The sequence below is a fragment of the Anastrepha ludens genome, chromosome 5 (assembly GCF_028408465.1).
Source record: "Anastrepha ludens isolate Willacy chromosome 5, idAnaLude1.1, whole genome shotgun sequence".
Taxonomy (NCBI): domain Eukaryota; kingdom Metazoa; phylum Arthropoda; class Insecta; order Diptera; family Tephritidae; genus Anastrepha; species Anastrepha ludens.
The window spans coordinates 23,856,969-24,145,326 of record NC_071501.1 but is presented as its reverse complement, the minus strand read 5'-3'; the positions used below and the strand labels follow the sequence as shown (position 1 = coordinate 24,145,326).

General features: G+C 36.8%; 2 protein-coding genes across 4 annotated transcripts; one reads left to right on the top strand and one right to left on the bottom strand.

The window, feature by feature from the left end:
• Positions 1-120,135: 120,135 nt before the first annotated feature.
• On the bottom strand, positions 120,136-270,800 carry LOC128863824 (sushi, von Willebrand factor type A, EGF and pentraxin domain-containing protein 1). Of its 3 annotated transcripts, XM_054103191.1 has the most exons (15): positions 270,232-270,800; positions 265,293-265,572; positions 210,536-210,781; positions 167,231-167,312; positions 136,741-138,171; positions 136,471-136,673; positions 134,909-136,399; positions 129,529-134,847; positions 129,253-129,465; positions 129,020-129,182; positions 127,383-127,508; positions 127,090-127,182; positions 125,327-126,720; positions 121,556-121,666; positions 120,136-121,486 (listed from the first exon to the last, which is right to left on the bottom strand). In XM_054103191.1, the coding sequence occupies exons 3-15, from the start codon at positions 210,660-210,662 to the stop codon at positions 121,455-121,457; spliced, it is 10,785 nt and encodes a 3,594-aa protein (XP_053959166.1). In that variant the 5' UTR covers positions 210,663-210,781; positions 265,293-265,572; positions 270,232-270,800; the 3' UTR covers positions 120,136-121,454. The 3 variants fall into 3 exon arrangements, with proteins under 3 accessions (XP_053959166.1, XP_053959167.1, XP_053959168.1); XM_054103192.1 differs by lacking the exons at positions 265,293-265,572; positions 270,232-270,800 and adding an exon at positions 236,939-238,135; XM_054103193.1 differs by lacking the exons at positions 127,090-127,182; positions 270,232-270,800 and having other exon boundaries at positions 265,293-266,634.
• Positions 230,727-232,311, top strand: LOC128863826 (tigger transposable element-derived protein 4-like). Its single transcript, XM_054103194.1, has 2 exons — positions 230,727-231,938; positions 231,996-232,311. Exon 1 carries the CDS (start codon positions 230,831-230,833, stop codon positions 231,779-231,781), a length of 951 nt encoding a protein of 316 aa, XP_053959169.1. The 5' UTR covers positions 230,727-230,830; the 3' UTR covers positions 231,782-231,938; positions 231,996-232,311.
• Positions 270,801-288,358: the final 17,558 nt, after the last annotated feature.

Sequence of the window (288,358 nt, the reverse complement as noted above, 5' to 3'; positions counted from 1 at the left end):
ACTGAGGCCCATTTTGAGGCAAAAGGTAATCATTCTACAAAAGTAGTATAGAAATGTAAAAGCAGCGCTGGAATAATTTAGTTGTTCTTGAAGGAAATTAAGGAAACAAAAACGTGTTTTCTTTGTTAGACCCGGGACTTTTGAACCCATCTATTAGATTTAATAAAACTAATTTCTCTTGTCCGATTGATTTTAGATGAATCTTCAAGGACTTGTAAGGATCACCGAAAGGGACTTTCGGAGAAACGGAGAGCACACAAACAGCGATAACTTTTACAACTATTTATTTATTTTTTTTTTTTGAAATTTTGCTAAAGTCAAGTTGAAACATGATGCATTAATGCTATGTTTTTATTTTAGTAAAATGAGGCAATTGACTAGCAAAAAAAAAAAAAAATGATCGAAAATCATAATTTTTTCGGGCCTCTGACTACCCCTAACCCTTTAAGTTTTCTCGAATATATTTTCCAAAAACCAACCAGCTTTGCCTGCCTTTCTGCAAAATTGTCCAGAAAATTTGAATTTTTCTATTTCATACCTATATGTCAAAAAGGTGGAGGGTTTTAGACTAAGGAGGAGCAAAATTGTAACCCGCGTTCTCTCCCTTAAAAACACTCGGAAGTAAACTTTAAAAAGGTGTATAAGTTAATAATTAATATACTCGGGCTGTTCACTTGTGATCTCTAGCACGAAGTTAAATCAGCGAAATAGAATTATTACTTGTTCCTTTATTGGTCAAATCCGTACTGCAATATAAATGACAAAATATTCTTAACATAAGCTAGCCCTGACCTATAATCGCTGTGTCAGCGATTATGCTGAATGGATTATGTTTCAACGTCGCGACGACGCATGGAATGTTGACGGCAACGTATTGTGGAGTTTGGCATAATTGGCATTAAACATTGTTGCAGCTTTGCTGATCGTGCAGAACTGCAGTCGTTGACTTTGTCTGACCGGATGTGTTAACTTATATCAGCTTTTACTCCCTGAATATTTATACCATTTTCCGTGCGCAAAACTTTGTTATTTGGAAAATGCTGTTTTTTTTGCACAGTGGCATTATGTTGTTTAAAATATGTCCTATTATTCAAATTTTATACGCATACTTTTCATGCTGAGTGTAAGTATCAACACACATTTACCGCCTGTGCTCAGTACTTACCTATTTTTTGCCTTGAAAAGTGCGGCTTTTCATTCCACAAGTTTTACCTTCACAGTTCATTCGTATACAATTTAATGTTTATGTAGGTGCATACGTTTTTGTTTTTTATTTATACGCCTCTCACTTTCCGCTCTTTTTGTTGTGGCCCATCGCACATTGTTCACCTCGAGTTGCCTGTTGTTGGTGCAGCTGCAGGTGTGTGTTTAATGCAAACATTTGCCAGAAGCAAACACTTTGCTTAACTTTCGAGTTCCGAAAGTTTTTCTCCTCTCTTTCCTGTGCTCACAGGAAGGAATATTTCTAGCTCTACATAGACTTCTTTCATACTTTCTTCTATTTGTTGCAAGTATTTGTTACGAGCAAATACTGCGTTGCAAAATCAACTTTATCATTGTCTTTGTTTAAAGAACAAAAAATACGATCAGTAACAGCAGCACAAATGGAGCCGAAACAGCTCAGATGCGGTTTGTTGTGGGTAGGCAGGGAAGCGGTGCGAATGCGTGACTATATCGCACATCGAGCTTGTCAAATGAAGTTTCTTTGAGTTGCTTATTTAAATAATAACAAAAAATACAGCAGTCAGCTGTAGCTTGTATTGCATATGGGAGGGGGGATGCTGTGAGCTTCGTGTCTGTTATAGTTAAGAACATTTTCCTTTTATTCCCATAAATACGAATAACTCTTCATGAAGAAAAATGTCAAAGTATTATAAACAACCACAAATAAAGTTTTATGAAGTTTTGCGAGCCTTGTCAGCCACAACTTTTTCCTTGTGAGCGGAATTTGCATGTGGCTGTACATTGTCTCAGAGGTGGCACATGGAGGAAAAATATGTCTAATGGCGAATATGAAAAGGAAGACTATTTTACGTCTATTTCGATTTATTATACTTCTAGTATTGATGGCAAAAGGAATATTGGAAAAATATTTGGTAGATGTGCCCAAATACTTACGAGTTTAAAACACAAGACACGTAAACTGCTGATTTAGTCCTTTCACACCCTTTTGGCACAATTTTCGGGTTGCTTGTTTGATTAATTTTTTTTTTTTTATATGTAGCCTAGGCAAGTGTGAACAATCTGAATTGATTTTATGTTACGTTCTCTTTATTTGTTGTATGCGTTGTTTTGACCCTTAAACTATCGCCACTTTTCATTTTGCCAATGGTGATTTTCTTATATGCAAAAATGGGATAATTGCGAAGCTCTATGTAATTATTTAAATTAACAATGAATTAATTAACTGTTGTAGAAAAACAACCTCATAAGTTTTTTTTTTATTGTAAAAACAAGACGAGAAGATGTAATTTTTTTTTTTCTGAAGTGAATCAATTGTGCAAGTTCTTATTATTATTATGGGACGGTTTATGGTGGATATATGGAACTACCTATTTGTTCTTTAGTTTCGATATTCTTCTTTTCAAATCTATGCAATGGAACAGGTACTTATATTCCCGGAGGAAATCAAAAGTTTTTCAAATTTTTTTTTAGTTTAATCTGCTATAAAATAACTCGTTCAAATGTTATTTCTTGTTAAATTTGAAATTTTGGATATTATGAGTTTTCTATGTATACTCTGAATGACTTTGGTATATATAGTAGAAACTCGATTCTGGCACGTAATTAAAACCGGACTCGGTGCAAATTTCAAGATTTTCGCAAGTACTGAGGTTTTTTTTTCATACCAATTAAAATAGTTTTATTTGAGATTAAAGAAATTTTATATTTTGGTTTGTTTTGAGCCACACTTTTTCTGAGCCTCTGCAGCGTCATAAGCAAGAAATGTTTTGCTCTGCCTAATCCAAGCAAATATTGAACGCTGATATTGCCTCTTCCGTTGTAATTTTATTCGTATTTCGCATAGCGTCATTAGTTCCTTCACGGAATTTTTCGTCATCTTTATTACAGTATTCCTCATTTCAAGCTGTCCGAATGAGGTTCAATAATCCATTGCTCGATTTCAGATTGGGATACTTGCTGCAATGGTTCTCATTCCCGTGACTCAGAAAGAAGAATGAAACCGAAGAATGAAATCATCACAATCCGAGTCAGACGCCTTTTTAAACAGTTTTTGAAACGATGACTGAACTGAAGTTGCAGTAAAAGCATCCTATGCACCAGCTAAAAATTACTTTAAACATCAGGTCGCTATTTCGGAGTGGCTCATCGATAGTTTCTCCATAAGCAACCACATGACTTAAGAGGGATTTTTTGTAATTCAATTTAGTAAGCCTTATAACGTTTTGATCCATGAGCTGTATTAGAGCCGTACAGTTTGGAGGAAAGCACATTGCCGATATTTAGCCGTCGTAGCTCTTTAACTTGCCTTCTTTCGGATGACATAGAGTATTAAGAATAAGAAGAAGTGCTTTTACCATAAGATTTTGCGCAGAAGGGAACTCTTTTATTTGCAATTTTGATTAAGAATCCTATACTCTTTGTTTTGACAAAAAATTAAGATTTTGCTCTATGCATGTGAAAGTTTTTTTTGCGTATACATACGTTGCTAGATGCTTCGCCGAGCTTCTGCTCCAATTTGTGGTTTTCACCTTGACATTGCACCACAAATAGCCGAAAGTAATAATAACCTGACATGATTATTTTTTACAATCTTAACAGCTTTTTAAATACTCTGGGATTGTTTTTGAATTGCCCCTTCTTGAACTAGTCCTTTCTATACTACTCTTTTTTTAACTAGTTCGTTGTGAACTAGTTTGTTTTGAACTAGTTCGTTTTTCTCTATTCTTAAAATTATGGTATTTTTATTTTGCGAGCTCAAGACCAGTTTAAGGTCTTGCTCTGGAAATTAATTTCCAAAAGTCGGTGACTGTATCGTATAAATCAATTTATAACAAGCTCTTGCTTATGTCCGTAGACGCGTTGGCCGTTCATTGGTTATTATAAAATGTAATATCGAATTTTTAATACGTTTGCTGCCATAATTTTCTGCAACCTCAGTAGATGTCGTTTACGAATTTTCTCCAACTGTCTATTACTAGCAACAAGTGGCGCAATTAAATTAACTATCGCTTCTCTTTGCTTTTTCTTCATATAGTTGATACTCGTAATAATTAAACAAACCAAAAACACTAAAATATTCCACTAAACCAATTTTTATGAAGAAAAACCTTTCAAAACAGTCTTGACAGCTTATTGCCAATTTTTCAGCTAATCTGCCACATATAAATGGATAGATTAGTTTTTCTGGATTTATTGCTAATCACTGCATATAACTTATCAGCGTACATTAAGCGACATTTGTTTTAGGACTTTTTTGGTATTTGGGTTTTCGACATTTTACACAGAGTTTTGTAGTTAGCCTCTTCAGGGCCGGAAGCGTATAGGCAGCTTATGCCCGTATTGAATTATTTATCTGTAAGTATTAAATTGGTTTACTTACAAACATAAAATATGAATACAATTAATATTATTTTAACCCTTTGCGGTCGTATGTCTACTCTCGGCCATCAAAGCCTTTTTATCATTCTGGTCGTAAGTCTACTCCCAGCCGCCGCAGCAAGGAACCATTGTATAATAATTGTATAGTGTATTTATTTATAATTAATATATCTGGTTTACCCTTCAAAACCTTACAAATTATGTATCACTGCTTTTTTAACGGATTAATTTATTCCGACCAGTACGACATACATGTCCAAATTTAAGGTAGTAGCCCGGTGTGACGGGTTCAAAAAACCGATTTTTTTTTACATTTTTCGGAAGAAAAATATCTTAAAAATATACTATAAAAATTTCAGACAGAAATTTTAATTATTTTTAAAGTTATAGCTAAAATAAGAGAGCGCAGCAGCTGCTCTGAAACTTTAAACGCGTTTTTCTCAAAACCATGTTTTCGAAATTTCGGGGAATCAGTGACTCAAAACTGTTCAACCGATTTGGCTAAAAATTTAACCTGTTATTCTGGACACACATATCTAGATCTCGGACCTTTAAAACATTTAATTTTTTAATAATAAACTATTTAATTTAAACAATTTATCAAGAAAAAAATTAGATTTTGAGAACTTTTTTCACAAGTCCGCCATTTAGTTTTTTTTTTATTATTTTTAAGTACATTTTAGGTTCGGGACCTAAATTGAAGTCTACAGAATAATAATCTCTTTGAATTTTTTATTTCAGATGACTTTGGAAGGCTATGTGTTTCCCCGAACCAACTCATCTTTTTTTTAAGGACTCCACTTTGACGGCAAAAATTTTAAACAAATTAATATAAAATTAACTTAAAAACAAATTGTTTATATACTTCAAAACACCAGTAAAAACATGTAAAAACTTTAAATCGATCGCATTTTATTTTCTTTTTAAAAAAGATTTAAGAAAAAACGTCGAAATTTCGACCGCAAAGGGTTAAAGTTCTCTATTTGAAATAGGCATTGAAATGACCTCAGCATTTCACCTTTGTCGCAGTAATATTGAACACTTTTTTCGTACTTTTTAAGATACAACCTAAAAAAGAAGTGACACAGAGAAACTAAAAATCAACTTGTTAAATAACACACACTTTAAGTCGCACACAATGCACTCCGCTATTGCATTGTCAACGAAAAATTGCATTCTTCCGCACTGAAGAAGGCGTAGCAATCTGTAGGTGTTGACGCGTCACAGTTCATAAAGAGGACTTAAATTGCATGTCAACAACATTAAAATGTCAACCGCAGTTTTAGTGTACTCTTAAGCGTTGAGTGAATATGTGACAAAAGTGCTTACCATGCATGCATACATCCTCATACAAATTTAATCCGCAACCACCATGGCGTATACACAACGGCGCTCAACTACGCTCGCACAAACAATTTTCTACTCGTACACAATACTTTCACTTAGGAATCCATAGCGTGCGGCACATTTTTGTAAACCTACACAAACACACCCATACATACACGCACACACAAGTCTATACAAGTACCATAAGGTCTTGCCACATGGGCATATGCACTTGACACTGCCGCTATTGATTGAAATTTTTGTAATATCGTTGCCCTTACTAAGACCCATAAGCTTACATAGGTGCCTTTAAACATAGATACGCACTCCATTCATAGCACCACGAGACCCTTTCACTTTCGTGCCGTTATGCGCTTACATACCTATTTATTAACACAAAGCCTCGCCTGCGAGCGCTTAGATTTGCAGAGGTACACTTAAAGCACGCGTGCATCGAGGACCCATCGGGAATTGTCATGCTGTGTTGAATAAAATGGATGGAAGGAATTTTGTGCAGTGGATTTGATGCCATCAGCTTTTAGATTACTACAGTTGGCAATAAGGGACTTTTTTCTTTAATATACAGGACCAAACAGGGTAAAGCGTTTCCCGATGAAAATCGTTTGTTCAGACCAAAGATTAATTAGTTAGAGTTGACAGCTGATAATCAATTTCGTAGCTGATCTGTCATATTTGAAGGGCAGATAAATTTTTCGGAATTTATTGCTAGTTACTCCATATATGAAAGTACTTTAAGCCTTGTTTTATGATTTTTCTGGTACTCGAATTTCAGACATTTTGTCTTCACAGACGAGACAAAGAAGGCGAGCCTATAGCATTAAGCTGGCTACAAGCATGGTGGACCCAGGCGAAGGTGAACTAGCCAATTTTATGGATGTCGTTCTGGGCCTTCCCGAAGTAATGCAGAAAGTAGTTCTGCGAAAGAAGTCTCTCTTAGAGCATCCGTCATGGTCGAGTTGGTTTGTGCCACGATAAATGACAGCGATTTGTTTACGAAAAAACTGGGTCTGGTTTGGTTAGATACGAAACAAATCAACGAAAGCTAGCAACATGAATGACTTCAAGGCCGCCTGAACAACGGCGAATTGGACGAGTGTGTTAATATGAGTGAAATGAGCGGGCAGAATTCTGCTACCAAATCTCCGAAGACGTGGCAGCTGAAGTTACTCTCCCAATTTTGCTTCGGATGGCCAAACCGGTGATGATGGCGTGACTAAAATTTGGCTGGTCTTGTATTCGATGCCTCCTCGGTTGATCCTTGGCAGGTAATACTGAATCTCCAAAACCATTTCTGCGCCTAATAAGCTTCTCATCCAAATCCATCTACCATACGAAGGCGGGAATCATCACCACCATCATCATTTAGCGCTACAACCTGAGGTGGGCTTTTTCCCTCTCCATGTCCAGGTCTCTCTATCTCTAGGATTGGAACGGCATGCGTGCATAGAAGTCAAGTAGTTAAGGGGACAGATACCTGTAAAATTTCGAAAAACATTTTTTGTTTTTCATAAAATTTTAATATAATCCTTAAAGAACATGTCAAAAATTTTTAGAACGTAAATTTAAGTATTTCTTATATTATAGACCGTCAATCGTAACGACTCTATTCTTTGCGTTCGAGCGCTCGGAGAGGTATAGTTACGTTGTATTCAAACTTTAGATGCGTTTTTCTCAAAACTACCTTCTGCTCAAATATGAACGAGACGATATCAATAAAACGGTCCGCGGATGACATATTGCAAAAATAAATTTTTTGTTTTTTGGTAGGACTGTTATAAGCTCACATGGCGAATTTCGGCGTGATATGTCACATAGTTTGTTTTCTGTGCTACTGTAAGCAAGTCAAGCTCGAGTGTGTTCTTCGAATTCTCTTTTATGACTTCAATTGTCTCAAAATGTTTTCCACGGAGCGGCAACTTGAGCTTGGGAAACAGGAAAAAGTCACATGGAGCCATATCAGGCGAATACGGTGCTTGCGGAACGATATTAACATTATTTTTGTTCAAATAATCGCGAACAAGACGTGATGTGTGAGCTGGTGCATTATCGTGATGCAAGAACCATGACTTGTTGTCCCACAATTCCTTCCTTTTAAGACGAATGTTCTCACGCAAACGCTTTAAAACGTCTAAATAATATTCAGCGTTAACCGATTTTGCGATTTGTGTGATTTTCAAGCACAATTTCCTTTACTTTTCCGATGTTTTCGTCGTTTACTGATGTTGCTGGACGACGTTCATGAGGCAAGTTTTCAACCGATGTACGGCCCTCTTTGAATGATTTGTACCACTGCAAAACACGTGCACGCGATAGAGCAGAGTCCCCATAGGTTGTCTACAACACTTTTTTTGTTGGAATAACAAAATTTCAAACAAATTCTTTGTTCAACTTGAATTTCCATCGTTAAATTCGAAGAACACACTCGAGCTTGACTTGTTTACAGTAGCACAGAAAACAAACTATGTGACATATCACGCCGAAATTTGCCATGTAAGCTTATAACAGTCCTACCAAAAAACAAAAAATTTATTTTTGCCACATGTCATCCGCGGACCGTTTTATTGATACCGTCCCGTTCAAATTAGAGCAGAAGGTATATTTTTCGAATTGGCGTACACGATAACTCGAAAAGTTATTGACCGATCTCCCTGAAATTTTGCACACATATTTTTTATGATATTAATTTCTATGTGAATTTACAAGTTTTCGAAAATTTTTCGAAAAAAATATTTTTTCAAAGTAAAAATAGTAGGAAAATTCGCCCCAAAATTAATTTTTTTTAAGCATTTTATTTAGCAAATTTTTTTCCATTCATTTTTCTTTAATTCATATAGAAATTATGACATTAATAAACAAACAGTTTTTTGTTTTTTTGTATTCAGGTCACTGACGCCGATGCTACAATGCCCGCTGATTGAGAAGCCTCGCTGCGACCTTCCTGGAAGAATTGAGTGTACATCTGCCATTTTAAATGATTAAAACAAAAATAAATATATATTATTCTAATGTAGAATTAAACTGTATGCTAATTTCGAAAAAAATAAATTGACTTTTACATTTTAAATGATTTTAGTGAAAATCAGGGAAAATATGGCCGTTTACAGGTATCTGCCCACTTAAGGCTAGACAACAAGATCGATAACACAAGAATCATAAGTAATAAATAATCATAATTAATTAGAGTTCATGAACGGATATAATATCGTCGATAACTCAGTTCTGCATGGTTTTGAGCAAACAGTATTTTTGGGTCAATTTACCCCTCAAAAATCTCACGTGCTAGAAACTTAAGCTCAAACTCAAACATAAACTTGAATCTTATGTTATAATGAGAGATGAAAGTTCTAAAAAAATAAACAGTTTTTAATAAGATATTTTTAGAGTCGCTGATTACAAATCCGATGGTAGGTTCTCAAAATATAAAATGATGAACGTAAAATCAAAAAGTTGATAAAGAGGGGGAGACCCGAAAGAATGAGAGAGAGAGAGAGAGAGAGAGAGAAAGAATATATATCTAAATAAATTCACAACATTTGCAGAGAATACAAATGGACAAAATTTACAAAAGTAATAATACACGCGGTATATCCACTGCGTATATATAGCGTTTGTCGCCAAGACGTTCTACGACAGCACGCACAATACGATCTGTCGTATTCTAACTATATGTTGCTCTCTCTCGCTCCGATGTATTAGCGTGGCGTTAGAGCCGTGCGCACACATAGCGTCTAACACTATAACGTGCATAGACAAATCACGCGCTATCCTATTCTAACAATATGTTGCTCTCTTTCGCTCTACCATAGTAATATGGCGTTAGTGCTGTATGTTTACGCGTCGCTCTCTTTCTCTCTCTACTATATTCTAAAGCCTTGTATATAATGTATACGTGGTTCTCTCTTGCTCCTAAAATACGAGTAACGTCGTACGACTTAGACTAGAGCCTTAGCGTAGGAGTGGGAGAAAAGGCGAAGGACCGCACAAAAGGGAGACGTGAATAGCCTAAAGTGTGCCTAAGATATATATATATATATTATATGAGGTATAGCTCTCTCCCTCCTTTTCCTCTACGTTGTATGGCCTTGAAATTTTACTCTCCATTCTCGCAGAAGTTTCACTTTAAAACAAGTTTTCTTGTTATTTGAAAATTTTCGAAAAAATATTAAAAAAAAACTTAATGCCTCATTTCATGTTTTTATTTAAAAAAGAAGAAATAGTTACTTTCAAATGAAGGGTGATCAGTTCAGAGGTACTCGATTTCCAATTGAAATAATATTAAAAAAAATTCAAATTAATTTGGCAATCTTTATTATTTTTCTGTAGAACCATGCATGAGATTTATTTTTTAAAGATAATCCCATTCAAATGATAGCTGAAACTGCGCTACCCGTTAACACTTCGGTCATCCGTAAACACCAATTTTTAATGACTGACTGGAGGATTTCGGTATTTCGTGAAAAACTTTAGTAATGCTGGATGCCAATGCCTCAATCGAAGTTGGCTTATCCAAAAAGCATTAAGACTTTACATACCCCAACAAATTTTTCGTAATACATTTGTACGATTAATCCTATATTTGTCAGATTTGCCTTCCAGTAGCTCCCAACAGTTGCTCACATAATAAATAAAGCATCCATTTCTTATTAGGCATCCAGCTGAAATTATTTTGCATTTTTGGTTTTGAGTCTTCAACATGTTGTTATTATTATTAGTTAGTGTGATATATGTACACCTACATTTTTATGTATCGTTTTAAGGTTCCCCAATCGTTTGTTAATATAGAAAATTTTCCATCGCGACAAGTTGCAATCAGTTTTAAGGCTGTTTATCCAACAGTAACAAAAATAATATGCATGGGGATCACATTCACCTGCTCATCTGGGCTAAGTGGCTAAAATCGATATTTGTATTAAAAAGGAAATACGTTTATGCTTGTTTTATTATGCTTTTAGTGAATTGTCAGAAATCTGACTAAGAAAAAAATGTTGTTTTAATAGCGGGTCAGGCTAAGGCCTTATGCACTTCGACCAGATTGATCTAGTGTGCGCCCATAATTACTCAATTATAAATATTTAGTATACCGAGGAATCGAACCAGCTCCTTAAGAGGGAGCAATTGTAAGTCTTCCTCCTCTAGTAGGTCTTCCTCCTCCCCCAGGATTCTGTATATCCTGTGGCCTAATGCCTCACAGTTGGTGATTAAGTGTTTCGTAAACTTCTCTCCATCACAGCAGAACCTGCATGATCTTGTACTAGATAACTCTATTCTGTTAAAGTGTTTATTACAGGCAAAGAGACCTGTAAGTGCTCCACAGAGTAATCTGAGGCCCTTTTTATCTAGAGTTAGAGCAGATTTTGCCCTGTTGGCATTGAAGTTCAACAACTTTTTGGAGTGATTAAGGCCGCTTGTGCCATTCCAGTGTTACCTGATTTTAGTTTGGATCCATTTTTTGGTTTTTAGTTTTATATTATTTTTGATAAAGCTGAAAAATGGGGTTGGTCCAATAAATAGCCCTTCAGGTCTGTGTCTCTTTCAATTGGCTTCTCTCAAGCGAAGTTGCTCAGTCGAGGTGCTGATTTCCATGTTGCGGCTCTGCTTTAACTCTGCAGCAATGTCTGGAACAGTTTTGAATCGATCACGCAGAGCTATCTTGACCATATCTCTATCATCATGCTCAGTTGGATTTCGTGGTCGCCCACGTCCAAAACCGCGTCATAAACTTTTCGTTTCCAAATATTTCAGCTAGAATCTTCTTCCGGAAGATTCATTGAAATGCACTCTTATAGGTAATTATATCAACTTTTTCCTTCTCGAATAAAATCATTGCTTTTGTGGGCTTTGCTGTTTTCACATAAATTACCGGACACTTGGTATACTCACTGGCCTAGTAAGGTTAAATTAAAACAATTCTGTTAAGAAAATAAAAAGGTAGGCAGTATGTTGTTATTATTATAACAATGAAGGGGGGAGTCTTATGTAGAAGCCTCAAAATCGGTAATTAAATTTTGTTTTTTTAAATCTTTAACACAACTTTATTTAACCTTTCGAGAGTACAAAAAAAATTTTTTTTTTTTAAATTTTTTTTCCCCCCAAAATATCGGCTAGGATCATTTCTTGTCGGCTGCCTACGGCGCGAGGTCCCAAACTGCTCTATTTATTACTCTTATTCTATCGATCTAAAACAAACAAATGAAATTGGTTTTTTTTTTATAATATATTAACGGAAAGGATGAATCTATAAATTTAAAAAACAAGTATAAAATTAATTATAAAATAAGCCTTTGAAAAAAAGTCAGAACTTAACCCTATTTTATTAACATTTTTTAACCCCCAAAAAGTAGTTTATCAACGTGAAATATCTGAAATTGTATGTTAATCCTTCCAATAGTAATGCACCGAAAGGTCTCACCAAATTTCAAACAAATCTGTCTATTACTTTTTGAGTTACAACACGAGCAGTTTTTAAAAAAGTCGTTTCGAGATAATTGAGTTTAAAGTTTGAGGTACAGGAGCGCGCGGAGCGCTCTCTACCTAGTAAGTGGGCTGTAGAGGCTATAATATTGAGAATTTCGGCATGAAAACTTCACTAAGATACTATGTTTTCAGATTATTGAAAAAAAATCGTTTTTTGAGGCTTCTACATGAAGCTCCCCCCTTAGTTGGGGAAATATGCAAATCAATTTTTGTAATAGGTGGGCCATGTAAAATTTGCTTTTTAAATCGGCTATAAAAAAAAACTAATCAATATTTTTTTAAACTTTTTTTTTTTTGAAGATTGAACATTGTCATTTATGAATGAAAAATAATATCGTTCAAATGACTGCCACGACTGGCTTTACACTAGGCCATTCGATAAACCCAATTTTTAAGCACATTTTCGATTGTTTGGGCTCCAACTTCATGAATGGCAACTTCGATTTTGTGTTTTAAAGCATCAATCGTCTCTGGATGATTCGCATAGCATTTGTCCTTAACGGCTCCCCACAAAAAATAGTCCAACGGGCTTAAATCACAGCTCCGAGGCGGGCAATTGATATCGGAATTCAAAAACGGTAGCCAAAAGTTCGAGTGTAACTTTGACAGTGTGACAAGCTGCACCGTCCTGTTGAAACCAAATGTCGTCCATGTCATCCTCTTCAATTTTTGGAAACAAAAACTCGTTGAACATGTCACGGTAACGCTCGCCATTTACTGTAACCGCGAAAGAAGAAGAAGACTCACCACTTTGGAAATAGGTTTTCAATATTTCCCAATTTTGTTCAAGCGTATAGCGTCCCATTTCGTAAATGTCAAACCTTTAAGTAAATTATGAACACATTTGACATGTCATTTGTGTTACCATTCTCAAAATAGGTGGTTCAAAAAGCAAACGCTATATGGGCCACCCTGTATATCTACATTTAAGGCACTAAATTGTATTATACCTAATCATTTTTCCCACCCACTGACTGTGTAGGAATCAAATATCGGCAATACTCTAAGGAAATTATGAATGTTTTTTTTGGTATTTCTTTTCTTCAATTTTTCAATATTTCCAATTTTGGTTTTCTCATATTATCGATATTATCCACAAAAAGTTTGGGCGACAACAGCGCCAAGAAAGAAGAAAAATGTTTTTAAAACTCAAAAGCTTCAATTTCCTATTGGGTCCCCATTTGATGCAAATAAATTTAATGGGCTCATTTACTTCGCTTAAAAGTGTAAGTATACCTCGTCAACTGAGCATATGTTTGAACTTATTGAAGCTTGTAAGTGTGGGCCAAAGAAAAAAACAAAATGTAGATCTATTAAAAGCACTTCGACCCCATTACCTACTGACTGACCCTCTCGACTCTTAAGTGAGGTAGCAAATAAAAGATATTTTCACGTTTTAATAGGATTAAGTCACAATAATTCATTTGCAGGTGAAATCAGATAAAAAATGTAAACCCTTTTAGTTGCCCAAAACCTCATCATTGGGTCGGTAAAGTGAAATTTTTATTTTTATATTTTTTATTTGAGTTATTTTTTTTTTATTTTTTTTTATTGTATTTTTTTTAATTTTATTTTTATTTTTATTTTTATTTTTATTTTTATTTGCATTTTTGTTGAAAGTAAATTAATATTATTCTGCATTTATGTAAACAAATTTATAAATCCAAAGCAACGAGTCGTTAAATCTGCTCTCGACTAGCTTTTAAAAGCCCATAAAACTATTTTGACTGCAATTTTAACGTTCAAACATTAATGTTTAATAGTTTTAATCTGACTGAGATTGAGTGCAAACGATGCCCCACACACACATACATATATTTAGGTATGTACATATATGCGCATATGAACACAACTCTCATCTGATAGTCTATTAAATATGTCAACGACATGAAAAAATATTTACACAAGCACATGAACTGTTTCGTTTGCACACGCACTAAAACACACATGCATACATCCATACACATACACACATACACACATACACATACATTTTTTATATGCATACGAATGAATGCGTCACTAAAATAGTATTTAATTACATTACTTGGCGATTAAATTTCACAGCCGCTCTTCCCTCTCTACTGCCCCCTATGCACAGTTTACTCTTCTCTCTTGCGTTCTTCATGCACACTTTCGCATTAAACACAGCTGTGCGGTAATTAACGAAATACATTAATAAAAAACATATTAAAAATCCGTAAATAAGCATCGGAATTCAACTCAGGCGCAACTCAGGCGCCAATGGATCATTAAGCAGATACCCGTTAATCTGGCGTACATGTGTGTGTGCACATAGTCTGTGTGGATGGTTAACATAGCGAGTAAGCAGAGTTCAGTCCACCAACTGTGTTTGGCCGCTGAGTGACAGTGTTGATGAAAGAAATGTTCAAACATTTTAAGTGCACAAAATCCAATTAAGCGCTACTGTCTGCTGTTGTTGGTTCAGTAAAGCAGCCAGCCGAAAGGACTTTTGCACTTTAACTACTCAATGCCGTTCAATGAAATACTTATACATATAATGTTGACAGATTAAGTACTTGCGGTACATAAATACATACATACATACACACTTGGTAATATTGAGCTGACCAGAAATTCATTAAGAGAAGAATAGAGAATACAAAATTCGATACACAGGGTCCTTACGGTATTTGATAACAACTTGAGTGTAAAACTAATTCGCTTTTATTTAAATTTAACTTTTTCAACAAAATTTATAGAAACCTGACGAATTGTTTACACAACATTATTTTTTTTATTTATTCATTTAATAATCTAAAAAATCAGTATTGTTTTACAGACTATGAAAAGCACATTAACGCTAAATAATTGAATCAAAAATAGATTAAACTTAAAATTTACTTGTTTCATTGCGATGAAAAAGTAACATTTCTTATAATTTGCAAAGAAAGAAGATTAGATAATAGAAAATAGTTCAAAAATTTATTTAGTAACAATTTGAAGTAGTTATTTGTTAAAGAAAAATTTGGGCCAACATAAATAGAAAATGAATTAAATTCTCACAAAGTTACAGAAATCGAAGCATTGGAAACACAATAAATTCTAACAATCCCTAACCAGAAAATATTATTTCGTAAAAGCCGGTGAGGAATACTGAAATTACTTTTCTCGAAGAGCAATGGGGAGTCAATCACCCGACTTATCAAATCGAAAACGAAAGTGAAGAAGAGAATAGTCCTTATAATATCTAGTACTTTCAGATTAATGAGCAAGCACCGACTTTTATAGGATGAAATTAAACCCGTGCTTGGCCGAGCTCCTCCTCCTATTCGTGGTATGCGTCTTGATGTTGTTCCACAAATGGAGGGACCTACAGTTTAAAGACGACTCCGAACGGCAGATATATTTTATGAGGAGCCTTTTAACTTATTATGTATGTATCTATAAAATCATTCATTAAAATATCCATTAGCTGCAATAATCTCCTCGATCCGGGTCCGGAAACGATTTCGTACCCGAATCAAGTGCTTTTTATTCATATTAACTATACCCTATTGGCTTATAACCGTAATTGCAGACTTCAAAGAAGAAATGGTGTTACGAAGATGCTTATTGGTTTCACACTCAACTACGCCCCATACGTTGTAATCCAAGCCGCTGCGGTCTTCCTTGGACCGCATTCAAGCTGTCCTCGGGCTTAAGCATTTTCCTGGTTATATTGATCGGCTACCATAGAGCATCTTTTTTCGCGTGCCATCTACAGCCTATATTTTTATTAAGTAAAATATCGGAATGTGGGTATCAATCTAAAGCTCTTAAGAATGTTTCAGCCCACACATATTTTCAAATAGAGTTTCAAACTATCCAAAAATTAAGTTTAATATTTTATCTTAATACATAAACAAACAGTGCCGACATCGGGAATTTCAGCAACACTACAACGCATTCAGGATTCGAGCTTCTCTTAAGGGGTTATACGCAGTTATGACTTTAAAAAAAATCGATTTTTTGTTATTGCATTTTTGTAATGTACATATATTCAAAAGTATACGCACGAAATTTGAAGTAGATCTAAGCAATACTTTCTGAGTTATACCTAAACATGTAGAGATGCCTCGGCACGTTTTAAGGTAGGTATTGAAACTTTAAACGTGTTTTTTTCAAAACGGCATTTTTCAAGTCGGTGTACACGATATCTCGAAAACGGCTTGTTTGATCGGTCAACCGTTTTAACTCAATCTTTAAAGATACATTTTCTAGTAATTAATCGTTCCTTTTGTAAATCTGATACTTATTTTCCATTTTATAATCAATTTACGGCCAAATTTTAACGTAAAAATCGAAATCATTTCTTTTAAAAGCTGCCACTACGATTTTTTCCTATTGGTTTTTTGAGTGCAACATATTGGAACTGCCTTGATAATCTGTAACTTTTCGAGTAGCATTACTTACATATATTATTATGAGTTGATTTGACACTGCGATCTGAAAAATCTTTTTGCACCCTTCATTCATTTAGAGTATTTCCCTAAGTCTAACTTCCTGGTCTCTAACACCATCACACAGAGGCTACAATCTTTCCTCAACAAATGCCTCCGCATCATCTATAGAATATTCTGGTCGAACACCATCAGCAATGACGCGCTGTGTAGAACAATGAGTGGGGCACCCATCCTATGGCAAATCAAATGCAGAAAGTGGCAATGGATAGGTCACACGCTTGGAAAACCACGAGAATGGCACTGGACTGGAACCTGCAAGGGAGTAGAGGTCGCGATCGGCTAAAGTATACTTGGGGAAGATCGATGTTGGGCGAGCTAGCAGATGCCGCCATTATGGGGGACGGCGCGAAAACAACAGCCCAGAACCGTGTACGATGGACGAGTCTTGTCGATGCCTTATGCCCTCGAGCGGAGTGAACAAGGATATAAAAAAGTAGTAGCTTAAAGAGGAATTATAATAAACTTGAAATATACCTAGGCCAATAACTTCTAAAAGTAGAAAACATATTGAAAAATGCCACACACAAAACTCAATACTGGTAAATATTTTAAATTTTGGCGGCCGCCGTAGCTGAATGAGTTGGTGCGGCATTCAGAGAGAACGTAGGCTCGAATTTCGGTTGAACTCCAAAACGAAGAAGAAGTTTTTTCTAATAGCGGCCGCCCCCGGCAGGCAATGGCAAACCTCCGAGAGTATTTCTGCCATAAAAAAGCTCCTCCTAAAAAATATCTGCCGTTCGGAGTCGGCTTGAAGCTGTAAGTCCCTCCATTTGTGGAACATCAAGACGCACGCCACAAATAGGAGGAGGAGCTCGGTCAAACACCCCGAAAGGGCGTAAGCGCCAATTATATATATATTAGGCCAGGTCGATTTGTGGGGAGGCAAAAAAATCGCCCATTGCTCTGTGAAAATCATATTCTATTGATCAAAATAAGAAACTTTGCCGAAGGAACTATACCTCTAAAACGAATTCTGATGTCCCCCAATTTGGGTCGAACTTTTTAGTTTCTTTTCTCATGTAAAGGCCAAAAATGGTGATATTTTGAAATGATTGAACCCCTCAGGGGAGTTCCAGGGGGTGTGCCACTGGCATGGGTGGATCGGCCGTCCAAAGTTAGTGGGGGTCTGTCATACATTTGGACTCGATTGGAACACTCTAAATGGGTCAAAGTGGAATTTTTCGTTCGACCCAAATTGGAGGACATCAGAATTCGTTTTAGAGGTATAGTTCCTTCGGCAAAGTTTCTTATTTTGATCCCTAGAGTACGATTTTCACAGAGCAATGAGCGATTTTTAAATCTACCCGTCCTAATATATATACACTGCACTAAATCCATTAAAATCTTTCAAATACTTTTGTATCCAATCAAATAAAAATTTTCAATGGAACCATTGCGAGGCTAGGAATCTAAGTGATATATATTTAGTTTATATTTGTAAACTAGAATACTCTTTCATTTAAATAGTTATTTTCAAAAGATTCCTCCTTCTACAGTATATTCAGCTATATGCAGCAAATATACGCATATTAACATAATCTCTTCTAACCTTTTAATAAATAAATTTCATTGTAAATAATTTTATTAGTTATTGCATTATCCGGATTCTTGCCACACAAGCGGTGCCTCGGGCTTAAGTTGGTTGAATATACAAGCACATGCGATTGAATTGAATATCTAAATGCATAAATACATTAAATGCTTCCTAGAGTCTAGTCGATATGCACTCTTCTTCAATCTTTCCATTGTGCGTCGGCCTTTGTTATCGACACACGCTCAGCCCACCACACAAACGCTACTTAGTAACAACACAATACAATTCAGCCGATAATAACAGATATTCTCGTTTTTGTCTTTCAATTGTCATTGTTTATTGTTGACTTTGAATTGCTATTATGGCTTGTTCGACACAATCAGATAGCCTGCGACAGAAGATCACCTCGAGCAGAAACACGGAAACATTCGTACGAGTGAGTGGTTGTGTGTGTATGTATTTACACACAGATTCTTGCAATCGATTTACAGTTTATCAATAAAGTGTTCTTAAGTAAAGGGGTTTTCAATAAGGGCGGGTAGATGTTGAAATGGAATGAAATGGCGTTTGCTATGTGGCACGTAGCGCCGTCCTGCTGGAACCACATGTCGTCTAGGTCCATATGGTTCAATATGGGCCATGAGAAATTGGAAGGGCCACCACGTCTACCGAAAAATGGGCGCAATGCGCGCAACGTTTGCGTTAATGAACACTCATTTTGATAATAAAGTTGTATCATTTGAAAACCCGCGCCAATTGAAAAACTCTTTTCTAAGAAACCAAATATAATATATATATTGTTTTTTTTTTGGTTAAAATTAGTTGTAAATAAAATTTACAAATAACAAATTTATGAGGGAAACAAGCTGCTCAGGCTTTCGTGCCGAAAAGCTAATATACTATTTTTTTATATTTTGTTTGATAAATAAATTCTAGATTTATTAAAATGAACTTCCTCCTTTTTTTTAATTCCTTACTATACTTTAAATTAGATAGCTACAAAAAATATAAATAAATATAGTCAGTAAAACTAATAAATAGTTTCGAACTAAAAAAAAAAAAGAACTTCAACATTTTTTTTGTTTTCTCTCTTTGACAGATGTAAAGTCTTTCTTTATTCGAAAATATTATTAAATTTGTTCCACTAGCTGGTATTGCTTGTGCTACTCAACGAATTCATAAAATTCTATTAAAAAATCAGTAATAATTTATTACAAAATTATTAGTAATAAGAAACCAGACTAAGCCACAGCAAGGCGTAGCCGGATACAACTGGTTTAATATAATTTCTTTTAGTTGACCCCAAAATATACAGAGGAGGTTTGTAAAAAAATTCTGGAATGACCCAAAAACGTTGCAAAAACCAGGTAGACTAAATGATGATATCAAAAAATAAAATATTTTATATTACCCAAACCCTTTCTTGATACCCAAACACTGACGATTGGTAATTGGAGAGGCTGGGCCGTACCAACGGTTTGGAATGCCATCAGTGCCATCTATGTTGTAGAGGTCAGCTTGGAGATGTCAGACTAATGTTGATACATGTCTCGATGGGATGGTTTCTAAACATCCTAACCCTCACAACGGGAAAGCACGAGCCCATAAGACATGTTTGTAGTCGGGTGCAACATATTCTATTTAAGCGGTGCACCTTAAGCGTTGCACTTCACTCATTCAAAAATTATAATCCACCCTATCATAGAATCCGTCGTAGAAAACCTAGGAATACGAATGTCTATTATGAATACGAAAAAATTGTAATCGTGGGTTCCATGTGAACACGAAAAAAGTGCTGCCAAACTCAAATGTCAAATTTTAATATTTCAACAACAGCTCAATGTAAAGAAGACAATTTGGCAAATAATCTTTAAGTTTTTTGTCAAGTTAGCTGAATTTTCATATTAAAATGTATTCGTTGGCATGTGCGGTTGTGTTAATGGAGGAAGAGAGAAGTAAACGGAATCTCAAAATTGAGCGAAAAATATTGAGTGATGCAGCAACCCTCTCGATAAGGGCGAACCATTGTAAGTGCCTGCCTTTGTTGCACGGGAGACGCTGGATACGCCTTGGAATCTTGGCTGATGGCACCTTTTCGTTCATCTAAAATAGGCAGCCCTGAAATGAACTTTAACAACATACACGCAAAGGCTCGAAATAATGTATATTAGAAAGAACAATTGACATCATCCACTTATAATGATGCAGCTTCAAATATTAGACAATCTATATGTAGAGCACTAGTATAAAGTTTGTTCTTAGTGACAAATAAAATAAATTTTAACACAAAACATTTGTGGTTTTCAATAAAATATATATATTAGCTTTTTTGTTTTGGCAACGCTTTGAGGCTCTTATTTTCTATTTCTAACAGTTGTTGTTTTATTTGATTTTTGGCCGCATTCAAGCACTCCATGTTTCTATGGTGCCTACGTGTTTCTTCCAGGTCGGCTGCTTTCAGGTCGCACATATTTTCAAGTGCCGAACACATTCGCTGCATAGTCGAAACGAGATTGTCTAGCTTCATATCTTACTGTACAAAATGTTGCCGTCTCTTTGCTTGGAAGTCCTTCTTAATAAGATCTCTTTAATAAGATCTGCAGCATTTGTATCGACTCGCTTTTGGACAGTTGGTGCACGTCTCGTGAAAGAAGGACTGCAGTTATGAGACAGCATGGATACGTCGGGATCGGGTCCACTATTCTCTGCTTCGACAGTAGCGGGTAGTCCCACAGTTACTGTGCCTGTGCTGGACTCTAAAGTGGTCAGTCTGATGACTTCTTCTTCCATTTCATTGAAGTGGTGGTGCTTATATCGGCCACCGCCAGTTGTTGTTTGCTCCCTCTTGTTTTCTGATAATTTTCGCTTTATATAAGCCTTCCAATCTAACCACACCTGAAATAAAAATATGTTGTGCAAACGGATAATGTGTTTATATACAACCCTTTATTACCTTTTTGCCAGCTTGATACATCTTTGGTTGGTAGGCCCATACTGTTAAACTGCTTCCCAACATTTTGCCAAAACTCGGCTACCTCTTCCTTTGAGCATTTGGAGAATTCCTGAGCAAATCCTCGCTTCTCCTTTATTAGCTCCAACAAAGTGGCATATTGCTGCCGTGTTGCTACAACTTTGTACCTGTGAAAATCAAATAAAAGTACATATACTTAAAATATTCCCTTTTGTTTATAGTTTAGTTAATATAGGTCTTATATTTTACAGCTTTCTTATTTGTTTCCTTTAAAATTTTCTTTTTATTACTCGTTCTAATTTTTGGCCGTTAGTTCAACGTTGTCGAAGAAAAATTTTACGAAACTGTAAGATTTGAGGTTACGAGTGTATTCAGTGAATGCTACTCTACGAATTTCGAATGTACGTTCGGAGCTATTCGAATTGTATGATTACAATTTCTTAGTATCTACGAAAATGAGTCTACGACGAATTCTATGATAGGGCTGAATAATAAAGCAGATGGGTTTTCAAACCTCAAGGCATCTGGCCGATCTCGTGGATCCTTAGTACCTAGCGACCTACATTTCGAGGATCGCTAGATACTAATGCGACACAAAGGGCAAGGATAGGAGGAAATAAAACTCAATAAAATAGTACAAATACTAAAACTTGTCGAGGAAGTTTTTTTTTTGTTTTTTGTTTCCTTGTTCACTCCGCTCAACAAATCTCTTCTATCGTACACGGTTCTGGGCTGTTCTTTTTGCCGTGACCTCTGCTCTCTTGCGGGTTTCAGTTCAGTTGCTGATGATGTTCGGCCAGAAAATTCTACAGATGATGCGGAGGCATTTGTTGATGGAAAGTTGTAGTCTGCCGTAATGGTGCAACCGAAATAGGAAAAGATGTCGACAAAGTCCGCCGGACACCCATCAATCATCACATAACTTGCTTTATTGCAGTTGACTCTTGGCGATGTTGACCTCCAGTTCGACAGTGCGTACTAGCGCGAGTAGTCTGTTCGCCTTCGCTTGCGAGTCAGAGAGTTTGTAAGAGAGGAAACATTTGTCATCGCCGAAACCTAGATCCTCAAGATGTCTGGTGAAACTCCACACGATGCCTCTTTTCTGCAGAGTCAGTTGGCTCATGACGTCATCTAGGACGAGTGCGAAAAGAAGGGGCGACAGAGGACAACCTTGCCTTATGCCTGCGTTGGTGAAAAATAGTCAGTTCGAAATTCTCATAAAGTGATATTATGAGGAGAATTCTCTTATCTCACTATATCTATCTATCGACTTATGTACAAACAATTTTTCGATATTTTTTTCCCGAAATGGAATATTTCTCACAGCTACCATACTCAGACCACATAGTTACTATTACGCAATCGCTTACACTTGACTTATACTAGTAGTACATCTACCGCAACCTTCCATTATCAATCAAAGCATAGATAAAGCCCCTTTCAAAAAAAAATAAAAAAGGCCACACACGATGCTTTGGAGAGCTATTAATTTTTAACATGCAGACAACAATCAATTCGGCCGATTTGGCTCAAGTGCTTTTCAGCGAGAAAAGAGCAGGCATCCATTTCGATGTTGGCGGACTGCGTACTTGAGGAGCTCAAGTTACACGCAATCAGAGCAACACTTTAGGAGCTTTTGAATTGCGGTTTCTGTATAGACTCGTATAGCTGTAAGTATGTACATTTTCTTATTTTTACCGAGCAACTCAACAATCAATCAACTCAATCTATTTTCTGATTTGCTTGATTTTGTTGCCTTTGTTCCATTCTATGTTCGGTTTTTTTTTTTTTTTTTTGTTTTTTATATTTTGTAGTTCTACGGGAGTTGTGTAGTTTTCGTTTGATGCATTGTTTATTGTTTGCTTATTGAAATTGTTGAAGGCAATATTGATGCTTTGATTACAGCTCTAATGTCAGGTAAACATATGTCACTTACTAATACATAGAGTACCCTTCCACTCCAACAGTTTATTTCATTCTCATCTTGATGGCCATCCCTGCAGGTATAATGTATATGAAAACATGAAAGGATATTTATTAAAAATGAACCATTGATATCGGACTGTAGGTCTAGATCGAGGCGAAAATATATGAATATAGGGAACTGCATATAGATAAAAAAAAAATTGGTTGTAAAAAGTCTAATCTCCCCTAATTTTAAACTGCTCTTAGACTGGGACTGACACTGTGACGCTCTGCAGGAACTGGCTTGCAATTAGCGAAATACACGAGCCAAAAAAGTGTGGCCCATAGCTTAGTTTCTGGCTTCCGGTTAGCACAAGTATTCACATGTGTGTACAGGGTTTGATTGAAAATTAATGAGCCTTCCCGCGCGGAGCGTCTGCCAAGCGATCAACCGAATCGGCTGGTGGGGGAAAATGATCGTTGGACCTTCCCCTTCCACTAGAAGCCGGTTCCAGTTCGCTGGCAACAGCGGTGCAGTCAACATAGCTTCGCGCGTGAAAGCAGTTTTAAAAGTGTGTTAGGATTTTGCAGTGGCGAAAATGCAGCGATCGTTGGAGCAACGTTACTCGATCAAATTTTGTGTAAAGCTAAGCGAACAGGATAATACTTTAGACAATTGTATCACAGGAGATGAAACCTGGTGCTTTGAGTACGATCCTGAGGGCAAGAGAGAGAGTGCGGAGTGGCACGACCCAAGAAGGCGCGCATGTCGAAATCCAAGGTCAAAACCATGTTAATCATCTTTTTCGACTCTCGAGGCATCGTTTACAAGGAGTTTATACCTCCAGGAAGCACTGTAAATGCGGCATTTTACAAAGAAGTACTCCTTCGGCTGAAAAACCGCGTCACTCGAGTTCAGCCCGACCTCGTCAACAATTGGACCCTTCATGACGACAATGCGTCGGCGCATACCGCCTTCCTCTGCACCTCTGCATTGGCCAAGATGAGGGTTCCGGTGCTTCCCCACCCTTCCTACAGTCCAGATCTGTCCCCTCCAGACTTCTTCTTGTTCCCGCGCCTGAAAATAAAGCTGAAGGGGAGGCGTTTCGACTCCATCCAGGCGATCCAAAAAACTGTGACAGCCGAATTGAACGCGATTGCGGCGGATGAGTTTAAAAAATGTTTCCTGCAGTGGAAGGACCGCTACCAGCGATGTATTGATGCTCAAGGGTCCTATTTTGAAGAATATTAGTTGTATAAGCCTAAAGGTTTAATAAAACTGCTTAAAAAAATAAGGCTCATTACTTTTTAATCAAACCCTGTATGTGCGCATGCAAGACAGCTTATTTTCAACTTAAATTGGTTTTTGGTTTTGTTTGTGATTACTGTGGCTTAAGCTGTTAAACTCCAAGCGTTCGTTACTGTTATTGTTTAAATTGTAGTTTAATCCTTGCTTGCTCTACATACATACATACCTACTTGTGCATGTATAGGAGTATTGTTCCATCTGATGGCTCGTTTGTTTGTTCCTTTATCTAATTGATTGATGATACGTTGTGCTGTCATTGTCAATAACATTGTGCTTTGTTGTTTGTGTAATTAAGAATTTATGTTCGGTACGTAAACCTAAACACTTGGCAATTAAGAAAATAAATAAATAGCAAGAAACTGTCATTGATGAGTGGTGAAAAGCACTCGAAAGCTACTTGAATGTGCCACTCATTCTATCTGCCCCTATCAACCCCATCCGGTGAGTAATTTTAATTGATTTATGTTTCTGATAATCCAATGTTGTCATATATATTGTGATTACAGTGTTAAGTAATGCCTGTCTGGTTAATTCATCAGACATACAACGGCCTACAATTTCACTGTGTCTTCAAATACGTATCATACATATAAATTCGATAAGAAAGTATATCGACAATCGGTCAAAGTGGCCGTGAGGAAAGTCACACAAGGCTCGTTTAATTTGCTGGGTAGTATCTATAAACTCAAGGGCTTCAAGCCTGCTTGGTTGTCACACCTAAAAGTATAATACACAATTGAATATAAAGGCTTCTGCTAATTAATCTCAACTATTTCTGCTTGAAAGGTACTAGCGACCTCTGGAAGTCTGGATTATATATTAATGGAGAGATCCTGTCAAATCCTGTCTTTCACCTAAGCAACTCACTTATCACAGCAACCCTTATAGGTCAGCGGAAGGTGGCGGATCATGCAGCCAGAATTAACCTGTCTTTCAAACCCATCTTCAGAATCTGTCAGGCGGAGAGGGATAAAGAAAGTATTTTCCGCTATTTATGCGAATGTCCAGAATGAATGTCCTAGCTAGAGCAAGACTTTGCTCTTGCAGTAAGGCTTTCTTACAGCAAATTAATGAAATCTCAGACATAAAGATAAAAAGTTTACTGTTATACTTGGACCTCACGAAATGGATCTGAAAAAAAGGCATCATGCGAGAACAGTGGTAGTAAAATGGCGCTGATCGCTAATTAGGATTATTTCAATAGCCGCAGCAAATTAAACTATATTAGCATCAACCCATGCCAATATCCGCTCTAAATTTTCTTAATACGTATTTTGGCCTAAAAAATAGTCAACTGTGAGGAAGTTTGTCTCTTCTTAATTGTTCATCAGTCATTACAGGTCGGCATGTGATTTGTGTATTGGTGTAGAACCTTGTTGAAAAGTCCTTACCTAGATCAGGTTAGGTTGTAGCGGTGGTCCACTATGATACTCACTCGAATTCATAGCTCATTGTGATATCGCATGGGGAACTTGTCTTGATCTCCCTGAAACTAATATGAACCCTTCAGAATTTTTAGAAGATTGCTGATTTCCAAGAACTAAAGACTTCCAGGGCTGCGATCTTCGAACTTAATGAAAAATGGCCCAGCTCTAATGGTAAATCTTCGTTAGTTTATTAAGAATTTTTGTAGATAGAAAATCAGACAAAGTTGAATATACATATACTATAGGTTATGGTTATGACGTGAAAACCAAAGCTCAATCACTCAATGGAAGCTGCCGCTCGAAGGAAGACTGAAAACCGAAAAAAGCGCGCCAAGTTCGGTCGAATGTAAAAGTTTTGCTTACCGTTTTCTTCGATTGCAGGGGGTTGTGCATCATGAGTTCTTGCCACAGGGTGAAACTGCCAAAACGGAATATTACTTGCAAATTATGCGCCATTTGCGCGAAGCAATCCGGCAGAAATGCCCGGATTTGTGGAAGAACAAAAATTGGCTCTTGCATCACGATAACACCCCTGCTCACTATCGTTACTTGTGCGCGATTTTTTGGCGGCACTCCCCAGATCTGACCCCCTGTGATTTTTTCTTTGGGGATTTAGGTTTCTTATGAGTTACAACCAAGTTATGTTGAATGTCGTTCTTTGGCCTGTGAACAACAGCTCCAGCAGCAAAAAAGTAAGAATTTTCTTCATCGCATTGTGACGGGTGATGAAAAATGGATTCATTAAATCAATCCAAAGAAAAGACAGTGATGGGGACTGCCCGGTCATGCTTCCATGTCGTTGCCTCGGCCGAATATTCACGCTGCGAAGGTTATGCTGTGTATTTGGTGGGACCAAGTTGGTCCAAGCGAAACCATCACTGGGAATCGGTGTCGACTTCAATTTATGCGAGCACTACGCGGAGAGGCAGGAAAAAGTGATTCTACAGCATGACAACGCTCGGCCTCACGCTGCCAAACCCGTTAAAACCTACCTGGAAACACTGAAATGGAAAATCCTACCCCATCCGCCACATTCTCCAGATATTGTGCCGTCCGATTATCACCTGTTCCGATTGATGACACATGGTCTAGCTGACCAGCAGTTCCATTCATTTGAAGGCTTTAAAAAATGGCTTGATCCGTGGATAGCCTTAAAAGATGAACAGTTTTACCGCGACGGTATACGAGATCTACCAGAAAGATGAGAAAAAATAGTAGCCAGCGATGGGCAATACTTTAAATGATTTACTTTTAACCATTTTTTCAGAATACAGTTGTATTTTCATAAAAAAAACAGCGAGAACTTAGTTGCGCACCAATATCTTACCTTGAGACGGAAATTTCTTAATAGAAGCTCCGCCTAATGTTAGACTTTTCGTCCGCCCCACTAGCATTCGTTCTATTAACGAGACACACTATTTTATTTCTTTGTTTATTAATTTTGTGAATCTAAAAATTCAAGGTTTCTTAATAACTACATAGACCATAAAATATAAGTTTGGGTAAAAAGAAATCCATTATTTCCTTGGTATATTGCTGTAGTGATCGATAACTCGTAAAGTATCGGTCAAACAATTTCAAATTTATCCTCGTTTCCAAAGTGACATTTCACACTAAAAAAATTCGTTTGCTGTTTTTTGTTTGCTCTATTCAATGGGAAGTCAACAAAGAGAAAATTCGGTATATTTGACAATTTTTCGACATTGTGAATGCTGTTTAGGGTGCCGATAGTGCAACAGCCAATTACGTGCAATTTTGGTTACTTCGATTAAGTTCAGGCATTTTTGATGTTAAAGATATACTTCGCACAGACAGACCCATCATCGAAAATGTCGATAAAATCACAGAAATAATCGAAGTATACAGGTATATTAGTAATCGTAGCATCGCCCAGAAGCTGCACTTCGACCATAAAATAGTTTTAAGCCATCTGCGCAAAATAGTTGTGTAAAAATAATCGACTTTTTTTTCGCCAAACTAATATTTTGTAACTATTTAGAAAACTTATTGAGTAATATTTTGAAATTATATTAAGATGGCGATAAGTCGAAAGCCATTTCTGTAAGCTATGTTGTTATTGCTTCACAGGACCTTTTATAGGTTATAATCTCTATGAAGTGATTCCTCAATTGTATTAACCTGGGAGTGAAGCGCTGCTTCTAGTAATCTGCCTTTGCCTAGCTTGTTGCCAATCTTTCCTCTGATATGCGTATCCAACTACCGAGGATTTTAACGTGAAGGATGATAGACCAATTTTTCCTTTGGAATTACAAAAAAAAACCCTTATCTTAAGTCATTACTTGGGGCTGTAATTAAGCCGTATAGCCACCTCAAAGATCATCACAAGTCTAAGAGCAACCATAACTCTCTCGCAGGCTCATCAAAACTTTTGGCTGCCTATAACACAGGTTAGGTTAGGTTAGGGCTAGGTTTGGCAGCTGTATATATGTGAAGAAAACAATTTTTTTTATCATAAAATACCCAAAGATTAAATTTTGATTTATATTTTTAAATGCAGTTAATTTCTATTTCTTTTTCTTCCTTTCGCATATACAGACCCATAATTGGTGTATATTCTATGATCAAAAAGTACCTGGAATGTTTAATTTAAACGAGCCGCGTACGGGGGAACCGGTTCATATTTTGTTCTTATGCTGGTAGGACTGTAAGACACTCATCTCTCACTATTTATCCGTTTTAAAGCGTTTGAGAGATGCTGCACGTCTCAAACGGCCAGAAAGGTGGGCAAACAATTCTTGGATTTCGCATGATGATAACGCGCCATTGCACCGCGCCCAAATTGTGCTCGATTATTTGACCAAACACCAAGTAAATACCATCGTGCAAGCACCGTATTCACCTAATATGGCCTCGGTGACTTCTTTTTGTTTCCCAAGTTGAAGTTACCACTTCTTGGACGGAGATTCCAGTCGATAGAGGAGATCAAGGAGAATGCGACGAAGGAGCTGAAGGCCATCCCTTCGTCGGCCTACCAAGGGTGCATGGATGACTGCGTTAAACGTTGGCACATGTGTGTTGCTTCATACGGGTCATATTTTGAAGTAGATAAAATAAATTTGGCTGAAATTTAACTCTGTTTTGTTTTATTTAAGCATTCCCAGTACTTTCTGATCATAGGATATGTATGTAAGTATGTATGCGAATCATAAGCATATGCACATACAGGCATATATGTATACACTCGTGAGTACTTACATATATGCATACATCAAAAACATACACACATATATTTGCACTCAATAATATACATATTACACGCACATATATTTGTAAGTATGTATGTATGTGAACTCGCCAACTCTCGGTACTTCCTGTCACCGGTGGCAATCACCTCGCACTCTACCCACCTGTGACCCGTCTTCCTTTCTCTGAATCGCTTTTAGCTTGGCAACGAAATTGAAATTATTTTATTGCTTTCCATTTAGACGAAATTTTTATCGCTTCATTGCTCTTGGCAAAGCCTACGCAAAGCTAAATCGAACACAGGGAGCAGCAGGGATAGACGTTGAAGTTGGAATGAATTCATCTGATACCTTTAAATATGGATATAATTTTATAATACCATACTCGTATGTATGTATGATTGTATGTAGGTAGAGTACTCGTTTGTATTCAGGTTGAAGCTTTAATATTTAACTCAAACGGATTTGAAAAAAAGTTGAGAACGCAAAAAATTTCGAATATTTTATTTCACTTTTTTTGTTTTTCTCTATTGCAAACAAACCTACAGTGAAGCTATGGGAAACTTTCTAATGCCTTGAGCAAAGCAATAGGATATTGCGCTCTATAGTCTATAATTGAAAAATAACTGAACTCAAAGTATTTTGATGAATTGAAAGTTGAAATTTTATTGAAAACAAATCAACAAAAGTTTCTTCTATCACTGTGCTTTCAGAAATTTTGAACGAAAGCGAATAAAAGATGGCGTAATGAGGCTACCTGCAGAATCCCCCGACAATTAAGGCCAGCTCTAAATGCTGAACGCATAGCACCTCGGCTAAGCCAGAAGAAGCATAGTCTTCGCATACTGATTTCTGTTTTAACGAGGCTCAGAGGAAGAGCCAATCTCGCACCTTCTATCCTGACGCAGATTCAACATTTTAGGTAGCCAATTTTTCAATGAGTTGGAAGATGTCAGCGCTGTGGAAATCAGAGCTCATTACTTTTGGGGATATCAGGACAAGTTCCGAATGTGTATTTTTCATATGCATTTTTCCACTGAAGGTAGCAAACGAGATGTGTCAGATGGGATAGGATTAGAAAATTTCGGGGTCAGCATATGATCACCTAAGCACTAGGCATTTTCTGAGTGAGTGTTCTGTTTTTGCTAGAGAAAGGCTAGGGATTTTGGGTTACGATGTTATGAGAATTAGTAATATTCGTTCTCTCAAACTGGATCATATTTTTAGATAGAGCAAAGAATGTGGAAAATTCTCACAGGACTAGCCAGCTCTGTCTCTATTCTATCCTTCTATACTATCTTTTTCTTTCTGTAACTTCTCTCCTTCCTCCTTGACTATCTACTCTTTTACTTTCCCTAACTTTGAATGCAATAAACTTTCTGGCCTTTTTCAAATTTCAGTAACTTTATCGAAAGATTTATAAATTTTTGCCAATGACGACGTACGTCAATCATATTTGACACCAGTAAACTGGGCAGCATTGAACAACTGAACAAAATTGGATGATTAATATTGCGCCACCTAGTGATATTACTAACTTTCTTTAAGTGTTTGTGAGCGTAACTTTTCTTTTACACTGTATAATATGCCAAAATAAAACTTTGTAATAGGACTATGAATAAGTTCGTTACGGTTTTACAACAGATGGCGTAACTTGATTATTATTCCATCGATCCACATTTCCAAACATTCATTGGAGAGCTACTGTCGTAAGGCACAAACGTCAGTATAAGTTTTTTATTTGAAGCGTAAACAACAATATTTTTACCACACTTGAAAATGTCGAATTTCGTGCCAAATAATGTGTTTTTGCGGGGAATTCTTCTTCATTATTTTAATATGAAGAAAAAAGCAGCCGAAAGTCATCGTATCTTGGTGGAAGTTTATGGTGAGCATGCTCTATCTGAGCGAACGTGCCAGAAGTGGTTTGCACGCTTTAAAAGTGGTGATTTTGGCTTGGAAGACGAAGAACGCGAGGGTGCGCCGCCAAAGTTCATGGATACCGAATTGGAGGAATTGCTCGATCAAGATCCGGCTCAAACGCAAGAAGAGGTTGCAAAAACTTTGGGAGTTGATTAATCAACCATTTCCAAACGTTTAAAAGCCATGGGAATGATCCGAAAGGTAGGCCATTGGGTGCCGTATGAATTGAAGCCAAGAGACGTTGAACGCCGTTTTATGGCATGCGAACAACTGCTTCAACGGCACAAAAGAAAGGGTTTTTTGCATCGAATTGTGACTGGCGATGAAAAGTGGGTCCATTACGACAATCCAAAACGTCGGGCAACGTATGGATACCCTGGCCATGCTTCAACATCGACGTCGGCGCAGAATATTCATGGCCTGAAGGTTATGCTGTGTATCTGGTGGGACCAGCTGGGTGTTGTGTATTATGAGCTACTGAAACCGAATGAAACGATTACGGGGGATGTCTACCGACGACAATTGATGCGTTTGAGCCGAGCACTGCGAGAAAAACGGCCGCAATACGCCGATAGACACGACAAAGTTATTTTGCAACATGACAATGCTCGGCCACATGTTGCACAAGTGGTCAAAACATACTTAGAAACGCTCAAATGGGATGTCCTACCCCACCCGCCGTATAGTCCAGACCTTGCGCCATCCGATTACTATCTCTTCCGATCGATGCAACATGGCCTGGCTGACCAGCACTTCCGTAATTACGATGAAGTCAAAAAATGGATCGATTCGTGGATTGCGGCAAAACCGACCGAATTTTTCACAAAGGGAATCCGTGAATTGCCAGAAAGATGGGAAAAAGTAGTAGTAAGCGATGGACAATATTTTGAATATTAAATTTGTAACCATTTTACGTCAATAAAGTTTCAAATTTCGAAAAAAAACCGCACGAACTTATTCATAGTCCTATTAATTCCAATCGCTTTTACATTTGCATTAACCTCAGTTTACATCATGTGCACAGACACAAATATTACACAAGTTTGTACGCATTTACGATCCACTCAATCCAATCAGAGCAAACTGTTGTAAATCAGCTGACAGATATGAGATATGGATTGTTTAAAGTCGATTGACAGCCTCTTTGGGCTTGCGCTCCCTCGGGTCTCAACGAAATACGAGCTGTGTTTCGAATTTTTAAAAAGATTTCACCAATTCAATGATGCGCTATTTTAATGGAAAAGTACATAATTCAAAACGGTAAATAGATATGAATAGGTGTTGAAATGTATGCACGTACCGGAAAGGTCATGAATAAAAGCAGCTATGTAAGTGTGCATGTATGTGTGTTTACTTGTGCCTTCGAATAGGAGGATACCTTCCTGAAACTTTGCAAAGCATAACCAAACTTGTTCCCACCTTTGTGTGAGTGGATGTAGTGAGTGCTTGAATAAGTCTAGGCAAAATGTTGAAGCAAGTAAACTTTTCTCTGTATGTGGCATAGGCAGATGGCATATTTCGAGTGAATATCCTGCCTGTGTACTAGTCAAACGGTGCATTAAATTTGTAAAACTTTTTCTCATACACCTGCCATTTCAACTATAGTGAGTGTATGTGTATGTGTGCTTATGTGTGCGCTATCGGACACTATTCCTATGAAATGGATAACTTGTTGCATGGAAAATTCATTTAAAACTTGGTCATGCAAATATTTATATTTTTAGCACATCTCAGGCGCATGCATGCATACATACAAGCATACATACAAACACACATTCATGTAGTTTTAGTGCTTGAGTGGATGCGCTTGGAAATGCATGTATTTACATGTGTGTATGTGTGTGTGTGCGTATGTGCCTACTGCCAAGCGTGAAGGCATATAAAATGCAAATGTATTGATGAGCAGTTAGCGTTGAAAGGCAAAAGAGTAAAATAATCAATAATTTATTAACATTTTCTTGCTGAAAATGTTGCTTGAAAATAAAAAGCGGAATATTAATGCCAAGACGGCGAACCGATAACAGTTATTCTTGAAAATGTGCAACATTAAATTTTTATCGTTGATGCTGCTTAATATTCTGAATTTCTACTTCCTTTCTCAAACTGTGTCAGAGGCAGACTCCTTATACTAAAAACAAAAAATTGTAAAATTGTAAATTTTCATTCGAAATGGCCAACCTTTTGGATCTGCACCAGCCTTCAATCAATTGAGCCATTCAGGTATTGCAGCGCGCATGGATTCCACGGATATTGACGTCGCTGCTCGAACCAAAGATTATTTGCGACTCTCCAAATTTCTGTGAGGCCTTCGACCGGTCATGTTCTGCAATCCTTACCGCAAATTTTAGTCCAATAGATTCAGATTTGGACCTTCTGAAGGCCAATCTTTTGCGGCTTTGAACCCAAGAATATTGTTTTTTAGCAACTACTGGGTGGTTTTTGCCTTATTTGGCGGGAGCAGAATCTTGCCGGAAGATCCAACGCTCTCTATTGAAGAGTGTACTGCTCAATTGCATCACTACGCCTTCTAAGGCGTACTCCTGGTACACTTTTGCCCCGGTCTTAACCACTTTTTCGCAGAAATGAAGAGATATAACGCCTTTAAAAGACACTCCCCATCAAACCATTACTCAGACTGGATGTTGGGCGCGCTGAACCCTTAGAACAAAACTGTTTGCGCGTTTAGAAGTTTCAGCATAGATTTTGTCGTTTTGCTTATTAAAAACTTCTTGTACAATGGTAATTTTCTCGTCTGTGAAAACAAAATTTTAATGGCCGTTGACGGCGCGCCACCGAAGAAGCTACTTGCATCTGTCGAGTCTAATTTTGTTCAAGCGACTTGTGAAAAGATGACCAGTTGAGCGTCGGAAGGCTTTTATTGGAAGTTCATCTCCAAGATGTCTAAGTAGTAGTCTTGACAGGGATCTGGTCTTGACAGGGATCTGGTTGATACATTCATTCCCCTGGACATGAAATGCCAGGCTGTTATATTCTCCCCAAACTGCTTTAGCTACTCGACAATCTCTTACAGATTTTCCAAATCTTAGATAGGGAAATGCCGTTCATTAGCAAAGCTGCCGATATGACTCTGTATCAGATGGGAATGAATTTTTGACAAACTCGATTTCAGATTCGACGGCAGGCGAATAATCGATGACAGACGTGCCTACGTTGCCGAAGCGATACGGATTTATATCGCGCCAAGAACAACCACTTTAGTAACATTCTTCAAAGGTTATAGGAGAAATTTTCTGAACTGTTACAAGAACGTCAACTATAAAAAAGTCGGCGCTGCTGAATTGTGTTGCTCATTTCCGCCCATGGACCACCCATCTCATTATCGGGAATACGTGCTAAAGATGGCGGTACTGAGGCTTCGAAATTTTTTTATTGGTTTTATTTCATTATTTGATTAAATACGTTCAGTTATTGAATTTTTAATCATATTAAAACATTAATGTCCCAAGGTGAATCACGGACGAAATCTGGAATCCCGACACTTTACTTTTAAAATATTCAGAAATCCAGTTTCAAAATTTTCCGCTGGTATTGGAATCTTTAAGCGATTTTTTTTATTTTTTATCAAACCTTTTAGGTTAGGTTAAGTTGAAATGATTGCCCAGAGAGAGAGAGGATGAGAATCTTGGGTGAATCTTGTGATACCATTGTAAAGGAAATAAGTACTCCCAGCAAGGAAGGAGGAGGGTGCGTATTTGGTGAAGACATCCGAACGATAACTGATTTACGGTGGTGTTAGCCACTTCTTACAACTGATGAAATTCATCAGGATTTTAATATCAATGCCTGCTATATCAGCAGGCGTAGCAAATAGATGAAAGCCAAGATACTTAAAGCTTAGACCTGCCTTCGCAGTTAAGAAGAAAATGCTGAGATGATTCCATCCCATCCCTCATACAACTGACGCCAAAAGGACTCAAAGAACCTGTACACTGCGATTGACTTGAGTCTAATAGCGGAAACCAATAGAAAGTGGTCTCTGACTACTAACTGCAGGGCCTTCAAAACGCTTTGGCCAAAACTGATTCTGAAAAGGACAAAATGTCTGCTTGGATTCAACAGATAAACTAACAGCGTTCTCACATGTGTTATAACGAGTCACTATTGGCATCTTAGCCAGTAGAATGATGGGTGTACCTAACAATTACTTCTGCAGGAGTTGTGGAGATGAAAAAGAAATTGAGTCGGTACAACACCTACTCTGTGAATGTCCGGCACTTCAAAGAAGCCGTTCCTTGGCGATTAGTTCTTTGAGGACCTGGAAAATTTTCAAAATGTCTCACTGGAGGGACTAGTGACATTCTTGAAAAGATCTAAGTGGTTTAAGCAACTTAGTTAGGGAATGGAAATCAAATGCAGGTATTACAAAGGGCTTTAGGGCAAGCGAGTGTCTTGTTTTAGACAATCAACCTGGTTAACCTAACATAATGCCGAGTCTCACAAGGGGACCCACAAAGTTTAATAGCTGCGATTTTGTTAACCTTAACCTCAGGAGATTCCTCGAGCGGCTCCGATACACCCGTGGCCAGAAACATTTCGCGACCTTACAAGTTTGTATGCTTGCTCAGCGTTCGCTGAGTTGACGCGTAGCCCACCTCTCCAGGAACAGACCTTAGATAGTCAATGGGATCCCAATCGTCTCGTTTCGAGGAATAACTACCTCACAGGTTCCTGCCTAGCCAGCTCATCTACCTCGCAGTTTCCTGCAATATCGCTATGACCAAACTTTCGTTGCAATAATTACTCTCTTTGAAAGCAAGTTTGTAATATTCCTAATAGCAGCTTAAGCATGAAATTGTGATGCTCACTGGCACTTGCGAATATGTGCTGAAATTAGATATAAATTTAAAATTAACCAATGAGGCGAACAAAAACTTGTGTCTGTTTGGACGACCCTGTATTTCATTCACATACCCACGCGCATACTATCAATGCGCCTTCGTTGCCTTCACTGGTTTGTTTCGTTGGCCATTTATGTATGCATTCACTTGGCAACAGTTTGACTAATCGCCTGGAGGTATGCAAAAATGTTGCTGGATTTGGTTATGCCTTTGCTGTTATCCTAACTCTGTTTCATGAATGTACACTATCAGCAACTCAGTCCAACTGCAGAATTGCTGCCAAAAAAATGTATTATTGCTCAGAGAACAGCTGTGCCGGCCAGGTATCTGGGCCTCACTAACCAAAATTGATTAAAGCTTTAGCTAACTTCAAGCATTTCTTTTGAAACATCTTCTGTGCACCACAACACAAGGCAATAGTTTAAATGCAACATTAAAGCCGCTTTATGCTATCAAATCAACAACAACCGTAGCAGAGTATAGACGCCTTTGTGCGGAGGCCTACTTTAATAGGTGAGAAAGGATGATGGTGCTTATATTTTATTCAATGCCCGATACGAGTGCTATTACCACAATAAGCAGCAGCTGCAAATATTTGCTTAGACTTGAGTAGACTAGGGCGGCTACTTAAAAGATTTCTCATACTGATAAAATTCCCATTGTTATTTAGACTCGGTCTTCGTGGTTTTATTGTTGATTCGCTTTGAACTGCTGGAAGCCGTGAGGTGAGGAAAATTTTCAACAACCCATTTGAATGGTTGGAAAATAGAAATAAATATACAAGGCAAAGAATTAAAGACTAAAATAGAAATATGCGCAACATCGACGCAAATCTCCTGAGATTAATTAAATCCTAATGGAGCATACTGTGAGCTGTGCGCTAGAGCGTAAGCGGAAGAGTGGAGGGAAAAGTTGTAGGAAAATTTGTAACCTCAGCAGTACAGGCCGGTTAAAATAGCTAAACGATGGTCGGTTGAGAAGTTCGTGCAAAAATAAGAACTACTTAATTGTTTGGGGTAGGTAGATAGGTAGGCAAGGTAGGCTGGCAAGAGTGCCATGGGTACACGACAAGTAATAGGATTTCTCCGAATAATAGGATTTCTCCAAGTCTAAAAAATAGCCATTTGTTTCTGTAATTACCACGTCGCACACTGGGGATTTAGCGGAAGAAAGTCAAATTTGCAACATACCACCTACGCAATGTTTAATGGTATTTCTAAATTTCAGAATAGAACCAACAATAAAATCAAAAAGATTTACTAAACTCCGACTTACAGTTTTTTTTATAGATATGTCAAAAGTATAATTTTTTTATAGTATTGAACTGACTAAGAAAAAACTTCAAAGCTCAAGGTGGTTTTTTTTTTCCTTTTGCTTGAGTCGACTTCCAATTTTTTATTTTTCATTTAGGGTACGATATTTTTATATATTATATTTTAGCCCGAAGAACAAAGGCTGTGAAGCATTTGATTATCTATTTATAATTAATTTTACGAAAAAAAAAATTATATTCCTTCATATTCTTGGATCTGCAAATTGAGCTACATTTACCTACGGTCAGAAACTAGTATCAACGTGTTGCTTAATAGCGTCTCTTTCAGTTTTAATCAATTGCAGGTGCCACCAGGCGCCACTGATTATTTTTTGGCAATGATAATAACTAAACGCTTTCTAGTGTGTACATAATGATAACGAAACACTTTTAATTTTGTTTTGACATTTTGAGGGTAATTCAGAATTATGAACTTACATGTATCCTGTGCGTAAATATTTGCTGGCTTATATTAATAAAAAAAAAAAAAAATTAAAATTTATGAATTTTAAAAACATTGTTTTTTTAAATTTTTTTAAAAAATAGTTTTTAAACATGTTCTTTTCATACACAAATATATACAACTTCGTTAGTAGTAAAAATGTAAATATTTTTTGGGATGTATACTTTTTTCCGCATCTCTGTACAAAAATCCCCAGTGGGCGTCGTTTCAATAAAACCGTTTTCCCTCCCACCATTTCTTCTAATTGGGGACCAAATCGCAGTCCGAGAAATCTGAGGGAGCAAAGTCTAGAGAATAGGGCGATGGGAAACGTGTTGGAACCCTATCTCCATTAATTTTGCGACCACAACTGCTGAGCCATGAGCTGGTGCGTTGTCGTGATGAAAAAACAAAATTACTCGACTTCCTTAATTCAAACGGATGCCAAACACAAAGAAATAGACGGACACGACTGCAACTTGGTGTGTTTTCTGCCAAGAGGTGCGACTAACTAAACATAATCTCGCTACATGCCAGTAGTGACTGTGACTTGTGACTTTGCACGGACTTTTCAAATGACCCTCGCAATAGTATGTAGTTGAGAATGTTTTGATTATCAGAGGACCTTTCTAAACTCTGCTGAAAAGTGAAAGCAGGAAATTTCACAAATAATTTGAAAAAATAAATTTTGAGGACGGAATCGGCCTGTCATTAGCTGGCAATGATGTGCTCATAAAAGTATCTGAGCAGATAAAAAGCGAAAAGCCAAAGAAAATATGGACAGAGTTCTTAGAGCATAGCGACTAGAAGCTCTTATGATGTACAGCCTGCGACAAAAGATAGGCCATCATCGTTGGGAACAGTTTTGATTTTGAATAACTTTTTTCCTAAATACAAAAGAAGAACACGATTTTGAGTGATGGAAATCTTTATCTGGAAACTTATAATTTTCTCTGTAAAATAGAAGAATTATACCTGTCAAGTGGCTCGGCCAGTATTGAAACGCATCGGGCTTTCCATGACTTTCCGCAAAACTTCCAATGATAACTTTTCGCTTTCCTGTCGAGTATTTTCCTTAAAAACTGCAATTGTCTGACGATTATTGGTATAATCCCGCGACATCAAAGAAAGAAGCCCCATCACAGGCAATAAATCGGGGAATCTTGCTGGCCATGCCAAATCGCCAAAAACGGGGTTTACGCGGCCAGGAAATGCGTCCTTTACAACACCTACTGTAGCCCGTGCTGTGTGTGCAGTTGCATCGTCTTTTTGTGGTTTGTTTATCAAGCGCCGCTTATCCAGTTCCGGCAATAAGAAGTAGTTTATCATGACGCTTTAGCATTCGCCCTCTCTCGTGAAAACAGCACCACACAGTGGTTTTGAGGGAATGTAGTGGCGCTTCGTGCATCAGTGCCCCAAAAATGAATATTTTGCTTATTGACATAGCAGATTAAGCGGAAGCGTACCTCGTCGCTCACTTGGAAGTATGCCATTTTCTGCCGATGGACGACCGCTATTAGAAAAAACTGTTTCTTCATTTAGGCGTTTCATGCACGACAATACGAACGGACGTCCTCCGAGTGGTAGTCACTAGGAGGATGGGATTGATGAGATTGAGGATGGCGTCACATAATTCAAATGCGACTGATGGCCTGCAGACATTAACTAGTGCACTGCCTACAACTTGTACGGGAACCTGTGTCAGTATTTCATTAAAGTTTGCTCGGAGTCCATCTGGTAATGCCCAATTGTGAAGCTCATCGTCTTTGTTATCAGCGACATCGGCATCTACAGTGTTGATATTCTCGGCCGAACTACCATTCCGGGGACCACCATGCTCTGCAAGGTCTCGTGTGGCTCCAGTATATTCGAGCCGAGCCGCTTAGCGCCGGAATGTTTGCTCAGTTGGCGCGGAACGATTAGAAAATCACATCGAAATCCACGCTGCGTCACCACCACCGACCAACTATTAGTCAGATAATCGGCACAGTTATTCCGCGCTCTTGCGTTTTGCGTTTCATTGCTTATCTGTTTCCCTACTATAGCTTTCAAGTTCAGAAGTGTCGAGTATGTTTGGCATACGACGCCATTTGCAAAAATTATAACATTTTCCGATAGGGTGATTAATTTTGCGCCAACTTATGTATGCAAGCACACGGATCAATTATATTATTGATCAGAACCCAATATATTTATTTGAGATATTTTTGTATCAATTTATTGTTCTATGTAATTATAGGTCCTGATACCAATTGGCAGTGTGGCATGGACACTAAGCGCCATCTCAACTTTTGTCCTTCTGTAGGGCCCGGCACCCGGTTGCAATGTAGCTCCACTTTAACCAGAAAAGATTCTCCCGCGTTATAGGTATTAACCACAGCCACCACGACAACCTCCCCGAAGAGCCGACCCCAAGAATAGGTCACAGCAAACTCTGAGGGCTCCTGTTCCCCGTGCTACCGCGATTAAATCTTCGGTCTGGCCTTGTACGCGAAGTCACTACCTGTTGGGCTTCCATACTGCTCAGGGACTGGTAATCCTAGATTACGACAAGCATGGCCTACCTTCTCACACCAGACCTGCTGGGGGATATGTTATCGAACAATAGGGCTTTGTATTTTAAAAAATATGGTGTCACACTCTTGTAAATACGCAAACATGTGTATGAGAAACCTTGCAGTGTTGTGCTGCCGTTGAGCGGGTGAAGATTTATATAAGAATATATGCCTTATCAAACTACCCATCTGCAATTATTTGCAGAGGAGGTGTCATTATTAAGGGGACCTACTCTAATATTTTGATGTTACGTAACCGAAGTTGGCCTTGAACTCAGAACCTCCGGTTTATAACATATACTGGAATATCCAACATCAAGATGCACACCACAAATAGGAGAAAGAGCTCGGCCAAACACCTAACTGAAGCGTACGCGCCAATTATTTATGTTTTTATTTTTATTGGAATATCCGGCATTGCTGACCGTTATTACAATTTAAGCCTCGCTAAACACTGCTCGGATCCAGAATATTTGCTTCTTATATGGAGGTCCTAAAAGTAGATTTCCCTTCAACTTAAGCTTCCATATTTTTACATTTAATTTAATCCTTAAACATGAACAATAAATTCTATTGCTATTTGAACATCCATTCGACAGCAAATTCTTGCACATAGAAAACAATCAGAAAGCTCATTAGAATCCCTAAAACCGAGGGTAGCCGAGTTAGACCAGAAAAGGTCACAACAAACCAACTCAGCTCAGCTAAATTCAACCCAATCTGCTAGCTGCAAGACGTCTCTGAGCGGCTCAGCTGCGATCAAAATTTGTTGCGCTTGGGCTATTTTTACACCGTTAAGGATTTTCGTTTGCTTGCCGAATTTTTATTTGACTTTTACTTTTTACTGGTATTTGGCAATTCATGTTATTTGGCTATCAAAGTACGAGTAAATAGCAAAAACATCTTATTTTCCCATTTTCTCCATAAACTTTTAGAGTGTTTTTATGTTTTCTTCAAACGCAACAAACGAAAATAAATACTTATTGGCATCGCAGTTGTTGCGTTGTGTGAGACGAACGAGGGAAGCGGATGATAAGAAGCCAGCAACGAATGAAGTAAGGAAAGGGAAAAAGTCAATAAGCAACATAAGTCACATTTAATGCTCGTGTAATGCGAACAAAAGCCAACACAAAAGTGCAATTCCACTATTGCTGCGGCCTGCCGCGTTAGCTTGAAAGCGAAGCGAAGCGAGGCGAAGGAAGGAAAGCACTGCAAATGAAAGGGGGAAAAAATCGCTATATAGTTACAAAAGTTAGTAGTTAAAACCAGTTGGCAGTCGGTTGCTGCAGAAGCAGAGCAGCAGCGCAGGGATGACACTAAAGTAGAAAAGCAGAAAATGTAAGAAAAGCGAGCAGCAAACACTAACACAAATGGTTGTGGCGGAAGCACTGAACTTTAGTTGCATGCTTTTTCTTTTGTTTTCTCTCATGCTTTCACTTTTTCTGCTATTTATCCTACATATTTCCGCGTTGTAGCTATAACGAAACGACTAGCGCAATGTCGAAAGCGGGAAGTGGAACCATTTTGATGATGGCGCACTCGGTATGTGACACACTACCAACACTCCAACAACACTGTGAGTGTGTACCTTCATAAAAATTCAGTGCTTATCTTCGATACGTGGAATTTTTGCCGTGGCTGCTGAAGGTTGTGCTGCCGCTGATGCCATGTGCCGGTCTCCAGCGTCATTGTCTGTCATTGGCAATTTATCTGGGCAAAGCAGTCGTGCAATTACTATGTGTTCGCCCGAGCCGGAAGCAAATTCTTTTGTTTTATTTTTATTGTTCTTTTTTGTGGCTACTTCATGAACAGAAAACAGCCAAATTCTCGTATTCGTGAGTCTAATTATGGTCCACCGTTGTGAAGGCTACGCTGCTAACTGGCACGTTCCGCTTTAAGGATACAAGGAATTTCCTAAAATAAATTCCTAAATGTGTGTGTGTTACTATTTTAGTTTCGGCTTATTTGACTTTTGGCCTTAATTTAATTTTAAGAATGGACATGAGTTCCTGCTCCTCTTTATGCTTCTCTTATATTTCATACAAATACCTTTTGAGTTTTTCTCATCCTCACCTCAATCTTCGTAAGTATTTCAAGCGCCTGCTGCGGCGTGCAGTCGTGCGCGTTGCGAATGTTTCTATGCTGCCAATCTCTAAGGGCATAGGCTTCAATTTTTCACTACTTGAGTGTGCAATATTTCAAGCCAAAGTAGATTTAGGTAAACTGTCTATGGGGTTGTAGCGAATAGGTGGCAGGAGTTTAGCTACGTGCTGCAGGCAAGTTATCCTAAATTTGTTGATCAGCCTTCTCAGTACTTCAATACCACCTCGGCGTTAAGAGTCATAGATAAAGTACAGGCAGTGTTCTTTTGGCTTGAAGGCTTCTTCGAATTTTGAGGTTTAAAAAAAATTTTTTTTGTTGATACTTTTTTCTAATTTTTATTTATTTTATATTATTTTTTTTTTGATTTTAGAAGTTCGAAGAAGGCGAGGTCGACCCTTAATTCGAGAGTTTCGGAAACAATAGGTCGCCGAGCTCTAAAGAACCTTCGCAATCATGAACATTTTATGCAATTTCCCACAAAGCCGTTTTTATAATCGATTCCGTGACGAGTGATCCAAGTACATATTTTTGACCTTAACGGCAATTTGTCTAAAAATTGGTTTATCTGTAGGCTTGGGTAAAATAAAAAGTAAACTGAAATAATTTTGAAAAAAATTGAGATTCATTAAGTGTTGAAAATTTTGGTATAGAGATTGTTTGAGTACAGCTTTGTGTTTGTTTGTTTTTAAAATTGATTAGATTCTTTTTTTTTTTTTTTTGATTTGTTTATGATAACATATATTTTTGAAAAAATATACAATAATTTTTAGAAAAATACAGGGTGCGCCATCCTTTATGTTGGTATGGAAACGCTGAATAACTTTGTTATTTACCAACGGATCGACTTCAACATACGGGTTGCCAATATTCGACGGACCCATTTGGCAACCCTGTATCTTTTGACAGAGACGTCAGATCGCTTAATGACATATCGCGTTGGAAGCGTCAGTCCAAGCAGATTTTTACCATGGAACAATACATGCCACGCGAGCGCTCCCAAATTGTTGAAATTTACATTCAACAAAAGAAGTCAATTGGGAAAACTCAACGTAAAAAAATAAATAATGTGAAAAGTGCGCCTTCTAAGAACACCATTAAACGTTTGTACGAAAGGTTTTCAACTGGTGATGCTCTTTCTAATCCAAAGAGACCAAATGACCAAGGCGTCGCCAAGGACATCCCAAAATCGCCGTTCTCAGCAGTTGGGCTCGGACCACATTACAACGAATATCCGCATTGATTTGCATTTGTTCCCGTATAAAATTCAATTGACGCAAAGATTGTTGCCTGCGGACAAGCCTCGTCGATTGGAATGGGCCCAAAGAGTCCGTTGGGTCCGTCGAATGTGGGTAACCCTGTACATGTTTTCGATACGTCAATTCAGTACAATTTCAACCATGGATCACTTTACACCGAAACAACGCGCTGAAATAGTGACGCTATGCATCGAAAATAGTCGTTCTATTGTTCTATCTCATCGCGTATATCTCAAAAAGTATCGCGGCAAACAGGAACCGTCTGACAATACTATTCGTCGTTTGGTGTCGAATTTTTTTAGCACGGGACAGTAGAAGATCATCAACATGCCGTTCATCAACGACCAAGATGTTCCTATGAACTTCTTGAAGCAGTGAGGGAGAGCGTTGTCCAAGAGCCAACAGTGTCGTATCGTCGTCCCGCTCAGCATTTTGGCGTCAGTAAAACCACAATGTGGCGCATTTTAAAGGATGATTTAAATTTGTTTCCGTATAAAGTGCAATTGACACAAAGAATATTGCCGACGGTCCATTCACGTCGTTTGGTATACGGCCAAACAGTCGCTCAAATGGTTGACACTGAACCCAATTTTTGGAAGCAGATTTTAATGACTGACGAGGCACCTCTCTGGCAGCGTGAATAAACAAAATTGCCGCATTTGGGGAACTGAGAATCCACACGAGATCCATGAAACGCCATTGCACGACCGGAAAGTAAGTGTTTGGGCCGGCGTTCGCGCCAAAACCATCATTGGGCCATATTTTTACCGAGAAAACGAAACGGTCAATGGAAACCGATATCTATGGATGTTGGCTCACTATGTCTGCCCGTAAATGCGTGAGAAAGGTTTAGAGGTTACTGGTTTCAACAAGACGGTGCGCCATGCCACACTGCGAATGCAACAATTGAATTTCTGGATCCAAAAATTCACGGAATGTCTAGTGTCAAAAAGAGGCGACATCGACTGGCGCCCCCGATCACCTGACTTAAAGCACCGGACTTCTTTTTGTGGGGTTATCTGAAAAGTAAGGTTACACCAGCAAGCCGCAGACTATGGACTACCTTAAGGTAAACATTCGTGCCGAAATCACTGCCTTAAAACCCGAAATGCTTGACAAAGTGATGACAAACGCAGAAAAAAGATCGCAGTTTGTGATTGTTAATAAAGGTGGCCACTTGAATGTTTTTATATTAAAAAAATAGTTTTAATAAATTGTTAATAACCAAACCAAATAAAAATACCTCACTTACACAAATCAGTTGTTTTTTTTTTTCAAAAAGATGGCGCACCCTGTATGTTGCAAAAATATTAATATAATATATATATATATATAGTGAAATACAAATAAAAACAAAATATATGTCAAAATTTGTGTAACAATTTTCTAATATTTTTTTTTTAATTTTTGCAGATAAAATATATTTGTTGAAAGAATATTATAATTTTTGCAAATTTGTGGGGATCATTTCTAAAAAACACAAGCTTCTCTGATTTTTTTCTTGTTTTTTTTTTGTTATTAGTAGCTAAACCTACACTCAGTAATCCCTGCAAGGATCACAATGGGGTTTCAATAATGACCTACATTCAAATTCGTACAGGGAAATTCATACCGGAAAACTACCGCGCATCTGCTTACTAATGTACTTCGCGACGCTTGGTCCGATTTGCTAGCAAGCCCAGAACGAGTAAACAATTCGTAGGCTAGCGCTTAGCCGACCAGTATACTTCACTGATTTATTGTGTGAATTTCTATTTATTTATTTAATATAACTCGAAAAGTTATAAGACTCCCACCATGAAACTTACACGGATTGTTGGGAATAGTCTCAGCTATTAATAAGAAAAAAATCTTAGAGTAAAAATTTCTTAAAGGTTTTTCTCACGGTATAAATCTAAAACAATCGAAAATTTAATTTTTTCGTATATTTACAATTTCATTCTTCGTAGAAATTCGGGTGGATTACATTCGTAGTTCCTTATGAACAATTTTCTAATTTTTTTTTAATCTTGAACTATCTAATTTTTACTCATTTTTTATTGAATTTTAAAACGCATTTTGCCGTCAAAGCTTAAAATGGCAATTTGTACGATAGCAGCTTCAAGAAGTGATTGGAACAAATGTCTTTGAATTAAAATAAACGATTATACAAAGAAAAAAAATCTATTAATAAAAACAATAATGTTCTAATAAAATATATATCGTTTGAACGAAAAAAATCAAAAAAAAGTTTAATTATAAAAGATCTAATAAAACATGTATCATTTAAGAAAAAAAAATGTAAATAATTAAAAATATCGAATAAAACTATATCATTTAAAGAGAAGAGAACAACAACAAAAAATATTTTAATTTAAAAATGTCTAATAAAAAATATGTCGTTTAAAGGAGAAAATAAAAAAAAACGAAAAAATATTTAAATAAATAAAAAATTCTTATAATAAATATATAATTTAAAAGAGAAAAAAACAACATAAAAAATATTTTAATTAAAAAAAATTCTAACAATAAATATATCCTTTAAAGGAGAAAAAAAATTAAATAAAATAAATTCTAATAAAAAATATATCGTTTAAAAAAGAAAAAAAAGTATTATTTAAAAAAAAAAACTCTAATAAAAAATATTTGTTCAAAGGTAAAAAAAAAACAAACATTTTAATGAAAAAAATCTAAAAACGAAAGAAACAAAAAAAGGAAAATATTTAAATTAAATAAAATTTTAATAAAAATATATCGTTCAAGTGAGCTCATTTCCATGGTGGAGTGGTTTTGCCTCTTAAGACCTCTTATTTTTAAATTTTTTACAAAGTAGTATTCATTCACACTGACGATGTATTAAAGAGTGTAAACACGGACTTATGTATAGGGCGGAATATCAAACAATCTACATTAATAGCAGAGTAGAGCTTGATCAAGGAGGCCAGCTCACATGACTGAAGTGATATCGAGATATCCACGCTTTCCAACAATCAGTTAATCCCACTCTATTTCGGTAGTCGATTTCTTCAATTTCTGTGCGCCATTATCTATTAACGATAAAACCACAATGTTCCCGTACATATGACAGCTGTCAAATAACCACGCTGTGTGATCGACACACACAAATAAAAAAATTGCTTTGAATTCCAAAATGTTAGCACAAAAACACTATTTTTCTTCTAGGCCTTTTCAATATGCAGCTGCCACTGAGTGCTTTGCTATTTTTGTGCTGCGAAAATATATTTATTGTTATTAATGTTCGCTTTATGAGTAAACTATTTCATAATTTAAAGCCCAAACACCTTTCAAATGAGCACTTCGGTGTGAATAAATATTTTAGCACTTCGCAACACTGATCTATTGTTTCCTTTTTGTGCTTGCACCTTTATGCAACGTAATAAAAACAATTAATGTCAACGTTGACCTTTTGAGTGCAGTGAAAAACAAACACAAACGGTGAATAAATAAATAGGCAAACAAGCCGCCTATGGCAGCAGCAGCACAACCACAACCGCTCGACTGGAAAACAATATCAATTGTAATTTCCGCAGATGCAATAAATAAAAACGTATAATTAAAAAATAAAATACAACAAGCATTTTTGGTATTTATACACAGCGATGAACATAAAAATCTGTATACTTACAAAAATTGCAGCTTTTGCTGAACTAAAGGGTTTTCCAATAACAGATGTTATCTATCGCTATCGAGAGGTCATTAACGATTTTTTATGGCCAGAATTGGATGGTATTGATTGGTATTTATTTTCAAAAAGACGGCGCTACGTGCCACACAAGCAACAAAACCATTGATCTTTTACGGAAAAAGTTTCCGGATCGTGTTATCTCTCGAAGAAGTGATCACAATTGGCCACCGAGATCTTGTGATTTAACACCTTGCGACTTTTTTCTTTGGGTTCACGTGAAAGAGAAGGTCTACGCCAACAGCCCAGAGTCAATTCAAGACCTCAAAGATGGAGCTCGTGAGGCTACCGAGGGCATAGGCCTGCCACTTTGCAATTCGCTTATGGAAAATTTCATGAAAAGGATATTGTCCTGTAAGCCTGGTCGTGGTGGTCATTTGCCTGATGTTATTTTTCACTATTAACGCCAATCCTTCCTCTTTATAATGAAATAAACAGCCGATCATTTATATTAAAAAATAGAATTTTTTCTTTGAATATCAAAATAACACCTCTTATTGGAAAACCATTTACTTTTTACCGCTTTTTGTCGTTAGAAATTTTGAAGGTATGTGAAATGGTTTACTAAAAACATTGGTAGGAAATAAATAAGCAAAGTGAGTAGTGAGTATGTCGAAATCCCCAAGGAAGTCGACTCATGAAAGTTAAAATAATGTTTGGTGGTCAAAATCAGGTTTCCTATTTGTGACAAAGGTTGTTTCGAAAATTTAGAAATTATTGTCTATCAACGTGGGTCTTTCTGACCCTTTATTTGACAAGTACCTAAAATGTCTTGTCAGATAAGCAGTTGGAGGATTCAAATGTTCTACAAATATATTCGTTACAAAATTTTACTACGGGTATACGCTCACAAAAAATTCACCCGATTAATAGAAATCCCCAAAAAATTCAAACTTATATTAGGAAATCTTTGCTACTTCTAGCTTATGCCCGCGACTGCGCTTGCATACAAATGAAGTACTTTATATAATTAACTCTTATAAAACACACATAACTGGCGCGGCATCCTTTGTTGAGTGTTTGGCCGAGCACCTCTTCATATTTGTTAAGTTTTAATATATGCCGCCTCCGAACAGAGCAGGTGGTGCTTGATGAGTATGAGATGAGGAGCTTTTTCATGGCAGAAATACACTCAGAGGTTTGCCATTTCCTGCTGAGAGACCAGCGCTATCCGAAAAAAATGTTTCTATCGTTTGGTGTTTCATGCACGGAAATTCGAACCAGTGCACAGGTTGATAGTCACGCACCAACCTATTCGACTATGACGACCGTCATAAAATACTTACCAATATTAAATTTCTGAAAGGTAAGGTTAAGCAATTGCCACTTTTAGTTAGCATTTGTTTTATTTTAATCTACATACAATATTTATTCGGGAATTCGAAAACTTTTTAAATCACAAAATAATTGGCATCGCCATAAAAAAATACTTTAGAATTAAAATGCTCCGATCATAATTTGCATGATTTCCACCTTCTAATACTTAGTGCATCTGATCTATCATTTATGATTTTCGCCTTAAGGGTTAGGTGGCAACACCATACAAAAACAATTTTAATTTAAACTTTGTTCATTATTTTCGACACATTTTACTTAATACTACTTAAACTTCAATTAAATTATTTAACTTAATTTTCTCTAGTTAAGTGGCAACGTTATATAAAAATGTTATTGAATTAAGAAAAGTTTTACCATTACATTGACAAATGTGTGTTATATATATTTTTTACAATTAATGTATTTTTGTAATCAGTTTCTTAATTTCCAAAAAAATAGGTGGCAACATCAGCAAAAAGTTTTTGTTTGCCAAAAGTTTATTGAAATAGCTTTCATTAATATTTAAGTGAAATTTGTTATAACTTGTTATTTATTAATATAATAAAATTCAATTGGCAACGCTATGAAAAAAAATGTTTTTGAAATAGGTTTCTCATATAAATATTTGCCTTGTTCTCCCTACGCTAATACTTCATTTTTTATAAATGACTGCTTTTTAAATAGAAACAGGTGGCAACCTTATCACAAACCATCTACACCCTTTTTGGGTCTTTGGCCGAGCTCCTCCTCCTTCTTAGGTTTGGTGTGCGTCTTGATGTTGTTCTAGAAATGGAGGGACCTACCGTTTCAAGCCGACTCCGAACGGCAGATATTTTTATGAGGAGCTTTTTCATGGCAGAAATACACTCGGAGGTTTGCCATTGCCTGCCGAGGGGCGACCGCTATTAGAAAAATGTTTTTATTAATTTTGCTTTCACCGAGATTCGAACCAACGACCTCTCTGTGAATTCCGAATGGTAATCACGCACCAACCCATTCGTCTACGGCGGCCGCCGTAGAGAATATACCTTTTAAAAAAATGTATTATAAAAAGAAAAATATTCCTTTCTTTTCTTCCAGTCATAGCAAATATACAATTATATAGAAAGTGGCGCACAAATTCAGCCAAATTATTTTTTTGAATAACTTGCCTTGTACCTCCTTCAAGGATTCAAAGTACTCGTACTTCTCTGAGCCCATCTTTCCCAATAAATTTTAGTATTTGCCCTATTTTCTGGTGTTTTATTTCCTACTTCGGTAAAATTTGATTAAGTAGCCTTTTTTATAAGGTCTTTAAAAAATTAAGGTCCTGGATATTCTGGATTATGAAAATTCACCCTTTTTACGAAAAGAGAAAAGATTTTTTATAGCATACAATAAGCATTTTTTGACATCGCAAGGCTTCAACTAATATGTCGCCCATAACATTCCAGCGGACATCCAGCAATTAAACCGCATTTTGAAGACTTCGACGGACTATTCTCAACAAAGTTATATACTGTAATCCTCTATAGATCTTCAGGTAATGTCTTCGGAGTCTTGGCTTCTAGTTTGCACCAAACAATTCCAGACACCGATTCTGTTGGAAATTATCTAGCAAACGTGTCATCACTCTTATTCATGTAATATGGCAACCTCATTTTTACGCATTTTTTCCTTCTCTTCTTCATTTTTCTCTAATAAAAGCTAATAGTTAAAAAACCATTGTCCCGCGCTTATGATAAAATATGTGAGCAGATTCACCTTCAAAGAAATGGTCTTCTCGTAGTGATAAAAAGCAGGGCTTCACCGACAATATAAGACCATAGGATCAAAATGTATATCTTTTAATTTTTGGTAGTCTCTTTAAAAATTGAAAAACTTTTATTGCAAATTTTATTACGACTGCCTAGCATCTTTCCTAAAGCAAAAAAATTGGTGATTTAAAAAGGCACAATTATTTGCTTTTATACTAAAACGGCAGTGTCTGTCTGCTAATTCGTATGCCTGCTAAACGCCATAACCCTTTAAATGCAAGCTTACTACTACCTGTCTGGATTGCTTTGTTTGCAACTTTATTAAATACATAAATATTTATATTTTGCATTTATTGTGTTTTGCTCCATTTGCATGATTTTATTGTCGGTCGCTTTTAAACCTTCAGTTTTCTATATTTATTCATATTTTTTCTTTCTTCTTTCGCATAAATGGAATTTGGTTGTATTTTCCGCTCAAATAGCTGCCAAATATGTCATAAACGAATATGAATGCTTGCACATCGCAAAAAAATTGATTTGGAAGTGAAAAAAAAAAAAATACTCACACAAAAGTTTCCATTTAATTTGCATGTTAAACAATTGCAGCATTAAGGTTTCATAAATAATTCATGCGCGAATTTTAAAAATAATTCCCAACTCGATTGTTACCAAAATATTTTAAAATCACACTTTCATATGCATATTTTTATAATTACCAGGCAGGGAAAACGATAGGTTCTGTGGTAGTAGATGCTGATTCTGTATCAAGCTTTCAAAAGTTTTCGGTAACTTTTTAATCTCTTAATTTGAGCCGCTGCATATCATAACATCACATCGCATCACTTCACATCACATCACATCGCATCATATCACATCATATCATATCGCATCACATCACATCTCATCACTTCATCTAACTTCACATCACATCATATTTGATACCATCCATAGATGAGCACTTTGCTCTACCGATTTTATTCTTCAAGAAATGTAACTTGCATTATCAGCAAATTTGTAATAACCTCTACATTCACGATTCAGCATTTTCTTTGCGAATGTCTGTCTTGCTAAAGTCCGATAAAAAGGCTTGGAACGTGCGACAACTAACACACTTTTCGAGTGACGCATTATACAACATCTGCAATTTTTTTAAGAGAGTCAAAAAGGTCTCACAAATAGCAACTCTCCACACGAAAACGCGGAAAAAGCATTAACATGATGGCTCGCAGTGCTAACTGGCTGCTGGGAAGTTAATCCAGAAACAGGAAAACTAACTACCAACATTGAAGAAACTGTGTAATAATAGCAGTTTTCGACTCACCAATCATCTAGCGTGTAGTGAGTGAAACGAAAAATGTCCCTTGAATCCCATGTTGCATATGACTTGGCAGCACTGCATTGTTTTCATCAAAATTACAGAGGAATATCTTTAATTAATATTAGTTATAAAGCAACGGTAAATCGAAAGCAGCTAATAATAATAAATGTGCCTTACTGCTTATAAGAGTTTACCCCACAGCAGGTTCCCCCGCATTTCTACTAATCAAAATCGAATCAAAGTAAAACTAGTCCAAATTATATCAAGCGTCTATTGCTGTTTACTAGTAATAAATTAACTGGTAAATATTTTATATATTCACTGCAGGGTATTTACGGGTTTTTACCATCCTTCTCATGCATAATTTTCGTCCTGCTTGCATGCCACTTTTTATCTCGGTTTTTTTAGCTGGAATTCGTTAAGCTTCGCTTGAAGGCGCTACTTCCATGCATCGCCATTTCTAAACATCATCTTGTTGTTATTATTGCTGTTATACAAGGTGGCACGAAGTTAGTCACGCTACCGGAAGATTTATAATTGTGTTCGAATGGCGTTGTACGGCAATCATATTTGACACTTGTGAACTTAACAGATGCAGCATGCAAACAGACAGGCAATGGAGTGCTTAAAGGTAAAAAAAATTCCACCACGTAAAATCATATTTAAATTTAATAAAAAAGTTATTCAAAAATAAAATTGGATAATTATTTTTGCGCCACCTTGTAGTTGCTTGTTTTCTTTACAAAAGTTTCTATTGCTGCGTTTTAACTAACTTCGCAAAAGGGAGAAGTTATCCATTCCCTACATTTGTAATTTTATTTTCTATTGGGTGGGCCATGTAAAATTTGCTTTTTGAATCGGCTATAAAAAAAACTAATATAATAAATATTCTTTCAAACCTTTTTTTTATTTTGAAGATTGAACATTGTCATTTATGAATGAAAAATAATATCGTTGAAATTACTGCCACGACTGGCTTTACAGTAAGCCTTTCGATCAACCCAATTTTTAAGCACATTTCCGATTGTTTGGGCTCCAATTTCATGAATGGCAAATTCGATTTCGTGTTTTAAAGCATCAATCGTCTCTGGATGGTTCGCATAGCATTTGTCTTTAACGGCTCCCCACAAAAATAGTCCAACGGGCTTAAATCACAGCTCCGAGGCGGCCAATTGATATCGGTATTTCGGCTGATTATTCGGTTTTCAAAAACGGTAGCCAAAAGCTCGAGTGTAACTTTGGCAGTGTGACAAGTTGCACCGTTCTGTTAAAACCAAATGTCGTCCATGTCATCCTCTTCGATTTATGGAAACAAAAGCTCGTTGAGCATGTCACGGTAACGCTCGCCATTTACTGTAACCGCGGCTCATCGCTCATTTTCGAAAAAAATGGTCCGATGATGCCGCCAAACCAAAAACCGCACCAAACAGTGACTCGTTGTGGATGCATTTGCTTCTCTACAGTAACGTGTGGATATTCCGAGCCCCAAATCCGACAATTTTGCTTATTGACGTGGCCACCGATGTGAAAATCAGAAAAGAAGAAGAAGACTCACCACTTTGGAAATAGGTTTTCAATATTTCCCAATTTTGTTCAAGCGTATAGCGTCCCATTTCGTAAATGTCAAACCTTTAAGTAAATTATGAAGACATTTGACATGCCATTTGTGTTACCATTCTCAAAAAAATTGGTGGTTCAAAGAGCAAACGCTATATGGTCCACCCTGTAGATATACAATTTTTTTCATATGGTAACCGATCTTCAAAAATAATATGTGGCAAGTTCGCCAGAAGCTTAAGCAAACAGCTTTTCATGAAAATCATCTTCAGGAAGCGTCAGAAAATTGTAGGTCTCTTGATTAATTAGTCAGTTTCAAGACAAACGCCACAATTTAAAGGAAAGGCTTTGCCCAACAAGTAAAAGTCAACCAAGCTTCGTCAAACTTTCTCAAATTAAGCTTGATCATGAAAAATAATATGGATAAGCTCATCAGCCAATTCGCCACTCTGCATATTTCAATGTCCCGGCAACCAGATAAAAGATTAGGTTATGTCTATTTCATAAGGTTTTTAATTTTATATATTTCTTTATAATCCTCAAAGTATTTTATTTCTTGACGTTATTGGAGTATCTGAAAAAATTGTATTAGTTTTAATTTTATATATTTCTTTATAATCCTCAAAGTATTTTATTTCTTGTCGTTGTTGGAGTATCTGAAAAAATTGTATTGACGACACTATATAGGCGTATATGTATGCCACGCGTTGTACTACAATTTTCTTAAATTCCTCAGTGAGTCTTCTGTGAGGATATGTACGAGTAGACTAATCGAAGGCGATGAGATCTGCATTAGTATTCAATTGCTTTTTCTTGAAAACTGAGTCTGAAATTTCATGTCGAAAGTAGAGTCTGAGAGTCCTCGGATAGCTCTGACGGAGCAGAATTAGGCGACATCGCGCCGACCCACATGATCGGCAAGATGCTTGAACGCGAAGATAACTGGAATGCGTTTAAATGGTACGTTGAAGGCGTATTGCGTAGGAAAATGATAAACCTCAGCGCAGTACAACAAAACGAAGCCTCACAGACAGAGATATAAAAAGGCGAGCCTATGGCATGAAGCTGGCTACAAGCATGGTGGACCCAGACGTGGACGAATTGAAGTGGTTCATTTCATGAACGTCTTTCTTGGTCCTACCGAAGTAATGTAGAAAGTAGTACCGGGAAAAATAGTCTCCCTACTCGACGCAGTAAACGACGGTCGTTCTAAGTTTGAAGGCATTTTGAACTCTACCTCACCCACAAAAAGATCAAAAAAATAAACACGTTACGGGTGTGTGACCATACGCAAGACAGTCGTAACATTCTGCCTAATAAAGTAGTTTCAACAGAAATTCAGCAAAAGTGATGGCTTGCATAGATGAATTATGTAAAATTTTGCCCGAAGCCACTGATCATGAAAGTTCTAACAACTTCTATTTATCACTAGCAATGAAATTTCTTATTTAAACCCATCATTTGAGCAACTTTCTTTCTCGTAGAGATTTAAATGCTGACATTGTGTTCTTAGAAAGACGTTGAGTCCAGCAGTCGGACGGCGCTATGTCACTGGGGCAATGAGATCATGTCCGACAGAGGCTTTGAAAGTATATTGTAACATTTTTTCATATATACTTATAATTATTATAGAAATCGTGACATGAGACCAAGGGAGCTGGACTCTGAGAATAAGCGGATATATAAACGCATCGCATATTCCCTCGAGGACGACGATTTTTCTGTAAAATCTTCAAAAATATGTGGCTAACAAGAGATTAGAAATTCACCAAACTATAGAGGATCTACATATGCGCAAAGACGGCAGCAAAAGAAACTGCGAGGTAGCTATTGGAAATCTATTAAGCTATTATGAGACGCAGCCCTCTAGTCGGGAGCCATCTTGAAGGCTTCCAAAAAAATAGTTTTACCTTGGAATGTCACGTGAATATTTCTCTTTAGTTCTATAGGGTGGGTCATGTAAAATTTGCTTTTTGAATCGGCTATAAAAAAAAAAACGAATCAATATTTTTTCAAACTTTTTTTTTATTTTGAACATTGTCATTTATGAATGAAAAATAATATCGTTCAAATGACTGCCACGACTGGCTTTACAGTAGGCCATTCGATCAACCCAACTTTTAAGCACATTTTCGGTTGTTTGGCCTCCAATTTCATGAATGGCAACTTCGATTTCGTGTTTAAAAGCTTCAATAGTCTCTGGATGGTGCGCATAGCATTTGCCCTTAACGGCTCCCCACAAAAAATAGTCCAACGGGCTTAAATCACAGCTCCGAGGCGGCCAATTGATATCGGAATTTCGGCTGATTATTCGGTTTTCAAAAACGGTAGCCAAAAGTTCGAGTGTAACTTTGGCAGTGTGACAAGTTGCACCGTCCTGTTGAAACCAAATGTCGTCCATGTCATCCTCTTCAATTTTTGGAAACAAAAGCTCGTTGAGCATGTCACGGTAACGCTCGCCATTTACTGTAACCGCGAAAGAAGAAGAAGACTCACCACTTTGGAAATAGGTTTCCAATATTTCCCAATTTTGTTCAAGCGTATGCGTCCCATTTCGTAAATGTCAAACCTTTAAGTAAATTATGAACACATTTGACATGTCATTTGTGTTACCATTCTCAAAAAAATAGGTGGTTCAAAAAGCAAACACTATATGGCTCACCCTGTATAGTTTCCTTCTTCGAGCATTCCGAGCATAGTTTCACTTCCGAGCATCACAATAAAGGCGTTTGCATTTAAGTCTTTTAAATCAGTACAAAGCGTAGCGTCACCAGTTCGGTAAGGTTAAGAAACGTCTCAATACCGGAGTTTCTGAAGCGTCTGTGCCTCAGAGTTTCATCAAAGGGCTGAATCTCTCAACACTAATTTCGCTTGGATAACTACAGGTGGAAGCATCTACAATCCTAAATGGGCGTGAGGAAATTTCCAGCCGGAGGTCGGTCAAACACCTAACAGAAGTGCACGCGCCAATTACTTATTTTTTTTTTCAATGCTGAAAACGGTACTCAGCCATCGTTATATATTGTATATATATACATATTATATATGTATAATTGGTGCGTATATCCTTTGTTGAGTGTTTGGCCGAGCTTCTCCTCCGACTTGGCGTATGCGTGTTGGTGTTATCCTACAAATAGAGAGACTTGCAGTTTTATGCCGACTCCGAATGGCAGATGGTTTTTGGTCGCTGGAGAGAAGCCTTTTCATGCCAGCAATACACTCAGAGACTTGCCTTTGCCTACCAAACGGCAACCGCTATTAGAAAAAACTCTCTTCTGACTTTTCGATGTTTCATGCCTACTGTGGGTTTTGAACACGACCAAACCAACTGACCTGTTCAGCCAGCATTTAATAAGATATCTATTGTAATAAAAGGTTCACAAAGGCTCGTCATTTTCGTGGACTTTGAGCATTGGAACGGGATCAGCCTTCCTTAGCTGTAGCTCCCTAAAGCATAGTGACCAGTGAGCATATTCACTGAGTGTTCTGGAAAATGAGATTGTGTGGGCAGACCTTACTTTTCCACTCTAATAGAGCTGACTAACGTAAGTTTACTGCATATACTTAGGTTTTTAAACTGCATAGGACAAGAGGCTCTCCTGTCTGCGCGTTTTTATATTTTATTTAACGCATTGTTTATTTTCGTGCTAAGTGACGATTTGAGGCGTTTAACTGAAAACATTCGTTGCAATTCATGTGATGATATATTAAGCGGTTGGACCATTGGTCTCTAAAATAAAGTTAAGGGCATTGACTTCCGGCCTAAAAAACTTCGACGCCTTCTTTGGCGATGTTTGGTCTAGAATCTCCAATTTTACTCAGATATCTAAATACTTCCACACATTTGGGTTGGAGTGAAATTTGGTCGAAATTGAAAATATTTATCTTCGCGGAGAGTAACTGTGGTTGGTGGCATATTTAAGGGGGTATACATTGAACGTCATTTGGTTTCCGCATAGAGTTATTGGATTGAAGCAGGGAAAAATGTCATGCATAAAATTCATGACGGCTACTACATGGCGTACAAGCTTCCTTTCTACCAAAATAAAATTTAAAAAAATTCAGAGCAATCTAATTTCTTACCACTTCAGTATTTAGAATTTTTCCGTCAGCTATATTTGCCTCGCAAGAAGGGTTTTCATAACTTCCCAATTCGCTATATACTAAATATAAATGTGAATCTTTAACTGCAAGCGTTCATCTGTGAGCGGAGCGTGGGTGTGCTACGAAAAAGTTTTATTTGATGCTCGAATATGTGGAAAAAAACCAATCCATGCCCAACAACTCGAGCATAGAATCTGGGAATTTTTTGTGAGTTTTCGATTCTCATCTCCTACGTCTATCCTTTTGAATTCGCCCATAAGCTTAAAGGTGTTCGTTATTTTATTTGACTCTTTCCCGTGCCCCCCAATTCTCGTCTTTTCCTTAGACAGCTTGGAGATACTTTTTGTCTAAACTTGCCAAAACCAGTGATGGCTTTATTATCAAAAAGTTGTTTATTTGCATTAAAAGAAGGCAACATGGCCGCTAGCTTAACGGTTACTTGTGCTCTGTTCTCGATGGCGACAGCACGGACGCCGGTTATGACGACGCAAAGTATCATCAAAAAGTTATGGCATACTTTTGAGTAGCATTTAAATTGTTGTCCAAAGCTGAACATCTACATGCACGAAACACACACACACACACATTGGATGACTTGTGAGATATTTGTCAAAAGTATGTTGTTTAGCTGTCGACCTAGGCACTTAAAATGAGCAGAAAGTTGGAAAAAGTGGCAGAAGAAGCGTGCAGGCAATAATGCTTGCCAAGGCAATTGCCATCCCATAATTATGACAATTGACGGCTCGTTTCGAATCCGCCCAAGCGTGCCCTGTGTTCTTGTGCCATAAAGAAGTGGAAGATGATGAACAAAAATTAGAGCTGGGCAATTTAATATTCTCGACAAATGTGAGCTCCAGCGAAATTCTTGCGAATATTAAACAAATTTTCGACGCATTAAGATAGTATTAAAAGGAGGCGAAATATGTAAATGGCTGCTTTTGCTAGAGGTAGGGGTTGAGGGGGAAATAGAAAGCGAGAGCACTGAGACCAATGCGCGGGTTTATAGCCTGTTTTACTTCCTTTGAAATTTGATTAAGAACAAGCAATATATTTCCACTTAAGTACCCAAAACAAAAAGAAACCCGTTTGAAAATTCGCTGCCTTCATGGCTAATTAGCATATTTAATAGGAACTTTCTAAAGGAATTGTAAAAAAGGGATCGTTGAGCTATTTTGGGTAGCACTCAACATTTATAAATCAATAAACTCGTATTTATGCGAGTAAAGTATTTTTTTCCAGCTTCTTTCAAAGACTAGAAACTTTTATTAGGACAGTTAGTTTGAGAAGTAAAGCACCCGCTTTAGGCAGTATTGTTTGACATTTCGAAATTGAAAGAATCAAGATCCAACTAGTCATGACTTAATTTAACTTAGGTCAACTTAACTTAAGGTAACTTAACTTAACTTACCTTTAGTTAACTTAACTTAACTGGACTGAATTTAAGGTAACTTAACTTGACTTTGTTTCACTTCGCTTAACTTAACGTAACTTAACTTAGCCCAACTTAACTTAAAGCAACTTAAATTGACTTTACTTGATATTATTTAATTTAATTTAAGGTAACCTAAATCAATTTTACTTAACTTGACTTTAGTTAACTTGACTCAATTTAACTTAGGGTAACTTAAATAGACTTTAGTTAACTTGACTTAAGTTAACTTAACTGAAATTTACTTAACTTGACTTTAGTTAACTTAACATAGCTTAACTTTACTTATTTAACTTAGCTCAATTTAACTTAGGGTACCTTAAATGGGCTTTAGTTAACTTGGCTCAATTTAACTTAACTGAACTTAACTCAGCTTAACTTGAATTTAGTTAACTTAACTGAACTTAAGTAAGGTAGCTTCAATTTTTTTACATAATTTCACTTTAGATCCCTTAGCTCAACTGGAAATAATATATATTAACTTAAATTTATTTTGCTTAGCTTGACTTTACGTTACTTAACTTAGCTCAACTTAACTTAAGGTATCTTAAATTGTCTTTACTTAACTTGACTTTAGTTAGCTTTACGTAACTTAGCTTAACTCAACTTAACTTAAATTAATTTTACTTCACCCGAATTTAGTTAACTTAACGTAATTCAACTTTACTTAAGGCACCTTAAATTGACTTTACTTAACTTGACTTTGGTTAACATAACTTAACTTAACTTTAAGTAACTCAAAATAGGCTTTACTTAACTTGACGTTAGTTAACTTAACTTAAGTTAATTTTCTTGACTAAAGGTAACTTAAATTAACTTTATTTAACTTGACTTTGATTAACCGAACTTAACTTAAGGTAATTTGAGTTCAATTTATCTAAGTTAACTCAACTTAACTTAACGTACCTCAATTTGACTTAACTTAACTTCCCTTTTATATGGGGAGACATGAGACCAGTCTTATGCTATGGAGCTGAATCGTGGATACTAAATGAAGCAAATAAAGCAAAACCGCAAATCTTCTGAGTAATCAAAGATCACGGCGACTAGCGCATAAAGTGGAACGACGAGCTAGACTAGCTTATATATGGCGAAAATGTTATACGTTTCATCAAAGCGCAGCAATTAAGATGACTGGGTCATATAACAAGAATGGACGGTACGAGAGCGCAGAAGAAAATTGCAGAAGACAGAACATGCAACACTAAAGCAAGAGGAAGACTGAGAACAAGATGAGCCGATGAACTAGAGAGGACATCAATAAACTTGAGATAAGGAATTGGAAAAAAGTCGCAATCGAGCGAGTTATATGGAGCTAAACGTGCAGCAGTCCAAAGTTCACAAAGAGATGTAGTGCGAAAGGATGATGATTATGATTTATGAAGAACTAGCATTTTGAAGTAAACTTCTATTCGGTGACCTATTTTCACTGATCTACACAAATGTATCCTTCATAATCGCGCAAAAGGCCCTTAACAAGATGTCACACACACTGGGCCTAGTAAGCGCTTTACAATGCCTAATTGTGTACTCTGTGGCTTCCATTTCTTCGTCACACAACCTGCACTACTTTAAAATCAAATCAAAATCAAGGATTTGGCTTACCTTTCAACTTCTGGAGTCATCAAGTGATATTGAACCTACCTTTCGCTTTTTTGTATACCTATTTCGCTTTTTTGTATACTGTGGCCAAGTACCCTTATAAGACGTAACTTACTCATGGATGTCATGTATTCATACTTACAGCCTTGGCCAAAGTATTAGGCACCTCACTAAAGTGCAAGTAATTTCAAATGTGAATCATTATAACAAAAGTGAAATTTGTTACGACAAAGGAGTGAGAATCAAAGTTCGAAATGAGGAAGGGACGTCTCAGGCTGAGTTTGCCAACTTGGTGGGATGTTCGCGGTGCGCAGTCAAAATGCGCTATTAAGTGATTTGCGGAGACAAAATCCCACCATAATAAATGAAAGGGTGGAAGAAACCGACTCACTAGTTTGCGAGAAGACCGAACACTTATACACAAGTCTCTCAAGAATCGTAAAAGATATTTTCTTGCCATTGCAGCTACCATGTCGGAAGAAATTAGAAAATTACTGATGCTCAAACAACTAGAAGAAGGTTTCTGGAAGCAGGTTTAAATGAATGCAAAGTCCGAAAAAAGATGTGGCTTTCTGAAAAAAATTGGAAAAAGAGTTTAGATTGGACTCTCCGATATCAATATTTTACGGAGGAAGATTGGTCGCATGTTCCGTAGTCTGATGAATCGAACTTTGAGATAGGCTTAGTTTACATCCTTTAAAAATATTAACAACCATAGCTTCTTACCCTAGTCCGATTTCGAGGGAATAGCACAACTTTGATAACACGATTTTGTTTCCTTTCATACAGGTTTTTGGAGCACCTGGCGTTACGTTCGTGAGGCGACTGATTGGCGTGGAATACCATCCAGATGGCGTGGTACCCACTATTACCCATAGGGGAGGCACCACTAAGATCTGTAGCTGTATGGCAACTGATGGTGTCGGCGAAATGTTCATTTCTGAGTATCGCATGGACTGCGACCACACCAAGAGACACCAACATTGTTTTGTTAGATTGGTCAGCACAGTCTCCAGATATAAACCTTATAGAGTGCATTGGGCTATTTTAATTGTAAGATAAAGGAACACTGCAAACGTCACAAACAGCGCTAAAAAATGCTTTAATTCACGAGCGGAGCGCCAGAAGTGAAGCCGAATATGAAAAGCTTGTACACAGCATGATGCCCCAGAGGATTGCTGCTGTTATCAAAGCGCAAAGGATAAACCTACTAAATGTTCTGATTATTTGATAATTAATGATTTTTATCACTAATTTCTTTTATTTGTACTGATTTATTAATAAGAGTCATTTTGTGGAGCAACATCAAGACGCACACCACAAATAGGAGGAGGAGCTCGGCCAAACACGCAGAATGGGTATAGGTTAGGTTTGGCAGCCGCATCGCACATAGAGACAACGATGCCACTTAGACCACGAAATGGGTCCCTTGTGAACCGCGGGGGCTGAGCTACATTTCCCTCTCCATATTAAACCATCCTGAGCTTTTGACAAAGCGTAAAAGGTTGTTGATACCTAAAATGTATAGATTATCTATATTCGTTAAGAAGTAGGATTTTAAAAATCGGTTCCTGCTTCTGGCTAGAGCTGGGCATGTGCAAAAAATGTGTTGAATTGTTTCCAACTCCTCCTCATTTCTGCAGCTACGACAGAAATCATGCGTGTAAACGCCTAATCTCCTTGCATGATTTCCTATGAGACAATGTCCTGTGAGGGCCCCTACTAAGGTCCTGATTTGAAGTCTATTCAGTTTTACAATACTCTTGGATAGACGTAAATTTAGCCTTGGCCATGGTTGCCTAGCAATTTCACAGGTGTTAACGCCAATCCATCTTTGATTTGTAGAACTAATTAGTGCGCCCTTAATGAGAAGCTTACAAGTTGCGAGAGGTATCTCCATAAAATTACTTATGTCTTCTCTTGCAAGTTGGTCTGCCCTACAGTTCCTTGGTATATCTCTGTGGCCTGGAACCCAGCACAAGATTATACGATATTGTTTGGCCATCTCATTTAGACATTGGCGACAACGTAAGACACTCCTTGATGTTGTTTGGAATGCATCCAGGGCTCGTAGGGCAGCTTGGCTGTCTGATAGAATGCAGATATCCGTTGATGATATTCTGTTTATCTTTTATCCATTTAAGGCTTCATGAATAGCGTTTATTTCCGCTTGAAAAACACTAAAGTGATCCGGTAGTTTAAAGGATTCACTAATAGAGAGCTCTTCGCAAAATAACCCGGATCCTACACCGGTATCCATTTTAGACCCGTCCGTGTAGGCCTTAACGGGTGCGTTGGGTGTTGGATATTCTTCAAACCATTCCAGTCTAGAAGGGATTTTCATTAGGAAATTCCTTTCGAAGCAGAGAATGGGAGGGTGATAATCGCAGTCACTGGGTATATCCGTGTAGGAGTCTAAGATGGTTGAATGTCCCTGTGTGACAGTCTTCCATTGTGAGCTCGCTTTGAGCCTTACAGCGGAGCAGGCCGCTAAGTATTTGCAGAAGAGATCTAGGGGTGGCAGATGTAGTATGATATCCAAAGCCATGGATGGCGTGGTTTTCATGACGCCACATATTGCTAATTCCGCTGATCTCTGCACCTTATTCAATAAATTAGAATAGGTTTTTTTCTGCATAGCACACCACCAGACAACATTTCCATATAGAAGAATGGGTCTGACGACAGCAGTGTAAAGCCAATGAGCAACCTTAGGTTTAATTCCCCAAGTCTTACCTAAAGCTCTCTTACAGGCATAAAAAGCTAGGTTCGCTTTCCTGACTCTTTCTAAGATGTTTGACTTCCAAGTCAGTTTCCTATCTATGTTTAGTCCCAAGTACTTGGTTTCTTCCGAAATCACAAGAGCTTCCCCCTTGAGCATAATTGGACTTAGTTCAGGGATTTTGTGTTTCCTAGTGAACAATATAAGTTGTGTTTTGTCTGGGTTGACTCCTAGACCACGCTTTCCTGCCCACCTAGAAAGTATGTCTAGAGCATTTTGTATTAGGTCTCTTAATGTAGATACAAATTTACCAGAGACAGCAATGACAACATCATCGGCGTAAGCTATCACCTTACAGCCCACCGATTCCAGTATCAACAGGAGTTTATTTACAACTGCGTTCCATAGAAACGGTGAGAGGACTCCGCCTTGCGGTGTACCTCTACTTACCAATCTCCTGAGCACCGATTCTCCTAGTTTCGCTTCATTGATTCTGCTATTTAGCATCACCCCAAGATCAGTGAGTGCTGCAGTAATTGCCCCCCCTTCAACATTGTTAAAGGCCCCTTCAATATCAAGGAAAGCGGCTAAAGTAAATTCCTGTTTGTGCAGTGAACTCTCTGCCGTGTAAATAAGGTTATATAGAGCTGTCTCCACCGATTTCCCTTTCGTGGAGGCATGTTGTGACGTAGAGGTAAGATTTCTATCTATAGTTAGGCTTAAATGAAATTCTATCAACCTCTCCAAAGTTTTCAGTAGGAAGGGTATACGCGCCAATTATATATATATTAATAAGAGATTACTACTTCATTTTTATAACGAAAAATTCTGTAATTAATGGGGTACACTTTTGGCCAAAGCTGTATATTGTTTATTTATAGCATAAATGAGTACCGACATTAATTACTCAACTAGAATGTTTATTTTATAAGTAGTTGTGCCATTTGAGTAGAAGTTAGATGGAGAATACCGTAAAGATAACAGATTTTCATTTATTACAACCATTAAATTCCACTTGAATAAAGTTTTCATTTTTAATGTATGCCAATGTTTTTACATTACATCAAAAGCAAAGTGAGTTCATGGCTCATTAAATAAATATAAATATTCAATGATGATTTATGTTAAGTACTTACACTTAAATGTGATTAACTATGTAAATGCGCTCCACTTGAAATAAATACATTTGAAATGCCTTCACAAATACATTTGCCTCCATCAGCATCTGCTCCAATACTTAAAAGGCCGGAGTGTAAACACAAATACGAGTATCTGCAAAATGTACAAAATCAGCCGATTTTTCCGCTATTCGGAATTCTAACCGTATGGGATTTTGTATGTGGACTTGCATAAATAAATGTACGTCGTATTTATTGTCAAATTGTGTGCGAATGTATGGGTAAGGCCAATTATTCCAAGCAATTGTGTTCGTTATTGCCGCATTTTAGGCGCGCATCAACCAACTGCAGAGCGTGAATTTTAATTATAGCTAACATAATAGCAATCGCACAGTTGGATATTGCGGCATTTCATGTGTGTGGATGTATTAGTGCATGCCCATGTATATGTATTGGAAAGTTTTATAAATTTTTACATTTGAGCGCTTGTGCCGATTAGGTGATCCAATATATTCTCATACATAAATGTACACCCACATAAGAGATGCCAGCTCGGGAATACCGGGATCTCATAATCCTCGTGTTTTCATGTCCTCTGATGGCGAAACACACATTTTATTTGTCCAGGTTTTCAAAGAATTTTAAGTTTTAGTTCTAATTCATTAGCGCTACGCTTGAATAATAGAATGCGGATTTCCCTGTTGGGTATGTTCTTTGTATGTTTGTATGTATGTATGAATGAATGTATGTATGTATGTAGGTTAGACTAATCCAGATGTGTTTTTGCCAGCTATACTTGCATATTTACTTACACATTGCAGTCGACTGATTCGGCTTTATTTGCCTTTGAGCCTCCAGTATTTCTTTCTTCTATCGCACTGAATTCGAATGAGTAATGTAGTGAATTAGCAACGTCATTAAATCATTTTAATTACACACAACAGCGTGGCAGCTATCGCGCGGAAAGTGAGAAACAACAAAATTTTTAAATATAAAGGATGGCATTTAACGAGGTGTGGGATTGTATGAAATATTAAGGGAATATTAATCGGTGCTTAGCTTGCCTTGAAAACACATAATATTTCATCGAAGGAAAGTGTTAAGTACCCCATTAATTAATGAATTTTTCGTTTTAAAAAAATGAATTCATCATCTCTTATTAATAAAAACAAAAAAAAAGTAAATAATTAGCGCGTGCACTTCTGTTAGCTGTTTGGCCGAGCTCCTCCTCCTATTTGTGGTGTGCATCTTGATGTTGTTCCACAAATGGAGGGGCCTACAGGGGCTGACTCCGAACGGCAGATGTTTTTATGAGGAGCTTTTTCATGGCAGAAATACACTCGGAGGTTTGCCATTGCCTGCCGGTGCTTTCACCGAGATTCGCACCAACGACCTTTCTGTGAATTCCGAATGGTAATCACGCACCAACCCATTCGGCTACGGCGGCCACCGTATTAATCAGTACAAATAAAAAAAGTAGCGATAAAAACATTAATATTGATAACTTATGCTTGCCTTGATAAGAGCAGCTATCCTCTGGGGCATGCTGTATACAAGCTTGGCACATTCGGCTGCACTTATGGCGCCCCACTCGTGATGATGCTTTAAACATTTTTCCGGACTGTTTGCGATGTTATGATGTGTTCCTTTATCTTACGGCTTAGGTCTGGTCCTTTGACTGTGCATGTGCATTTTGGTAGTTTTTCATCCGAATTATAAATCCTCTTATATTTTAGGAATACTGTCAAATTATTTCAGTAAAATATAGAGATTTAGGTGAGCTGCGCCGATTTTAAAGTACTTCCTTAAATAGAATTTTTTATAGTTTAAACTGGTTTTTAAAATTATTTTTTAAAAAAATCACTTGAATGCTAGAAGAATTTGTGCTCAAAAAGTCTGTATAACCAATATTATGAGATTTTATTATATTAACTGCATTAATAAATTTAGATTTTTCGAGGTTCTTTGAAATCGGTCCAAGTTTTCAAGATTTTCTATAACTCGCTCGGCTTTGCTCAGATTGGCTTGCAATTTTTACGCAAATCTAGGGTAATGGCGACCTTTTCAAATATGTAAAGAACACAACAGCCGGGCTGAAAACAAAAATCGATAAAATTAGCCTACAGCCTCCTTGGCTCCTACTAGCCCAAATGCTAATATACCTAGTAAGTAGCTCAGCTCATATTTTCTACGTTTTCTAGAGGATTAATGGTTATTTTATTTTATATATTTTTCTAAGTTTGTTTCTGCCCCGAAACCACAAAGTGTGCAATATCAAGGCATATTAAATTTACTAGTATTTTCTAGTGGTCCATATTTTACATACTGAAGCCAGATTGTTGTTGTTGTTGAAGTTATTGGGTATTTATATGTAAATAATCTTAATTAGCGACTAGCGCCACTTTATTACCACTGTACTCGCGTGATGTCTTGTTTTTTTTTTTTTTTTTTTGTAAGTCAGATCCATTTTGAGAGATCCAGATACAACTGTATTTTTTTTATTTCTATGTCTGAGATTATATTAATTTGTTTCAGTCGCCTTAAAGGCAAGCGCATCAGCAATTTCATTTCCCTCTATGTCCCTATGTCCCATAACCCAGATCAGAGAAATATTACCTGCACACAGAAGAGATTTGATCTAATTTCGCTTAGCACCATGGCATCGTCAGAGCCTTGATCGCGGCTTGACTTTGGGAGAAATTGTTAATATCTCGTTCGCTCCTGCGTTCCCTAAACATTTTGCATGCCTGCAGGATCGCAAAGACTTCTGCTTGAAAAAGCAGTATTTGGGAATTTTAAAGAAAGGAATAAATTGGCTGATTTAGAGAAAACCCCTGCTCCGACTCCCGATTCCATCTTGGAATCGTCAGTGAAGACAGAGTGGCAAGCTTCGGTGCAGATTTTCCCCATTAATTGTAAGTTCATGCCAAAAAAAATTACCAAACGTTTCGATAAAAATATCGAGTTAGAACACATCACTTGAAGAATTGCAAAGCCGACGGTTGAGAGGTAACCCTCTTAGTCATGCTTTTGGTGCCACCCCATTTAATTGCCCAAGAACTTCGGTTGGATGAAGCCTTGCATAGATAGTATTGCTTAGTGATAGAAGGCCATACGAATTCCAACAGGAAGCCCTGACAATGCAAGATGTGAGCTCTGACCCGTAGTTGAACAACGAATGACCATCACACACAAATCCATTCAGCTGCGGCTTTGCTCGGTTACAAAGTGGGCTTTTTGGATTTCTCAACACAACAATTAAAAGGCTTCTATGTCTACAAAAGCTTTTGCTGCTTTTTAGTTTATTTCTAACCATGCAGATGCTCCTGTATGCACTAATTTAAGTTCCAAAGATAGTTTACAGCAGTGGAGTTTGTACCCACAACACTTGAATTACACTTTCCATGCTGCCTTTCTTTCCTTTAACTCAATACGCAAGTCGATGGAATGAATTTTTTTTTTTTTTTTGCTTTAAATTTTAGCATACAAGTTCACTTCTTCGGCGGCATAGCGCGCATTTCAAATATTTTACAGCCTACCGAATACACACACTCTTCTACACAATAGCGATACGGGCACCACACGCATATTCACGTGTCTTTGCTCGCATAGATATGAATATATATTTTTCCCCATATTTGCCATGAGCAGCCATTTCTATGGATATATACCTCAGAATCCGTCCATCTGAGCAAACATAGCTCACCAAGCATACATGAATATTCATATATGCGCCATATAATCCTTACATCCAAGGCTGCCTCAGTCCACCTCAGTCATAATTTCGCTGTTAATCATTAACATTTTTATGCCTTCACGCATTTATGCAACAAGCAAATAAACAGACAAATAAAAAATAAAACAGTAAAACAAAAATAACGCATATTAACTACCGCGCAGACACTACAACAACTGCAACAATGTAACCAATGGCGATGTGACCGTAAAGTCGATGATAGCAGGAACGACAGCCGCAGCTTCAGAGTTGGTAAAAGAAGCAACAAAAGTAATAGGAACAGCTGCTCATTTTTGCTTTTAATTTGTATCTTTCACACACATACATATGTATAAGTATACAGACGTACATACATGCATATACAAATGGGTTATATTTATATATTATACATACAGCGCGTGAAATTGCTATAGCACCAGAGCATTTTAATCAGTTTTGGCTACTTTCCCTTTATTTCTTAATTTTTCTTAATTTCTTATAAAAATACGCAACAAATATAATAAAAATGAACGTTTCAATTTTGTATAAGATTTATAAAAATTCGACAAATTTTCAACATAATTTAAAACTTTTTAATCAACTTGCGATGTTGCGCATTTTCTCCGCAACTGCATTCGTTATATTGAGAAAATAGGCACCACCGTGAGAAAAAAAATTCTTAAAAATCAACGAGAACTTTGAGTCATTTCAAACTTGCACTTTCTGATACTTGACACCAAACTCTATTGGAAACCACTCATCGAAAATCGGATAAAGAAGGCCAGTATAGCTTTTTACTCCTGTAAATCTATATTCGGCACAAAATGGGGACTCAAGCCACAAGTCGTGCTTTGGATGTACAATGCAATAGTTCTGCCAATTGTAACTTTTGGTGGGAAGCCCTTTGGAAGGGCTAAAATATCACAAAACTGGGGAAGGGGCAAAGGACTTCATGTATTGGAATCAACGACGCATGTAGAACTTGCCACAGTGCTACGTTAGATGTCGTTTTGCATTTACTTCTCATCGACTTTTTCATTATTTCCATCGCAGCTCAGAGTGCAATCAGGTTAAAGAAGGTTGGTCTCTGGAGGCAATCTTTCAAAAGACATGGAAGCACTTTAAGGCAGTTAACAACGCATTTCTCGGAACTACGGACAAACGGCTCTAATCGCAAACTAGAGTTTGAGGGTCAAACCAGAATAATATTTCCAAGTAGGTAGGGTTGAAATGAGAAGAAAATCTGCACCGAAACTGGTATCTCTGGCTTCACTAACGGCTCCAGGATGGAATCGGAAGTCAGAGCAGAAGTTTCCTCTAAATCAGCTAATATATTTTCAGGGTCCGGTACTCGAAGTGTAACCAATTAAAAAGGACCATAAATTTAGTTTGGAAAATTACCTTATTCAATTCAAAGTAAAGAATGTGAGAAAATAATACAAAATTAAGAATCAATTTACTTTTGCTCGATATGACCACCTTTTGCTTAGACTATGGCCTTGAGACTGTCCAGTAACAAATCGCAAGCTGCCCGAATATGACTTGCAGGTATTTCGGTCCACTCCTGAATTGTGGCTTTTTTCAGCGCCTTGAGACTGGTAAATCTTTTAGTTCGGACCTCACTCTCCAAAATGGCTCAAAGAGAATAATACATCGGATTCGCGTCTGGCCATTGTGTGGACGTTATGAAGTTCCGAACGTTGTTTTTTAGCCATTCTTGGTTCACTCGAAATGTTTGTCTGCTCACGGCTTCAAAGCAACCTCCAGAATACTTTCCCGGTAATATTTCAATTCGAAAAATTTTCTCGTCAGAAAACACAATGTTCAGAAATCGACCGCTTTCGGCCAAGCAAAGCAATTCCTTTGCTCTCTCAAGTCTGACTTGTTGCTGCTTTGGTGTGAGATCACGCGCCTTTTGGATCTTGTAAGGCTTGACTTTGAAATCGTTTTTCAGTATGCGGCGGATCCTACGGTTAGATATTTTCAGTTCTTTCGCCATTTGACTGGCACTTCATCGGGGATTTCCCTCAAGTTGCATCTTCCCGTTTTGAACCATTTCAAGTGACGTTGCAGTCTTTTGATGACCACCTCCATGACGTTTCGCGTTGCTACCAGTATGATTGTAACGAGTATTGGTGCGATAAACAAAAACTTTATTTACTTTAAGGTGCTCGACTTCACGAACAGTCTCACAATTGTGATTTTCCAGCCAAATATAATGCAATCACTCTATAACGTTTGAAATCCATTACTGATTTTCTTTTTTCGCGTTTACTCTAGGCAAAATGCTTGCGCGCGCTTGTAAACAATACTCTGGACTATCATTTAGCCAACTAGCAGACGCTGATGCCCGTGCCCATGCGCGAGCGGTCTGAAGTTGGTTACTCTTCGAGTGCCGGACCCTGTATTTCCTTACAACTGCCGAATAGTGCTAGTGTTTTTCAGGCAGAAGTCTTTACGACCATGCAGGCATGCAAAATGCTTAGGGAACGAGGGAGTGAGAGAGATATTAACATTTTTTCCGATAGCTGTGTGCAGAAAACATTTCTCTGGTCTGGGTTCCAGGATTTAGGAACATAAACGGAAATGAAATTGCCGATTAGCTTGCCAGGAAGGGGTCTGAATTGGTATCAGACACATCCTACCCGGTCATCGGCATCCCCCTGACTATAGTTAAAGGAGAATTGCAGAACTTATTTCTCTTACAAAGTTTGAAACCTGATTTTTGTTATATTTGTAGTAGAGTGAGCTTTATTTTTGTAAAAAATTTAAGAAAATTAAAAACATAGTAATTAAAACTGGTCACAATGTTGTGGTGATATAGTGTTTTCGAGTGCTGTACATATAAAAAAAAATACGCAAAAATATTTACATATGAAAAGTTTGTACCCTGTAGGAACTCAACTAACTATAAATGTACTATAAGCTCATTATTTCAGCTCAACTAGGAGTAAATTTGACTCGGCTAGTTTTCGTAGTCTCCGGTTTCGTCTCTCATTCCTAGAGTTGAATTTTGGCTCTAAAAAACAATATAAATGCAATTTTGTGGTATACAGACATTGTGTGATGGTTCTGCAGAGGATGACATCGATGAAGAAGCTGGAGAGAGTTCAAAAGTTCGCATTCATTGGATTCAGTTGGGCGCTTCGAACTACCACTACTCTAGCGCTTACCGCAATTTTAAATGTGGTGCCGTAGACATCGTGGCCAAAACTGCCGCAATTACACTGAGAGACTCGGGCTACAAGCTCGACACCTCACTTACGGACACTCAAGTATCTTTAGAAACTTTGGGTTCATTCCCCTGACAACGCATCAGTGTACACAATCGCTTAGTCCAACATTTTCCACTCACATTCCATCAAGAGATGAGTGAAGGAGTCGCAAGAATTGGAGACAGCGTGAACCTGTTCACAGATGGTTCGAAGTTAGGCGGTTGGGTTGGAAGAGAAGTATTCTGCGAAGAGCTCCCCATAAAACTCAAATTCAGGTTACCGTATTACTACAGTGTGCTCCAAGCAGAGGTAGCCGCCATCAAAGAAGTGGCTACTTACTTGCGTAATAACTGTCAAGCAAGTTAATATTTACTGCGATAGCCAAGCGGCAATTAACGCCCTGGACTCAATGACGGCGCACTCGAAACTGGTCAGGCAATGCCTGGTTTCACTTTCGATTTCTTTGGCATAAGGCCCGTCTGGGTACCTCGTCAAAGCGACATTGCGGGAAACTGCGAGGTGGATAAACTGGCCAGACAGGCTGGACCTGTGAGCTAGTTTCCGCTTGCGGCTTGCTCCTAGAAAGATGCGCTTGGCGCCAACTTAGCGAGCGCTGGAACAAACTTGTACGATGGCGAAATCCTTCTGGCCACGTGTGAATCGGAGGCGTTCGAGCGATCTTCTGAGGTTGACAAAATCTCACCTGCCGAACTTCGAGAGTGTTGTCACAGGACATTGTTTGCGAGGTATGCATGCTGTGAAACTTGGAACTATCTCGAATCCTTTTTGCGTCAGCCGTTGAAAGGATGAGCTACGATCAGCTGAACACCCCTCTCCTTAGCTGCCCTGCTCTCGCGTGTCTAAGATTTAGACATATTGTCTCCTACTTCTTTGCTAGGCCCGCAATAGAGGCATCGTTCATAATCCACAAATACTAAACCTATCCTGCGCCAAAAGTGAGCTATTTCAGTAGTGGACTACGAAATTCCCGCCAGGGTAGTTAAGTAAAAAGTATTTTAAATGAGTGTTTGCTTTTACCATCTGCAGCAACATCATCAAGCGAAAAATGAGAAAAGAAAAAGGAAAGTTACAATATTAACAAATATTAAAAAAAATGTATGCCATGTAAATATAAATGAATACGAAAAGGAGCAACAATTCTCAATTAAAGATTTCACAAACATACCCGCTTAAAAAGTGCAAATTATTCAACAGTAAACCAGGTACGTTTTCAGTTTTACCACAATCACCTTGGAAATGCGCATTTCAATGAGCGACTGAGTCAGTGAGTGGTACAAATATTTTCTACTTTACTTAATTGCAGAAATGCAGACAATGCAGCATTAAGTGTAGGCTTATTCGAATTTCGACAGTCTTATTTAATTATCAACAGTCAATAGCCGCGGCATTTAAATCAATTTATGCTGTCAATGCCACGATTATAGTTACTAAAAATATAACAGCAACAAAGCAAAATGTGCTATACTGTTTGTGTGCTGCGCAGGGAATGCGCACGCCTAAATGTATGCTAATATATAGTCACCATTTTTAATCATTTAGAGAGCAAAGTTCAGCGTAGACACAATACACAATGACAGCCGGTGAAGATGAGCGTAATTAGCTGCGGATAGATACAGACTCGTATAAGATTACGAACACTCACACACATGAACATATGCTTTTACATTAGAGTGAATGTATTTGCTTAATAACACAAATATTTATATCTCTACATACACAAATAGAACGGACTATTTTTAGGTTTTCGCTAGCTCTCTATCTGCATTAAAATCCTTAATAAAAATTTAAAGGTGATGTTTTTACACGCGTGTTAATATATGTAGTACAACGTGTCGTATACTTGATTTCGTATGAAAAGAAAATTTCATACTCTACGTACGTTCCACAGTTTATATTAATAATCTCTAATAATAGTTGGACGAAATTACTTCCAAAATAGGTTCCAAATTGTTCTATTTTTGTATCGGGTGTTTTTTTAGCTGCATGAGAATTATCGATATCGATAATTATAGTTTAACAGCTGAAAATGGCAAACTGTGTTGACATTTTTGTTTAATAATGTTTGGTAAGTAGCCAAGAATCGCCTAACGCCAGAGCAACTCTTCAAAATTGTGGAAATATACTTTGAAAAAAATAAATAAATCGCGAAGTTGATAGAGCACTGGCGGCATCATCGTTATTTCTTTCGAAATGAGGAAGAAGCTGCCATAACGGTAAATGGCAAGTGCTATCGAGCCATACTGACTGGATTTTTGTTTCCAAAAATTAATCAGCTAAACATCGGCCATACCTGATTCCAACGCGACGGCTCAGCTCAGCCATACAATGCGCTTAACAATCGATTTATTGGACTGATCGGATGGACCATGAAAATCCACACAAAACAAATACAGGGTGGACCAAATAAGATCTATTAATACTAGATACTACTACTACTGCCAGCAGTATGAGCAGTTGCTCCATCTTGTTGAAACCACAAATTAGGATACTGCTCCGCCATTGGCCGCAAAAAGTTTTCAATCAATATTCTGTAAGAAGCTCCTGTAGAGAAATGCCAGAGTTACTGCATCAGCAAACGAGCGCATTAATTTCCGTTTCCAACGTAGGAACATCCCCATTTTTTCTAATGGCCGAAAATATTCTCAAATCATCAGTATACAAAAGAGAGTTGGCAAATCAAAAGCAGGTACTAATATCATTAATAAATAGAACGAAGAGAAGAAGCCCTACAATACTGCCATGTGGCACCCCTGAAGATGCAATGAAAGGTTCCGAATATTCACCCTCAATCGTTACCACACATCGTCTATCGGATAAATAAGATTTCAACCACTGAAAGATAACGGAATGGAAACCAAGCGAGGCTAATTTACGTACAAGAATTGTATGAGAAACTCTATCAAATGCTTTAGAAAAGTCCGTGTAAACACAATCGACTTGAAAACCTTCAGCAAAAGTTTCAAAGCAGTATTCACCAAAAGCGGCCTGGTTGGAAACTGTAGACCTACCCTAGATAAATCCATGCTGATTGGGCGAAACGTTGTTGAGACGTAAGTGTTTCCATGATGAAATGTCAATAAATACTGAAAAATTTGATAATTTTTATTTTCCAAATTTAGTTAGGCTAAGTACATCTCAAAACGATATCCCAAGAAGGTAATATGATACTTTGTGACTTCCATTAACTGCCGCAAAGGCAGCATTTCTTTGCCATGCCATTACAAGGTAGGTAGGTGAAATGATTGAAGTGTCAGTGTGGCACTCCTCCGGTAGCACTAAAGCACCGTTTTGATACCATTATGAGACCTCCTACAGGCAGATATCTACAGCCAGCCAGAGCTATTAATGCAATGGAGAAGATTTATGGAATTTAGTTTGGCACACTGCCCCAGGCTGTCGAAGAAAAGAGCACCCAGTGAGCTTAATCGTCTAACTGCCAAACACGGACATTTACAGAGAAAGTGCTCAACAGCCTCCTTCTCTGAAAGGAAAGTTAAGTTAAAGTTAAAAGTAAAAAAAAGTATACCTTTATTTGAACAAATACCTTTAATAAAATACCATCTTGAATGCACGAATCATTTTAAACTTTTGTTTTACTCTACAAGTCACTTCACTTGTAGGTGAGGTAAGCGAAAGTATTTTATGTTGATACTTGCATTTGCATATGTCGACTTCCACGGAATTGAATTGAAATCTCGATTGCAATGAAAATTCAACAATACCATTAAAGTATGCGATACGTTGCAAGATCCGCACTACGGAATATCTGAAATATTTCAGCGTTACATTTCGCAGCAGTAATTCCACTCTGCACAAGCAGATTATGATGCAATTGAAATGCGTTACCGAGTTGCCTCGCATGGCAGTAGGGGTACCGAGGAACATGAATGCATATGTATATGAATATCTACAAATGTAGGTGTACTTGCGTATAAGTTCAGTGCATAGACTCCCTGAGTATATTTGTAATTGCGACCCACTGCATGAGAGTCGAAAGTTCGTGTACAGAATTCCGCTTATGTGCGATTTCACATCCATGCATACATACACACACAGCATAGCTCAATCTCGTGGATGAAGCGGAATTTACGTGCACACATAATAAAGCATGTACGGATGTGTGTATGTGCCCCGTTCGCTTTGTATTTGTGTGTTGATTGTGTCAGCGATCTGTGTTGATATGAAATTGTCAGTGTTTGCCAAACATTGCCAATGCGGAAAACGGAGGCGAATTTTAGTGTTTGACATCAGCACACACACACACACGCGTGTAAACAATGGGATAAAGAAAATAAGCGGCAAATATACCATATAAATAGATACACAGTGACATATAAGCATACAGTGGGATAGACAGTGAGTCGCATGCCAGCAAACTTATTATTGCATTACCGCCACTTTGAACTGCGGTGGCATCAACGCTAATGCCGAATGATTGACATTACAGCAAGAGAATGTGCGCAGATGAAATTAGTAAATATACAGGGTTTTGCAATAGGAGCGCTTGAACTTCGGGAGTATAAAGCGATGGTGAAACATTGCCGGAGGTGTGGCCAATATCAAATTGTTAATGGGATATCGCCGTATTCGAAGCAATCAGCTGGTTTACTGACGTCACTTGGGATATGACGACAGTTTATGTACGACATAGCTGAGATGTAGTCCTATCTTATCAATTATACATATCTTGCTTCGTCTGATGTGATAAAAGATTTAGGGGTCTTCTTTGATTCTAAACTTAATTTTATCGCGCACCTAAATTATGCCATTTCCAATTCACTTGCTAAACTCCCTTTTGTTAGACGTCACTCAACGCACTTCACTTGCAAAATTTTTCATGTTGGCTTTAGGAGGGCATTATATAGTGCCAATGCGCCTCTTGTTAGAACGCTGTCCGACATTTACTATCTGGCCTCCCTTTTGGATCTAGACTTTTCCAGGGCGAAACATGTATTTAATTACCAATTAAAAAATGTCTTCCTTTGTAAGAAATCTAAATAATTACCTAGTATATATTTGTTAATTTTGTTTCCTAAGCTTTAATTTTGTTAATTACTTCTATATAAATACTCTTAGTTCTATGTAGTCTGTAAGAAACTTTGTATTTCTTGACTCACTAAAAAAAAAAATGAAGAAATGAATAAATATGAGAGTAAATTAATGTGAGGGCGCACCAAGAAATACATACGCTTACCATCACTGACCATCCCTGCGTTGATGCACACCTGGTAGACAAAATGGCGAACTGTCATAAATACCATCCATAAATACCACCTTTGTCAAAAAATTCCCGGAACAACTCTCAGGTGACGCTCTAAGTCAACTAATTTGAATTCTGTTTTTTTCGTATTTTTAGGTTTTGCTACATCTGTGATTAATATTCCTACCAAAATTTCATCGCCATTGCTTGACATTTGTAAAAGTTACGTCATCTTGAATAAATCTACATCCGCACGTATTTTTGATTTTTTACAATTTTAAAAATGGAATGGAATTTGAAATAAATTTTGTATAAAAGTTTGCGTTAAAAATGGATTCAATAGTGCGTAAAACTTAGAAAACTTAGCTAGGGAAACTATTTCGGTAATTATATATTACTCCAAAGAAGCCAAACAGCCGATAACCGTTTACGAGTGGTATGAACGCATCAGAGGAAATCGTAAGAGGGCGCCGACGTCGAAAACTGATAAAGGGTGGGCCATGTAATAGGACTATGAATAAGTTCGTGCGGTTTTTTTTCGAAATTTGAAACTTTATTGACGTAAAATGGTTACAAATTTAATATTCAAAATATTGTCCATCGCTTACTACTACTTTTTCCCATCTTTCTGGCAATTCACGGATTCCCTTTGTGAAAAATTCGGTCGGTTTTGCCGCAATCCACGAATCGATCCATTTTTTGACTTCATCGTAATTACGGAAGTGCTGGTCAGCCAGGCCATGTTGCATCGATCGGAAGAGATAGTAATCGGATGGCGCAAGGTCTGGACTATACGGCGGGTGGGGTAGGACATCCCATTTGAGCGTTTCTAAGTATGTTTTTACCACTTGTGCAACATGTGGCCGAGCATTGTCATGTTGCAAAATAACTTTGTCGTGTCTATCGGCGTATTGCGGCCGTTTTTCTCGCAGTGCTCGGCTCAAACGCATCAATTGTCGTCGGTAGACATCCCCCGTAATCGTTTCATTCGGTTTCAGTAGCTCATAATACACAACACCCAGCTGGTCCCACCAGATACACAGCATAACCTTCAGGCCATGAATATTCTGCGCCGACGTCGATGTTGAAGCATGGCCAGGGTATCCATACGTTGCCCGACGTTTTGGATTGTCGTAATGGACCCACTTTTCATCGCCAGTCACAATTCGATGCAAAAAACCCTTTCTTTTGTGCCGTTGAAGCAGTTGTTCGCATGCCATAAAACGGCGTTCAACGTCTCTTGGCTTCAATTCATACGGCACCCAATGGCCTACCTTTCGGATCATTTCCATGGCTTTTAAACGTTTGGAAATGGTTGATTGATCAACTCCCAAAGTTTTTGCAACCTCTTCTTGCGTTTGAGCCGGATCTTGATCGAGCAATTCCTCCAATTCGGTATCCATGAACTTTGGCGGCGCACCCTCGCGTTCTTCGTCTTCCAAGCCAAAATCACCACTTTTAAAGCGTGCAAACCACTTCTGGCACGTTCGCTCAGATAGAGCATGCTCACCATAAACTTCCACCAAGATACGATGACTTTCGGCTGCTTTTTTCTTCATATTAAAATAATGAAGAAGAATTCCCCGCAAAAACACATTATTTGGCACGAAATTCGACATTTTCAAGTGTGGTAAAAATATTGTTGTTTACGCTTCAAATAAAAAACTTATACTGACGTTTGTGCCTTACGACAGTAGCTCTCCAATGAATGTTTGGAAATGTGGATCGATGGAATAATAATCAAGTTACGCCATCTGTTGTAAAACCGCACGAACTTATTCATAGTCCTATTAAAATAATGAAGAAGAATTCCCCGCAAAAACACATTATTTGGCACGAAATTCGACATTTTCAAGTGTGGTAAAAATATTGTTGTTTACGCTTCAAATAAAAAACTTATACTGACGTTTGTGCCTTACGACAGTAGCTCTCCAATGAATGTTTGGAAATGTGGATCGATGGAATAATAATCAAGTTACGCAATCTGTTGTAAAACCGTAACGAACTTATTCATAGTCCTATTAAAATTTACTTTTTGAGTCGGCTATAAAAAAAAACTAATCAATATTTTTTAAAACTTTTTTTTTATTTTGAAGATTGAACATTATCATTTATGACTGAAAAATAATATCGTTTAAATGACTGCCACGACTGGCTTTACAGTAGGCCATTCGATCAACCCAATTTTTAAGCACATTTTCGATTGTTTCGGCTCCAATTTCATGAATGGCAATTTCGATTTCGTGTTTTAAAGAACCAATCGTCTCTGGATGGTTCGCATAGCATTTGTCCTTAACGGCCCCCCACAAAAATAGTCCAACGGGCTTAAATCACAGCTCCGAGGCGGCCAATTGATATTGGAATTCAAAAACGGTAGCCAAAAGTTCAAGTGTAACTTTGGCAGTGTGACAAGTTGCACCGTCCTGTTGAAACCATATGTCGTCCATGTCATCCTCTTCAATTTTTGGAAACAAAAACTCGTTGAACATGCCACGGTAACGCTCGCCATTTACTGTAACCGTGGAAGAAGAAAAAGACTCACCACTTTGGAAATAGGTTTTCAATATTTCCCAATTTTGTTCAAGCATATAGCGTCCCATTTCGTAAATGTCAAACCTTTAAGTAAATTATGAACACATTTGACATGTCATTTGTGTTACCATTCTCAAAAAAATAGGTGGTTCAAAAGCAAATGCTATATGGCCCACCCTGTAGAAGCATAAAGTGAAAGAAGAGTTGTCCAATAACCGAAAACTAGCCATGAGAGAGCTGGCAGTGGACTTTAGCATTGCTTATGGATTCATTAAAACATTCTAGTTAATAATTTGGGTTTGCGCTGTATCGCTCCATAGTTGACCCCAAAAGACCTGAATTTCATGCAAAAAAGGACTCGCGCTGATATCACCAAAGACATGATTCCAAGGCTGAATTCGATCCAATATTCATCAAACGCGTCAATACTTGCGATGAGACGGGAGATTATGAAGACGACACGCAATTCAGACATCAGGCGAATGAGTGGAGAGCTCCGAATGAGCAAGACTAAACAAACCTGGGCAAAGAGTAATCAGTACCCCAAACTTCGTTGCAAAATCTCATTTCGATTCAGAGAAAATGATTTTTGATGTTGCTCCACACAAATGGCACCATTTTGTTATGTTTTGAAAATTAAATTTATTACCAAAAATTATTGATCTATGCGCCAAACGTTCCCTGCCCTGCAAGAACGACATTTTCAGTGTTGAGGCTAGCGATTTTCCGATACTGCGATGTACTCGATACCTGTACTCGTTCAAAGTATAGCAGAAAAGCATCGATGTAGCAAAAGTATAGAAGAGAAGTACACAGTATTTACTCTTACCGGACTCATTCTAGAATGCACATAGAGAAACCTCTTTGCAATTTTATAACCTATAGGAAATGTGACTAAGAGATCTTTCTTTTTAACTGACGGCCTACTCTTTAAGGCCAGAAGAGATTCCGTTATATATCCCGAAAATTTGCCAAGGTCTTTTTTCGTTTTCTTTTTTGTCCAAGCACTATTTTTGGTGTTTTAAGACTTACTATTGCTTGCAACATTAAGAGCTTTAGGGTGGAGCTTGCCCTAGAGGCTTCAAAAAATCGATTTTTTCGTGGATATTTTTGGGAAGGAAAGAAATATTCGATTGAAACGAAACTTTGTGGTTTTATTGCTATATACTTCAACAGTCTTCCCAAATTTTTTCATTAAAATATATGTCATATTATGCCTGGTATAAGCATTTTGCCGAGGCACATCGAGTGTCCATGTGTCGTGCGACGGGAAAGATGCAGGTCGCAATTTTCATCTGAAACCAAAAACCCAAAAAGTTTTTATTTTGGTATAGTATAGCATCTTGTTAAACCAAGAAAATTAAACAAAAAGTGACAAATTCGAATTAAAAAAAGAAACCAATTTTTTTGGAAAAATAAATTCACTTTAGATTGTTTAAAAAGTTGGTTAATCATTACTTTCTTAAGGTTTTTAGGTTCAACTAGAAGAGAATTTAATTCCGAATACAATCAATGTTATCTCGTTTCGATAGGACGTTTAACTTTTTCCCTATGGTTCCCGCCAATTAGAAAAAATCGTAAAAATAAAAAACCGAGAAATCGCACTTCGAGCGATCCGGCCGCTCGTACACCTGCTCGACGCTTGCTCACAATTTCTTCTGTAACTCCGAAAATATTTTGAATTTGCTTCTGAAATTTTGGGGACACATTTTTGGATAGTTTGGGAAGACATTTATGCAAAAACAAAAAAATCCACGTTTTGAAGCAGTCTCCCCCTCTGCTCTCTTGGACTACTTTTGAATAAGCAGTGGAGTCCTGAAGTGAATGCATTTGAACCTAGGGTCAAAGTTTTTAGCACTAGCTACGGAACTCTGCTTGTCCGAATCCTTACTCTAATTTCGATGCGCAAGTAATAAAAACCTACTACACCTTGAGACATGGATTTTAAGAGCAAAACTTTGTGAAAGTAAATCAAGCAAATACTATGAACGGGTACTCGATACTCACCTGAGTACTTGCATGAAAGACCTGAGTGCAAAAAATACTCAGTTCTTTAACAAGGTTGCTCGTATTTGAACAACATTAATTGAGGCTCATTTCCGTTAGTGGCTGCGTAAATAATCAAAATTTTAGGATTGGGAGACCAATGCAGCCCACTAATATCTTATACCTACGGCACAACAGATAATTCCATTCTCACATAATTTTATAGTCATTGAGAAGTCAAAACTATTTTTGTTTTTTTGTTGAATTTCAAAGTTCGAGCGCCTTAATGTGAAACCCTCTACTTATACGCGCACATTGCAATGTTTATGGCTGTATATTTGAGCGTAAAATATGTATGCTTACATGGAATATGCTTTCACCTGGTACTTCACATGACTCACATACAATTGAAGGTTGGCCCAACGAGTTTAAACTGCAGAAATGGCAAAACAAACACAAAGCATTGCGACAGTGAAGGATCAAATCAGTAGATATTTATTTGCATTTAAGTAATACTAAACTGCAGGCAAAGCACACGAATGAAGGATTTAGATTTTAGAAAATATATTTGAAATTTAGTTTTAATTCCAAATCCAATTAACTTTTATTCCAAATCTATTTTACTTTTACTTTTTTCAGGTGAAGGACTGTCACTTCAGCAGTTATCCCCAAACTAGTGCAGTAGTTATGGTTTTTGTTAGACAATGAAGTATACTTTTATAAAAAACATAATGAAGATTCTTCTTCTTCCTTTCTTTATCCCATTTCACTTGCGGTCAGCTCTCCTAGTACATAATCTCCAGATTTTTCGATCTTAGCTCGTTTCGGTGCTTAAGTTCGCTCCCTTCTATTTACTTCGTCTATGTATGTTGTAGCCGATCTGGCTTCTTCGGCGCAGTGGCGATATTTACCACGTTTTTTGTCATATATGATTCACTCTTTCTTATGTTTTTTACGCAATCGGCGCGATTTTGAGACTTCCACGAGTGAGTCGATTAGGCACTTTGTCCAGCATTCTGACCAAGGCTGACTATGGCAACATTTCGTGTGACTTTTTTATAGGCCAACATTCGGCTCCATATAACAAAGTGGAACCGCACGGCGCTTTTATTTTTGCCTTTTAGGGGGAGTGGCATTCTTTCGGTTTGAAAGTTTAATGGAAATTTGTCAATTTTTTGAATTTGGCTTTAGGGCATGAATTTTGGATTTATGTGGGTTTTTGTTAAACAAAAAATAATGCTTTAATAAAAAATGCATTAGTGAAAAAAGAACAAGTCTGGTAAAACTGGTAAGAGCACTGAGGTGCTATATCTTTTTCGGGGCTGTAAGCTTAGTAACAGAATAGAAGTTATCAAATAGAGCTACACTAAATCTAATGATACCGATTGATTGTAAAGAATTTGCATGCTCAAAAATTTCAACAGAGTACTTAAAGTTTATTTGATTCAAACACTTTTTCATATACCAAAAGAATTGGCTCTTTTGCAGGAAGCACCCGTCTGGACGAGGTCAATGGAAATTAGATATCAGTGTATGCTACATGAAGCCGTTCGTAGGCTCCATACAATTTCTTTCACGCTGCTGCTCTCTAAATTTGTTCTCTGGCTAAAAAATTTGGTTAACACTTTTTTTTTTTATTTAATATTTTCTCTGGTGACAATAAGAACTGATCCGAAAACAGTCAAATCTGTACAGTATGTGAACATCTATTCATCCTCAAGTGAGCTCTAGATAGGTTTAGTCTACAGCGCACAGACCAACAGTATCAAGAACCAAAGAGCTCGCTTATGAGGTAACAAGACTGTTCTGGCCTAGAAGGATTGAACATTGAATTAGGCCTCTCATTCATCTAGGCCGCTTTTGCATTAGTGCAGGTGTAGTTATTACTACAAGAACGCCCGGAAAGCCTATGGAACTTCCCTAAAAAGGCACTGTCGCAGCGGTAAAAACGAGCAGTCAAAGAAGACTGTTGGACACTTTCTCTGTCACTGTCTCGCGTGTCCCAGAACGTGCTATGGATTTCTAAACTTTTATTAGGTGCGCAACTAAGTTCCCGCTGTTTGTCAATAAGTCAATAAAAGCCACCAGCAGTGTGTGTTAGTCGATTCTAACATAACCTAAGCGTCATAAACCAAGCTTAGCCATATGGTAAACAAACTGCTTCGACACATTAGTGATTTTGTTTTGGTGCCATATACTTTTGGTTTTTTGAAAATGTCTGATTTTGTGCCGACTAATCGTCATTTGCGGGAGGTTTTTCATTCGAAAAAAACGGCGGCTGAGGCACATCGAGAGCTACAATAAGTTTATGGAGATGCTGCTTTAAGTGGAACAACGTGACGAGATTGGTCCCGTCGCTTCAAAGACGGTGATTTTAATGTTGACAATCGTCCGCGTGAAGGAAGGCCAAAAACCCTCGAAGACACTGAATTGGAGGCATTGCTCAATGAGGATCCATGTCAAACGCAAAAAGAGCTTGCTTCAGTGTTAGGAGTTAGCCGCCAATCCATTTCCAAGCGATTGCATGCTTTGGGAATGAATTAGAGACAGGGGACTTGGGTTTCTTATAAGTTAAAACCAAGGGATGTTGAACGTCATTTTTCACTTGTGAACAACTGCTCCAGCGGCAAAAAAGGAAGGGTTTTCTTCATCGTATCGCAACGGGGGATAAAAATGGATCCATTAAAGCAATCCAAAGGAAAGAAAGACATGAGGACTGGCCTGTCATGCTTCTAGGTCGTCGCCTTCGCCGAATATTCACGCTGCGAAGGTTACGCCAAGCGAAATCATCACTAGGGATCGGTATCGACTTAAATTGATGGGATTGAGCAGAGCACTACGCAAGAAACGGCCGCAGTATGCGGAGAGGCATGAAAAAGTGATTCTACAGCATGACAACGCTTGGCCTCACGTTCCCACGCCCGTTCAAACCTACCTGGAAACACTGAAGGAGGAAATCCTACCCCACTCGCCATATTCTCCAGATATTGCGTCGTCAGATTATCACCTCTTCCGATCGATGGCACATGGTCTACCTGACCAGCAGTTCCATTCATATGAAGACATCAAAAAATGGCTTGATCCGTGGATAGCCTCAAAAGATGAACAGTTTTATCGCGACGGTATACGAGACCTACCACAAAGATGGGAAAAGGTAGTAACCAGCGATGGGCAATACTTTCAATAATTCACTTGTAAACATTTTTTCAGAATAAAGTTGTATTTTCATCAACAAAACAGCGGGAACTTAGTTGCGCACCTAATACTTCTTTGAATGTCTTTAAGACCCTCAATCGGTAACCATCCGCCACAAGTTTTCGCTTAGCAAAGATACCAAATTTTTTCCATCGCATTGCGAAGTAGTTTTAAGGAAGTTTTGAGCCCAACCAACTTATATCACAATGTGCGCCCGGCCCTTTAACATGTGGAGAGTGACAGCCACCGTAATCTAATTTGTGTTTACACAGTCCTCAATGTTCTATTTTCTAGTTTTGTTTGTCCAGTAAAAAACTATGCTAATTCGGCCATTGAAGCACTTTTCAAATATACCTAATCTCTCGGCTTTCTCTTTTCACTTAATAACCGCTTTTCTCCATTAAATAGCCAACTTGATTAATACCCAGTCTCATACATAGTTAATGGCATTGAGCTACACTAATGCCGCACTAAGCCAAAAACTCTGCTAAATATTGAAATCGCTGCCATTTACACATTTCGTTTCGACATTAAAATTCACTGCTGATGATGCTGTGGCGCTGCTTAAAAGCCATTGCGCTTTCCTGTGTTTACCTACATACATACATACACACATATATATATATCTATATTTATATATGTATCTATGCATGTGCTTATAATTTCCACAAAATCAGTTGTAAGGGAAATTCGCTTACTTTCTCCTCACTCCGTTTCAATCGGTACTTTCGTTGACTTTGGCACATTTTTGTGATTTTTTTTTTTTTGTATGTATTTAAAACTATTTTGCATTCGTCTCTCTTTCACTCTCTCTCAGCCCTTTGCTGCCTTGATAATTGCTGCACATTTCAAGAAAATTACCCCGGTGCATTTCACAAGGACAATATCCTGCACTCGAGGTACCTACTACATAATGCAAGCAGTGAAACTAATTTGAATATTAAATACATTTAGACAAATCGTACTATGGCTGCGTTTAATAAATGTCGCTGTTGCATTGCGGGTGTGTGTGTGTGTGTGTATGTGACCGAGGTATAATAGTCGTGAGTAGTTCTGGCAAGTAGCAGTGGAAGGAAAAGTTCAAAGACATTTCACAGCGTCATACGCACGCATACTTCCGAAACAGGTCGGTCAATAAAATTAACAAAAATGGCTCGTTATGGTAACGGCATAAGCGAGATTATTACATGTCAGTTGGCTTAAGAGCAACAAAACGACTAAAGAAGAAGTTACAGAAGAAGTTGCGGAGTAGACGCGCAAATGGGAAGAAGAAAAATACTTTACTTGAAGTTACGGAAAGTTCGGCTATTACTCCTATTCATGCTGTCATACCTACACGCACACATACCTACATTTTTTTTGTCATTTTTTTTATCACTAGCTTTAGCTGGCTCTTCCCAAAAAGCCAACGACTAGCCAGCAGCATCTGCAGCGACATTAATCGCCTTAATAGCAGCAGCATCTGAGTGTTCCTCGTATTTTCGCCTGCAATGTAAGCAAAGTGAGCTTTTAAGGTGCTGTCACCCGAGTGAGTGGTGAGTTTGCGCCGTGTGGATACACAGTGAGAATTTCTGAAATTCGGGCATGTCTTTTGTCTGCCTAAAGCGATTTAAGCAAAAAAACATCTCTCCTCTCTTATGTACATATTAGTTTGGCGGAATGCTTTAAAACTTTGTTATGGTCGATCTTTAGCTTCTGGGCGATGCTATTACTACTAGCATCCCGGTCAACTTCGACTATTTCTTTAATTTTATCGACATCATCGACATTGCATTTTCATCTTTATTAAAGAAAAATGTAACGAACTTTCCTTTGTTGCCTTCCATTGTGAACACCCTGTAACTCAAAATTGAATAAAAAAAATAAAAAACCGCAAAAGCACTTTTTGTGTGAAAAGTCGCCTTGGCAACGAGTATAAACTTTATATTGTTTGATCGATACTTTACGAGGTATCGAACACTACAGCCATATTCCGAGAAAATAAAAGAGTTCACACTGTTTTCGTCTGAAAATAACAACTGAAATTTCTCGAAAATATTTGTGTGCAACATTTTAACCTTACATCGACCCTACAAGTATTTTTCATTAAAAAACAAAAAAAAAAAAAAATTACCCACACGACTTAAAAATATTAGGTTAAAATATTTCACAAACATATGCGCCATTAAATTTTGTTGTAAAAAATTCGGGCATTTATTTTATCAACCTAAATCGAAATAAATAAAAAACTTCACTCCACCCTTATGTACGTATAGGAGTGGATAGTACTTTTGTCCGTTAGCGCACACTTTCGTCGTCCGAGAAGACACCAACTGAAATTTTCACGGAAAATTTTTTTAGACACATTTTAACTCTCCATCGATCCTACAAATTTGATGTTTTGCAGCATACGAATAAGCTATAAAATAAAATTAAAGGTCAAATTTACCCACAGCGATATAAAATATTGAGTTAAAGTATTTCAAAAAACTATGCGCCAATAAATTCTACTAATGACTCTGAACCCTTAACTACCCAGTATGCCTTTATTACGTATCTGATCAGTAGTGAACACAATAAATAAAGAAAAAAAAGAAATTTTGATTGAAAAAAATATATTAGCATAATAGACTTCCATATATTCACTTTTATGTACTAGGGTCGCTTGAAAAGTCCGTACAAAAATGAAAACTACTTAATTTTTTGTTAATATTTTTCGATTAGTCTCCTTTTTAGGCTTATACAATTCGCCAAACGCAGTTCTAGTTTGTTGATCTCTTCCGATTAATAGTAGATATTTGGCCAAGTCTAAAAAATAGCCATTCGTTCCTGCAACACCTTCTCGTTTGAATAAAATCGTTCTCCCATTTCTTCAAATTGAGGAGCAAATAGAAGTTCAAGAGATCCGAGGGAGCCAAGTCTATAGAAAAGGGTGGATGTGAAACGATTTTGAACCCTAAGTCCATTCACTTTGCGACCACAACTGCTGAGGCCTGAGCTGTTGCGTTGTCGAGATGGAAAAGGAAAATCACACGACTTCTTTGATTCAAACGAATGCCAAACACAAAGAAATAGACCGATCTGGCTGAAACTAGGTGTGTGTTCTTCCAAGAGATGCTACTAAGTAAAAATAATATCAACACGCACCAGTAATGCCATCTATCTGACTTTGCGTAGACTTTTCAAACGCTCCTCGTGTTGCTAATTTATTTCATTCACAAACATAAAGGGTTTTCCAATATTGGTGAATAGATTGCGCTATCCAGAGATGATTAACGATTTTGGAATTTGGAATTTGTATTGATCTGGTCAACGTTTATTTCCAACAAGACGGCGCACAAGCAACGAACCCATTGAGCTTTTACGGGAAAAGTTTCCGGACCGCGTTATCTCTCGAAGAGGTTATCACAATTGGCCACCGAGATCTTGTGATTTAACACCTTGTGACTTTCTTCTTTAGGGCCACGTGAAAGGGAAGGTCTACGCCAACAGCCCAGGGTCGATTCAAGACCTCAAAGAAATTCGGAATTCGTGAGGCTATCGAGGACATAGTGCAGCCACTTTGCAACTCGGTTATGGAAAATTTCATGAAAAGGATATTTTTCCTGTAAGCCTGGTCGTGGTGGTCAATTGCCTGATTTTATTTTCCACTATTAACGGCATACCTTCCTCTTTGTAATAAAATAAATATCCGATCTTTTATATTGAAAAATAGTATTTTTCTTCGCATATCAAAATAACACCTCTTATTGGAAAACCCTTTATTTCAAATCTAGAAAATTGTACTATTCATTCTTCAATGCTTTAGTTTATGTTGTTTATGTACTTGGGCTTGTTAAGCGTTAAATCCAATATGAGAAAAATTTCGTTTTACAAGGTGGCGCAAAATTAATCACTCAATTTTTTTTAATCACTTTTTTACTAAAAAACGAAAAAAATGGTTTAAAATGACGGAAATTTTAATTTTTACCTTTACGCCTTAAGCTGCTTGTCTGTCACAAGTGTCAAATATGATTGGCATACGACGACATTTGCAAAAATTATAAATCTTCTGATGAGGTGACTTGTTTTTCGCCACCTTGTATAGGACTTTGTTCGAATAATTAAGACCGAGTTAAAAAAATTTCAATACACTTCAAAAAAACTGAGACATTTAGGAACAAAAGAATCACTAGCCGATCCAATACTCTACAGTTCTGCCCTTTTCGTAATTACTCCAACGCGGTGTTGTCGCTTTTTTGTCGCATTTATATATGTATATATATATATATATATATGAATACGAAAATGAAAATGAACGCAATACGTATAATTACACTGTATATATATAATTGGCGCGTACACCCTTTTTGGGTGTTTGGCCGAGCTCCTACTCCTATTTGTGGTGTGCGTCTTGATGTTGTTCCACAAATGGAGGGACCTTCAGTTTCAAGCCGATTCCGAACGACAGACATTTTTATGAGGAGCTTTTTCATGGCAGAAATATATTACACTCGGCGGTTTGCCATTGCCTGCCGAGGGGCGACCGCTGTTAAAAAGATGTTTTTCTTAATTTTGGTGTTTTCACCGAGATTCGAACCGACGTTCCCTCTGTGAATTCCGAATGGTAGTCACGCACCAACCCATTCGGCTACGGCGGCCGCCAATATTCAGATGACATACTTATAATCGACGCCCTTTCTTCGGTATTTGGCTGAGCTCCTTTTCCATTTTATGGTATACTCCTTAAAGTTGTGCGGCCCTCGTGCGGCCGTGGATTTTTATGAGCTCGTGGATTTTTATGAGTAGCTTTTTGAAGACAGAAATTGACGCAGACTTTTGCCTTTGCCAACCCAGGGGTGACCACTATCATTTGGTGTTTCGTGATCACAGCAGATTTCAAAGCTGAACCCTACCAAATGGTAGCCATGTACAAGCCCATTCGTTTACCGTAGTTATTATATAAGTGCGACGGTCAACAAGCTTGCAGTGATTGAAAAGTACGATTTAATAATTTTTATTTTTCAATGGAAATCTCTTAAGTGAAATACACTTTTCTTATTGTTAAAATAATATTTTATGACACTGAAAATATATACTTTCGATTTATCTTCATTGTCTTTCAAAAATATTCGTCCTCCATGCTTCCCTTTCTTAAATTTAAGAAGAGCAAAAAGTCACAGGACTGTAAGGTGAGTGCTGAATCTCAGTGAATTCTATAGCCCACATAGGCCTCAATTGTAACCCCAACAGTGTCGACGAGTGCGTTGTCTTCCAGAAACAGCACTTTGCACGCCAGCTTCAAACGTCCATTCTGTACGGCCTAGTAAATTAAAGCAGTACCATCACCATTCACTGCAGTCCCTTTGAAGAAGTAACCAAATAACGAAAATCGTTCGTTATGCCAGAAAATAAAAGTTATACAAATTGGAATTTTTGTGGTGGCCTTTCTTCCCTTTTCATTCACGGCATTGACTTTTGCTTGGACTCTGGCTCAACTCCGGAATCAGGAATTCAGGTATCAGCAATTGTCACAATGTGGTGGCAAATTTCGTTCACATCACTCGAGCGCAACTCAAAAAAATATTACAACTCTTCAATCATCACTGCTTATCGAGCGGGGGTAGCATTAAAAGTATTCCAGTAAGTAAGAAGAAGCTCAATTCTGTCGCAAGACAGAACAGGCTTTTACTTATACGAGTATGGATTCCGGGACACTCCGGTGTTCAAGGAAACGAAATCGCCACGAATTGGCCAACCGTGAGTCAGCGGTGCTCCACAGGCACATGAATTGGATCAGCTATTATGTAGGCAATCTGCATAAAACACTATGGTCCGGTCTAGAACGCTGCAGAATTGCAAAGTGTTTTGTGACAAATCCGAATAGAAAACTGTCAAACTTTCTACTAAAACTTAGAAGGAAAGACATTCGGCGTCAGCATATAACCACCATTGGAATCATCGAGGTCCCAGTGTGCCTGTCATGCTTGAAGGAGGCGGATATCACTGGGCACTTTCTCTGTGAGTGTCCTGCCTTTGCTCGAGCACGGCTACGAGTTTTGGGTTCCGATGTCATGAGAATGAGTACTATTCGGTATCTAAAACTGGAGGATATTTACAGATTTGCCAAAGAATGTGGAAAATTCTCACAGGACTAACTATCTCTATCTCTGTCTCTATTCTTTCCTATCTCCTTCTCTGATACTTTTCTCCTTCCCTCTTTCACTATCTACCCCCTTTCCAGAGCTTTAAATACAATGGGTTCTTTAGCCTGAGTGTTTTAGGAGCCACCAAATCTCCTGGTGCTTCTTGGCTCAAATTTCAATCCCACGCGTATTAATTTTATTTCATAGGCATTTAATTGTGAAACATCATCATCATATGAATTAATAGTGCTAATCTGTACTTCTTTTGCTACCTACCGCAATTCAGTTACCTTGCCAGTACTATCTTTTTGACTGCTTGGCCATTTTCTTCGTTATTTCCTAGAAGTATAAAAAAAAGCCGAAAATGCTGTACAAAAATTTAAGAGGTCCTATATAAGAGGTCATATAAGTATAAAGAGGTCATAATTCCATAAGGACCTCACTTGCCAACATTTCTGCGAAAAAGTAGTAAAAATTGGGGAAAACATGTATCAACAGTTCAATTTGTCGCCATGCAAATTCAAAATTACTTGAACATTGCAAGCTGCGATTCAGATGAAAAAAGTATGCAGCGTTTGCCTAGCTAAATAAAATAAATTGAATGCATACACAGGCATGAGCCAACACGTCATAGCATTAAACGATTTCCATGAGTCACTAAGCCACAAAGTTGGGTGAATAAATTTATCCAAAAGAGTAGCCATACCAGAGTATGTGCGCTAGCAAGCGTTATGAGTTATCAAGCTCAAATAAATAAACACGTAAAAGAGCTCAACAAAAGCTTTGTTATCATCGCCGCTATTCTCAGTTCCTCTACTTTCCTTAAGCAAATCACTATTCTTTACAGCTCAATACCGTCATACTAAACAATGTTTTTTCACCAAATTTCTGCTACTTTCTCTTTCAGAATCCTACATTTAACGCCAAAACCGGACTATAGGAAAATTCAAATTATCATTACAAAAATATTAAAGCTCTTAAAAATGAATGATACGTACATTTCCTTATTTTTCTCCGCTCTATATGACACAGTCTTTGTATTATTAAAATTTTAATTTGTGAGGATGCTCATTGCACACCGTACTAAGGAACCGATTTTCCCTACCTTATCCATTTCTAGTATATGTATCGTAATCTCCCTACTAAGTGAAGTTAACATCGTACACTTCTGAATCTTCAACTAAATATAAATCGTCGCTTTAGCTCCACTTCGACACACATCTGACACGAGTACCATTGTAGCAAATGAAAAGTACTCATTCTACTCATCACTTGTGCCCAAAATGAGCATTTACATTGGCCGTCTGTTTACCTTCACAAAGTATAATAATCTCAAAATTTATGCTAACAGCCAAAATGAGGTGTTGTATGCACCGAAAAAACCTCAAGCCAATAAAGCCAGCATCGACACCGCAATGGGCAACGCCGTCATCATAGCCGCTATCACCACCATAGCCATCAGCCAACAATTAAATTAATCGCATGCCCATTTAATTTTGTCATTGCCACTAATTGTGATGATTGTCGAAACCGCAGCCGCAGCCATAGCCACAGCCGTAGCGGCAAACGGCAATGAGCTCTCCAAACGCCAGTAGCCCGCCAGCTAGGAAGCGAGCAAACCAAATAATGAATGCTACGAGCCACGGCATATAACGTGTAATGAAAGTAATATTTAGCTGTGAACTTATAAATGTAAGTGTGTATGTGTAATCGTATGTGTTTATTCATGTATTTATGTATGTAGGCGCTCTTGTTTGTTTGGCCACGTTGCTGAATGAGGACTGTGTAAACGGCAGCATTCACACAGTTAATTTATAAACATAAATTCTTATGGCGTACGGGGCGTATGAGTATCCTCAAATGCGGCGAGACCAGCCGTACATTAATTTATTCGTTTAATTTAAGCAAAAGCAATGTGCGCATGCAGACTTTCCTTCAGCAAAATACTCTCTAAAACGCTTCTTTTTGGGCGTGCAAGCCATTAATTATATGTATGTGTGTATATGGGCGTACATATGTCTGCATCGCTTCGCCGGCGTCGAAAACGATAACCGATAATTGAATCCGAGAATTGTTTTTTTTTTTTACTAAAATGTGCACACCGGCGGTCACGCATAACTTACCATTGCCATTTTTGTTCCAGCAAGTGTTTGTTTGCTTGATAATTCATGGAAAAAAGGCGCATTTTTATGATTTTTTTTTGATGACACAGTTAAATTTTATTCGTCAAATCTTTTACTACATAAAACTATAGCATTTGAAGTATATTTTGTGAAATTTTCATCCAAAAATAATTAAAAATACGGCAATGGCAGAAATTATTCGGACGCATCTCAAAAAAAAGTAGTTTTGCGGTGCCCCTCATAACTCGGTGTTAAATCATCTGAAATCAAAAAACCAAAGTTATTTCGTTAGATAATCATTTTCTCCGGGTAACGCCGAGAGGGTTTTTTGAAATTAAAAATTTTTCGATTTTTGGGAACACGTTAAAGTCAAAAACACGATTTTCGCGTAAAAAATCGGTGAATTAGTTACCGTAAAAACAAAAGTATCAACAAATTCGAAAAAAAACTTCGGCGTTACCTTGTAAAACATCTACAGAAAAAGTGTTCAAAATTTCAAAAGGATCGGTGCAGTAGTTTCAAAGTTATGAAAACGCAAGTTGTGGGAAAAACGCTTTAAAGTACAAATGGCGCGCGGTTGAGCCAGGTAGGTAGCAACACTTACATGGCTGTATCTTTGTAAGTTTTGCTCCGATTCATCTAAAATTTTCACAGAATATTCTTGAAAGGTTCTTCATTTAAAAAATCAAATAAAAAAAAATGCAAAACAAAAATTTAAAAACGTAACCCGTAACGTTTGGGCGCGTTCGAAATTTTTCCAGGGAGTAAATTTATATGTTCCTTAACAGTAAATCGTTTTTATTAGCAGAGGATGTGAGAATAACAGAAGCTCTTACTCCTGGCTATGTTTATCAACAAAATATAGATGCTTGATGTATGGGTAAACTTTTATGTTCGTTAATATCAAATCCTTTTTATTAGCAGAGAATGTGAGACTAACAGAAGCTGTTGCTGTTGTTTCTCTGTTCTGCAGCAATTAAAAGAGAACAGAAATGACAATTATAGCATAATCAGAGAACTTAAAAAATTTCTATAATTTATTTTATTGTTGGTTGGATTGTTGGAGAGGCGATTGATTGGCGATAGTAAATACATATGTAGGCATGCGTTGCCTGCGACTGCTTTTATGAATAAAGTTTGTTTTTGTGAAAAATGTAGAGGGAGTAAGCAGGCTGATGGAGAATAAGTTTTTTTCGTGTATTTTGATTTAGTTACTATAAATATTTTAATATTATTTGTTCTAGGCCCCGTCTTGTACACTTTGTTCACGGCAAATCTTCCACTATCAAAGAACACATATACAGCCACATATGCAGATAATACTGTCGTCATGGCCAAGAGTACCCTTCCCTCAATTGCTTCTGATTACCTACAAGAAAACCTTAACAGTGTTAGCGGCTGGATGAAAAAATGGCGCATAAAAGCTAACGAAAGCAAATCGGCGCAGATAACATTCACTCTACGAAATGGCTCATGTCCTGCCGTATCTCTTAACAGCGTTCCAATACCACAAACAGATAATGCCAAATATTTAGGTACTCTATTAGACCGGCGTCTTACTTGGCGATCGCATATATTTTTAAAGCGAAAGCAACTTGGACTGAAATTGCGACCACTACACTGGTTAATCGGCTACAATTCAGCACTTACACTAGACAATAAGGTGCTTATCTACAAAGCTATTCTGAAACCGATATGGACGTATGGCGTTCAATTATGGGGCTCAGCAGCAAAATCAAATCTAGAAATCATGCAAAGATTTCAGTCAAAGGTGCTCCGCATGTGTGCCAATGCGCCATGGTCTGTACGAAACGAGATATTGCACCGTGACCTAAAAGTTACGACAGTTTTCGAAGAAATAAACAACCTCAGCCAGAGATACAACAACCGACTTGCCACTCATCCGAATAATCGAGCAAATAACCTTTCCAAGATAAGCTACTCCTCAAGATTAAAAAAATGTCAGCCTAATGAATTAATGCAAAGATTTAAACCGTAATATACGTAAATGCAAAAGTTGTAAAATTGCATAATATATGTATATATTATATGTTGCTCTAAGCTATTCTTATTTAAATTGTAGGTAAAAATAGTACTTATTGTTATTGTTATAACAGATTGTATGGAATAAATGAAGTTCGTTCGCACGTTATTCTTTTACAATATTCACAGTACATTTCATGCTTATTTTTTTATTAATTTTTTGTAATTTTAATTGTATAACAAAACTCTTTAAATTAAAGTTCTAAGCTTTGTAGAAAAAAGAATATACCTAAAATTCACAAAAATTGCTATCAAAGTATCTTCGGAAGACTTTTATATGAAAGACAATACTCGACGAAGAAATCAACACAACTTTTTGACCGATTTAAAACTCAAACTTTATACTACAAAAAATTGAATTGACTATGAGCAACGTATTTAGAAGTTTTCTAAGAATGCTGATTAAAAATCGAAAATGTTTATCTGAGCACACCTTAATTGTAAAAAAGCAGTGTAGCGTAGTACACATAACAGAAGTGAAACTTTCAAGGCAGACAAAGAAAGAGGAAGAGACCCGAGAGAGAATGAGAGAGAGAGCGAGAGAAAAAGAATATATGTATAAATAAATTCACAACATTTGCAGAGAATACAAATAGACAAAATTTACAAAACACAGAGAAGAGTCGAGGTGTAGGTAAACGCCGGACACAAACCGTGGCAACAACGCGCACTACTCCGAGCGTTTATCGCACAAACGCAGCGATTCCATGATCGCAGCAATGGCTTAAATTACCGCAAGGCAAAACCAATAAATCCGACGCCGAAATGGATTGCACTTTATACCTAGTACGCACAAGCACTAGCCAGGAAACCGAAATAAGCGCCAAAAAGTAGGCACCAAAAAAAAAACGCCAACTAAATTGGGACAAAAAACGCACCAAGGAAGTATAACGCCAAAAAGTAGGCACCAAAAATATATTTCCTACTAGTTTGCACCAGCAAACAAGCCCCAAAAAGTAGGCAGTGTTATTTCTCACTAGAAATTAGCAACCACAAGGAAGAACTCAGGAAAAATAGCCTAAAGTGTATCTAAGATATATATAAAGTATAGTCCTCTCTCTCCTTTTCCTCTACGTTATATCTTTTTTCTCTCTCGCGGAACGAAAATGCTTAAAACGTTAATGTGGCCTTGAAATTTTACTCTCCATTCTCACTCGTCCATCGACGCCTAAAGAGTCTTCCTTCAAAATTCGTTTAAGAAAATTGCGAATTTCTAAACTATGGTGTTAATTTCTCTCAATTAATTGATGGATAGTTTAGAAAATATCTCGTATTAATTAATTTGTCCCATATAAATTAAAACTTAGTAGCTTTTGAAAATGCTATTTGTTCCACTCTCTAATTTTATCAGTATTTTTATAACTCAACAAAAATTACACCACCCAGTTAAAGGGACCCGGTGATCTAGAGCTCGAAAATTTAGGACATTTTCAGGATGTTTTTTTACAATAAAAAAAATTTAAAACGATTTTCAAATTTTTTAGCCTTTTTACTTAACTTCTTTTATATACAAAAGTGAATTTTTTTTTTAATTTAATAATTTAAAAAATGGCGCTAAGTTTGACTCTCCCGAAAAATTTTTAATCAGTATGACTGTAGCTATGTCCCGCTACTTAAATAAAAAGAAAATTTTTTCAGTTTTTAATAAAAAAAAATTCGAAATAATTCAAATAAAAATATGATTCTAGATAGCCATTGATGTTGTGAACAATAATTAAAATTTCAGACGTTTCAGTTAATATAAATTGATGTCAAACTTCTTAGGCGTCCATGGACGAAGGAGAATAGAGAGTGAAATTTCAAGGCCATGCAACGTTTTGGGCATTTTCGTTCCGCGAGAGAGAAAAAAGATATAACGTAGAGGAAAAGGAGAGAGAGAGCTATACCTTATATACATATATCTTAGATTCACTTTAGGCTATCTTTCCTGAGTTTTTCCCAGAGAAATAACACTGCCTACTTTTTGGCGCTTGTGTGTTGATGCAAACTTGTAGAAAATATATTTTTGGTGCCTACTTTTTGGCGTTATATTTCCACCTATAGTGCCAACTGTTCGGGGCGTTTTTGGTCCCAATTTTTTCGACATTTTTTTTGGTGTCTACTTTTTGGCGCTTATTTCCGTTACCTGGCTAGTGCTTGTGCGCACAATAAAGTGCTATCCATTTTTGCCGTTGCTGCGATCCTGGAATCGCTGCGTTTGTGCGGGTGATAAACGCTCGGAGTAGTCCGCGTTGTTGCCACGGTTTGTGTCCAGCGTTTACCTACACCGTTATCGACCCTTATCCGTTTTTCGTAAATTTTTGTATTCTCTGCAAATGTTGTGAATTTATTTAGATATACATTCTTTCTCTCTCTCTCTCTCTTTCATTCTCTCTCAGGCCTCTCCCTCTTTCTATGCCTGCCTTGAAAGTTTCACTTCTGTTTTCTGTTATGTGTACTAGGCTACACGCACTTCTTTTTTATATTTGACAACTCCAGGCCGAAAAAAGTCGTTTCGAGATAAATGAGTTGCAGTTTGAGGTACAGGAGCTCGCGGACCGCTCTCTACCTTGTTAATGGGCTGGAGAAGCTATAATATTGAAAATTTCACAGTATATTCCTAAGATAATATATTTTCGAAATATCGGAAAAAAAATTCCTAAAAAACACAGCTTTTCTCATGACCCATATAGTTTACTTTATAAATTTTATAATGTAGTATTATATTGTACGTTGAATTAGTTTTAAAGGTGACACACAGATGGCGCTATTTATCACTTTATCGCGTTGGCAAAACTGAATATATATTCATGACAAAGCCTTATCCCTAGGCTTTGTTTATCAGTATCTGTCATTTCGCTGAAGTATAAACAACGCAGTGTTTTCGTGCTCCGAGTATGTCAACTTTCGTGCCGTCGAAACGCAATTTGCGGGAAGCTTTGCTTTTCTGCTTCAATTTGAAAAAAAATACAGCCCAAGCCCGTGAATTGCTGCAGGAGGCCTACCCAGACCATACTCCGTCGATTTCAACATGTGAGTACTGGTTTCGACGATTCAAAAGTGGTGATTTTCACACCGAAGACAAGGGGCGTCTTGGCCAGCCCAAAAAGTTCGAGGACGCGGAATTGGGGGAATTGGTAAACGAGGACTCGTGCCAAACCCAAGAAGAGCTTGCTGAATCATTGGGCGTTGATAAATCAACCGTTTGCAAGCGTCTAAAAGCGATGGGAATGATCCAAAAGCAAGGGCATTGGGTCCCGTACGTGTTGAAGCTGCGCGACGTCGAACGGCGACTTTTTACGTGCGAATTGCTGATCGAGCGACAAAATCGGAAGGGTTTTTTGCATCGGGTGGTGACTGGCGACGAAAAATGGATCCACTACGATAACCCAAAACGCAAAAAATCATGGGTTTTGCCCGACCACGCATCAACGTCGACGACCAAGCAGAATATTCACGGCAAGAAAATCATGCTCTGCATTTGGTGGGATCAGGTCGGCGTCGTATATTTTGAGCTGCTCCAACCGGGCGAAACAATCACGGGGGATCGTTACCGACTGCAATTGATGCATTTAAGCCGGGCATTGAAAGAAAAACGGCCGGAAACGGTAAAAAGGCACGACAAGGTTGTTTTGCAACATGACAACGCTCGGCACCCGCCGTATAGTCCAGACATAGCTCCCTCCGATTATCATTTGTTCCGTCATATGAGTCTCGATTTGGCGGACCAGCGGTTCTCCTCGTACGAGGCTACCAAAATATGGGTTGAGTCATGGATAGCCAAGCAGCGGCCAGAATTTTGGAGAAACGGCATCCGGAAATTGCCCGAAAGATGGGCGAAAGTTGTAGCTAGCGATGGCCAATACTTCGAATAAAATATTTTGTACGGTTTTTTCACAATAAAGCCCCAAATCTTCGAAAAAAACCTTTAAAACTAATTCAACCTCCAATACTTCCCTCGTAGTTACGGGTATCTCCTTTAAGAGCAATAAGCCCTGTCTTATGGCGATAACTTCTGCCTGAAAAACACTACGGTGATGAGGCACGCGAAAGGATGCACTGATGCTTAGCTGTTCTGAGTAAACTCCTCCGCCTACCTGCTCATCGAGCTTAGATGCGTCAGTAAATATATTGGCTCTGTTTTCATCATCTACCGTACCGGTAAAGAGTTAATTAAAATGAAACTCCACAATGTTACAAAAATCTGTAGTGGCTGGAATAGATAGTTGCTTACTATATAAGTCAATTGGCAATAAGTAAGAAGTTACATTGCAATAATACTTTTTTCTAGTGCCGCTCACCACTCTAATATACCGTAAAGTAAAATTGGGCTTACCACTGATGAGTACAGAATATGATACAATATAAAAAATTTTAGCGTTATAAAAGAAAATCAATTTATTTTTCTCAAATCAATTTATTTTTCTCAAATAATTTAAATAAAAATCTGCTAAAACCCATGAGGCTAAATGAGGATTTGTAAAATACCTTCAAATTGTAGTGTGGAATCATACATGACTGCCAGTGTGCTCGTACGTACGTATGTATGTATCTATGCATACACATTCTTCGCCTAAAACTGTATATATTCACATACATGCACACATATGGATACTTTCTAGCCAAAAACTTGTTTCTATTGTATCATAAGTTTCATTTGAGTTTCCTCGCTCGCGCCTACACAAACAAATAATCAAAAAGTGTCAACATATTGCGTCAAGTGTCAATAAATTTAATCACTGCACACAGATGTCCATCGCCGCCAAGTCCTATATAGAGAGGCAGACTGTTGGGTAAATGGCTGGAGTGGGACTTTTTTTCTACGAAATTCCAAGTAAAATAAATTCTTAACCTCGCCTGTTGATTTATTGAATAATTTTGACTCGAATGCTCAGTAGATTTGGAAAATTTGTGCTTTTTATTGTGATTCCCGAATTACGTTTCACTTCAACTGGCTTGCAAACATTATTTTAGCTAATGGCTGCCGTTATTGGTAAAACTTAAGAGGGGAAACCGGTTCAGATCGATCAAAAAATCTATTTTTTTTTTATTATATAAATCGTTGGTATAGGTAACTACTCAAGAATATGTGCTTAAAGCGAAATTAGCATTATTCCCGATTCTATGAGCACTTAAGTGACTGCCCGTCAGCTCCGCACCGTAGCGCGCGTTAGTTAGTACGACGTTTTTCTCGAAACTACTTTTTTCAACTGGTGGGCATTCTAGCTTAAAAATTTATCGACCAATCGCTCTAAAATGTTTCCGGATTTTTTCTTTATTCAATTCTAGTCTATATGAACCTAATTCTGGGATTATATTATTATTTAAAATATGGTTTTTTAAGCAAAATAGATGAAAAAATATGGTACAAAAAAACTACTTTGTGTCAAGCGCCTCAAAAGCATGCAATTTTCTATATTTTTGTACCACAATTAGGTTCATATTCTTAGGAAATATGTTGTTAATAAAAAAAAAATTGCTGTTGATTTCAGAGAAAAACTGCAACTTCAAGAATTCCCACCAGTAAGACACTCGGATGGCGTTCGTCCATGGACAGCACGCTCTAACGCCACTATCTCGCGCGGAAATAGCTTCAAAAAAATTTAAAAGCGTACCTAAAAATATAAATAAAACATCCTTTAAACTTAAACGATTTCTGATTATTCCTTCACACAAAAATTTTGGCTTCCTAAACCGGTTTCCCCCTTTTAAGAAGTTATGCGTAAGACTTAAAAGAAGTAAATATTTTTCCCCCTATTTTTGTTGTTTAAAATATTTCACCCATGTCAGCGCCTCGAACTATGTCGCTACCATTTCAGCTCGAATATGGCTTTTGCTAATCTCTGTTTTTTCATAAAAACTTTACAACGAGCATAGAAATCTTCTCAAAATGAAGTGCGAAATCAACTCCAGACATTCAGCATCGCCATCGGTCAACAAAACTTTCCCCGAAAACCCGGCTTCACTTTTAACATACAAACCGAATCCTGGTATTCGCCTAAATTAAGTGACGCTATTCATTTGTTTCCAGTAATATTTGAGTCAATTGCATTTTGTATGGGAATACTTAAAAATCTTGCTTCAAAATCATCCATATAATAGTTCGGACTGATGTGTAGCTGCCGAGCTCGATGATGACATGAAAGATTTGGATTTTGGCCAAAACCCTCCCTAATAGGATTAATAATTTCATTGGAAAGCCATTAACGATTTGCCACGAACCCGAGCCTGAAAAAATTTGTGACGAAATGACGACGCTATTTTTCACGATATGATACAGATAAACCATTTCCTCCCATAATTTGTGGGTATTATTGGAAAATGGTTGAAATTAAACAGTATCGACATATAAGACATTAATTGGAGGAATTTGGAGAATCACAATATAAATTTATTGCTGGTAACTCGCGGACGATTTGGCGAGGAAAGTGATATAATTAATCAACTAAAATCGCTTAGGCGGTTATTGCACCCATCAAGAAGTAGAATCTATGAACGAAGCGCAGGTATCCATTTATCTACTTCCTTTTCATACTCCTGTATGAATCATAGCCCCTCAAGAAATCGTTTCCACTGGTCTCGATTTTGAGCTAGCATTTCAGCCTCACTCCATGTTTGGTTCGTCTTTTCCATCTGCGTCTTAATAATCCTTCTCTGTTAGACGGTCATCCTCTGCGGTGGCTGTCCTGCAGGTTGCATTCAATTGCAATACGACATCACACTACGTTATGAGGTCCACGTAGTGTGTGGTCAAGGCAATTCTATTTCCGTCTGGTAATTTTGCTTACAATAGTTTTCTGTGTGGCTTGCCAAAGAAAAGTGTGTTGAATGGTATTCAATTAGAATATGCGCAAGATTTCACGCAGACAGCGGTTAACAAAAATTTGAAGTGCTTGCGCGTCTTTTTGCGACTGATTCCACGTTTCACAAGCGTAAGGGAAAACCGACTTTATGTGAGACTCAAAAATATCAGCATTGGATCCTCCATTTGCCACGATAACACTGCCAAGGTAAGCAGAGGAGCTTACTTCCTCTATGGGAGAACCGTTTATGGTGAAGTTGGCATTGTTATACACTAGGGCGGGTCGATTTAAAAATCGCTCATTGCTCTTTGAAAATCGTATTCTAGGGATCAAAATAAGAAACTTTGCCGAAGGAACCATACCTCTAAAACGAATTCTGATGTCCCCCAATTTGGGTAGAACGAAAAATTGAACTTTGACCCATTTAGAGTGCTCCAATCGAGTCCAAATGCATGACCGACCAACACTAACTTTGGACGGTCGATCCACCCATGCCAGTGGCACACCCCCTGGAACTCCCCTGGCCATTTGGCCTTTACATGAGAAAAGAAACTAAAAAGTTCGACTCAAATTGGGGGACATCAGAATTCGTTTAAGAGGTATGGTTCCTTCGGCAAAGTTTCTTATTTTGATACCTAGAATATGATTTTCACAGAGCAATGGGCGATTTTTTTGCCTCCCCACAAATCGACCCGGCCTATTATACACCATAACTTTCATAGCCATAGCTTTGCGTGAGCTTGGTGAAAATATCTTGTGTGGTTATAGTGACAATCAAGAGCAAGAGAAAGAAAATTTTTGTTATTTCAAGAGAACACTTTTTGTTGAGTACTGACGCTAAGAGGATGGAATTCATATCTAACTAAGAGTTTGCCAATAAGAGGTGTTATTCCCGTAAAAGATCAATGGTTTTGTTGGCTTGTGTGGCACGTAGCGCCGTCTTGTTGAAAATAAACGTTGTCCAGATCAATAACATCCAATTCCGGCCATAAAAAATCGTTAATCATCTCTCGATAGTGCAATCCATTCACCGTAACAGTTGCTCCAGCTTCATTTTTGAAAGGGTCGGGCCCACTAACTCCGCCGACCCATAAACCGCACCAAACAGTCACACATTGAGGATAAAAAGAGGCTTTTTAACAATAACTCTTGGATTTTGTGAGCGCCAGACCACACAACTTTGCTTGTTGGTGAAGCGACCGAGGTGGAAATAGGCCTCATCACTCAAGATGATTTTTCAATGGAATTCCGGATCATTTTCATGCATTTCAACGACCCAATCAGCAAGGGTCCGACATTGTTGATGATCGGCTGGCTTGAGTTCTTGAGTTAACTGGACTTTATAAGCCTTAAGACCCAAATCTTTATGCAAAATACGGTGTAATGACGTTTGTGGAATGCCTAATTCCTGGGGTTTCTTCAACACTTTCGGCTAGAACAGCAATATTTTCGGCTATTCTTGAGCGACGTGCACGGGTTTTATTCTTGACATCAGTTACTTGTCCCAACAGCTCGCATTTTCCCCCAATTTCTGTGTTGCGGTCCGACAAGATGCTTCACGATGACCCGAAAATGTTCGAAGTTTACAAACCGTCTCTGCAAAATTTTCACTATTTTTATAGTGAATTTTAATAATTTCACCGCGTTGTTTAAGCGGGTATCGTTCCATTTTTATTAATGGCGTAGTTTCTTCTTGACAAATATCAAAAAATGACAGCTTCAAAGTGACGTCTACCGAAAAAGCGGACTATTCAAAATAACACCTGTTATTGGATACCTTTTATCTCTGTAGGGACAAAAATAAAGAGGTGGATTGCAATTTACACTACTTCTGAAAACCAATATCAGGTGCATCTTTTGCTTACGGATTGGATATGCCTCCGAAATAAAGCTAAAGATATTCTCTACTTAGTAGAGTTTTCCAACCTCATTCGATGACATATAACAGCCGATCAAGAACGAGCCTTACAGGGAGCATTCGATTTTCAAGTTGAAGCTCTCCAATTATTCTCTACCCCCCCTAATGTTGAACAGCATATTTGTACAGATATCTATTGGATATCTAAAGTTCTCGTATGTGACTGTGCATCACATAAGCAACCCACCGACAGTACATCATCAAATCTAATGCGTACACACATACACATACACATCTACATACTCGTAGTAGTACAAAATACCAAACGCAAAGGGTCTCTTGATCAGCCACGAGTGAGTGTAATGGACATTGCTGAGAAAGTTGCAGCATTAATAAGATTCATGACTGCCATAAAACGCTTCAAACGCTATTACAACTACCTATTACAACTACAAAGCAGTGAGTAAAAGGAGAGGGTGCATGGTGAGGGGAGGAGGTTGAGATGTTTGCCGTAAAAGGCGAGTAAATTTGTTGTGAATGTAAGTGAAGAATGTCCGCCATTGCCCATCCGAATGTCCAAGGCAAAGTATCAGAAAAGTTATTGTAAATCAGCGCCAAACGGTTGTGAATAGATTTGCGCACAAAAATAAATATAAGAAAATGTAGATTTATTGGAGTTAGAAAGTTGCTCAATGAGTTGAGTTAAGTTATTACGCAAATAAACAATCAAAGTTGGATTGGAATGATTAAGGAGTGAAAATAGAATGATTTCTTATCCGCTTTAATCATTCAACCAAATTTTACGCGCTCAATAAAACTGAACTTATGTGTAAGAGTGTGTGTGTGTCTGTGTGTGTGTGTGTATACGTACCTGTAAGTAAGTGCAGAACTATGGAAAGGTCATTGAAAGTTCACGCAACTGTCACCGCCTCCACAGTAAAAGTAAATTTTGTTTATGTGTAGAATGTTGAACTCAGCCACCATTGGTTCCGTACATAAAAAAACAGAGCGTCAACATTTACAGAGTCTTAAAAGGACTGTTTTTTTTTATTTTTTTTTTTTTTGTTTTTTATGCCGCTCACAGTTCGATGACACTCCTTATGACAGCAGTTAAGTAAGATTGCTGTCATTTTCCTGAATGAGTCCGATTTGCTCGAATGCCATATAAAAATATGCCGATGGGTAGTTTTCCAAGCATCTTCCAAGCGCAAATCTATGCCTGCTGTATATGTACAAAAGCCTCCTCGGTAGTCTAGCGTGCGTGCACTAGTCTGCCATCCCAGAGGTTGTGGGTTCGAATCCCACGTAAGGCACGGTCCTCGCACTTTTCCAAACTTACCTACTTTGCTAGTTTCTCATAAAAAAAAATAAATAAATAAATAAAAAAAATTTCATTCTTCAACACCAACGGCCTTATCCTTCCAATCCTTACTCCCGCACCAAAGTCAGCGCATTACTTGCATTGTGGCTGCTAAAACTGTTTGCTTGGGGAATGACACAATTACACATTGCCGCAGTGGCGCCAGCAAGAGAAAGCGGGCAATCGCGATAATAGCGCAGACACACCAAATTTAGCGAAGTCTTCAACCATCTGTGTGATCCTTCTGCCAGAAAAATTTTACACACAGATAGCACTTCAAGCATTAAGAAGGCGTTGTTCCTAAGCAACGACAGGGTTGGTAGCGGCAGGCTAATCACCTACACTGTCAGAAATCAAATAGATTAACGAAACCAATGCAATACTGAGTCTTGTCGAGGTCCTATGCTCCCAAGTGGAGTGAACAAAGAGAAAAAAATATTTGTATAGATAAATTTTGCCAAACATTTCCGAAATGTGCGAATTGCCATTCTGAGCGACAGTTAGGTGGCACTCAAGGCTCTGTCATCCTGTGAGATTAAGTCAACACTGGTTCTTGAGTGTATCAAGAAATTGATTCTGCTGAGTGCCAGGATATAGGGTTATAAATGGGAAGGAATTAGCGGACGCATTGGCAAGAGAGGCTGCGACCTCGCCATTAATAGAACACAAGCCCTTCGTTGCTATGAGGCAATGCCAGGCGAAATCCTTACTGGGAGAGTACAACCAAAATAGGTTTAGAAAACTTATAATCCTTCCCAAGGGAAAACTGTGAATGCTCACGGGCATTCTCACAGGCGACTGCAGACTGCGCAGTCATCTGCACATAATCGGAATATGGACCATTGATTCTTATCGTTTCCGTGACTAATTCCAGGAGACTCCAATACACCTTCCCCTTGAATGCAGCGTTATAGCGCGGAAAATATTGAGACATCTCGGCCAACTGCAGACGGAGGAAAGGCACAAACGCTCAATCCAACCCAGCTCTATATTGAGTTTAATAAGGGAATTGGGTTTGGATGAGGTACTGTGATGAGTAAAAGGCACAAAAAGCCATGAAACCGAAGTGTAAACCTCGAAGTATTCTAAACTAATCTAATATAAAAATAATTAAACTTCACTGCGAGTGTTTATACTAAAACCATTCACTTCACAAGTGAAACGCATTCTCGTTCGTGCTGGTACGAAAACAAACAAATTGGCCGTATTTGTGATTTCGACAATTCTCATTATTTTGCTGGACAGCAGTTTTCAAACTTATTTGGGTTCCGGGACATCGAGATGTTCAGGGAAACTGTAGAGCTGATGGGCTAGCCAGAAAAGGTACTGCTCTTCAACTCTTCCGTGATAAAAGTACCATTGGAATACCTTTGGCCACGAGTAGTAATAAAAAACAACATTACCCAAGAGGCCAATAGGTCATGGGAAGATGAAGATACATGCGTAACAGCTAGGCTACTATGACCGCAAATAAACAAGAAAAGGATAAAGGAATTGCTTAGCCTCTCAAAAGATGATATCTCGAAGGTCGTGGCTTGTGTCACCGGTCATTGGCTATTTGGCAGGCATTCCTTGAGACTAGAAGTATTCTCCCATGAATATTGTAGAAGTTGTAGAGATGAAGAAGAGGAAGAAAGAGTTGAGCACTTCCTTTGCAATTGTCCAGCTTTAGCTATAATCAGAGCAGGTTGTAAACACTTTTTCAATTCTCTCATAGAACTATCTGACGCGGGGACTAAACCAGTTCTGCGCTTCATAAAACCCTCAAAATAGTTTCATGAAAATAAATAAACAAAGTTCCCGAGTCGCACAGTGGTATCACAATGGTCCTGTAAGGTCTAAGTGAGTTGGTCATACGGACTGACTACCACCATAACCTAACCTAACCTCACCTGGACAGCGGTTTTGGCCACTACTTTTGGATTGCATGGATCGCTATACAGTTAAAAACTATTACGGAAATTAAAAATTATTATTTTCTGTTTACAAATAATATTAACAAATATATGCCAACCGTTAGTCAGAACTCGAGCATTAAAACATTATAAAGGGTTTTCCAATAACAGGTGTTATCTATCGCTATCGAGAGATGATTAACGATTTTTTATGGCCGGAATTGGATGGTACTGATCTCGGCAACGTTTATTTTCTACAAGACGGCGCTACGTGCCACACAAGCAACGAAACCATTGATCTTCTACCGGAAAAGTTTCCGCGCCGTGTTATCTCTCGAAGAGTTGCTCACAATTGGCCACCGAGATCTTGTGATTTAACACCTTGTGACTTTTTTCTTTGGAGCCACTGGAACAGCCCAGAGTCGATTTAAGACCTCAAAGATGGAATTCGGAATTCGTGAGGCTATCGAGGACATAGGATAGCCACTTTGTAATTCAATTATGGAAAATTTCATGAAAAGGATATAATCCTTTAAACGTGGTCGTGATGGTCGAGCGGACTTGAGAGAAATCATGAGCCTTGTATATAGTAGGTCTCGTTCTTAAAAATTGTTGATATTTTCATAAATCCAACTTAGAAAAAAAAAAAGTTTAATTAATGCCCCAAGTCTTATTGATGTTTGCATTAACTACTCCGTAATCGCAATATCAACGAAAACATTGCTTTGCTCACGCTGTTGCTCAGAACTTGAGCAGCTGAGTAATAGAGCAGGTAGCGCAAAACGCGGTATCAACTGTTCTGTTCCACTCCAAGCTACGTTACGTTACTGCTAACAGCTTAGAGTCAAAAATTGTTGAAGTTGGAGCAGTAGTAAAGTACTTTGAATCGGCTGGAGCGCCACTTGTGAAATTATTCATGTGCACTCCCGCTACTGTTACTGCTCTTGCATCTGTTGCTCTGCTACTACTCGCATAGCTGCTATTTGGGCGCTGTTTGTTTTTGTTCTATTGGATGTATTTTTGTGAGTTTTTGCGATGTCACATTGAAAATATAGCCGACTAATTATGCAGTGTAGGTTCTAGGTATGATTGAATACAACTTAAAATAACATTTTTTATATTTTCTAAAGCCTCCAACATTCGATCGCATATGGCCATTGTTTCACGCGCTGTGTGGCAAGTGGCACCGTCCTGCTGATAAAAATGCGTCTACTACCATTCACGGCGTTACCGGTATCATTTTCGCATTTTCGAAGAAGTACGGTCCGATGACTCCGATAGCTCAAAAACCCCAGCGAACAGTGGCTCGTTGTGAGTCCAGAACGCCAGCCTCCCTCGTTGGCAGATGGCACATATTGTATTCGATAAAATCTAGAACTTGAACACCTTATAAAGGGGGTGAACAGCATTCAATACCTAAAAGCCCAACGAATACGCTGGCTTGGACTCATAAAAAGAATACCAGAGCAGCAGTGCACCTAAACGAGCCCTCAAGAAGCAGCCATATGGGAAGTGAACTAAGAGAAGACCACAGAAAAGATGGATAGATTCGGTTATAGATGACCTCAAAGAGATGAACATACAAAACTGGTGGGGATTGACAGCGGAGCGATAAATCATTATAAGTTACGCAAGCAGTGGTCAACCCAGGACTGTCATGCTAAGAAAGAAGAAGACGAAGCTCCCTAAAAAATTACTAATTGTTGACTCAGATGGCCGGATGTTAATCCAAAAAACCACGTAATGCGCAACAAGCAACTCTTACAGAGCGACCGGTGTCTTAAAACGTTTGGATCACTTTTACGCGTTCTTCAACTTAGTATCGCTCCACGACTAAGTTTGTCAAGAACTTTAGTACCAAATGTCTGAAAAAATATAAAAAATTTACATATCTCTCTGCATCATCCAAGAATTTGCCTCAAGTAACATTCACATTCGTCACCTTGCAAAGTTTATTGCATATCTTGGGACTACTATGGGCTGATCATGAACCTCGAATGCACCCCCAGAACTAAGACGCGCCAGGCAGAAAATATTTACATAACTTCCCAATTCAATGCCCACCTCTTCTGGAAAAGAATTTACCCTCATCCAAAAATGTTGAACAACTATTTGTGGTCTTAAAATTTGTTAACTGCAACTAAGCCCTTAGCTAAAACATCTGCCGGAAGATTTTAAATAAATAACAATTTTGTGTAACATTTTTGACCCACTCCACTTGTCAGTTAACCGCACACCAGCTGGTATCCTTATGAAAGCCGATGCATTCAAGCAAAGGCAAGTAATTCATTTGAAATGAACAACAGATATTTATTTATTTACTTGTATTTATTTTACTTTTATATATACCAACATATGCATATATTGGGTAGTCCAAAAAGTTGGGTACAAAATTTGACGCGTGAAATAATTATTAATTCTTTTTCTATTTTTCGATTTCAATGAACTCAAATATCGCAATATTTATCAACCAATTTTTGCGATTTTTTGGGGCAGAGCCATTAATCCACCAATATAGAACTTCTAAGCTTTCTGAGCAAAAAACTGGTTCAAGTGCTCTTAGCAGGTCTCTCTTGGACTAAATTTTGCTAAATGCAATAAAACTTGCCAGCCAGAAAATTTGCGGATGGACTCTGGATTACAATTTGTCTCTCTGAACACCTGTGGTACCCACAAACAGAACATAGTTTTTAGGTATTGAGGCGATTTGCGTACTTTCTCTTTTTTCACTACAATGAAAAAGTTTCAAACCGAGTCTGAATTCATATAAATTTTGGTTTTTAAAGTTATTCTGAAGTTTTATAAAAATAGGTATCCATGTTCAAGGAGATGTTTTGATTGAATATAAAAAAATGTAATTCGGACCAGGACAATCTCTTCCAAAACCATTTACGAGCAATTAAAAAAAAACTGTTAAAGTCGGTCGAAAATTGGACCTTTTTGGAGTATTTTGCATAATTCTGATCTCAATAAAAAGCTCGATCTATCGATGCCACACGAATAGACGCCAAAGAACATTTTTGGACCAAGTGTGCCCGCGGGTCTTTATTGTAACTTAAAGAGGTCGACACATTTTTGAAGTGAATAGTAACTGGCGATTATTAGAGCACACAAGAAATTAAGATCGAAGTGCGAACCTCTTACTATTCTAAATCACGCTGCCAAATAAGGCACATACAAGAACAGCAGATGGATGAGTCAGCCCATACCATCGCAAAGCCTGGATAAACCGTCAAAAAGATTTTGATATATAGTTGTTAGGATTGAAAGGCAATCATCCGCCATAAACTGCTTTCATCGGGCCGAAGGCTCAATTAGAACTTTTACTATCAGTAACAGCTGACCGAATTGAAGCTGGTAATTGACCGAAAGTGGTCAGCATCAGTAAATAAGAAGGATGTTGCTTTCAGTCAATGCAATGGGTGGAAGAAGGGGCTTTGGATTGGATGACGACCAACAGTGGGCAAATTATATTTTTTGTTAACCGCTTCAAGCTCCCGATGAAATTCACCAGGTGTGTGATATATAACCCAGAATACCCGCAGATGGAAAAAGTACCACTCGGACCCAACCAGGCTATACATTGAACAAACACCATGGGAATGAACTATAGATTTCTAAGAATACCAAAGCGTTCGTAGCTGAAGTCTAACTTGCCGCCCGAACACCTCAATCTGATTGTGGTACGTGCAGTAGCAGTTTTCCCTGTGATGTCCACGGGTACTACATTCAGCATAGCACTAAGCGTCACTACAAAAACCGTGTAAATCCAAGCTTAAAACCTTGTGCAAGTATAACAAAATTAAACAAATTTTAAACTTTTTAACCAATATTTTTTTTTTTTTTTACTTTCAGCACAGAGTCTTGTTAACAAGTTTTGCTATAATTTTTTTGTTTCTTTGTAGTTATTTAATTTAAATGCAAGTTTTAAACATTGTTCAAGTTAAAAACAAAAATTTACATTTCCATCAAAATTTCTAATCAGAATTTTTCTAAGCCATAGCATAGGGATTTGTTGACATGTTTTCATATTTTTTTTTTTTTGCTTTTATTTGTCTCTAATTTTTTTTTTGTTATGAAAACATAGTTAGTTCTTCTCCACAAAAAAAGATATAAATTCAAGCTCTAAACTTCGTGCAAATTAAAAAGAAAACTAAACAAAAAAATTGGGGCCAAAAAACTCCCCAAACAAAAACTCAGGAAAAATAGCCTAAAGTGTGTCTAAGATATATATAAGGTATAGCTCTCTCTCTCTGTCTCCTTCTCCTCTACGTTATATCTTTTTCTCTCTCGCGAAACGAAAGTGCCCAAAACATTGCGTGACCTTCAAATTTTACTCTTCATTCTCGCTCGTCCATCGACGCCTAAGAAGTTTTACTTCAAAAAATTTATAAAATTTTGGTGGAAATTTTTTAATTCTGAAATTTGACTAAACATTTTTGGAAATATGATAGATTTTGGCTGGAATTTAGAACAATGTAATATATATTGGGAAATTTTTGGCAAACTATAATGTTTTTATTAATGAAACTTGGTGGAGATGTTAGTGAGGTGTTAAGAAACACTCTTTATAACTCCAAATTATTCGGGAAATAATAATTTCATAAGTATTTACCTTCAAAAGTCCCCTTGGAACTTCACTATAATTTGCTACATTACACTATATATTTTTTAACACTTCACTAAAATTCACCAAATATACACTCAAACGCGAGTTTTTACTGATTTTGATGCTTATAATCGAATTATTTCTATTAAAATTAAATGCAAAATCATTTGTCCATGCAATCACTTTCCAATTTTAAACGCGAATAAGAAGAAGATTGGAATGACAACAGTATGGTGTTGCCGGATGCCTGCAAATGAAACAAATATATGAACAAAAATTAAGTATTTAAGTTTAGTGTTAATGATGGGGATGGGTTTTATTGGGCCTCCTTACTACATACACGCATATGATGTTTTAATTTTGGGTTCAATGGTTTTAACACGGAAAGGGGTTCTACGCAAAAATACTGTGGATTGCGTAGGCGGAGTTGGACTGATGAGGGCTATTTTTTTTTGAAGCGCGGCCGAAAGCCGCACAGGCGATAAGGAGTTCTATGCAAAAATACTGTGTTAATTAACTTAATTAAATTTTAATTACTATATGATTTTTTGTGATACGCTTAATATCATTGTTTTTAAGTTTAAATGAGTTGCATATTTTTATTTTCAAAAATATTTCTCAATTTTAAATTACAGTAAAAAAAATACTGCAGTTTTACAATGAACCCTCCCCCTGAGCATCCCTGCATATGAACTTCGTTTTTATTTCAGGCATATGGCAATACCAACTTTTCGCTAAATTAGAGAGCTTTAACATTAAATTACTTTAAAACTATAAGCCTCCGGCAGGTTCGGTTTTCAGTTTTAAGATGGGGATACACCCCTCTAGCCCCCCCCCCCCCCCCTCCCCTTTAAACCGTTTTTCCAAAGCGATATACATTATACTAAAGTTTTCCCTAGATTTTTTTTGTTTGTTTTGGAAATTTGAAGTTTTGAATTTTTTTAAACGTGGATTAAATAAATAGTTTTTATAGTAGAACTAACCATATTTTCATAAAAAAAAATTGTGAAAATTACATAACAGGGAAATAAATTGTCCAAATTATCAAAATTTGTCAATAAATTCATGTGCTTTAGCTAAGAAACGCCCTTTTTATTTCATTATTAGCTGATAGCGCTTAATTGGATTCGTTTTTAATTCATTATCCTAAGGCCATAATTAAAAAATAAATTCCAAAAAATATCTCTTTTCAAACGCTGCAAAGTTACAGGATTACATGAGGTATTAAAGGCGTTTATCAGCAACTTTTCAGACTACCTAATATTTATCTACATAGGCATCGAAGTTAAACAAATAATAATACTAAAATACAAAAACAACAATTACTGCTACGACAATCACGGTTAATGATAATCCCTTGTTGACATTTACAAATTGAGTATAAGCGTAGATATTTAAGCGCTAGGCAGAGGAAGAAGACAAGAAGGGAAGAAGACAAGAAAATATGCAAAACAACGCAGCAGGCCAATAAAGAAACAAACACACGCATATGCGTAGCATAGCACGGAGATACGCCCTTCAGTGGCATCATTTGTAACAAGGCCTGGACGTCACCGGTCTTACGACAAATCCCCTAAAAACACGACTAACACGACACAGCAAAGCCACAACTAAACACAAGAAAATTATAAAAAATTACAAACAAATACTTTGAACATTACATTCTCAAGTGCCAGTGTCTACAGCGAAAGTGAGTGGGTGAATGAGTGAACGTTTTGGGGCGTGCACGCAAACTGCGTCGAAGACGCTATAAAATCAATTTTACAACAGTCGACCCACTCAACGCACGGCTGACTCGCTGGCGGTGCTGACAAAAAAATATATGTATACCCTCTTCAAAATGTGACAAATTGAGTTTGTGAATGGTGCAAGTACCCGCACTGTCTCTTTAACAAAAAGAGAAATAAAAATCGATTAAGCCTAACAGACCGAGCAGAGGCGAGACGCTTCCTTGATGAAAGGACGCGATTTGGGGCGGAGCATTAAAAGAGAGGGTAATTTGTGGTTTTGAATTTGTGGACAAGTCAAAGGTACGCAATTAAAATGCGAACTGTGCAAGTGACATGGAGAGTGGGAAGGAGTCTGCCATAGATTGAGTGCTTTTAACTAGGCGCACACCCTAATCAAGTAACAGAGTGGGCAGAATAGAGGCATATTCATAATGTACATATCTCTGCATGCGAAGAGTTTTGCAGAGGACAACATAAACGACATTCCAACAAGCGGACATTTCAAGTACTACACAAGCGAGGGGGTGGGGCGGTCACGTCTGCTAGGCACACAGCTTTTGAGACAAATATTAAGAACAACTTAATTTCATATGGGCTCACACATACAGACACATGTACACATGCCTATATGTATGTAATTATAAATTTCCCTCTATCCATATTTACATCCATGGCAGTGCTACAGAAATCTTTGGAATGAGTTGAAGACATTCTTGCGCATATTTGCCCGCTTCAAGTAGATAATGGCAGATAAGAGTTTGAAAGGTCCTTGCAACGAAAACACACGCGCACAGAAAGGACATAAGAAGTCCCATTGAGAAAAGTGGAAAATTGAACTACCAAACTCTTGTGTGGCCAAAGCAGCAGTAACCATTGGTGTTTACACCCTTTGTTGGGTGTTCGGCTGAGCTCCTCCTTATATTTTCCGTTTGCGTCTTGATGTTGTTCCACAAATGGAGGAACCTACAGCTTTATGCCGCCTGTGAATGGCAGAAGCTTTTTTATGAGGAACTTTTTCATGACAGAAAAACAATCAGACGTTTGCCAGTGCCTGCCGAAAGGCGATCACTTTAAGGAACAACTTTTTCTATCATTTGGTGTTTCCTGCCCGAGGTTTCGAGAACGTACACTTTCGCATGGTTATCACGCTCGAACCCATTCCGTTACAGCGGCCGCAGAAGGGGATGCTTACAAAGGGTGGTTAAATTTTAAGATCCGATATTAAATGTGAACCACACCCAAACGTCAAGTTTTTTTTGGATTTCATTTGACATTTTTCAATTTCAGACTAACTCAATTTGAACCATAGAAAGATACATAATCGAGCAATGCGTTCAAGTTATTCAGGCTCAGAACTTTTTATGGCCTGAATTGAAAGATATGGATGTGGACGATATGTGGTTTGAACAGGACGGTGCCACTTGTCACACAGCTAACGAAACAATGGCTCTTTTGCGCGAAAAATTTAATGGCCGAATAATCTCACGTCGCGGCGATGTCAATTGGCCGCCAAGATCATGTGATTTGACACCGTTGGACTTCTTTATTTGGGGTTATTTGAAAGAAAAGGTGTACGTCGATACGCCTGTAACATTTCAAGAGCTAAAGAAGGAGATAATTCGGAGCATTAACCTCAATTATGTCTCAGCGTCATCGAAAATGTGGACCATCGAATGGAGGTGTGCCGCCGAGGCCGCGGCGACCATTTGGCCAATATTTTGTCCTATATATAATTTAGCTATACCAATATTATCACAGTAAAGAGAAATGACAATAATGTCTTAAAAAAAATTGTATTTTATTCACGAACTTTAACTGGGAAATAATAAAAACAGTGTTTCTGTTGCAGTCATCCATCAAAAGGTAAAGGAAATTTATCGCTGTATAATACTGGACTATAAAAGCTTCTAGTAAAACAAATTTGACATCCAGAGACGGGGAAAAAATCTGAAATCATTTTGTTGGAAGACGTCTTTTGTAAATCAAAAAAACTATCTTAAATTTCAAATCATCGTCGTCAGTGACTGAATAATAACAATAGTTTTGACAGACACCGCCAAAGCAAGATGACCGCCAAAACCGGTCAATACGGATCCTTCCCTATTAAAAGACCCCTTACCCCCTTGTTATTGTAAAACAAAGACTCAGACATAGCAGACCAGCAGAGTACTTTCTTCAGTAATTTGTAATGAGTATCTCCCTTATCTCTTCCTGTTTCCTGACAGATTTCTTATGCTCTGCCGTTGCATGAGGCTAAAACTAATGCATCCTGGTAGCACACAAAAGGTGCTGCATCTATTTGTAGTGCGGCGCAAAATTAATCATATTTGACACTTGTGAACTAGACAGCTGCAGTATATCAGTACTAAAACCGAGAAGCAGCTGAGCGCGTAAAGAATAAAATAAAGATTTCCATCACTCAAAATAATTTTTTATTTATTAAAAAAGTTATTCAAAGACAACCTTCGATGATTAATTTTGTGCCACCTTGTAATTAGAAAGCAACATAAATGGCACCAACAACGTTAGAACTGCGATCGATCGAAGAAGAGTTGTTGTTCACAGGCGCTGTCTTGGACTTGATAGCTAACTTAAGAACAGAGCTTTTGTTCTTAATAAACAAAGTCTACACTCTAAGAAACTCTTAATCGAAGATATCGAGCCGAGAGAGAAGGCCACGCGAGACGCTTGGGAAAACTGCAAATGAAAAAAAATTAAAATTTTAAATTGCATCTTAATTCGAGCTGAAATGCGCTCAGAAGGTAGTTATTGCCTGCTGTATAACTCATGCCGTTAGAAGACTCCAGCGAAGCGACGCTCTATATATATGTATACATATTTCCTTGTCAACCAAATTTTATAAGATGTTTTAACTAAATATAGGGTTATTCAATAGGTGCGCTTCAACTTTTTTCCGATAGGGAGGGCGTACGACGCAATATTTTTTATTTTTCGCTTGTCATTTGTAAACTTCGTTAGTATACATTTCATCATGGAATGCTACACACTTGAGCAGAGATTGCAAATCGTGCAAATTTTTTGTGAAAATAATCGTTCTGTTGCTGCTCCTTTAAGAGCATTACGGCCATTTTACGGTCCATTTAACAAGCCGTCCCGTTTTGGGGTTATGTGAAGTCATTGGTCTACAGTAACAAGCCGGCGACGATTTGTGAGCTCAGAGCCAATATTGAACGCGAAATTGCTGCAATTTCGGCCGATTTATGCAAAAGAGTGGTCGAAAATTGGGTTCAACGATTGGACTTCGTAAAACGTGCACGCGGTGGTCATGCAAAAGAAATCGAATTTCATACTTAAATGTATATGTTCAAACTCGATAATAAAAAAAAAATTAGTTAAAAAAGTCAAACCGTTTGTGTTTTATTCAAAAAAGTTCCAAAGTTGAAGCGCTCTTACTGAAAAACCCTATACAATTTTTTTTTTTGTTTTTGAAATATATCAGTTTAAAATCAGGATAAAACATTTCATTTCTTCTTCATTTACTTGCTTCCAAAAAATCGAGAAGAAATGCCTTTTTGAGACATGCTAAAGCAGGTGTCTCCTTAATTATACTCGTATTGTGCTAAAAATGTAAATGCTGTTCATAACATTTTAAATTTTTGAAACATCTTCTTACGGAAGTTTCCTTCTTTTCTTGTCAAAACTTTTCGGACCGATGTAAGTCAGGTTGTCAGTGATCGAGCCAGAATATCAGTGCAAGTAATGAGACAAAATATTGTTTATAACTTATCACCCCATGAAGGTGGCATGAATTAAAACAAAAACTTGATGATTAACCAAAAAACAAAAAACAAAAAATGCTTGCAATGGTGTCTACTGCTACCAAATAGCACCAACACCCCTACTGAAAAATCTGAAAACTTTCTATATCCAACAGCACATCAATTTTTTAAAATCGCAAAAAACTCAGTCTGTATAAAATTAGTATCATATTACGACCGACAATATTTTGCGTTTTCGATTTCTTACTGGGTTTGCAGAAATTGCAGCAGCAGCGTCAGAGGCCACGGCAGATACGGAAGCAGCGGGAGAATGTAAAACTTTGGTTATCTCCGCAGTATTCACTTGACGAGCGGCACTAGCGTAAGATGAAAGCGTAATAAGAGCAGCATTGGAAGCAGCAGGATCGACCGTACGAGCATGCGAGATAGCAGCAGAGTTATTACATTGCTGTACCAGCAAAACAGCAGAAAGTATTTCTTTGCTCAATAATGACTGAGTGTTGGTAATAATAGTTGCAGGAGCGGACGGGACAGCATTTCTTTTACCAGTCACAGTAGACCACTGTGCAGGCGGCTGCGAGGCAGTGTTTGTACCATAATTACTTGCCTTGTTTAAAGCAGCGGCAGCAGCAGCAGCAGCGAACGATCGAGAGTTGACATCGGCAGTTATATGAGAAGAGTTAGCGTTAACTCCCACAGCAGAGGATGCAGCGACAAAGTCAGCAGAAACTTTGCCAGTTACAGAAGAACAGCGGCAGCGGCGTAAAATAAAAACGCAGCATCAGGTAAACGATGAGCGGAGTTGACACTGACTCCTACAACAGATAATGGAGCGGGAAGTACAAGATAATCAGCAATAACATGATGAGGTGACGTGCGGAGTTCCATAATTTAATTTCTTTTTTGCTTATTTTCGTATTATGCACACAAGTGCACGCATTTTCGCGCAGGCCTTTAATTTCAGCAGAGAGCGCAAATAAGTCTGAAGAAATTTGATCGCAGCTAAAGTTGGACTGCATCAACGGAATCTCAGCCTGCATTGCCTTCGTATTGGTTAAGAGTTGAATATTATTATTACGCAACTCATTAAAAATAGCAGCAATCCAGCTATTCTCAGCTCTGAGTGCAGAAATTTCAGTTAATGTAGAGCGCAGTGTTAATTGGTCGCGAATGTTAACAAATTCGGAGTTTTGCCGTTAAAAGCAAAAATCAACTACAGAGTTTATATATTTTTATCTGGAAAAGCATCATAAGCGAATCTTGAAGCAATTCTGAGAGATGGCGTTAGTGTCGTTTTGTCAGGTGATCGAATTGGCGCGTCACTTATCTGAGCCAACTCAGTATTTTGTATTTTTTATTATGTCACTTTTCTCGAAAACCATCGATGTAGTGAATCAGAATTCCAACTAAATACTACTTTGAACGAGTGCTTGGCTATTCAAAATAGTGAAGCTATTAGGGTTGATGGTAGTAATATAAAGTGCTATAATTCGCTTAGCTTCGCTCTGCTTGGCCTGAAATTTCGGCACGTAATTGCAGAAGCTTCAGACTTCCTAATATGCAAAAATCAGTACAGCAGTTCAGTAGCGGACAGTATGAAATTGATGGAGTTTGCGGTAAAGTGTTGCTGGAGAGAGAACTAATTTGAGTAAGAAAAATTTACATAAGAATTCATATAAACTTGGATAAATTTTAGATTTGTTTTAGTGCTTTAAGTGTTTTCTTCTGATTGAAATGCGCGTTTGAGTCTTGTCAATGGCACTTAAGTGTGCAAGATCAAGAATATTTGAATCGGGCTTAGAATCGGCCCTTTAAAGAATGCAATAATGGGACTAATAATAGACTTACGTGTTTTATTGTCTTTTAGAAATAATTGTATTTTTCTGAAATATATCTTATCATGTTTTGTTGTGTAAAGCATCGAACAATATAATTATATGTAATTGATAAAATGGTAAAAAAACTAGCCGCCGGATGCCAAACTATGGCACTTTTCTATCCCTTATTTAATGATATATTTGTCCCGTTCACTAAACTTCATGGTGACCTGAGGTAAATTCGGGTTTTGTCATAAAGCATTCTTTTAAATTTGACGAAACAAATTCTAGGGGTAAATTGATCGAAAGTCGTCTAGTGCAGAGCTTCTCAACCGGTGGTATGCAAAAAGGGTATTTTCAAAGATAAAATTGATAAAAAAAGAATAAATTATAACTGATTTTTCTTATTAGATAGTATTTTGTGTCATTTTTCCCAATCTGACTTAAAAGAAAGAAAATTCTGGGCTAGGACTCATTTCGATTGCGCATAAAACGTATTTACTCCTAGTTGTAAGTTTGCCTCGCACTAAACACGACAGAAATTGGGAAGGTACACACCCTTTTTTTTTGTTATATCAAGAAAATGTGTTATAAAGTGTAAGCGTGATTAATGCATTGCCTAGTGCACCAGTGCTCTCACCCTGGCATTTTGTGGATTTTCATCTGGCCACTTAAAAAAAGTAAAAAAAAATGCTTAACACCATCAAGGTAATAAATTTATAAAAAATTAACGAGATTTATAATCAACTTCAAACTTACACTTTACTATACTAAAATTTATTCAGCTATAAAACTGCATACCAAAAATCTTTCTAGATATTTTAATTAAACACTGTGGAACTGCTGATTGCTAAGCCGCACTATATGGCAGTAGAGCTGTGCGCCAAGGCCCTGCATAGTTGGTCAACTTTGCTATGCAATGTCGTGCCGTGAAGTTTCGTTGCCGCATAATGTGGCCTGCCACATATGAGCCCAACTCTTCTTAATAAAGGGCGGTTAAAATTCAAGGGCCGGTGTTGATTTTGAACAAAATACAATTTTTTTATGAAATTATTATCACTTCTCTTTATTATGATAATATTGGTGTAGCTCAATTACGTATAGAACAAAATATCGGCCAAATGGCCGTCACGGCTTCGGCGGCACACCTCCATCCGATGGTCCAAATTTTCGATGACGCTGAGGCATAATTGAGGTTCTATGCCGTTAATGTGCCGAATTATCTAATCCTTTAGCTCTTGAATTGTTGCTGGCTTATCGACGTACACCTTGTCTTTCAAATTACCAAAAAGAAAGAAGTCCAACGGTGTCAAATTACATGATATTGGTGGCCAATTGACATCGCCGCGACGTAAGATTATTCGGCCATCAAATTTTTCGCGCAAAAGAGCCATTGTTTCGTTAGCTGTGTGACAAGTGGCACCGTCCTTTTGAAACCACATATCGTCCACATCCATATCTTCCAATTCGGGCTATAAAAAGTTTGTTATCATATCACGATAGCGAACACTATGCACAGTAACTGCCTGACCGGCCTCATTTTGGAAAAAATACGGCCCAATGATGCCGCCGGCCCATAAACCGCACCAAACAGTCACTCTTTGGGAATGCATTAGTTTTTCGGCAATCACTCTTGGATTTTCATTCGCCCAAATGCGGCATTTCTGCTTATTGACGAATCCACAGAGGCGAAAATGTGAACGCCCGTTTTCATAATAAGCCTGAATAACTTTAACGTGTAGTTGTGTATCTTTCCGTGGTTCAAATTGAGTTAGTCTAAAATTGAAAAATGTCAAATGAAATGCAAAAAAAACTTGACGTTTAGGTGTATGTAAATATCGGCCCTTCAAATTTAACCACCCTTCACAAAAGCATTCATTTGCTTGAAATTTTTCATATGCACCTTACGCGCTCCTCCCTATCTTTAATCACCCACTCAAATCACGTGACAGAGTTCATAAAAACCAATTATAATATTACATATATTTTTTATATTTATTTTATATAGTACAAAATACAATGTTTTTAATAATAGTAATAATTACATTATTTATTATTACATTTTTAAATTATCATATAACGACGACTATGGTTTTTTGCATTGCAATTGCATAAATTTAAATTAAAAATAAAATATTTATACCAGCTGAAAAATTTTCATTGTTTACTATTTTCATAAATTTTTAAATTATAAATGATAAATCATAAAATTTAATACAAAGAACAAAAACAAAGAAAAAAAAACAAAAGAAATAATAAAAACCTAAGTTCATCTAAGTAAGCGAACAGGAAGGGGTAATAATTTCTCCATCCCACCTGCCGCTCACATTTCGTTGGATGTTTTGCGTTAGCAGCTACTGCCATCTCCTTGTGTGTGCTTGTTTGTTGTTGTTCATTCGTTAAGCACTCTCACAGTTCGTTCAGGGCGCATAATAAGTAAATAATACTTAGCTATTTTGTTTTATGATTAATTATACAAATAAACGAAATGAATTGGCGCCGCTGTTTTTGTTTTTGTTTATGTTTATGTGTTTATACATGTATTTTTCGCTAAGTATAAACTAAATGAAAATTTATTAACTTATCAACTAATTACATTTAATTAATTTATTGCTGTTCACGCCACTAAAGTTTCGTAATAGTTTTTATCTTTTATTTCTTTTTTTTTTTATTACCTCCTTTTATTTGTGTTATCTAATTTTAACAGCTTTAAAAGCTTCACATTAAACATTGTAATCTGCAGTTATAAAGCTTAAGTAAGAACAAATATACGACTCCATCAGTTATAGTACAACGAATGTGCAAATTAAGTAAGTGTGTGTGTGTTTAGCACACTTTTAGGTGCTTCAAGTAAAAATTGTAATTATAAAAATACACAAACACTTCGAAGTGTGCAAATATAAAATTTGAAAAACAAAATTTAACCAATTTCAATTACAACAATTCAATATAAAGCTTTTTCATTGTTTTTGTTTTCGTTTTGTTTTGTAATGCAAATGTTGTGATGTCTGTGTGTGTGTAGTGAGTATTTCAAAACATCCATAATTTTCAATATTGAAGGCAGTGATTTCACAACTTCTCTTTTCGCTTCTCATTTCAATGTCACTCCATTTCCTTGATTCACTCCTAAATTTGAACGACTAAGCTAAAAACTATTCGTATTTAAATACAAAGTATCAACGCCGTTAAATGTGCCAAGTGACGCTGATTCGTTAGTTTTATGACCACAATTTTATTGCTTCCCTTTGTTGGGCTTCTTCTAGTATGTACGGGTGTGCGTGTGTGCGTGCAGCGCTTATTGAACTTCACTGTCACTGTCGCTCTTTTCTGCAAGTGATATAAATGAAATTTATTGGGTTTGTTTGGATGTAAAGTTGAAAATTTATTGTATGCTACCTTTTTTGCCAGTGTACGCGTGTCGTTTCAGTCGATCGTATAAGTCTTCTTTAGTGCCATAGAGCGAGGCGTTCGACCTCGCCAATGTACTCATTTTGCCGCCATGCAGACCTGTAAGGAAAAATAAGCGGAAGAATTAGAAGTGATAAAATAAAATAGAAAAAATGTAAATGATATAAAAATAAATTGAGTTAAATAAAAGAAATTAAAATAAATAAAGTGAAGCAAAATAAAATTAGATAAAGTAAATTAAAAAAAAAAAAATAGAAATTACATAACATAAAATTCACTAAAATAATATTAAACAAAGTAAAATAAAATAAACTGTAATGAAATCATATAAAAATAATAAAATGAAGGTTAAGTAAGCAAATTTAAATAAAACATAATAAAAGTAAAAATGCAGTAAAAACAATTTGAATAAAACTAAATAATTAGTATTTAATACTATAAAAAAATAAAGTAAAATAAATGCAAAATCAGATATATTTAAACAAAATAAAATGAGATAAAGCAAAAACAAAAAATCAAATAAAATGATATATAATAATGTAAAATAAAACAAAATCCACTAAAATGAAATGAAACAAAGCAAAATAAAATAAAACAAAATAATAATGATAGTAAAATAAAATAAACAAATTTAAATAAAAAAAACAAAAAAGCCAATAATACAACAATAATCTAAATAAATAAGAATAAAAACAAAAAAAAAATATTAAACAATTAAATAAATTAATTAAAGTAAGATAAAAAAACTTAAAATCAACATAAAAACAACATAAAATAAAATAAACAAACTTAAATAAAAGATTTAAATTAACTAAAATAGAAAAAAAAACTAAGAAATATTATAAAATATAAAAAACTACAAAAAAATAATATACACAAATTAAAAACAAATAAATTAAATAAAATAGAATAAAAACAAAAATCTAAATTATATAAAAAGATAAAATAAATTAAAGTACAATAAAATAAATTAAAAAACAATAAAATAATATAAAACATTACGGAGAACAAAATAAACAAATTAAGAAAAGTAAATTAAATAAAATAGAATAAAAACAAAAATTTTAGTAATACAAAAAGATAAAATAAATTAAAGTAAAATACAATAAATTAAAAAAAAAACAATAAAATAATGTAAAAAATAACAGAAAATAAAATAAACAAATTAAAAAAAAATTAATAAAATAAGATGGAATATAAAAAGGTATTATAATAATAAAAAATTACAATAAATAATATAATATAAAATTATTAATATAAAATAAAAGAAAAATAATTTAAATAAAGTGGAATAAAAATAAAATATTATGTAATATAAAAAATAAAGTAAAATAACGTTAAATGAAATATATTAATATAAAAACAATAAAATAATATAATATGAACAAATTTAAACAAAAATTTAAATAATATAAAAAAATAAAACAAAGTAAAAAAATAATAATAAAACAAACAAACTTTAATAAAAAATTAAATTAAATAAAATGGTACAAAAATCACAAAGCAGTTAATATACAAAAATTAGGCTAATAAAATAATATAAAATGAATTAAAATAAAATAAAGTGAAACAAAATAAAATCAGATATATTGATAAAATTAAATTTAAGAAAATTAAAGTTAAGCTAAATATAATTAAGTAAGCTGAATTAATGTAAAATAAAATAAAATGAAAAAACAAACAAATTTAAATAAGAAAGTTAATTAAATTAAATAGAATATAAACAAAACTGCAATTAATATTAAAAAAAATAAACTTATATAAAAATAATTCAACCAAAATGTAATAAAAATAATCTAAATAAAATAGAGTAAAATAAAATAAAAAAAAACAAATATAAATTAATTAAAGTAAAATAAAATAAAATAAAAGACAATGAAATTAAAATAAACTAAACAAATTTATATAACAAAGTTAATTAAATAAAATAGAATATAAGCGAAACCGCAATTAATATACAAAATAATATATAATAAAAAACATAAAATAAAATAAATGCATTGTAAGAGAAAAAAATAAAATGAATTAAAATAAAGTTAAATGCAATAAAATAAAATAAAATAATATTAGGTGCGCAACTAAGTTCCCGCTGTTTGTCAATAGATGCCGCCAGCAGTGTGTTCTAGTCGCAGTCGATTCTAACTTAACCTAAACATCATAAACCAAGCTTCGACATATGGTAAGCAAACTGATTCGACGCATTAGTGATTTTGTTTTGGTATCATATACTTTTGGTTTTGTGAAAATGTCTGATTTTGACCCGAATAATCGTAATTTGCGGGAAATGTTGATTTTCCTCTTTCATTCGAAAAAAACGGAGGCTGAAGCGCATCGAGAGCTACAAAAGGTTTATGGAGATGCTGCTTTAAGTGAAACAACGAGCCGCGCTTGGTTTCGTCGCTTCACAGACGGTAAATGTTGACGACCGTCCGCGTGAAGGAAGACCAAAAACCTTCGAAGACGCTGAATTCAAGGCATTGCTCATTGAGGATCCGTGTCAAACGCAAGAAGAGCTTCCTTCAGTATTAAAAGTTACCCGCCGATGCAGTTCCAAGCGATTGCATGCTTTGGGAATGATTCAGAAACAGGGGATTTGGGTTCCTTATGAGTTAAAACCAAGGGATGTTGAACGTCGTTTTTTTCTTTTTTCGTCTGCTCCAGCAGCAAAAAAGGAAGGGTTTTCTTCATCGCATCGTGACTGTTGATGAAAAATGGATTCATTACAGCAATCCAATGAAAAGAAAGTCATGGGGACTGCCCGGTCATACTTCACGCTGCGAAGGTTATGCTATGTATTTGGTGGGATCAAGTTGGTGTTATGTTATTATTGTTATTGTTATTATGAACTGTTAAAATTAAGCGCAACCATCACTGGGGATCGGTATCGACTTCAACTGATGCGATTGAAGCGAGCACTGCGCGAGAAGCGGCCGCAATACGCGGAGAGGCATAAAAAAGTGATTCTACAGCAGACAACGCTCGGCCTCATGTTGCCAAACCCGTTAAAACCTACCTGGAAACACTGAAATGGGAAATCCTACCCCACCCGCAATATTTTCCAGATATTGCGCCGTCCTATTATCACCTGTTCCGATCGATGGCGCATGGTCTAGCTGACCAGCAGTTCCCTTCATATGACGACATCAAAAAATCGCTTGAGCCTCAAAAGATCAACAGTTTTACCGCGACGGTATACGAGATCTTCCAGAAAAATTGGAAAAAGTAATAGCCAGCGAGGGGCAATACTTTCAATGATTCACTTGTAACCATTTTTTCAGAATAAAGTTGTAATGTCATCAAAAAGCAGCGAGAACTTAGTTGCGCACCTAATAATAAAAAGGCATCAGGCGAAAAATGTCAATTTGACTTAACATATTAATAGTGCCTAACATTTTTCACACAAAATGAAGCGATTTTGTGATCAAATTGACACAAGGCATTGGTGCGTGTTAAGTTAAGCTAAATAAAAATGAAATAAAACAAGCAAGAAAGGCTTAATTCGGCACCTGTTGTTGCTATAAACAAACCTTTATAGCATCGGTTTCGCTTACTTAACGCGAACTAAATTTCGATTGCAAAATGAATAGTCGAAAATGTACAACTAATATTGAAAAATGCTTTAAACTTTTCTAGAAATCATTAGGATAAATTCGCCATACAAATTATGCTTGTTAATCATAACAAATTAGATGCAAACTTATTTTACTCCAAGATTGATGTAAATGATTTAATAAAAAATGTACAGCACGCAGTACTCACCACCGCCATCCTTGATGTATGCCTCATTGTAGAAGTTCGGCATCTCCCAGCCATCTTCCTCGTCATCGTAGTAGTGCGCATAAGTGCTGTGATGCGACGGCGCAATGGACTCCGCATACGGCGTATGTGCGCCATAGTAGAAGTTCACCTGCGAGCCAGTCTGATCGATGGCAGGCGTCAGCATCTTTTTCGGATCGCGACGCTTCGTCGAACGCACACATATCATCCAAATCAGCAGCACAATCACAATAATAAAGATCACAGCACCGGCAATACCGCCAGCAATGTACGCAAACTCTGAGCGCTCAGCGCAATGGGGGCCGGTAAATGAGCCGATACAGCGACATGAGGGTGTGCCCTTGAGGTCCTTCACGCAAGTGCCCGAATTCTCGCAATAACCCTCACACATATCTGTGCACTCCATGCCGGTGCCATTGAAGCCAGGCTTGCACTCACACTTGAAGTCCGACGTTTGGGGTACCAATATACAATAGGCATTCGGATCACAATGTGGACGACCTTCAGCAATATGCTCACAGGGGTTGGTACACTCCGATTTCGCAGTGGCGCCAGTAATCTTGGTGCTGTGGTTAGGCGGACATTGTATGCACGATGTTTGTTGCGACTCTGATTGGTAGTAGCCCTTGCGACATTCCACGCACATATTGAGTGTGCCATTGAGGTAGGTGCCGGGTGAGCACACGGGCAGCGTGCACTCTTCGACTGAGTTGGCGCCCACCTTCGGCGTAGTACGTCCCAATGGACAGCCAACGCATGAAGGTTGTACGCCTTGTGTACGATAAGTGCCACGTGGACAAGGTTCACAACGACCGTCGACGCCAAGTTGTTGACCGGAGTTGCACTCATCACGACATTCCTTGCGCGAGGTAGCCTCACTGGAGCGTGTTGTCTGACCGAGACCGCAAAGTTCACAGCTGAAAGCTCCCTCGTTGGGCTGATAGAAGCCATGACCGCACGAGCGACACAATCCTGTGTCCGAGTCAAAGTATTTGCCAGCAGGACAACGTTCCTTACAATCGGCTGCAGAGCGTGCACCAGGACCAGCAGTGACACCCGGTCGGCCAGCGATTACTGGACACTTGCTGCACTGCAGTTGACCAGCTTCCGATTGATAAGTGCCGCGTTCGCAGGCAACGCAAGTCTTGTTGGCCGTATCGTAGTAAGTGCCGATGGCGCATGGCACGCAGTCGGGTATCATAACGACCTGACCGACAGGGCAGGCATATTCCGAGCCCAGCTCAAGTGAGGCCGGATCGGGTACAGTGTTGGGTAGAATGTCTTGCACCGCAAATTGATCATCTTCCAGGATGAGTTTCTCTAACAGATTCTTGACTGTCGAGCGTTCGCCTGTGGTCGAGTGAATGACCGGATCGCTGTGGATTTCAAAGAACAAAATTAGTTATTGTTTTGATAAGCAAAGGAAGATGTATGAGTAGCTAAGCGTTATTAGATTCTTGTGGGCACAGCGGGTGATTTCAGTATTAGCAGTGAGTTGGTGTGAGTAATGCTGGTGGATTGTATGAGTTAAAGTGTTAGCTAGCGTTAATGTGCGGAAACACCAACAAAAGAACAAAAAAAATCTGAATAAACGAACGAATTGCAAGCCACCAGAAAAGTTAGTGCAATTATTAAAATTTTTTTTTTTTTTGCATGATTTGTGAGTGAAGCGTCATCGGCCTGCCATGTTATCGAGCTAAGGTGCGCAAATTGAAGCAGAAATTGGGCATTGAACATGAACATACTTCACTGCTGGGAAGAGTATCTCCAGCATGTACGTATCGCCGCCAGCTTGTTGGCGTCCTTGACGACCGCGCGCCTCGACCTCATCGTTTTCGCTATAAATCAGTTAAGTTTGTTAAACATAGACATACAACATAACATCGGTAAACTGCGAATCGTAGTCGTAAGTGTACACACACACACACACATACACATAAAAACATAAATATTATATTTACAATCACATAAGTTACTTGGACAAACACTTAAGGATCAGGTTAAATTTCTTGGTTATATATGATTTTTTTCAACTTACTTGAGCACTGGAATCTCTGCTTCCATTACGTAGACGCCACCATCTTTCACCTGACGACTCACGCGTTGGCCTTGAGCAGCGCGGTAGTGGTCGCATTTCACGTCGATTTTGATGTCCTTGCATTCGCTGTGGGAAGTACGAAAGAAAGACTTATAAATAAAAAAATAGTTTTATCAAACGTCAAAATGTATAAAGCTTTAGTGTAGTTGCGTTAGGTGTGACACGTTGATCGAATATGGCTTTAACTTCGATGTTCCCTTCCCACGACAAAACAGACCATTCTGATATCGTCCTAATCGAAAATGCTATTGCAGACTTCACAGGCGGTTGGTTCACAAATGTGCCACGGAATAAGATATGATGACTTCTTTCATGAACTCTCATGGAGAAAAACTGAGAGACTTCGAGACTATTGAAGGATTCTTCAGACAGAGATCTGCATGATGGCATGATGGAGCTCGCTATTGCAAAACCCGCCCTCTTTCTCGTTCCCATGACAGTCAGTTCTACATACGTAACCGCAACGACCCGGATTTATATCCGGCCAAGGACTGTCACTTCAGCAGCATTTCCCGTATATGTAAGGGGAATGTTTATGCTGCTACAACAACAACAAAAGGGTTCTTAGGTCAGAAACTACAAAGTCGAAATATTTTCAAGAATTCCGAATATCTGTACACTCTTCTTCACAGCATCGAAGTAATTTTTACTACTTTTAGGCCATAATCAAGTTTCCGGATTGAGAAAGCCAGCCTGTGATAGAATCTGGGAAAGGTTTTGTAGAATTCTTCTTTACACTAGTTGAGAAAAAGACTGGAGCAGCTACTAGCATTCTAAAGAATGAATAACTCAAAACTACTCAGGCTCTCAAAAACGGATATACTGCCTGGCATGGGAATACAGTATTCAACTCTTGACGATATCAAAGTCGGAGGCCCGCAAAACGACTTTTCAACGTGCTGCAGATATGAAAGAGATAAAGTCCATTCCACACCTCGTCCGATTTCAATTCGCGCTTCAAATTTCTGTAGAACTACTACTTCAAAGACCGGGTCAGCTTAGCCGGAATTTAATTAGGAAGTCGTGATGCTTAAAAACCTTGTAGGAATGGGACTGCGGAAGTATTTGCTGTGTATAGTAATGGGCATCTATGACCACCGAGTGATACTAAGTAATGCTTAAAACAGCAAGTATTAATATATTGATCCGGGCACGAAACATCGGTTCCAATTTTAGGTGGACGATCTCGTAGAGAGTACAAAAAAGCTGTAAGTACTAAACATCGCAAGCAGAATTGCCGCTGTACGTACCGCAATCAGACTGAGGGGTTCGAGCTATAGGCTCAACCACGCTTATGGACACTAAAACATCCTAAGAAACTTTGAGTTCATCCCAATTTCGACAGATCAATGTATACCCTCGTTTAGTCCAACCAACGTTCTCCACTCACATTCCATAGAGGGAAGAGTGGACGGGGGCTACACTTGAAGCCAGGGTCTGGTGAATTTGTTCACGGATGGATGACGGCTCCATAAAGGCATGTTTGCTTTCAGATTTAAGATTTAACCAGTAAAACCTGCCATCCTTCACAATATGGGAGCTTACAAGTTCACCCGAGTTCAATTAAGTTCACTTACCGGGTGCCCTCTACCGAGTAGGAGCAGAAGTTCCAGTCGCGATTTAGCGCGTTGACAGAGTTTGTCACCTTTTGACGCAATACACCTTGACCGGCCTTGTTGCAGAGCACATCCGAAGGGAAGAGCATCTTGATGCGGAAGACACGTTGCGCCGGCTTAGCAGCTATAAGCGAATCAAAGAAAAAAGACATAGAATATTTGAAATTAACTAAGTTTTATCGAGAAGCACTCACGTGAGCATGACGGGTAGACGAGTGGCATGAATGGTTCGCGCGTTGGACGCCAGAAACCTTCCGCGCCACATGTGTAAAAGTCGGGTACCTCCTCCGAGAAACGTAGTCCAGGATTACAAGAAATCTCGCAAACCTTGAATTGTCCGCCAGCGCCCCAGTCTTTGCAGACTTGTACACCGCCCACTGGATCCGCCAACGGTGGACAGAATTCAGCTGTACAAAAGCGAAAGTTATTTCTTACTGCTCCAAAAAATTCAAAATATTTGTAATACTTACACAGCAGCGATATCTTAAAGCTGCAAGTAGCCGTATTGCCTGCTGCATCGGAAGCCAAATATGTTATGTCATAAGAGCCCCATAGTAGCGTAGTACCCGGGCGATGGCCATTGCGCTCCACAATTTTTGTTACGCCAATATTGTCGCTGAAATGTGGTTCATCCCAAGTAACCACAGCCGAACCATTCTTGGCAATTACCCACAAATCACCCGGACAATGTTCCACAACTGGTGCTTCCTTGTCCACAACCAATTGCTGGCAGTTTGGTCCCTGATAGCCGTTCGGGCATTTACGTTGGCCACACATTGAAGGTACCGTACGTTCGACGCCACCCGAAGTCACCTCATAACCGGCCCAATTTAGAATCAATCCATGATACAAGACCGGCTCGGACCGACAATCGCGCACTTGTTTCTGTATTTCCGAGGTGATATCCAATGCACGTCCCCAAACTTGCGTTTTGGTAATTGTACCCTGGAAACCGGAATCGGCGTAAGAAGCCGAATGTTTAGTGTCATCTGGTTGTGGACGTCCCAGTACAGCCCATGCGTATTGCGGCATAGCACGTCCGCCACCGTATTCCATTTTGCTGGCAATGAGTCCCTCGGTAATCAGCTGCAGCTGTCCACTGACGCCATCCCACAATATGGCGACATGATGCCATTGTCCATCGTTGACAGATGTGTATTCGCCGAAGGAGAGGAAAGCGTCGGGTAGATCTTCGAAAATAGATACTTGCACGCCACTTGAGTGCGCTTGCAGCAGCAGACGGCGGTTGTTCGCAATATGTGCTGATTGTACGCCGTACAACGTGAAAAAGATGCCAGTATCGTCTTTTTGCGCGAATTGCACCCACATAGCGATGGTCAAACTGTTGGACTCGCCAGTGTAGAACGGTACCACCTGAGCGGCAGTGGAACGCAGAGGATCGCTAAAGTACAAATCGTAGTCCACTTGTATGGTCTTGCGGCAGTCGTCGCCGGTCATATTGAAGGCACATTGGCAGTAGAAGCCATTCGTCAAATCTATGCAAGTTGCACCAGGCGGGCACGAGTTGTCCTTACAATCGATAATATCTTCCTCACAGTTTTTGCCCGTGTAACCAGGTGGACAGGCGCAGGTGTAGCCGTTGCCATGGTCAATGCAGGTAGCCTCATTCTGGCATACATTCGCATCGCACGCATCGAATTCGTATTGACAACCAATGCCAGAGAAATCAGCTGGACATGTGCAATTCAAGCCGGAACCATAATCTTGGCACATGCCACCATGCATGCAAGGATTACCGATGCAACGCTCTGGTGCGGTCTCACAATTCTTGCCATCAGTGCCGCTTGGACACACACAGAAGTAATCCTGGAATAAGTCGATGCAATTAGCGTCATTCTGACAAGGTGACTGTCCACCACACGATGTGATTTGACGCTCGCAGCGCTCACCGCGCCAACCATCTGCGCAAGTACATTCAAAGCTGCCAACACGATCGCGACATTGACCGCCATTCAAGCAAGGATTGGTCTCGCAGTCATCAATGTCCGTCTCACAGAATGAGCCAGTGAAACCTTCGCGACACACACATTCGAATTTATTATCCAAGTCCAGGCAACGTTCGGTGCCCACAGGATTGCAAGGATCACTCAAACACTCGTCGATTTCAGCCTCGCAGCTCAGCCCGACAAAACCAGGGCGGCACTTGCATGTGAAGCCATCTAACTGATCCACGCATGTTGCGCCATTCTGGCAAGGATTTGATTCGCAATCGTCGATCGTATGTTGGCAATTCTTGCCTGTGTAACCGGGTTCACATGAACAACTATACCCATTCACTAAGTCCACGCAAACGCCATCGTTGGCGCATGGACTAGCGGCGCAATCATCAATGTTTATATCGCAACCATCGCCGCTCCAGCCCGGATGACAGACGCACTCGTGTTCAAACAAACGATCTGCGCAGGTGCCGTGCTTACAAGGCTCTGACAAGCACAAATCAATCTTCTCCTCGCAACGTTTACCTGTAAAGCCCGGCGGACAAGAACATTGGAAGTCGTTCACGAGATCAGTGCAGTTCGCACCCAACAAACAAGGATTCTCCGCGCAGTCGTTGATGTTTTGTTCGCAATGTATGCCTTCCCAACCAGGTAAGCAATCACATTTATAACGGCCCTGTTGTAATGCCAAACAGCTAGCGCCGTTCGTGCAAGGGTTACCATTCGCGGTGCAGGGATCAATGGTTACATCACAATCGGCGCCAGTGTAGCCGCTGCGACACAAGCAGGTAAAGTTCTTATAACCTGGTTCATTCTTGCACATGGCGCGCGCTGGACATGTGTCGTTGCCGCAATCACTCACTTCCTCTTGGCAATTGATGCCGGAGTAACCAGCCGGGCATTCGCAGCGATAGCCTTGTGGCAAATCCGTACAGGAACCACCATTATAGCAGGGCTGTGAAGCGCACTCATCGATGTCAATCTCGCAACGTCTACCAGAGAAACCAGCCGGGCAGAAGCACTGCACGCCATGGCCCATCGGCACACACAGACCGCCATGCAAACAAGCGCTCTCACCACACACCACAGGCTTACACTCCTCACGTCCCTTGGCGCCCGGACCATCGGTGCGCATGTTGGTCGGACATTCATTGCAAGTTTGCGCGCCAACTGCACTTTGATAATAGTTTAGAGGACAGGGCGAACAAGGCGACAAGCCGGTGTATGAGTAGAAACCAGGAGCACATTTTTGACGACACAAATCCTTTGTCGAAGCCGCCGGTTGGAAGGTGTAGGAGTTTTGCGCACAAGCTGTGCAATCTTTGAAGCCACCAGTGGGTGGTTCCGCTGTATACGAGTTACGTGGACACTCCAAACAGGGCACCAGTCCAGTTGGCGAATATGTACCATAGCCGCAGACGGGTATACAATCACTCAGCGCCTTAGAACCCTCTTCTTTCGTGTAAGTGCCGGCGGGACAACGCAGGCATGTGCCTTGACGATCACGGTTCTGATAGTAGCCACGGGGGCAGTTTGTGCACACGCTTTGACCGGTAATTACGTAGGTGCCAGCTGGGCAATGCAGACAACGCGGCACATCGCTAGTGTCCATATTTAACACTTCACCGATGCTGCAAGTGAAGCCACGCGATATGTTGCTCTTCAACGCGCGCAGTGGCGGGCATTGATTACCAATATTGGAAATATTCAAGAGTGAGTCAATGACGGCGCTGGCATACGGCACGCTCAAATCGAAAATAAGATTTAGCGTAGAGCCGCAAAGTTCGTAGAGCTGTGGTTGTCTGACCGCAGGCAATATAGAGAGTATGAAATCCATTTTAACTACATTCTCCTCTAATAAACTCGGAACCGATTTAACGAAGGACACATTCATGTTGACGTTGACAGCTGAGCAACGTTGCGATAGCAAGCGATTCAAGCCAGAGTAGTGTTGCGACAGCATATCTTGATATTGGCCGAGACATGACTGTGCAACAGCGCCATTTGCACGATAAGTAACAGTAGCAGTAACCTGGTAGTCGGCCTGCTCGGTGTTCTCCGATACGCAATCGGGCACGACTGAGGTGGGCTTCCATAAGCGCGATGTCTCGCAAGAGAACGACTTCAAGGGCTCACCATCAGTAAAACGGAAACCGGGCTTACAAGTTGCTATGCACTCAATACCACGATCTCCAGGTAAACAATTGATGGCGCCATTCGCTGGCGGTTGTAACTCCCAGTCCACGCACGGAGATGCCTGCACCGAAACTTGGAAGTAACAGTAGGCGCGATTATTGAACTTATCGGTGGCTGTCACGGTGACGTTCTCATAGTTGCCGATGGTTATTACAGCGTGCTCCGGTGTATAGGTGAGACGCACCTCACCAGAGTCATCTGAGCTCTTAATGCGTTTACGTGTGTCGTTGAAGTTCACATTATAGCTCTCCTGACGATCAACCAATTCGATAACATAACTTTGAGGGCACTGCAGCAGTGGTGGTGTGACATCTGGTACTGTAATGTTGATCTCACAAATCGCGACATTGCCGTCATAATCGAAAGCGACATATTTCACCACGGTGTCTTTGAATACATACGAGGGTGTTTTAAAGTTTTGCGGTTTGACTTCGAGACGTGCTATGGAGCCAGAGTTGTCTACAGCTGAGGGTTCGGTGAAGTTCACCGGCAGCACCGCACCGTTTTCATCGCGACGCACAATAATCGGTTGTTGTGGGCAGTTCTGGAAGATAGGTGGTTCATTGTCCACACACGGTGAATAGCCATAGTCGTAGCCTAGCAAGGGCTCTTTCTTTGGCTCTTCGCAACCCATGAGCTCAAATTTCAAACAAGCATTATCCATATAACTGACGATACCCAGAATTACGAAACGTGCCTGCACGTACTTGGGTAATGTAATCATAGCCAATTCACCATAGTTACCGGGATCGCGCATAGTTAGGTTGAAGTTGGGGAAATAAACAACGTAGTTCTCACTTTCTGCCTGCTTATAGAAGAAACGTATTTCGGTAGGACGACCAACAATGTCATTGGTGACCACGCCCTTAACCAAAATCGCCTTGACGCGATGTATCTGTCCCAAGTCAACGCTCACGTAGGTGAAAGCTTCCTGCTTGCCACACCAACCAGTAGCGGAATTCAAACGTATATTTCTTGCTTCGTAGTTCGGACGTTCGGAGGTGGCATTAATTGCTGAGTCAGGTATTTTGCCGGAAGTCACACCCAATGGCTTGATGACTCTACACTCAGGTTCGCGTATACAGGTGATTGGACGTGGATTGATTAGTATATAACCGGGACGATTGCAGCCGAAGTACACTTCTGAGCCCTGCTCGTAACTGCGCGCTATTTGACGTCCATCGCTGGGCCGGCCAGGATCTTCGCAAACAGGACCTTCGCAGCGCAAGTCTCCAAAGTCCCAGATGCCATCGGACTGACAACGTACAACATTGTCGTGGCGTGATGTTTGGCCAGCTAATTTAAAAGTATGCTGGCAGCCGAAGAAGAATGAGCTCTGGAAACGTGTATCTACGAACTGACCATACTCAGCGCCAGGCGTTGACATTGGCTGATAACAGTCAACGCGCGGACAAGAGGGCTGCGAGCCAGAAAGCCAGTAGTCGGGTAAACCGGGCTTGGGATCGTACACGCACTGACGAAAACCTGACGTGGCAGTGTTGCGTAATTTGCGGCCAGGTGAACTGCAAGTGATGGTGACATTGTCACGGAACGGCACCAACACGGATTCGGGATCAGGGCGTTCAACAGAAAGACCCTCTAGTTTGTCATCGGGCAGAGAGACACATTTGGCATCTGAAAGTCGGGTAAATAAAGGTATTTAACATACGCAAATGAAATAGTTCCAAATACTTACAGTTGCACTCTGGCACCGTTGCATTCCATTGGCCATTCGAGAGACACAGCACCGCCGCACTACCCGACATAATATAGCCGAAGCTGCACTGGAATCTTACAATATCGCCGAAGTGATGATCGTTCTTGTCGGTTAACAGTTTACCGTTCTCTGGTTCCAGCAATGGTGGGCACATAAGTGGCACGCAAGTCTTGTTGCGCTGATAAGAGTCGCCATCGCGTTCGCCAGTCTCCGAACGTTCAATGCTGAAGCCGGCTGTGCCATTGCCAGTGAAAAGTTGGTAGCCTGTGTTGCAAGAGCAAGCATAACCGCCAGGCGAATTCACACATTTCTGATCGCAGCCGCCATTGTTCTTCGCACATTCGTTAATATCCACACAATCCAAACGCGTACAACCCATCAATTCCATGCGTATGCATGGCGCGCCCACGTAATCCTGTATGCGGAAGCGAATGTAACGCGCTTCAATCGGCATCGGTAGATTCAGAATCGACAGAGTAGGTTCCAGTATGCGGAACTCCACAGCCGTGCCATCGGGATTTGTGTAGTCCTTAAATACATCAGTCAGATCGTCGGTGTATTGCAGCCGCACAGCCGAGGTAAATGCCACATTGCTGTCGAAACGTTGCACAGACATTGTGCGGAAGCCACGTAAAATAGTAGGCGCTTTGAGATCGATCAAAATCCAGTTTGCGCCCGGTTCGACTAGAGCTCCGCACCAACCAGCAGAGTTAAGACGCACAAAACTCTTCGTATAACCCTCTTCACTGGACGAAGTCATTATGCTGTCATCCGGTATGCCACCATTAGCTAAGCCTAAGTCACCTACTGGACGACACTCAGGCGTTGGGGCAAAACCAGTACGACATTGACAATGAAAGGAGCCGTTCGTGTTCATGCACTCCGTCGTCGCCAAGTCACATTGTGTCGATGTGCACTCGTTGATATCCTCGCACGTTGGTGGATTCTCGAAGATTTGCTCAGAATTACAGCGTATAATATTACTGCCGATCAGTTTGTAACCTTTGTAGCATTGCACGCGCGCATCGTCGCCAAAGTAGTAAGGACGTGCCGCATCTACCACAAAACCATTATCGATTTTCGGATATTCATAGCAACGCTTGCGCGTACAACGTGGCACATCATCGCTCCAAGTGCCGTTAGACATGCAAATCAGCACTGGGTGACCTGTGCGTTCGTAGCCAGATTCGCATTCGTATTGAACGATGGTGCCATAGCTGCGTCCACCGCCGTTGAGTAGTGTCACATTGGCGTGCGGCACTTCAGGCAGTGGAGAGCACTGTGATGCCATGCAGGTGGGTGTGCGCTCCCAACGGCCGTCGGGTAAGCAGGAAATCTTTTCGATGGGTGCGCCAGAGGCGAAAGCGAAGCCCGCATAACACTGGTACATGGCTATGCCACGATATGTGACATTTGAGGAGCCAATCGAAAATCCGTTGTCGATTTGTGGGACTGGACCACAGTAAACCTCTATGTGTAGTAGAAAGGCAAGAGTTAAAATGAGGAATTTGAGTGCAAAAAGCCATCAATTTCAGACTTACCTTGGCATTTCGGTATGTAAGAGACACTCCAGTTGCCACCCTTCATACACTCGGTAACGATTTTATTCTTGCCAGTAGCGAACTCTTGTCCAATTGGGCAAGTGAATGTCACCACAGTGCCAAAGGCGGTGTCGCGACTCGAAGCCAAAGCGCCAATGCCGGGTTTCAACTCAGGACAGTCAGCGGAGAAAGTTGCGGACCAGCTGTTGAAGGTAAATATCAAAATTTATAATACAAACTTTTAAAATACCTTGCAATTTCAATACTCACCCCGCCGCGTTATGCAGCGCATCCGAAGTGAATTTTATCAGCATCTCTCCTGAAGAAGCCGTCAAGGTGAGTTTTGGCGCCACTGTGCCAGTGAAACCATCGCCCGAGTGCAAACGCAGACCCGCTGTAGACGAGCCATCATATACTTGCACGAAATCGCTCTTGTGCACCATGAATTTATCGAATTTCAGCGATAGTGGTGAGCCGCTCGGATTGCGTATGGTAAAGTAGCATTCCTGATTTTTCGGATAAGGCTCCAGCCCATAAGCCGGCGAGGTGACCGTGCCATTACGCTCTGTAATCGTGGCTTTGCAGCCTTGTATGTAGCGCAAACTGAAGCCCTTGCCAGACTCACCAAGACTCGACTTGAAGTACAAATACAACGCATTGCCGGTGGAGATAATAACTTTCTCGTTGTCCTCAGCGCTGCCCGTCAGACGCGCAATGGGGCGGCTCATTGGCGATTCACCATCACGTATCAGCAGCACATCGCGCCCTTCAGCCACATCCAAATCATCCACTTCAATGGAAATTATGCGTCCCGGTTGAGCTTTGATTATGTACAAGCACTCCAAACCGCCAGGGTATTGTTTGGGATAATTGGGACTGGTCAAAGTTTGACGCTGCAGGTTCGCCTTCAACACGCCGCCACAATTTTTCGCCTCTGTCTTCCAGGTGGCGCGAAAACCTTTGCGCTCCACGCTACCATCAGTAGTAAACTTCACGATCATGAAGTTGGACGCAGACACAAATGGTTGCATAGTCAAATCCAGCTTGCCGCTCAGCGTTGCAAGCGATACCGACTTGTCTTCAGTGCGTCCACCTACCAACACTTGTACGGTATCGAATGTCTTTTCCGTTTCAAAATCCTGGAACTGCAATATAATATTGCTGCCCAATGGACCCTCCAGCGTCCACTTACACTTGCTCATCGCGGCATATTTATGCGGATAATTGGGTGTCTCAATCACATCGCCGCCCGATTGCATATGGTAATGACACTGCGCCGGGCAGTCCAACTCATCGGAGCCATCACCACAATCATCCGAGCCGTCACACTTGAATGCCTGATTGACGCACAAGCCATTCGAACAATGTATGGAGTTTTGCGGACAAGCGGGTGCGCGACACATGAAGGGAAGTAGACTTTCGCAAGTGTCAAGACCCCAGGATTGCATGCGCGAAGCAAATGTAGCGGCTACACACTCACCGGACATGGGATCGGGTTGTTTGAGCGACCAGAAACCAGAGTATTGAGAGATGAGTGCGCCCGAGGCAGACTCCAGTGTATTGGTGCGCAGATCATCAAGCGAGGCCAGACCCAGCCAGTATTTGTCGGAAGCACGGCGGTTCGGATCATTGCTACGCGCAATCGCCAGTGTACTGTTATTCTCCGCATACGTGTCGATTGCCACAAGATCGGCGCCATATCTGTGGAAGGGAGGAGAGAATGATGAAAAATAAATAAAAGTGTTTAAAAAGCGCAAGTCAATTGTAAGTGAAATTTTTAAGAATTTAACACATTTTTTTTTTTTTTTTTTTTGCACTTTCAGCATATCAGTCTGCTCATGTTAAATTTCGTCAAACTCGCACGCTGATCTAAGTACGAAATGTACGAAAATGAGAAGAAATCAGCGCAAAAAATTACTCCATTAACTTGTCATCAGAAAACTTTCTATTTTCTTTGGATTCTTTGCCGTACGTTAGCTTCCGTTTGTTTAGCTGCTTGCGCTTCCAAAAATTCGATTATAGTTTTGGCCTAATTTTAGTCCGTCAACCAAACGCGTGCGGCGATATAAGCACTAACAAAGAAATGTTAGCAGTGGAAACTTTCATTTCCAAATCAATGCCAAATGGAATAGTTTAAGATCGAAAGAAATAATAAAAATTACAAAAGGCAATATATGTACGTACATATGTGCGTATGTAGCTTGAACTTGTGCCACTTACGACAGCTCTATGGCATGCCATTATGCTCGTGCTTTAGAATAACATCGTGGCCATTAAACGGCGTTACGACTACCAGAAGCCGCAGCAGCGCGGAAATAGTAGAGCGAAGGCCATAGAGTCAGTTTCGCCCAGTGCTTTTTTTTATTTTTGTAATAATTAGTCATTTTTTTAGCTTTTATATTATTTGTTGTTTTAGGTTTTTCGGAGTCGCAGTAGGGAAGTCAAAAATATCCAGTTCGAATGGAGCGCCGCATGTTCGCTGTTGGTGGCTTTAGGTGGAAGTAGGAGGTTGCGCATTTTTCACCTTCAGATACCGATAAATAATACACGCATAGATATGATATAAAGCTATTATATGTACATTAGGGCGGGTCGATTTAAAAATCGCTCATTGCTCTGTGAAAATCGTATTCTAGGGATCAAAATAAGAAACTTTGCCGAAGGAACCATACCTTTAAAACGAATTCTGATGTCCCCCAATTTGGGTCCAACGAAAAATCCCACTTTGACCCATTTAGAGTGCTCCAATCGAGTCCAAATCTATGACCGACCCCCACTAACTTTGGACGGCCGATCCCCCCATGCCAGTGGCACACTCCCTGGAACTCCCCAGGGGGGTTCCCCATACAATCATTTCAAAATATCACCATTTTTGGCCTATACATGAGAAAAGAAACTAAAAAGTTGGACCCAAATTGGGGGACATCAGAATTCGTTTTAGAGGTATGGTTCCTTCGGCAAAGTTTCTTATTTTGATCCCTAGAATATGATTTTGACAGAGCAATGGGCGGTTTTTTTGCCTCCCCACAAATCGACCCGGCCTAATGTACATATATATATTTATGTGAATATTAGAGTACCTATCAAATATATGGGATGTGTAAACGTGTTTTTTTTTTTACTCGCCAACCATTTTCAGAAAGGTTGCCTTTTAGAAAGAAGATGTTTATCAAACAAGAATTGTCTTCGATAGAGAAAAGGCATACCAAATTGATTTAAAAATAAAATAAATCAATAAAAAATTGGCGCGTACACTTTTGATAGGTGTTTGGCCGAGCTCCTCTTCCACAAATAGAGGTACCCACAGTTTTAAGCCGACTCCGAACGGCGAATGATTTTTATGAGGAGCTTTTTTATGGCAGTGATACACTCGGAGGTTTGCCATGACCTGCCGAGTAGCGACCGCTATTAGAAAAACTTGTTTCTATCATTTTGGGGTTTCATGTATGTAGATTCAAATCTCTGCAGCTCTGAATGATAGTCATGCACAAATCCATTCGGTTACGGCGACCGCTTGACTCAAGTCATATAGTGAGATTAAATTTTCTTTTTTTTTTTTGTCGGGGCAACTAGCAAGTTCAGCACTCAAACAACATTAACTACAATGGACAATGGACAAGTACAATGGACACCGCACTCGGGTTCCCTTTTTAATTTTCTTTCATTTTTTAAATCTACCCGACCTACGAAGAAATCTGAGTACAGCTTGTTGTGCCAAGGAGCCAAGATGGTCGCTTCTTAACACATCAGTGCCAAAGACCTCAACCCTGATTCGAGCAAAGTTCGGGCAGACCCACAGAAAGTGGTCTGCCGTCTCATCCTCCTCTCTACATGCTGGGCAGAGTGCACCGTCTGCCCACCTTTTTCATATGCTTTTCTTTGCCTTTGCATCCTACAGTTCCCTCCGCTTAGTGACAAGAGGCACTGCGACAGTCGTTCGGGCATGGTAACATAAGTTTTGTCCACCTGCAGCCTCTCTCGCTTGTGGATTAGAGTAACCCGTTTACTAACCGTGGCTTTGATGGCAGCAGAAGGGAGTTGCAGAACGAGCTCGAGACCAAAGAAGTTGGCCTAAGAGCCCATCCTAGCTAAGAGATTGCATACTTTGGTGTGACGTCTTCCTTATGCCTGCAGTGTCTTCCAGACGGAAGTACTGGCAATTGGAACAGCTTGTAGGCTACTAATCGCATACTTCTCTTTTAATGACAATATCGCTACTCTTTCGCATAGCCAAGCTGCAATACAGGCACTGGATTCGGCGACAACAACCTCTAAATTGGTGGAATAAAGTAAGAAAGCTTTACCACCTTGAATGAAAACCATAAAGCTACCTTAATCTGGGTCCTAGTACATCGGAACATTGAAGGTAACGAAAAAGCAGATGAACTGGCAAATGACGGATCTGCCATGAATAACGTTCGTGCAGAATCAGTTTTCATACCATTGGATGCAATAAAGAATAAAATTTCCTCAAAATACCTCCGAATCGCGAATTGTAGAAGGTCAGAGCGTTATGGCCCACCTACAACCTCAAGCCAATGACAGCATTGATAAACATGAAACGACGGCACGCCTAGAGACTCACGGGAATCATAACTGGCTTTTGGTCTGTCGGGGGCATCCCTCACAACACACACTGTCACAGCTGTAAGCAACCAGAGAAAAAGTAAGCAATCTTCCATTTCCTCTGTGAATGCGCTGCCTTATGGAAGGAGATCATACGAAGCCTGGGCAAACCACTGTGTGAGAGTCTCGAACAACTGTCTGGCTTAGATGTCAACAACCTAATAAGGTTCCTAAGCCACACAGACTGGATTTAGGGATGCTGTAAGTAACCATTAAACAATTTGGAAGCGAGGATGTGGCAACGCTATTTTATAATGCGGAAGCGCTAGTTGGATTCTGAATGAATTTGTGGCGGGCATTTTGAGATTTTCTCACAAATGAAGGACCGTCTCCGAAAGACAGCTTATTTCTATATGAGAAACTTTCTCATGGCTGAATTAAGCTCAGAGGTTTGAAGACATATTAACTCGAATTCATTAAATTTGAAAAATCGTGGCATCCTGCATAGTCATTCGAGCTAGCGAGCGACAGCATGCGTGACCAGAATCAAATCTAAAGGTCACTGTCATCATATTTGAGAAGGGTGATTTTCTGTCCTGACTTTGCGGCTTTGGCAGTCACAAAATGAGTTAAATAAACGTCAAAACTGAGTACGAACTATCCCATCCTGCATCCGTTTTGCACTACTGCGCAGATAGTAACCAAATAAACAGATATGAAACTAGCTCTTTAAAAGACCGCACCATTCTTCTACTGCAGGTATACATACATACACATACATATAAGTACAACTACGAGTAGATATCTGCAAAACAATTTCCAACTACAAGCATGGCCATACTCGTATTTAGATTTTAAGTACATACATACAAATATTTTGCGAAATCGCCACACCTCTTTGGGTGCCAACAGGTTTCGGTTGGAATTTTCGATATTGTTTGCGCAGTCGAAATATCATAAGACATTCCCTAAAGCAACACAAATGGGCTGATTTTGACTTCGTTACTGCTGCTGATGCCTTTGTTGTTATGGGATCTGTTGGCATGCCGTAAATGCCACAGCATTCAAAATCGTTTGTTGGCGTCCATACATAAATCTGCACAGCTGCAATGGCAAAAATAAGCTGTCAGTAGGCATTAAATGCCATTTACATACATGCGCATGCACACCGATGAATTCGTACGTACATACATATATACATACATACATATACATTAGGCCGGGTCGATTTGTGGGGAGGCAAAAAAATCGCCCATTGCTCTGTGAAAATCGTATTCTAGGGATCAAAATAAGAAACTTTGCCGAAGGAACCATACCTCTGAAACGAATTCTGAAGTCGCCCAATTTGGGTCGAACTTTTTAGTTTCTTTTCTCATGTAAAGGCCAAAAATGGTGATATTTTGAAATTATTGTATGGGGAATCCCCCAGGGAGTGTGCCACTGGCACGGGTGGATCGGCCGTCCAAAGTTAGTGGAGGTCGGTCATACATTTGGACTCGGTTGGAGCACTCTAAATGGGCCAAAGTGGGATTTTTCGTTCGACCCAAATTGGGGGACATCAGAATTCGTTTTAGAGGTATGGTTCCTTCGGCAAAGTTTCTTATTTGGATCCCTAGAATACGATTTTCACAGAGCAATGAGCGATTTTTAAATCGACCCGCCCTAATATACATATGTAGAATTTACATGAAGTACTGCCGCATGCTTTGGCATCGCTTCTAGAAATTAAAGTGAGGAGTATGTATGGTATAATAAAGGGATTGGCTCAGATGGTATCCCCAAAGCTGTATGGAATTTTGGAAACGCCGATCTACCTCGTAGACGAGTAGAAAATATCTGCAAGAAAATACTTCTATTCGGACCATTTTCTCGACTAACTGTTAATGTAAGGATTATGGGACAGGCACTTAAGTTTCTCCATTTTTTTCGATTGGATTTAATTTTCTCAAGAACCGGTTAAATAGTTATTTGGCACTAGAGAATTGGTGGCAGCACTAAAGAAGAACAAAAACTGTAAAAATCAAGTGGGGATGAGCAAGAATTGGATAAAAGCGCTAATATCTTTGAATAACAATGGCCAAACGAAGTAACTGATATGGTTCAAGACTTCAAATCTGACATGAAAATGTGAAGGTAGTAAATATAATTGTTTTTCTTAACAAATTAAAGCTCATAGAAACATTAAAACTTGTTACTTCCCCAGGTTATGTGAAAAAATTCCAATAAAGGAGCGGCCGATAACCTTTGTTGCGGCTCTAGACGTTTGTGATGTTCAATTTTACAAACATATTTCGATATTCTCCAGATACACTAAGCTACCTGGCTGTCTCCTGATCGAAAATCGCGAAACCAGATCGATCATGTTGTGATAGTTGAAAGACGCGCTTCTAGTGTATTAGATGTACGTCCGATCCGAGGACCCAACATTACCTCGTTGCAGCCAAACTGCGCACACGCCTCTGTGCAGCAAAAAACGTGCATCTACCTACGCAAAGAATGTTGGACATCGAAAATCTGCAATCACAACAGACAGCCAGAAGATTCGCCACTCGACTCTCACTCCTGCTCTCCGAAAGCACTGCCCAACAAATCGGCATGCGCGAGCAATGGAGCAACATTTCTCGTTCCCTACGTACCGCCGCCGAAGAAGAAATCGGATTCCGGCGAGCCCGAAAAAACAATTGGTACGACGAGGAATGTCATGCTGCCGCAGAAAGAAAAGATGCCGCCTATAGAGCCACGCTGCGATCGGGCGCAACGCGAGCCATGTGGGACCGCTACAGAGAGCTGAAAAAGGAAGAGAGACGTATTATCCGACAGAAGAAACGAGAGTGAGTGCGAAGAGCTTGAGATGCTGGCCAACAGGAACAACGCCCGAAAATTCTACCAGAAAGTTCGGCGGCTTACAGAAGGTTTTAAGACCGGCGCGTTTTCCCGTAAGAACAAATACGGCGAACTGGTGACTGACGTACAGAGCAATCTTAAATTATGGAGGGAACACTTCTCGAACCTATTAAACAGTGACAGCTGCGCATGTTACCGAGAAAGTGAAGATCCCGATACCCCAATCGTTGGAGACGGAATTGTCGTTCCGCTACCCGATCATGACGAGGTGAGAATAGCGATAACGCGGCTAAAGAACAACAAAGCCGCAGGCGCCGACGGACTACCGGATGAGCTATTCAAGCATGGCGGCGAGGAGCTGGTAAGGTGCAAGCATCAGCTCCTATGCAAAATATGGTCGGATGAAAGCATGCCTGCCGATTGGAATTTAAGTGTGCTTTGCCGAATCCATAAGAAGGGCGATCCTGCAATTTGTGCCAATTACCACGGGATTAGTATTCTAAATATCGCCTATAAGGTTCTAGCGAGCGTATTGTGTAAAACGCTGAAGCCCACCGTCAACCAACTGATTTGACCTTATCAGTGTGGCTTTGGTATCCCCACAAAACTAATACGGCTTTGCAAGATGACGTTGCTCAACACCAGCAGCGTCGTCAGAATTGGGAAGGACCTCTCCGAGACGTTTGACACCAAACGAGGTTTCAGACAGAGCGACTCGCTGTCGTCTGACTTATTTAACCTAATGTTGCAGAGCATCGTACGAGCCGCAGAACTTAATCGCTCAGGCTCTATATATTGTTGGCGTATGCCGATGATATTGACATCATCGGCCTTAACAACTGCGCTGTTAGTTCTGCCTTCTCCAAACTGGATAAAGAGGCAAAGTGAATGGGTTTGTGGTGAACGAGGACGAAACAAAGTACCTCCTGTTATCAAAGAAATAGTCGACGCACTCACGTATCTCTGTTTACAGTTATGATTTCCAAGCTGTGAGAGACTTCGTTTATCTAAGAACCAGCATTAACACCGATAATCAGCCATGAACTCCAACGGAGAATATCTCTTGCCAACTTTAGACTAATTAGGCAATTGAGTAGTGAAGTCCTCTCTCGACGTAGAAAATTACAACTTTATAGGGCTCTTATCACGCCCCTCCTAACCAATGGCGCAAAAACTTCGACGATGACAGCAACCAACGAGGCGTTCTTTGGAGTGTTTGAGAGAAAGATTCTGCGGAAGATTTTTGATCTTTGCACCGTTGACTGGGTCAAATCGTTCGAATAGAGACAGACGCTCCGACTTGGAAAATATTCGATGTGGTAGCAGCTGGTGATAGCACAGGAAGAGGAATGCGTCCTTGAAAAGATCAGTTGTAACCCGAACGACCCGGAAGTAACCGGAACGACCCGGATTTATATTCGGTCAAGGACTGTCACTTCAGCAGCATTCTCCGTATATGTATGGGAAATGTTTATGCTGCTACAACAACAACAACAAGGACTTGACTTCACTTGGTATGTCCAACTGGCGCCGGTTAGCCCGAGAACGAAACGACTAGGGCGCTTTGTTAAAATTGAACAAAATCGCTTAAGCGATCATCGCGCCAATCAAGAAGAAACAGAAAGTCGGAGTTGCACTTCTCAAACATGCATTCACTTCAAGGTGTATGAGTCTATGTATTTTAATATGTGGATATGTGGACAATCGAGCCAAATTGGATATGTTCTAAACTTTCCATCTCCAAAGTCTTGGCTCACCAAGGTAATTCGCAATTAGGCAATGAAACTCAATTCTATCAACTTGGCTTAGTAGAAGCTTTCGATTGAATTGCAGAAATCGTTTAGCCGCTCGCCAAGCAAGGCTTATGAATCTCTTCAATTGCCTGCTCCCATTCTGCTTTATCCAAAAAAGTTTATTGCCGTTGCATCAATAGCAAAAAGAGCAACAACATGGTGAATGTATCAGCAGAGACGCTTTGTGATCAAATCGTTCTCGAAACCCTCCCGCCAACCTTTGATATCAACTTAACCATGCTTCCCCGTCAAACTAGAACCAGCCTCGTTTCGTAAGGTACTTCAATGAACATTCCAATTTATTATATTCTCTATTACATTTGACACTTTTGAAAGCCTCCATCAAAGCTCACTAAAACACAAAAAATGTTGCAACTGCATCAATTAAAATTCCACAAATTCTTTTCATTCATTTTGAAATGCATATCTTAGCGTTTTAGAACAAGCCACAATTTTGTTTATGTTTATTTTGTTTTTTTTCTTTTTTTTTTGTTTGTTTTTTGTTTCGTTAATTTTCTACAAATATCTTTGCAGCTGTGACTTTCTCTCAGGTAGAAATTTTTCGAGAAGAAAAATGAAATATTCACACGACTTTAAAAAGTGAAAAAGATACGCAACAAACAAATAGCTGTGAAGCGGCGGTAATTGCTTACAAGCATACATATCTACATATGTATGGCACATACATAAATATATGCATGTTTATATGTAGTACAGGGCAAGCAAGCGTTTGTTTAAGTATGTGTTAAAAAGCCATAAAAAAGTAGCAACAAAATTCACAAACAATTTCGCTTTCTGGCGCGAAGGCAATCTTTAGCGGGCGGGTTGGCGAGGGTTGTGTGAGCGAAGTGTCACGCATTAACACTTAAGGTTTCATTGTTTTTGTGTTCTCATCTAAAAATACTGAACAATGTGTGAATTTAGATTTATTTTAGGGAAAAGCTTTACACAAATGACCTTTTACCGGAGGCTCTGAGTTGGGAGAATATCCAACAGGCCTTAAGTGTTAAAAGGATGGAAGTTTGAGTTAAAAAATACACACGTTTGGTACAAATTAGAAAATTAATTTTTGCGATTTTTACGATCCCGAAATTTCCGGGACTTTTTCGAGACCCCGAAATTTAGATATTCGCTGTTGAGGCCTTAAGCATCAAAATGGAAGAGATGGAAGTTTGAGTTGAAAAAACACACGTTTAGGGCAAGCTACGAATGTACATATTTTCGATCCCGAATTTTTCGGGACTTATCCGAAACCCCGAGATTTAGATGTTCGCTATTAAGGCCTTAAGCGTCAAAAAGTTGTAAGTTCGAGTTGAAAAAGACACATATTTGGTGCAAACTTAAGGTATACATTTTTTCGATCCCGCAATTTCGGGGATCCCGAGATCTAGATATTCGCTATTAAAGTCTTAAGCGTCATAAGAATGAAAGCTTGAGTTAAAAAATACACTCTTTTGTACCAAACCAGGCATGTAAACTTTTTCGATTTTTACGATCCCGAATTTTTCGGCACTTTTCCGAGACCCCGAAAATTTGATATTTGCTATTAAGGCCTTCAGCGTCATAAAAATGTAAGTTTGAGTTAAGAAATACACACTTTTGCACCAAATCAGGTATGTAAACTTTTTCGATTTTTACGATCCCGAATTTTTCGGCATTTCCCCAGGATGCCGCGATCGCGAGATTTAGATATTTGCTATTTTGCAACATTTTAACTCGTTCACTCATATTATTGTAATATTTTTGGATGCTATATGAATATTAATATTTCAGTCTCTTAAAAGTTGAACACTGAAAACACAAAAAAACCCCCAGAAAAACCAGTCAACATAAAAGTGTTTTAAACGCAAAATGCTTTTCAAACTTACTTTTTTGCAATAAAAGGGAATTTTTTTGACTCCATTTCATATAGTTTATTAAAGAGTACAAATTACGATTATTTGTCAACAATCCCCGGATTTTTGGTACCTAAAACAAACCGCTAATACACACACACCATTACTGCCTTGAGCACGTTAGTCTATCAAAACCATTCTTAAACCCAGAGGATTCACATAGAAAACTTTTCAGATCTTGCTTTCTCAGACTTTTCACTGCCGTAGCGATTTTAACTGACTTCCAAAATTAACCCAAAGCGATCTGGCTTAATGCTCACGAGTATAGGTGTTCGCAATGTACGAGTATCTATACCAAATCTGCAAGTATTAGTTTAAACTAAGCTTTCTTACGATTTTATTTTAACCTGTGCGAGTTTTTGAACATCGGTAATTTGTCTCTTTAAAATCATCGTGACATGTTTTAACCTTCTTACTTTGTTAACTGCATCCGAATACTTCGATATTAAGATCATCTGGGTTCCCGATCACAGTGGCATAGAGAGAACTTGCTGGGCTGATGAGCTGGCTAGACAGGCAACACTAGAGACGGTTTCATCGCAAAATGTGAGGATTGGGGCTCTCTTGAGAACCAGTGATCTATTCGTGGAAAGATGGACCTCGCTTCAACTCAGCGAGCGCTGAGCTAGTGCGCAAACCTGCAAAGTCATGAGTTCCTTCTTGTCACGGGTAGATCAGGGGCGCTCGAGGGCTCTTCTAAGGCTAATCTGGAATCATCTCAGCACCTACTTCTTAACTGCCTCGCTCTCGTCGCGTAAAGATTTACGCATCTGGGCTCTCACTATTCGCACTGCGAATATTACGGGTTTAAGTATCACACACCTGGTGAAATTCCACAGGAGCTTGAAGCAGTTAATACGAACGCAATTAGCCACTGTTGGTCCTCACCGTCTCCAAAAGTCCATTTTTCCTTTTTTAACCTGTTTGGTTCTATTTCTTCTGTCAACGCCACCGCCTGTATGGCATCAATGGACGAATTTTGTTTATTTGCCCAAGTAGGCTGCCTCGCGTGGTCAGCCACTTCCCCTATCCTATCCTACCATCTTACCATTTTAACATCTTTTTATTATAACTATTTTCAAAATGGGTATAAAAACCCCATTTAGGGGGGAGATTAAAGTATACTATCAAAATATGGTGGCCGCCGCAGCCTAATATTGGTGCGTGACTACTATTCGGAATTCAGACAGAACGTAGGTTCGAATCTTGGTGAAAGAAAAAGAAAAAGAAAACTAAGAAAAACATTTTTCTAATAGCGGTCGCCCCTCGGCAGGCAATGGCAAACCTCCGAGTGTATTTCCGCCATGAAAAAGCTCTTCATAAAAAATATCTGCCGTTCGGAGTCGACTTGAAACTCTAGGTCCCTCCATTTTGTGGAACAACATCAAGACGCACGCCACAAATAGGAGAAGGAGCTCGGCCAAGCATTCAAAAGAGGGTCAAAATATATCTCGTTAAATTATTAGGATTCGTTCGTGTTGAGTAAGCACATTTGGACAGTTTAGGCTTTCTGTGGCAAGAGCTGATCAAAAGCGGTCGGAAAATACTCTAAACTGCATATAAGAAGGAATTGATTGGCCTCTAGGAGTTCATGTGCTGAGGCTTAATTAAATTTGTCTAATTCTGAACGTTTCTTCGAAGTTGGCGAGTGAGAATCACTTCCATACCTTCAACTCGAATATTTACAAAATTAGCTGCTAATTCATTATTCTTCTGCGAAGATTTAAATTTTTCTTACTCAAAGTCTACTTTTAAGAAGTTACTTAAAATACCCTTCTCAAAGATATTTGTTTTCATCTATCCATTTGTTGATTAATAAATAAATAAATAAGTAAATTAATAAAATTGAAAATCTTTCACTGCTGGAAATCAATAAACTGCGCACTTCAATAAAAAGAAGCATTGATTAGGAAATAAAAAATTGTATCCAAGGTTTGTGTATAAACGTAAACTATGAAATTTTGCCTCCATTTTTTGAATCAAAAAATTACCTTCTAACTTTAAGCCACAGAGCTGGCCTAAGCCATAGCTTGAATGTAAGAGTCAGACAAAAGAAATCCCAAATATGACAGACATTGAAGCGCATTAAGATGAAGTCATTCTTAGGCGTTTTTCTACAACAAGTGAAAGTTTTTTGTTTGCTGTCATGCGTCAAACCGGTGCGTCATAAGAATTCATTTGTATTTAAGCGAAAAAAAAAATTCATTACTAAAATTTTCCATTGTCAAATAAGATGTGAAAAAAACTGAGTGAGATGGAAGAAAAAGTAACCTTTCATATCAAACAAAAATAACCAACACAATCAATCACTCCATCAAAATCAATTTGCCCCTAAGTAGTTGGCGAACAGCGCCGCAGCCAATTTGGAAAAATAAAAAATAAGTAAAAAAAAGTAAATGTAGACAAATTTAATATCTCAAGCGTTAAATTTCAGCAACTGAAGTACCTGCGCGCGATGTAGTGAATTCGAACCAAAGATCTTTGACTCTGAAATGAGTGGTTTTCAATTTCTTCAATTTAAATTTTTTGTTTTCTTCTATACACCAAAACATTTTTTGAATGGCTCACAATGATCTTCAATTTCTTAACTACTTCGGTTCGACAAGCAACCTGTCACTGAACTCAATGCCCAAAAACATTTAAATAGGTTAATGCCGTTTTTTGTTTGTTTGTTTGTTTTGGGGTTGTGGAAGCTGGACGTTGTAGTGAATTGCACCTAGCGGCGTGGTAGAGGCGGAGAACAGACAGAAGTGGAGATAACGACACATAACTTGAACAGGTAGTTGATGAGTTGAAACAATGGATGCCTTTGACAACGCACAAGCAGTCATGCGTTATAAATGCGTCTAATATGAAATTGGGTGTGTGTGTCTGTATACATGTATATATACCATAAATGCGGCTTGAATTCCACTTATCTAGCATTGTCTCCTTTCGCTGTGGGGCTAATCTATGGCTCAGACGTAAAAAAATGCAGAACAAGTGTCTAGCGGCTGTGTGCGTTCTGTTGCCCCTTTGAACTGACTTCTTTTTATGTTTTCTCTTCTTATTTTATACTACACTCACTTTTATTAGCATCTTAGCAAGCGCGTAGCCTCTAAGTGATTTAAAAAGTAACTATTAAAAATAATTTCTTGTGCAAGTTACGAGGCAGAAAAAAACGAAATGAGATTTGTGGATGTTTATACCTTTACATACATACAAATATTTAAGATACATTTTATGGCGAGAAGAACACATTTCGGCCGAAACTCATACTAAAAGCGTCTGATAAGTAAATCTGGAGCTAGAAACAACGCACATTATAAAGGGTGATCCGATTGAAGGTACTTTTTCCAAAAGGAGTTTTTTGACAGATCACGCATGGCTACTGACAAACTCAGTATATAATTTTTTTCAGTATTCATTGACAATTCATCATGGAAAGTCTTACGCCTCAACAACAACAACAATAAGTCGTGCAATTGTATTAAGGGATTGGGGATAGCCAGAATTTTCAAAACATTCGATTTTGTTTTTTTTTTGCATTTTCTCAAAGTACCTATAATATCTTAAAAAAATTGTGTGTAAATTTGAAGTGAATCCAACAAATACTTTTCGAGTTAGGTTAGGTTAGGTTAAATGGCTGCCCTAGTTTAGGGCACACTTGGACAGATATTGAAAATTCGTCCGTTGTGGTGCCATACATGGGAGAGGAGAAAGGAGAAGGGAAGGAAGAAGGAGCCTTGGGATTAGAGACGATGATGACCATACATTTTACGACGACGCCGACGGTGGTTGATTTGCGTTCGTAGTAGGCCACTACAAGCTACTGATGAACTTCACCAAATTTATGATATTTACACCGGCTACCGCCTGCGGATGCGTAGCGAAAAAGTGAGAGCCCAGATGTCTAAGTCTTTGCCAGTCGAGGGCCGGGCAGCTGAGAAGAAGGTGTTGAGATGATTCCACCTCGTCCTCTAGACAGTTTCTGCAGAACGGACTTGAGGCAATCCCAAGTCTCACGGCATGAACACCTAACGGACAATGTCCGGTAAGGATACCCACCCATTCGAGAGCTGGGGCTTTGTTAGCCTTAGGAGTTCCTTCGAGCGTCCCCGATCTACCCGTGGCAGGAGGATCTCGCGACCTTGCACGTTTGCGCACTAGCCCAGCGCTCGCTGAGTTGACTCGAGGCCCATCTTTCCAGGAGCAGGCCACAGGTTCTCAGGGGAACCCCAATTCTCTCATTTCGCGACGAAACCGTCTCCAAAGTTCCCTGTCTAGCCAGCTCATCAGGCCAGCAGTTTCTCTCCATGTCGCTGTGACCGGGAACCCAAATGAGCCTGATGACGAAGTATTCGGATGCAATCGAGAGAGAAGCCAGACATTCCCCGACCAATCTCGAACGCACAAAGAGCGAGCCCAAGGCCCTAATTGCCGATTGGCTATCGGAGTAAATATTTACTTCCTTAACGGTAATTACCGAAGTAAGCAACCAGCTTCCTTAATTGCGGATACCTCCGCTTGGCAAACACTACAGTGGTCCGGGAGCCTAAATTTAAGTTTGATGGGAGGCTCCTTACAGAATACTCCCCCACTAACCCTTCCGTCCAACTTCGAGCCATCCGTGAACATATTTGCCATGCCTTGCCGCCAAATATTGCACCCCGCCCACTCATCCCTTGAGGGAATGTGAGTAGAAAAAGGTCCGCCGACCCAGCGTGGGTCCACAATGATCCAGCACCAAGGGGATGACTTTTCGAGTTAGTTAGCAAAACTTTAAATGAGTTTTTCTCAAAACTTTGTTTTTTGAACTGGTGATCACTGTAACTTAAAAACCGCTTGGTAGATTTCAATAAAATTTATACTGAATTTTCGTTATTTTACTTCAATTTAAAATCCGATACCTCTACATTGATCACCCTTTACTTGTTGGATTGTCATAGTAGTCATATGAGTTACACCGAGCTCCACCGGCTGGATGGCGTGTCCCATTTTTATCTTCAAATGAAATGCATTAGTATCCCTTTTAGGAGTAATAGTCTAATAGGCAAACTACCCGAACCGGATGGGTCAACATTTCTATAATTCATTAGAGTAGATGTCGAGCACGATAGGTTTAATAGTGTTAGAAGAAAATTAATGATGCTTTGTTGTGCATTATCGCACAGTGTTTTTGTCTGAGAAGACCTCCACTAAAATCTTTTACCAAATGTAATATTTTTAACCCTTCAACGACCCCACAAACTTAACATTTTTCATATTTTTGAAAATAAGTGTCAAAATGACCCATATGGGTAGAAAATATTGGGTTAAAATGTTCCACAAAAATATGCGCCATTAAATTTCATTATCGACTCTTAAGGGCAAACGAAGTTTTATAAGAATTTTTTTCCAAATAATTTATATCAACTTGAGATCAAAGTAGCAAAATTTCAAGGCACTATAAAAAATTGTGATGTTTACGGGAAAAACGGCAGATGGTCCAATACTCTTCCTAATTGTTTAAATGCATTATTGTCTTTTATGGTCTTTGCTGAAGACAATACCTGTACTAGTCCAAAGAGTCTGCGTTTTCTTTTACGGAAAATTAAATAAAACTTCAAAGAAAATTTCTGTTCATTGATTACTTTAGTAGAATTTAAGGAGGATGGATAGTTTTTTGTTTTTTGCAAAACATCGAATGTTTGATGCTTTACATGAAATATCAAACAGTCACACGTCCAGAGTTCATTGGCTTGCTGACGATTGTATGTGGGTTTTCCGAGCCAAGTGACTGAATGGATAAATGAAAATGCGATTTTCCCTTTGATCTCATGGTCTTTTGTGCCCTCTACTCTTACAATACCTCTCTAAGCCCAGTTCCCTCAGAACCTCAACCTAATATAAATCTGAGTTGACGTGCCTTCCGCCCGCATCTGGCCTAGATATCTCATCCTTCTTCCCACTATAGCATCGCATTCGAGAAGAAGGTGTGCTGGAGCCTCTGGTCGAAGAAACGACAGGAGTCAGTGGACCATATCCCAATCTTGTGCAGATGACAACGCAGTCTGCAGTGACCTGTGAGAATGCGCGTAAGTATTCTAATTTTGTCTTTAAGGTGAAGGCTGTCCGAACCTCCTTTGGCGTACCCTTAACTTACGCCTCGTAGTCTTAGCTCTTCACTGCTAAACTTCTCCTTGATGGTATGTTGTCTTATCGCAAGGAAAGACTCGGCTCCTTTTAATAACAACACCGCAGCTTTTCTAGCCAATGCACCCGCTTCTGCATTCCCAGTTACACCCCTTTGTCCTGGCACACATATAGGCCGCCTGGTGCATTTCTAACCAATTCAATTTCTCGATGCACTCTAGCACTAATGAAATTAACGTCAAAGAAGGACAACGCCTTGAGTGCCGCCTAACTACAGCTCAGAATGACAATTCGTTCCAAGCCAAATACGGTAATTTGCTTTTCAACATAGCCGATGACTTTAAAATGCTGCACATTCGAAAAGATTGTTAAATAAAATTGTCTCAATTTTTCCATCTGCCTCCTAATGCATACATACAAGCGATATCGCATTCGATTTCTGAGTTCATTGAACCTGCTGAACAGAAATTTTTGTTTAGAATTCTTCTCAGTTTCTGCGGTCTTCGGCGAGTTGCCTTTATTGGTTTCATGCACACAGTTGAGTGGACCGAACAAACACCAGGATAGCTTGTGTTGTCAGTTAAATCGCCTTTACTTCTTATCTGCTCCTCTCTTGAGTTTACCACTTCATTGTTACACATATCTAATATGCTCAGGATCGCGTGTGTGGTCTAATATTTATCAAAGTATTAGCAAACACAACAAATTTCCTCAATATTGCTCTGATTAAACTCGATTAGACTCACATTTACGACTGCGGTACATTCATTCTTTGATGAGAGGACGACACAAATCGTACACAAAGTAAACTAGGAATATTTTGAAAACTAGACACGAACGAGGTGCGACAATTAAGTACCAAGAATTTAGTTACAATTTTGCGAGAGGTAATACTGCGTCATTCGGGAGCATACGTCTCCCAGGATGGGACCTTGCCTTGACGTTTGAAACACTTTTTTGTATTTTGTGGTTTGTTTACGATATAGATATTTTTTTTTTTTTTTCGTGTCAAAATGAATAACACCTATACGAGCAACGTAGGTAGATAGGTAGGTAGAAGTGGCAGTCGGTTTTTAACCCAACTCACTTGTACCATTGCCGATCCATTGGGATGCCACAGCACCGCCACAGCACCAGTTTACCTGCCACTCCTCGTGAAACCTTTTTATTAAGTGCAAACTCATTGATCAGACTGACACCCTAAATCCCTAAGGCCATCAGTATCATTCAAGAATGATAAGCCGAAGTATCTAAACTTAAGGCATTCCACTAGAGACAGAGAATATTTCTGACAGACTCTTTCTTCTCCTCATTCTTGCAGCTTCTGCAATAGTCGAAATGAGGTATATACAATCTTTGAGCATGGCGACCTAGGAGATAGTAGCCTGTGACCAAAGCAACTAACATAGAGACGGTTTTGTTTAACCGATTAAGTAGCACTTTTGAACGTCTGACGTACAAACCCCGCCACATTCTTTTTGTAGCGTTAGAGTCGGACTATCAACCCATCTCGTGTTGGCTGAAGTGACAATACTCTCATACTTGTATCATGCAGTTTTTAGGTTGAGAGGGATATAGCTACAATCTCAATATCAAGAGAGAGGTACCACTGCCCTCTCTCGCTAATTTGTACCCTGGTATGTCACTGTGCCACCCATGTCAAATGGATGCGGAAATATTCCGCTAACAGGTTGAAAGATGCCCGACTATCGGTTGACTATCAGAATAAATATAGACTTATCTTAAGGTTGTAACATTTTTGCTCAACCTGACAGCTATCTCGAATTTCGGCCTGAAATATGCTACAGCGATTAGGAAGACGAGCCAGAAACGCTTACTTTCGGCTTCGTACAGTAGCCCTAAGCTAAGAATCTTCTTACAGTGGACAACAAAGCCAACTTTATCGTCAAGTTTTCGGTCATCAGTATGTAAAGAACCGTAAACAATTTCTCCGACCAGGTATATTGTGACCTCACTCAAGACTAGATGGAGTTCTAGTACTAAATAAACTATTAAAATATGGTTAATTCAAACATTAGTCAAGCGAATTGATTGGACCGAGACCGAGTGTTATAAGCCACGTATTGTGCACCAATTTTTAATAAAATCTAGCGACAGCAGAGACTGGATGGCAGAGATGAGTGTGGTAGTAGCTCAAAATGATTCCGGGATATTTGAGTAAGACCGCGCGACCCATAAATAAATTCAGCAAAAAGTAAGGTGAATTTGGTTGTAAAATGAAAAGTCTTTATTTATTCTTGTAAATCAATTTCATCCCCTTCAAAATAATCCCCTCTCGATGAAATACACTTATGCCAACGATTTTTCCAATCCCCGAAACATGCCAAATAGTCCATTTCCGGTATAGCTAACAGCACCTTCTTCGATTCAGCTTTTATCTCCTCAATCGACTCGAAACGCGTTCCCCGGAGTGGTCTCTTGAGTTTTGGGAATAACCAGAAGTCACACGGAGCCAAATCAGGCGAATACGGTGGTTGCGGAACGATATGCGTGGAATTTTTGGTGAAATGGTCACGAAGAACGAGTGCAGTGTGAGACGATGCATTATCGTGATGCAAAAACCAAGAGTTGTTGGCCCATAATTCTTGTCTTTTTAGACGAATTGCTTCACGTAAACGACGCATAATGCTCAAATAATATTCCTTATTAACAGTTTGGCCAGGTGGAAGGATTTCATAGCGCACCACACCACGAAAATCGAAAAAAAACTGTCATCATGACCTTTATTTTTGAACGACTTTGACGTGCTCTTTTCGGTCTGGCCTCGCCTTTAGCACGATATTCGCTTGATTGGTCGGTTGTTTCAGGGTCGTAAGCATAAATCCAAGTCTCATCTCCTGTAATGATGCATTTGAGCTTGTCCTGATAGTCTGAAAGCATTGTTTCACACACATCAACGCGACGACTTTTTTCCAAGAAATTGACAGTTTTCGGTACCAAACGAGATTTGACTTTTCGTAGGCCCAAATGGTCTTTCAAAATGGTGTTCACAGATCCTTCTGATATTCCGATCGTATCAGTAAGGTCTTTAACAGTCAACCGACGATTTTTGAGCAGTAACTCCTTCACTTTATTGACGTGTTGGTCTTCTGTTGACGTCGATGGTCGTCCGGAGCGCTCCAAGTCATCAACACGTTCTCGACCCTCTGTGAAGTCTTCGTACCACTTATAAACATTATTCTGCGACATGGTCGAATCAGCAAATGCCTTCTGCAACATGCTAAACGTTTCCGCAGCCGAAATTTCATTCCGCAAACAAAATTTGATGGCACTTCTCTGCTCAATCAAATCAGACATTGTAAAAATCGAAAAATGCATTCTTGGTCGTTTGGTAAACACAAGCGTAAATATATTACTGATAATGACATTCACATGAAAGTTGGCCCAGATGTTATTAACAGTGCTGCCAACTCATGAAAAAATAACTATAGCGAAATTTTAATCCCGCGAAGTTTGACAAATAAATTCACCTTACTTTTTGCCCACAGTAGTATCTGTATATTTTGCGAGCGGCTCGAACTTTCCAAGATTGGCTGTACTCTAACATGACAGCGTCTTTTTTCATATGCAAGACTTGTTGATGGAAAAAGACACTCCAATATTGCCGTACCCAGCTTTTAGTCGCGCAATTGCACCTTGAGCCTTTTCTTATACCGCACCATGAAGCTGCAACTCAAAAGAACTCATCACAACTACGCACAGAAGATCAAGGAAGCAGTAACCGCAGCACAGAACTTGCGAGTCGGCAGCTGAAGAAGTTTCAGCAAGAAGCACTTAAGTGTAGTACTGGAAGGTGGTAGTACTGGATGGTGATGGATACATTGTGGTAAGAGGTTTCCCTCTAATTAAAGCTCCATACTGAGCCACGTACTGCTTTCTACTTGCAAAAGAAATATATATCTGCATATGTATGCGATAAGCCCCCATGGAAAGCCTTATGAAGCTCGCTAGGTGACACATATTTCTGCTGTATATGACTGTAATTACTTTAAATGTCTTTAAATATTACATTAATATATTTTAAAATGCTGCTGGTTATTATTGTTAAACACTTCCTTGGCGCGACAAACTTTCTAATACCAAATTGCATTAAGTTGTATAAAAGCGGTTACCAGGTAAATATGGCCAGTGAAATGGATAGCTTTTAGAGTTAATTAGCCTGTATGTCGCCCGCATTTCGTACACACACACCTACATGCATGCATACATATAGACATATATACATACATACATACATACAAATATAGAAAAGTGGACATGTATGCCAAATTAGCATTGCACGTAACTTTTTAAACAAACAAGTGACTGTCAGCTACTCGCCAGGCGCGCAAAAGAGTCCCCGTCGTCAGTCATTTCTCTTATCCCATTTTAGTCAAATTCGAAGCTGTCTTTATTTAAATAAACTTAAGTAAGCGCTTGCGTGTGGCTTTCGTATTGAACATTTTCAAAAAAACAAAAAAACGTCACAAATTAGCATTCCGTACGCACGCATTGGGTTTGGCAACATGTAACCAGCATTTGAACTGCTTAGGCCAGTGATCTTCGAGCGAAATTCACAGACAAAAATCGATCATCCGCAGGGTTACATATAAGACTCGAGCGTTAATCTATAATTGAAGGGTAAATAACACAGCGAGTAACTGTAAAGTAGAGTTCAACAACCGCTTTAAGAGACAATTTTAAGTACGTGTGTATAGGGTTTGTATGTATATGTGTACAATAGTCATTTGTAAGTGTATGTAAATATTTTTTGTTGTACAAACATACAGGTGCGCATACCAATTAGCGACTTTTTTTTCTTTTTTTTTTACTCTGCTTATATCTCTCCCTTTAAGCAGATAAGTAAAGAAGTAACTGATGGTAGATACGAGGGTCATTTGAAAAGTACGCGGAAAAATAAAAACTACTTAATTGTTTGCAGTAAACTTTTTTTTATTTTTCGGCGCACACTCCTTTTACACTTATACACTTCGTCCAATGCTGTTCTAGTTTGTTGATCCCGATTCCGAAGAATGGGAATTATTGAAGTCTGAAAAATAGTCATTCGTTTCTCTGAAAAATAGTCAACTTCTCGTTTAAATAAAATCGTTTTCCAGTCAGCCATTTCCTCAAATTAGGGAACAAATAGCAATCCGAGAGATTCGAAGAAGCCAAGTCTGGAGAATAGGAGGGATGTGAGACTGGTTGAAACCCTGTTTTGATGAATTTCGCAACCACAACTGCTGAGTCGTGAGCTGGTGCGTTGTCGTGATGGAAATAAAAAAGTGACTCAACTTCCTCGATTCAAAAGAACGCCAAACACAAAGAAATGGACCGATCTGGCTGAAACTTGGTGTGTATTCTTTCAAGAGAAGCTGCTAACTAAAAATAACCTCAATAAGCGCCAATAGTTCCATATCTCTGGCTTTGCACGCACTTTTCAAACGACACTGCGTATATAGGGGATTATATAACTATGGCACAGAGTCTTATATGGTAGGCAAGTTCTGGCAACTGATTTTTTTCTTATCAAATTTAAATTATGTATTTAAGGAAATGCAGTTCATTCTCATACAAAATTACATGAATCCAAGTTTCAAATTTTGTGAATATTTATAAAAAAAGTGCAACCACATTTCATCAATATTTCAAACTTTTGAATCGAAAATTTTTTAAAAAGTTCATATGCGTTTTTATAGTCCATTAAATTTCGATATAAAAAAGTGCAAATTTGAACTGGCTCTAAGATGACACTGATTTATAATTTTTTTTAACTGACAGTATTGGATGTTTTCTTCTAAAAAAAAAACAAAAATGTCGAGCATTCCTTATCCTATATTAGTTGAGCATTATAAAACGTTTACTTGAAGCAATTCGCCAAAAAAGAAATATTTGTGGGAAAACAGCTCGTGGATTTTGCACCATGATAACCGACCGTCGTACAGTGCCATCATTATCCATGAATCTTTCCAAATCCAAGAACAAAGCGAATAACATCCAACAGCCATCGATATGGCTCTTTGCGACTTTTTTCTGTTTGATCGAGTCAAAAAACTACTAGAGGGCGTTTTAACAGCCGAAAGAAAGTATTGGAAAAATCGAAGCCGGCTCCGAAAACAGAGTTCCAGAAATGTTTCAAAAGCTGGATCAAACGATGGCTTATGTACGTTGCAGTTGATATAGGTAAGTGAAATGGTTGAAGTACCAGTCTGGTACTCCTCAACTAACACTAAAGCGCCGTTTTAATATTGTACCATTTTGAGACCTCCAACAAGCAGATATCAACAGCTAACCAGAGCTGTTGATGTAACATAGAAGGTGAATGGGATTTAGGCTCGAGCACTGATCCAGGCTGTCGAAGAAAAGAGCACCTAGTGACCTTAATCGTCAGCCAAACCTCGACTCTTGCAGAGAAAGTGCTCAATAGTCTCCTGCTCAGAAAGGTCGCCACAGCTTCTGCAATGGGGATTAAATGGTGAGCCCAGTTTTTCTAAGTGAGTGCCGATCGTCAATGACCGATACAGTACAGTCAAAAGTTTGGGAATTGAGTAGCGTGGAGTCCCCAAAACTATCTGCGTGCCACATTTAAAGTCTCGAGTTCTGTCTATGTGTGCAGGTGCCACCTAATATCAAGTAAATAGCAAACCGGCAGTGATATGAATGAATGTTTTTCTATTGGGTATGAGAATAATTTTCCGCCCTCGTAAAAGAGGTGTCGCTGCTGATACTATTTTTGTGTTCGCTCTAGTAATATACTGGTGATTTCAAGGTGTATAGATATGTGAGGTCTCGATCGCAGTAGTTGACATTCGTTTGAAACGTAAAGACCCGTTTTTATCTGATGTCAAACATATCTACGTTCGTCCCGTGAACACAGCATTTACGGGAAGTCAGCTTCAGTATTATGATACCTTTTAAAGAAAAGTGCAACTGAAAAGTGTCGTATATTGATCAATATTTACGGTAATCACTCTCGCTTAAATATAGATTGTATAGAGTGGTTTCCACGCTTCCAAAGTGGCAATTTCGGTGTGAGTGATAAAGATCGCGAGGGACATCGTAAAAATTCGAAGATACTCAACTACAACAGCTATTGGATGAAAACGCATGTCGAACCCTTGATGATATGTCTAAAGAGTTGGATGTTGACAGATCAACACTCGGTAAACGTTTGCACGCGATGTGTATGGTTCAGAAAGCAGGTAACTGGGTGCCACATCAATTAAGGGAGAAGGACATCGTGAGACGTTTGGTGACGTGTGAAATGCTTCTTGAACGGCAGAAAAAAAAGGTTTTCTGCATCGCATCGTCACTAGCGATGAAAAATTGATCTAGTATGATAAGCTTAAGCATCGAAAATATTGGATCCTGTCAGGTGAACCAGGTCCGTCGACAGCGAAAACAATATTCATGATTCAAAGGTTATGTTGTGCATCTGGTGGGATCAAAAGGGTGTCGTCTATTATGAACTCCTTAAACTATCTGAAATCATCACTGACGATCGCTACCGACTGCAGCTAATGCGTTTGAATCGAGCTCTCAAATAAAAGCGACCCGAATGGGACGGTAGACATAACAAACTGATTTTGCTGCATTACAACGCCACGTAATGGCGCACGTTGCTAAATCGGTCCAGAAATATTTAGAGAATGAATTGCGAAATCTTGCACCATCCGCCGTATTTCCCAGACATTGTACCTTCGGATTACTATCTGTTCCGATCAATGCAATTAGCCCTTATTGCAGAGCTGTTCACTTCTTACGAGAGCATCGCAAATTGGCTCAATGAATGGATCAAGTCAAAATAACTCGAATTTTTCGTCAGAGGAATCCGTATGCTGTCTGAGAGATGAAGTAAAATTGTAGCCTCCAATGGCACATTTTTCAATTAATATCATTTGTTATATAATTTTTTAAATAATTCGTAACTTTGGCTAAGAAAAGGCGGAAGGTTATTCGTATACCCAATAGATAATATTAAAAATATAAATTTTTGTACAACTCATGTAAACATGGCAAATACCTGTTCTGTGATGATTCAAAATTAAGCCAAATCTATCGCTAAAGCATTGTTAGCGCGTGCTAAACCAGATTTCTGCCATGTGTTTCTCTTAAGAACCGGTTTAAAATTAGTCGAAGTGGATAAGAAATGTGCAAATTATATTTCTTACATGTATGCCTAGTAAAAAGTGGTTTATGACTGGATTAAATGGATACAGAATACGTAAATCGTTATATCTAATGGCAAAACCACGAAAGAGTTAATCAATGTGACTATGGCTATGATATTTCATTAAAAAAGCAAGACTTCTATATACATTAAAGACTTTTATAATTGCTTTTGATATTTGTTCGGTGAGTTGCGAACCTACTTAGAACCAGTTAGTTACAATAAATATCGAGCATTTATTGTCATAAGGAAATAGAAAAAATAGCAAAGTTACTACAAAATAAAACTAAATTCAAATGAAGCAACTCTCTTTTTCTATTAAAATGTTACAAAAAAATGTCACAAATATCAAATGTCTACTAAAATATAAAGTGCTTAGAGACAGTTTGTAATAAAAGCTAAGTAGACCACAGCACTTGTAGGCCAATCAGCCAGTCAGCCAATGGCTTGCGCTTCTTTTCGTTGATTGGCACAGTAGCAGCTCTTGCGGTTTCGACTGAGTCCAAAAGTAAGTCATTTATTGCTAATTATCGTCCGTTGAGCACACGAAGTAAAGCCAAGTCCCTTCCATTAGGATCCTTCCAACACCAAGAAAGACTCAACCTTTTCCATCACTCCTACCTACTATCGCAATGCACACTTCCAGGGATGGATAATTTGTATCCACTCGTATGACATAACACAGGTAAACAAAACTAACTACTAGATGTTTATGCGCTCGATCTTCATCACAGTTTATAAACTTTATACACTTTTTCTGGAAACTCTTGAATGATAAAGTCCAACTCTTACGCTGCATTCAGTGCATGCCACTGTCTCAGTTTTCCATATATTTTGAGCTCAGTGTCTAACTGAGCAGTATTTTAGTTCTTAAAGGTGCAAAAAATATAAGTGAGTTCAGAGACAATCTCGAGGCAGCAGTCATTCTTGCTACATGGCAGTCGTAAGTTTGCAAGGCAGTGGGAAAAAGTAATGGATACCGCTGGATAGTAATTTCATCAATTATATCTGATTTTAAAGAAAAGTTAAACCTCGCCACAGAAAATTTTTACGTGCGACACTTGTATTGTTAAAGCTTTTTTTTGAGAATAGAGTTCAGAATTGACACTACGCGTATTTGGACTAGTCTCACACTAGACCGAAACGATTAGCTATAGCGCATGAAAGTTAAACGATTGAAATTTGTTTTTTGTTTTAGTATAGTGTGCAGAATTTATTCTACACTAGCCTGAAAAGGGTTGTACTTTAAAAACCGGAAATAAATAGTGAAATAAAAGTTAAGCCAAGATATGGAAAAATATTTTTTCTTGAGTATAGTGTGCAGATTTGTTACTATGCCCATATGGACTAGTTCTAAACTAGTCTGAAAAGAAATTTGGAAAAATGTTTTTTCTTGAGTATAGTTTTCAGATTTATTACTACAGTCGAACTTCTCTACAGTGAACTTCCATATAATGAAGCTCTCCTTATAATGAACTGGTTTCGAAGACACTGCTTTTTCGTTCTACTTTCGGTGTATTTTGTGTCCTTATAATGAATTTCTATATAGTGAAGTTTTCTATATAATGAACAAATTTTACAGCTGGAAATTCAAGCGTCCTAAGTTTTTGTCTCCATATAGTGAATTTTTTCAGAAGTTTTCTGTTGCAAAAAATTACAGTTAGATGTGGACAAACTGTAATGAGGGGAATCCCAAAATTAAAACAGAAAGAGCTGAGCTATTATAGTTTTATTCAGTGATTGAAGTTAAAATGACGCATCGAAGCAGCATTTCGCTTGAAAAAAAGTTATTAATGATTAACAAAGTTAATGAAGGAAAGAAAAAAAGAAAAGATATTGCCAATGAATTCGGAGTTCTTCCCAGCACTTTATCAAATATTTTAAAAGATAGGGAAGTGATTTTAAAAAATTCGGAGGATTTGGCAGTAAATACCAAACGCAAAAGACTTCGACCTTGTCATTTTGAGGATATTGACGAAGCAATGCTGAAATGGTTACTCGTTGCACGTGGTAAGAATCTCCCTTTATCTGGACCATTATTGAAGCAAAAGGCCAAAGATTTTGCGGAAGCACTAGGACACCACGAATTTGAGGCAAGTACAGGTTGGTTAGACAAGTTCAAAAGTCGGCATGGCGTTATTCAAAAGACATTATGTGGGGAAAGTGCTGACGCCAACATAGAAAACGGTGATGAATGAGTAACGAACGTCTTACCAAAATTAATTGAAAATTACAACATTAACGACATTTTTAATGCCGACGAGACTGCTTTGTTTTTCAAATGCTTGCCAACTAAAACACTGGTATTCAAAAATGAAAAATGCTTTGGTGGAAAGCAAAGCAAGGAGAGAATAACTGTCCTGGTGGGAAGCAATATGACTGGATCAGAAAAGCTAAAATTGCTGGTAATCGGAAAGGCCAAAAATCCGAGGTGCTTCAAGGGAATGAAATCTTTAGGTGTCGATTATGAGTTTAACAAAAAAGCATGGATGACCAGGGAGATTTTAACGAAATGGATTGTAAAACTCGACAAAAAATTTTGTGATCAAAACAGAAAGGTGTTGTTTTTTGTTGATAACTGCACTGCCCACCCTAAAGATGTAAAAGACAAGTTGAGAAACATTCATCTCGCTTATTTTCCTCCCAAAATGACTTCGATACTGCAACCAATGGACCAAGGCATTATCTACAACATGAAACAACATTACAGAAAACGAATTTTAACGAATATATTGACTCAAGTGGATGAGGGAAATTCTGTTATGGCCATAGACTTGCTGCAAGCAGTTCGAAATCTTAGCAATGTATGGAATGTCTATGTTAAACCAGAAACAATTGCCAACTGTTTTAAAAAGGCTGAATTTTCAAAAGATGCTATGCAGACTCCATTTGAGCATTGGGATGAAGAGGACCTTCTTTCAATATCGGATTTGGGAGCTTTACAGTCTTCATTTAAAAAAGTAGCAAATATCGAAGCATCGTTTGATGACTACGTAAATGTTGATAATGGTGTGCAGACTTGGGACAACCCATCCGAAGAAGATATTCTCAACAGCATTTTTGAAAGTCGCGGAGTTCCAGCTGAACCTGGTAAGCATTTATCTTTTTATAGTCAAACACAAATTTAATATGTAAATATTATTTCAGATAACGATGAACACGATTTGACCGTTGAAGAATTGGCAGAAACTGAGGAGGCATTACCTACGTTGATACAAGCTGCTTCATCCATTAGCGTAATTAGAACCTTTGTGGAAATGAGGAGTGACGTGCCGATTAATGTTTTCAACACTCTCCATGATTTAGAAGCTTTTATTGAAAATGAAAAATGGAAGACTGTAATTCAAACCAAACTCACTGATTATTTTAAATAAAATTACATAAAAAATTAATGTTTCTTTATAATGAAGTTTCTATATAGTGAAGTGATTTTCAGGTCCCGTGCGAATTCACTATATGGAAGTTCGACTGTATAACCATATGGACTAGTTCTGAACTGTTCTGAAAAGAGAAGCAATTTCAATAAAGGTATCTGGCCTGAGAGAAAAGTTAAATAACGATTTGGATTTGTTTCTTGAGCATAATTTTCAGATTTGATACTATGTCAATATGCACTAGTTCTACACTAGTCTGAAAAGAGCAGTAATTTCAATAAAGGCAACTAGCCTGGGAGAAAAGTTAAATAACGAAAAATTTTTTTTTGCTTTTCTTGAGTTAAGTTCTCAGATTTGATACTATGACTAGTCTGAAAAGGACAGTAATTTTCATAGGGGTGGAAAAGAAGTTAAACAACGATTTGGAAATTTTATTTTTTCTTACGATTAGTGTGCAAATTTCATTCTTTAACAATATGGACCGGTTCTACACTAGTCCAAAAAGAGAAGCAATTTTCATAAAGGTATCTCCCCTGAGAGAAAAGTTAAGCAACGCTTTGAATTTTTTTTTTTGATCATAGTTTTTAGATTTGATACTATATCAATATGCACTAGTTCTACACTAGTCTGAATAGAGCAATAGTTTCAATAAAGGCATCTGCCCTCAGGGAAAAGTTAAATAACGATTAAACAATTTTTTTGTTTTTCTTGAGTTAAGAGTGCCGATTTGATACTATGACAATATGGACTAGTTCCACACTAGTCTGAAAAGAACAGTAATTTTCATAGGGGTGGAAAAGAAGTTAAACAACGATTTGGAATATTTATTCTTTCTTGCGATTAGTGTGCAAATTTGATACTTTGACAAGATGGGCCGGTTTTACACTAGTCTGAAAAGGGCAGTCATTTCAATAAAATTATTTGGTGTGAAAGAAAAGTTAAATAATTATTTGAACTTTTTCTTGGTAAGAGTGTACCTAGTGTACTTTTCAACTATGTTCTAGTTCTACACTAGTCTGAAAGGTACTATTCATCTTTGGACTAGTTCTACACTAGTCTGAAAAGTTCAGTTCACATAGAAATAAAAGTTGCGTTTGTGGCGAAAAAGAGTGTGGAACGATTTATTTCCAAAATTTTATTCCCATATAAGAATATTTTTTTGTTTTCAGATATTGCAACCACCTAAACTCTCCGTTGGGCAGACTTCTCTGGCCAGACTTTATCGACTTTGGACGTGAATTTATGATATTTCTATTATATATTAGGTAACGACTTGAGCTTTCAGGTAGCTTCCTAAAATTAAATTCGCTATCGACTCCATATAAACAGTTTAAGTGTAAGGCCTCGACGCTATCACTTTATGTTACAATTAGCTTATAAGATTTACTCTTTAAGTCAATTTTTAAAATAAATAAATAAATTCTCTATCGATTTATGGATATAACCTTTCAAAAAGGATCCTCGAACAGGACAAAAAAGGCCAGGCTCGGGTGCGCAACCGAAGGCTTCAAAAAAGCTGTCCAACGGGGGGTTAAAACGTTAAAGGCCCACTTTATTTCGTTTTACTGAATGTCTTTGCATGCGCTTTTGTTCTGTGTATACAAATTTGCCTTCTAATACAGTTTTTTCTTGAAAAGTTTTACATAATAAAAATACTTTCAGTTTTCACCAAATTTTTTTCACAACCGGATAAGCACCAGACAGCGACTTCCTGTGCTTTTCCAAATACAATTCCATTTTTTATATTACGTATGTGCATATGTATGTGTAGAAGTATAACATTACATGACGCTGACATGTCATTTATGCAACAAATTATGACATATTCACGCGTAATTAACAGACAATTTACTGATATGCAGCAAAGCGCTAAAAACTTCCTCACACTTAAATAAAATGTGTTAATTTGAAAAATTTTGTTAATATGGATGTAATTAATATTTTTTTCATTTTGCAAACATTTTCCGCTAACAACTTTAGTTATTGCATTTTAATTACACTCACCTTCGACACAGTTCAGCACTCTTTTCCCATGAATGTTTAATGTTGAAGTATTTATAACAGTTAAGGCCACGCAATTCCCAACCTGAAATGCAAATAAAGCGAAAAATTAATAATGAAGAGGGAAAAATGAAAAAAAAATATTATATGAAATTATACGAGAAATTCGAAATAATAAATGAATGAATTAATTAATAGAGATAAGTGTATAGAGTTTAATAACTTCAGCACCATAATAACTTAATAATAATATAATGCAATAAACACAGAAAAAAAGCAAATAATAAAAAATACCTCAAAGTGAAGTAAAAAAAAATAATTATTGAAGGCAAGTTTAATAAACTTACAAAAAAGTTGAAACTAAATTGCTCATTCAAGCTAACTGTGAATTCAATTTTTATTATTATTATTTTTTTTATGTTACCACACCAACGTCTGAATTAGCGGAACGATGTTTAAAGTGGCCATATTTGATTATTTTTCATAAAGTATTACACACTCAGTTGGAGGCTGTGACTGTAGAGGTCACAAAGGGCCACACGAAGGTTCAAGTTTTTGTAAAAAATTACTTTTCTCTGGGCTGGGAGGATGGATGTGGCACCCAAGCGGTTGAGTAAAATAGCAAACTTCATATGGAAAGAAATATTTGTCTGCTTTTTATATTTTTTATGCTGCACTAAAATTTTAAATAAATTAAATATTTCATAAATTGGTGAGCATAAATATAATTAAAAAAAAAATACTGCAAATAATCATAAAATTATATTTGCTATCAGCAAAGGCTATTGGCCTGCAGGAAAGAGTATGTTTGCGTATTCAAAAGTAAATATTTTCAATATTTGTTAGGGATAGCGAACTTTTTTTGAAATATGTATGCTTGCTTCATTAGCTTTTTAATATTTTATGATATTACTGAAGAGTTTTTAGTTAGTTTCGGGCGTATGCCAAATTCGACTACCCTTCTACAAGCACTTCGAAAACCATTCGGTGGATTCCATTTCGTGCCACTTCCTACAACTTAACCGGCTTAAGCTCGCTAAGATTCGCGCCGAATATAACGGCCAATAGTAGCTGGTTTATCTGCTTAGATCTGTGTTGTAATTCATCTCCACATAAAGTGGTCAAAAATAATTAAATCACACATAGAAGATCAACCCTGCCTTACTGAAGGCACTTTCCCAAAGAGGTGGAAGATGAAAACCATTGAGCTTTTAGCCAAGGGCAACAGAAGCCTGGCTAACCCTAAAATAGGAAAAATTCTTGAGAGAATTACTCGCGAGAAGGTATAGTCTGTGGTAGAAGATCATCTGTCGTAGAAGATCAATTACGTGGTGGATGTAGCAACAGAAGCCATTGATAGCAAGAGATAGCGTCGAAATGTCTAGTCACACAGCTAACTAGCAGCGTATACTAAAAATCCTCGCAAAAAAAGGGGCGCCTAGTAATATTACCAGAATAATTGGGAACTATTTCACGCACTGCAAACTGAGGCTTAGAAGCGACAAAAGCATTTGAGGAGTACATTGTGTAAGAAGTGATCCCTCAAGCATCAGTTTTGTACCCACTACTACCATGGAACCTAATGTACGACGGAATTCTAAGACTGGGTATTCCCCTTTGAACTAAAGCCATTGGATTCGCGGATGATATCGCTGTGGTAATGATGACAAAACATATACACGAGATTGAGAGGATTGTCAGCGAATCAGTAAGCAGAATCAAGGCTTGGTTAACGTCTATGAAACTGGAATTAGATGATCACAAACCCTAATAAGCAACCGAAAGACATTAGAAAATGTAAGCATAAATGTTGAGACTGTAACTATTAGTTCAAAACCTTCTATTAAATTCCTAACAGTAATTGATTGATGGAACTATGAGCTGTATGAGCTTTACGACAACATAGACATAGCGCAGCGAATAAAGATCCAGCGGCTACGTTGGCTGGGTCATGTCGTCCGAATGGATACAAACGCTCCGGCTCTGAAAGTATTCGATGCGGTACCAGCTGGTGGTAGCAGAGGAAGAGGAAGGGCTTCTCTGCGTTGGAAAGATGAGGTGTAGAAGGACTTGGCTTCACTTGGTGTGTCCAACTGGCGCCGGTTAGCACGAGAAAGAAACGACTGGCGCGCTTTGTTAAACTCGGCCAAAATCGCGTAAGCGGTTATCGCGCCAATTAAGAAGAAGAATGATTGATAGTCGTTTAAATTTCAAAACGCATCCGGAATATGCTTTGAAAAGGGCCTGTAGTGTCGCGAATAACGCCAAACAACGGTGGCGCTATCCACAGTAAAATAACTATATAGTAGGGTAGTTTGCTCGGTACTTTTGTATGTCGCACCGATCTAAGCTGACGCACTGACGTCATTACAGAACTAATCCCGGTAAGCATTTAGGCAAAATAAATGGCCAAGGCTCTGTATAAGGCTATCCGAGCAAGGTGAAAAGATAAGGTGTCGTTCGTTCGCCCACTGGTGAGCCTGGCAAGACCGGTGGAACCGATCACCGAAAGGTTGGTGGTCGCATGAGTTAATATCCACCCTTGCGACTTGATTACAAAGGAACCATGAAGAAACAAACTATCATCTAACCCAATTCCTTTCAGAGCACGAGGTATTTCGAAAATACAACCATAGATTCAGCGTTCCCCAAACTGCAAAATCTGTACAGGGCGAAAAGAAGACGTCGATCACATCTTCTTCCAATGCCCAGGCTATGCTGCCGAAACCTTTAACCTATGAAACGGAAAAAATAGCAAACCTCCGAGTGTATTCCTGCCATGAAAAGGCTCCTCATAAAAATATTTACCGTCGGAGTCATTTCTTAACGAAACCCTCTGAGGAATTTTATTCTTTTCTTCAATTTAAAGGTGAAATTTTTCACATTTTTAGACAACTCTAAAATCGATCAAAAGTAACTAAAAATTTTATAAAAAATTATTTAAAATTTCTTTATTGAAAATTTTGCGATTTTTTGATAAATTTAAAAGTGATAATTTTAAACATTAATTCGGTTTCAGTAAAGTTTCAATATGTTTATTACTATCATATAAACATATTGAAACTTTACTGAAACCGAATTAATGTTTAAAAAATGTTTTGGTAAATTTACCAAAAATTAAAAAGAAAATTAAATTTTTTTATGAGTCAGATTTTTTGAAACCAAATAATTTTTAAAAAATTTTGAAAATTACATTGAACAAATTAATTCAAAAATACCACATTTGAGGGCTTCAGAAATTGCGGTGATTTGGTATAATTATGGAGTTTAAAAAAACTTTATTTTTTTTCTTTTAATTTTTAATTAACAATTTTTTATAAAAGGTTCAATGTGATTTTCAAAATTTTTTAAAACCATTTGGTTTCTAAAAGCCAATTACCCAAATCTAATATATAATTTTAACAAATTACAGCAAATGCTGAAGAGCCCAAAATGTGATGTCCTTAACTTAATTTGTTCCAAAGCAGGAATCAATAAAATTAATTTACTGCTAACTGCACTAAAACTTATCGCCTAAAAACTTCTTATAAATTTGTAAAATTCGAAAATGTATTCGCTTAGCAAATTCCAACAAACCCAGCACCGACGGGTTGTTAAGAAAGCCACGAGCAGACATATTCAGAATTACGTCAATTGATCATTTACGTCAGTGGCCTTTGGGAGACTATGCCAAGAAGATGAAGTGGCCGTACAACAATAAACGTAGAAGTTGTGATTAAGAAGAAGGAAACATCCTTTCACTATTTGTGTGAGTGGCCAAGGCTTGGTACATTACGACTTAGAATGCTGGGGAAATTCTCGACAGTTGACTTGCACGAAATTACGGAAAGGAAAATTGACGACATAACCGGATTAATTGGCAAATCAAGATGGTGCGACCAGTAAAAAGCATTGGCTCTGCAAGCGATATATGAAAATTGCATATTTTGTGTCAATTGGTACTGAACTGTGTCACTCAGACAACATCTCCACCTCGACCAACATTCACTTAGCTTAGCAAGACTCGCATTTCTTGATTGGATGAATTTTCAAGCGCTTTATAGCCTAAATTTAAATTGCAATTTTAAATTCCTGTAAGTAACCTGACATCGCGGCATTTTAAAATTACCATAGCCACACAACAACAAAATACACTTTCATCATAATTCGTAAATGCCATGACATCAGGTCATTTGCACCCAATTCTGAATAACCCTATTGCCAAAGCCATGCATTTTCAAATAACTCGCATCTTCATACATACCAAACTCTTAGTGCCCCTCTCACTTCCTCGCTTGTCTTTCAATCGTATGCATGCCGCTGAGTCCACGATTTTAATCTTATGCACGCACCCAGCCGCCACACTGATCGACGCCGCGGCGTATGATTAGCATTAACAAATATTTTTGTTGTTTGTTTTTCATTTTATTTACACTTTTTATTTATTTAATTTCAATTTTTATTTGTATGATAATACAACCACCTCCAACAAAAGGTATCCTCATACGTGCAGAGGTAGCGACGATGCGCGTACGCAGGCGGCAAGGCAAGCGGCAAGCAGTCAACGGGCAACATGTACCAGGCAGCACGCTGTACAACAACATCGAACAAAAAACAACGAAATTTTTGAAAAAGTTTCACCGCACCTTTTGGTTTGCAACGCTCACACACTTTCCCGGCGTGTTTGTATGCAACGGAGCAAGCGCGTATGGAGGGAGGCAAACAGAAACAGCCAGCTAGCAACTATGCAACAGAGCGCCTGAGCTGATACTCATACATATGCATGTATTTTTGTATGTATGGCGCACAAAGAAATGCATATTAGTGCATGTATGCATGTGTGTATGTATGTATGTATGTGTGTATGTATGTATGCATTTACTCAGTTGCAGCATTGGCACATGTGCGCCTTCTGCCATGCAATAACAACAACACTCGTTGCCTGTTGCACCTCATTTCAACACGACCGGCCGCAACTTTCTATTAAATTATCAATAAATTCACTATTATTAGTTGTTAAACGCCAAGTTATTTCGAACAGCGGCATTTTCGTTGCGCTTTTCTGGTAATTTCCATTGCAACTCAACATACAGAATAAAATTCACTTTCCATTTTGGTTATTTGTAATTGTGACAGCGGAACTTGTTGTGCGATCCTTCAAAGTAACAATTCATTGCTTGGAATAAAAATGAAAGTAACAGCGGCGAAGTGGCGCAGGGAGCGCGCCTTTATGATAGGCTCAATTATTCGCATGCCATTGAGCAGCCGGTTTGGACACTTACAAATTGCCTGGTTAATTGAGTCATCGAAAGTAGCACGGGAATGTCAAGTCATGCTCGAAGGCAACAGAAGCATTGAAATTTTTATTACAATATGTAATAATGTAATTAATTGCACGACAGAAAATTATTCGCTTTTAGAAAGAAGGAATCATGTAAAAGAAAATACAATAGACTCACAAAAAACTTGAAGCTGGGCAATGCATTGCATTTTATTCTTTAAAAAGAGGATACAATACCCATATAGGCATTTGAATCTCTAACAGAATGAACAAAACCTTATGGTGTGGGCTTAATCTCGACAAGCGAGTACCTAACATAGGGTTTTTCAATGACAGGTAATACAGGTGAATGGATTGCGCTATCGAGAGATGATTAACGATTCTTTATGGCCGGAATTGGATGGTATTGATCTGGACAACGTTTATTTTCAACAAGACGGCGCTAAGAGCCACGAAACTATTGATCGTTTACGGGAAAAGTTTCCGGGCCGTGTTATCTCTCGAAGAGGTGATCACAATTGGCCACCGAGATCTTGTGATTTCACACCTTGTGACTTTTTTCTTTGGGGCCACGTGAAAGAGAAAATCTACGCCAACAGCCTAGGGTCGATTCAAGATCTCAAAGATGAAATTCGTGAGGCTATCGAGGACATAGGGCAGCCACTTTCATGAAAAGGATATTATCCTGTAAGCAACGAACAAAACTAACACTCTACAGGACTCTCATCATGCCCTTCCTAACGTATGGCGCAGAAGCTTGGACGATAACAACATCCGATGTTGGCAACGGCGAATACGACATAAACATAGCGCAGCGAATAAAGATCCAGCGGATCCGTTGGCTGAGTCATGTCGTCCGAATGGATACAAACTTTTTGGCTCTGAAAATATTCGATGCGGTTGGAAAGATCAGGTGAAGAAGGACTTGACTTCAATTGGTGTGTCCAACTGGCGCTGGTTAGCATGAAAAAGAAACGACTGGCGCGCTTTTTTAAACTCGACCAAAATCGCGTGTCGCGCCAATTAAGAAGAAGAAAGCCGTGCAAATAAAGGAGCGAAACAAAAAATGTAAATGTTGCTTTATGCTTAAATAAATATACCTACCTATGAGATCAAGAAATTCTTGTAGTATTCTAAAATTGATTTCTCTTAATTGAAAGACGTTGTAATAACTAAAAATGTCGTATTCAAAGGATTAATGGTTTCGCGGAAAGAATTCTCCGGATAAAAAATTGGTATAGGACGGATAGGGGGAAGATGGAACGTCATTCTGAAATAATGCGAAAACGGTTCCAGAGTGGGCGACGGTTCCAAGCGATTTCGGTTTCTTTTGTGACGACAAAAGAAAAATAAAGTAATTTTCGTGCTTTAGAAAGTAGGACAAAATGTCGATTATTATGTAGAAGTGTTTTCTTATGGCCCGATTTCAGAGAGTTGCCTCAGTCTACCGCACTGTCTCAGGCACATCAGTTTTTGTGATCAGCCTGGGAATGAATGGATGCGTGAGACTCCAAGAAGAAACAAATCATCACTAGCGTCGCGGAACGGAAATGCCAAGCCATGCTGCGGTGGCAAAGCCGATAATACACTGAATCGAGTAGCAGATGGCCGGCAAAACTTATTCTATCAATAGGCAAATGAGTCCAAAGGAACTTCGGAAAGTGAATTACTTTTTAACTCAATTCCTGTCGGTTCACGGATACTTCTGAAGATACATATACCGCTCGGGCAAGGTAAGACAAGCACACAAGGTGAGCACACGTTTTTCAGTTGTGACAGATGGCTCGCGGCGAGAGATGCTCTGAGGAAGCAGATTGGCGACAGCGCACCGAGCAACAATAATCAGCAAAATGCTCGAACGCGAGTACAGCTGGAACCCGGTAAAGAAATACATCAAGGCCGTATGACGGAAAAAAAGAGAGGCATCGACACAGTGCAACAAAGCGAAGCCTGACAGAGAGAAACACAAGAAGACGAAACTATAGCGTGAAAGCTGGCTACAAATACAGTGGATCCAGACGTGGGTGAATAGAATTAGACCAATATAATGCCATTTAAATTCCCAAAAACAATAGCCTTCACTTTCCAGCTCAAACTCTTTGAGCGATGCTGCACATTTCTTGTGGCACTCAACAGACTACCTTTTCAACTCAGGTTTTAATGATGAACACCGATTTGGCTCCAGTAACAATCGTCAGCGACACAAACAAGCGTTTAAGTCATTAGAATGCGGTCAGCTTCGGCCTGACTTTCTTTTTCTATACTTCGACTATGCTTATTTAGATTATAACACAAAGAGCTGGTGAGGCGTCGAAAGTCACCAGGTGAACTAAGTTCCTTTAAATTTTTTTTTCAGATTTTTTACCAGGCTTATGTCATCACCACCTTAGAAAGCGTAAAAGGTATCGACAGCCTGTCAATTAACTAGCGACTCAGGAGATCTAGAATAGCATTGAAAATCCATAAGCGTGTAAATTTCACTTAGTGTACATCTCGCAGTGTCAAATTATACCCATCTTAGGAGAACTGCTAAGCATTTTAATTCGAAAATGCATTAAGCTAATCCAGTCTCCATCGCAGAAGTTATAACTTTTCAACGAAAGCCTGTATGTTAAGGCGAGTATACCTTTTTCTGCAGATGCCTAAAGAGGTCTAGCTCGTCGTCGAGATCCTTCCAGTATTATAAGTTTGCTTAGCTGATATCTCAGAAGGTCTAGATAGTCATTGATAACCAATAGGGGAACTAAGTTTATTTAGTTTTTATCGAAGAAAATATGTTGACGAGTGCTATAGGTTGAAATTAGGGTTATTAATCTCTGTTTTGCAAAAGATAAGCATTCAGGGTTCATAGTTGAATTTGTCGCAAATAGGCGACGTCTTATGAGCTTTAGCTTAACATCTGAACTTATTTAGTTAACTCTCCTCTCATCACTTTTACTCACATAGGGTCTTGTGCGGCGTCTCATCTCCTCGACAGGTGCAATAAATGACAATCAGTGGTGTCAACTTCCTACTATCATAAAACTGAAGATGCTGCGGAAATATTAATTGAAAATATTACTTGCTATTTTTCCTAATTAAAGGCATGATTATACTTGTATGAACAAACCTATAATGCAACTGCATACCGGCACACACACGCACACACTTTTGTTTACGACTAAGCGATTGAGTCACTGCGGTCAATTGGCGACATGTTAACAAGCGATTATTGCTTGTTTTTGTTTCACTGAAGTTTCTATTTAAGTTTACCGTAGCGCAGTGGTTTTGCAAATTTCGCCGATAACTCATCAACTTTCACACATTCTCGGTATTGATCGTAAATCATTGATGAATCAGTTGTAAAAAATTCGAAAAAGTGTAAGCTCCTCAATTCCCAAGTTATGCGCTTAACTGATTAGTGAATAATTTGGATTTTAAAGCGATAAGTTATAAAGCATTGCAATATTTGACGAAATTAAAAAAAAAGTATTATTTTATTTTTAAATTCTTATTTAATTTTTTTTAATTTTTATTTTATTTTACTCTTTTTTTAAATAAAATTATTTTAATTTTTTTTTTTTTTTTTTTTTTTTTTTTGTTTTTTGGATAATTTTTTTATTATTTTTCTTTAATTATCTTGCACAATGTTAAAAACAAAAGAAAAAAAGATAAACTTAACTTGTTATGCAGCGTTAGCAGCCTCGGCTGATTTTCGAAATACATTTACATTCATTTTGTGAAAGGAAATAACATTAAAATTAAATTAGCATTGCCCGCTCAACAGAAAATGTTATATGAACAGTGAGCGCCCTTAATGCAAAAGCAATAAGAACATGCAAATGTAACAGAGTTTACAGCATACTTACAAGCGCAACTATGCGAACCGTATTCCAGTAACGGCCTTGGTCTTACTATTGTTGTAAAAACTTTATATATCAAGCAACAAAGTCACATATGAGGCATTTGATTGTTTTTACACTTTACATTATTTTTAATAGTTTAAATATTCAAAAAAGACTTCGAAGTCTTTACTATCATTAACATTGATGAGTCCATAGAAGTGGCTATGGATATGTAAAGAAGGTGCCAATTACATTTTATGTTGTATTGTAGAATTTTTGCCCAGAGAGCAAATTTGTACTCTTTTTTTAGCATAAATATACTTCTTCCGTAAGGTTAGGTTAGGTTAACCTGGTTGGCAATAAGCCACTCATAGACCTTTTGGTCCCTAGCGATACCAGATGGAGACCGACCTCTATGAATACCTAAAGTAGACATCATGTAGAATGTCAGCGCTTTTGGCGAATCTAAGTAGAGCTGGGAGCTCCGCCTTTGAGACGTTCTCCAGACCCTCAAACAGTGGGGATCCCAGGCTTCTTAGTCGCGTTTTTAATAATGCCGGACAAACGCACGGAAGGTGTTCTAAGGTTTCCTCAAAATCCTCTCTGCATTTCCTGCATTTGTACGTGTTAGCAATCGCTATATTGTACGCATGTGCAGCCAATAGATTATGAAATGTTAGCAAGCATACCTATGATAGTTCTGCAGTCCTTTCGCGAGAGCGTCAGTTCGAATTGAGTCAGCTTTTTGTCGTTAGTTCTACACATAACTTTTGTTATTTGGCATGTGGTCAGATTAGTCCACTTAGCTTCCACTCGCCTTTTCATGTAGTCGTCCATTTCGTTGTACACGGCATTTAACGGTTTTGGTATGTCGTTCTCTTGCTCAAAAGGTAGTCGAACAGCTCTTTTTCCTATCTCATCTACTATTTCGTTCCCCTTAATGACTTTGTGATCAGGTACCCAGCAGATATGCAGCCTACTGCTTGCGGCTAGCCTTTCTATGGCCTCCCTGCTGCATCGAACATTTTTGGACTTAATACAATGTGAGGTTATTGCTTTTATTGCTGCGTGACTATCCACGTTTTTATTAATTGTTGAGTTCTTTCTTGTTCTAGAGTAGACTAGCTCCGCGGCTTTCCCCACAGCAAAAACTTTCGCTTGGAAAATACTGCTGTGGTCTGGCAGCTTGACAGGCTGCCTTATTCCTAGTTTTGAGCAGTAAATACCCGCTCCCACTCCGTCTAAAGTTTTAGAGCCGTCTGTATAGATGTGAAAAATTCTATGGCCAGGCTTCATGCCTTTGTGTCAACCCCTCCTCTTCAATTGTAGTGCGAAACCTTCTCTCCCAATTAAAGTACGGAGTCATGTAGTCCGTGCAACCTGAGCTCCACTTTCCTATTGAGCTGTGACCGAAAGTTCTGCAGGTGAATACCCCTGCAGCCACTAGCCTTCTCGTGGATTTCGCTGCCAGGTTTTGCGCCATAAGGTCAATAGCGTATCATTTCCAGCGCCGCCGTTGGAGTGGTTTTCATCGCTCCTATCATGCGCAGAGCAGCGAGTCGATGAATCCTTTCCAGTGGCATTAAGTATGTCAGTTTTCTTGTCGCAGTCCACCATACTAAGGCCCCATGCAGCAATATCGGTCTAACTACTGCCTTGTAGCACCAATGCATCAGAGAGGGTGATAGACCCCAAGTAACGCCCAGCATTCTTTATATGAATAAGAATATTGTCAATAAGCTGATTGGTCTGTAAGAGGATGTTTGATTTTCAGGTTTTGCCGGTTTAAGGACCATAACTATTTCGGCGCACTTCCACTGTGTAGGAAAATAGTTGAATCTTAATATTGAGTTATATAACAGAGTTAAGAACATAACTCCTTTTTTCGGCAAACACTTGGCTACTTTGGCGTCAATTTTATCATATCCAGGAGATTTGTTGTTACACAGGTTTTTAATTTCAGAGCGAATTTCATTCGGTGTAATATGTTTGATCGGTAGAGATAGTTGACATGGGGTATCGAGAAATGCTAACACATCATCATCGTTGTTGCTTTGGTTTATAAACGGAGAAAACATTGCCTCTAAATATCTAGCGTATGCATAAGCCTTACTCTTGTCTGTCCTACACCAAACGTTGCCACAATCTTTTATAGGCGCATTTCTCTTTTTGGGATGTTTGAGATATTTTGTAGCATTCCAAATCTTATGATCATCAACATTTCTATCGTTTAGGCTGTGTATATAGTCTGATACTGATTTATTTCTAAATTCGTTTAGTTTTTCTTTTTTCTCAACCGCTGCACTGGTTTTATCGTAATATTGCTTTAGAAATTGAAAATGAAGTAATTTACCGCGCTCAATATCTTCTAAAAAAATAATGAATTTTTCTGCAAAAGAAAATAAATTTTTCTTCAAAACAAATTCTTCTAAAAAACATGAGCTGGGTTTCCCTTTCTTTGCAGTTTTAGATTCAGCATACTTTCGCTGTGATATCCACCTTAAAGAATCATTTTTGCAACCGTTTTTCGTTCCAACAACCGCATGTTGCCGACCCCTGGGTTAGGCTTTCTTGGAGGAAATTTCCACTTTTTTATTAAACAGCTACTAAAATAAAGAGTATTTCAAAAGTTATGCCTAGATTTTAGTAGTGAATCATTCCTAGGCGGTAACTTTTTCAAGGCCATCTTTGCGATTTTTCAAATAAGCCGATGTACAATTTTACACAATCGCAGAACGCATTAAAAATATTAAAACTTATTATGAAAATAATCTATCTTTAAGAACAACATCTCGCAAACTTCGTGATTTTTTTATTAGATAAACTACGGTAGTGGCATCTCGACTGAGAAAAATCTTAATCAAGCCTGCTCAACCCATAGGGTATCTTCAGAAGCCAGACTCTAGTTGGACAGAATCCAGCGAAGAATCATTAGACTTATTACCAAGTACTGACTTCCCAGGTAATTTAAAGGAAGCGATAACCGCCAATATTCCAACTTCAGATGCGGTACTAGGTTCCGACATCCTCAACATTGTCACAGAAGCCTACATAACTTGGGCTGTTGAAAACTTTCAACCATATAAAACACCGGGACCAGATGGGATAATCCCTGCGCAAATACAGCAGACATTGGGCAACACTGTGAAATGGCTGATAACCATATTCAGCGCAACATTACGACTAAATTACGTCCCCCTAAGGTGGTGGGAAGTCAGGGTGGTTTTCATACCAAAGGCTGGTAGGAGCTCGCATACGAACCCTAAAGACTTCAGACCTATTAGCCTTTCCTCATTTCTAGAGGAATTTAAAGACGTTAGAGCGATTAATAGACGCCTTTATAAGAGAAAGCTTGGCACCGTCGCTACTCGCGAGATCACAACATACATACTCTAAAGGTCGACCCCCAGAGACAGCATTAAATTCACTAGTTTCAGAGATAGAGAAATCCATAGAGAATAAAGAGTATTCTTTGGTAGCTTTCCTAGGCATAGAAGGCACTTTCAGCAACATTCTACCGGAGACCATAACAAGCGCAATGACTGATTTGGGTGTCGCCGAGGACCTTGTGAAATTTACGGAACAGTTGCTACTAGGCAGGTTCGTAATTTTGACGTTGGGCCCCTCGCCGATACGCAGATCCGTCAAGAGGGGCACCGATCTGCTGTGGATTCTGGCAGTGAGTCAATTTTTGAAGAATCTAGAGGAAAGGAGGGCACACGTAGTGGCCTACGCAAACGATGTTGCAATAATAAGAGGGAAATTCCCAGATACCCTCTGCAACACAATGCAAAATGTTTTGAGCAATGTAAGTCGGTGGGCTGCATCTAGTGGTCTTGAGATAAATCCCAACAAACCAGAAGTAATCGCGTTCACCAGAAAACACAGGATACCTGTTCTAAACCCCTCTACCCTTGAGGGAATCACACTGTCAATTGGGGAAGAGGCAAGCTACCCAGGACTAGTATTAGATAGGAAGCTCTCGTGAAAACAAAAGATTAATGATAGAGTAATAAAAGCAGCCACAGCACTCTATACATGCAAAAGAGGCAAAATGGGGTCTAACCCCAAAAATAGTATACTGAATATATACAGCAGTGGTACGGCCTATCATGACATACGGTATCTTAGTCTGGTGGCCAACACTTGAGAAAAGAACAACAGTAAAACGCCTAGAAAGTATTCAAATGGGTGCTAGTCTCTGCATAAGCGGGGCACTAAAGACTACACCCACGGCAGCGATGAATGTCAGGTTGCAGTTATTACCGATTGCAGCCTACAGCAAACAGCTGGCGGCGAAATCGGCACTTAGGTTAAGAGAATCTTCTAATTTATCCACCAACAGAAGGGGTCACGCAAAAACACTAGACGAATACCCCTTCCACAACTTTCCCAACGAGAGAAGATTGGGACAATGGGGTAATGGACAATAGAAGTGGAATTAGCATCTATCCTGATGGTTCCAAGCTAAATTATCAAGTAGACAGAATGCCCACATCTCATTCCGGTTACCGGATCACTGCAGTGTATTTCAAGCTGAAATTTGGGCTATCAGGGAAGGCCTGCTAGCCCTAAATAAAAGTGTCCTCACCACAAGAGATATAAACATATATTCAGATAGTCCCTGAAAGCTTTAAAAGAATGTATCGACGTTTTGGCAGAACTATCACAGTACTTTGTAATAAACCTGCTCTGGGTGCCGGGTCATAGAGACATACATAGAAGGCACGTGCAAAGCAGATGAATTAGCGAGATTGGATACTACATTACCGATCCAACCAGACAAAACGAACCTTTTAGCAACTTGTAAGATGCTCAGTCCCTGACCTGTGCAACAAATACCTAGAATGACGTAGGCGGAATGGAACATGGGCCGCAAAAACCACATAACTATGAAGCCCTGGTCGATTGGTCGAAATAGTCCTTCTAAAAGGGACATTTGGCTCGGGAGCTGCAGGTTGTCCCCCTGCTCTATAATAATGCCGGGTGTTATTGTCTATTGTACCAGCTTAAAAATTCCCCACAAATGCCACTGAAATAGCAGTCCTTTCTATTTGGTTCAGGAAAACTATGCACTACAGTGCCTTTCTTCCACGGCAATTTGTAGTCTTAAACCAAAGGCTGAATGCACTAAAATTTTTACAAAAGCTCTAATAACTCTAAATGAATTCCGTTATGAGTGAATTTATTATTTCATTAATTTTAATACAAATGCAAGAAACTGGGGCTACTATTACTGCACTAATTTCAATGCTTTCAAAAAGCTTCAATGATTTTTATGACTTCATTGACAACGACTATAAATTACGGGAAATAATTTTAAGTGGCTTTATGCTTTTATTATTTTGCAGTGCTTTCAAATAACTTGCAACAATTTCAGCAGTTTTAGTAATTTGATATGACTTTAATAACTTTGCATATCCTTAGCCATTTGTATGGACTCATTAATGTTATTGGTAGTAATGACTTCGAAGGCTGTTATGACATCTATAAGCACAATTACCTATTTGAAATAATTTAGAGGTTCATAAAAATAATTCAGTGGCTCATTTGTGACTTTGTTGATTTGCACATAAAGTGTTTACAACAATAATAAGACCAAGACCGATACTAAAGTAGGATTTGGTGACTTCATATCTCGCGTTGCTTCAATCCGGTGAAAAAGGCAAGGAAAAAATGAGTTCGTTGAAGTAGATATTTCTCGATATATCTCTGGGAAGATTTTTAAATTTTTCGTCGTACTTGGAAACCAAAAAATTGATGTTCGCCCAAAAATCGATTACCTATTGTAGTAAGACTCATAACACTGTCCAATAATTTTACAAAAATGCTACTCAACACGAGAAAACGATAATAATTATGGAAACGCATATTTACTAGCATCAACTTTGACGAATTTAGTACCAGTTCAGAGGGTCTGAATTTGTGTTTAGTGAAGGGTTGGAGATTCAAAATTCTGAGCGAGAGTGCGTTTAGTTTATGAAAAGTATTACGTACAGAACGACTTTAAATATAATTTCTGTTGGCAGATTTTTATGGCAAAATTCTTTGCCTCTCACCAGTTATTCACAAAATTTTAAAGAATTATCTTGAAAAGTAAAATATGAAATATAAATATTAAATATGAAATATAAAATATAAAATATAAAATATAAAATATAAAATATAAAATATAGAATATAAAATATAAAATATAAAATATAAAATATAAAATATAAAATATAAAATATAAAATATAAAATATAAAATATAAAATATAAAATGTAAGATATAAAATATAAAATATAAAATATAAAATATAAAATATAAAATATAAAATATAAAATATAAAATATAGAATATAGAATATAAAATATAAAATATAAAATATGAAATATGAAATATGAAATATAAAATATAAAATATAAAATATAAAATATAAAATATAAAATATAAAATATAAAATATAAAATATAAAATATAAAATATAAAATATAAAATATAAAATATAAAATATAAAATATAAAATATAAAATATAAAATATAAAATATAAAATATAAAATATAAAATATAAAATATAAAATATAAAATATAAAATATAAAATATAAAATATAAAATATAAAATATAAAATATAAAATATATAATATAAAATATAAAATATAAAACATAAAATATGAAATATGAAATATAAAATATAAAATATAAAATATAAAATATAAAATATAAAATATAAAATATAAAATATAAAATATAAAATCTAAAATATAAAATATAAAATATAAAATATAAAATATAAAATATAAAATATAAAATATAAAATATAAAATATAAAATATAAAATATAAAATATAAAATATAAAATATAAAATGTAAAATATAAAATATAAAATATAAAATATAAAATATAAAATATAAAATATAAAATATAAAATATAAAATATAAAATATAAAATATAAAATATAAAATATAAAATATAAAATATAAAATATAAAATATAAAATATAAAATATAAAATATAAAATATAAAATATAAAATATAAAATATAAAATATAAAATATATAATATAAAATATAAAATATAAAATATAAAATATAAAATATAAAATATAAAATATAAAATATAAAATATAAAATATAATAAAATATAAAATATAAGGTATAAAATATAAAATATAAAATATAAAATCTAAAATCTAAAATTTAAAAAATATAAAATAATAAAATAATAAAATAATAAAATAAAAATATGTGTGCTTTTATTTATGTTTTGAGTAAATACAATGAAAAGTTCAAACAAAGTGCGTTTAGCGTAGTACACAAAACGGAAGTAAAACTTTCAAGGCAGTCAAAGAAAGAGGAAGAGACCCGAGAGGGAATGAGAGAGAGAGAGGGAGATAAAGAACATATATCTAAATAAGTTCACAACATTTGCAGAGAATACAAATAGACAAAATTTACAAAAAACGGAGAAGGGTCGACCGGCGTAGGTAAGCGCCGGACACAAACCGTGGTAACAACGCGCACTACTCTGAGCGTTTATCACCCGCACAAACGCAGCGATTCCAGGACCGCAGCAACGGCACAAATTACCGCAAGGCAAAACCAAAAAATCCGACGCGGGAATGGTTTGCATTTTATAGTACGCACAAGCACTAGCCAGGAAACCGAAATAAGTGCCAAAAAGTAGCCACCAAAAAAAAACGACAACTAAATTGGGACCAAAAAACGCCCCAAACAGTAGGCACCAAGGAAATATAACGCCAAAAGGTAGGCACCAAAAATATATTTCCTACAAGTTTGCAACAACAAACAAGCGCTCAAAAAGTAGGCAGTTTTAATTCTCACTAGAAGTTAGCAACCACAAGGAAAAACTTAGGAAAAATAGCCTAAAGTGTATCTAAGATATATTGTATATAAGCCACAGCTCTCTCTCTTCTTTTCCTCTACGTTGTATCTTTTTTCTCTCTCGCGGAACGAAAATGCCCAAAACGTTGCATGGTCTCGAAATTTTACTCTCCTTTCTCGCTCATCCATTGATGCCTTAGAAGTTTCACTTCAATAAACAAGTCTGGCGTCATAAAAATATTTTTGATGGTGCCATCTTTTTAATGAGTTAGTGCGTTGGAAGTTACATCCCTAGCTGACTTCCAGTGAAAGCTTGGTGACATTCGGTTCAGTGGAAGCGAAGTTATTGCGTCTAAAGTGTCAGTATGTTTGTACCATCGGTACAAAAATGAGTTTCGAACAAAGAGCTAATATCAAATTTTGTTTTAAAATCGATTTGAATTGATGAAAAAAGTTTATGACGATGATAGTCTAGCTCTGCCAGAGTTCATGAGTGGTTTACACGTTTTAGAGATGGTTTTGAGAACCCAAATCAGTAATGACCGAAAACTCTATCGAAATTTTTCGTAAATTTATGAGAAATGAACCGAAGTCATCGTTGAAATTCATGAGGCCGGAGTTGAATATCTCCAAAACATCGATTTATCGCATTTTAACTGATCATTACAGCGGCAAGGAAGGTTTGGACACCTACTCTCGATAGCTGAATTACGAAAAAGACTTTCAACTCTCTTATTATGGGCAGCAGCAAAAGCGTGGAAGATGAACAGACAATGCAGATGCAGATGTACGCCTCATAAATGCTTGGAGAGGCGACGCAATGAATCGACTCATTTCGAGCGCAAGTGTAAAGGAAGCATTGGCTCACCCCGAACTGTAATTGAATATATATGTAAAGTATAACTGAATGAAATGCAAATTAACTAAATTTAAGCCTGCATTGCTTCTAAATATTCACTCAAAACGAAACCACTACTTGAGAACCTTTAAGTAATTGTTTAGACTATTTTTTATTTCACAGCCAGTTAAAAAAAATAAAATTAGCTCTCGTATTATAATACCCACCCGCTGAAGCTTCTATTTATTCACCTTATGTTTTATGCCTTAATTCATTCGTTACACACCTTCGGCAATAACTTTTTCCACAAAAACAAAGTCTACAATTTCCCACGCTTTTTAAAGTTGCTGTTGAAAAATGGCATAAATTTACATTTTTAATGTCTCAATGTAAAATGTAAAGAACTTAAATGGAATTTAAAACTGCTTAGCAGAGTTACCGTTGAAGAATTTCGAAAGGTCACAAGAAAAACGGTGCGGTATAAGAAGTCTTTAAAATGTAAATGCGTCTACACACCGTCGAAAAATTATAAAAGCGCCGCATATGCAAAAGTTTTGAAAATGTATTAATTTGTTTTTAAGTTCAATTATTTTTTTATAAAACTATATTTTATGTTATAAAAAAGACAATTCGATATGATTTTCATACTGTGTGCGTGGTTTGGTCGTCTGGACATATTCTTATTTGGTATTCAAATAAATGGGAGAGCTATTGGTAAACAAGCTGTTAGCTGCGGCTCACATTTGAGCGTAGAATTTACTTTTGAGAAGGCACTCAGAATTATTCGTATTTTAATACTCAGACATCGCTGGTACGATGGATTTTAGTCAGAAGAAAACCCAAATCTGTTTGCCAAATTTTATGATTGCTTGCCGACAGAATCTTGGTTTTATAAAGCTTCCTTTGATGTTAAAATGGAAAATGGGATGTACCTATGACAGCGTCTATTTGCATATGATAGGGGCCAATAGTACCGATCTTTGTTCACAGAATCTTTAATTCTCCCCTTTTTTTGATCACATCAGAGCAGTTACAACTTTTTTGATTCATATAGTGAGTGACCTTGTTTCTATTGGTTTGGGGAATAAGTTCATAGCGTTTGAATATTTTCTTTTATTTCACACCGATTTGTTGGCTGTTTGACAAAGTGTGGGTTTCATTCGATAGAACTCTTTCTGCTCTACAAAACTGTGTTAGTTGTATTTTTGAGTTATTTAATTTTTTATTAGTTTTGAGGCGTAGACATGGAATTACCAGAAGGCAAAAATCAACATTTTCGACATTTGCTCTTCTCTGCTTTTCATCGAGGTCAAAAAGCTGCCGAAGCAGCCCAGGCATTTGCGAGGGTTGTCGAGAATGTGCATAGGCAAGTCTACAGCACGGAAATGGTCTGCAAAGTTCAAAAATCGCGACTTTGACGTCGATGAAGGTCGCAGCGGAAGACCTTCTTAATTCCATGAAGGGCGTTTCAAATCACTTTTGAAGGAGAACGGTCGCCGCACCAGCCGTGAATTGGCGAAAAATGTGAACTGCGATTATAAAACAATTCTCAATCACCATCCTTCAAGGCCGGCGGGCCAATTAAAAGGTCAAAAAAATCGATTTTTTTTTTCCTGAAATCAATAGCTTAGATATTCAAGAACATGAGACACAAATTTTCAGAGTTAAATTCCAAGTATTTGCAGAGCTACAGAGCCGAGCGTAGTGCGGCGTCGAGCAATCGTGCGCTTATTGTTGTAGTGCTCCGCCCATTTTCTCGGCTTTTCATTTTCACGACTTTACCTAATTTATGTACACGATTGCAAAAAAACTAAACGAGCTATCCATTTCATTCAAAATGCGTTATCTTCAGTATTGTTTTCTCTTCTATGTGAACTAAAAAAAACATCCAAAAACTTTTTTTAAGCGACTTTTTTACCCAGTTGAAGAGTTTTTTTTCCTTGAAAAACCACTTTTTTTTCTACCTTCCCCAAAAATTCGAATTTTACGTGTTTCTCCCAATTTTCTTAGTTCACATCGAAGATAATTACATCAAAATTAATCATCTTTTTTTTTTTTGTTTTCAGATGAAAATTGCAAGTTGTATCTTGTACAGAAGTTGGATACTTCAGTGGCAAGGCGCTCTGTGAATCTATTGATAACTCGGCTTACAATATATTGTTGGAGATTGTACAAATTTTTTTTTTTAGTTCAAATATATATTAAACTATCCCCAAAACTTCATTTGGCTAATTGTTTTTTTTCTCATCCTGCAACGCTTCGCGAAAACTACTGAATTTAGGACATCTAATTTGCCCGCCGGCCTCAATGGGATTTACCGAAAAATTGGGAGCCTGGGTGTCTCACATTGCTTCTCAGCAACTCGTCCGCCATCGAGCAACACGCGGTCACAAACAGCGCTTTTTGTCCCGAATGGTCACGGGAGATGATAAATGGTGCCTATACATCAATATGAAGCAAAGGAAGGGGTGGTTGGCTCCAGAAGATACGCCAAAGTCGGGAATCAAGACGGATCTTCTTCCAAAGAAGATCATTATATGTGTTTGGTGGGACTGGAAGGTCATGGTGCACTACGAAATGCTCGAATAGAATGCCACAGTCAACAAGGAGCTCTGCGATTGCTCAGCTACACCGCGTTTAGGAGGCTATTTGACTCAAAAGACCTGATCGACATGGTCAAACCGTACTCCTTCACGACAACGCCGACAACATGTCATCAAAGTCGCTCTCTAAGAGCTCAAATGGGAGGTCCTTCAGCATCCGTCGTATTTTCCGGACCTTGCACCGACTGATTAAACCATCTCTTCTGCTCCTTGCAAAACTGAAAAAATATGAAGGACGTTAGCTTCGATAACAGAGAGGTACTTAAAAATGGCTCATCAACTTCTTTGACACCCGACCAGGCGATTTTTGGCGGAACGGCGTCACCAAAATGGTCGAGAGGAGGAGGGAAGAGGTTGTAAAAAGCAACGGCATTTTTAGTTTAAATAAAAGTCTTTGGTAAAAACGCTACAAACTTATTCCCCAACCCAATATATTTAAATATAATAAAGTCTTAAGTATTTTATTTAATTTTTCAGTGATGTCAACTTTTCCTTTTAAGGGGGGAGCCTGGTTTATAAGGTCAAAAAAATCAATTTTTTTTTTTTTCGTTTTAAGCGATTCCTAATATATTTCAGAATATTCACACAAAGTTACAGAGCCTAATTCTCAATATTTCCGTAGATACAAAGCCAAAGGTAGGCGAGCGTTAGGTAGTTACGCTGTGACCGGACAGCTATAGTACAAACTTTATCTTGTTTTCTCGACTTTTCATTTTTATGATTTCTTTGAATTGGCGTACATGAATGAAAAAAAACTAATGAACCTTTTGAAATGAATCATAGCTTGTTCCCTTCAGTATTAAATTCTCTTCTATTTGAACTAACAAAATAGATAAAAAAAAAATTTCAAGATTTTATACCAAGTTGAAGTGAATTTTTTTTTATAAAAAGGCATTTTTTTCTTTAAAACCTCCAAAAAATTTAAATTTCGGAATTTCTCTCAGTTTTCTTAGTTCATCTAGAATAAAAAATCATGATAATTAGAAATCCATTTGAATTTTTTGCTTTAGATAATAATTACGAGCTGTATCTTGTACGCCAGTTGGAAACTCCAGCGTTGCAGCGCTCTACTAATTTCTATGTTAAACATTTTTTTCAACTTATTTTAACCAGTACAAAATCTTTTTATACTTTTTAAATGTTCATTAAGAGATAGAAAAAACTTTGCAGTGCTAAATTAATTTTTTCCTTAAAAAAAAATCGCAAAGAGATGCAATTTTTAGACCTCATAAACCAGGCTCCCCCCTTAAATAACGTCATTTTGACACTCCAGAGCAGTTTTGGTGTTTGTATACCGGAAGTAGGCATTTTTTTATACCCAATGTTGTTACCCTGGCGTTTTGTGGATGTAAAATTCCGCCAAACACTGCCTAAATTACAAAAAACGAAAAAAAAATTATATGTAAAATTTATCTATTAAAATAAAAAAAAAAAAATTTGCATAAAAATACGATTATGAGCTTTAATCCAAAAAATTTTCGTTTTCTATTCAAATATTCAACTTTTATCTGACTCAGACGTCACTCAACCAGCAGCCAAAGAGCAGGTTTGCAGTGGTTTTCTATATGTGCTTGTTTGTGGGTGTGTGTCACATATGTAAATTGGGCATACATATGCACATACATTCATACATTTTTGTTGCTGATAGTTGGATTTATCTTAAGTATATCGGAAATAATCGATTAGCACACTTGGCAAGCGGCGTTGTGCAGCCGGTTTTCAAATTTTGCTTCAACACTAAATTCTGCGCAGAGTCGCACAAAAAAACTCGCGCTTAATTTAACAGTCTCAAAAGCAACAAATCACATAATCGACAACAAAATATTCAAAATGGCAAACTGACTCATATTTGTCTTTGTGTTTTAATTCAAGTTTATTTAATGGTTTTCTATAGCTGAAGCAAAAAATAAAAAAACAAGTTTGGAAGTATTGAAAAATAGTTGGCTGCAATGGCGCATAGTTCTTGACTTCAACAGCAACCAGAGCAACAAAAACATATACAACTGCAAAGGTATGCACAGTCGCTTGTTCGCTTCGTCAAACGCTCGCACTGCCACTCCAAATCAAGTGTTTTGCACAATCGCTGCCACGTTACGTTGCCACTTCGGCATGCCAAGAATGCTAATCCTAAGACTGCAAATCATGCCGACAAATAATACAATAAATAAGGCCAAATATTGTAAGAACTTAGTAAACGCAGCGAGCAGCACTCAGCAATTAACAGGCGGACTAGCAGTCAATCGCAGCTGCCATAGCGTCAGCACCAACACCAGCGCCCGCACTCGCGCCTTCATCCGCCAACCGACTTCATCCGCAGCATTAAGCTTTGCCAATCTTTCATTCAGCCAGTCAAGCGGCCAGCAGCTGTGTCATTTCGAACAGCACCAATATCAAGCTGAGCGCTACACCAACAAAGAATGCTAAAATAATAATCACACAATAAACCGAATGAACGAAACCTGTTAACCTTGGTTAGAGTTATGCCACTTCTGTTGGCGGCTACGGTTAGATTCGCATGCGCGAGTGTCAGTGCGAGTGCGAGTGCGAGTGCGAGTGCGAGTGTATGCAAAAAGCACCTCTTGAGAATTCTGAAAAAGATCGGATGCATAGCAAAAAGTATGTATTGATTGTATATGTATGTGTGTATGTATAATTATATATAAATTATTGCCAATCAAAATGTCACGAGAAGCTGAAAAGACTGTTTTGTCACATGAAGAATGTTTTACGGTTAAAGCGTGAATGGAATGCGAAAGTCTAAAATTGGAAAATAGTTTTTTGTTCTCTTTGATTGCATTAATGATATTTTACGATTCAGTATTTTACTATTACATACATTGTGCTATTATACACGCTTATGTACACATATCTATGCACGCTAAATGCTGTCTCCGCCTAGGATTTGGAAAATGTCTATTTTAGGCGCATATTCTTTACCCAAAACAATCAAAGTCTAAGGAAGCATTTTTGAATTGTTTACCTGTCTGGCGACTGCTTGTTTGCCCAAAGTAATCTCAAAAGCGACTAGAGCCATGTTAAAGGGATCTCAGCTGACACCTGTACCGAGTTTTAGTAAGCAGTCTCTAGTCACAAATAGAGACTTTCAGTGGTGGAATTTCATTTTTAGATTAGTTGATATTTCACAAGCAGTCTGTTGTCTCTAATCTCCACCCTCAAGAAATAGTTCCCATTTCATCAGCAAACTATTGGCGGGCCACAATAAGAAAAATAACGAAGAAGAGATATACCCGTTGGAAAATTCTGCTCGCCTTAAAAATATTCTACTTTCAGCAGTTGTTAGATTTCCAAAAACATTGCCCAAGAATTGAGAGTGCGTGATATCAATATTATTAGAAGGCCATTACGCACTGCGACCAGAGCTGATCTATTGTGAAAGGCCTATTTTTGTAACCCTAGAGTTTTAGGCTTTTTAAAAATTTTAGCACAATTTTAGGTTTGTTCTTCCAAAGATTGTATGGAGATACTACGATACCACCAAGGTGATGAAGTCTCTGTCTGCCCAACGCAGGACATTCTCAAAGCACATTTTCTGAGCTTTCTATGTCCATTTCGCAAAAGCGGCAGACATTGGTCTCAGATAGACCAATATTATTTAGATGATACCTCAGGTTGCAGTGACTTGAAAGGTATCCTGTTAAATATTATTTAGATGATACCTCAGGCTGCAGTGACCTGTAAGATATCCTGTTAAGAGTCGCAGATCTACTCTGCTTAGTGAGAGTAGCTTGTCAGATATTCCTTTGTTGTGACTTAGGAATAGTTTGGCTTGACGCTGAACGGCCAGTGTGCAGCAAATTTCCTTTCTTCCCATTTCCTAAGGAATTCATTAATGTGGCCTTTTGTGAGTCCACAGAAAGGCTCAGGACCAGTAAGTTGCATATTTGCTCCTTGTTTTGCAAGGTCATCAGCCATTTCATTTCCCTCATGTCCTTCATGTCCCGGAATCCAGCCTAGCGTTACTATGTTGAGAAGGTTTAGGCAATCATTTACTAATTTAGAGGTTATAGTTGTGGATAGAAGGGATTTTAGAGCCGCTTAACTATCTGAAAGTATGTAGATGTTAGTGCCTCTCATTTTCCTGCTAAGGCATTCTCTCACACATATTTTAATGGCATGTATTTCTGCCTGGAATGTTGTTGGGTAGAGTCCCATCGGAATCGATTTTTTTGAATTTAGGCCCATTGATTCCTGCCCCTGTTCTACCATTTTACAATTTGGACCCATCAGTAAACCATAGCTGAGAGCCAGGTTTGAAAGTGATAGAATTAGTTCCCCAGTCTGTGCGTTCATTAATTATAACTTGGAAGTTCCTGAAGAGTATTGGTTTGGGTGATAGTATATCATCCCTGTGAAGAATGCGACTATGTAACAAGTCTTCTAAGATCTTTAAATGTCCTTTCATATCCCCACTTTTAAGTTCAGATATACCATTTAATCTTAAGTCACTCGAGCGAGCTTCCCTTTCAATCAAGATTGGAATCGGTGATATGTTCAGGAGCACACCCAATGTATCCGTGGGACATATTTTCATAGCCCCTGTAATACCAACACATATCAGGCGATGCAGTTTGTTTAATTCGTTTACTGCTTTTCTTGGCTTGACCTTAGGCCACCATGGGCTAAGGATGCATAAGTGACTTTGGGTTTCACAACTGTGGTGAATATCCAGATGGTCATTCTAGGGTTTAGTCCCCATGTCTTACCAAAAAGCTTTGTGCTGGCAAAGAATGCCCTTGTGGCTTTTGAAGTAACTCTCTCAATATGGGAATTCCACGTAAGCGTTTTGTCCAGACTGACGCCAAGATAGTTCGCTTCTGTCGAGAGTTGAAGTGTTGTTCCAATAAGGGTGCGTGATAACTACACTTGGAAATCTAGAGTTCCATTTGAACTACGGTTTAGTTAAATATTCATACAAAAGTTACACGCCATGGCATCAATGGATAGTCTTTGAGAACTAACACCTCTTCGCTTTCATATTCAATCCCAAGCAAGGAGGGCTACCCTCAGAACAACCAAAGCTACTAATAACTCAGGCGTTCACCGAAATCGCAGGAAGTTGGATATTCTTGCTGAACTAACCCCAGAGATTTCAATGCCATTGAAAATAATGCTACCGAGATTCAGTTTTGTCTCAGTTTTGCTTCAAGACTAAACTACTGTCCAAAAACTAGAGAAGAGTTTTCTAAAACTCACAGGATAAACCAGAACTTCCTAACATGGCACACTGTTGGATTCCTCACCGAGGTAGATGGAGGAGGAGGGGTTTGCGGACCTGACAAAAGATGCGCGGAAGCGATAGATAAACCAAAACATGATAGCAAAACTAAGGTGCAGTGGCAGGCAAAGATACCCGGAAGACTCAGAAGCGGTAGGCAAGAATAGAATAGGATGTCAGAATAGACAAGAAAAGTACTTGCCGTTTAAGACGAAAGGCTTCGCAGAAGAAATAAGCGCTCACTTTGATCTTGAACGCAACTATAACAACAGAAACATAGATATCCTTACTGTTAGCCAGGCAGCAATCAAGACTCTCAACTGTTTCTAGGTTATATCAAAACTGTTGCTGGAAAGTCTTGATGCGCTGAATATCTTGGGTCTGAGCAATCAGGTACACATCTTACGGACTCCAGGGCATATAGGAATTACTGGGAACGAAATGGCTAAATTAGGCAGAAAGACGCCGGTGTCCCCATTTATAGGTCTAGAGCCACTTTGTGGAAAATCATACTGGCATAATCAATACTGGGTTTATCGCTATCAAAATCCAACACGAGTAAAGCGATTTAAAAACTGTATGGAATAAAATAGGAATACTTTTGGAATCATCATGGGAATCCTAGCAGGATATTGCAGTCTGACCCAGCACTGGTACATAATTAATAAATTTTACCAGAATAGGAAATAAAAGAAAAAAGTTGGGCTCAGTGTAATGCTCTGAATCCATGTAGAAGACAAAATAGATAGAGTTGCAATTTGATACAATCAGACTTTTTTTTGCGCGGTCATGTAAAATTTGATATTTCAGACATTCGCAACGCAAAATATTTCTCGCTGTTGCTGATACCAAAGTCGTCGGAAATGTGTAGCAAAATTTAATTGACAGAATGGGCTACTGCCGAGATGACCATTTGAATAAAATTATGCCGAACAATTAACGGTGACGTTTACTCTTCGATTTAATAGAGCAAAATTCAAGGAACTCTATTGAACAGGGGCTTTAGAGTATTTTTAAAATGAGCTGATTTTCCACCTTTTTTTGTTGAGCTGGTGAATTCTTTGACAAAAAAGACATAACGCGCGGGGTTGTACTGGGGTCGAGAGGCCCACTTGTGCAAACTTTGTGTCAGGAAAACCCCAACCGTGACAAGGTTTACTTGTTTCCTTCCTTTAAAGAAAAGCGAAAAGTGAAAGTGCTCTATCACTTCCAACGTGGTTTTTTTGGGATGGATAGTTCGCGCGTGTCGATTTCGATATAAGCAACAAAAAACGGGAAAGCCAATAACGCTTAAAGATGCTGAATTAGCGACTTTGCTAGATGAAGACTCTTATGAAAGTCAAAAGAAGGTTCCTGCATCTTTTTCAGTTACTCTATAAGCCATTCCGTTGCATCTGAGGAGCAACTATTGGGTAGTCGAAAAAGTCTTTTCGTATTTTGTCAATAGATGTCGTTGGAGTCATCTACCTCCAGTGCTACCAATCACATTATGTCATATCATATGGTGTTAGAAAGGTGACACTTTAAGCTTCATTTAACATTCAAAAAAATTAAATTCGGAGAAGTTGAAAAAAAGTTATAGCTTTTCAAAAATGAGTGAAAATAATGAAGAAATTCGGTATATTTTGAAAGTTTTGTATAAAAAAGGGAAGAATGCTACGCAAGACACCAATGAAATTTGTGAAGTTTACGGAGGCGATGCTGTATCAGTTCGTGTAGCACAACAATGGTTCGCTCGCTTCCGTTCTGGAAATTTCGATGTGAAAGATGCACCTCGCTCCGTTGAAAAGTCGATGAAATTATAGAAAAGATTGACCAGGACCATCACATAAGTTGCCATGACATCGCCAAGGCACTAAACATTCATCATCAAACGGCTTTGAACCATTTAAAAGAGGCTGGAAGCTCGATGTTTGGGTACCACATGAATTGTCTGTGAAAAATTTAATGGACCGAATTAACATCTACGATTCTTTGCTGAAACGAAATGAAATCGAACCATTTCTGAAGCGAATGGTAACAGGAGACGAAAAGTGGATCAAATACGACAATAATGTGCGAAAAAGATCATGGTACAAGGGTGGTGAAGCTCAACAAATGGTCGCAAAGCCTGGATTGACGCCTCGAAAGGTTATGCTGTGTGTTTGGTGGGATTGGAAAGGAATCATCCACTATGAGCTGCTCCAGCCTACTCGAACGATTGATTCTACACTTTACTGTCAACAACTGATGAGATTGAAGCAAGCAATCGAAAAAAAACGGCCAGAACTGATCAGCAAGGGCGTCGTCTTCCGTCAGGACAACGCTAGGCCACACATCTTTGATGACACGGAAAAAACTGGGAGAGCTTGGCTGGGAAGTTTTGATGCATCCACAATATAGCCCTGACCTTGCACCATCGGACTACCATTTGTTTCGGTCAATGCAGAGCTCCCTTAATGGAGTAAAGTTGGATTCCTTGGCCTGTGAAAATTACTTGTCGCAGTTTTTCGCCGAGAAACCACAAAACTTTTACACTGATGAAAAAATGACAAAAGGTGGTCGACCAAAATGGTACATATTTGGTTTCATAAAGTTCATTATAAATATAAAAAAAATGAGTTGAAGTTTGATTAGAAATACGAAAAGACTTTTTCGACTACCCAATATATGATTCAGCAAATGAGAAATTGGGTTCCATAAGAATTTAAATTAAGGGACATTGAAAGGTGATTTTCCATCGTTACTGAAAACGAAAACTGAAGTCATTATGACAGAAAATCATATCTAAATGCACAAGGTCATATCTGAAACCTAACCAACCCGGCTCACCAACTCGAAAGTCGAATATCCAGCATAAGCATTCCCTGTACATATACGGGAAATGCTACTGAAGTGACAGTCTTGGCCGGATATAAATTCGGATGGTTCCGGTTACGTAGAACCGACTGTCGTGGGAACGACTGTTGTTCGTCGAAATCGATGCCTCATATTTGGAGGGATCAGAAGAGTAAAGTTTATTATGAGCTGCTAGAAGTTGAACCACTAATGGTGATCACTTGTTTCAATCAATGCAGAATGTCTTATCCGAAATAAGCTTCACTTCAGTTGAAAGTATCAAAAATTAGCGTATCCATCTCTTGACTTCATAATATGAGCAGGATTTATGCGCATCCTCTGAGACGGGAAAAAGTTTTAGCTGTTAAAGGAAATACGTTTTAATTTTCTTTTTGAAGAGTTTGATGGTTTATTTAAAAAAAAGTTGGTGCAATATGTACCGCCTGTTTTTTAAACAAAGCATCAGAGTCAACAAAACAAAATTCTGTAAAGTTTACTTGCACGTCAACATTTATTTTGCTATATAAGAAGTCAAAAAGTTCATGACCCAAAGGAACTCAATGAACTTAATGAACTGAGTGAACTAAAGTGTCTTTTGAGTCATCCGCCTCAGTAATGACGTAATTTTTCGTCTTTATCAACATTTTCTATCAAGCCAGCAGAATGTCTACAACAAACATTAATTGACTTTAAAGCAGCCTTTCCAATATAAGTATTTGGGGAGTTTGAGAGAACCACTTATGGCACTTTAAGAGGTTTTACTTCGAACGCAATAAATTATCATTTATCAAAGAAAAAGTTGGTATTTTATTGAATTTTCATTAAGATAGTGACATAAATTAGTGCTATGAATAATTTATTGAGTTAATATTTTAAGAAAGGCTTGCATTTTAGGGCTGACAGAAAAAAGTGCTAAGACGACTTAAGTTGTTGTTGTGAAAAGTAGGCAGCTAGTAGAGGACTTATTTGTATAAAATATGAGCTAACAGATTAGGACAGGGATAAATTTGTCAATGATTATCAAAACAATGAATAGTTCGTGTTAATTCAAGTATAAATTATTTCGTCTTAATCTTTTCATCACAGCAACAACACATCTTGCATAGGACTTCGTCATTTTTCCTTCTTCCTCTTCTCACAACAAATTGCTGAGCTTAAAAAAATGAATGTTCTGTGATAATTCCGATTGCGTCTAACAGCAAAAACGATTAACTTTACAAGCAGCCAAATTAATTTTAATTTTTTATTTTTCCAATTTTCTTTCGCCAGCCACACACAAACAACCATAAGAGTAAAGCATCGTGGATTTTGACAAGAACGCGCCCGTTGAAGCGAGCAACTGGTATGAACAGTTATTTGTTGGAAGAAAACTGATCTTAAATGGGGAGTAAATGACTGTGGCAGTGCAAATGAAGCCGGTGAACCAAAGCAGGAAAACAGTAACAGCAAGCCGATGGCAAAATGTCGATGAAGCTTAACGTTTAGTTGTGGTTTTGTGTGGTTTAAATAGTATTTAAGCATTTATGAAAAAATTTAGAAGAAGAATAAAAAAATTAATAGGGGAAAAGAAAGTGCCAAGAACTCCAATCATTTACAGTTAACTAAATTGTTACAAATTGTATGGAATTTTTCGATATTTATTACGAAAAAAAAATAAAAATAAAAAAATAAAAGCCATACGAGTTGTAGAAATGAGAGAAGAGATGTGCATACATGATGGAAAGAGTAATGATATGGCGTCTATCGTGGTACCGTTACTTTGTTCGAGTATGGCAATAAGTTACGTCGTTTTAGCACCAGTATGGCCAGATTACCATTTTCGTAACTTGATCTAGGATTTTTTTTTTTTTTTGGTATTTAGTCGCGGAGTCTTAGTTCTCTCTTCATGACATTCTTCTAGCCTGTTCTAATTAAAATGTAATGTTTATAATTTTGTAAAATATACGTTCAACAAAGTGCGCCAGTCGTTTATTTCTCGTGCTAACCGGCGCCAATTGGACACTCCAAGTGAATCCAAGTCCTTCTCCACCTGATCTTTCCAACGCAGTTGTTTCAATAATTCACTCCGTTTTATTTAGCTTTACATTTTTCAACATCTGGTGCTTTCAACAGTCAAATCTCTCTCTCGCTACTGCAGTGTTGCCGAGCTTTGGATATATAGAAACGCACTAAAATGCCCATTTAAAGAAAATAAAATATCAAATGTTTACTGAATAACTTAAAGAACTTTGTATGCGTGGCAAATTGTCTTTCAAATATGCGCTTTTTTAAATAAATTTGTTATAGTTATGTACAATTTAATTTATCAGCTGTTTGTTAAGGGAACGATTTATTTGCTATATTTGAGGTTATGTAACAAGATCAGCTACTCTTTTTTTAAAAATGTCGTTATGGTTTCTTCAGTATTTCCTGGTATTTTGATGCTTATTTTTACTTTGAATGCACCTCTTGATGCCCTATGTCCCCCTCAGGATTGAGGAGGACCGAAAAAACCGATTACACCTCTATGGTTTTAAACCGCATTCAGTAAATTCAAACGCCTTTTAAAATGTGTAAAAAGGTTTTCAATCTTAAGAAGTGTTGAGAGAGGGACATTTAATATTCTTACAAAACCCTAAAAGGAGCAAAAAATTAAATTTACACTTTCGAAATATCAAATTTTATAAGAACCAACAAATTTTCATTAACACTAAAATCTTCTCAGAGTGACCTGTTTTAACATTCAGGATGTGTAGAATATAAATTTAAAATCTTTACAAAAAATGTAGTATTTTATTTCTAAAATTCCAATTCAGAATATGAGTTGATTGCCTAAGATATAAGATTTTTGCAATAAATGAATTAGGGAGCTTTGCAGTTGAGATATGTAAATAAATATTTACAATCCGAAATCAAGCCATTTCCTAAGGGATCCAGATTTAGTGTCCGGAAATTGTGTTTCCACATTGCGTTAAATAGCTAGAGCACCAGGATTTGTTGACAAGTTTAGAAAATGTATGTGGTCCTCTTTTAATTTTAGTATTTTTTTATGAAAATTTATTTATTATTTTTTTTTTAAATTCAGCCTTTTCTTTATGAAAATATAGTTTTTTTATAGTTTTTCACCAAAATCAAAATCCACATAAATCCAAATTTCAACTTTATGGAAATAAAAACAAAAAATCAGCAAATTTTCATCAAAATTTCACACTTTTTAATCAAAATTCCAGAAAAACTTCGGGTTTGCAGTTTTATAGTTCATAAAATTTTGGTAAAATAAAGTTGAAATTTCAAATGCCTACTAAATCATATTTACTTATTTTTTGGTGGTAGACTTATATATTTTATCTATTTAATAATATTTGAATTTTTGTTTTGGATTTACTCCTCATTTAAATTAAAGAATTTGTTATGAAAATATAGCTTTTTTTATTAAAATATATTTTTTTTAACTTTGTTTTTAGTTTTTATAGTTTTTCACCAAAATCGAAATCCACATAATTTCAAGTTGCAAACTTTATGGAAATAAAGAACAAAAAATCAGCAAATTTTCATCCAAATTTCCCACTTTTTAATCACATTTTCCGAAAAACGTCAGGTTTGCAGTTCTATAGTTCATAAAATTTAGATAGAATAAAGATCAAATTTCAAATGCCTCCAAAACCGCGTAGATTTCTGACAATTTTTTTTTGTTTTTTGCTGGCAGAACTCTGTATTTTATCTATTTACAATAACTAATATTTGATTTTTTTGTATACGGAAAGAAGCAGACAAATTCGGCAGTAAAAGAAAAAAAATTGTAAAAATTCAATATGATTTTAAACCACTTAAAACTCACACTCTTTGTATCAAAATTCTATCTGCTATACCCGAAATTTTTCTAAGAGTTCCGATTATTTTATAAATTTTGGTGGGAAAAGAATGAATTTGAATTTGAATTGATTTTTTTTTTTAATATGAAAAAAATTGTAAACTTGTATTTATAGGGTTTTAGTAGGAGAATGAACTATATTTGCATAAAAAATTATTAAAATTAATGGCGAAACAAATCAATTGTCAAAACTTGCCAGTAAGCCCTTGCGCAATAGTTATTTAACGCTATCCGTTTGTATTAGATAAATGGTAAATATAGGACCTATTGCATGTTATCATCATTGTTGCCTTGAATCCATAGCGGTGTATAGAGAGCGCCATAGGCACTTATTGCACACAAGAAAGTCAGAAACTTCATGGAGAATATTCCCATTAATACAGTCGTTTCCTTTATGCAAACTCCACATAACAGAAAATTTTACTCTCTTGTCGCCTTTGCTCGACTGAGAAATCCAGAAACTGTACTTCTTTTTACAAAAGACGGAGCAAAAAAAATATAGCATATCCTCAGGAGGTAGAATAAAATTCCTTTGCCTTAACGGCAGAGCAGCGCATACCGGGTATTTGCTAGTAGTTTTACATTTGTTTTCACACCTTTCTCTCTTCATTCTTTTCTCTGCTTCACTTTTTGGCTTCCCCTCAAGCAAATGCAATATTACTTATTTCTAGTGATGTTTATTTATTTATTTTGCTGCTAGACAAGGTGAGTAGCAGCAGTTGAAAACAGTGAGAAAAACAGGAAATTAGCTAATGATTTTTCAGTACTTTTTTTCATACTCACACACAAACAGGCACCTGCGAATGTGCAAGTGCAAGTAGTGACAAAATATGCAAAGGAAGTTTAGATAAAAAACCTGTCATTTTTCTGGGTCACACATGCACACACATACACATACAAATATGCAATGCTATAAATATGCAGCACTACCATGGCATACTCCGTTGAGGGTAACATTTTTTTTTGCAACTCTTTCCCAATTTTTCTGAATTTTTTCTGAATTTTTTTCTATTTTCCTTTAAACAAGTTTTGTTCTTTACTGTTGTTGCAAAAAACTTTTTGGCACACATATACACGTACACGCCTGCTTGGCACACAAATTGGCTGGCCACTTACAAAGTAAGCTTCATTTTTGCTAAACCGCAAAACGTTAGAGAACACGCAAATTTACAAACTGCACACTGTACAGAAAACAAGCAAGTATGCATACATATGTACATTACATACTTACATAAATATATATATTTTTTTTTTCATCCGCTAATAGCACATTTGTATTATTTTTTAAGTGCTTAGGCAGGCGTGTAATAATTTATAAAATTTAGTTGCTATTTCACTTCGCAACCTGCTGCCATAACAGTGCCTGCCTTTGTTTTTGTTGGCGTTGTTGGTTTTGGTTTGCTGTTGTAAGGTATTGCGGAAATACGTACGTGCTTTAATGCTTGAATAAGTTTCGTGTGAGTTTCGCAGTTTGTTATACCAGCAATAAAACTAACCGTACAACTCAACTCATCACTTGGCAAACTCGAAAAGTTGTGAAAAAAAGTTGAATGAACTTTTATGCGTGAATTATGGAAAAGCGAGAAAGTGCTAAAGTGGTCACGCTTAGACAAAAACATATGTATGTAAATGGCGTAAGTACATACGAGTGTCATATATACGTGCATGTAAGAAGGAGCAAAGAAATTTACTCAAATACTTGGGTAGAGTTTACGAAATTTTAATCAAAAATTTTAATTGAATTAAAAGTTTTATAAAAATCATCTTATACAAGCAACTACTTATTAAAGGACAAAAATATTAAGTGTCATTTTGAATCAACCCTCAACACTATAACTCACTTCATGCTTCATATCATGCCGATAAATCTTATGATCATCAAAATAAGGTATGATTTACATATTAGCTATAACTATTTTTTGTTTACTATTTTTTTTATTTTTATTTTAATTTTCTATTTTTAATTTTTATTTTGTTTTTTATTTTCTACTTTTTTATAAAAAATATCTATTTCACAACAAAAACCATATAAAACACAGTTTCAAACTTTTTACAAAATTTATAAAAAATCGGAAAATTCTCATCCCATTTTCAAGCTTACACAATTATTAGGATTCAAGGCGCGGCTGATGGCACCGAACCAATAAAAGAATTTTGTGCATTGGATTTTCACAACCAAAACGAATTTATTAACGGTGATACCGGTAAATCAGCTGATTTTGTTTCTTTCGCCGTGTCCATGGGGCTGTCAGCCCAGAATGACACAAGGCGAATTCAGCTGATTTGTAATTTTCTTTCGTCGTATCCATGTGGCTGTTAGCTCAGAATGAAACAAGGCGAATTCATTTGTTTTCTAATTTGCCACTAATTTGCTTTGACAATCAAATGTGCAAAACATAGGTTTTTGTCTAGTTGCATCACCTTTACTGAATGCGCCTTGATCACAAGTGAAGAAATAAAAAAAGAAGAAGAAAAGGACGAACTGCGTTGGTCAACCGACATTCATTTGAAGCTAGAAGCATACGGCGATGATGCAAAAACAACAGCTTTTCATTATGTCCTTTTGTGCTGGCAACCGAATGTTCGCAGCGAAAGAAAAAAAGAAGTCAGCCGCTCTACTTTTGTCTTCTTATTTTTTCTCTCAAACACTCCAAGGGACACCTCATCGGTTGTTGTCATCGTCCTAGCTTCTGCGCCATACGTTAGGACGGGCATGAGAAGAGCCTTGTAGAGTGTTAGTTTTATTCGTTGAGAGAGGACTTTACTACTCAATTACCTGCTTAGTCCAAAGTACCTCTATTACTATCCCCTTTAATGGCTTTGCCTAGTTAGGATTCCTTATATGGAGAAAATTCGCTACACCTCAGCAAAAAAAAATTCTCAAAAACTAACGCGAATTTCGAGTAACTTAAATTTAGAATTTACAATACTAAAATTAAATGGGCTAAAAAATTATAAAGGAAAAATTACAACAAAAAAATATACAAAAAGGGAAAACTTGTCAATATGTGGCGCACACTGGGTTTTAACGCTCTCAGTACATTTTTTTTCCTCAAAAGTCGATTTAAACTTTTAACTTTCAAAATAGAGCTATTCAAGGGCGCGGCAAAATAATAGTTTTCATGCTGTATTGCTTAAATTTCAAACCCAAATTGTATAATACTTTTCCAAACAACAATGTAAATTACTTAAAAGAGTTTTATGTATAAAATGTGGTAACCCTAATCCACATTTGTACGCGTGGGAATATTTTTCTTAATTTTTTATTTGTTGATTTCGTCTAAGATGTTTGATATCCATTTTGTTATATTTATCTATGGCATTTTTTATTTATTTTTAATTTTGCGTAAAAGAAAAGACAGCCCTTTATAAAAATTGCATTCTAGCTATACGAGTATATTTCGAAACCAACAATCACACCACATATCAGTAGTGCTTGAAATAATTTTCGTTGGTCGCCCACATTTTATTATACAATTTTTCATCTTTTGTAACAGAGCATATTACTCCTTCGAAAAAAAAATGTAGGTGGCAACTCTATTAAAAATTTTTTTTTGGAATATTATACCTTTCAATATTTGCTAAGCTTTTCAGATTTAATTTTTATAACACGGCATTTTTTATTAATCGATGGCAACACTGTTCAAATAGATAGGCTTGTTATCAGCTGGAACACATTGTAACAACAAGTTGTAATATTTGGCTAAAAAAAAATTTAATATTTTCAAATAAAATAATATGTAGATGTTAACCCTATTCAAATATTTTCTGGAATATACTAGCTTTTAATATTTTGTACGCTTCTTTCAGATTTAATTTTTATTACACACCATTTTTGATTACTCGATGGCAACACTGTTCAAATAGATAAGCTTGTTGTCAGCTGGAAACATATTAAAATAACAAATTCATTCCTTTTTATCTAAGAAAATATTTAATATTTTCAAATAAAAAAATATGTAGGTGGCAACCCTATTCAAAAATTTTCTGGAATATACCAGCTTTTAATATTTTCTAAGCTTATTAGGCTTAATTTTTATTACACAGTATTTTTTATTACTCGCTGGCAACACTGTTGAAACAAATAGACATATTCGCAGCTGGAACACATAGAAATAAATAAAATTTAATTTTTAGCTAAGGACACATTTACTATTTTCAAATAAAAAATATGTAAGTGGCAACCCTATAAAACAATTTCTTAATTATAATATATTTTAATATCTTCTACGGTTTTTAGTTATAAAATTTATTAACAAGTATTTTTTATTACGCTGTGACAACGCTGCTCGATAAGATCGACATAATATCAGCTTGAATAACAATCCCATATAGTGGATTCTATACGAATTGAAAGTATTTTCCAAAGTATTTTTTATGACCATGTTGAGAATTACAGCAGTGGGTTGTCCACAAGAAATAACTACCGCCTAAAATGAGACTAACTGAATTTCAAATTAATCCTTTAAACTTTATTACTTGTTTGACCTCTTTTTTTTAAGAAAATGCTAATGACTTTTACAACCCGCGGCTTCAAGCTTAGTTAAGAGATTGCAAACGGAAATCAAGAAGAATTCACCTGCAAGCTCGCTACTCACTTTCTTAACTCACTTAAGACACTCATCAATATTAATCGATTTGTCTATCAAGATAAATTTACTATGTATGTACGTACACATGTACATACATAAATACCGGCAGCTATGCGCGGACTTCAGCCAACCGTGACTGCTACTTTAGATTTGAACATGCATACATGCACACACACACACTGAAAGATGTATATGTATGCATCACTGCCTAGTTCAGAGTTTTAGCACATGCAGTAGCTGAACTTCAGCGTTTGGACTAAGTAACTCAATTTGACCTACATTTTATCAACAACAAAGAGATGAAAAAAAACCTATTTTCTTCTCTTCGCAGCAATGCATTTATTCTCTTAGTTAAACTACCACAAATGCTATCAACAACAAATCAACGTTATCAGCAAAAACCATCGTCAACTAGACAACAACTAAGGTGTGTAGTAACAATACTGCTGAGCGTAATAGCAACTGAAACGGTGCTGCTGCACCTACATAAGTAAATACAGTGAAGAATGCAGAAGCGCCTGCGTGCAATAGCAACTTATGCCGCCAACTCAAGTTACGGCAACATCTTCTACTGTGTTGGTGTGACTTAGAGTGCAAACAGCATACCCGTGTGAGTATGTTTATATAGCGCGTTTGTGTACCTGTATGTTTGTATGTGTTGTTTGATTTAAAATTATTACAGCAATGGCGCCAGTTGGTAGAAGAACGCGTTGACTGGTGTGCAGTGGCGCTTTAAGCATGCGGTGGCAGATGTTGTTGCAATAAATGTGGCAAAGTAATATTTGCAATAATTTTTTTGTGTATGCGAGAACGTATGAGAATAGTGTTTTTATATTTTTAGAAATTCAGTTGGAAATAGCCACCTGTCGGTATACAAGCTGCATGCGTGGCATGGAAATTCGGCGATGAAATTCATTTTTCAAACAACTGTCGCGTTTATCAAGCTTTTTTTTATTCATGACATCTTGCATGACATGCCACCTATCATGTCATGTGTGGTAAAATATTACTTTTCTTTCTGCAGATCTGTTTTCCTCTTCTGTCGCGTTTAGCAAGCTTTTTTTCATGCATGACATCTAGCATGACATGTCACCTATCATGTCATGTGTGGTAAAATATTCGTTTTCTTTCTGCGAATCTGTTTTCCTCTTCTAACTCAACTCGATTATGGTGTTAGCTTCCTGTCGCGTTTATCAAGCCGTTGTTTTTGGATGCCACTTATCATGTCATGTTTTGTAAATGATTCCTTTCTTCTTATTTAACTGCTCTCCTCTTCTAACTCAACTCAATTATACTGTTAGCTCCCTGTCGTGTTTATCAAGTGTTTTTTGATGCATGGCATGCCACCTATCATTTCATGGATGTGTTAATTATTCCTTTTCTTTCTATTGAATTATTTTCCTTTTCTAACTCCACTTGATTATGGTGTTAGCTCCCTGTTGCGTTTAGCAAGCTTTTTTTCATGCATGACTTCCTGCATGGCATGTTACCAATCAGGTCATCGATAGCAAGTTATTCCTTTTATTTCTACTACACTGTTTTCCTTTCCTAACTTAACTCGATTATTACGCGGCAGAACGCGTATAACTAGTTTTTTTTTTTTGATGCATGACATCTTGCATGACATGTCACCTATCATGTCATCGATAGTAAATTATTCCTTCTATTTAAAGTAAACTGTTTTCCTCTTTCAACTCAACTCGATTATGGCGTTAGCTCCCTACCTATCTCGGTGACACCCAATACGGTATGCGTTAAGTATGTAGCTTGTAAAATATTGTGATGTCGTTTTGCTTTCCCTCTCTTCTAATCGCTTATAAATCGCTCCATTCGCTCCCTCCTTTAATTTTCATGAAATCATAAACCTAAACTATTTAAATTTTATAAATGAAAATGGGCAGAACCCAAAATAAAAGGGACAAAACAAAAATGTTTTTCAACTGTAATTCAGCTAAAAAATATAACTAATAAATAAGTAAATATAAGAAATAACTAAAATAATCAATTTGCCAATTTATTATTATTTACAAGTTTCACTGGTTTTGCTTTTATTATTTTGGAAATATTCTTTTATTGCGTCTATTTTTAAATTTCTTCCTCAGTTATTACAAATTTGCCACTTTCTTCATTTACCTGGCACAAATTTATCAGCAACTAATTGTAGGTGGAGGAGCTCGGCTAAACACCCATAAAAGGGTGTAAGCGGCCATTTTGTGCATAAAATTTTAAAAAGAAATTAAATAAATATTAAATGCAAAATTTTTAAACTTGAACTCCCTTTCGCCCACCTGCACATGGACCTCAGTGCTAGCATTTTAGTCATTTTCATTGCCTTGTGCCTTGACTAAAGAGACGAAATTTCTATTCACTTAAAAGCCTTTGAGTTGGGAACCACCGACGCCTTTGTGATTAGTCAACTCCAAAGTTGAATAATTTCACGAACTGGCGTCGTACAGCGAAGGCAAAGAGAAGCATTCGACTTGAAATTCCCACTCTTTCCACACTCAGAAGTAATGTGCGCTGCTTTGGGACACCCTTTATGTGTCATATATGTAATATAAGCTAAATATGTGCATAAGTATATATCTCGCTGACTCTCCACCAACCCCAAACAACTTGAAACAGCTACTTATTAATAAGAATAACAAATTAAACAGTTTATTTGTGCAAAACTTCAATTGACTCTACAATGAAAAAAGTAAAGCCATAGAGTTACGTGACAATATAAAGAAGGCAGCGCCAACTGCAAACATACATATGCATGTGTGTGTATATGTACATATGCATGTATGCACATTTATTTTGCGCCAACATATGACAGCTAGTCGTACTGGTATTCTTACAATTCACCTTATTTAAGCATAAACGTTGTTCTTGTTTGCGATTTTCTACCCGTTCGCTATTCACTCCATATACGAGAGTACGAGCGTATACTTTTTATCATGTTTAAAAATTACCGTTAAAAATTCTAGTTTGCAGTTTCTGGCTTTACTGTTTTCCTTGCTGACTTCATTTTTATGGCTCGCCTCCCCGCTAGACGCACCAACAGACACACAAACATTACACAGTGCGTAGTTGTTGCTTTGACGGCTGATCGACGTTGGTTCTATGAAACCAGCTCCATGCCCGTATTACTACGAGGCATTCGTACTTGCACTCGTTATCTATTCGCGCCATTGGCAACAAGTGGCGTTGATGTTGGTGGGGGTAGGGGTTGTTGGCAATCGAACAAGTGTTTCAGCCGCCGCTAGCAGAGCAACTTGCATGACTTGCTTGCATTAGCATTAAATACATGAATATGGATATATGCACATACACCTACACGCATCTACGAGTGCATATGTGTATGTGTTCAACTTGTGCCACTACCTTTTTTATACACCTTACATATGATTATGCAGCGGATTTGCCGACGGCCTAAAACAACTGGTGCATTTCGCTATATACATACACTCACAGACATACTGTAACTGTAAGTTTGCAAGTCGCGTACAGAATCTCGCTATGTATCACCATTAAAGCCAGAGCGCCTTACTTTGACTGGCCATCAGTCACTTAGCCACTTAGTCACTCTGCACTGAGGCGTATATATCGGCTGAGCAAGTAAGTGAGTCCAACTTGAAGTTGCGCTTAATATAGAAAAGTCATCCGCCTGCTATAGACAGAGAAGCGGCAGGCAATTCTTTCAACCATATTTGTATTGTTACGCATTTTTTTATGGTACATTTTATGGTAATTTAAGAATTTTCAAATTGAAATGAGGAAGAAGCTCGGCTGATGTAATTTCTGCCTACCGGTGATATAAGTTTAGGCCATGGATGAAACTATGAGGAGGATTGAGAACTATTCTTTGTTTGTAGCTAAATTTCGTGTACTTTTATTGTAAATAATCAATTATTATGCGCGCCAAGCTGGTTTCAAAAAGAAGCTCGACGCTTTGGTGCCAAACCAATTAACACCAAAAAATATGAAGGAATGAATTTCCATCTGCTAAGCCCTTGGCCAAACAGAATGAATTCGACCCATTTCTTAAACTGATGGAGGCTGAGACAGAAAGATATGGGTCACATACGACAAAATTATGCGAAAACGATCATGGACAAAGCGTGATGAAGCAGCTGAAACAGTAGCCAACCAGCACTAACGGCCAGGAAGGTTCTACTGTGTGCTTGGCGGGACTTGAAAGGAATCATTTATTGTGAGTTGCTTCCGTATGGCCAAACACTAAATTCAGATCTCTACTGTCAACAACTGAACCGTTTAAAGCGAGCGATTGACCAGCAACGGCCAGTACTGGCCAACAGAAGAGGTGTTGTTGCGTGCCATCAGGACAACGCATGCCGCACACGTCTTCTGTAGTGACACGCCAAAAACTCCGGCGGCTTGGTTGGGAAGTTTTAATGCATCCAGCCTATATTCCAAACTTGGCACCAAGCGATTACCACATTTTCTCTTATTGCAAAACTTCTTGAGTGATAAGAAATGGGCGTCAAGAGAAGATTGTGAAAATGGATTACTCGAGTTTTTTCGCCATTTAGGACCGCAACTTCTATGAGAGAGGCATTGTGCAGCTACCTTTAAAATGGCAACAAATTATATAATATAACAAAAAAGGTGCAAATTTGACCCAAGTCGAACAATCCGAAGCTTCTTAAATAAAGTTTTGAATTTTACGCAAAAATAGTGAATTTCTTTTTCCCAAATTAATATTAATTTGTGACTCATATCAACTTGTCCAGTTAATTTCAGCGATTTGATATCGAAATGTTCGTTGTATAACCAATGCAATATAATCTTGTGCCTTCAAATAAACTTGAGTTTGCATAAAGGTAGTTTTATTAGAAATCCCTAAATTGCGGGACTTATCCCGAAATTAATTTTTCTAAAATTCAGTAAAATATGAATATTTCTAACATCTATAAATATTAAAATTGCACATATTAAAAAACATTTGGTAAAAATAATGAATTTCTTTTCCCAAAATTAATATTATATTAATTACTGCCTCATATCAACTTGCCCAGTTCATTTGAGCGATTTTACATGGAAATGTTCGCTGGAAACCCAATTTAATATAATCTAGTACTTTTAAGTGAACTCGCGTTTGCATAAAGGTAGTTTTATTATAAATCCCGAAATTTCGGTACTGATCCCGATGTTAATTTTTTTTAATTCAGTAAATCATGGATATTTATAACAACTATAGAGATTAAAATTGCTTATATTAAAAAATTTTGCAATAATTGCCAAATTACAAGCAAAAATTTTAAATCAACTAACAAACTTTTGTTTTGCTTATAAAGGGTGGTTAAATTTTAAGGGCCGATGTTGAATGTGAATCACACCTAAACGTCAATTTTTTTCTGCATTTCATTTGACATTTTTCAATTTCAGACTAACTCAATTTGAATCATGGGAAGATACATAGTCGAGTAATGCGTTAAAGTTATTCAGGCTTATTATGAAAACGGGCGTTCAAATCAAAATGCATATCGCGCACTTCGTGATTTTTTTGGTCAATTTAATCGTCCAAATGTGCGTACAATCGGAAAAATTCTGCAAAAGTTTGAGCAAACCGGGTCTGTAGGAGATGTGAAAACACCAGTGCATGCTCGTACTGCAGAAAATATTGCTACTGTTCGCGATAGTGTGGTTGAAGAGCCGTCCACCTCAACTCGTCGTCGTGCCCAACAATTGCACCTCTCACGCTCGTTGTTGATGAACATTATGCATAAAGACTTACATTTCCGCGCTTAAAAGGTGCAATTTATTCAAGCACTAAAGCCTCTTGACCATTTCAAGCGTCGTCAATGGTCAGAATGGTGGCAAAAAATGGCAACAGTGAATGACCAATGAGGTGTGCCACCGAGGCCGCGGCGGGTATTTGGTCAATATTTTGATCAATACGTTATTGAGCCATACCAATATTATCATAATAAAGAGAAATGATAATAATTAAAAAAAAAAATTGTATTTTATTCGAAATCAACACCGGTCCTTGAAACTTAGCCACCCTTTATTATTATTATTTTTTTTATTTTTAATTTATTAGTTATGGAGCACACGTTTCATATGTCTCACATGTATAAAAAAAGAGGTGGAAACATTTTCTCTACTCGGTATCTGGGAGCACGAAAACTTATTGAAAAAGTTGAAGGAATTCATCAGAGGCACTGGATGTTCAAAGCACAGAGACTAAAACACTAAGTCATCATAACAAAAGAGGCCTCTGCTGTTTGGTTCAAATGTGAAGCTGTTTTTTCTTGCACCCAGTTCTATTTGCCTATTGAAAGTTTTCATTGCCAACTATAAGATCGAAGTTTGTTTGCAAAATTCGTGATTTTCCATCACAAACAGACTATGGCAAAAAAAAAATCTTATCATATTTACGCTTATGTAAATTAGGTACCCCAAAGATAAACTAAACAGAATATAGAAAGTTTTTTTATTGTTTACTCACCATTTGGACAAGAAAATCCCTCTTCAATTGTTGCATACGTTTTTGTCGTTGTCGAGGTTATGGCTAATAAAACCAGAAAATAAATAGCGGACAGCCATTTTAAACTGGCCGCCGTAGAGCTGCTCATTTTGCGACGTTTGAACCACTTCACACCGTTTTGTATACGCCACTTGCAGCCAGTTTAGTTAATTTTAAATGATTTTCCTTTATTAAACACTTTTAAAGGTGATTACTTTAAAGATGAAGCTAAAAATAGAAAAAAAGAAAGGGAATGATAAAAAATAATGGAAATTAAAATTTATTCAAAGAAATATAAAAATAAATAAATTAAAGTAAGTGCGTGCTTAAAAAAGGAAGGTGGGTAATAAAAACATTTCTTATTTCGTAATAAACTATTTTTTTTTTCACTTTTTGAATTTTATTAAGAAAATCGTAGTACTTCATGTTTACTTTTAGAAATGTTTATTTTTAGAAATTAAAGCAAAATATAAATAAATAATGAATAAAAACAATAAATAATAAATGCTGATAAAACGGATATGATACTTTTTACTAGAAGGTACAAGATCCCCTATTGGCAACCCCCGAATCTAAAAGAGATGGAACTAACTCTTAAAAACCACACAAAGTACCTTGAAGTAATTCTGGATAGTAAACTATCGTGGAAGTACAATATATTAGAAAGGAAAAAAAAGGCCAGTAACGCACTATACGCATCCAAAAAGATGCTGGGAGTTACACGTGGTCTATCCTCTGCTTTAATGTATTGGTGCTACTCAGCTATAGTAAAGCCAACATTACTATACGGCGCTCTGGTGTGGTGGACTGCCCTAAGAAGGCCGACATATAAAAAGCCTATGGAAAGTATTCAACGTCTAGGTGCACTCTGCACAACAGGTGCATTGAGAACTACTCCTACCAGCTAAATCCGTCGTAAGACTCAGCGTGACAGGCGATTTTACCTCAACTCCGAAATGCAATTGGGTGAAGAAATTCCGAACCACAATAGAAGAAGAAAGATGGAAAAGAGGAATGAAACCTAACCCAAATACTCTTAATATATTTACCGATGGCTCGAAAATGGTAGACAGAGTAGGGCAGGGATCTATTGCGCAGAACTAGGCATCAAGCAGCCATTTAAGCTTCCTGGCCACTGTAGTATCTTTCAAGCAGAAGTCTTTGCGGTAGGAAAGGCTGCGGAAATAGCATTCGCAAACACATCAAGCAACTCCAAAATAAATATATATGTTGACAACCAAGCTGCGATAAAAGCAATAAATTCATATGAAATTTCATCTAAAAATGTTCTAAGAAGCATAGAGAGAGTAGCCGCATCTATTGGCTACACGGACATAAGGGCATTACGGGAAACGAAATTGTAGATGGGATTGCCAAGAGCGCTGTTTACAGACAATTCGTACAAGAAAACTACATACTGAAATCTTTAAATACGGTATACAAAGGCATCACTGCGGACATGAAAATACGGATAGATAGGAGGTGGAATAAATTAGCTACTTGCAAAACCGCGAAAATCATGTGTACACAGAATGGAGATAAATGCGTCCGATTCGTACTAGCCCTGTCTAGAAAGGAAAGCAAAACTATTGTACTTATACCTACAGGCCACAATTTGCTAGCGACGCACGCTTACAAGATAGGAATTACAAACAACGATAGCTGCAGATTTTGCAATGAACTAGAAGAGAGGGAAACGCTCGAACATCTTCTATGCTCCTGCCCTGCATTAGCTGGAACCAGATTAAAATGCTTAGGAGCTTTACAATATGAGAAGTTAGAGGACCTCTCGGGGATAGACCTCCAAAGTTTACTTAGATTCGCAAAAGACGCAGACGTATTACAAGATGTATACTACAAAGAAACATAAGAGTCTAGCTCCGTCTGGTAACACTAAGGACCAATAGGTCTATGTGATGGCTTTCAGCCAGCCAGGTCAACCTAACCTAACCTAAATAATAATAAATAAAAATAATAAATAATAAGTAATAAGTAGTAAATACCAAATAGAAAATTATAAATAAAGACTTAAATAAAAAGAGGTCGAAGAATTGCACAAAATTTATAAAAAATAACTAAAATAATTAAAAAATGTTTTAAGGTAAGCATTAAAATTCACATTAGAAGATTCAACGAAATAATTAAAAAAAAAAATCACAGCACATTTTTAATGAATAGGAATGAAACACTGCAACTTTTTTTTATTGAAAAATTTTATTCCAAGCATAAATATTATTAGTGAAAATTAAGATGACAAAATCAAAAAAAAAAATTGAGTTCGTGCATACTTAATTGAAGGGAAGTCAAAAGTTCCAAAAAATTGTTTTTTTCCTTACAGGTTTAATGTTAAAAATAAATATTAAAAATTAAAGTAAAACAAAAATAAATAAAAATCACCAAAACCTCACAATGAAATAATTTTTTAATTTCTTTCATAAAAATAATAGAAAAATTAGTAAATACTCGTACGAAAGTAGTCAAAAATTCCAAAAAAAATTTATTTTATTAATTTAATATTAACATAATTTTTATTATTTTTTATTCTTAATTTTTTAAAAATACTTTCAAAAATCAAAATAAAAAAAATGTATTAAAACAAGTTGTGAAGGCATATAATAAAACGATTTTTAATTAAAAAAATGTAATTGTAAAAATTGAAGTTTATTATAAAACAATTAAATTAAAAGAACTTGAAGTGCTTAAACAAAAAACGATTCAAAAATTTTCATAAAATGTATACTCCTTTCTTTTAACAAATTTTAATGGTAAGTAATTCACAATGACTTCTGCAGGAGTTGAGGTAGGTAGGTACGTAGGTAAAATGGCACGAGTGCCACAGGCACATTTCAAGTAGCACTTACGTGCCGTTTTGATACCATAATGTGGACCATTACCTGGGAAAGAAAAGTTATGGGAAGAGAAAACCTTCTACAGCCATCCAGTGCTGTTGATGTAGTGGAGGAGAGAAAAGGGATCTAGGCTGGAGAATTTTTTCAAGTCATCCCCAAAGGGCATGCTAAGGAATCTTAAGCGCCTAGCCGCCAGAGCAGGAGTTGAGAGTTAAAAAAGAAAATGAGTCGGTCCAACAACTCTGTGCATGTCCCGCATTTCAAAGAAGCCGTGCCAAATTAATATTATTGACGATTATTTCTTTGAAAACTTAGTAAACCTTCTTAAAAAGATCTAAGTGGCTTGCGTAACTTAGTTAGGGCATGGGAATTAAAACCAGATACCACAATGGGGCTAAGAGGCACCGAGTGTCTTGCCTTAGACAAGCATCCTGGCTAACCTAACCTAATCTAATGGCAAGCATTGAGAATTACTATTCAAAATTTCAACATAAAATTTTAAGAGAAAATTTTTTTTTCAAATAAAGTATGGTATTTTTTCACTTAAAAATTAAATTCTTAGCAAAAAATTTATTATCAAAAATGTAAATATCAAAAATTAAATTCTTAGCAAAAAATTTATTATCAAAAATTTAAATATTAAAAATTGAATTCTTGGCAAAAAAATTATTATAAAAAATTTAATTTTGTATTTGCCTAAAGTAAAAACTACTTTTTCCCCTAAAACTTATCATTTGAAATTATTTATTAAACAATTTTTGTTAAAAATGTAAATGAATACATTATTTAAGACAGCTACAAAATGAAAATATATTTTTTTTCAAGTAAAGTGTAATATTTTTTTCCCCTATTAAAAAATTTAATTGTAAATAAAAAAAATATTATAAAAATTTTGGTATTTAACACTTTAAAGTAAACACAAAGATTAAGCCAACGAATTGTAAAGCGGATGGGCTATTTTTTACTAAAAAATTGATTTTTAAGCAAGAAAAAAATTTATTAAAAATTTAGTTATTTATTTACTTAAAATAATTACAAAATTTAAATTAAGTTAAGACATATTTATTTAAATCAAGTGTAGTATTTTTTATCATTTAAAAAAAATTCAAAGTTAAATTGTTATTAAAAATATATTTTTGTTAATATTTTATTTTTTTATTTAATTCAATTGTAGGATAAAGGGAATAAAGGAATAAAGTGTAATATTTTTTCACGAAAAAAATTTCAAATCAACCTTGTCAGTGTTCTTTATATTTTATTAGAAGAAAATTTAATACTAAGCATAAGAAATTATTATTAAAAATTAAATATTTATTTATAGCGTTTAAAGTAAATACAAAAAATTTAATTAAGGAAGTGCGAAAAAGATGTGCTATTTTTGCATTAAAAACTTAAAGTGAATTAAATTATTTATTAAAAATTTTTTAAATGAAAAGCTATTTAGCAAACAGACACTTTTATGTGAACTCATAGAAGCCGGTGTACCTCAGGGCAGTGTTCAAGGGCCTGTACTATATGTGCTGTACACAGCTGATATTCCCTTGCCTGCAAGTATCGACATGATAGCAACTTTTGCAGAGGACACCGTCCTATTGGCAACTCATAAAACCTTAGAAGCAGCAACAAACAAGTTACAACAGATTTTGAACAAAACACTAACGTGGTTTAATGCTTGGGGTATACAAATCAATAGTGACAAAACACTTCATGTAGTTTATTCTAACAAGAAAGTAGGGCACAAGAATCTGACAATAAGCAATTCACAAATCCTGATAGACACCAAAGCAAGATACCTTGGAATGACTATTGACTCCAAACTTCTTTAGAAAGAACATATGACGTTAAAAAGAAATGAAGTAAAAAACAGTTTCCGACAACTATACTGGCTACTTGGAAGGCGCTCGAAACTATCATTGCTGAGTAAAACCCTTATACATTTACAAAACTGTGATTGTGCCAATCTGGGCATACGGCATAGAAATCTGGGGAACTGCAAGTAAAAGTAACATTAACATTATTCAACGACTACAATCAAAAGTACTCGGAACTATAACCAATGCACCTTGGTGCGTCCCAAAGGAAGTTATTCATCGCGACCTAAAGATCGATACAGTAGCAGAAATCATTCGCAAACGCAGCACAAATACTGGCATGCGGCAACTCCCATCATCAGAAAGGGCAAACTCCAACGACCAACCCCAACTCAAAAACCAACTCACACAAAAACTTAACCAAAATGTAATATTGATAATGATTAATGTTATGACATTCAAGCTATAGAAAGAATTACTTAGTGTCATACGACAGGTCTAATTAATAAAGGAGGCAAAAAAACAAAAAAAAGGAAAAAAATTTTCTTGAAAATGTAATTATTTTCTTATCTAAGGCAACTAAAAAAATTTGTTTTTGTTTTTATCAAATTAAAAGTTATTTATTTCAAATAAAGTATACTATTTTCTTATCATTTAATTAAAAAAAAATTAAATAGTAAGCACAAAAAAATATTGTTCAAAATTTAATTATTTATTTATTTAAAGTAAATACCACACATTAAATTAAAAAAATTTTTAATAGAAAATATTCGAATAATATTTTCATTCATTTTTGTTTTTTTTTTGTTTTGTGAAAAAAAATTAATTAAAACACATTTAACGGTAAAATTTGTGTGGTAAGAGAAACGTTAAATATTTGGCTCAAGGGACAAAAATTTAAATGGCTGCACTTATTTTGCGTCATAAATTTTTTATTACATGCACTTATTTTTAAATATATGCACGTACGTATATAAGCAAACATTCCAGCTGACTCACATATCAAATGTCACAAACAAAGCCCGACTCATTTGAAAAAACAAAAAACACAAAAAAATACTAACAGTTAATAGCCACGTCGAGCACGTGCAAACCGCCTCACCGCAAATGAAGCGAGCTTTCGCATAGATTAAAAGAAATGCAAAAACAAACAGCAGGGCAGCAACAACAATAACGATGAGTGCGCATCAACTCGATCAACACAATTTCACTTCCACAGCAACGCCTCCCAATTTATGCGCCTTAAATGCCTCATTACTCTGCCGCGCCACGGTGTATGTGCATGTATGTTCGCATATAAATGTTTGTGTATGTGTGTGCGAATGCGAATGCGAAGTAAGCAATTTTAGAAAGTCACTCACAGTTATACCACAGTTTGCCAATTGAATTAAAATCAAAACTGCAGAAGTAAAAATCAAAGAAACTATTCACTTGCCAACCGTTGTGGCTAGGCGCCGTGAATGACGACTAACTGGTGGTGTTAGTGGCAACGCGCAAGTAATTAGCTAAGTAATGCATAGGCAAGTGCATAAATACAGGCGAGTGTTTAATGTTAAATGAAAAGCTTCAATTTCACAATTCATGCCGCTGTATCGAATTTAATTGTCTGCTGCTGCATATCTACGCCCTTTTCAAAATCAAATAAAAGCAGCATTGAAACTAGTTTGCCAAATGCGGAGCAAGTGCACTTTTTCTGCATATTTTTCATAACAATTTTTCTTTTAATTTTTTTGTTTTTATTTTTTAAGTATCTTTTTCAATTTTTATATATATTTTTTTCTTTTTATATTTTTTTTGCTCTACTTTACATTCAACCAGATTGAAGTTCGTCGCCTGACCTTCGCATGAGAGCAGGAACAAAAGACTTCAACAGCGAACGCGTCAGTGGCCAGACGGCCAACAAACACAAGCATACAGGTACGGCCACATGCAGAGACTTGAGGCGGATTGTCAGCTGATGCTGCCGCATTGTTGTTGTTGCTAGTTTAACTGTAGTACTGCCAACGCATAACCTTGCAGCTCGATATCCACTTGCAACGCGCAAACGGTGCGTGACACAATAACGTTTTATAGCGTTACTTTTGTTTTTGTATGCCTATTTGTTTTACAAATGCAAGCATATGTGTGTGTATTTGCGCATAGCTGTATTTAATTATTTTGCCTTCTTTTTGTCTGAGAGCAAAATATGGCCAATGATTTGGCTTCCGCTTGTAGTGAAGAATAGGTGGAATTTTTTTGGTTTTATTTTTTTGGTTTTATTTTTTTTTTTTTTTTGTTATGCTGTTATGACGTCATGCCAAAGAACGTTTTTTTTTTTGTTTTTTGGACCTAAGCATTAAGTATTATACATACTTGTGTTCAGTCACATTTTTAGTCAGTGATGACCGAGAGACACAGAGAATGAAAGTATTTCTGCATTCAATCACTCTTTTTGGTATCTAGAAAGGGTGTTGAAATTTTGAATTTTTAGCAATACTGACTAATATATAACTAAGGCGTCTGTTTCTGTGATTAGCGAGACTTTCGCTCAGTGATGCTCGAAAGTAATAGTTATATAGGCTGGGCCATGTAAAATTTGCTTTTGAATCGGCTATACAAAAAAAACTAATCAATATTTCTTCAAACTTTTTTTTTTATTTTGAAGATTGAACATTGTCGTTTATGAATGGAAAATAATATCGTTCAAATGACTGCCACGACTGGCTTTACAGTAGGCCATTCGATCAACCCAATTTTTAAGCACATTTTTGATTGTTTGGGCTCCAATTTCATGAATGGCAACTTCGATTTCGTGTTTTAAAGCATCAATCGTCTCTGGATAAATCGTCCAAAGGGGTTACATCACAGCTCCGAGGCAGTCAATTGATATCGGAATATCGGCTGATTATTCGGTTTTCAAAAACGGTAGCCAAAAGTTCGAGTGTAACTTTGGCAGTGTGACAAGTTGCACCGTCCTGTTGAAACCAAATGTCGTCCATGTCATCCTCTTCAATTTTTGGAAACAACTCGTTGAGCATGCCATGGTAACGCTCGCCATTTACTGTAACCGCGGCTCCTCGCTCATTTTCGAAAAAAATGGCCCGATGATGCCGCGAGACCAAAAATCGCACCAAACAGTGACTCGTTGTGGATGTATTTGCTTCTCTACAGTAACGTATGGATTTTCTGAGTCCCAGATCCGACAATTTTGCTTATTGACGTAGCCACCGATGTGAAAATCAGAAAAGAAGAAGACTCACCACTTTGGAAATAGGTTTTCAATATTTCCCAATTTTGTTCAAGCGCATAGCGTCCCATTTCGTAAATGTCAAACATTTAAGTAAATTATGAACACATTTGACATGTCATTTGTGTTACCATTCTCAAAAAATAGGTGGTTCAAAAAGCAAACGCTTATATGGCCCACCTTGTATATGTACATGATTGAACTTTTTTCTACAAAAATAGTCACTCACAATACAGTCTCAGTCTCATTTGGCCGCTTTTCAGTTTTAGTAAGAAATATGCATTAGTTTTACAGCGTCATAAAATTTTGTGTAATTATACTCAATTCCGCATACACAACTAAACCTGACTTGACCTAATAAAAACTAAAAATTCTTTTTGCTGAACATCATAACCAGAATCGAGGTTTAGTATAATAGCAAACATGAAACTGATGCATAGCCTCTTAAGCATAGATGATGCAGGGGCAATTAACTAAATAGCCCCAGCGTAACCAATAAGTAAATCTCAATCGCATTTTCAAGCACATATGAACATAATTATATGCTAACACATACATACATAAGTATATTTCATATTCGAAATGTATGAATCAATCATTAAAATGCACATTTACACGTATGTATCTAAACAACATTTATAAAAAAAAAATCTTTGTACTTGATGAAAAAATATTTTAATAAATTTTGCTTTTTCGCAGAACCATAACTTGGCCTGCGTATGCGTTGTGGAAGGTGCCGCAACCCACACATATGTATGTACATACACCACGCTTGCTTTGTTGTTATTATTTTTCTGCAACTACAGTACATATAATGAATGGTAAGCAGCTAAAATCTGTTGCTGCTCCTAAGTGATTTGACCTTCAAGCAGCTTAGCTTAAACGTACAGACATTTTTCATTATTTAAAGTCATGAAATTATAGGTGCAGCCAATGAATGGAAACACAGCTTGTGTCGGAAGTTATACAGCGCAGAGATTATGTACAATGATTTAAGATATGGATATATTTTGTTTTATATTTTTTTGTAAGCAAACTTTAGATGCCTTACAATCTTTGCTTGTGGCAAATTATAAGCAACAAAAATTAAATAAAGGCATATACAACAAAAAAATTATTGCTTGACTTGAGACTATCAAGTTTATTAGGATTATTAAGATTAACATACAAGTGTTTTAGGCAAATTTGAAGAATGATAGGCGAATTTGAAGAATGATACCTTGTCACAGCTATAAATAGTTCGAAAGCTATTCAGCGGCAGTGTCTTCTATACCCTGTTTAACAAAATAAATAGTGGCTTACAAATAGCATTGGTTCACAAATTTTGCACTTTACTCGCACTCCGCAAGCCATTATTCGGCAACAGCGATCTACAGGGTTGCCAATATTCGACGGGCCCATCTGGCAACCCTATATCCTTTGACAGAGACGTCAGATCGCTTAATGATATACCCCTTTGGAAGCGACAGTCCAAGCAGATTTTTACCATGGAACAGTATATTTATATTGTTGAAATTGTTGAAATTTACAATTAACAAAAGAAGTCAATTGTGAAAACTCAACGTGCGTATAAAAAATTAAATAATGTGAAAAGTGTGCCTTCTAAGAACACCATTAAATGTTTGTACGAAAGTTTTTCGACTGGTGATGCTCTTTCTAATCCAAAGAGGCCAAATCAAAACCGACCAAGGCGTCGCCAAGGACATCCCAAAATCGCCGTTATCAGCAGTTGGGCATTGCTCAGACCACTTTACAACGAATTATTCACATTGATTTGCATTTATTCCCGTATAAAATTCAATTGACGAAAAAATTGTTGCCTGCGGACAAGCCTCGTCGATTGGAATGGGCTCAAAGAGTCGTCGAAATCCGTCGGGTCCGTCGAATATGGACAACGCTGTACATGGCTATGCGACAATGGCATCCGGTGCACATTTTTGCTATAATCCAAAGTATGTTAAGTAATAATATTTTTGCCCAAGAATCACACCATTTCATCTCTATGTAAAATCCGTCGCTGAGTTCGAAAATCTACATTATTTGTAAGCGCCTTCGATTCGCCACTGCTCTGCTCGCTATCTCTGGACGCTGATCACTTGACGAAAAATTTGCACGTGAAAGCAACAGCAAAATTATCGGGCAAGATTCGCCGCTAACGAGTACTGTTATACCTCATAAAAAATTTGAAAAACTTTTTGATTAAAAACAATTTTTTTATTAAGAACTTTTATATTAAAACACCTCGTTTAAAAACTGAAAATATTTTATTGAACAATATGTAACACAACTTTTTTTAAAAGCTTTTTTGTTAAACAAATTTTTTTAAAAGCTTTTTTATTAAGGGGGAAGTCTACTGTGAATTTTTCAAAAAATCGATTTTTTTTTTATTAGCTTAAAAAATACTTTGAACCCTCTTAAATAAGGTACAATATGTGTTACAGCTGGCTAAATTTTTCTTCGTTGAAATTTCGACCTTTTCCCGAAGCGCTCCAAAGCTTTAAACGCTGAAAACTGAAACTTTAAACGCATTTTTCTCGAAACTAAGTTTTTGTATACGGTGTACACGATATCTCGAGTTCTGATAAATGAATCAGCTTAAAAATTTAATTATATATTCTCTGTAATAGTGTCTCTCGTCTGACATAGGATTTTTTTGATATCGTTATTTGTTAAATTGTTATAAACAATAGTAACGTCAATTTTAGGCAAAAAAAAAGAAAAAAATTTCAAGAATTTTTTTTTCAACGCCAAAATTTTTTATCGACATCGAATCCTACGTCAGACGAGAGTCAATACTATGTATATGGTAACAATATTTTGTTTTTTTGTTTTAGATCACCGAAACGTAAGATTTCATGTACACCGTTTAGGCACCTAAGAAAAGCGGACCTGCGCTTGCAGAAGTGCCACAGCGGCCATTTTGAATATTTTGACTTAAAATTTTTTTTTCAAAAACTTAAATATATAATAAAGATAAGAGTTTAAATAGATTTTATGTACGAGCAATATTTTGTTAGAAATAAAATCCGGAAAATAAGCCTGTTTTCCCCCTTGTCACAGTAGACTTCCCCCTTAAATAAATGTTTGGTACTGAAAATATTTTACTGAAAAAAATGTAAACAAACTTTTTCATTAAACAAATTTTAAAACTCTTGGATTAAAAAATTTTAAAACTCTTGAATTAAAAAATTTTTTTTATCACGAACTTTTATAGTAAATTTTTTTTTTTTTAACTGAAAATATTTTACTGAAAAAAAATGTAACAGAATTTTTTGATTAAAAACAATTTTTTTTATTAAGAATTTTTATGTTACAAAACTTCGTTTAAAAACTGAAAATATTTTATTGAAAAATATGTGACAAATCTTTTTTATCAAAAAAAAAACAATTTTTTTGTTTAACAAATTTTTGTTTACTGAAAATATTATGCTGGAAAAGTTTTTTTAAATAGTTCTAAGAATGCTACTGAAAAATTGTGGTATAGTCAACTTCTGTTTGAACTTCTCTGCTTCTAAGAAACAATCTTCATGACCTTAGTCCCTTAAAGCTGCCCTAAGCATAGAAATGCTCTTATGAAATTTCTGGAAAAGTGGATTGAATTGGCATCATTTTTCTTATGAAACTTGTTAATTAAAAAGTATTTCTAACCTTTTCATTAAAGGCCAAACAAGTTTTTGTTTACTTAAAAATGTTCTAAATTACTTTTAACAATGCCAGAAGAAATGGGCTTTATTCTTGAATATCAAAAAAATTTTTTTTTTATATTTTTTTTTTTTTTTTTTTTTTTTTTGCTTAACTTATATAATAACAAGTTATTTATACAAGTTTTAAAATTGCAGCACCAGCAACGAAGGTCATCAGTTAGAAAAAAAATTATTCTCTGTTTTATTTCCATTTAAACTTCTAAGGAAGCCTCTTCTGAACTTCCTTCCTTAAAGTTACTTCATTGCTAAGCTCTTAGGAAACTAGAAAAGTGGATTGAAGATTAGTGGTTTGGCATCATATTTCTTATAAAATTTATTAATGAAAAAAATGTTCATACAAATATTAATATTAAAAAATAATAGGTCTATTTATAAGTTCGTGCGGTTTTACAACAGATGGCGTAACTTGATTATTATTCCATCGATCCACATTTCCAAACATTCATTGGAGAGCTACTGTCGTAAGGCACAAACGTCAGTATAAGTTTTTTATTTGAAGCGTAAACAACAATATTTTTACCACACTTGAAAATGTCGAATTTCGTGCCAAATAATGTGTTTTTGCGGGGAATTCTTCTTCATTATTTTAATATGAAGAAAAAAGCATCCGAAAGTCATCGTATCTTGGTGGAAGTTTATGGTGAGCATGCTCTATCTGAGCGAACGTGCCAGAAGTGGTTTGCATGCTTTAAAAGTGGTGAATTTGGCTTGGAAGACGAAGAACGCGAGGGTGCGCCGCCAAAGTTCATGGATACCGAATTGGAGGAATTGCTCGATCAAGATCCGGCTCAAACGCAAGAAGAGGTTGCAAAAACTTTGGGAGTTGATCAATCAACCATTTCCAAACGTTTAAAAGCCATGGGAATGATCCGAAAGGTAGGCCATTGGGTGCCGTATGAATTGAAGCCAAGAGACGTTGAACGCCGTTTTATGGCATGCGAACAACTGCTTCAACGGCACAAAAGAAAGGGTTTTTTGCATCGAATTGTGACTGGCGATGAAAAGTGGGTCCATTACGACAATCCAAAACGTCGGGCAACGTATGGACACCCTGGCCATGCTTCAACATCGACGTCGGCGCAGAATATTCATGGCCTGAAGGTTATGCTGTGTATCTGGTGGGACCAGCTGGGTGTTGTGTATTATGAGCTACTGAAACCGAATGAAACGATTACGGGGGATGTCTACCGACGACAATTGATGCGTTTGAGCCGAGCACTGCGAGAAAAACGGCCGCAATACGCCGATAGACACGACAAAGTTATTTTGCAACATGACAATGCTCGGCCACATGTTGCACAAGTGGTCAAAACATACTTAGAAACGCTCAAATGGGATGTCCTACCCCACCCGCCGTATAGTCCAGACCTTGCGCCATCCGATTACTATCTCTTCCGATCGATGCAACATGGCCTGGCTGACCAGCACTTCCGTAATTACGATGAAGTCAAAAAATGGATCGATTCGTGGATTGCGGCAAAACCGACCGAATTTTTCACAAAGGGAATCCGTGAATTGCCAGAAAGATGGGAAAAAGTAGTAGTAAGCGATGGACAATATTTTGAATATTAAATTTGTAACCATTTTACGTCAATAAAGTTTCAAATTTCGAAAAAAACCCGCACGAACTTATTCATAGTCCTAATATATCTTACAAAACATTTTTATTGAAAAAAAAAAATGTTTACTCTAAAAAAATTCTAAATTATATTACATTAAACAATGCCAAAGAAACCAATTTATTGGCTATAAAAAACATTTCTAATCATTTAATTAATTAAACTTCTTCGCCGCTAAAAAAAATTGCCCTTTTGAAACTTTCTTCTTGAAGTAACTTTATTTCCACAAGTACGATTTTTTATAAGTGAAGAAAATATAACTGGTATAGCATTTATTGCAAATATTAAGCTTGTTAAATAAAAATTATTTAATAAAGAGATTTTTTGTGAGAAAAAATACTTTTTTACTGAAAAAAATTTCGCAAATACTTTTAAAACTTCCACTAAAGCCAATTTTTTTGATATTAAAAACATTTTACTGTGTTTTTTTTTCTATTTAGTTTCCTTTGCCGCTAAAAATAATTACCCGTTTTAAGCTTTCTATTCACTTTATGATTTCCTGTAAAATGAAGGGACAATGTAAAAGTAGGACACAATCAATGAGCGGGCAATAATGGATTATATAATAAATTTCATGAATATTTCTTACACAGTTTTTTTATTGCGTAAAAATTAATAAATATTTCTAACAAAACTTTTCTATTGAATCATGCTTATTTTTGATAAATATAATGAATTTCATGAATAGTTTTTAAAATTTTTTTCTATCCACAAAATTTATATAATATATCTAACAAAGCGTTTTTTATAACAAAAAAAAATATGCATATTTTTGTTAAGGCTTCTGTAATAAAACTATTGCTATTGATTTCGTGTATAACAAAATTTTGTATTTGTAAACTTTGTATTATAAAAAATGTTCACACACACGCTGCCCTCTCTACTTTTACGTCATATCTTTGTGTAATTCGTAACAATCCCAAAACTAAAAGTAGGTTAATGCAATTTTCAAAAAGCAAATGCACGAACATAAAAATTTTATAATTTTTTATATTTACAATAAACACACATCAATGCAACTCAAACTAAGCTAATGCAACGCCACTCCTGCTGAGGCGTCTTCTTCGAGTTAATGCGCCTTTCACATGCAAATGTGCAAGCGGCTTAGTAAATTGGGAAAAAAAAAGAAAATAAGAGGAAGAAAATTTAGTGATTTGAAAGCCACTATTTATTAGGCCACACAAAAAAAATTAGCAGTTTGAAGTTAGTGAAATGAAACATTGAAGCTACAAAGCTAAATTAATGGAAAATTTTAGCAAAGAAAAAATGTATGCTCACTGATATTTGCGATCGCAAGCAATAAGCTGGATAAGACGAAAATCATGCCTTCGAGCAGAAGCACTTTATATAACGGTATATTATGCAGTAGACAGTAGTTGAAGATGGTGTGTTTTTTTTTAATAGTTATTTTAAAAAGTATTGCACAATTTTGTCTTAATTCGAATGTTGCGTGAGACCGGATGTGGTATGAAGTATACAATACGCAGAAAAATTGTAAGAGATCCACATAATGACAAGTTCTGACAATTTATTTATGCTTTAACTTAACTTTAACTTAATTTTAACTTAAACTTTTTTTTTTTAAATACAATATAAATAATAAGGGTGGTTAAGTTTTAAGAGCCGGTGTTGATTTTGAATAACATACAATTTTTTCAGGAAATTATTATCATTTCTCTTTATTATGATAATACTGGTATAGCTCAATTACGAATAGAATAAACTATCGGCCAAATGGCCGCCGCGGCCTCGACAGCACCCCTCCATCCGATGGTCCAAAGTTTCGTTGACGCTGAGGCATAATTGAGGTTCTATGCCGTTAATGTGTCGAAATATCTCATCCTTTAGCTCTTGAATTATTGCTGGCTTATCGACGTACACCTTTTCTTTCAAATAACGCCAAAGAAAGAAGTCCAACGGTGTCGTTGACGTTTAGGTGTAGTTCACATTCAACATCGGTCCTTGAAATTTAACCACCCTTTATAACAAAAAACGCATTAATCCAAGTTTAAAAATGTTTACTAGTTTTATAAAAAGTCCACAAATTTTCATCCAAATTTCAAATTTTAAATCAGTTAATTTTGCTTTATATTTTTATGTATTCATTCCAGGACTAAAACCACCTAAACCCAAGCTTCCAACTTTATGCAAGTTTATTAAACTTTCACCCAATTTCCGTCAAAATTTTAAACTTTTTATTCAGAACTTTTTCTCAAAATTTCGAAACATGCAGTTTTATAGCCTATTTATTATGATAAAGTGCTAAAAAATTACCTGATTATCGATCTTTACTTTTTTTTTTTTGAAATGTTGCCCATTTTCTTCTAATATAAACAAAAAATGTGCACTCGGTATAACACGAAAATGCGCAACAGCGTCAAGGAAAACAATCAGCAAAACTCAGCGCAAGTTTCCGTAAAATTGAATGGGCTATAAAATTGCATGCTCGGAATTTTTCCAAAAATTCTGAATAAAAATTATAAAATTTTAACGGAAATTGTATGTAAATCAAGAAGTGTGCATTAAGTTCCAAACTTGCATTTAGATAGTTTTTGTCTTGGTATAAATGTATGAAAATACAACAAAAAATAATTGCAATTAATTTAAAAATCAAATATAGTAAAAACCTTATAACTATGTCACTCACTTAGTTCTAATATATATTCCCAGATATGTATATGTATATGCACACGTGTAACATAAGTACAGTAACGGCCCATATGCGCATGGGTGTATGCTACATTATTTTACGCTTCACTTTCAATAACTTTGCCTTGTTATGTTAAGATGTTATGCGCCAACCTAAATCCCACTAATCTCTCCATTGCACCAACAGCTCTGGCTGGCTCACAATCGTATCAGAACAGCGCTTTAGTGCTACTCGGCGAGAGCCAGTCTGGTACTTTAGCCATTTCACCTGCCTACCTATATTATGATTACATTAGACTAAAATATAAAGAACAGATTATTTTACATTAAATTCCTTCGTACTGCGATCAATAAATTCTACGCATCGTTTACGGAAACTTTTAGTTATTTGATTTTGTTGATCAAAGCATTTAGCCAAACTTAGACGCCACTAGACAGAGTCAATGCTACGGCTAATTTAGTTAAACCTTAGGGATCAATCACTTCTCTACCACCTGAAATTATTTATGTAAGTTAATAAATGCGAATGCTGCCTTCCTTTGATATGTACGAATAGCCAGCCACATAATACGACATTGAAGCGCAACTCAATACAATTAAATGAACTACAATAATTTGCATGGCAAAAGAATTCGTGTCGCCTATGAATATTAATTCATTCATTTCTATAAAAAAAAAAAGTTGAGTCATGAGCACGAAAAATAAATCGGGTTAGATAAACAAAGCAATTCAGATATATTCAAATAAAAAAGTAAAATATATCTTTATTCAAAGATTAAACGCGCCAAAGATTGACCGAAAAGGTGGCACTTATTAAAAAAAAAATTATATATATTAAAAAAGTGGAATTCAAGCATTTCTAGCTTAATGATATGTAACTGGGTAATTATGAATCTGGAAAAAAAAATTTCCAAAGTGTTGAATCACCTTTTTTGCTAAGTATTATTGTGATTGCGGTCGCTTGATTAATTCAAGATGAGCTCATTGGCTAGACAAACCAGCAGCAGCAGCAGCATCAAAGTTGAGAAAATGTATGATAAAAATAACTTAAAAGCTTGAGTTTGCGCAAGTCAGAAAAAAATAATAATAATTATGAGTAGTTTCATCGATCCAAAGCATCTTCCTCTAGTGTGTAAATACTTATTTATTGCTAAATTTAGCATTTCCTTTATTGAGAATTGATTTGTATTTATGCCCATGGCGCAAGCCTTATGTGCCTTAGCAAACATTCACGCATATTTCACGCAATCGCGCCTCCATTGAAATTCTTTGCAATCGCCAAAATTGATGCTGAGAATACGCAAAGCAATCAGCTTACCAATAATTACCTAAAACATTTTTGATTTTCGTTTACCGCGCCTACACAAAATTCTAGTGAGCTTAAAAACCGGTTTCATGTTTGGCGCTAACGGCTTGCCAAAAAACAAAAACAAAACAAATTATTCGAAGCATTTTATAAATAATTATTTATAATTAGTTTTGCTTATTTTATGACTTGTGCCAAAGAAAACGCCTACGAGAGTAGTGAAGCGCTCTATTAATGGAGGTTGTCAATTAAGACGGGTTTTGGTATTCAAATTTTTTTGAAGAAAATTAGGAATTATTTGTGATTTTGAAAAAAATGTTTCAATTAGTATGAAATAGCAAAATCTTTTAATCACTCCCCAGATGTTTTGAGGCTTAATTTTTATTTAGAACTAACCCGAAGTCTTGTTTGTATAACAATCGACTACATTCTCAGCTGCAGTGGATAGTTCGGTCCACTTAGATAAACTTCCGAAGCTGCCTAGAATATACACAGGTAATGCTCCGAGCATATTTCGGATCTGTACTCACACGAATTAGAATTTATCAAAATCAAAGAAGTCGTCGTCGAAATGCGGCAGTCGAAGACCACACTCAGCATTTATCAGTAAATTTGGAGACAGTTGAAACATTCAATTTTAAGGGGACAGATACCTGTAAAATTTCGAAAAACATTTTTTTTTTTTCATAAAATGTTAATATAATCCTTTAAGAATGTGTCAAAAAAATTTTAGAACGTAAATTTAAGTATATCTTATATTATAGATCCTCAACCGTGACGACTCTATTCTTTGTGTTCGAGAGCTGGGAGAGGTATAGTTACGTTGCCGACTTTAGACGCGTTTTTCTCAAAATAAATATGAATTGGCGTACACGATAACTCGAAAAGTTATTGATCGATCTCCCTGAAATTTTGCACACATCTTTTTTATGATAGTACTTTCTATGTGAATTTACAATTTTTCTAAAATTTTTTTAACAAATAATTTTTTCGAAGCAAAAATAGTAGGAAAATTCGCCCCAAAATTCATTTTTTTCTATTTTTTTTAATTCATATAGAAATTATGACATTAATAAAGAAAAAAATTTTGATTTTTTGTATTCAGGTCACTGACGTCTATGATACAATGAACGCCGATTGAGAAGTTCCGCTGCGACCTTCCTGGAAGAATTGAGTGTACGTCCGCCATTTTAAGTGATTAAAAAAAAATGTATATCTATTATTCTAATCTGTAAATAAACTGTATACCAATGTTGAAAAAAATATATCGACTTCTTCATTTTAAATAATTTTAATGAAAATCAGGGAGAATATGGCCGTTTACAGGTATCTGTCCCCTTAAGAACGATAATGCAAAAAATCTTTCATGTCAAGCAGCTGAACCTCGTATCTGCGGCATTCAAATAACAGCAGATCTTTCTCTCTATATAATTGCGAACTTCACCCCAGAAGCAACGATGATTGCCATAAAATTACAGGTAGAAGCAACAAATTTATTTTCACAAGGAAATTCAAGTTAAGCTAGTTGCGCTCAGCTGATATAAAAATGTTGTACAAAAATTCATTATTTATACAAAAATCTCTAATGTTGCTTTTTCTCTCAATGCTTCCTTAATGGCTGCTGTTAGCTAAGTTTTGATATCAGTATGCGATAGTCACTTCTTCATTATCCAGCCATTAGTCGAAGCAATTTTTACTTCTTGTTCAGCTTTTTTTAATTTCTTTTCCATCTTGTGTACGATTGTTAATCTTTATTTGCTTGCTGATATATAAGTCTTTATTTGGCCACAACACAAAAAAGAAGAAAAAGCGGAAAGTCAAAAGCCAGAAGCAACAAGTGGCATCGTTTGATTTCAATGGTGGCAGCGCGACAGCGACACCACAGCTGCACTCAATCGGTTGAACTTTCACTTGGGCAAGTTGGACTTCTTTCAAAGAAGTTTTGCTTTTCTCTTTTCCCTCCGCCATGGCTTGCTTGGCACTTGGCTTACATGCGCTGGTGGAGAGTCTTCATGCAAGCATTGATGCCGCGACAAATATCATCGGAGTTGTGAGTGTATGGGTATGTGTGATATGTATGTGTATGCTTGTGCGACTTGTGCGGCTTTTACCACTTTTGCAAAAATTCCAGCGTTTTTTTCTTGTTTTTTTTTTTGTTTTTGCCTGATAACTTCTGAGCAGCAAACGGGTTTTTCTTGAACTCTTTTCGCTATTCGATTTAAATATTTTTGCATGGTTTAATAAATTTTTTACCAATGGCGGAAAATATTACTTATATGTTTGGAGGAATGCATAAATAATTTTCCATTTTATTTTTCACAAAAGTTTTTTTTACAATTTTGGTTTTAAAATTTTTTTTACCATTTTTTTAACTTTTTCTTTAGTTTTTAATTTTTTAATTTTTTTTTTAATTAAAGGCTAGCAAAACCGAAACTTGCTAGTTTTTCAAATATTTTTTATGTACACAAAAAACGGCTAACATAAAAACACAAACAGAAAAATATAAGCAAAAAATATAAAAATGAAAAATATAGTCAAAAGAAAATATAGTACAGTCGAACTTCTCTACAGTGAACTTCCATATAATGAAGCTCTCCTTATAATGAACTGGTTTCGAAGACACTGCTTTTTCGTTCTACTTTCGGTGTATTTTTGTCTCCTTATAATGAATTTCTATATAGTGAAGTTTTCTATATAATGAACAAATTTTACAGCTGGAAATTCAAGCGTCCTAAGTTTTTGTCTCCATATAGTGATTTTTTTCAAAAGTTTTCTGTTGCAAAAAATTACAGTTAGATGTGGACAAACTGTAATGAGGGGAATCCCAAAATTAAAACAGAAATAGCTGAGCTATTACAGTTTTATTCAGTGATTGAAGTTAAAATGACGCATCGAAGCAGCATTTCGCTTGAAAAAAATTTATTAATGATTAACAAAGTTAATGAAGGAAAGAAAAAAAAAAAGATATTGCCAATGAATTCGGAGTTCTTCCCAGCACTAAATCAAATATTTTAAAAAATAAGGAAGTGATTTTAAAAACTGCGGAGGATTTGGCAGTAAATACCAAACGCAAAAGACTTCGACCTTGTCATTTTGAGGATATTGACGAAGCAATGCTGAAATGGTTACTCGTTGCACGTGGTAAGAATCTCCCTTTATCTGGACCATTATTGAAGCAAAAGGCCAAAGATTTTGCGGAAGCACTAGGACACCACGAATTTGAGGCAAGTACAGGTTGGTTAGACAAGTTCAAAAGTCGGCATGGCGTTATTCAAAAGACATTATGTGGGGAAAGTGCTGACGCCAACATAGAAAACCGTGATGAATGGGTAACGAACGTCTTACCGAAATTAATTGAAAATTACAACATTAACGACATTTTTAATGCCGACGAGACTGCTCTGTTTTTCAAATGCTTGCCAACTAAAACACTGGCATTCAAAAATGAAAAATGCTTTGGTGGGAAGCAAAGCAAGGAGAGAATAACTGTCCTGGTGGGAAGCAATATGACTGGATCAGAAAAGCTAAAATTGCTGGTAATCGGAAAGGCCAAAAATCCGAGGTACTTCAAGGGAATAAAATCTTTAGGTGTCGATTATGAGTTTAACAAAAAAGCATGGATGGCCAGTGAGATTTCTACGAAATGGATTGTAAAACTCGACAAAAAATTTTGTGATCAAAACAGAAAGGTGTTGTTTTTTGTTGATAACTGCACTGCCCACCCTAAAGATGTGAGAGACAAGTTGAGACACATTCATATCGCTTATTTTCCTCCCAACATGACTTCGTTACTGCAACCAATGGACCAAGGCATTATCTACAACATGAAACAACATTACAGAAAACGAATTTTAACGAATATACTGACTCAAGTGGATGAGGGAAATTCTGTTATGGCCATAGACTTGCTGCAAGCAGTTCGAAATCTTAGCAATATATGGAATGTCTATGTTAAACCAGAAACAGTTGCCAACTGTTTTAAAAAGGCTGGATTTTCAAAAGATGTTATGCAGATTCCATTTGAGCATTGGGATGAAGAGGACCTTCTTTCAATATCGGATTAGGCTGCTTTACAGTCTTCATTTAAAAAAGTAGCAAATATCGAAGCATCGTTTGATGACTACGTAAATGTTGATAATGGTGTGCAGACTTGGGACAAACCATCCGAAGAAGATATTCTCAACAGCATTTTTGAAAGTCGCGGAGTTCCAGCTGAACCTGGTAAGCATTTATCTTTTTATAGTCAAACAAAAATTTAATATGTAAATATTATTTCAGATAACGATGAACACGATTTGACCGTTGAAGAATTGGCAGAAACTGAGGAGGCATTACCTACGTTGATACAAGCTGCTTCATCCATTAGCGTAATTAGAGCCTTTGTGGAAATGAGGAGTGACGTGCCGATTAATGTTTTCAACTCTCTACATGATTTGGAAGCTTTTATTGAAAATGAAAAATGGAAGACTGTAATTCAAACCAAACTCACTGATTATTTTAAATAAAATTACATAAAAAATCAATGTTTCTTTATAATGAAGTTTCTATATAGTGAAGTGATTTTCAGGTCCCGTGCGAATTCACTATATGGAAGTTCGACTGTATATGAAAAAAAAAAACAAATAAAATAAGAAATTCAAATCAAAATAAGTAATAAGATAATTTGTCTGATTTTTTCATCTAAACTTATATCGTTTGTCGTTTTTGAAAGCAAAATATATGAAATAAAAAAAAAACATTTAGATAAGTACCAGGCTTCATTGAAAAAGTTAGCTAAAGATTAAATATTAAAAGTGCATATTTCTTGAATTACAAAAGAAGTAAGAAGAAAGCCATTTGCAAACATAAAAAATTCGTATTGGCCTTTGAAGTATTTTGTATTGAACTTTAATGTCGAAAAAGTATTACTGCTTCCGCTTTCTTTTATCCACTTATAGAATAGAATGGAATAAATTTAAGATTTATCCATTTATAGAAGGGAATAGAATAAATTGAAGGTTTGCACTTCGACCTTATGGCCTTGTATGCCCTCTACTCAGCACAGTAACTCATCCAGACCCAGTTCCCTTATTAAACTCAAGAGAGACCCGGGTTGGGCTAAGCTGACCGAGGTGCCTGTACCTTCTCCGCGCTATAATTCCACATTCGAAAAAAAAGGAGAAGGTGTATGGCGAATTTATCGCAGAAAAATCAAGAGTCAGTGGATCATATCCCAATCTTGTGCAGATGACTTCGCAATCGGCTATGGCTTGAGAGAATGCCTGCGAGCATTCTCAATTTATACTTAGAGAGGGTTAAGTAAACTTTAGGTAATCTTTGGCAAAAGTTCTAGTTTTGTAATAGAACTAGTTTTGTAATAGAACTAGTTTTGTAATAGAACATACAATTTCTTCACAGATGGCTCCAAAATGACGTGAGGAGTAGGAGCGTTTATCTTCTGCCCGTAGTTGGATCTTCAAAAGCCAGGCTTCCTAATTACCGTAGCAGATTTCAAGCTGAGATCTAGACTGTAACTAAAGCAGCTGGACTAGCTTTGGATTTTACTCCCCTCACCACTCGCATAAACATCTTCATCGATAGTCAAGCTGCTATTCAAGCAATAATGGCTGTAATTACTAGCTGGGAATGCGTGCAATTTTTATAATATTTACTTTTTCAATTTTCAACCTTTCAAACAAATTTTATTATTTTTAAAATATTTTTTGTACAATATTTATTTTTTTAATTTTTAAGCTTTAAAGCAAATTTTATTACTTTTATTATTATTTATAAAATATTTTTTTATAATAATTACTTTTTAAACTTGAAAGTAAATTTTATTATTTTTAAAATATTTTTTGTAATTTTTAATTTTTAAGCTTAAAAGCAAACTTTATTATCTTTAAAATATTTTTGTCTTATTGTTTTTAAAATATTTTTTTATAATATTTAATTTTTTAAATTTTTAAGCTTTAAAGCAAATTTCATTATTTTTAAAATATTTTTTTTTATAATATTTAATTTTTTAAATTTTTAAGCTTCAAAGCAAATTTTATTATTTTTAAAATATTTTTTTTATAATACTTAATTTTTTTAATTTCTCAGCTTTAAAGCAAATTTTATTACTTTTAAAGGATTTTTTTATTAATAGGACTATGAATAAGTTCGTTACGGTTTTACAACAGATGGCGTAACTTGATTATTATTCCATCGATCCACATTTCCAAACATTCATTGGAGAGCTACTGTCGTAAGGCACAAACGTCAGTATAAGTTTTTTATTTGAAGCGTAAACAACAATATTTTTACCACACTTGAAAATGTCGAATTTCGTGCCAAATAATGTGTTTTTGCGGGGAATTCTTCTTCATTATTTTAATATGAAGAAAAAAGCAGCCGAAAGTCATCGTATCTTGGTGGAAGTTAATGGTGAGCATGCTCTATCTGAGCGAACGTGCCAGAAGTGGTTTGCACGCTTTAAAAGTGGTGATTTTGGCTTGGAAGACGAAGAACGCGAGGGTGCGCCGCCAAAGTTCATGGATACCGAATTGGAGGAATTGCTCGATCAAGATCCGGCTCAAACGCAAGAAGAGGTTGCAAAAACTTTGGGAGTTGATCAATCAACCATTTCCAAACGTTTAAAAGGCATGGGAATGATCCGAAAGGTAGGCCATTGGGTGCCGTATGAATTGAAGCCAAGAGACGTTGAACGCCGTTTTATGGCATGCGAACAACTGCTTCAACGGCACAAAAGAAAGGGTTTTTTGCATCGAATTGTGACTGGCGATGAAAAGTGGGTCCATTACGACAATCCAAAACGTCGGGCAACGTATGGATACCCTGGCCATGCTTCAACATCGACGTCGGCGCAGAATATTCATGGCCTGAAGGTTATGCTGTGTATCTGGTGGGACCAGCTGGGTGTTGTGTATTATGAGCTACTGAAACCGAATGAAACGATTACGGGGGATGTCTACCGACGACAATTGATGCGTTTGAGCCGAGCACTGCGAGAAAAACGGCCGCAATACGCCGATAGACACGACAAAGTTATTTTGCAACATGACAATGCTCGGCCACATGTTGCACAAGTGGTCAAAACATACTTAGAAACGCTCAAATGGGATGTCCTACCCCACCCGCCGTATAGTCCAGACCTTGCGCCATCCGATTACTATCTCTTCCGATCGATGCAACATGGCCTGGCTGACCAGCACTTCCGTAATTACGATGAAGTCAAAAAATGGATCGATTCGTGGATTGCGGCAAAACCGACCGAATTTTTCACAAAGGGAATCCGTGAATTGCCAGAAAGATGGGAAAAAGTAGTAGTAAGCGATGGACAATATTTTGAATATTAAATTTGTAACCATTTTACGTCAATAAAGTTTCAAATTTCGAAAAAAAACCGCACGAACTTATTCATAGTCCTATTATTATTTATAAAACATCTTTTTATAATAATTACTTTTTAAACTTGAAAGTAAATTTTATTATTTTTAAAAAATTTTTGTAATTTTTAATTTTTAAGCTTTGAAGTAAATTTTATTTTCTTTCAAGTATTTTTTTTATTATTATTTTTAAAATATCTTTTTTATGTTATTTAATTTTTTTAATTTTTAAGCTTTGAAGCAAATTTTATTATTTTTAAAATATTTTTTGTATTATATTTAATTTTTAAGCTGTAAAGCAAATTTTATTACTTTTAAGGGATTTTTTTATTATTATTTATAAAATATTTTTTTATAATAATTACTTTTTAAACTTGAAAGTAAATTTTAATGTTTTTTAAAATATTTTTTTTATAATATTTAATTTTCTTCTAATTCTATTCTCAGTTTTAAAGCAAATTTTATTACTTTTAAAGGATTTTTTTATTATTATTTATAAAATATTTTTATTTTACTTTTTAAACTTGAAAGTAAATTTTATTATTTTTAAAATATTTTTTGTAATTTTTAATTTTTAAGCTTTCAAGCAAATTTTATTATTTTTAAAATATTTTTTTATAATATTTAATTTTTTTAATTTTTAAGCTTTGAAGCTAATTTTATTATGTTTACATATTTTTTACACTGTTTAATTTTGTAATTTTCAAACTTGGAAGCAAATTTTATTATTTTTAAAATATTTTTTTATAATACTTAATTTTTTAATTTTTAAGCTTAAAAGCAAATTTTATTATTTTTAACATTTTTTTTATACCCAATAAATATTTCATTTATTTTTGGTTTTTTATTTAAATATGCAAGTGCTTCAGAAAAACTTTTAAGGCGTATTTTTTTTTTATAATCTTTTTATTTATTTTTATTTTCTTGAAATAAAAAATATGTTGTGTTCTTTACATTTTAAGGTTCGAAGCATTTGGTTTTAAATATTTATTAAAACCTAAATTTGCCATTTTCATCAGACAAATCAACCAACTACCGATATCGATAGTTCAAATGCAGCTAAAAACTTGCCTATGTATAATGCTTTGAAATAAAATTTTAATTAATAATATTAATTTTTTACGCATTTTTAGTTTTCAAAGATTTACTGTTTTTTAATTTTTTTTTTTATTTTTTTTTTTTTAATAATTATTTCTTATTATAATTCTTCTCTTTGTTTTTGCTTCTTTATATTTTTTTTTCGTAATTAGTTTGCACAGATTTTATAGATTTTCAATGTTCGTCGAAGCTTTCTCTTATTTTTATAAATATTTTACACATATCTCTATTTTTTTCCAAATGCATATTTTTCGTGTTTTTTATGAAACTTTCTGTTCTTTTTTTTTAGCTATGAATTTTAACACATTTTATTCTTCAAATATTCATTATAAGTAGGCATTGCCTCCAAAGTAGGCATCGTGCAACTTCATTCTGAAACTTTTTTGTTTTAACTTTTTACTTTGAGTCATGAAGGTCAACATTAATTACCACATGAGAGTAAAATTTGGGTTAACGGCACTTTGACACAGCAGCCAAGCACACGCCAACAAACAACATAAACACGCAAACATGTTTAGATGCCGCCGCCACCACCACCAGGCTGGACAAACATTTCCGATGAAAAAAAATTTGTTTAAAATTAAAAATGAATTGCGTAACACTGACACAATTTTTTAGAGATTTTTTTACATTTCCTTGCGCATGATTTCATGTATTGTTTGAAAAAATCCAACACCCCAAACAGGCACACACAACACTCAGCTATATTTATAAGTAGGTAAGACGTTACAATGAGAAAAAATTAATTCGTACCCTTTAACACCGTAGTTTTGGAGCACACTGCAATCACACAAGTCACGCAATACGGACTAGCCAAACAAAAAAAAAACAAAAACCACTAACGGTCACAACACCAAAAAGTGTTAACTCGAAACGATAACTACGCGTGCGCTCCGGCCGTTTACGAGCGCTTTAGACGACGGGTACTGTTTCCTAACTGAAAGCCAGAACTTCACAAGCCAAGCAAGCAAGCGGCAGCTCGGCGCTGACAAGCAAGAAAACTGTGCAGCTACTAAACCAACACACATTCACAAAGGAAAAGTAAATAAAAAGCGCGAGCAACCGCAAACCGGTATGCGAGCAAACAAAGCTACGCCTAAGTGCGGATGTGTGTGCGCTTGTGCTCTCGTACGCACACAAAAGCACTGACTTGAATGCGTGTGTGTGTGTGTGCGTGTGCATATCGGAGTACCCAGCATCAACGCCACGTTCTTCGCATTATGAACTTCGAAGTCTGCCTAAAATTCAATTTTTAAAATTTCGAATTCTCGACTCTGAAATTACTGTTATTGTGCGCAATCAGGTGTTAAATTTTGTATGCGCGAGTATTTACGTGTGTCAAGAAGATTTGTGCGGCACACCCCATACACCTTTACAATGTAATTCCAATCAATACCACCAACAAACGGCCCACCGCAGGAGCTCAGTGATGCCGATTACAAATTATTAGATATGTTTGCATGTGTGTGTGTGTGTGTGTGTAGTTACATATGTACAGAAGTATGCAAAATAGCCAGCCTACAAGCAGACCTAATGAACTAGTTTTCCACGATCTCCACTCAAGCTGCTTACGCTGCCCAGTCAGCCTATGGAATGCTGCTGGCCGTATCAACCTGCCAACCATCGAACTGCGTCTAGCATGGGACCAACAACAAAGAGCAGCTGCTGCTGGATGCTGTTTTTAATTTTAATTTTATGCAACGACTTTAGTTTGTAACCTAATTTGCCGCTCGAGGCGGCAGTGTTAGTGGAGAGCTTCAAGCATGGAACGGAACGAATTGGAGAAAATAGACAAAAATAGAAATATTTTAGGCGGCTCTGTTAGAACAGCGCATGTGGCGTGGCTCGAAGAAAGCGGCAAATTTATGCGGCACACGAAAATTTTAATTTTTTTCTTGGCACATAAAAAAGGAGCATGCAGATGCATAGATAAAAATTTAAGTTGTGAGACTTGGTAAGAATCTGCATTAATTAAATATTTTTGTTTTGATTGAATTGATTAGTTTTAAATTCCAAAGCTTAATTGTGTATTCACCTAAAAGTTTTTTTGTCTAGTTAACTTTCTGGTAAAAATAAATGAAGTGATAAAAAAATATTAGATTTAAAGAATTGTTTTAAATAATTGGATAAAAACTATTTCAATTACCCCAAAAATGAAAAATAAATGATTAAAAAAATTATAAGAAGTTGTTTTCTCTATATTAAAAATATTCGATGAAAAAATATTGAAATTAAAAAAATATTTATTTGGTTATGTTTTGAAATTGCTTGCAATATCTTTAAAAAAATTTATTTCAAAAAAATGTGTTAAGAAAACAATTTATTAAAAAAAAAATTGTAGGAGTAATATTTTCTACATTCAAAATATTTGATCAAAAAAATATTGAAATGAAAAATAAATTTTTTTTTGTATGTCTTCAAATTGTTTCTTATATCTTAAAAAAAACTTATATTCAAAAAATGTATTAAAAAAAATTAATTAAAAAAAATGTATTAGAAAAAATGTATTAAAAAAAAATTATTAAAAAAAATTTTAAGAATACTTTTTCTATATTGAAAACATTCGATCAAAAAAAAATATTGAAATGACAATTTTACATTTTTTTTTGTATGTTTTCAAATTCTTTCTAATTATTTCTAATAACAGAAACCAAATTATTTCAAATTATTTAAAAAAAACACTTTATGAAACAAATTTTAGGAATAATTTTTTCTGTATTCAAAGCATTTGATGATAAAAATATTGAAATGAAATTTTTTTTTTTTGGGTATATTTACAAATTGTTTCTAATTATTTCTAATAACAGAAACCAAATTATTAAAAAAAAAAAATAAGTTAGTATAAAAAATGTTAGGAATAATTTTTTCTATATTCAAAACATTCGATCAAAAAAATATTGAAATGAAAAATTATTTTTTTTGGTATATTTTCAAATTTCTAATTATTTGTAATAACTGTAAAAAACTATTTCAAAAATTTTACCAAAATTAAAAAAAAAGAATTTTAAATGTTTCACAATTAATTTTTCTATATCCAAAATATTCGATGACAAAAATACTGAAATAAAAAAAATATTTTTTTGTTACGTCTTTAAATTATTTTTAATTGTCTTTTTTAACTTTAAGAAGTTTGTTTTAATCGCTCCAAAAATTTTTAGAATTTTTTTCTAATTCGAAATAACACTGTGCGACGGTGAAATTATACTTTTATGAAGACCTAGCACAACTTGTAGGTATAGTAAAACTAAGAAAAATAGTATAGGAGAAATTTCCAATACACCCCCAAAATCCCCTTTTATGGCCATAAAACCGTTTTTCAGTAGGTTGATGTGAACAATCACTCCTAACTTCGCCAATTTCTATCCGATTTCGAATTTGTTTTTTTAGTTCGTAAGAACAAAAACAAGCCTTTTTGACAGTGTGTTGACATTTTTTCTGAAATGACAACTGACGAGACTGTAGACGGAAGTATTTGGAATTTTTTTATTTTTTCTCTATTTTTTCAACTTTGACATAATTTTTACGATATTATCCGATATTGGAGATTTTTTTTAGTACCCTACTGTTATAGTAAATTTAATTTTGCGTCGAATGAGCTATATTTGACTGTAATTGAATTAAAATTAATAGAGTTGTCTGAGTTTTAAGATTTTGCTTTTTTTTTACTAATTTGGTACGTAGGTATAGCTTACGCTAAATGGGAATAAGGACGTGTTTTGATGCGTTATTATAGATACGTAATATCTACTGGAGTGTATATGTATACATAAGAGTACACTGTACTGCATACAACAGAACTGGTTAGAACTTACGAAAATATCTGACATATTATAGCACATTTTTTTTTTTCAATAGAAATATGAAAAGGCTCCCAAGTGTACTAAAGCTCACACTGTACATTGATTAACAAAAGAAGTTTGTTATTATAATTTAACCTTATTAAAACGTCAAAGTTTTATTGTTTGTTTCATTGAAATTCAAGAGATATAAATCAAAACGTTGCCAGAAAAGTCGAATTTCTCAATATTCTCCGATGATGTGGCATCATCAGCCTTATCATAAACCAGATGATTGTTATTTTTGTAAAACGGACGTAAACGGTCATCATTATAAAGCTCGAAAGCACATAAAGTATGCTGATGTTGCAACTGTTAAGAACCCCGTAGTCTTGGACGATATGATTGACTCAACTGCAGGTCATGAACGGAAGGAAGTTCAACTCATTGCTGATGATGATCAAACTGATAACAATAAACCTGATGATGTAGAGTACTTTCCGTCTGGTTCTAAGTCTTCAGAACGACACATTGTATCAAATTCAGATTTTCAGGATCTTTCTCGTGATTTACTTCTATCGGGAAGACAATCTGAAACGCTCGCTTCTCGATTTAAACAATGGAATTTAGTTGATGACGACTTCAGATGAATGATGATCATCGAATTTCTTACAGAGAAGTACTCAAAACTGATGAAGAGAATGACAAATGTACCGTACCATACTAAACTCCAAAGGGCCGTTTCCAATGCATTTTTAAGTTTGAAACCAGTTCCGTTGTGTACTGCACCGTACCGCACCGTACCATAACGTACAGTGCTGCACTGCACAATACTCCAATAAATATTATGTGTTTATAATGACATTTGTTATCATTTTCATGCTTCGAAACGCATACCAAATCTCGTAGTAAAAAAAGAAAAAATCTTAAAACCCACACAACTCTATTAATTTTAATTCAATTACATAAAATCCTCAATATCGGATAATATCGTAAAAATTATGTCAAAGATGAAAAAATAGAGAAAAAATAAAAAAATTCCAAATACTTCCGCCTACAGTCTCGTCAGTTGTCATTTCAGAAAAATTGTCAACACACTGTCAAAACGGCTTGTTTTTCTTCTTTCGAACTAAAAAAACAAATTCGAAATCGGATGGAAATTGGCGAAGTTAGGAGTGATTGTTCACATCAACCTACTGAAAAACGGTTTTATGGCCATAAAATGAGATTTTGGGGGTGTATTGGAAATTTCTCCTATACCATTTTTCTTAGTTTTACTATACCTACAAGTTGTGCTAGGTCTCCATAAAAGTATATTTAATTTTTTTTTTTTTGTCACACAGTGTAATCGATGAAAAAATTTTGAAAGGAAAACACAAAATTATATTTTTGTTTCGTTTTCAAATTGTAAATTGCCTCTGTAAAAAAATATTTCAAATCTTTATTGTTTTTTATATTAGTACAATTTAGTTTTAAATTTCATTTATTAGAATTAAAAAATAATAATTTAATAAAATAAAAAATGTTAGTATTGATTTTTCCCATATCTAGAATATTCGATGATAAAAATATTGAAATGAAAATATTATGTTTTTTTTTGTTGTAGTTTCAAATATCTCTAAAATATATCTGTATAAAAATTATTTCAATTGCTCCAAAAATTTTTAATAATTATTTTTTTTTTACATTCAAGATATTCCATGCCCAAAATATTGAAATAAAAACAATATTTTTTTTTTAATAACGTTTTCAAATTGTTTCTGAACTATTTCTAATATCAGTAACAAAATTATTTCAGTTATTCCAGGAATTTTTAATAATTAATTTTATTTTTTCTACATTCAAAAAATAAAAATCTTTTGTTTGGTACTTTTTTAAATTGTTTCACAATTATAGGAATTGTTTCACTTTATAGTACGCACAAGAACTAGCCAGAAAACCGAAATAAGCGCCAAAAAGTAGCACAAAACAAACGCCAAAAAAATTGAGACCAAAAAACGCCCCAAACAGTAGGCACCAAGGAAATATAACGCCAAAAAGTGGGCATCAAAAATATATTTTCTATAAATTTGCACCAAAAAACAAGCCCAAAAAAGTAGGTAGTGTTATTTCTCACTAGAAATTAGCAACCACAAGGATAACCTCAGGAAAAATAGCCTAAGGTGTATCTAAGATATACCTATAGTATATAAGGCATAGCTCTCCCTCTCCTCTTCCTCTACGTTATATCTTTTTTCTCTCTAGCGGAACAAAAATGCCCAAAACGTGGCATGGTCTCGAAATTTTACTCTCCATTCTCGCTCGTCCATTGACGCCTAAGAAGTTTCACTTCAATAATTATTTTTTCTATATCCGAAATATTTGATGAAAAAATATTGAAATAAAAAACAATTTTTTTTTGCAGATACTTGAAACAATTTGAAAACGTAACAAAAAAATATTGAAATAAAAAAAATTATTAGTTTTTTTGGTAAAGTTTTCAAATTGTTTCTAAATTATTCCTAATATCAGTAAAAAATTATTTCAATTACTCCAAGAACTTTTAGTAATTAATATTATTTTTTCTACATTCTATTGGTTCTTTTTCAAATTATTTCAAATATTTGTATAAAAACTAAATCAATTGCTTCAAAAAATTCTAATAATCACCGTTTCACCTTTAAAATATTCAATGACAAAAATATTGAGATGAAAAAAAATTTTTTTTTCTTTTCAAATTATTTCAAATCTTTGTATAAAATCTATGTAAACAATTATTCTTTCTATATCCAAAATATTTGATAAAAAAATATTAAAATAAAAAACATTTTTTGTTTTGTTACGTTTTCAATTTGTTTTAAATATCTGCAAAAAAATTATTTCAATTCCTCCAACAATGTTTACTAATTCTTTTTCCAACATTATTTTGCACTTCGATGAGCAAAATATCGGCGTGAAAAAATTACAATATATTTATTTTTTATAACTTTCTCAAATCGGTTTTAATAACTGCAAAAAAAATTATTCCATTTGCTCCAAAATTTTTAAAAATTAATAGGACTATGAATAAGTTCGTGCGGTTTTACAACAGATGGCGTAACTTGATTATTATTCCATCGATCCACATTTCCAAACATTCATTGGAGAGCTACTGTCGTAAGGCACAAACGTCAGTATAAGTTTTTTATTTGAAGCGTAAACAACAATATTTTTACCACACTTGAAAATGTCGAATTTCGTGCCAAATAATGTGTTTTTGCGGGGAATTCTTCTTCATTATTTTAATATGAAGAAAAAAGCAGCCGAAAGTCGTCGTATCTTGGTGGAAGTTTATGGTGAGCATACTCTATCTGAGCGAACGTGCTAGAAGTGGTTTGCACGCTTTAAAAGTGGTGATTTTGGCTTGGAAGACGAAGAACGCGAGGGTGCGCCGCCAAAGTTCATGGATACCGAATTGGAGGAATTGCTCGATCAAGATCCGGCTCAAACGCAAGAAGAGGTTGCAAAAACTTTGGGAGTTGATCAATCAACCATTTCCAAACGTTTAAAAGCCATGGGAATGATCCGAAAGGTAGGCCATTGGGTGCCGTATGAATTGAAGCCAAGAGACGTTGAACGCCGTTTTATGGCATGCGAACAACTGCTTCAACGGCACAAAAGAAAGGGTTTTTTGCATCGAATTGTGACTGGCGATGAAAAGTGGGTCCATTACGACAATCCAAAACGTCGGGCAACGTATGGATACCCTGGCCATGCTTCAACATCGACGTCGGCGCAGAATATTCATGGCCTGAAGGTTATGCTGTGTATCTGGTGGGACCAGCTGGGTGTTGTGTATTATGAGCTACTGAAACCGAATGAAACGATTACGGGGGATGTCTACCGACGACAATTGATGCGTTTGAGCCGAGCACTGCGAGAAAAACGGCCGCAATACGCCGATAGACACGACAAAGTTATTTTGCAACATGACAATGCTCGGCCACATGTTGCACAAGTGGTCAAAACATACTTAGAAACGCTCAAATGGGATGTCCTACCCCACCCGCCGTATAGTCCAGACCTTGCGCCATCCGATTACTATCTCTTCCGATCGATGCAACATGGCCTGGCTGACCAGCACTTCCGTAATTACGATGAAGTCAAAAAATGGATCGATTCGTGGATTGCGGCAAAACCGACCGAATTTTTCACAAAGGGAATCCGTGAATTGCCAGAAAGATGGGAAAAAGTAGTAGTAAGCGATGGACAATATTTTGAATATTAAATTTGTAACCATTTTACGTCAATAAAGTTTCTATTCAAAAAAAAAATATTTAAACTAAAAAAAATTATATGGCATGCTTTAAAATTAAATTTTTAATATATATATCAAGTCACACTGAAAAAGTAGATTAGCTGAATAAATTTTTTTATATTTATTTTGCCTTCAAATTGTAAAATGTTGCTCAAATTATTCTAAGCTCTCAATTTTTGTTTATACATTTGGATACTCTATTAACCAAAAGAAAAAAAAAAAAATTGTTTGGGGAAAAATAAATCCATTATTTTTGCGTAAAATTTCTGTTTCATGGTCATTTTTTAGTTTCTGGGCGCTAATGCGACTACCAACATGCCGATCAACTTCGATTATTTCTGTGATTTTATCTGTTTCAGCGATTGTCGACCTGTTGGTAAGTCATAAGTGGAACAATGTTGGATCGACATGTGGGTTCAACAAGCCTTTTCGATAAACGCCGTGAAGCGTCATTCCAATATCTTTGGCGTTCTTATATTTTTGGAAAAGATTTTGACACATTTCAAAAGGCGTTCTAGCTGGTTGTGTTCGCTGGCACAAAACCTTTATGTAGAATGGGTGGCTCAGCCGGCAACTTCCAAAATGTCCATGCTTTGGTATAAAACCATATCTCGTCTCTTTCAAGATATAGCCGAGAGGATTCATATTGAGTGCAAATCAGAGTGGACTTATTAGTTTTATTACTATTGTCTTTTTAATTTTATTTTGTTTATTATTTTATTTATTATTTCACTTTTCAATTCAATTTTATTTTTATTTCACTTTTTATTTTTCGCCCTTAGCACCGGTTAAAAATGTTCATAGAACTCAATTGCACTTCCCCTATCCCTTATGAGGTTTCTCCAACTTTGAGCAGTTGCACTTAGTCTGGCCCAGCGTAATTTATAAAAATTAATGTCTAAATTAATTGCTGCTGACCCACTCACCTCACACAAACCTGAACAATGCTAACGCCTTTTTATTTATTTAATAAAGTGCACATTATATAAATCGTAGATATTGGTCAGTAGTAACACTTTCTCCCTACATGCAACAGCCGCAACAAGTTTCATTATTTTCTTTTCTTAATTTGTAATTACGGCCCATTGCCGAGACAGCGAGAGGAATTCGAATTGCGCTGTGAGCTGCGTAAAATTCAATCAAACCGAAACCACTTCTGCCATATCAATCAATCGAAAACTGGCGAGGCGAAAAAAAAGCAATACAAATCAACGTGAATTAAATGAAATACCAAGTTAAATAGCGATAAATAAAATTAAAAACAAGGTAAAAAATAAAAAAGATTAAGAAAAAAAAAACTATACTGTTACTTATTTTAGACCGCTGTGTGGCATTCAGCATAACAAAAAAGGGTAGAAAAGCCTTTTATGTTTCATGTCAAAACAAAACCTGAATTTAACGCGCCGTAGAAAAGTTGAAAAATAAATTTAAAAAAGCATATAGTTATGTGAAACAGGTATTTCTAGCCATTGAAGTTTTCCTGCGCGCGCGCGCACGCAACGCTGCAGGCTGTATTTGCTTGTTTTCCTTTTTTTTCATTTATACGAGATATATGGCTTATGGGTAATGTTGTTGTTACTTTTGGATAGTTTTGTTTTTGCTTTTGTTTTCTTTATTTCTTTTTTTCATTTTTGTAATTTTTAAATTTTTTTCTTCAACCACAACAGCCTCAGCCAACCTTTTTCGGCGATGACGCGGCACCTACTCCCAGCGCAAAAATGTGCGTCAGCGCGTAGTCTACGTAGACCTGTGGAAAAAAGCCACAATCGCAACTTGTTTACAAAAATCACACAAAATGGTTAACTTTATGCACATTTGCGGTTGCAGCTGGGTTATAAAAATTCCAATTTCAGCAACTCGACCGCTTTTACACATGTGCAGTTAACCTGCCTGCCAGCCAGCACCCTGCCAGCCAATGAGTAGACCAGTTGTGCATACAAAAGACTTAAGACACAAACTTGCGCGCTGAACACGCCGTACTTTTATGACACGTATGTAAGTGTGTTGCTGATGTGTGTGCTGACATGTGCTCACTATTTATATTCATTTGTATTTTTATGTACAACTGCACAAATTTTCGCTGTGGCATTTTCACTAAAATCAAACAATTCGCTGGCTGCACTTGATTTGCTCGCTACAAAATCAATAATAACTAAATAACGCGTAACAATTAAAGCCGTTTAAGGTATTAAGTAAATACTAGTGTAAGGAAAAAGCAAATTAAAACAAATATTTTCGCTTTTAAAGATTGCATTGCCAGCCACTCTTTGTTGGTTGGCTGGAAATCATTTCTTAGTAAAAAAATTTCTTAAGCTGCCTGGAAAGTTGTGTGCGTTATTAAGCTGTCACAAGCGGTTGTTGTTTAGTTGTAGTAGCACGCAGCTGCATAAACACATATACACACACATATATAAACAAAATCTGCTATGCGGTATAGCATCATAATATATTTCATAAAGTTAATCAGCAAATGGACATAATAAATGTGGCAGTCACTTTCATTACCAAAGATCGGTCACACCATTGCTAATATACTTATTAATTTCAAATTTCTTAGTAGATACGAGTAGGATGGTATGCTCGCGTGTGTGTATATTTATTATCCAGACAATTTATGCACAGACAAAGCACGAAGATAACAGGTCTTGTCATTGATGGTTGTATAGTTTAATAAACAAAATCAGCGGGCAGGGCAAAGTGTTGACTAGAAAAAAGTTGGCATTTCATTGAAATGAAAAACAAGAAGAAAAACAGAAAATGTACTAAAAATAATAAGTAGTAAGTGTTGGTATATATGCAAACAAGATTGTGTAACTACGAATACCTACAATCAGTGCCTACTCAATACCTCAATACCTACACAAAATAATTCCAGCTTGAATTTTAGTCAATTTTAAAAGAAATTCGGCTTACAAATTTCATTTGTCATATTTCCATACTCTTGTGTTCATATATTTAAGTCTGCGTAGTCATCTGCACATGTTCGGGTAACGGTCCACTTACTCTTGTCGTTTGTGTGTGCCCAATCCCAGAAGACTCTAATGTACCTTCTCCTTGAATGCAGCGCTATAGCGCGGAGAAGGTTGAGACATCTCGACCAACTTCAGCCGGAGGTAAGGCATCTACGCTCAGCACAACCCATCTCCTACGTGAGTTTAATAAGGGAACTGGGTCTACATGAGTTACTGTTATGAGGTAGAGAGCACAAAAGACCAGAGGTTCAGATGCAAACATCGAAGTAATCTAATCTAATCTAATATAAAGTTAAGTTTCAAGGGCCGGTGTTGATTTTGAATGAAATACAATTGTTTTAGGAAATTTTTATCATTTTTCTTTATTATGATAATATTGGTACGGCTCAATTACGCATAAATTAAAATATTGGCCAAATAATCGCTGCGGTCTCGGCGGCACACCTCCAAAGACTACCAAATGCAAATAGTTCCTTATCTAAAGGGTGGTTAAGTTTTAAGGGCCGGTGTTGATTTTGAATAAAATACATTTTTTTAAGGAAATTATTGTCATTTCTCTTTATTATGATAATACTGGTATGGCTTAATTACGCATAAAACAAAATATCGGCCAAATAACCGCCGCGGCCTTGGCGGCACACCTCCACCCGATGGTTCAAATTTTCGATGACACTGAAGTATAATTGAGGTTCTATGCCGTTAATGCCGTTAAATTATCTCATCCCTTAGCTCTTGAATTGTTGCTGACTTATCGACGTACACCTTTCCTTTCAAATAATCCCAAAGAAAGAAGTCTAACGGTGTCGTTGACGTTGAGGTGTGGATCACATTCAACATCGGCTCTTGAAATTTAACCACCCTTTATTTATTAATTTTTTATTTTTTGTTTTCATATAGTGCGCCGAAAATTAGAGACGAAATTTAACGACTTAATTTGACTACTCATAAAGTAGCCAACTCTATGACTGAAACATAAATGCACAGTAAAATTTTTATTTAAAGCATAAAAACAATTTCTAAACATTTTGTGGATCAAAATTAATGCAATATTGGCGATTATATATTAATTCATGCTTTTTTCTGCTCTGAATACTTTTTTCTGGATACTGAAATAATTTCAGGTTCCATGCCATTAATATGTTTTTTCTGCACATTTGCAATTCGCCTTTATTTGTATAAGATTTATTAAGATAACTGAAACCCTGTTATAAAATATTGGTTATCGCTTATAATTGTAAGTAAAAATTCATCAATAACTTTAATAATTACTCATTTTGCTTGAACCCTTATGCACTCACTGCTAGTCCACCTACACTATTTAGAGAGCAAATTAAGAAAAAATGTTGTAACAATTTTCTCTTCTAAACACAAGCCATGATTAGTGTTATTGTATATGCAGTACGTACACTATTCAGAGAGCAAATTTTGTACTAATTTTCTTGACTAACGGCAAGCCATGATAAGTGTTATTGTATGTAAAGCATTCTCACAACTGTATGTACTCTATCTCAGCAAAGTATGTCTTCAATTGTTGTTATTTTCTATGCACATGCTGCTGTGCATATCTACACATCCATATGAAAGCATCATTGCGTGCACTTACAACGAAGACTTAAGCAACGAACTTGATTAATACAATGATCTTTACAATCCGAATCTGAACAAAGTCTAAGCTCTTCGGATATGTAAAGAAAGATTTTTGGCGGAAACGATATCACGTTCCTGGTGTCAAGTGGTGTTAACTTTTAGATTGAAGACTTTATTTAGAAGTAATATATAATATAATAACATTTACTGACATATAAAAACTTATCCCCATAATCTCTCGTTGAAGCAGTTTTTGGTAAAACTAATAAGACATCACAATTTTGGAATTTTTGTTTTATATTTACTTCAACAAAGTTAAAAAAGAGTTTTCAGTAAGCTCAAAGGCGCGTAAATGTTAATCTGGCTTGCCTTCGCATCAGTGCATCAGAAGAATTTTTAAATAATAGCTAAAAAATATAATATGTGACCTGGTCTATGAAAAGGTACCTTACGTGTCAAAAAATCATTTTTCACTTTTTTGTTGATTCGAATAGTGTGTGAAAGGCTCTTTAAAATGGTGAAAACCAGAAAGTCATAATTTGTTTAAAAGTTTGCTAAAAGTAAAAAAAAAAGAAAAGTACAAATACGAAAAAGACTGTTTTTTTTTGTCATGTTACAAATTAGAATAACGAAGACAATAATTTGTGCAAACTGAACCATTCCTGTACAGTCTGAGGTATAATAAATACGATACTGAAGTCTGTTTTCAAAAAATTTGTTACAAAAAATGTATTCATAACTTTATAAAAGGTGTTTTTTAAGGATTTGTCAAAATTTTTGTCACGAATTGTAGCATTGTTTCAACATCAAAAGTTAATTAAAATATTTAAAAACTGTTATTCGGGGGTTTGCGAGGTCGCTAAATATGAATATGAAGTGAGATTATTTAAAATCAAAATAGCGGATCCAATATGTTGGACATGTTTTTTTAAATTGAACGGATCCTCTTAAGATTCAATACACGGGGGTTTTTGGCGTTGCTGATTACGAAATTCAATATGGCGGATCCAATATGGCGGACATATTTTTTCAAAATTCATCAGATCCGCTTGAAACTTTTCACTCGGGGGCTTTGGAGGTCGCTGATTACCAATCTGTTGTGAGATTTAAAAAAATCAAAATAGCTGATCCAATATGGCGGACAAATTAAAAAAAATGCATCGAATTCTTTCTAAACTCGTTACTTAGACTTAAATTTAAAAGATTCTAAATGGTGGATCTAATATGGTTTTCGAAACTCAAAATACATCGGATTCGTTTGAAATTTTTTAGTTGGGGATTTTTAGGGTCTTTGATTTTTTGACAAGTTTATTAAAAGGTTTTTCAGAGTGAAGAGAAAGAATAGTAGGTACAAGTACAAAAAAAACTGATTATATTTAAAAACTAAAATAATTAAAATACGAGTATATCGACTTCCAAGATAAAAAAAACATTATTATAAAATATTATGCACAAAAATTTACGTTTTTCAAATTTTTATATTTTTTTTCGTCGCCGTCTTTCTCAGGATTTTTTTACGTATTGGTTGTAAAGAAGATGGACTTTTTTCTGCGTCAGGTTCATTTCTGCGATTTGCATTAACTTTTTCTTATTTATTTATATATAAAAAAAATGTTTTTCACTGCTTCTGTAATTTTATTGATACTGTGATCTATGCGGAAGAAAATAAGCCAAACCGGAGTGAAAAATATTAATATTTAAAAAAGTTACAAGGGTTTTTAGAAGTTTATACTTTAACTGCTGTTTTCTCGAAAACTTGTTTTCGCACGTAAGGTACCTTTTCGTAGACCAGGTCAAATATAATTTTCGCATATTTTAGGCCAATGGGCATCTGTTGACTTATATTAGTTTGGGCAAATAGAAATTCAATATTTTACCTGTTGATGGCTGAGTTATCGATAGCACGTTACAACGTGAAGCTAGTCTTTTTTTTCTCTTTTTAAAGTATTTTTTTGGTTCCTGCATTGCAACTATATTTTTTCTCATAATAGTTTTTGTTGCAATATTTTTCACTGAGCCCTTTAAAGCAGCCGTTAACTACACCCTAAACTTTCACCGATTTACAAAGTTATTTATTTATTTAATATATGAAAAATAACAATAAATTATTATTTTACAATAAAAGGAGCACTAGCTGCCTGGGCTACTACTTATTTGTAGTTTTTTGTTTTAATGAGCACAAATGAAAGTGGGTTGTCAATTTTTTGGTGATTGCAATAAAAGATAGGGAAACACATTGACACTTCAATCAGCCGTGCGTTAGAATAATTACAAAAAATGGAAAATAGCAACTTTTTAGGTGATTAGCCGCCTTCCTTTTTCGCCCCTTTTAGGTTTGTGTTTTGTTTTCCCTCGTCACTGTTTTTCTGCGGTATGCCATCACAATGGACGTGTTCGATTCTTAGTCCAAGTGAACCCCCATTAAGACAGCCATTTATCCTAACCTAACTTAGTCGATTAGTACTAAAATTCCACTAATTTTAGATTTATTCAGTTGATACTATTTTCAGCAAAAAAATGTTGCATTCAAAGCGAAGTGTCTCTTTCAAAGAAGAAGTGTCTAATTGTTGAGTGAGTAGAAATTATTTACTTTTAAAAATCTTTTAATAGAAATATGAAATTGCGTATAGAATAACTGAGCAGAGTAACAGCGGACCCATTTTGTGGTCTAAGTGGCATCGTTGTCTGTATGTGCGATGCGGCTGCCAAACCTAACTGAGCAGCAATCAAAATTTTCCTGCATACATAGCTACTCGACCTCATTGCTATTTTCTGACAGAAGTCTAGTAGTCGGGTAGTAAGCAAACAAGCAAAAAAGGTGTTAAAATATATTTTGAATAGTACTCGCACATGCAAAAACAACAAATTTTTCACACTTGCCTTTTTCACTGGCCGTTAATATTAACATTAATATTTTTTATTTATTTTTTTCTTTGGCTTTTGCTTTTTTCACGTTTTTTTTTAAATATACCGCTCAAAATCTAGTCTATGATTTCGTATTTTTGCGCACAAATGTAGCCCAAAAGTGAAGATCATTCATTCATTCGTTCAATCATTCACTCGTTCACGCAGTCACACGCTAACGTTCATACAACTTACGGGCCAACGAAAACTTTCTTCACTTTCATTTCAGCACTTTCGCGTTGCGTATGCGCAGCAGCAGCAGCAGTGTTGGCAGTGGTATTGATAGCCAAAGCAGCAGCAGCAGCAGCAGTTATTATGACGTACTGCTGTCCATCAACATCAGCTTATTACAGTCAGCGTCTGTCAAGAGCAGCGCCACTGACATTAATTGCTTAGCGTTGGGCACATAAATATTTGAGTTAATACTCGCACTTACACTTAGAAATATTTATTGCCGGTAAGCAATATGTAATTTTGGAAATTTCCCCAATGAGGAAGCGACAAATATTTTTTTATGAAACCCTTGAACTTACGAATGCTATGCATTGCATTTGCGAAGGAAAGTGTTGTTGTAGCTGTTGAGTTGAGTTGCGGTAATGCGCTTTTATGCTGATAATACAAATTTGTTAATGACATTTTTTCTTTTGAAATTTGAAATTTAGTTGCATCATGATTATCCCCGCCAGATTGTTGAATTGCATAACTGAGTTTTCTTTCAAAACAATAAATTACTTTATCACTAGGGAAATACGAGAGAAAATAATTAAAAGCTATTTTAATTGTAGGAGGTTGCATTTGGCAAGTGTTGGGGACTGTAATTATTATTAAATTTTTGCGCAATTCCATCAAAGTCTGTGCACTTGTGGGGATAAAAATTCATATCGTTCCATTAACAAAGAGAACGTGGCCACTGAATTTTTTAGCATAAGTTAAAAAATTTTTCTTCCACTACCTTGGAATACAGGGTGAACGATATGAAGTGTTACCAACTTCACACTGCTTGTATCTGTAAAACAGCTCATGACGTCAACGTCAAAATTGTTCTAATGACAGTTCAATATATTGTTTATAAGCCATCAAAAGCATTTGCGTCTCAGTTTCTTTGAATCTTTTTTCTGTGATGGAATTCAAACGTAATAGTGTGGTTGCGTTATATTTGGCTGGAAAATCACAACCAGCCATTGTTCCTGAGCTGATGTGTGTGGATCGATACTGGTAGCATTGTAAAACGCAATGGAGATGGACCAAAAAAACCGCAACAACGCCAGAAATGGTTCGGAAAGTGAAGGCTCGACTTGAACGAAATCCACGTCGAAGTGGAAGAAAAATGGCCAAAGAACTGAAAAGATCGCAAGACAGCATTTGACGCATATTGAAAACTGAGCTCAATGTCAAGGCTTACAAATTCCAAAAAGCACACGACCTTTCACCCCAGCAAAAAAAGTGCGGTGCGAATGAGCAAAGGAGTTGTTGCGCTTGCACGAACGTGGCGAATTTCCTAACATTGTGTTTTTTGATGAAAAAAATTTCCCAATTGAGCAGTTCATAAACACTCAAACCGATTGTGTTTACTTGTCCGAACGCTCATACGAGGATTTGAGCCTACGTATGGTCACTCGAAGCAATTTCCCACCACAAGTAATGGTTTGGGCCGCAGTGACCGCTGATGAACGCTCTCCAATCGTTTTTATCGAGCCTGGTGTCAAAGTGAATGCGACTTATTATCGGGAAAATGTTTTAGAAGCTGCTTTAGAGCCGTGGACACGCAAACATTTCGGTCGTAGACCATGGACGTTCCAACAGGACTCGGCACCGTCTCACAAAGCTCGTGTGAACCAAGAATGGTTAAAAAATCATGTTCCACACTTCATTTCGTCCACACAATGGCTTTCGAATTCGCCAGACGTAAATCCGATGGACTATTCCATCTGGTCCATTTTGGAGAGCAAGGTGAGGACTAAAAAATATGCCAGAATGGTGCGCTGAAAAAAGCGATTATACGAGAATGGGCCAAAATACCTGAAGATCACATTCGGACAGCATGCAACTCATTTTTTGACCGTTTGAAGGCTATAGTCAAGGCAAAAGGTGGTCATATCGAGCTAAAGTCAATATATGTTAAAATTGTAATCATTTTTGAACAATTTTGTCTTTGAAATCAATAAAAACTAATTTCACACAAAACAGTTATGGTGCTTCGAATAGGTAACACTTCATAACGTTCGCCCTGTATGGGTTATTTAATAAGAGGTGTTACTTTGGTATTCAAAGAAAAATGCTATTTTTTAATATAAATGATCGGCTGTTTATTTCATTATAAAGAGGAGGGTAAGCCGTTAATAGTGGAAAATAACATCAGGCAAATGACCACCACGACCACGCGTACAGGACAATATCCTTTTCATGAAATTTTCCATAAGCAAATTGCAAAGTGGCAGGCCTATGTCCTCGGTAGCCTCACGAATTCCATCTTTGAGGTCTTGAATCGACCCTGGGCTATTGGCGTAGACCTTCTCTTTCACGTGGCCCCAAAGAAAAAATTCACAAGGTGCTAAATCACAAGCTCTCGGTGGCCAATTGTGATCACCAGTTCGAGAGATAATACGGTCCCGAAACTTTTCCCGTAAAAGATCAATGGTTTCGTTGCTTGTGTGGCACGTAGCGCCGTCTTGTTGAAAACAAACGTTGTCCAGATCAATACCATCTAATTCCGGACATAAAAAATCGTTAATCATCTCTCCTGTTTAACACCTAACACCTATCATTGGAATAACCTTTATTTAGGTCTCATAATGAATTCCAGTTCCATGAATCTGTTACTAAATATTTAATGAAAAGTAAAAGATTGACTGATTGAAATAGCAAAACAATATTCAAGTTAAGCGAATCCACGCGATATCTAAGAGAAAGTCATGACAATCGAATTAATCAATGAGTGAGCGAGAAGCTCTACTCGCTTTGAAGCGAACAATTGGCCGCAGTTGAGATTTATCTTACAACCAAGGACATATAAGAAGATTTGAAATGCCTTCCAAAACAAAACTCAACTCTACCCACTTCATCCCTATGGCACATAATCTGGCATCATCCTTATTTGAAAGGTTGTATATTATGAATCATTGCATAGTCGCTATTTTACGATATTGGTCACATTATTTTTTCGAAATTTTTTTTTATTGCAAATTATATGTAAAGTTTTTTTACCTAACCCTATCCGAAATGCGGACTTGTGGCAGATCACTGAGCAAGAACCAATCCAAAAGGTGATTAGAGGTCGTAAATGGCGATGGGGCGGCACACTCTCAGAAAGGACAGAGAAGGCATAAGCAGAATAGCGTTGAACCCTTAAGAACACAGACGACCCGGTCGTCCACGAAATACCTGGAGACGTTCTAATCTTCGTGATTTGGAAGCAGTTAACCAAACGTGAGATGGCGCAAAGAGAACATCAGTTAAACGAATAAGATATACTCGTATTGGGTTGGGGAATAGGTTCATAGCGTTTTAATATTTTCTTTTGTTTTTCAACAATTTGTTTGCTGTTTGACATGGGGTAAGTTTCATTCAATAGAACTCTTTCTGCTCTATAAAACTATGCTAATTGTATATTTCAGTTATATAATTTTTTATTAATATAGTTTTGAGGCTTAGAAATGGAATACCCAGGAGGTAAAAATCAACATTTTCGACATCTGCTCTTCTTTGCTATTCATTGAGGTCAAAAAGCTGCCGAAGCCATCTGGAATATTTGCGACATGTATAGAGAAGGTGTCATAGGAGAGTCTACAGCACGAAAATGGATTGCAAAGTTAGAAATTACGACTTGGACGTCGGTGAAGGTCGCAGCGGACGGCCTTCTGAATTCGATGAAGAATGTCTCAAATCACTTTTGAAGGAGAACGGTCGCCGAACCAGTCGTTTATTGGCGGAAAAAATTAACTACGGTCAAAAAACGATTCTCAATCACCTTCACTCCATGGGATTTACCCAAAAATTGGGAGCCTGGGTGTCTCACGAGCTCAACGAAAAAAGCAAAGAAAGTCGCCTTCAAATTGATTCTCAACATCTCGCCCGCCATCGAGCTCGGAAGATGAGAAATGGTACCTTTACATCAATATGAAGCAAAGAAAGGAGTGGGTGGCTCCAGGAGATATGCCAAAGCCGAAAGTCAAGCCGGATCTTCATCCAAAGAAGATAATGACGCGTGTTTTGTGGGACTGTGAGGGTATGGCCCGCTGGGAAATGCTCGAAAAGAATGCCACGGTCAACAAGGAGCTCTGCGATTGCTCGACTACACCGCGTGAATGAGGCTATTCGACTGAAAAGACCTGATCGGCATGGTTGAACCATACTCCTTCACGATAACGTCAAGCCCCATGTTGCACTAGTCGTGTAAGCCGCACTCCAAGAGCTGCAATGGGAAGTCCTTGAACATACGCAGTATTCTCCGGACCTTGCACCGACCGATTATCATCTTTTCCGCTCCATGTGAAACTGAAAAAATATGAAGGGCGTTAGCTTCGATAACAAAGAGGACCTTAAAACTGGCTCAACAACTGCTTTGACACCAGACCAGGCGATTTATGGCGGAGCAGCATCAACAATTTTGGTCGCGAGGTGGAAAGAGGTTATAAACAGCAACGGCGTATATATCATTGATTAACTTATTGATATAATTATTGTTTTTTGTTTAAATAAAAGTCTCCGATAAAACCGCTAAGAACTTACTCCCCACCCCAATAGTTTGTTAGTGTTTTGCTAGAGATACCAGTACAATGAACTCCTTTCCTTTCTTAAATATATTAAAAATGTATAGACAAAAAATGTATAAGCCAGAAACAAAAACCAGCGTAGAAATTTCATTCGAATTTATATGACTAATAAACTTCCTTTATTTATGCAAAAGTCGAGAATACGTCTCGCATCCTGTTAAGCGAGTTTGTCAGCTTTGGTTCTTCGCTTGATTATTTGTTAATTATTTGCTGAAAGATCAATTACTTTGCTTATGCCAAAGCTGACATTCTTAAAAGCAAAGCACGGAGCAAAAATAACACTCAAGTAGACAGTGAAAAATTAAGCGATAAATTTAAAAACAATTTGATTACTTATTCAAGGCAAGTAATGTATTTTATAGGCTAGGCTATGTGAACATATACAGTCTCTGGCCACTGAATTATGACTGTGGCTATTTTTCGCGTTTATTCTGTTTAATCGCCCAAGATCTTTTGCTTGAAAGCACTTTTACACCTAAAGGCTTCAAAGTGTTAAAAACTGTTTGGGATTCGTGAGTGTTTTTAGTTTTTTGTTTTTTAATTAAAATTTATCGGAAAACATTTGTATTTCTTTTTGACAATTTTGTAAATTTGGTTGGTAACTTAATTTTTTTATTTGATTTTTTTTTTGTAATTAAATTTTATTAAACATATTTTTTTGATTAAAATTTTTAGGATAAACTTTTTATTTCATTTAACGTTTCTTATTAATTTTTTATAAACTTTTTTTATTAACAAAAATAATTTTCTCAACTTTTCCGGAAAAAATATACTTTAAAAAAACAATTTGTTTTATTATATTTTTTTGATAAAAATTTTTGGGAAAACTTTTTATTTGTTTTAAAAATTTGTATAATTTTTTTAAGATAAATTATTAAAATTAGGATAAATTAATTTTCCTAACTTTTAAAGATATTTCAAAATATTAAAACCAAAAAATTGCTATTTTTTAAACTTTTTTTTTGTTTTTGATTAAAATTTCACGGAAACCCTTTTTATTTCTTTTTGACATTTTTATAAATTTGTTTAGTAACTTAATTATTTTGTACATATTTTTTTTTAATTAGAATTTTTTTTAATACTAATTTTTTGATTAAAATTTTTAGGAAGAACTTCCTATTTCTTTTTCACAGTTTTATACATTTTTTCTTAACTTTTAAGAACAAAATATACTTCCAGCAAAAATATTTTTAATTATATTTTTTTGATTAAAATTTTTGGAGAAAACTTTTTATTTCTTTTTCACATTTTTATACATTTTTTTAACTTTTTAGGATAAAATATACTTCCAACAAAAATTTCTTTAAATTATATTTTTGGATTAAAATTTTTGAGAAAAACTTTCTATTTCTTTTTGACATTTTTATATGTTTTGCTTATTCATTTTTAGGATAAAATATACTCTTAAAATTTTTTTTATTAAATTTTTTTTATAAAACTTGGTTAAAATTTCTTAAAAACATTTATATTTCTTTCTAAGTGTTTATAAAATACCTTCTAAACTTTTCAGAATTAAACAAACTTTGAAAAAAATATTTTTGAGTAAAATTTTTGGGAAAACTTTTTTATTTCTCTTTTTGGCATTTTTATACATTTTTTTATTAACTTCTCGGGTTCAAATATGCTTAAAAAAATTTATTTTTAAAAATGTTTGTTTGATTAAAATTTGGGGTAAAACTTTTCATTTCTTTTTAACATTTTAAAAAACTTTTTTATTAACTTTTGAGGATAAAATATAATTTAAAAATTTTTTTTTGGGAAAACATTTATATATCTTTTTTGATTAAAATATTTAAGGAAAACTTTTTATTTCTTCTTAACATTTTTATAAACTTTCTTAATCAATTTTTTTGTGGTTTATTTTTTAATTAAAATTTTTGGGAGAAACTTGTCAAAGGGACATTTTTATAAATTAGTTTATTAACTTTTGGGGATAAAACATACTTAAATAAATTGATTTTTAGTTATAGCTTTTTGATTAAAATTTTTGGGAAAAACTTTTCATTTCTTTTCAACATTTTTAAGCATTTTTTCTTAACTTTTCAAGATAAAATATTCTTTAAAAACTTATTTTTATTAAATATTTTCGAGTAGAATTTTTTGAAAAAAAAAGTTCTTTGTCATTTTTGAAGAACGTAGCGAGTATGATTTATTTCTTACTTCTTTATTAATAATTTTAAGCTATGCTCGGTAATCTCTGTGGGTCCCATAATGGGATCTTCGTAATTTGTTCTACAATAAAACCGGACTTAACCTAACTAATGTTAGAATTTTAGAAAATGTTGTACTTTTAGACCCGGTCACCCTAGCATTTATCAATATTAAGTAAACAGCCATTAATTTTGTATTTTTTCCGCATGAAATGTGCATTTCGACACGAAATTAAAAAAAAATAATAATAATTCAAATATTTTTACCAAAATGAACAAACAGCTTCATAATAACTGGTAAGAGAATTTTATTAACAGCCCCTTTTAGCGTTTACCGCTAATTAGCGCACAAAATAAATGAACAGCATACGTGTAGCTACATACATGCATACACACAAACACACACTCGTAGATACACACATCCAAATGTGTAATCGTGCCGTTCGATGCAGTTTGTGTTTTTGCGCTTTTCGGCTAAACAAAAACTATTACAAGAATTTTTATTCAGAACGTGATTTGTGTAAATTGAAAATTACTTACATTAGCGCACACTCATACATTCACACACACGTAGCAGTAGGTATGTACATACGTACCTATACACTTTTGAGTATTGGGCACGCAAGTACGATGAGCTCACAAGCATTTCGGTTGCTTTCGCCATCGCTTAGCACCCAGCTCCGCCTCGCGTTGCTCCACCTCCCACCACACAAGAAAACAAAAAATGCAAATACTTCAATAAGACGTTCGTTATTTCTATTTTTGTAAATTTTTAGCGGTAATTTTTTCAATACTCCAACAACCGCATAATTCGTAATTCTCATTGCGGCCATTGGGTTGTGGCGGTTGTTGTGTTTGTTGTACGAACAACTTTGTTGTAGTGTAGTAATTTATTGACTACAGCAACAAAGCCTACAGACAAACATAAAACAGGTGCATGTGTAAGTGTTCTACCGTAACTATAAATATTGGTGGTTTACTTTTTTTCAGAGCCGCCATTTCATCGCCGTCTTTCACTCTTTTTGTGGCAACGGAATTTGGGTTAACGCGCTTTAATTTACAATTAACGACTCAACGCCAATGCACAAGGTAACGAGAAATATCAGGAAAAGACAGGTGTACACAGTCATAAAATATTGTGATTTTTAAAGGCAACTCAAATGTTCGCTCTTGCAATTTACAAATCACATACAGATTTATGTTATAATGCATTTTGTTTTTTGAAAAATTTATTCTCGTTCAACTAATGCTATCGCTTAGAATCAGTGTATGCTGAATAGTAAATGTTTCAACTAATTGATTTCTTCCTTCAAGAGATATGTGAACTAGAGAGGATAGTCCCGCAATTAGTGTATATGAATCCCGGAACTACTTTTTTCAAGTAAATGCATAGAAAAAATTGAAATTAAATTTTAATTAAAAAAATCCCGAAATCCCGTCATGAATGCTTATGAATCCCGGGGTTACTTTTTTATTTGATAATGTGTCAATTATAGATGTCAATCTTAAAATCCCGAAATCCCGATGTAAATGTATATGAACCGAAGACTCCTTTTGTACAAGTAAACGTATCGAAAACATAAGAATAAAATTTTAATTAAAGAAATCCCGAAATGAATACATGTGAATCCCCGGATTACTTTTTTATTTATTTTTTTCAAAATTCGAGAAAATTTTAATTAAATTTTAATGAAAGAAATTCGGAAATGAATCTATATGAATCCCGGGACTACTTTTTTACTTTTTTCAAGGCAGAAATAATTTAAGTAAAATTTTAATCAAAGAACTCTCTAAATCAATGTAAAGGGTGGCTAAATTTTAAGGGCCGATATTGAATGTAAACCACACCTAAATTTCAAGTTTTTTTCCACATTTCATTTGATATTTTTTAATTCTAGACTAATTCAATTTGAATCATGGAAAGATACATAATCAAGCAACGCGTTAAAGTTATTCAAGCTTATTATGAAAACGGGCGTTCAAATTAAAATGCATATCGCGCACTTCGTGAAGAAAATCATCTTCAGTGATGGGGCACATTTTCACCTCAGTGGATTCGTCAATAAGCAGAATTGCCGCATTTGGGCGAATGATAATCCAAGAGAGCGATTGCCAAAAAACCATGCACCCACAAAGTAGACTGTTTGGTGCGGTTTATGGGCCGGCGGCATCATTGGGCCGTTTTTTTCCAAAATGAGCCCGGTCAGGCAGTTACTGTGCATAGTGTTCGCTATCATGAGATGATAACGAACTTTTTATGGCCCGAATTGGAATATATGGATGTGGAAGATATGTGGTTTCAACAGGGCACAGTGCCACTTGTCACACAGCTAACGAAACAATGGCTCTTTTGCGCGAAAAATTTGATGGCCGAATAATCTCACGTGATCAGATCATGTGATTTGACACCGTTGGACTTCATTCTTTGGGGTTATTTGAAAGAAGAGGAGTACGTCGATAAGCCAGCAACAATTCAAGAGCTAAAGGATGAGATAATTCGATACATTAACGGCATAGAACCTCAATTATGCCTCAGCGTCTTCGAAAATTTGGATCATCGAATGGAGGTGTGCCGCCGAGGCCGCGGCGACCATTTGGACAATATTTTGTTTTATGCGTAATTGAGCCATACCAGTATTATCATAATAAAGAGAAATGACAATAATTTCTTAAATGAATTGTATTTTATTCAAAATCAACACCGGCGCTTGAAACTTAACCACCTTTTATACAACGCCGTCTACAAACAATCTATGGAAAATTAGTGGGAATTTTTAGCCACTTTAATTTGCAGTTTATTGTACTAAAATTGAATATTAACTGACTAAAAGTTGAAGTTTTAATAAACATTTGTGTTCAATTTCTTTTTTTCAATTTTGAGCAAAGTTTGAAAGCTTGAGTTCTACAGCTTCTGGTGTATTATTGCTTATTTCTATTATTTCTTAACATTTTTCACATCACATTACTTCTTACATTCCCTTTCCTTCCTCCTCATTAAAGAAAACATTGATTCGTCTACTATTTTTAACTTCGCTTCACTTCTTCACTTTCAACTCACACACAAATTATGCAGAGGCGTTCAATTACTGCGCTGTGACGGCTGGTATCAGTGCTGCTTTAACTGATTTGGTGAAATTAAAATTTCACCTTAACTGAGTGCGTCAATCAAATGTTTGACAACTAATTACCCAAGTACCCCTGTATACGCACATGAAAGGGAAAATATTTCTTTCAAAAAAAGGCGCCTGGTTTTTCATTTTTCTTCTTCTACTTTCTACTTCTAACGGCTCCGTTTGTAAATTAAAAAAATCAAAATAAATTGATTTCGAATGCTTGGTAATCGATTTTATTACGTACCAACGTTCGCCGATTTTTATAAATGAAGGCGTGATTTAGGTCGATAAGAAAAACCAACTCTATGTAATTTAGAGAATAATTTTTGTACAAGAAAATATTTGAGGAAGAGGTAGGTAAGAGCAAGCGGCTTACATATTCCGATGGTAAAAAAATGTAACTACTGTAATCAACCAAAAAGCTTAGATTTAGCGAAAACTTAAAAAATAACTGTCACAGTTATGGTGCGGTTAAAAAGTAAGTTTCGAAGGCCAGATCGCTTAAACTTGAAAAGCTCTCGAATCAAGTGCAGTAAAAGCTAACCCGTTCAACAGCGTCAATCCGGGAAATGAGAAAGAAGATGCACGAGGACGAGATATAATCGGTAGTCTCACTGCATTAAGCGTAATTTCGAATTAGACAAGAACAAATCGAAGAAAGAGCGATTGATTCTGCCTAAACTAACTTTCAAACAAGTCAAGTTTTTCAGTAACGTCAAATGGAACTCATGCCACTTTTTGCAAATTTTTAGAATATTTAAATTTTCGCATGTGGTTGTTATAGCAGCATAAACATTCCCCATACTTACATACGGGGAATGCTGCTGGAGTGAGAGTTCTTAGCTGGATATAAATCCGAGTCGTTTCGGTAAGGTAGCACCGGCTGTCGTGGAAACGCATCCCAAATTGTGCCTCCACGAGTTTACTTTGTATGTGCGAATTAAAAATCTGTAGTCAATTTTTTTTAGTCTTATAACACATGCTGTTCGCCTACAAGAAATGTGTTTTCCAAAGTGCAGCACGAGGAGGTTGCATTATTATTTTTATTTTTTTCCGTTTTCCTAATTTTTTGCTTTTATTCATTTTTTAAATTCTATATATTATCTTCTCTTTTTCTTAAATCTTAATTTTGTTTTATATAGTATTTTTTCGATTTTTAAAATTTTTTTTATAACTAAAATTTTTATGTTTTTTATTAATTTCTAGAACTTTAGTTTTCATTTTCTTCATTTTTAATTTTTTTATGTAATTTTTTTATTCTTTTATCTTTTTTATTTCTACATATTTTATTATATTAATATTTTAATTTTATTTTCAACTTCTTCATATTTTTATACACTTTTTTTACTCATCTTATTCCCATTCTTTATTTTTACTAATTTTTAAATTCTATTTAATATCTTCCCTATTTTTGTTTTAATTCCTAATTTTGGCTTTGTTTTATATAGTATTTTTTTTCGAATTTTAAAATTTTTTTTTTATAATTAAAATTTTTATATTTGTTATTCATTTCTAGAGTTTTATTTTTTACACTCATCATTTTTAATTTTTGTATGTAATTTTTTTATTCTTTTATCTTTTTTTATTTCTACATATTTTATTAATATTTTCATTTTTTTTATTTTATTTTTCATTTCTTCATATTTTTATACATTTTTTTAACTCAGCTTATTCCAATTTTTTGTTTTTATTAATTTTTTAAATTATATTTATTATCTTCTGTATTTTTTTAATTCTTAAATTTAGATTTGTTTTATATAATAGGACTATGAATAAGTTCGTGCGGTTTTTTTTTCGAAATTTGAAACTTTATTGACGTAAAATGGTTACAAATTTAATATTCAAAATATTGTCCATCGCTTACTACTACTTTTTCCCATCTTTCTGGCAATTCACGGATTCCCTTTGTGAAAAATTCGGTCGGTTTTGCCGCAATCCACGAATCGATCCATTTTTTGACTTCATCGTAATTACGGAAGTGCTGGTCAGCCAGGCCATGTTGCATCGATCGGAAGAGATAGTAATCGGATGGCGCAAGGTCTGGACTATACGGCGGGTGGGGTAGGACATCCCATTTGAGCGTTTCTAAGTATGTTTTGACCACTTGTGCAACATGTATTTTTTTCGAATTTTTAAAATATTTTTTTATAATTAAAATTTTTATATTTTTTATTAGTTTCTAGAATTTTAGAATCTAGAGAAAAAGCTATTCATTTTTAATTTTTTTATGTAATATAATATATTTTTTTATTCTTTTATCTTTTTTATTTCTACATATTTTATTAATATTTTAATTTTTTTAATTTTATTTTTAACTTTTTCATATTTTTATACACTTTTTTTAACTCCTCATATTCCTATTTTTAGTTTTTATTAATTTTTAGAGTAGTTTTTATTTTCTTAATTTTCTGCATTTTTTTAAATTTAAATATCTTTTTATATAATTTTTTGTTTTTCTTACTTTTTATTTTTTCATATTTTTACTAATTTTTAGAATTTAACTTTTTCATTTCTAATTTTTTTAATTTTATATTAGTAATTTAAATATTTGTTATATAATTTTTTTATTTTTCTAAAATTTTTGTATTGTTGTCAATATTTTTATTTTATTGTTTTAATTTGAAGAATTTACTTTTTAATTTTTTTTATTATGTTTTTTTTAAATCAATTTTTTTTGTTTTTGTCTTACCTTTTTTAATAGTTTCCTACTTTTAAACTTTCTTTTTCTAATTGTTAGAATTTCATTTTTTAATTTCTTTATTTATTTATTGTAATTTTCAGAATTTTATTTTTAACTTAATTTTTTTTTCAATTAAACAATTTTGTTTTACGTCAGTTTTTATATAGTTAAATTTTTTTAGATTTAATAATTTTATTTTTTATTTTCTTTATATTCAGCTTTTTATTTTTAATTTAAACTTTTTTTTTTTAATTTTGTATTTTTTAACTTTTTTATTTTTAAATATCTTCTTAATCTTAAATCTTCTTTATTTTTAAATATCTGTTTTTTGTTTGTTTTTGATATTCTTTGTATGTATTTCAGGTTTCGCCTTCATGTCGATAAGCTCAAGTAAAGCAAGAACGTTTAAGAACTAACCAGAACTTCCATCTAACCACATAGAAATTGTAAGGCTAATCCCGCAAAATACTATTTGCCATTTTGAATTTTTCAAGACTAACTTCAGATTCCTAATTAGCTCCCTCAAAAACCTTTCTATGCGAAGTTTCATTAAAATCGAATTGCTTGATATTATCGTCACTTTTGAGGGTCATTTGGCCCATAGTGCACTAGAAAAGTTTATTCGACAGGCCGAAAAATCGAAATGTTAAGAGAGAGAGCACTTTACATTCTATAAATAAGTATCATAATGGTATTTTGATGCTTGTGGAAGACTGGCCGTAGGAAAAACAGGCTTCAACTAACCTCACTTACCTACCCTCTTGCCTACTTGTACCTATTATTATTAAATGTGAAAAAGTTTCTTTTAATTTGTATAATAAATATTTCCCTAAACTTTTTACATGCAATCCTAGTTGAATGAGTATTTTTAACTTACCACCAATATCCGTTCCTTGTGTACTATCAATAAATGGTTTCCTGTTCGCGCATCAGCTTCAAAGTTCCCAAGCAAAAAATGCTATTCACGTAAGTGCTCGAAATTTATTAGAAATTTTTGCACAGTTTTTTCGTTTTAATTTTTTCAATATGACGATAACTTTTGTCTGTATTTTGAGTTTTTATTTAAAATTTCGATTTGTTACTTTGTTCATTTGATTTATGAGCACTTTTCTTTAACGCGCTACACTAAATGGCTTAAAACCGTCTGGCCATAGCAGCTGTTGCAAAATTGGGAGAAAAATTAATTGCTGCAAATTTATAATTTTTCAGCGCAAGAGAAATTTCAAAATTTTCAAAGTTCGTAGAACTAAAACTAAAACGCCAACAACAACAGCATGTAAACACTTTACACAAAAACAAAAAAGTAGTTGATTCAAACAAGCCAGTTCGTATTTTTCGGTAAAAGGTTAGAAAGAACAACTTTTATTAATTTATTTTTTTCTACCGTCTTTTGCATTCCCCAAAGCATATCCCATGCACACTTGGCTTCTCATACAAATTCAAAAAGTGTTCATAAATTTCATAAATTATTCATGCGACAAGTTTTGCTTTCTTAATTTGTGTGACGGCCATTAGCCGCTAGCTGGCTGCTTGAATTATTATTGAACTAAAACAGTGTTTTTCTATTTCTTCACAACACCAACAGTCCAGCACCACTCCCTGACCACCTTTCAATGCTTCAACAGCATGCGGTCATCGGTATTTGTTTCTTATGCTGGCAGTTATTTTATTTCTTTCTTCAGTTTCATTCCTAAGTCTTATTTCTTGTATTTCTTTTAAGCAGATTTTAAGCCGATATGTACATATGTATGTCTGTATGTGGTGTGTATAGGTAAGCATATCTACAGGTATGGCATGCCGCTGGTAGTGTGTACTTGTAGTCACTTGGCAGAGCAGTTAAAGCAAAAACGAAGGTGTGTATGAGAAAAGGGAAGAGTTCGAAGTGGTAATATTTATTTATTTTTATTTCGTGTGATTTGTTGTTGTGATAGATCTCTAATTTCAACCGGTTGATGCTGCAAATTGAGATTTTCAATATTTTAGGAATTTTTCATGACGTTATCCACGAAGGAAGATGAGTAAATAAATACTTCCAAGAAGCAATTGACATACATACAAATGCCCGTATGTTTGCAAATCCTTGAAAGTGATCAAGTAAAACGATGCCTTTGAAGATTTGTGTGCGCAACGCTGAATGGAGTTTTGCATTTTGTGCTCATCATTACCACTTAATTACTTAATGAATATGATTACTTTTTTGTTAGATAATCATATTACTCATTGTAGTTTTGTAATTGAAATTTTTATGATTACTTATAATTACTACAATATTAATTTTTATGCTCCATTTTTTATACAACATGATTGTTATATCAATATGATTACTTTGCAATTACTTTTAAAATATTGACTTCACCTTAACGTTAGTTTTCCCGTGATTATTAAAAATAATTGCTTCAAAAGAGAGTGGATTACTGTAATTACAAATTATTTACTTTGTAACCACAATTTGTAATCACTTTGCAATACATTACTTTACGATAGCGAATACTTTGTAATCATTATTAACAGTTATTGGTTTGGAAAATAGGGAATTACGATGACTATTTCTCAATTACTTTGTAACTATAATTTCTAATTACTATCCCATATATTACTTGACGCTACCGATTACTTTGTAATCATTATTAACAGTTATTGCGATAGAAGGGAGGGAGAGAGTTACATTGATTATATTTTAATTACTTCCGAACTACAATGTGTAATCACTACTCAATACATTACTTTGTGATAGCGATTACTTTGTAATCATTACTAGCAGTTATGGCTTTGGAATAGAGTGAATTACAATTACTATATTTTAGTTTTTTGAAACTACAAAATAATTTTAATTACTCTTTAAGTACAATCAGTATGCAATACATTACTTCATGTTAGCGATTGTTTTGTAACTATTACTATCCGTTACTCATTGGGAAAGAGGGGATTACAATGACTATATTTTAATTAGCATTTAGAAGTAAATACATTACTTTAAAATAGTCATTGGCTTGTAATCACTATTAAAAATGCTTTTTCAAACCGGTGTAAAATCACGATTACATTTTAATTACTTTATAACATTTTAGTTGCCTTACTTTACCTTAGCATGGAATGACCTTAAACCTACGATGTCACCGTAATCACAAATACGAATAATTCCTTCAACAAAAAGTGATCGAAATGATTACTTATTAATTACTTATTTCCGAAATTACTTTGTAACTTTAATTTCCAACAACATTGCACTAAATTACTTTCACAGTAATATTGAGTTGTAATTACGGCTCAGATTAATTGAAAGAGAGGTGATCAATATAATTATTTACTATTTATTTATTACTCTATTATACAGTAAAGAAAATGTAATCAATTACTTCTAAATGTTTGCTTTATTATAACTATTAAATTTATTAATTATTTTGTAATAAATCGAATGAGATTTCCAAATAAGTACTTCTGCTAAATACTTCTACTACTGAGAAGGAATGATTACTGAGATTACATTCTAATTTCTGTTGAACGGCAAGCTCTAATACCTACTCAATCAAACAACCCCGACCAGTTTTACCGTCTAATCATAATGAAAGACTCATAGGTTCAAGTAATCACAATTTTCCGCTTTTAATTATAAGGATTACTTCTAACTTATTCCATAATTATGAATACTTCCCAACCAGTTAAAATAAGCGGTGTTAGAAGGGCGAGATAGTGTTATGCGTGGTCAAGATAGCTCTGATTACATTTTAATTACTTTGCAATTACATTTTGCATATAACTAAAAAATAATTAGAATTACTGCGTAACTTTTGCAGTTAAAATAAGCAAGTTAAAGTTAAAAGTTCTGGGTGCTAATTTGATTACTTTGATTACATTTTGATTACTTTGCAATTACAACGGCTGCTGGGTAATCAAAATGAAAACATAGTATTTTTAGTTGCATAAAATCAAAATTTTCTGCTTTTAATTATAATGATTACTTTTAAATTACCGCTCAATCAATTACATATTTTCTGATCACAATTGTGTTCCAATCAATGTCAAAAATATAAGCTTCTGAGGGCTCGAGATAGCTCTGATTACATTTTAATTACTTTTCAATTACAATTTGCAAACACGAATAAAATTTAATTAGAATTATTACTTATTTTTTGCCATCTTCATATTTTTTTATATTTTGTTTTATTTGTAGTCTTTAGATTATTTGTGGTTACTGAATTTATGCAGAATGTAATCGCAGTTATTAAGCAGAAAATTTTGAGCTCAATTATATAATTATAATAAATACAAGCTTTAGACTATTGGTGATTAAAAAGGTAATTATGATTACTTAAAAATATCATAGTTAGAAAAAATAGACGTGATTACTGAGAAATAATTATGATTACAAAATGTGCTTAAAAATTATTTGTGAATACTGATTTAAAATGTAGTCATAATTATGAAGTTTTAAGCACACATTTTGGGCGCAATTATACGATAATGAAATCAAAATCTTTAGACTACTGGTAATTAAATTAAAAGTAATTATGGCTACTAAAAATATCATTGCTACAAAAAACTGTACATGATTGCTAACATATAATTGTGATTACCAAAAACAATGATGATTACAAAATGTAATCAAAATGTAATCGTAACCATCAAAAAGAAGCAAGTGAGTTTTGTTATTACAATAAATAAAATCCTTAGACTATTGATGATTAAAAAAAGTAATTATGATTACTTAGAAATATCATAGCTACGAAAAGCAATAACGTATTGCTGAGGAATAATAGTAATTACACAAAATTATTATGATTAAACAGTGTAATCAGAAAGTAATCGTAACCATGAAAAAGAAGTAAGTGAGTTTTACTCCCTAGAAGTTCAGTTTTTATTCACTTTACTAAAAAACGTTTTTTTTTGATTACCGTAATTGTAATCTATAGCTTATTTTTAATTACTAAAAGTAATCCAAATGTAATCGCAACCTTTTAAGAATCGCATTCGAAACAACCCACAATAATGACATATTTTTTTATTACAGTTATAATTCTTCGCCTGTTTAGCACTACAAAAGTAATCGTTACCAAATACGAAATGCATCGCCATCGCCATTTGCACTTTGCAAATTAACCTTAGATATAAAAGTCTAATGATGGTAAATTGACGCTCTTCTTGGCTTTACATATTCACACAGCATCGATTACAATTGCAGTTGGCAGTGCAAGTGCAAGTTGCCAGAGATACCCGCCACTCGTGCAGTGCAGCGCAGTTTCATAGCTTAGTTGCATTGCTGTGTTATGACGATGGTTTTTGTTAGCTGCAATTATTTGTGGCTTAAATAGTGGTGCTTTATGCTTTTGCGCTGCATGTCACATACTCGCAGTACAACTACATACAAACATATTTAGGTATATATGTAAGTACTCGTACGTATGCATCTTTTTATACCATGGATCGGCCGCTTGATTACAGCATTCCGATCGCTTTCAACCGCAAAGCCTTCGATTGCAAGCACCATCCACTCAATTGCCTTCTGCCACCTGCCGGCCTCTGCCCCTCGAATTTGCAGCTATTGCAAACTACTTTATGCTTTTGTATAGGAATTTTTTTTTTTTTTTTTGTTTGAACCCTTATTACTTCTTTTTCTTCTTGTGCTTATGCTCAGCACTCTTTTGTACTTCACTTTCTTGGCATTTGTTTGCTTACACTTTGTTCTACTATGTTTTTTTTTTTTGCATTTCTTAGAGTTTTCCTCTTTTTGCACTGTGCAAAATGGAGTTGCTGCTGTTGAAGGCGTTTTTTCGCGAAGAAGGTCGACTTGATAATTATATGTTTCTTTAAAATCGCACTTTATATTTCAATGAGATATTTCTTTTCATTCGACATATATTCCCAAAGGAATTTCACTAAAGTCAATACGAAAGCGATTTGAACTGCATGCCACAAACGAAAGACTCACGAAGCGAACGCGCGTCAAGTTTGGCTAAAAGCAAACTTGCAACAACACCACGAAATTCGCTGAAAAAATTTCACTTTATGCGCGCGCACTCCTTCGTCTATTTGTCTCTTATTTCTTTTGCCAACAAATCCTTACACGCCACAATCGGTTTAATTCAATTATTTTTTTTCTTTTCTTGTTCTTGCTTTCAGCAACTTAATAACTCAATACACTGCAGCAAATCGGCTTCGTAATTTATTAAAAAGAAATATTTATCCATATATAAGTTATCCATAGCGCAGTGCTTAAGTGACCAAGTCAAGTAAGCAAGTCGGCACAGTATCTGTTCAATTCACAAATCAGGTAGTCAATCAATCAAGCATTGAATATTTTTAGAGTAGTATTTTTTAGCAATTAGACGATTCTATCGTATCCGTTTACTGTACCATTCCACACGAAAGCCAAACATACACTAAAACTTGCTTGGGAAAAATCTGAATTACCAACCAACTGAACAACTGAACCAGCAAACAAGTAGCCGGCCGACAAGCCCAACACCAGCGGCGAACAAGAAACCACGAAAATCAACTGCACATAGCCGCAGTTAGCCAAGTCAAACCAAAAAAGGGGTTACAAGTCACAAAGCAAAAACAAAATTGTGCTATGCAGGCACACACGTCGCCATATAACTATGCAAGTGTCAATGGTAGTGGATGAGTGTACGTAAAGGCACTTTTCTGTTTTCTTTCTATGCTTTCGCCTTCGTCTTTGCGCCATTCGACTTAAACACTACGATGTTGCCACGACGTTTGCAATTCAACAAGAATGCGTCGTTTATTATATTTTGAGCAACGGCCTCAGCAAACGCGTCGTTAGTTCTGCCTTCAAAATTGAGTTAGCTTAGTGGTCAATGAGGACATTGGGCCTTGCGCCGTCTACTATATACCTATATATACAATATATAATTGGCGCGTTCACCCTTTTTGGGTGTTTGGCCGAGCTCCTCCTCCTATTTGTGGTGTGCGTCTTGATGTTGTTCCACAAATGAAGGGACCTACAGTTTTAAGCCGACTCCGAACGGCAGATATTTTTATGAGGAGGTTTTTCGGAGGTTTGCCATTGCCTGCCGAGGGGCGACCGCTATAAGAAAAACGTGTTCTTAATTTTGCCGTCTACTATAGCTGCCATGTAAAGGATCACAAATTTGATGACAGATTTGTGGACGCAGGAAAACTCAGCAACAAATTATTTCCATCATTCCAGCAGACGAGCGTCTCGCCACAATTTTCAGTGGAAGATTATCCGACAACTCGCTGATTTGTGTCTACTCGTCAATGAAAGAGAAGGGCAACAGGGACAAATACCATTTTGGTAAATACCTAGAACGCACTTGTGAGCGCAACTCCCGCCAATTAAAAAAAATCTTGCTTGGTGACTTGAATGCAAGGGTAGGCAGGGCAGTGATTTAGAAAATTTGACCTACGCGACGAGATATCCACTAATAGAATGAAGCTGGGCTCGCTGAGCTCCGGTACATGACAGCCAGCAGCACCAAATTCCAGCAAAACAAGATCCATCAAGCCACATGGCTGCCTCATGACGCGAAAAACGTTCTTGTTGTGATAGATATAAGAAACACTACCAGTGTTTGAGATATAGGGACTAGTGTTTTAGCTGTAGAAAACCACAGATCGATAGATAGATTGGTACTTTATGAGATTTGTACTTCGCCCTCATAGTATTTAGTGCCTTCTACCCATCACAGTACCTCAGCAGTTCCCTTATTAAACTCTGGATAGAGCCGGGTTGGATTGAGCGTATGTGCCTTTCTTCTGGCTGCAATTGGCCAAGATCTCTCAACCTTCTCCGCACTATAGGACCACCTGGGATTGGTGGCAGAAAGGGCAAGAGTCCGTAGACCAAATCCCGATCATGTGCAGTCTGCAGCGACCTGTGAGAATATCCATAAGCATTCTCAGTTTATCTTTTGGGAGGCTTATGAGTTGTTTAAACCTTTTTTTGTTGTACCCTCCCAGTAAGGATTTCGCCTGGCGTAGCTCTACAGTTTGGCGCCTGCAAACCTCCCTTAGACCTAGATCTTCACTCCTATGGTCTAGCTATGGTTACGGTGGATACGGACAATGCTATATGTAGCTAATTTGTGCCGAGACTGGAGGTAATCTATTCAAAATTTGGTGCTGAAAGTCTTCAATTCAAACCTTTCGATCTCAAGCCTACACAAAACAAAAATTTTCAGGGAAAATTGCGCCTCGGAAGCACAGAAGTACATTTTTAAGAACTTTTTATGGGGTGAGCAGAACAAAAACTTAAAAATTCTATACTCTCTCTCTCTCTTTCTTTCTTTCCTATTTGAGAGTACAGGAGCAAAGAGACAAATGAATACTTTTTTAACACTTTTTATGGAACGAAGGAAACAAAAATCTTCAAAATTATATACTTATTGAACTCTGACTCTTTTTTACTCAGGCACTGACACTGACTGATACTCTATGACCGATTTTTCAGAAGGATTACCAACTAAACTTACCAGATTTCGGTATCTTGAGAGAGTATACTCTTCAGCTCTGAAAGTATTCGATGCGGTGCTAGCTGGTGGAGGAGGAAGGCCTCCTCTGTTTTGGGAAAATCAGGTGGAGCAGGACTTGGTTTCACTTGCTGTTGCGAACTGGCGCCAGTTAGCATGAGAAAAAATGACCGTTGCTCTTTGTTAAACTAGGCCAAAATCACGTACGCGGTTATCCCGTCAATCAAGAAGAGAAGAGAGTATACTTCGGTTACTGTTACCGATTTCGTTGGATTTTTTTTTTTTATAATATTTTGTTTTGTTTTTTGGGTCAACCTTATTCAAGACACATAAACTGTGGCAACACTGCTTGCGAATTGTGCGAGCCGTCTAATGGTTTTGCGTTTGCTGTTGTTATTTCTATTGCCATTTTTTCATTTGACAGCCACATCAACAAACTACGCTGGCAACAGCAAACTACATAGAGACACAAACGGTTGCATGTAAGTAAAAAAAAACAAAAACAATGCTAGGAATTTCTGTAAAGTCTCAAGCCCCGTTTAAACACAAAAGACGGCGAAATAGTCACAATAAGAAACTGAGAATGGAGAAATAAGAAATGACGAAGAAAAATTGCCGCGGCGAATTACTGCTAAGTGTGCATACATTTGTATATATGTCTGTGTGTAGCAACAGGTAAACACCGGAGCTGCAACAACAACAACAATGAGTGAGAGAAAATGAGCAGTGAGTAAGATCGGCGGAAAATGCAGAATGCATTGAAAAATTTTAAATTCCATTTCATATATACATACACACAAACAATGGCCAAGGGAATTTCGAGATGTGGTAGTGTGTGGGGTGAACGTGTGAATATCGTACGTAGAATATTTTTCCAAACATACTACGCGCATGCATACATACATACACACATACATTCCTATATTCATACATTCATACATACATATATATTATAATTATTACGCCTTTATTACTGTTTAGTAGTTCATCTGTTTACCTTTAGTTAGTCGCACTACCTTTCCGCCCGCCTGTGGCTTTTTGTACCTTTTTCACACCCAAATAAAATTTTCTTTGTTTCTGCATATGCCAGCTACGCATTGCTCTTTTAGTCTCTGCGCAGGATTCCTTCTTCTTCCACTGAACTATTTCCCATTGATTATTTTTTCTTTCTCATATTCATGAGCCCAAACGCATTTCCTTCTCACTGGGTCACACTTGCAGTTCATATTTTTCCTGTTTTTTTATTGTACTTTAATTTCCTCAAATGTCATTTACGTGCATCCACTGAACTGTGACTGATTAGAAACAAACAGGGCATTGGTCGAATTTTGAGGTCCTCACAAGTGTGCGCTCATACAAAGATTGGGAGTGACTCAGAGTCACTGGCGCTCACTGGCATTTGGACTCTTGCTCCTTCTGCCTGATCAAAGAGTGTTGCTCTTATCAAGTAGGCAGTCCAGATTAGCCCATGATTTCCCATCGCCTATCATGCTCTATGAGATGGAATCCATGAGTATCGTTCTGTCGAAGCACCTGTGGCTTATCCGATATATTTCGTTGATTTCGAGACACATCTCACATTAAGCCGAGCCATTTACGGCAATTCTGTGGAAATGTAATAAAGCCTGTCATTCTTCTTTTTCCTTATTGCCTATTTACGAAATCGTGCACACGGATATCCACACAAACTCTTTGAAGAATGTTGTGACCGAACTCAACGGTGCAAAGTAAAAATATGTTTTTTATATTTATTCTGCTATTATTTTTTTAATTTTTCTGTTTAGTTCTTATCCTTGTTAGATAAACAGTTTTACCCACCGTGAAATGAGTTTTAGTTCATAGGTAAATGCGTAAAAAGAAAATTTGGAGTGGTACGAAGAGACACAGCACCGGTAAAGCTCCTTCTTATTTCAATAATACGTACCTAGTCATGGTTAATCAAGAGACTTTGAATATCTCTATTGAATGTGTTTAGAAAATTTCTAACTCTTGGGGATTCAACTATACAGGATTTACTAATGTCTCTCTAGCCATGGCCGCACATTTAGACGGCAAACTATCTCAAACGCATGTGAAAACGCAGTCAATTTTGATCAGTGAGATATTGAGGTAGTGAGGAAGTGGTGAGCTCTTTTCTCTTTGCCGAACGGATATTCAACCGAGGTCCCTTATTGTTTCGCAGAACTTCCTCTGTACTGAATTTATACACTCAGTAATTTTTTGGCGTAGAAGCTTGGACGATGACAATATTAGATAAGCGTCACTTGGACGGGTTGAGAAAAAGATTTGGCGGAACATTTTTGGACCTTTGCACGTTGACTGCAATGAGCTTTACATAGGCAATGAGGCACAGTGCAGCGAATAAAGATCCAGCGGCTTAGTTAGCTGCGTCGTGTCCTTCGAATGAATACAAATGCTCCGGTTCTGAAAGTATTCGATGCGGTACCAGCTGGTGGTAGCAGAGTCTGATCTTGGCTTCATTTGATACTTCCAACTGGCGCACGAGAAAGAAACGACTGATGTGCTTTGTTAAAGTAGGCCAAACTCGCTTAAGCGGTTTCCACGCCAATCAAGAAGAAGAAGAATTTATTTGGCAATATAGATATTCTTAGTTTATTCTTAGTTTAATTTCCATATAGTAATGGAAACTTGAAATAACTTCTTAAATTTTCATTGTGAAATACTTCAAAATTGATCCAGGGACAGTTAATCGCCGGAGGTGCCCCAAAAAAATGTGTTTGTGGGTTACGTGATAGCTCGCAAGAAAATCGTCTGAAACATAAATATCTAAATACATTTGCTAAAGGAGATATTTTTTGAGGTATCTCTGTGAGGATTGTTTTCGATTTTTCATTTTATCGAAACACTTGGAACCAAAAACTGATTTAATAATTATTAAATAAAAACGACTTTCTGTAGATTTTTTGTGATAAAGCGTTTTCCAATAACAGGCGTTATAGTGAATGGATTGCGCTATCGAGAGATGTTTAACGATTTTTTATGGCTGGAATTGGATGGTATTGATCTGTACAAGGTTGATTTTCGACAAGACGGCGTTACGTGCCACACAAGCAACGAAACCATTGTTCTTTTATGGGAAAAGTTTCCGGACCGTGTTATCTCTCGAAGAGTTACTCACAATTGGCCTCCGAAATCTTGTGATTTAACACCTTGAGACTTTTTTCTTTGGGGCCACGTGAAAGAGAAGATCTACGCCAATAGCCCAGGGTCGATTCAAGACCTCAAAGATAGAATTCGATAGGCGATCGAGGACACAGGGCAGGCACTTTGCAATTCGGTTATGAAAAATTTCATGAAAAGAATATTGTCCTGTAAGCGTGGTCGCGGTGGTCATTTGCCTAATGTCATTTTCCACTATTCACGGCATACCCTCCTCTTTAAAATGAAATAAATATCCGATCATTTATATTAGCATTTTTCCTTTATCAAAATAACACCTCTTATGAGATAACCCTTTACAAATTTCAGAAAAAAAAGAATGTCAAGCAAGTATAGAAGCACAGTCTGGTGTACCAGGCGCTCGAATACTCATAACTTCGCATAATTTTCTCCAATCAATTTGGGATTTTTACACAAAATGTTTGAGAAAATATATTATGGATTCCTTAATTGGATAAATAAACAAACATACAGTCTGTGACAGAAGAAAAGAACCGGTATTTTTCTTGTATCTTCAAGATATATTTCGCTCTGCTTTTTGCTGCATAATAGTCCCACTCAAGGGCACCGATGCCAGTGCTAACTAAGGTTAGTGTCGTCCGAAACATTCCCGTAAACGCAACCAAACAAAAATAAGTGAGAAGTACGCGAAGCGTTTCGAGGCGGTATTTTTACGCAGGCATTCGAAACGGTCAAAATTATCTTACGCCAAGGCTGAAAAAGTTATTAAAAAATCAAAAAAGTTTGTTGTGATGTGAAATCAGCGGTATAAAGTGTACAAAAATGTTGATGACTTTTCCGAGTGCGGCTTGAAGCGAGTGACGACAAAAAAGAGGTGTGAAGTGATCGTCCAACTTTTTAAACGGGACCCTTCTTTGTGACTACGCCAAGCACGATCAGTTCTTGCTAAAAACGGATGTGCATATCAACACCATCGAACGTCGACTGAAGGAGGCGTACATATCCTACCGTCCCACATCATCAAAACTACTACTCTCAGATAAACACATTTAGAAACAACAAAACAACAAAATGGCGTCACAGTATTGGACTGACCTTCCCAGTCCCCAGACGCCAACCTCATTGAAAATGTTTGGGGAACTATGAAAACGCATCTTGCCGGAAGGCCAGCCCGCGATTTAAAGCAACTCGCGCGCCAAGTTCGCAAAATCTGGTCCTCTTTGTCGACGAGCTACGCAGAAAAGCTGGCTCAAAGCATGAAGAAGATGCCAGGCTATACTCGACAACGATGGAGACTATGCGGCTTATTGAGTAATTGCGACTCATAGTTTTGTACATACTTGGAAAAAAAAAATTTAAATATTTATCTTTCATACTTCATGAATAATCGCGGTTCTTTTTTTCTGCCACAGCCTGTAATAATAAAACAGTTGAAATATCTTACCTATTTCCCGATCTTGGAATCGATGGAATATTCAAAACTTTTAGGATAGTCGAATACTTAGAAATAGGCTTATAATTTCGCGCTTCATTCTTATTGTCAAGCCTAAATGCGGGTGTTATGGAAGTGAGCTTCTAAGCATTATTGAAATTCTGCTATTCGCTCCTTACCTTCGAACTCGTAGTAACCAGGTACTCAATACGTCCTAACTGCCGAAAGGTGAAGAGCTCAGCTCACGCCCACTGATATTTCTTTTCTTGGTTTTTACACAAATACTCCAGCTTCAACTCCAGCTTGTGCTTAACACCGATGAGTGTACGAAAAATGTCAAGTGACAATAGTTAATGAATCTCGAACTCTGTTTTTTTCGAGTTCTCCTTACTGGAAAACAGCGTTTGGATAATATTTTATAACGAAATGTCTGTGAGATTGGAGTGACATATCCTGTAGACATTTTTTTTTTTTTTTTTTTTTTTTTTGGCGTGTTTTCCAACAGTCGTTTCTAGGTTATCGAAACGACTAGTATTTAAATTCTGTTTGTCTTTTTAGTATTAAATTAATTCAGATTAATTCATCTAATTTTTATAGATTTGATTTCCCGTTTGACTGAGTGTCATTTGATAGATTATATGGTCCAGTTCAATATCTTGGGCAAATTTTTGTACAATAAACTAATAATAAATGTGTTTCTCGGTGCGAAGTAGAGTTAAATAGGGTTACCAAAAATTTTCTGGAAACACAGCAATTCGAAAAAGGGATGTTGTAATATTCCAGCCAAGGTAAATTTTGATAGCACTTTTCCAGAGAGTTTGGCTGATTCCGTAAACCTTTCTGCTGACTTTTTCTAATCCAATTAAGTCGTGGACTTACAAAACACCAACTATAATGCACCCAAAACCTAAGGCTTTGTGTCTCTGCCACTATCTAAACAGATATTTCTAATGGTATTTAATCTTAACAATCCTCCTTGAAAATACACATTGATCGACTATCTTCCTTTTTACTTAAAAACTGTAGTTATTCACTTTGTTCACCATTAAGTTATATCTTTCGCTATCTACTGGCGTTTTTCTTGACCGTTGGAAGTTGGCGTCCATAACTCCATTCTTCAAAACTGGTAATAAGAATCAAATAACAAATTACAAGCCTATATCTATTTATCGACCTGTTCCAAACTCTTTGAGAAAGTGATCTACCCTCATCAGCATGGGTTTGTTGATGAACGTTCTACTGTTGCAAATTTAGATGTTTTATCTCAGTTTTGAGTCTCTGGGTTTAAGTGTAGGTCTCAAGTTGATGCCATATAAATCGATTTCTTTCCTTTTATTTCTGAAATCATACCTGTCAAATAGGATCTCATTTATTGATATTGGGAATACTAAATCTCATACATTTGTGTCAACTTCTGGAGTACCGCAAGGTAGCATTCTTGTTTATACTTTTCATTAATGCCGAAACTTTGAAACTTTTTCACAGAATCTCCTGTCTATCGGATATATTGTTATCACGGGAAGACTTGAATGCTTTGAATGATTGAGCTCTCTGCTAAATAAAACGTATGTCTTTTGTTAATACTAGTAAGAGTTTTCACATGACGTTTTCCAAGTCCACGAATCCCCCTTCGTCAGCTTATTATGTTTCAAATGTAATCCTGGTCTCAGTCAATGCAATTCGTGATATTGGTGTTATTTGCTAATTTGAGGAGAAAATGGAAAAAACTGATTCACCCTTAGAAACCCACTGTTTCGACTGTTGTTTGGTCTCTGATGTGTGGTGATGGATCCATGTTTCGTCCACGGTTACAAAACGACGCAAAAACTCCTCCATATTGCGATTAAACAACGCCAAACCTTCCTGTGAAATTGTTACACGATTGCGTTTGTGATCGACTGTGAATTACTGGGTAGTCTGATAAAGGTAGCTGTAAAACACAAACTAACTGACGCAGCACGTTCAAATTTTGACAGGAGTCAACTGACAGATGCCTGTTGACAGGAGCAGTATTTATTTTTCAGTAAAGAGGTCAGAAATACAAAAAGTCACGGACTTATTGACCCGCCCTCGTATTACAACAACAAAAACTAGCTTGTCTTTCTTCCACCCTTCTAAGATTCTTTCTATAAATTTTTATTTATTAATTTAATTTCATTCAATTTGCAGGATCTTGTTTATTCCAACAGCTAAGTTGATTTATGATTTCTTGTATGAAAAATTATAATTTTTAAATATTTCTTTTTCCAGCAAAGCTTTCTTTCTGCCAAATATGGAGGCTTAGCACAAATTAAAAGGCCCCTAGCCTTCTCCACAGTCATACAAGCATATTCACGTGTGCATGTGCGTGTGTGTGTGTCCATGTACACTCTGAAAAACCGTAGTTAACCCCAATTTCCTACACGATCAACAAAGGCTTTAACGGAAATGTACACCAAAGTGTCCGACCGACTTCCGTTCAAAGCGTTCGGCTAAGAATTGGCACAACAAAACAAGTATTCAATCAGTAAGCAGCAAATGCGAACACTAACAGTAGCATAAATGCGTAAATCCATAAGTGCAAATACTCGTAAAGGTGAACATATTTATTAACATACATACCTACATGTACGTAGTATTTTTGTATTTGTTGTTGCTTACAAATATTGGACAAAAAGCAAACACAAGTAAGTCATCACGCGTACTTTACCGTTATGTTCAAACCTTCTAGGGCAATGGTACTATTAATAAGAATTCCAAAAAAGAAAAGCCCCACTGTGCTTTGCGCACCCGCAGTGACCAATTCTCGTACATGCAAAAGCACTCTGCTGTCGGCGAAGTGACAAATACTCGTAGAAAATTTGTCATCATCGTTACCAGCACAAATGCCACCAGCGGCAGCGGCACCTGTAGTGGCCCCTATTAAAAAGCCAAACGGTAGTCAAAAGTACTTCTTGTACGAGTAATTGCCATCATCATCACCATCAGCATTGTTAATATGTATTTGTTGTTCTGCTCTGCACTTGTTGTCACTGCTTGTGTTGTTGTAATAAAAATTAACACCACCTGCTTTAAAGTATACGACATTCATAGAGACACTCGATCATTGAGTCTACTATTGACACTCTCGCCACAACAACATAACTTAGTGGAAAATGTGCGAAAAGATGATTTCCGTATCGTTGTTCATTACCTAATGACCCGTCGGACTACATAACCAACCACTACACCGCGCAATGAAAAGTAAACCACTGGAGAGAATTGTGTGCGCCTCACAGTCAGGAGATGTTCAATTATTTAGATAACTAAGAGATGAATTTTTAATTGTTTGATGGCGCCCCTCAGCTCGACTTGAAAAACTAACCCTTCCAGGTGCAAGTGGCTTCCATTAATATTTGGAACTGTGGAGTTTATGTGTATATGGTATATTTGACACATAACACCTTTTTTTTTTGTTTTTTTTTACGAGGAGGAAGCATCGAAAGCCTAACCCCGTTAGTGTGGGGCTTTAACCCGAACTAAACCTCCTACCGTCAAAGTACCGATCTCCCCGGTACAACCGTTAAGTATTAGTCGGGAGGCGGTTTGAGCACTAAACTCAACGTCCGTTATTGTCCTGATGCAATACGTCGAAAATAGCATCTGCTTGTTACCACCCACTGTTTAGGTCATCTGAAGAGAGAGCCACCCCTGTCATAACAGTACTCCCCCACCCACCATGTCTCTGTCCATACCACAGAAAGGTAAGTTTCTATGTCTGGTATCGTCAGTTTACCTGCATCCAAATAAATTTATCTAGAAAGTGGTCCTACAGCGCAACCGTGAATTACTAAATCTACTACTACAGAAAAGTTACTACGTCTACTACTATGGAATTTCAGCTACTTAGTGATATGCTTTCGCTTTTTCGTCTTCTCTCCATTTTTCTGAAATCATTGAGTACGAACGCTGATAATTTTTTGATACAATCCCATACTTCTTTAGATTGTAGCATGTGTGGAACAACATTGTCCGGTGTTATTGGTTCTGCTATTTGGTTCTCCAACAACTCTCGTTCTTTATTATATCTTTGGCAGTGAAAGAAAATATGCTCCGCATTTTCATTAGCCTTGGCACAAAATGAGCATATAACTCCATTATCATGGCCATTCTTGTGGAGGTATTCTCTAAAACAACCATGTCCTGCCAGGAACTGCGTCATATAAAAGTGCACATCACTAATCGGTGTGTCCATCTCCCTTTGGTTGTTATATCCCGGCGTCTTTGCCATTTAAATAGACTCTCGTATCTGATTTCTTTGCGCTACTCAGCTATTAACGACCTACCAAGACTTGCCACATACCACCTTAAGAGTGAGTGGTTTGCGAGTAGCCTGTGCTTAGCAGACAGTAACGGAGGTTCCAATTTACGTGATTACGGTAAAAATCCCGCTGGATATCCAAGCACGTGAACGATACCGTATCTATACAAAGCAAGGTGCAAAACCAACAAGAAACCAAAAGTTGGAACAGCATATTAACCTTGCTACGTGGTTGCAATGAAGACACGGAGAAGTGGATTACTTCCTCTCTTAACGGACACGGCTGATTCCAGTATCATCGGCATAGGTTCGGTCTCTCCGCTTCACCACACTGTCCTACCTGTCGAGAGAAGTTTGTAGACGTGCGACACGTACTCTTCTACTGTCCAAGGTTTGCAAGGGTGCGTGACGATAATACATACACATGACAATATCGCACACTTTCGAAGTTCCATCTGCTTCATACCGAAAGAAATGGAGACTATCAGCGACGTATAACCTCCATATGTCATAGGTAGAGAGCCTGGATGCAGGTTTCTTTTTTGGTTGATCAACAGCAACCGAAGTATTTCTTACGTTTTTATCCTCCCCTTCACAAAAATAAAAAAATAATACCACCTTGATCAAAAAGTTTACAGAACAACCGCCAGGTAAATCTCTCAGTCAACTGATTTGAGTTCTATAATATTTTCGTTTTTTTCTTTTGTTTGGTTGCCACATCTGTAATTAACATTCATACCAAAATATATAGCCATTGCTTAACAATTGGAAAAGTTACGCCGTCTAGAGTAAATCTACCACTGCACGTGTTTTCGAGTTTTTAAAGGCTTCAAAATGGATTTCCATTTTCAACAACGAGTTTGTACTAAATTTTGCGTTAAAAATGGATTCAATGCCGTCGACCTCGAAAACTGATGAAAACGTGAACCTGAATTCATGTAAAAAGAGGAATGCGTTGATATCACCGAAGACAGAACCCAACCCAACATTCGTCAAACCCAAAACGCATCATCCCGCTACTGGAGACAAGATGTAGCCATGCAATCCAGACATGAGACGAGTGAATGCAAAGCTCCGAATGAACCAGGAAATTGTGTCCTCAATCACAATTAAATTTTGAGTGGCTCTACCCGCTGAACATTTCTTTGCAAATCGATTTGGTACTCTTCAGTCTAGTAGTTTTCTATGGGAACGGTAATATCTATTCACTTTCGCAAAGAGATTTGGGGATGGATACCAACAGCTCGCTTATATCTAGCCGATAGAACGTGCTTGTTTAGCAGTTATGAGAGTGTAGGGTGATTTTAGTGCACGTTTTCGTGAGTCGGATAGATTTAAATAAATTATAAAAAGTACAATATCATAGCAAAACCGGTTTGCAGCCTGAGGGGCGTTTTCCGTAATGTGTTCCTAACGTAAAAGTCCTAGCATAAACTTTTACGTTACATCGGTCCAATACCTCTGTATCACGATTCCGAAAAAGTAGTTTCGGAATAGAATAGAGGAGGATGAGGGCCTGTCAACCCAAAAATATGGCACTGTCAGCTGGCATCGCTGGCTCGTAGGTGGAAATTGTTCAAACGTGCTACAAATTTAATCAGAAAGGTTGGAGAAGTAGTCCCATTAGTGGAGTAACTTCCCATTTCATTTAAATGTGTGCTGTAGAGTTTTTTTCGAAGCGCAAGCATCATAGAGGCAGTTGATTGCCTAGTCCATTACCATTTAACTAAATACCCCTTTATTTTGATAGCTCTTTCACAGTTTGTTGGAGATTGGTTAGGAAAATGCTTGACTTTCCTTTCGATCGCATCTGTATCATTTGAGAACTAGCTCGCATGGGTAACCGGTATTTAACGCATGGTAGGAGACTCTATGGCTCCTAAGTTGGCTGGAGCAGCAGTGCCCTCAAGATAAAAACAAATAAATAGTTGACGCGTACACTTCTGTTAGGTGTTTGGCCGAGCTTCTCCTCTTATTTGTGGTGTGCGTCTTGATGTTGTTCCACAAATGGAGAAGCATACAGTTTTATGCCAACTCCGCACAGCAAATGGTTTTTAATGAGAAGACTTTTCATGGCAGAAATACACTCGGAGGGTTGCCATTGCCTGCCGAGAGGCGACCGCTATTAGAAAAAACTTTCTCAAGACAATTGCTGCGCTTAAAGAGAAGCTTTCGGTTCACTTTCTTACCAGTGGTCGGCTCTTCAGAAGATGGATTTCGAGCCAGCTCAAAAAGCGCCTCGAGAAAGCACTAAAATGCAAGATTGAAAAGTACTTAGGCCACGGGTGTATCAAAGGTGGTCGTGGGAGTTTCTAAGGCTAACAAGAACCGCAACTTCCATTAACGTATGAGGGCTTGAATGGTCTTAAAGCACCCCATGCTTTGAGTGCTTTCGGAAGTAGATTTCTCGAGGGTGGAAGAAACTCAGTATCTACTCCTCATCTCCTCTGTTTTTTCGCGACGAGCATTAAAACATCTTCAATACCAATTTTTTACAACAAGGGAAAGGCTATCAGGATTTACTATGAGTCGCCTGCGGAGTTTTCTTAATGTTTTTCCAACCGCAATTATTGATATTATCCATGCAAGCCTTTTTCTTCTCTGTTTCTGTAGTTTAATGGACCCACAAATGAGGGCTTTCCGTTTACAAATAAAAATGAAGATTATCTCTTTATAAGCAGCCTAGCAACCTATCTTAACCTTGTCTGATATTAAGCAAATTTGGAATGAGAGTGAGGGCTGCCTGGCCACACAGCTATTGCCCTAAGGTGGGCCGTACAAAATCGTGGTATCAGTTAAAAATGCTTACACACCTACAGAAGTTGGCAAGTTAAAGACGTTGTGAAATCGATTATCCACTTCCTATGTCGATGTATGGAACTGCTGTTGTAAGTATGTAGTTGGATTAGTTAATGTACCTCACTTCGTAGATAAATGTATCTGTGTGCGTGGGATTGGTTACTCCTAAAACACTCGGGCTAGAAAACTCATTGTATTCAAAGCTCTGGAAAATAGAAAGGTATCTAGCTACCTTTGGTCAAGGAGAAAAGGAGAAAAGTAACAGAAAGAAAAAGAGAAGATATCATAGAGACAGAAACAGAGATAGCTAGTACTGCGAGAATTTTTTAGGATCTTTGGCAAATCTAAAAATATCCTCCACTTTATATATATATATTGTATATATATCTAATTGGCGCGTACACCCTTTTTGGGTGTTTGGCCGAGCTCCTCCTCCTATTTGTGGTGTGCGCCTTGATGTTGTTCCACAAATGGAGGGACCTACAGTTTCAAGCCGACTCCGAATGGCAGATATTTTTATGAGGAGTTTTCTCATGGCAGTGATACACTCGGAGGTTTGCCATTGCCTGCCGAGGGGCGACCGCTATTAGAAAAATGTTTTTCTTAATTTTGGTGTTTTCACCGAGATTCGAACCGGCGTTCTCTCTATGCATTCCGAATGGTAGTCACGCACCAACCCATTCGGCTACGGCGGCCGCCTAAGATCCTAGGCCTAAAAAGCCCATTGTATAATATTCAAAGTTCTGGAAAGTAAAAGTGTAGATAGTCAACAAGGAAAGGAGAAACGTACCATAAAGAAAGAGAGAAGATATAATAGAGATAGAGACACAGATAGCTAGTGCTGCGAGAATTTTCTAGGATCTTTGGCAAATCTGAAAATATCCTCCACTTTATGAGAATATGGCATCGGAACCCGAAACTTGTAGCCTTGCTCTAGCAAAGACGGGATTATGTTTGACAGCTGGATCGCACATAGACACAGCGATTCCACTTAGACCACGAAATGGGTCCGTTGTGAGCAGCGAATACTAGACGAGATACTCACAGAGCAAATGCTCGCTGCTATCCCTTCCTCTAAGCAAGACAGGCAAATCGGATTCTCAATGATTCCATTGGTAGTCATATGCTGACTCCAAAGGTTGTATTCTGTAATAATACCGGCCATCAGCCAAACGTTTTTTCTTCAAAGCTTTAGAAGAAAGTTCGACAGTTTTCTGTTCGGGCTTGACACAAAACACTTTGCCGTTCTGCAGCGTTCTAGAATGGAACATCGGTCTTTATGTGTGCCTTAATTTCTTTTGCTTGATTAATTATTGTCAACCTCATTCTAGCACTCCTAGAGGATTTTCACAATGCTTGTTTATGAATTCAAGAGAGAGAATGGGTATTTCAACACTTATGACGTAACGGCTTAGTAATAGTGTGTCTGAACTTTCCTTTTCCACTGTCTTCGGAAACCTCCTCGGTGAGTTAGTAAGAAGGTTAGTTAGAAATTAGTCTAACGCAGCTCTAACCGAAAAAGAAACGAAAAAGGGAGTTTTACTTAAACTATGTCAAGCGTTGGAAAGCAGAAATAGAAATGCGCATAATCGGCATTCAGTTATGCTTCTGCAGTGCTTTGGTTTGATGGCTTACCATACAGCGAGTATCACCGACGTCCAGACATTGTGCAACACCGTTATTAAAGCTATTGCCACCAATTGGTGCAAATTAGTGTGTGCAATGCATGCATGCAACGTTTACTGCGATTGCTACGGTTGTTGGACTAGATCGAGTGGCAGTGGCACTCGTAAGTTATTTGGCTAGAACATTGGTCCGCTGTGATTGCGCACGCGCCGCTTCGTTGGCGCACGGACGGGTGGGTAGACAACACATAAATTCGTCGATACGTTCTGAATACCATTGAATGAATTGATTTTATTTGGCATATATTCATATAAAGGGTGATCTATTTAGAGGTATAGGATTTTAAAGGCAGGTAATGGCATGCCCCCGAATGTATTTCTGCCATGAAAAAGTTCCTCATAAAAATATCTGCCGTTCGCAGCCGGCTTGAAACTGTAGGTCCCTCCATTTGTGGAACAACATCAAGACGCACACCACAAATAGGAGGAGGAGCTCGGCCAAACACCCAAAAAGGGCGTACGCGCCAATTATATATTATTATTAAACACCAATTGTGATTGACTCGCTGGGGGACTTTGGCCGGTATCTCGAGAATTACTTTAGTAATGTTGGCTTCCAATGCCCTAATCAAAGCTGGCTTAACCACAAAGCGTTTAGACTTTAAATACCCGCCACAAATAAAAGTCCAAAGGTGTGATATCACACGATCTGGTGTCAACGATCCACTGCTCCGAGACGAGAGATAAATTGCACACCGAAACGACGACGCAGTAAATCCATTGTTCCCTTGTTTCACGAACTGTATGGCAACTAGCGCCGTCTTTTGGGGACCAAATGTTGTGGAGATCACAGGCTTCAATTTCCAGCACGAAAAAGTCAGTTATCATGGCGCGATAGCGTTTGCCATTCACTGTTACTTTGGCGTCAGCCACGTCTTTGAAGAAATATGGGCCGATGATTCCTCTAGCCCATGGGCCGCACCACATGGTTGTTTTCAATTGATGTAATGACTTTAATGGTTGTTCTTGGATAGTTTCGGGTTTCTCTTCAGCCTAAATACGGCAATTTTGCTTATTGACGTGGCCATTAAACCAAAAATTGGCTTCAGAGCTTCAACGCATCTTCGGCGAGTTTTTCAAGAGCACAGCAACTGAAATTATGACACTTTGGAAGATCGGCCGGATTCAAATATTGAACTAGCTGTATTTTATATGCTTTCATCTTACGATCTTTCCGTAAAATCGCCCAAGTAGTGCCATAAGGTGGCCCAAGTTGTTGAGATCGGCGACGAATCGATTTTCCCGGGTCTTCGGCAAATATCTCATTTACAGCCGCAATATTCTCTTCACTTTGGGCTTAACGTGATCTAATCGGTCGAGTATCATCCAATAATGTAAAATTATTCTTAATTTTGCCGATGGTTTGCCGAATAGTGCGACAGTTATTTGCAGCACAAGTTGGCCTGAACGCGCCATGAACACTTCTCTGAGAGCGTCGATTTTCGTAACACAATTGTACAATTTGTAAATGGTGTTAAGGCGTACATATTTCCATGATGAAATGTCAATGAAAACTGAAAAAATAAGGTAGTTACAGTCAGTGTCAGAAAAATAGAACCGCGATTATTCATGAAGTATAAAAGATATATATTTATTTTAAAAAAATGTACATGAAAGTATGCACAAATCTACGGGTCGCAATTACTCAATAAACCGTGTAGGCTCCATCGTTGTATAGTATAGCCTGGCAACTTCTCGGCATGCTTTGAACCAGATTTTCTGTGTAGCTCGTCGACAAAGAGGATCAGATTTTGCGAACTTGACGCATGAGTTGCTTTAAATCATGGGTTGGCCTTCCGGCAAGATGCGTTTTCATAGTTCCCCACACATTTTCAATGAGCTTGGCGTCTGGGCACTGGAAAAGTCCGTCCAATACTGTGACGCCATTTCTTGTTTTCTTGTTTCTCAATGTGTTTTTCTGAGAGTAGTAGTTTTGACGATGTGGGACGGTAGGATATGTTTGCCTCCTTCAGTCCTCGTTCGATGGAGTTGATACGCACATCTATTCTCTTTTTAGCAAGAACTGATCGCGTTGACGTAGTCACAAAGAGGGGTCCCGCTTAAAAAATTTGACGATCACTTTATCCTACTTTTTTGTCGTCACTCGCTTCAAGCCGCACTCGGAAAAGTCATCAACATTTTTGTACACTTTATACC

Coding starts and splice junctions, on each gene's coding strand:
- LOC128863824 (XM_054103191.1), bottom strand. CDS start 210,662: ATGAGCAGCTCTACGGCGGCCAGTTTAAAATGGCTGTCCGCTATTTAT. Junction 167,313..210,535: donor GGGATTTTCTTGTCCAAATG/GTGAGTAAACAA, acceptor TTTGCATTTCAG/GTTGGGAATTGCGTGGCCTT. Junction 126,721..127,089: donor ATACTCTTCCCAGCAGTGAA/GTATGTTCATGT, acceptor TGAAATCCACAG/CGATCCGGTCATTCACTCGA.
- LOC128863826 (XM_054103194.1), top strand. CDS start 230,831: ATGCTGAAATGGTTACTCGTTGCACGTGGTAAGAATCTCCCTTTATCT.